Source organism: Pipistrellus kuhlii, unplaced genomic scaffold (genome assembly GCF_014108245.1).
Source record: "Pipistrellus kuhlii isolate mPipKuh1 unplaced genomic scaffold, mPipKuh1.p scaffold_m20_p_52, whole genome shotgun sequence".
Classification (NCBI taxonomy): Eukaryota; Metazoa; Chordata; class Mammalia; order Chiroptera; family Vespertilionidae; genus Pipistrellus; species Pipistrellus kuhlii.
Genome location: NW_023425554.1, coordinates 766757 through 983744, shown reverse-complemented (window position 1 = coordinate 983744; position 216988 = coordinate 766757). Strand labels below are relative to the sequence as shown.

At 50.5% G+C, this 216988-nt stretch overlaps 7 protein-coding genes, 1 long non-coding RNA gene, 4 other non-coding genes and 2 pseudogenes across 40 annotated transcripts; 8 read left to right on the top strand and 6 right to left on the bottom strand.

The window, feature by feature from the left end:
- Window positions 1–6232: 6232 nt before the first annotated feature.
- Window positions 6233–95931, top strand: BRD4 (bromodomain containing 4). 21 transcript variants are annotated; one of them, XM_036415920.2, is made up of 19 exons: window positions 6235–6496; window positions 63345–63663; window positions 67263–67400; window positions 68669–68804; window positions 70088–70368; window positions 70985–71347; window positions 72135–72263; window positions 77403–77612; window positions 78159–78358; window positions 78646–78941; window positions 79898–80008; window positions 88987–89039; window positions 89170–89539; window positions 90128–90712; window positions 92908–93288; window positions 93399–93529; window positions 93634–93839; window positions 93917–94160; window positions 94414–95931. In XM_036415920.2, exons 2-19 carry the CDS (start codon window positions 63379–63381, stop codon window positions 94480–94482), a joined length of 4188 nt encoding a protein of 1395 aa, XP_036271813.1. In that variant the 5' UTR covers window positions 6235–6496; window positions 63345–63378; the 3' UTR covers window positions 94483–95931. The 21 variants fall into 21 exon arrangements, 16 of the variants coding, with proteins under 16 accessions (XP_045429523.1, XP_036271813.1, XP_036271814.1 ...); XM_036415921.2 differs by lacking the exon at window positions 6235–6496 and adding an exon at window positions 6828–6947; XM_036415927.2 differs by lacking the exon at window positions 6235–6496 and having other exon boundaries at window positions 90128–90360; window positions 92955–93020; window positions 93120–93288.
- Window positions 55906–60289, bottom strand: LOC118706517 (annotated as a pseudogene).
- A 3550-nt stretch (window positions 95932–99481) lies between the features above and the next one.
- On the top strand, window positions 99482–103050 carry EPHX3 (epoxide hydrolase 3). Its single transcript, XM_036415986.2, has 7 exons — window positions 99482–100101; window positions 100309–100394; window positions 100689–100846; window positions 100938–101066; window positions 101952–102055; window positions 102153–102289; window positions 102379–103050. The coding sequence occupies exons 1-7, from the start codon at window positions 99859–99861 to the stop codon at window positions 102602–102604; spliced, it is 1083 nt and encodes a 360-aa protein (XP_036271879.1). The 5' UTR covers window positions 99482–99858; the 3' UTR covers window positions 102605–103050.
- Window positions 103051–105396: 2346 nt separating this feature from the next.
- On the bottom strand, window positions 105397–105467 carry TRNAG-GCC. The gene has a single exon. It is a non-coding gene; the product is annotated as a tRNA-Gly (tRNA).
- A 466-nt stretch (window positions 105468–105933) lies between these two features.
- On the bottom strand, window positions 105934–106016 carry TRNAL-CAG. The gene has a single exon. It is a non-coding gene; the product is annotated as a tRNA-Leu (tRNA).
- Window positions 106017–106453: 437 nt separating this feature from the next.
- Window positions 106454–106525, top strand: TRNAD-GUC. The gene has a single exon. It is a non-coding gene; the product is annotated as a tRNA-Asp (tRNA).
- Window positions 106526–107278: 753 nt separating this feature from the next.
- TRNAE-CUC lies at window positions 107279–107350 on the top strand. The gene has a single exon. It is a non-coding gene; the product is annotated as a tRNA-Glu (tRNA).
- Window positions 107351–122146: 14796 nt separating this feature from the next.
- NOTCH3 (notch receptor 3) lies at window positions 122147–159053 on the top strand. Of its 3 annotated transcripts, none has more exons than XM_036415905.2 (33): window positions 122147–122341; window positions 124863–124941; window positions 131079–131221; window positions 131303–131641; window positions 131737–131859; window positions 131958–132191; window positions 133034–133189; window positions 133276–133461; window positions 134222–134335; window positions 134814–134927; window positions 135429–135662; window positions 135776–135886; window positions 136577–136769; window positions 136874–137025; window positions 137235–137348; window positions 138378–138533; window positions 140167–140392; window positions 141168–141369; window positions 141603–141756; window positions 142189–142373; window positions 143419–143551; window positions 143637–143894; window positions 143996–144114; window positions 144549–145102; window positions 146207–146539; window positions 148101–148255; window positions 148352–148574; window positions 149581–149665; window positions 151042–151204; window positions 152744–153048; window positions 153337–153484; window positions 156057–156154; window positions 156952–159053. In XM_036415905.2, exons 1-33 carry the CDS (start codon window positions 122239–122241, stop codon window positions 157999–158001), a joined length of 6942 nt encoding a protein of 2313 aa, XP_036271798.1. In that variant the 5' UTR covers window positions 122147–122238; the 3' UTR covers window positions 158002–159053. The 3 variants fall into 3 exon arrangements, with proteins under 3 accessions (XP_036271798.1, XP_036271797.1, XP_036271799.1); XM_036415904.1 differs by lacking the exon at window positions 122147–122341 and adding an exon at window positions 124364–124511; XM_036415906.1 differs by lacking the exons at window positions 122147–122341; window positions 141603–141756; window positions 142189–142373 and adding an exon at window positions 124364–124511.
- On the bottom strand, window positions 129946–130458 carry LOC118706565 (annotated as a pseudogene).
- Window positions 159054–168757: 9704 nt separating the features above from the next.
- LOC118706568 lies at window positions 168758–169759 on the top strand. Its single transcript, XR_004984054.2, has 2 exons — window positions 168758–169395; window positions 169606–169759. It is a non-coding gene; the product is annotated as an uncharacterized LOC118706568 (long non-coding RNA).
- A 1198-nt stretch (window positions 169760–170957) lies between these two features.
- On the top strand, window positions 170958–172610 carry LOC118706516 (olfactory receptor 10T2-like). The gene is made up of 2 exons (XM_036415864.1): window positions 170958–170963; window positions 171654–172610. The coding sequence occupies exons 1-2, from the start codon at window positions 170958–170960 to the stop codon at window positions 172608–172610; spliced, it is 963 nt and encodes a 320-aa protein (XP_036271757.1).
- A 5422-nt stretch (window positions 172611–178032) lies between these two features.
- ILVBL (ilvB acetolactate synthase like) lies at window positions 178033–189455 on the top strand. Of its 5 annotated transcripts, none has more exons than XM_036415953.2 (16): window positions 178033–178141; window positions 178664–178811; window positions 181131–181332; window positions 181454–181581; window positions 181668–181806; window positions 181897–182008; window positions 185468–185567; window positions 185703–185800; window positions 185916–186052; window positions 187002–187136; window positions 188149–188263; window positions 188346–188515; window positions 188592–188662; window positions 188743–188814; window positions 188950–189055; window positions 189171–189455. In XM_036415953.2, exons 2-16 carry the CDS (start codon window positions 178680–178682, stop codon window positions 189347–189349), a joined length of 1896 nt encoding a protein of 631 aa, XP_036271846.1. In that variant the 5' UTR covers window positions 178033–178141; window positions 178664–178679; the 3' UTR covers window positions 189350–189455. The 5 variants fall into 5 exon arrangements, with proteins under 5 accessions (XP_036271846.1, XP_036271845.1, XP_045429506.1 ...); XM_036415952.2 differs by having other exon boundaries at window positions 178057–178171; XM_045573550.1 differs by lacking the exon at window positions 178033–178141 and adding an exon at window positions 178178–178333.
- Window positions 189456–189612: 157 nt separating this feature from the next.
- SYDE1 (synapse defective Rho GTPase homolog 1) lies at window positions 189613–196181 on the bottom strand. Of its 3 annotated transcripts, XM_045573549.1 has the most exons (8): window positions 196017–196180; window positions 194238–194582; window positions 193501–194148; window positions 193119–193333; window positions 192387–192513; window positions 192013–192173; window positions 191272–191497; window positions 189613–190974 (listed from the first exon to the last, which is right to left on the bottom strand). In XM_045573549.1, the coding sequence occupies exons 1-8, from the start codon at window positions 196102–196104 to the stop codon at window positions 190577–190579; spliced, it is 2208 nt and encodes a 735-aa protein (XP_045429505.1). In that variant the 5' UTR covers window positions 196105–196180; the 3' UTR covers window positions 189613–190576. The 3 variants fall into 3 exon arrangements, with proteins under 3 accessions (XP_045429505.1, XP_036271828.1, XP_045429504.1); XM_036415935.2 differs by having other exon boundaries at window positions 192013–192513; window positions 196017–196181; XM_045573548.1 differs by having other exon boundaries at window positions 192013–192513; window positions 193501–194127; window positions 194241–194582; window positions 196017–196181.
- Window positions 196182–202979: 6798 nt separating this feature from the next.
- On the bottom strand, window positions 202980–204138 carry LOC118706560 (olfactory receptor 1I1). The gene has a single exon (XM_036415984.2). The coding sequence runs from the start codon at window positions 204115–204117 to the stop codon at window positions 203176–203178; it is 942 nt and encodes a 313-aa protein (XP_036271877.1). The 5' UTR covers window positions 204118–204138; the 3' UTR covers window positions 202980–203175.
- Window positions 204139–216988: the final 12850 nt, after the last annotated feature.

Below are 216988 nucleotides of genomic sequence, written 5' to 3'. Positions count from 1 at the left end.
AAATTAAAGAAAAAAAAGAGACCAAGACACAGAAATAGATTCAAGCTGGGACCCGGGTGGGGTGCAGTCACTCTGATGGAGAGACAGTCAACACCCACCACAGACAACACACAGCATTTATTTCCAAAGTGGGGTTTAAGGTCAAAGAAATTTTGGTTGTGCCCAGGTCCTATTCCTTCCTCATTCCAAGCACATGGATAAAGATAAGAAATCAGTACTGATATCAGTTTCCCACATTTTGGGGAAACACATTCCCATGGCATGGCTCTGCCTACGCCTTGCCTTGAGTTCAGCTGATGATAATTAAAGGTCATCCATGTGCATTCCCACGGGGCCCTCAACAGGTAAGTTCTTATTAGAAAGTGGGCCTGAATCCAGGCCATAACAAATCAAATACCTTCAGCTTTTCCAAAGTTAATCCACACTATATAGATTTATTCTTGCTTTTAAGAAAACACTATAGCCCAGGGAGTCCAATGCAATTGCAGAAAGCCTGAATTCCATGCGAGCATGGGCTCTGTCCCACTTATTCCGACAGCCTGGTGGAAGAGAGACCGAACTTCGACAGGTCAAGGGGTTTTATAGGGGTAGTGATGTCACTGCTTTGGCTGACCCTGATTGGTTGGGTGAGGGCTAGGATCCAGTTACAAAATGGAGGATAGCTCCACCCTGCCCCACAATACAAAATGGAGTCAGGAGTTAGCCTTGCCCCGCCCTGCCCTCTCATTTGAGCATCGACCTATGAAGCACGAGGTCATGGTTGGATTCCTGGTCTGGGCACTTGAATGAGTTGTGGGCTCCAGTGTGGAGCATGCAGGAGGCAGCCAAATCAACAATTCTCTCTCATCATTGATGTTTCTATCTCTCTGTCTCCTCCCTTCCTCTCTGAAAACAAGAAAAAAAAAAAAACGTATTTAAAAAACCCCACACTATATAATTTTTAACCTAGAAAACATACTCGCAAGTATGAAAAGAAAACTATAATAGAAATGTATAAGGATGTTCACTGTAATTCTGATTATGATGGAAAACTGGAAATAAACTTACAAAATAGGAGAGTAGTTAACAAATTATCATATAACTATATGTTATCTCCCGAATAGGCAGATCTGCAAGAATCCACATGGAATGACTTCAAAGACATATTAAATGGGGGGCGGGGGGAGAGCATGTTACAAATTAACAGGTACAGAATGATCCCTTTGTTTTATAACACAACTAGTTGCCTGGTGCATGAAATTTGTGCACGGTGGGGGTTTCCCTCAGCCAGCCTGCACCCTCTCCAATTGGGGACCCCTTGGGGGATGTCCGACTGCCAGTTTAGGCTCGATCCCTTGCAATCTGGGACTGCTGGCTCCTAACCGCTCACCTGCCTGCCTGCCTGATTGCCCCTAACTGCCTCTGCCTGCCTGATTGCCCCGAACAGCCCTCCCCTGCCAGTCTCATTGCACCCAACTGCCCTCCCCTGCTGGCCTATTCTCACCCCTAACTGCCCTCCCCTGTCAGCTTGATCACCCCTAACTGTATCTGCCTCAGCTCCCATCACCATGGCTTTGTCTGGAAGGAAGTTGGACATCTGGAAGATGGCTGGTTGAGCCGGTCTAATTAGTATATTACCCTTTTATTAGTATAGATAGATTATATAGGATAGGACTGCTTAAATGGGGGGGAATTTTTTTTTCAGCAGGAGGAGATGCTCTTGGCAGACAAAAATACATAATCCCAATATCTGGATCGATAGCCAGCCATATGCAATATACTGTCAAATGGTTCATTAAGAAATTGAACTGCTTTCTTACACCTTGCTTACGCCAAACAGCTGTTGCCCTTAAAATCCCTCCTCAGCCCCCACCTTAGGTTCTGCCTTCACAGTTCACACAGATTAAGTTCTGACTGGCTGGTTACTATGCCAGTCAGCATCAAAAGCTCTGCCTCCTAGGCAGCCAATCCTTGCACTTCACCCAGATTTGGTTCTGATTGGTCGGTTTCTATGCCAGTCAGTGCCATTGACGCCTCACAACTCACCCAGATTTGGTTCTGATTGGTCAATTTCTATGCCAGTCAGTGTCTCTGGGCCTATCTCCTGGCCTGATTAGAGAGGTGGGGTTGATCAGCAGCCCTCACGGAGGCCGAAGAGAAAAGAGATGCACAACTGCTGGTCAGGCCCAGAGAGAGGCAATGGCTGATCAACAGCTGCCACGGAGGCTACGGATCAGACCCTGCTTCTCTCTAGGCCTCTCTCTGGGCCTGATCTGCAGCCCCCCCAGCAGTCAGTGCTGGTTCACCATACCCACAGTGGTGGCAGTCAGTGCTGGGTCACCACAGCAACCCAGGACTGACTTCCAATCAGTCGAGCCTTCAGTTATCTTGGACGTAAGGGACCATGGGTTTTTATATATTAGGACTATTTCTATATGTAGACATATCTATACTAATAAAAGGGTATTATGCTAATTAGACTGGGAGACCTTTGGTACATCCTTCCAGACAAAGCTATGGTGGTGGGGCCAAAGCAGAGGCAGTTAGGGGTGATCAGGCCAGCAAGAGGGGGCAGTTGGAGGTGAGAAGGTCAGCAGGCAAAGTGGTTAGGGGCGATCAGGCAGGTAGGCAGGTGAGCGGTTAGGAGCCTGTGGTCCAGGATTGTGAGAGGGATGTCCAACTGCCGGTTTAGGCCTGATCCCAATCTCTGTAAAAAATCAATAAAAAAAATATTAAAAAAGAAAACACAGTAATAGCAAGAGAAGTAGAAAAGAGCTTATTAAAATGTGAACCATCCTGGCTGGTGAGGATCCGTGGTTGACCTATAAACCAGGAGGTCATGGTTCAATTCCAGGTCAGCGCACATGCCTGGGTTGTGCTCCATCACCAATAGGGGGCATTCAGGAGGTAGCCCATCAATAAATCTCTCTCATCGATGTTTCTTTCCCTTCCTCTCTGAAATCAATAAATATTTTTTAGCTGAAACCAGTTTGGCTCAGTGGATAAAGCGTTGGTCTGCGGACTGAAGGGTCTCAGGTTCGATTCCAGTCAAGGGCATGTACATTGGTTGGGGGCACATCCCCAGGAGAGGGTGTGCAGGAGGCAGCTGGTCAATGTTTCTCTCTCATAGATGTTTCTAGCTCTCTATCCTTCTCTTTTCCTCTCTGTAAAAAATCAAAATATAATATATATATATATTTAATAAATATATATATATATTTAATAAATATATATATTTAATATATATATTTAATATATATATATATATTTAAATGTGAACCATTAAGTAATGAGAATATTAAGCTGATTCAACTGAATAAACACTTTCTGAGTTTGAGCTATCTGCGAAGAGTTGGGCTATGTAAGCATTATGGAAGACAAAAAGAATGAGACGTTGTCCTAAAATATTTTTGGAGACAGCTTTGGAACTCCCTTTACAGCTTCCATATTCTCTTCATATTGGATTTGATTTCTAGCAATGGCAAAAACTCTTCAGTTGGGTCCAGTAAATCAAGCTAAATATTTATGGTTTTGTCTAAAATGAACTGTGACTCTAGAGTCAAAAGAAAAATTTTATTATGTAACTTGCAAACTGGGAACTGCAAATTACTTCCGAAGACATTTATTGTCGGTAACAATAAATTAAGTGGATAATGCCACAAGGCAACTGTGGGAAAGGGCAGCTTACAATGGATACAGTCTGGCCCTAGGCGGTTTGGCTCAGAGGACAGAGTGTTGGCCTGTGGACATAAGAGTCCGGGTTCAATTCTGGTCAAGGGCACGTGCCTGAGTTGCACACTCCATCCGCAGGAGGTAGCTCATCAATGACTCTCTCTCATCATTGATCATTGATGTTTCTCTTTCCTTTCCTCCCTTCTCTGATATCAATAAAAATGTATTTTTAAAAAATGGATACATTCTGGTTTCTTTTAAAAAATAAAAAGTTGTTGTTCCATATTCACTTAGCCCTGTGTACCTTCCTATTCTTTATTCCATCTCCAACTATTTTCTGCAATTTGCCCAGCATGCAAAGTTAGGAGCCAAAAGATATTCACCAGTTTCAATATTCTATAATGCAGAATTAGAAGGAAGATTACTAATGGAACCAACCAATGACTATTACTGCCTTTATTTTTTACTCTTAATAATTTGTTATCTCATACTTCGTTAAAATAAAGAGTAAAATTAAGTCTTTACTTTGTTCAGGACTCATCAGTGATTTTTCATTGCCCTTGATGAAGAGTGAGCAAACATCAGGATAGGGACAAAACTATTGACTACAATCCTAGTATATTGATATATTTTGAAAGAAGGGGGCATCAAAAATTTTTTAAATTACCTATATTTTTTAGAATAACTTGAGTCTGCTATTATTATTACTATTTTAAACTATATTTTTATTGATTTTAGAGAGGAAAAGAGAGAAACATCAATGATGAGAATCATTGATTGGCTGCTTCCTGCACGCCCCCTACTGGGGATTGAGCTTGCAACCCAGGCAGGCGCCCGAATGGAACCTGAGACCCTTCAGTCCCCAGGCCGACGCTCTGTCCACTGAGCCAAACCAGCTAGGACAAGTCTGCTATTTTTAAAAGATTGGGACTAAAAATGCCAAGAGTATCCAAAACCGTTTTTGGCTCAGTGGATAGAGCATCGGCTTGGGGACTGAAGGGTCCCGGGTTCGATTCCGGTCAAGGGCATGTACCTTGGTTGAGGGCACATCCCCAGTAGGGGGTGTGCAAGAGGCAACTGGTCGATGTTTCTTTCTCACCGACGTTTCTAGCTCTCTATCCCTCTTCCTTCCTCTCTGTGGAAAATCAATAAAATATATTTAAAAAATAAATTTAAAAAAATGCCAAGAGTAAAGATAAGAGCAAAGGGGAAATGAGGTTATGTTTCTTCCTCTTTGAAAAATTTCAGAGAATCATTTAAAAAATATATTTTATGGACTTTTTAGAGAGGAAAGGAGAGGGATAGAGCATTAGAAACATAGATGAGAGAAAAACAGCTACCGTATCAGCAGCCTCCTGCACACTCCCCACTGGGGATGTGCCCGCAACCAAAATACATGCCCTTGACCGGAATCGAACCTGGGACCCCTCAGTCCGCAGGCCGACGAAACAGTTACGGCTCATAGAATCATTTTAAGCTGCAAACTACCTAAATAAACAATGTAATTTTTTAAAAATATATTTTTATCGATTTCAGAGAAGAAGAGAGGAGAGGGAGAAACGCCAATGATGAGAATCATTGATCGGCTGCCTCCTGCACGCTCCCTACTGGGGATCGATTCCGAATCCCGTCATGTGCCCAGACCAGGAATCCACCGGTGACCTCCTGACTCAACCACTGACAACACCGGCCGGGCAAACCTAATGTCACTTAATGGAGCTGACCTGTAGCTGAGTCCTAAGGACAGAAGGAGGTCAGCTGGGGAACTGGAGGGAGAGTGCTCTAGGCCCGCAGTTCAGCACCTTCCAGTTTAAAAAAAAAAATGTATTTTATTGAGTTTTTACAGAGAGGAAGGGAGAGGAATAGAGAGCTAGAAACATGGGTGAGAGAAGCCAGCTGCCTCCTGCACACCGCCCACTGGGGATGCGCCCGCAACCAAGGCACATGTCCTTGACCAGAATCGAACCCGGAACCCCTCAGTCCGCAGGCCGACGCTCTATCCACTGAGCCAAACCGGTTTGGGGCACCTTCCAGTTTTTACTTCTATCTTAGCCCCCGGTGGCTAGCCAAGACAGATGCCACTTCAGCCCTGTGACAGCCTCCACTCCTTCCCTCACCCCAGTGCTGGCGCCCCAGCACCCCCAAACTCCTCCTACACCCTTCAGATCCCCCTCAACCTGGGTCTCTCCTCGCCTTTGCCGTCCGTCTAGGAGATTTCTCATCCCCGGCCTTCCTCTTTGAGGGCCGATCGTCAGAACCTTCCTAAATTGTGGACGTCTATCTCCGCCTTCAGATCTTTCCCCTGAACGCAGCCTCCGGTCTCCCCGCGGTTCCTTCCGTCAGTCAGTCTGCACGGGGTTTGAGGAACGTCTCCTCAGCCTCCTCCGGGTCTTCCGGGCCCCGCCCTCAGCCTGTGGGCCCCGCCCTCCATCGGAAGAGTCCCCCTCGCGGGGCCTGCGGGGTTCCCCAGCCCCGCCCGCCCGCCTCGCGCACTTACCTCGCGGCCGCGGGCTCTCCCGAGCTCGCACGCTCCGGGCGCCATCTCGGGGGCGCGCACGCCGGGCGGCGGCGACGCCGGGCCGCGCGCACAGCGTGCACGGTGACGTCAGTGCGCTGGCGGCGGCGGCGGCGGCGGCGGCGGCAGGGCTGTTTGTTCTGCTCTCCCGCAGCCAAGGTGCCGAAGCAGTGGCTGCGACGGTGGCGGCTGCCGGCGGTGCTCGCCGGCGAGCGGGGCCTGTGAGCGCGGCGGAGCGGCGGGCGCGACGGGCGGGCCCCGGCGCCGCATAACAGCTCCAGGAGGAGGCTGCGGCGGCCGGTGGGGGCGGCGTGCGGCCTAGCGTTTCAGGTGAGGACCAGTGCCCTTCGGGGCGGCGGGAGGCTCAGGGCGGCCGGCGAGGGCTCTCAGCGCCGCCCGCGTCACCTGCATTGCGTAATGGGCCGGTGCGCCAGCCTCGACGCCATCGGCACGAGGGTAGGAAGGCCGGGGCGACGCGGGCTCGGGCCTGCGGGCCTCCCGCGTCCCCGCGCCGCCCGCTCGCGCCGGGGTCGCCCGCGCCGTTGGCGTCGGGGCGTCGGGCCGCTCGCTCGCCCGGTCATTGGCGCCGACGCCCCCGGGGTCGAGCCGGTCAGCGGGGCGGGGGCTCCTGCGGGGGGCGCGTGCGCCGCGCCGGGGCGGGCGGGCGGCCGGGGGAAGGGGGGGCGGGCCAAGGCGCTCAGCACTTCCTGTCGCCGCCATTTTGTCAAGTGAGGAGGAGGAGGAAGCGGCCGCTGCGGGGCCAGCGGCGCGCCCGGCCCGGGTAAGTCCGGGCCCGGCGAGGTGCCCGCGGCGCCGCGGTCCTCGGAGCGGCCTTGGCCTCGGCCCGACCGCTCACGTGGGTCGGGTCCGGCGCGCGCTCTGCCCACCCCGCCGCCTTGGTCCTTACGCCTGGGCTGGGGCATCGCGCCCCCGCCCCCATTTCCTCACCTTCCCGAGTGTCCTCGGAGCTCTGCGGAGAACGCGGCTGCTCCCTCCCGGGAGCAGGCTGCCGCTGCCCTCCGCCTGGGGGGCGAGCTTGGTCCTCTTCACCCAACTCCTTTCAGCCTGGCAGCCCTTCGCTGGGCGCTTTGTTTTGCTGGGTCGTTGCTCGCTTGGCGTCCTTGCTACTGACTGTCCCGTTTATTTGGTGGTTTGGACTTGGGATGTGATGGGAGTTGTGATTCGGAGACATAAAATGACACCCCCCCCCCCCCCCGCGCATGGAAATAGCACAGCTTTACCTAACAGAGACGCCCCCGAAGCTGGCCTTGGACGAAGATGGGAAATCCCACTTTGGTGTAGTGGATAGTGTTCAGGCCGGTGGATGAGTCATGTGCTGAGTGGCTGGCTGACTTCCCTTTTACGCAAGACCACGCACTGTTTTTTTTTTGTTGTTGTTTTTTAAGTGTTTTTATGTAGTTGTTTACTCATTTGATGTTTCATGCAACCTGGTAGGGTTTATATTCTTGGCCCTTGGGTTCGTTTTTACCTGTGTGTTGGATGCAGGAAGTGACCACTTTGCAGCTTGTGCCTAATGAGACTTGAAGTGTCTTTGCTTACCTTTGAGAGGGCTGTGGATGTCCGAGTTTACAAAAAAACAAGTCTCTGTGTACCTCTAAGCCAGTGGCTCTTTGGTACTATAATACAGTTGGGAGATTTTCATGAATGAGGCTGTCAGGTTCCTTAAATTGTGAGCCCCTTGGAATTTGTAGTCCTTAGAATTTGTAAGATAAGCGATAGTCAACAGGATTTATGAATGTGCTTTCAATTTCAAGGTTTTAGATGGCACAGTTTTATGACTTTGCCAGTAATTTAATAAAACATTCCTTTCGTTATAATTTGGATGGGGAGTATCTTCCAGCAAGGCATTGTAGATAACCAACTCCTTCTCCCCAAAAGCTTCAGCCTGGAGCCGGTAAAACTCTGAGCTGGTTTCAGCTTACCAAATCGAGAAGGAAAAGTCTGGTCTGAAACAAAATGCATCCCCTAATTATCCACCGTGCTCCCTATCTTGGTAGGAAACATACTTAAGGACTGAAGAGGTGGAGTAATTGAGTTTTAGACCTTTTTTCCAAAAGTTATCTTTTTGAGCCAGTTGTGATCTTTGTACTAAATTGCACTTCTGCTTTTGGTGGTGGTGGATATTTTCATGTTACACAAATCGGATTATTGATTGCCTTATCTTTTTTCTATTTTTCGTGGGTTTTTTTTTTTTATTAAATTAATTTTAAGAGACAGTAAAGCAACAAGCAGACTGTCAAATTACAGGGGGAGGGTAGGGAGATCTGGGGTAGATAAGAGATCAATGGAAGGACTTGTATACATGCATATAAGTACAACCAATGGACACAAAACTCTGGGGAGGGAGGTCATGTACGGGAGGGAGGAGGTAATGGTATATGTGCACAGATAATAATTTAATAAAATTAATTTTAGAGAGAGGATGAGAGAAACATCCATCGCTTGCCTCCCCCGAATGCATCCGATTGGGAATGGAACCTGCCACCTTTCAGTGGACAGTATGTGGGGATTCCTTGCTGATGATGACAGTTAACTATAAGGCATGACTGTCCTCGCTTTTTCTTAAAGCAAAAGCTTTTGGTGCCTCAGTAACTTGAAGACTCTGGGCTGTTAAATTTTCGAACAGCCCACTGACACTCTCACAATTATGTGCATGTAAAATGTTTTAATTTTTTATACTAAATAAATTTGTGAAATAGGTTGTTTGTCTTTATGTGGTAAAAGTATAAAAGGAAAGGCTTGTCACTGAAAATTGGTACTAACATTACTGGACATTCACATTTGCACATTGAGGAATGTGGGGATTCCTTGCTGATGATGACATTTAACTCATAAGGCATGAGTTTATGCTCTGGCTGGTGTTCTCTGATTAGAGTGTTCTATGTCAATTCCTGGTCAGGACACAAGCCCAGGTTCTGGTTGGGCCACATGTGTGAGAAAACCAATGGATTTTGTCTTTTACATCAATGATTCTGTCTCCCTCTCCCATTCTCTGGCTCTAGAATCAATAAAAAGACATATCCCTGGGTGTGGATTAAAAAAAACACACACACAGCCGAAACCGGTTTGGCTCAATGGATAGAGAGTTGGCTTGGGGACTGGAAGGTCCCGGGTTCGATTCCGGTCAAGGGCATGTACCTTGGTTGCGGGCACATCCCCAGTAGAGGGTGTGCAAGAGGCAGTGGTCGATGACTCTCATCGATGATTCTAACTCTCTATCTCTCTCCCTTCCTCTCTGTACAAAATCAATAAAATATATTTAAAAAAAACACACACACACACACAAAACCGTAACAAGTCTAAAAATAAAATTGTCCTAAATTATTTTCTTTTTACTGGACTGTTAAGTTCCATTAAGACAGGATTTTGTTTGCTTCGCTTTGTCTATTTTTATTCTATATTGTATCCTTAATTTCTATTAAAGCACCTAAAATATTCTTTGAGTGAATAAACTGAAGAGATAATTGAGCAAGAATTTGGGATGTCCAAAATACCAGCTGCAAATAATTCCTTTTATGTTAATAAATTATTGTTAACAGGAGACATAGTAGGACTTGAATGTGAATTTTAACTAAGATAACATTAAGATCTCTAAAAATTGCAGTAAACTTATTAATAGTCCAGGCATTGTGGAATGTAGTATTTCTGTGCACTGTCTACTACTGTATATTTACTACTTAGCAGTTTGAAATGTGGTGGGTGGGTTTAGGCCAGGTGTCGGCAACCTGCGGCTCTGGAGCCGCATGCGGCTCTTTTTGTTAAGTGAAAAAATCCTTTTTCTGCACGATCCGGTATATAGCATTAAGGTAAGAAACAATATATGCAGAGTTATATTTGTTTTAAATGTCACAATGGTTTTGCGGCTCCCAGGTTTTTTTTTTTTCCTTCGGAAACAAGTCCAAGTGGCTCTTTATGTCTTAAAGGTTGCCGACCCCTGGTTTAGGCTGTTCAACTCTGACCTGAGAAAAGTGTCTTAGAGAGTGATAAATCGTGCCACAAATAATAAACAGGTATGGGTAGCATTTCTTAATGTGAATCTCATTGTCAATAAAAACTTGATTGAAAAAAAGATTGAGCACTTTCTTTGAAATTCTCATTTCATGTGTATGTGATTGGCTAATCCATATCAACAATTAGTTCCTGAGCTCTTACTATGCACAAGGGAAGACAAAAAGGTATTTGCTTGATGACTTGTTTGGTACATATATTTATTAATGTATTCATCCCCAAATGTTTATTGAATATAAACTGTGTATAATGACAGCTTTACTTACACATATAATAATTTTCACATGATACAGTTCACCAATTTAAAATGTACAATTCAGCCCTGGCCAGTGGGGCATTGTCCCTTGTACCCTATGGTCACAACCAATCAATGTATCGCTCTGATTGATGGCCCTTCCTCTCTCTCTCCTTCCCTCCCTCCCATTTTCTCTCTAAAACTCAACAATAATAAAAACATTTAAAGTGTACAATCCAGTGTTTGCCTATTTTGTACATTTCAGGAATTATATAACATAACTTTGTGTCTAGCTGCTTTGATGCGGTATAATGTTTTCAGGGTTTGTACTGTAGTATGAGTCAGTACTTTGTTCCTTTTATAACTGAATGCTATTCCGTTATATGGATATACTACATTTTATCCCTTCATCAGTTGATAGATACTTGGAATGCTATCAGTGTTCATGTGCACATTTTTGTGTGGACATATGTATTAATTTCTCTCGGGTAGATGCCTAGGCATGGAATTAGTGGGTCATGGTAACTTTTTGAGGCTACACAATAACTTTTTAACGGCATTGATTTTTCTAGCGCTTTTACAAAAAGCTTAATGGAATATAGTATGGCCATTTAAAAGAATAAGGATATGAGCCCTAACCGGTTTGGCTCAGTGGATAGAGCGTCGGCCTGCGGACTGAAAGGTCCCAGGTTCGATCCCAGTCAAGAGCATGTATCTTGGTTGCTGGAACATCCCCAATAGGAGGTGTGCAAGAGGCAGCTGATAGACATTTCTCTCTCATCAATGTTTCTAACTCTCTTTCCCTCTCCCTCTCTGTAAAAAGACAATAAAATATATTTAAAAGAAAAAAAGAATAAGGAAATGAAAGTGCAAGGATGTTAGCATGTTGTACAGTCTGGGTAGTTTGATTCCCATTTAGTTTTTTTAACTATACATTGTTGGAGAACAGTTTGAAATTCTAATAAGGCACAGAAAACAGTTTGGGCCGGGACCGGTTTGGCTCAGTGGATAGAGTGTCGGCCTGTGGACTGAAAGTTCCTGGGTTCAATTCCGGGCAAGGGCATGTACCTTGGTTGCGGGCACATCCCCAGTGGGGGTGTGTGCAAGAGGCAGCTGATCGATGATTCTCATCGATGTTTCTAACTCTCTATCCCTCTCTCTTCCTCTCTGTGAAAAATCAATAAAATATATTTTAAAAAAAGAAAAAGAAAGAAAGAAAACAGTTTGGAAGATGTACCCCAACCTCATACTGTTGTTATGAAGGGAGATTTTAGAAACATTTAGTTTTTTTCTTCAGTCTAAACAGGCTTTAAGTTAATTAATTTGGTTTTAAAAATCTGCATCTATATATTTCAGCATAAATCATGGATGTATTTCATTCTAAAGAAATATAGTTAGAGCAAAACAACTAACTGTCCCATTCAACCCTGAAGGGAATAGACTTGGTTGGTCCACATTTGAAAATGAGATTGTAGGGTTTTGTTTTGTTTTACTTCTTCGTTAATTTGTTCACTTGTCTTTTATTGATTTCAAAGAGAGAAGGAAGAGTAAGAGAGGGATAGAAACATCAATGATGAGAATCATTGATTGGCTGCTTTCTGCACATCTCCTACTGGGAATTGAGCCCTCAACCCAGGCAAGTGTCCTGACAGGAGGAATCAAACTGTGACCTGGTTCATGGGTCAGTACTCAACCACTGAACCACTCTGGCTGGGCTGTAAGGATTTTTTCTTTAAAAACAAAAGTAGCACATGATTATTTTAAAGAATTTGGAAAATAGAATATTAAGATGGTGTTAAATGTGAAATCTTTTAAATCTATTTTTCTAGTCTTTCTATAGGAGTAACAAAATCGGATGTACTCTCTTAACTTAAAAAAAAAAAATTTACATTGTGAACATTTCCAAAATGCTATGTTTGAAATGTTTGCCGAACTCCTGGTTGGTATGGTTTAGTGGTTAGAGTATTGGCCCTCATACCAAAGGATCTCAGGTTCAATTCCTGGACAAGAGGAGTGCTTGCGTTGCAGGTTTGATTTCCAGTGAATGTGGGAGGCAACCAATTGATGTGTCTCTCACATCCATGTTTCTCTCTGCCCTTCCTCCCTTTTGCTCCCTCTAAAAAGCAATGGGGTGGAGGAGGAATCCTTGGGTAAGGATTAACAAAAAGAAAACAAAGATAAATGGTTGTCTAATCTAACATGAAATACTATAGTTTAATTCTGCTATTTTTGCATGTGATTTTTAAGTTTTCTCTCTTTTTTCATGTCTAGAGTGGGAATTGCTAGACAAAGGGTATGACTTTTTGAAAACTATACAAATTAGTCTTCTAGAAAAGTTCGATGAGTCGTCGTCATTCCCCCCCCCCCCCCCTTAACACAGTGTCTTGTTTATAAGGGTGAGGTTTTTAACATTATCCCCACACACATAGCAATTGTGTGAAAACAAAATGTGGTCTTGAGTTTGTTCTGAGAAGCAGAAGTGTCTCAGATCTTGCTCTGTGACCTTTCTACTCTCTTTTGCCCAGAGCTGGACTTTGTTTCCTGAATTCCTGATCCTAAACTAGGAGTTCAGTGTTATCTGAGTGCTCTGGAGAGAGAGAGTGGGAGGGCTTGAATGGACTCTTGGTGTCCAGTCCTATCTTCATTTTCTTCTGGCCTGCTCTAACCATTGTGGCATAATTAGACCCCATTTTGAATCCTGGATCTGCTGTCCCTCAACCTTCCCCAAACTCCATTTACGAATCTTTCGGGTGACAGTAAAATGAGGCAGTGCACTCTCAAGGTTAGCTACTTGCTTGCTGTCATTGACCATAGCCAAAATTGAAATGCGATTAGGTACCAGGGTAAGAGTCACATTGATGAGGGTTAGGAAAGTGTACTAGGTGACACCAAGATCGGCCAGGTGCCTTTCTGAATGGAGAGAGGAGGTTAAGGTTGTTTTTAAGTGAGAATTTGTTTTTATCTGATAGATTAAAAGTGGTGATAATGGGATTGGTGGAAAAGTGGCAGCTCTGGTGACTGCCACCCAGGGATCCTGGCTGAAGAGTTTGGGGAAGTGATCCAGCAGAGGACGGTGGTCCAGTGTATCTTCAGGCCTAAACTGTAACGTGTCTGTTTCATGAAAGCCTGGTTACCTGGACAAAGGCAATGGCCAGGTTGCCAGAGATTGCTGATGAACTGAGGTTTTTCCAGCATACCTTCATAACTTCTCTGCTTGCTTTGACCTTAATTTGAATTGTGTTGACATCTGGCTTTGGGGAAAAGATTCTGGTCTCCTGGAAGATTTGTGTCACAAGTCAGGACCTCCCTAGAAGGGGGGCAAGATAGCTGAATATTTCAGGGAAACACATTTCCTGGCTGGAAGGCTGAGATCCAGCTAATGGACTTTGGGCCTATTGACCAGAAGAACCAGTCCATGCCATTCACCATTTCTAGATGCTGTTAGGATCCATTTCCGTGTGGAGATTCCTTTTGTGTTAAACCCAATTGGAGAACATATTTCTTTTAGAGATTTATCAAATCTGAGTATTTAACTGTCAATTAGAGTACTCGAATGCATATGCTATTTCTTTTTGACCTGTGACATATTACAAATAAATACTTTTTGTTGTTGTTCATGCTAAGTAATAGGGTATTCTGTGATCTTTTCCTTGACAGTGTTGGCCTGTTCTCCCAACATAGAAAATTCCAGGACTTTGGGCTGTGCTAGCAGGGTTGGTTGGGTTTGGGTGGAACCGTGTACCAGAGAGGGAGAACTATGGAGTCTACCTTCAGGTTTCAGTCCCAGATGGACCCTCTTCTGGCCTTGACCTCAGGCAAGTTATGTAACATGCCCCATTATTTGTAAAATGGGTTCTAATGTGGGGGTGGGGGGAGTAAGGGGTGGTGTCTCATTTTTATTTTGATCAGATGGGGAGAATAAGCAGGAGCCTCTATTATATTCTGGTGGGAATAGGGAGTGCTTGCTTTGCTCTGCCTGAAGAGCTTTGAGAAAAGCTATCCAGGCCCCTTTTGCCTATGGGTCATCTTCTTGGTCTTGTTGTCCATTTTACAGCCGAAACTTCTTGTTTGTTCCTAGTTGCTGTTATGTCCACAGACATTGGCACACTGTGAAGCAGTGCCAGGGGAGGCTTGGGCTTGGGCTTGGGCTTGGGCTTGTGCAATTCCCAGAAACAGGAATTAGTAATTCCTATGTCCTTGTGGATGGCTCATGTCCCCAGTTGTCTTATCCCAGGCAATGACACATACATGCCTGTGGGTGAAATGGTATTTGAGATTTTGTTTGGTGTAAAAGAAAAGGAAGAGTGAGATAAATTTATGATTTTATATTTGAAACACTTTCCACTGTGTTTGAGGAAACACATATTTCGTGGGAGCAGGTTATTGTGAGAATTGAAATGAGAGAACTGCATGGAGTATGGAATCTGCCAGCACAGGTGGGGGGCAGGGGTGCTGGCTATAGGAAGGAGTACACTATACCTGTCTTGGAACAGTTGTATACCCTCCCAAGCCTCAGTTTCCTATATGTGAAATGGGATAATAGATTTTTGGCTCTAAGAACTTTGACCAGAATCTAGATTTTTAAGAGAAAGTAATTCTTGTTTTATTATGTGTTTTTCATACTGTGGGTAATGGCATGAATTAGGTAGATTGCAGTTATTGAATTAGGTAGATTGCAGTTATTGTGTAAGGAAAAAAAGAGAAATGTTAAAGGGTGCCCTCCACTCAAGGGTACTTTATAAAAACTTTTATTTCATTTATTGTGTACATAATAAAATGTGTCTTTTATTGTGGGTCATATCAGAACAGTGTGAAATAACATTGTGTTAGATACTACTCAGTGGTAACTGGTTACCTTGATTTCTCCTCCCTTTTTGGCCATTTTGCATTCTGTTCATTAATTGCTGTCTGAGTAGAGGGTAGGCATCCCTTGAGATCAACTTAACTGTGCAGGTGTTCATACATTAAGTAGTTGCTAGCAAAGAGACTAATAAGCAAGCAAGACTAAAGAAAAATTAATATAGTTAAGGCTGCTGGAGGAGTTACGCCACACAAGAATATGCAGTTGCAAATCACACGGCACACTTGATTACTCACAAGGTTCCTGGTGCTGTGGGCTCCTCAAACTTAATGGGGTCCCCAGGGAAGAGTGGCGTTCTCTGTGGACAGTGGTGGATCCATCTTTGGGTGGCTGGCCATCTGGTTGGGTCAAGTGAGTGTGTGAAAGGCAAGCTACTTGTTCTGTAGATACTGTCCTTGGAACGTGGACCAAGAGGATGATCGGTGTCTAAAGTTGGGGACCTGTTTTTAAGCCTTTTCTGACCCATGGCAATCCAGGTGGCTATCAGTCACATATGTCATCACACAAGTGTTAATCAGAGTACAAGCTTCTTATCAATCACAGTGTCACTCAGAAGGTGTCTATCAGGTTTACATATGTCATTCCTAAGGATAAGCATTCAGCTATGGTCTTATCAGTAGGGTGCAGCTAGGGCTTGGCTAGCGTGGTCATTCTCCATGCTCTTTAATATTTCACAAGAAATAATTTTTCTATATTTCTTATAACACTTTAATTATTTTCTATTGCTATAACATTGTAATACTCTACTTATTTCCTATTATTATTACTGTTACTATGACATTTGCCCAAGGGTGACCCCTCCTGGATATGCTTTTTAGTAGCAGGTGAACTGCATTGATTTTTTTCTTCTTCCTTGTACCCACTGCTTGCTAGAAGCTCTGTAGGAAGTGGGAGTGGTGGTGAAGTTGAGAAGTCATGTAAAGGTGAAGATTGTCAGTAGTTTGCAACAGGCAAAACAGGTATATGTGCACGTGCGTGAGCGTGTGAAAGGCAAGCTACTTGTTCTGTAGATACTGTCCTACAAACTTTTAAAATAAGATGTCAGTTCTTTTAGGAAATGGTTGTATTGGATAGGTCTCTTTAGTATAAATATAACAAATCTAGTTACAACAAGAGGAAATTGGTTGGCTGATTTGTCAAGAAGTTTGGAGTTGGGGCTAAGGCACAGCTGAATCCAGGGGCTCTAACAGGGACATCAAGAGCTTGTTCTCTCTGATACCCTGTCCTCAAGGTCAAGAGTGAGTCTTCCCCAGTAGTGCTTTCTGATGGCAGGAGACTCTGAATCAGATCATTGCTCATCCCTGACCATGTGCAGGATGGAAGGCCGAACCACCTTGCGTTAAACATGGCACTTGTAGCCTGTCTCTGTCCTTCACTTGTTCACCTCAAGAAATAGCTCCAGCAGTATATTGGTGGTTATTATGAAACATGCTAGGTGGGATTTTTTTTTTTTTTCTTAAACCATCTGTCTTTTACTAGAAGTAGAGTGTACTCCTTAAAGCAAGAAATTTTGGATGGGTGAAATGCAAGTTATTTTTTCATACTGAAGTGGTAAATCAGAATTAGCTGAAGAAGAAAAGGGTAGCCTGGTAGGTGTGGCAGAGTTGGTTGGTGTCTTAACATGCACCAAGAGGTCGTCACAGTTGGATTCCCGTTCAGGGCACATGCCCTGGTGTTGGGATTGATTCCTGGTAGAGCGGGGTGTGCAGGAGGCATTCCAGCTGATTGATATTTTTCTCTTATCAATGTTTCTCTCCTCCCTTCTTCTCTTTCTAAAATCAATTAAAAAACACATGCTAATTTTTTTTTTTTTTTAAAGAAAAGAGAGTAAAAAGATACAATATAAAGAAAAAAGAAAAGGGTGAAGTGAATATATGTTGTTAAGGATGAATGTATAGAATCCTATGCTAGCCCTAACCAGTTTGGCTCAGTGGATAGAGCGTCGACCTGCGGACTGAAAGGTCCCAGGTTCGATTCTGATCAAGGGCATGTACATTGGTTGTGGACACATCCTCAGTAGGAGGTGTGCAGGAAGTAGCTGATTGATGTTTCTAACTCTATCCCTCTTTCTTCCTCTCTGTAAAAAGTCAGTAAAATATAAATATATATATATATATATATATATATATATATATATATATATATATATATATATATATATATATATTTTAAAAGAATCCTATAGTAGAGGAATGAAAAACAGTTTTTCTTACCAGGTCCCAGGTACAGGGGGAGCTGCTGTGGGGCTCTGGGAGGAGTCACACCAAATCTCAAGGGTCTCTTGGGTGGGTGAGAGGGCTTGGGCCACCAGTAAAAGGGCCAGTTTGGCCAAAAAAACATCCCTCAGGAAACAGAGATAAGTTGGGTGGGGAACTTCAGGCCGTAAAAGCCCCACAAAATAATTTGGTTTGGCCCTGCCAAGGCATTAGGGGTGAGTTAATTAAATGTTTGACTAAATATAGCAAGCTAATTTTTAAGTTGATAGTTTTATTTGGCCTTTTAATATAAATATCCAAATGACCCTTGGCAGAAAAAAGGTTTCCTCACCCCTGGCTTAGACCATCAGGGAAGCATAGGGCAAGACTAGGATAAGAGACCAGGTAGATAAATTTCAGTAGACATTTACATGAATGAATTTGTAATGAACATTTCAGTAGGCTGACTTCATCTTTGTCCATGTTTGCAAAAACTGTTGTCATTTGCTGAGCTGTTTGTGTACTTGAGTTCTTGTAGTCTGTTGCTTGGCATTCTTCTAGTATTACTGAAAGCTACTCAGATTTCCTTAGTCAAAAACAAGTGTTAAGCATTGCTAGAGCAATAATTTTTCTACAGTTTATTTTGCTTTATTTAGTCCTTTAAGGGGCTCAAATAATGGAGAGTCCAGTGGCCAAGGAAAAAATAGCCCTGCTTCTCACTAGAGCTTCAGTTTTTTGTTTGTTTTTTTTAAATATATATTTTATTGATTTTGTACAGAGAGGAAGGGAGAGAGATAGAGAGCTATTGATAGAAACATCGATGAGAGAGTCATCAACCAGCTGCCTCTTGCACACCCCCTACTGGGGATGTGCCCGTAACCAAGGTACATGCCCTTGACCGGAATCGAACCTGGGACCTTTCAGTCCCCAAGCCGACGCTCTATCCATTGAGCCAAACCGGTCTCGGCTAGAGCTTCAGTTCTTAATTTGAGGGGAGGTCTGAGGTCTCTTTGAAGATATGATGGATGCTGTGGATTCTTTCTCCAGAAAAATGTATATGTGTGAACATTGAATAATATTGGGGGAGGGGTTGAACCCTAAAGCCCAACCAACGAGTTTGTACTACAGTGAATTAACTAGCATGTTTTTGTTTTGTTTTTTGAGAATGAGAAATGTCTTACGTTAATTAAAAGGCTCTTGATGGTTTTGGTTTATTTGGTTGGAGCATCATTTCGTAAACCAAATAGTTGCAGAGTTGATTCCCAGTAGGGGCACATATCTAGGTTGTGGATACTATCTCCTGTTGGGGCACATACAGCAGGCAGTACATCAGTTTTTCTCTCCTCCTCTCCCTCCTTCCTTTCCTCTCTTTCTAAAAATCAATAAAAACATATCCTTGGGTGAGGATTTTAAAAAGTAATAAAAGGTTCTTGATGGTTTTGAAGACTTTCCTTTTTGCACGCAACCTGATTTGTCGAATGTTTGCAAATTTATGAAGCAGAAACAAAGTGGAGCACCCATTTTGGTTTGTTCTTGTAAAAATCCTCTAGAGTGCTCAAGTAACCCATGTGCCCACAGTGGTACAAACCTGCCCAGGACTCCTGTGCACCCCTTTCTTAGCTTGTTCTCTTTTCCTGGGTATAAGGAATGTCAGAATATGCCAGAAAAGGCCTGTGGTGGCTGCAGATAAAAAAAAGATTTGTATTCTGGGGCTCTTCACTGAAGCTGCCACTCTTCATAAAACTGTCTCTCAGGATTTGGTGTCAGCCTAGTGTCTTTGCTATAAGTAAGATAACCCAATAGGTCGATAGTCAGCCTGATCATTTGGTGGTATTGGATATGGATAGACATATAAAGATGATGGCTATGGCTATGGTTCCTTGTGTGACTTAACACCTGCTGTCTGCTGTGAGACATTTGTTCTTGCACTCCCTTGAACCTGCAGACTGAGGGAGATAAACTATTCTCCCTCTCCCTTTCTCTCTCTGAAATCAATAAAAATATATATTTTTTAAATGACTTGGGGAGAGTGAGACAGGTATTAAAGGGATCTTCATCTCTAGTGATTGGTAGAGACTCAATGCTAAAAAGGTGATATAATTCAGTTAATAAGTGTGCATCCAAGAAACATTTTTATTTTGTTTTTAAATTTAAAAAAAATTGATTTTAGAGCGAGAAACATCCATTGATTGTGATTAAACACAAAACCTGGGTATGTGCCCTGAACAGGAATCAGACCTGCAACCTTTTGATGGCACTCAGCCAACTGAGCCACACCAGCCAGAACTTTATTTTACTTTTAAAACCTTTCCTTTGACTTTGTAAAATGACAATTGATCTCATTGAATATGAGTTTGGCTCTGGTTGACTCTGGGGTAAAATTTCACTCAAGAAAATGATAGAATGTTAGACAAACTCCACGCAAAACTGGACTAGTAATCAGATTTGAGAGTACATGACAAAATACACTAGATGGATTACAACATAATTCTGCTGTTCTAAAATACACTGTATATAAAATAAAACCCAAACTCCTATTCTGGGTACTCTGGGCCCCTGGCTTCTGTTCCATTCTATGTCTTTGCTCTTTGTTTCTCCTAGAATCCCCCATCTCACGGTCTGTTTTGGATTTTACTTGTTTTAAAGTGACCTGTCCAATTTCTAAAGCATTGCTGTCCAGTGGGATTTCCTGCAATGATGGAAACATTATGTTTTGGGTTATCCCACATAGTGGCCACTACCCACATGGGGCAAGTGAACTCATAAAGGTGGCTAGAAAACTAATGTCTTGCCTGCTTTGACAGGTTTTAGAGAAGAGGCTCCTGATCTCACAGAGCTCCTGGGGCATCCTAGTCAACATTGCCCTTGTAAGCAGGTGGACGTGCAGTTCTGTGATGCAAGGGCTGATCTAGCCAGACTTTGGGGGCTTTGGGCATTGCCATGAGGGTGGAAGAGGTCTCCCTGGGGTTTTGAAGAGGAAAGAGAGAGGGGTCTGGGCCAGCATTTAGGGTAAAAAAATAGTCAGAGACTGAATCCTGATTTATGTAGTTGGGAAAATGCCCCCTCTGGCCCATCCCATAGAAGGTTGGAAATGGAGTCTCTGTAGGGTCTCAGATTGAGAAAGCCAGGGTTCTATGGAATAAGTCAGGTGGAGAATTGGTGTTCATTTGGGAAGGGCTTTTTCTTCTAAAACCATCCATCCTGGAATGAATTCCTGTTACCTAGATAAGTATCATGTTCTCTAGTCTCTGCTCTAGAAAGTTTCCCACCCCTCTGGAATTTGCTTTATCTGACATCTTTCATTGCATTATTCCATATATTCCCTCTCCCACCATTTTGAGAATAGAGCTTTAGGGGCAGTACTGGCCCATTTGGCCCATTATCTTTTTTTTTTTTTTTAATCAATCTTTATTGTTCATATTATTACAAAGGTTCCTCATTTCTTCCCCCCTCCACCAGGTTCCCACCCCACCCTCCGCCCCCTCCCCATCCCCCATTGTCCTCATCCATAGGTGCAGTTTATGTTCAGTCTCTTCCTCCCTCCCTTTCTCCGATAGTAAATCCCTTTTCAGATAGTAAATCTGTTACTTAGCATTTTCTCATATCAATAATACCTCCACATGCCCAATAATACACTTCACACACAAAACATTTCCAAATAGGTCAACCAGCCTCATCCAGGCCCCACCCAAGGCACTCACAGATCAACACCTCAGCGCTATACTAACTCAACACATCCAGATCTAAGCCTTCACCACTTGATTCAGCAGACCCTCAAGTTCCCACAAAAGTTTCCAGCCATGTATGAGAGGCAGCCGCAGGGGAGGGGCAGGCGAGGAGCGAGCTGTTCCGGGCCTGGCTGCTCCGGGCCTGGCCTCTGTTGCTCTGGTTTGTTCTACAACCAGCTGCTCCGGGTCTGGCCACTACCGCTCCCGACCTAGTTGCTCTGGACTTGGCTGGTGCTGCTCCAGGCCTGGCTGCACCCGACCTGGCTGCTCTGGGCCCGGTTGCTCCGTGGCCCATTATCTTTGTGTATAGAGATGATTCAAGCAGGGACTGCGGACTGAGTTGTGGTTCTAGAAGGTACTACCATTTGTGAGTCTGCCAGGAGTGAATAACTGAGTGAGGTACTAGTAGACCTAGTCAGACACTAAAGCCCATTCAGTTTTACTCCATGATTATAGGCTCATGAAATGAAACTATTTTGAAAGTTAATACTGAATCATGACATTCACTTTTTAAAAATATATATATTTTATTGATTTTTTACAGAGAGGAAGGGAGAGGGATAGAGAACTAGAAACATCGATGAGAGACATAGGTCAGCTGCCTCCTACAACACCACCACCCCCACTCCAGGGGATGTGCACGCAACCAATGTACATGCCCTTGAGCGAAATCGAACCTGGGACCTTTCAGTCTGCAGACCGACGCTTTATCCACTGAGCCAAACCTGTTTCGGCGACATTTACTTTTAATGACACGATTAATAGTGTTGTTGAGTTCTTTCTGTTGCATTTCATTTGCACCTCATATCAGCACTGTGAGGGTATATGTGTTTCAGAGTTGAGGAAATTGTGCTGAAGCCATCTGCCTACTTTTTTTTTTTTTTCTGGTAAGAAACACAACATGTAATTTTACTGTCATAACATTTTTAAGTAAAGAGTAGTGTTAGCTATAATATATACACATTGTTGTTGTGCAGATCTCCAGAACTTTTTCATCTTGAGAAACTGGAAATATATCCATTGAACAACTCTCCTTTTCCTCCTCCAGTCCTGGCAGCTGCTTTTCTACTTTGTTTCAAAGAGTTTTGACTACTATAGATAGCCTACCTAATAGAGGAGTAGTATGCAAATTAACCATCTCTCAACTACATCCACAAGCCATGCCCACAGCCAATCAGCGAGTATACAGATAAACCCAACCAAGATGGCTCCAGCCACAGAGAGCAGGAGGGAGGCTTGAGTTTCCCAGGCAATGGAAGAAGCCAAGCTTTCTGCCTGCCCTTGCTGATCTAAACCTCCACTCAAGGCTACAAAGTTTCAATTATAGAAGGTAAACAAATCCAAACAGAAACGGTGTCGACCACAGAGCTGCAAAGAGCAGGAGGCTAGGGTTGCCCCTGGCAATGGAGGAAGCAAAGCTTTCCACACACCCTGGCCAGCCCAGGCCTTCACTCCAGACTACAAAGTTTCAATTATAGAAGACACATAAATTCCAACAGAAATGGCTGCCAGCCATGGAGTGAGCAGGAGGCTTGGCTCTGCTTTAGGCTACAAAGTTTCAATTGTAGAAGGTAAATAAATTCCAGATACCAGGGCCTCCACTTGGGTCGCCAGGGGGCATGGCTGGCCTGCAAACCACAAAGGCCCCTCACCCTTCAGTGTAGCCTTGAGTAGAGGCTTAGACCAGCAAGGGTAAACCAGCTGGTCCCCACCTGGGCACCAGGCTTCTATCCTATCTAATAAGAGAGTAATATGCAGATTGACCATCACTCTAACACACAGTATGGCTGCCCCCATGTGGTCAAAGATCCTGCCCCTATGTGGACACAAGATGGCCAGCAGGAGAGGGCAGTGGGAGGGACGATCAAGCCTTCAGGGGAGGACAGTTATGGGTGACCAGGCTGGCAGAGGAGGGAAGTTGGGGGCAAACAGGCTGGCAGGGGAGCAGTTAGACATTAATCAGGCTGGCATGGGAGTGGTTAGGGGGTGATCAGGCTGGCAGGCAGAAGCGGTTAGGGGCAATCAGGAAGGCAGACAGGCGAGCAGTTAGGAGCTAGCAGTCCTGGATTGTGAGAGTGATGTCCGACTGCCGGTTTAGGTCCCATGCTACTGGGATTGGGCCTAAAGGGGCAGTTGGACATCCCTTGAGGGGTCCCAGATTGGAGAGGGTGCAGGCTGGGCTGAGGGAGACCCTCCCCACCCCGTGCACGAATTTCGTGCACTGGGCCTCTAGTCTGTATATAAAAGGTTAATATGCTAGGTGTCCAAACTATCTGATCGGTTGCTATGACATGTACAGACCATCAGGTGGCAGATGCTCAATGCAGGAGCTGCTGGGAGACAGGCCCTGCCACCAGCCCAGAATGACACCCCACCAAATTGCTGCCGATTCTTCCAGGACCCGATGGCCCAAAATGCAGCCCACAGCCAAGCCCAGCCTGGAAATGGTCGCTGTGGGCTCCAGGTAATGTCATTCACATAGCAGTGCCCAACTTCCTCTCCCTAACGACTAGCCTCCTTGGAGTTTCTTCAGCCAGAAACATAGGTGGAAACATTTTACACTTTAACCAAATTTCTGTGAAGCATTTTTCTTGTGCCTCATCTCATTTTCACCTCATTTGATCCTCATAGAAGTCCCTGGAATAGGTAGATAGGAGACTTGGTGGAATCCTATTTTCTTTTCATTATCCATAAAATGGAGATTGATTGGTTGATTGATTTAATTAATCAGTATATTTCATTGATTTTTTACAGAGAGGAAGGGAGAGGGATAGAGAGTTAGAAACATTGATGAGAGAGAAACATCGATCAGCTGCCTCCTGCACACCACCTACTGGGGATGTGCCCGCAACCAAGGTACATGTCCTTGACTGGAATCGAACCTATGACCCTTCAGTCCGCAGGCCAATGCTCTATCCACTGAGCCAAATCAGTTTTGGTCGGAAAACGGAGATTTAGAAAACTTAGAAACTTGACCTGAATGAAAAGAAGTAAGAAGTGGTGGACCTTGAAAATGACTTCAGGTTTTCTCACTGTGCAGAATATAGTCAAACACTGCTACAGTTAAATATTTTACCCTTTGTTCCCCCTGTGTGATCTACAATAATAATCTGCTTTGTGTCGATATTTACTGCTGTGTTGCTGACAGTTACCTGAAAGAGTTGGGGTGTTTCACTGGGCTGAAAAAGTTTAGCTACATCAGTATGTAGGTCTAATTAAGCAAGTTTATTCTCTATATATAAAAGGCTTAAGTTGAGCCAAAGCCGGTTTGGCTCAGTGGTGGAGCGTCGGCCTGCGGACTGAGGGGTCCCGGGTTTGATTCTGGTCGAGGGCATGTGCCTTGGTTGAGGGCACATCCCCGGTGGGAGGTGTTCAGGAGGCAGCTGGTTGATGTTTCTCTCTCATCGACGTTTCTGGCTCTCTATCTCTCTCTCTTCCTCTCTGTAAAAATCAATAAAATATATTTTTTAAAAAAAAGGCTAAGTTGACTCACGCATGTGCGATACATACAAAGCTCTTGCTGATGTTGAATCACACTCGTGTGTTTCAATCTGTCATTGTCGATCATGGTTGACACTTCTATTATAGAGAAAGGGCGAATAGCGATATTAAAATATTTCTTTTAATTAACTTTCTATGTGCACGTTTTTTGTGCACCAGGCCACTAGTCTAATATAAATTGGAAAATGCATTATTTGTCCTTTTGTGACTAGCTTATTTCATTTAGCATACTATTTGCAGACTTCTGTCACTTTGTCATTTAAGGTTCATCCTGTGGTAACCATAGCTCATTAGAATTGTTTTTATTGGAGTAGGAAGGGAGAACAGAAGAAGTGCCATTAATCATGTTTTTGTGAGCGTTCTTTTGTGTGTGCATGCATGAGATGTGTGCAAGTGTCTTAATAAAGTGCCCATGAATGGAATTACTGGGCCATTGGAGTTGTTGTAATGCCAAATTATTTTAAAATCTCTTGCATAAGTTTACCTTCCCACATCCAAAAATGTTGGACTGCATTTTCACTAGCATTGGCATTAACAGATTTTTTTAATAATTTCCTGGCCATGGTGAATATAAAATGTCATTGTGGCTTCAGTTATCAAGGAAACTTAAATTAATGAGGTGAGCATCTTCTTGTCTCCTTCATTGAAATAGCTGCCCCTTGTCTTTTGCTTATTTTTTTTTAAGTTTGGTTATCTTTTTAAACTAATTTCCAGGAGTTCTTCGTAGAATCCAGTATCAGTTCTTTGTGGGTAATTCATTTTGCAAATATTTTCCCCTAGTTGGGTGCTTCTCCTCTTGCATGTATAACATCTTTTGAGAAACAGAGATCTTTATTTTAATGTAGGTGAATTTATGGATCTTCGTTTTATGGTTGGCGAGAACACCACTACCTAAAGACACATGTTCTGTATTATCTTCTAAAAGTTGTCCAGTTTTGCCTTTCAAGTGTATGCCCTGAATCATAGGAAATGTTTTTTTGGGTATAGTGTAAAGGAGTCATGCAACCTTTTTATCCCTGCAGGCTTTGTGACCTCAGGTAAATAAACGATTTCTTCTGGCATTAGCATCCTCAACTGCAACAATAAGTCCTAATTCCTACTATTTCAAGGTCAGAATATAATCTCCCAACACATGGAGCCCTGAGCTCAGTAGGCATTTAGTAATTGCTCCTGATCAGAATTTAGCTGCATTCCCTAAGTGTGTAAACACCCAGAAAAAAAACTGGCACTTAACTGGGAAAGTTATTTCTAGTATGATGCCTGCCAACCACTATAGTCATCAGGGCCAAGCCAAGTTTGGCTGCTGAGTGAATCTCCTGATGGCACTGGCAGCTTGGAGGATGTAAAGCTTGCCTGGTTCAGACAGGTGCTCAGTCCTAGAAATGATTGCTGTGATACCAGACGCAGTCTAGAAATGACTGCTTCATCCCTGGTGCAGTCTTAAGGCTGAGTCCTGACAACTTCTAACAAGGAGCTTTAATCCTTAAGAGCTTATTTAGTGAGTGACTGCCAGTAACACAGACACACAGTGTGTGTTCATATTAGCAAACAGATGTTTGGGAATCTGGTGGTCTTTGGCATTTTTGTCACAGCATACCTTCTGTGAACAACATGTGGAGGAATTGAATGGGCTGGGATTGTGTGGTGTGGTACAGTTAAAGATGTCCATAATCAGAGTAATGACTGTGAAGGTTGGAGGGACATTTCTTTGTGAGCTCTGGCCAGATTAAGGATTTGAGAGTCTTTTCCAGTTACTTTCTCTGAATGTTGCTGGTATTTTGGTCAGGAGCAATTCCCCCTTCATACAGGGAATTGCTGAGCAAGCAAGTAATAAGCCATCAAATGTTTGTTTTTAAACAAACAGTGGGGTGTTTTTTGTTTTTAAAATATATTTTTATTGATTTCAGGGAGGAAGGGAGAGGGGAGAGAGAGATAGAGAGAATCATTGATTGGGTGCCTCCTTGCATGCCCCCTACTGGGGATTGAGCCCACAACCTGAGCATGTGTTTGACCAGAATCGAACCCAGGAACCTTCAGTCTGCAGGTCAATGCTCTATCCACTGAGCCAATGCAGCCAGGGCCATACATGCTTTTGTTTGTTTATAAAATATTTTTATTGATTTCAGAGAGAGAAATAGAAACAATGATGAGGGAATCATTAATCAGCCACCTCCTGCATGCCCCCCACTGGCTGTCGTGCCCACAACCCAGGTATATGCCCTGTCCGTGTAGGAGATGGACCTCTGTGGTTGGCTTTTGATGGAATTTGCTGACACCCCCCCCCCCCCCCCCCCCCCCCCCCCCCCCCCCCCGCAAACAAGAATGTAGGGAGGAGGGAAGGGGAACAAAGAACTGTGCATATGGGCCAGTGTCATGGTGAAAACCCTGGAGGCGTTTTGCCACAGCTGACGTGGAGGTGGAGGCAGCTAGAAAGGCCTCAGGCCTCTCCGTGCCCCCCTCCCCCCCTTTTTTTAAATGGCCTAATGGGAGATTGCAAGATCTAGGTGACATATGAGGTAACAGGTCACCCCATAGTACTCAGCCAGTGAGGAGCCGGAGAAGGGACTAAATAGATAGCCTATGTTCCCTGTCCCAGGTGTGCCTGTACAATGGGATGTTCTCTGAGTCCATTATTTGAATTCAGACAGGTGAGAATTTTCTCATATCAGGAATCAAATTGTGACCTTCTGGTTCATATGTCGACTCTCAACTACTGAGTCATGCATGTCAAAGAAAGGAGTTTAGGCAACCACCATTTTGAAATGACAAGGTCAGCCCCCTTTCCTTTAAATTAGGGGTGTCGAACTCAATCAGAGAAGGGGCCAAAATCTAAAATCCAGCCTAAATCGCGAGCTGAATGGTTTACTGAACAGTCATAAACTGTCATTGTGATGGAAATGCAGCGGAGTGCAGTGATGACAGCGCGGTGCGGGCCACATTGCAAGGCCTGGCGGGCTGGATTTGGCCCGCGGGCCTTGTGTTTGACACATGTGCTTTAAATTAACCAATTGGGAAAAAATGTGAGCCTAAACTTTGACCAATCAAGAGAGAGGGACAGACATCATGCATCAGTAGTAAAACCCCGAGTGAGCTGGCTGCTCAGTGCTTGTTCTGTCAGACCCTGCTTTGGTATGCACCCTTCTGCTGGCTCTCAAGTATCCTTTGTATTCTTCCAGGACCCCTGGTTTTGGGGCTCACCTTATTTCTAACAGCGCTGGCTGGGCTACACATGGGTTTTTAAACAAGCTCCCTAAACAGTCCTCTGTGTAGCTATAGATGAGAGCCACCACTTTAGAGCTCTCTCCAGAGCAGCAGTTGCATCGAATTTTTAGCTTGAGAATCTTGGTGGGTGAGCTGCAGGAGAGAGTAGCTGGCTGCTGTAAGGACAGATAGCACCAGAATTTTGGAGCAGTAATGGCTGCCTGGTGGCAGCATGTTGCTGCAGCCTTGCTCCAGGGGAGGAAGGAGGAAGCATGAATGTCATGCTACAGAGTACATTCATACATGGAAATGTGTCCCTGCTCTGTGTGCCTCTCTACATTTGTGGGTATTGGGGTTTCTGCTTGAGGCTAGGGTATTGATTGCTAAGGCATCACAGAAGAAACTGCTTTTTAGCAAGAATTGTCCATAGCCCAGTTGCCCCAGTCCCTGCCCCCTTGTCCCTGCATCCCATCCCCGACCCATACCAAGGCACTCTGAGTTGATCGCATTGTTACTGCAAAAAAGAAAATGTGACTTTTTGTGAAAGGTGCAGAATTTAAAAGTGGGATTCTTTTTTAAAAGGGAGGGAGCTCTCTGCCTAGCTATCTAGCTATCAAAGCTTAATATGCTAAGTGTCCATCTGAGCAGTAGCTATGACACACACACACACACACACACACTATCAGGGGGCAGATGCTCAAGTGATTTGGCAGTGACAATTCTTGGGTGACGCACCCAAAACCAGAGAGGAGGGAGCCCGATTTCTCGCAAGGCCATGAGTTATGTAGTTGCTGAGGCACTGTTGCCCTGGATCTGGTTTATTGCACACTGTGTTTGCATTTCACACTTTGTATGAAAGCAACTTTGCAGAGTGCCCTCTTGCACTCCGGGGCCCCTTGGGCAATGTTGGGGAGCCAGTTTCGGCCCGATCCCCACAGGCCAGGCCCAGGGACCCCACCTGCCAGAGGGACTCCGCTCACTCCGCAATGCCCTTCAAGCCACAGCGCCACCCCAGGTGTGGCTGGCCTCGGGAGGTTGGCTCCAGGGCATGTCCACCCAGTCCAGACCCACCAGCCACCTTCTAATTAATTTTCTTTCAATGTGACCAAGTCACTAGTTTATACATAATGATCACCTAATAAAGTGGTTGGCCCTTCTGTTGTAAAACAGACACGGTGTCAAGTAAGTAGTGCCAGGCCAGAGCCTGAGGCATTTGTGCGGGCACATTTGCTCCCCAAGTGTCTACATCTGCAGGTGTTTGTGGTGGCCTGGGCTCTGTGCCAACAGAAGAGAGCTATTGATACAGTGCTCAGGGTATGATCTATAAAGGTGACATTATGATCCAAGTACTGGAATCCCAGGAAATTAGCCTGGACTGCTGAGGAATCTCTTAGCATGGGACTTACTTTCTTTCCTTGAGCCTCAGGTGGGTTTGGATTGACTGTATTTATGGGTGAATGATTTGGCATTCTTTCTGTCAAGCCAGGTTTTTGGTTATAGGAAGTGGATTATTACAAAATTGTTTTAGCTCACAAGTGTTAAAGAAGCTGTGTGGAAATGACTCTTTCATGTTTGGGGGAGGAGGGAGTTGTGGGGAGAGGAGTTATGTTACCACAAGCTTTTACAGTAAGAATGCAAGGAAAGCATTTTGCAGTGTTTCTTGACAGCCATTCAAGTTAACCACAGTCTTGTACACACTTAGCCAAGGTTCAGGCAAAAAACAAACCAAATATTCTGGCAGTGCTTGTAATAAATACTTCTATTTGTGGACTCGTACCCATTTGTGTGTTTTGTAGAGCCCACCAATAAACCATTGTTTAATAATGAAGTCCAGAATCGCCTGCTTGGGGCACCTGTGAGCCTTTATCACAATTGTTGACCACTGTGTAACTCAGTGTGTTGGCCACCTGTCATGCTGTGACTTGTAAGGTACCCTGCTGGGCCTTCAGCTTGAAAATGAGATGGTAGAAATGCCAGAGATTAGGGATGGTGATAGGCAGGGTGTACCCCTTCCTCCCTGCTCTTCGGTTTTTCTATTCTGCTGTTACAATTCCATCCTTGAATTCCAAGTGAACCTGCTGCTTTCTGCCTCTTACATCATCCCTGTGATGAGGGCTTGCCTCAGATAGATGACATGAGGATTGCTTGTTAGGAGTCCACATCTATATTCCCTTTGTCAGCAGGCGGGGTATCTCCCACTAGACCTCAGCCCAATGCAGAGGCAGATCCAAAAGATGAAATGTCATCATACTCTAAAGGAGTGCAAATGGAAAGTTCTTATACTTCTCTAGTAGACAGAACAAAGGAAGGGGCAGGAATGTGTCTGGCTTTAATGAGCCAAAGGCTTGTAAAGCAACTTAAGCCCCCATCTACCCTCCCAAGGTGATGTACAGACTTTGTGAAGACAGAGTGGAGGGGCCATAAATGCTTCTGTCTTGCTTGTATCTTGCTTGTCTGCAAAAGCGAGGTAGTAATATCTTCAACTGATGTTTTTTCTTTCTTTTTTTCTTTCTTTTTTTAAATATATTTTATTGATTTTTTTACAGAGAGGAGGAGAGAGGGATACAGAGCTAGAAACATCAATGAGAGAGAAACATCGACCAGCTGCCTCTTGCACACCCCCTACCGGGGATGTGCCCGCAACCAATGTACATGCCCTTGACCGGAATCGAACCTGGGACCTTTCGGTTCGCAGACCGACGCTCTACCACTGAGCCAAACCGGTTTCGGCTGATGTTTTTTCTTAATGGCAGAACAGGGAAAAGCTCTCAGTAAACTAAGAACTACAAAAGGAAGGCATAGCCGTCTGTGCAGTCTGGTCAGCAGGAGGGCAGCAGGTCTCTGGCCTTTCTAATATTTGAAGGTGCCGTGACAGTGATGATGCAGGACCTGGGTGCTATGCTGTCTTTTCTGTGACCTAACTGAGGGCTGCTAGTGTTTCATATCTTGGGCTTACCTGTTTGTGTGTGGGGAAAGGAAGAAACACACACACACACACACACACACACACACACTGCATTTATTTATTTTACTATTTGCTAGAAACTACTGTGTGTGTTTTTGTTTTGTTTTTTCTTTTTTTTAGCCCTTGTGGATACAAAAGGTAGGTATTACAAAATCTCAATGTAAATATTTGTGTTTTCCAATGGTCTTAGGCTCAATAGCAGCAGTTTTCAACCTGTGGGTCATAACCCACAGGTTGAGAACTGCTAGCAGGGTCACCTAAGACCATTGGAAAACACAGATATTTACATTACAATTAATTAACAGTAGCAAAATTACAGTTATAAAGTAGCAATGAAAAAAATTTTATGGTTGAGGGGTCACCACAACATGAGGAACTGTATTAAAGGGTCACAGCATTAGAAAGGTTGAGAACCACTGGTCTAGATCTTAGGAAAGAAGCTAGTTTCTCAGCATTAGGTACAATCTGTGATTGTGATAATACAAAATTTGGCCATAGGAACCTTTGAGAATGCCACTATAGCAGACTTGGGTTGAGCAGTGGACAGGAACTCAGGGTAGGCTTCTTGAAGGGAGGGGTTTGCCAGGATGTGGTATTGTGTAGGACAGGGTATATCAGGTAGGAAAGACCTAGTTTATTAAAACAAAGGAATCAAGCCCTATCCTGTTTGGCTCATGGCTATAGCATCGGCCTGCAGACTGAAGGGTCCTGGTCAAGGGCACATGTCTGCATCCTGGAAATCTTGAGTGTCAGCAGGTCCTAGAGCCCCAATATCCAAAGAAATCAGGTCAAGGGCACATGTCTGTTTTTCAGAGTTGATCCCCAGTAGGGGAAGTGCAGGAGGCAGCCAATCAGTGATTCTCTCTCATTGGTGTTTCTCTTTCCCTCCCTCTTCCTCTCTGAAATAAATGGAGGGGAAATTTTTTTTTTAAAGAAACAAAGAAATCAAGAGTGTTATAATGGTGCATGTATGAGCCATACGTGTTATCATCTTGGAGAGAGACAAGGAATTTGGCTAGAATCCTTGGGTTTTTGTCATATGCCCAGTGCCCTTATGTGCCAGAGACACCGTCTGCATAGACAGAGGACCGTGGCACCCTCAGGCTGTGCTAATTCTGATGTGATGCAGCTTCCTTCAGCAAGCTGGTTTTCTTGAGTGGACAGGCTCCAACAAGGTTAAGCTTCAACTGGTTTACTTCTGGGCCACTAGGTAGCTGACAAATTCTAGACAGCACAAATTAGTATCATGGGATTGAGTGTTAAGGCAATTGGGGATACAATTATAACTGAAGAATAGTTTTATCTGTTCCCTTTTTTAAGTTCAGCTTGTCCATCATTCATGGATTTTTACTCCATGGCACTTCACCATGCAGGACCCCGAACTCCAGGCCTCACCCCACATTTGCTGTCTGCATCCTGGAAATAAATCTTGGGTGTCAGCCAGGCCCTAAAGCCCCAAGCTCCACAGGGATCAGTTATTCTGTTCATTTTGGATGAGTCCTGGCATCCAGCCATCATTTACAACATTCTTCCCTGAGAACCTGGCAGAAAAGTCCCAAGAACTGGCTTGCTGAACCTTTGGAACATGAGTCTGTCTTAGGTTACTAGTTGCCTGTAGTATGTTGTAAAGACTTCTGCAAAAATAGTGGGAAGGGGAAAATTTCCACACCTAGAAATTAGCCTTGGAATTATAACCAGGTTTTTATTGTGTTAAGTGCTAGCTGCAGAATCACATTTCACCATTTCTCTTCTCATCCCCGTGACTTCTGGACTGGGAAGAAATAAGTGGACCCAGGAAATCTGGGCATGAGGGTGTTTTTCACTGAGCTGATAAAGATCACAGAAGAGTTCAATGCCTGTGTGCCAGATATGTATTTCAGAGACCAGCATGTTTCCTCCACTCTGAACTGCATATCCAGACCTTTATCATTTATAGCTGCACAGATGCAAGGGAAGGAGAACATTGCGCCTTGGTGTTTTCATCTATATTTTTACTACACGCTTACAGAAATGTGTAGTTTCATATTATGAGAAAGTTACTGTGAATTACGTTTGTACAAACTCATATAGACTCTTGGCACAGCACACCATTTCTTGATTGTACAGTGGATCAGACTTGGCTTGAATGTTAGAACATGTGGGAAGCTTTTGAAACTCCTAATACTTGGTCCCCACCCAGAACCCTGTTCATTGAAATCTCTGTGGGAAGAGGCCCAGGCATCAATATTTTTAAGGTATCCAAGGTGCTGCCAACTGTACAGTTCTGTAAAGCACTGTTTGTATCAAAATTTCACTCTGGGTCAGGTGCTGAGTGTTGAGAATCTGGGAAACTGCTCTTCTCCGGAGGAGAAACTTACTGGGCAAATTGCAGGCCCTTCTGGTCATGTTTGACTGAAATGCTTTTGTTTATATCCACCCATAGATTTTTTTCATCTGCTCTCTTCATTGTAGATTACTACCTTCTTAGTCTGAGGACAGAGGAAATGGTGGTCTGGTTTATTAAGGCCCATTTGACTATTTTGGCTACATTTGGGCTCTGCTGAAATTGGAACTGGAGTCCTGACCATTTTAAGTGCTGAAGCTGTTAGGTCTAGTAATAATGTCGTTTTCTAATACTTTTTTAAAATCGAATTTATTTAAACAATACAACAAAATTTAATCAACAATATAGTTGCCGTTGTTTTCTACTACTTGTGCCCAACGCTCAGGAAGCATTTTAATCCCTCTATTGTAAAATTCTTGTGATTTTGATGCAAAAAATTCGGTCAATGCATTTTTGAGGCATTCTTCATTATTAAATTTTTTTCCAAGAAGAAAGTTTTGCAAAGAACGAAACAAATGGTAATCGGAAGGGGCAATATCAGGAGAATATGCAGGTTGAGGGAGAACTTCCCATTCCAACTGGCGCAGTTTTTCAGCAGTGATTCTTGCAGTATGCGGTCGTGCGTTATCTTGGTGAAGAATTACGCCCTTCCGATTAATCAGCGCGGGTTCTTTTTCTCTTAAAGCTTGGGCTAACCTTTCCAATTGGGCACTATACACTGCACTTGTAATGGTTTGGTTAGATGGTAAAAGTTCATAATGAAGAATTCCTTTAAAATTCCACCAAACACACAACATCACTTTTTTCGCATGCATGTCAGGTTTTGGCGTGGGCTGCGGAGCCTCATTTTTGTCCAACCATTGAGGCCGCCTTTTCAAATTAACATACAGCACCCATTCTTTAGCTCCGGTAACAATTTGCTCTAAAAACGGCAAACGGTTTTGACGAGAGAGGAGCGAACTGCAAATTGTGACTCTTTGATTACGGTTGTTGTCGGTCAACTCATGAGGAACCCATTTTCCAAACTTTTGGACTTTGCCAAGTGCACGCAATTGATTGGAAATTGTTTTTTGTGAACAATTTAAAGTTGTCGCAAGCTCTTGTTGGGTAATTTGAGGATTTTGCACCAAAAGAGCTTGAAGAGCTTCTTGATCAAAATTGGACACACGGCCTCGATCACTCTTGTCATCTAACGAAAAATTTCCCTCGCGAAATTTCTCAAACCAACGTTGGCATTTTCTGGCGCTAACTGCATCTTGACCAAGAGCACTACAGATGTTTTTTGCAGCCTCACTTGCTTTTCTTCCTAATTGGAACTCGTAAAGCATGCAGTGCCGAATATGCTCTTCATCTGCCATCTTCTTAGCCCTAGTTTTGCAACAAAAACCAAACCAAACACAAACTTTTTAAAGCAAAACTTGTTAATTGCACTTCACACGTTCTGTAGATACCACGTGTTTGAAGGTTATGTCAATACAAGTCAACGCCAAGCAAGATTTTAAACGAATGTTTAAAAACGACATTCATTATTACTAGACCCGATACTTATTAATTTGAAATGGAAGACTTTCTGAAATGAATTACCAGAGTCTTTGCCATGAGGTAAAAGGGTTGTGTTTATAGCAGCAGTACTCAAAGTGGCCAAAAGGTGGAAACAACCCAAATGCCCACTAACAGATAAATGGATAAACGCTGGCATATCCGAAAATTCATACGCATTCTATAACATGACGATCCTTGAAAACATTGTGCTAAGTGAAAAAAGCCAGACACCAAAGGACAAATGTTGTATCATTTTACTTATATAAGATACCTAAAATAGTAAAATTTTTAGGGATAGAAAAATAGAAGAGTGGTTACCAGGAGTTGTATGGAGGAGAGTGAGAGTCACTGTTTAGTGGGAATGGTTTCAATTTTGGACGATGAAAAAGTTTTGGAGATGGGTGGTGGTAATGGTTGCACAACAATGTGAAAGTATATAATGCCACTGAATTGTGTACTTAAAAATGGTTAAAGTGGTAGCTCTAGCCAGGTTGCTCAGTTGATTGGAGCATTGTACACCAAAAGGTCACAGGTTTGATTCCTGATCACAACAAGATTGCAGGTTCAACTCCCAGTAGGGTGCATGCGTGAGGCAAACGATCAATGTATCTCTTTCTTGCCCTCTGAAATCAATAAAAACATATCCTCAAGTAAACTTTATGTCTTGTATATTTTACCATAATAAAAAAATTTTAATGGGTGTATGTTTGCCACCTTGCTGAATATTGATGTTACTCACAGGTCAATGAGGGGTACCCAAATAGTTTATCTAAAGCAGTTTCCTTCCGTCATAGCAGTTAAATTGTTGGCTGGTTTTCTTTTGGTAAAACAACATAGTTGTCTTCTTGCCTGCTATCTAATTGCCGGCTATTGCACCTGTTACCTGTGCATTCAACTGCTCCTTTTCCCTTTCATTAAGCTGCTTCTAACCTGGTGTCCTGGGAACAGAGATAAGCCTGCCTTCATCATGCCAGACAGATTCATATTAGCAAATCACTTTGTAATGGCCTTATCAGATGCTACCACTCTAGTGTAGCTAAGCTATTTTTTTTGCTTCAGTTTTTACATTTGGCATCTGAGGGCTCATCTTGTCTCATTTTGAATTAAAGTTGAGTTTATTATTCACCAGAGGCCTGATGCATGAAATTTGTGCAAGGGGTTCAGCCCTAGCAGCCCTGGCTTTGTCCAGAAGGTCATCCAGATGTTTTCCTGCTGTTTAGTCTAATTAGCATATTAGCTCTTTATTATATAGGATTGTTTTTTCCATCTGGATGTCACTGTTTTGAGTGGTACTTCCATTGTCCTTGAATTATTAGCTTCAATGGTAGATGAGTGTTGTGAGGATCTCAGATGTACATTGGGTCGGTGGTAGTCTGGCATAAGCCAGCCCTTCCAAGGGCCCTGAACCTCCTAGAGAAGGTGTCCTGCCTGCCTAGTGATCAGCAGAGAGCTGCTCTCCTTCCTTTTCCTGGAGTCCTTTAGGGTCTAAAAGGATGATATCTAAGACCTAGGACATTTTCAGTTTGCGGTATTTGGGCTTAGAAGCATCTCTAGATGGTTTTATCATATGCTCAGAGTGCTTTATTAGGCAAGCAGCTTTCTATATTGGTCCATTAGAGTGTAGTCCAAATAATGCCAGAGCTTCTGGGTCCTTGTTTCCAGCAGCAAAGAGAGATCCTCGAGGTATAGATTTAAGTCACCTGAGTCTGCAGTCCTGAGTAAAGGTCATAAAGGTACCTTGCCAAGACTGTTGTGACTGGAAGGTCTTTTGTATTTGGCACATAGGATCTGTGGGGTTTCTGAGAATTCTGAGATAGAAAACCAGGAAATGGTCAATAAAAACAGTGGCTTGTTGTTATAACAAGGGACTCTTCTTGGCCTGCTTTCCTAATTAAAGGTGGAATATATTTGTGAAATGAAAAATTGGTTAGCAGAATAGCTGTTTATTATTCAGCATTGCTTACAGTTGTGGCTTTTATTTAGGCAATCATTCTGTGACTACCAGAAGGAATTGGCAATCTTATAGCTGTAACAATGTAAACCTAGGGTTTACTGTCATTGTAAACAACCTAATGGGTAGAGTCCAGGATAACTGACCAATCCTTGCCTCTCACACTTGACTCTCTGAAGAAAAATGTACATGTGCTTGTAATAATCAATCAATATTTATGTAAAAAGTGAAGTTGTAGTATGGAACTGGCTCTACGAGCTGTAAATCCTTAAAGGTAAAAAGTAATCTGTCCTTTCTCATTATCTTCAAGATGACAATGTAAAAGTGCTATCACAAATGGAAGCTGCTATTTTAAGTAAATCATGAGCCACCATGTTCAAAACAGAGATATATGCCAGGGGAATGGTCTTTTGAGTAAATTACACATGATTGAGATGTTTCAGGGAAGAAAGTTTGTTCTCTATGTGGTCTGTTACCCATTTGATACATAATGTAGAGGAAATGAGAAGAGATTAAAAACCATAGAGCCTCACTTGTGAAAATTTCCAAGAAGTGGTACTAAAAATGTCCAGGCTGGAATGTGGAACCCAATAAGGGCAGGTGCCTTTGTGCTGAATCCCAAGAGCCTGCAGTGCTACAATATATACAGTAAGTTTGTTGAATGATTGAATCAGAAATCCAGAGTTTTCACCTAAATCAGGAACATCTGAAATGACAGGGATTGCTGCTGCTTGACCAACCTGGACCAGTTGATTTTCAGCCTCTTCATTTCCACACGGTCTTACAGACCCATGCCAGACAGATACATATTAGCACATACCAGTGAAGAGGGCAGCAAAAGGACAAGCCAGATAGATGCTTGATAGTGAGAAGAAAGCTGTAATCAGGCCAAAACCGGTTTGGCTCAGTGGATAGAGCATTGGCCTGTGGACTAAGAGGTCTCAGGTTCGATTCTGGTCTAAGGCATGTACCTTGGTTGCGGGCACATCCCTGGTGGGGAGGGTGCAGAGGCAGCTGGTCGATGTTTCTCTCTCATCAATGTTTCTAGCTCTCTAGAAACATCATTTTTTTAAAAATCAATAAAATATATTTCTTAAAAAAAAAAAAAAAGGAAAGAAAGCTATAATCGGATCACAGGGACACAGTTAACAAAAATAGGAGCAATCTGGACCCTTATCAGAACCCCTTGATTGGTGTTTTGCAGGTTCAAAAGTGCCATATGACCACCTCTTTCAATCTAGGTCCTGCCTGGGACCATTACCTCTGTAGACTTTTTTCTTATTCATAAATACTTTTCTAAAACCTCTCAAGTCATATTTTTGGTTGAAATCTATCTTAATAGCTTTTATTCTCTATCTTTACTCAGGAGAGAGAGTGAACCTCACCCACAAGGGATCTTATGTCTGTTGGGGGTGGTGCTTGCATGTTTTTTTGATTTGTTGTTATTTCGTTTTTTGTTTGTTTCTTTTAAGAGAGAGTGGAAGGGAGGGGGAGAGACAGAGAGGAAAATCAACATGAGGGAGACACATGGACTGGTTGCCTCCAGTACATGCCCCAGCCAAGGCTGGGAAAGGGAGCCTGCAACCTGGTCTTGACCAGAATTGAACCTGGCACCCTTCATTCTGTGGGCCTACGCTATGCTTTATCCACTGTGCCAAACTGGCTAAGACAGGAGCTTACATTTTCAATATGTAAACGGAACAAATCAGTAACATGAAAACTGTAGGCTCAAGAGAGAGAAGGGGGTTGTGTGTGCTGTGAGCTTTGTTGCCTCTGAATGTGCGGGTTGAGGGCAGAATTATGTTGGGTCTCAGCCTTGAGGGCGGTGGCCCCACAAACTCAGTTGTGTTTCCCTAGAGCAGTGGTCAGGAAACTGCAGCTTGCGAGCCACATGCAGCTCTTTGGCCCTTTGAGTTTTTAGCAAAGGCCTGCTTAGGAATACCTAATTAAGTTAATAGTAATGTATCCATCTATATAGTTTAAGTTTAAAAAATTTGGCTCTCAAAAGAAATTTCAATTGTGTACTGTTGATATTTGGCTCTGTTGACCAATGAGTTTGCCGACCACTGGCCTAGAGCAGCATTTTTCAACCGCTGTTCCTGCCGCGAGATGTTGCCTGGTGTGCCGTAGGTGCAGACAAGACAAGAATTTTATAATTTTTCACTATTTTGTTTACTTAATATTTCATAATAAAGTAATTATAAAATACTTTCTTTGTGTTTATTTGATTCCTATTCAAGAGAATTACTTTATATATAGTCAATATAGGCACAGAGTTAAATTTTTTAACATTTTCTAATGGTGGTGTGCCTCGTGATTTTTTTCATGAAACAAGTGTGCCTTTGCCCAAAAAAGGTTGAAAAACACTGGCCTAGAGGATCCTCCATAGGGCTAGGTGTCTGTATAATTGTGTTGAGTGAAATTGCCATTGAGAGTGCTAATGTTGGTAAGGGTATGAAAGAAGCAATGATCACTGGCAATTGAAGAAACTGAAAAAATTGTTGTTGATTTGGATTAAAGAAAGGCTGTTAGCCAGCGACAGCATTTCGGAGGCATTGATGAATGAACACACGAAGATGCTGCATGCTGACTTGAAAGACACCTTTGGAACGAGTGCTAAAAGTGATTCCTTTAAGGCTAGTAGGGAGTAGTTTGATAAATTTAAAAAAAAAAAGTATTTATTTATTTTTTTTACAGAGAAGAAGAGAGAGGGATAGAGAGTTAGAAACCTCAATTAAAGAAACATCAATCAGCTGCCTCCTGCACACCTCCTATTGGGAATGTGCCTGCAACCAAGGTACATGTCCCTAACCAGAATTGAACCTAGAGCGTCTGCAAGCTGACGCTCTGTCCACTGAGCCAAACCAGTTAAGGCTGGTTGGATAAATTTAAGAAATTTTTATTTATAGATTAAGCAGTACATTAGACACATGCTGTATATAAGAAAGGTTAAAATGAAATTATTTGGGGCTTGGGAACAGATTAATTCAATGGTTTTTAATGGGGGAAAATGATTCGGTTTTCAAACAAATCACTTCTCTAAAAGCCTTCCAGAGCGAATTAGATTCTAGAACAGAGGTTCCACTGTATTTTTACAGAGTTTGAACTGGATTGAATTAGATGAAGATTTTTCTTCAACACCCATGGTGTGCTTCTTCACCTGAAGGTAGAATGCATTTTGAAGCCATTTCTATGGCAATCAGTGAACTCGAAGGGAACAAATTATATTTTTGTGTTCTAACATAACAGGATTAGTGAAGCACATTGAAATACCATTAATACCAGTGCAGCATTTTGAAGAGAATTTAAATAGTCCAATACTAAATTTTTGACATTGACTCCATTTGAGTACACTTCTAATAATCTGCATGTCACTCAGTTAGTCTCCGTTTTGAATGTCATCAGGGAGGGGGCTGCTTAATCCCAAATAGGTTTGTTCACACACCTCTATCATTGGGAATTCTTGTGTTCAAGTATGTAACATCCTACTCCTACCCATCCTGGAGGTTTTTAGTTATCCATTCTTCCTTTAAACCAAACCTCCCCATGAGACCAAATAATAAGACAAAATATGAATTCCTTCTTTGTGGATCTGCGAAAGGTTACTTCTCAGAAGACTTCCTTGATCTGAGTCCCTTGCTGAGGCACCACTGGCACCTTTGGAGGTAGCCTTTTTTGCCTGCCCTCCTGTCTGAGAGAGCAGGGTCCTAGCTGTGGGTGACTCGGGGGGAGGGGGGAGGGAGAGTGTCCAGTGTCCTTGCAAGCACACTTTGTTCATGGCCATCCCCCATGATTCACATCTTTCTCAGCTTCCATTCTCATGGCTTCATCAGATTGAGCTATCCTGGCACCAATTTTAATTCGATAAGAAGCATGGTTTTCAACTCGAGTAATTTGGAGACATTTTGAGTGAGTCACCTTCACTCAAGGGATATGGGAGACAAACATGAAGCAGTTCTAGTGTGGTTCTGTATTTTTGCTTCTCCCTATTATTATGGACAGTGAGATAGCGCATATGGTTTACATTCTTGTGCTCATGCCTTGCAGCCACCATGTACAGTGGGGACCAGGGCGGAGGATTGCTGCCCCTTTCTCTGACCTTCCTCTCGCCTCAGCAGATGGTACTGTTGCGTGTTCTTCTTTGCTAGTGAAAGAGCTTATTCATGCCATTCACTGAGGGTGGACTCAGAGCTCTGCCCTCTTCCATCTGCTGGGGATGGCACCCATCATCCTTCTCAGAGGCTACGCTCATGCATTGACTTCTTCACATTGGCCCAGCACCCTGCACTGTCCTGAGCAGCACCAGCTGCTCTGAGACCAGAACAAGGGAAATGCAAAGCTTCCCCAAGCTCTTTACACCCTTGGGGGGAGCCATCCCAATTTGGGGAAGGGGGCTGAGTGCAGCATCACTGCTGAATTTTGCATGTGTCTTACAAAACAATGTCTGGGAAGGAGCTACGTTTGTAACTAGATCCTGTGTTCCAGTCCCCACCTTTGCCATGTGAGGAACCTGGGGCCCAGCCAGCTCTCAGCTCAGGCTCTAGAACCTTGTTTAGAAGTTCTCATCTCAACCCTCCCTTTGGTGTGTCCACCTTGGTCCAAAACTCTCCCTTCAATATCTAATGCTTATGTACCTCACCTCATGGTTAATGTTTTCTAGGATAGTTCCCACTTCCTTCCCTTTGACACCAATTATTTGATTCTTGGAAGACAACTTATGTTTTCCCCAGTCCTCTAAATTGCCAGCAGCCTGATAGAAAATCCAGGGAGTAGTCATGATACCATAAAGCCATGTTGCCCATATCTGTCACCTATAACCTGGTCTGTGGTATCAACAGCCAGGAGGCTACTGGTTCCCTGGTCTCTTTCTGCCTACCTTCCCGGAAGGGACTTTGGTTGGCATTCTTCTGGGTGTTCTCCCCTCTGGGTATACAACTTCCTTAATGGTCCCAGTCAGCTCTGTTACTCAGTTCTGTTCTGTCCTGCCCTTGTTCCTAGATAACCAACATTTTACCAGATGATTTTAATCCTAGGCTCCCCTTCAGGGTCAACTATCAGGATTAAGCCTCTTAAATTATATTTGAATCTGACTCTGTCCTCCACCCACTTTGGGGATCTTACTGTGATCCTGTAATAGCTTTCATTCTGATCTTGTTCTCTATTTCCCTCAATAATGTTCCCAAATTGTTGGATGCCTAATCCCTAACTAAGGTGACTTCAGCTAATCCTGGGATCAGCAATCCTCATGGGAGAACATACTTTTACCCTTAGTTTACCAAGTCCTTCTCACTTTGAGATCTCATTAGACACTAATCTCCCTTTGTGCAAATCAAGCACAGCTTCAAATCTTGGGCCAGCAGTCATGCCAGCAACATTATTTTCATTGTACTTACTTTTGCACTGGCTTTCTCTTCATAGCAGCTGGTGCTAGTTTTTAAGTTACTGTCTTTTTTTCTTTTTTTAATTTTGAAAAATTAAAAATTTTAAATCTACAGAAAGTATTGTAGACTCACCGATGAACATTTAGCCCTCTTTGTTTTATTAGTGCTCAGGATTTTTATCTAAATCCTTTGAAAGTAAGTTGTAGATGTGATATTTTACCTCAAGTGCTTCAGCAAGCATCTCTTTAAAAATAAGAGCATTCTCTTCCCCTGACAGAGGTGGCTCAGCTAGTTGGACCCTCGTCCAGTACACCAAAAGATTGAGGGTTTGATCCCAGGTTGGGTACATACGGAAGGCAACTGATTGATGTTTTTTTTTTCTCACGTCAATGTTTCTCTCTTCCTCCTTCTCTCTAAAATCAATAAAAACATATCCTTGGGTGAGAATTTAAAAACAATAATAAAATAAAAATAAAGGCATTCTCTTGAAAGCAGGGTCTCCAACAGCATTTGTGCACCCATGTTAATAGCAGCATTGATTATAGTGGCCACAAGGTGGAAGCAGCAAAAGTGTATATCCTTACAGTGCAGTGGTAGGCAAACTGTGGCTCTTTGGCCCCTTGAGTGTGGCTCTTCCACAAAAAACCATGTGCAGGCGCGCACTTACAGTGCAATTGAACCTTCGTGGCCCATGCGCAGAAGTCGGTTTTTTGGCCTGGGCAAGTCTATTTTGAAGAAGTGGTGTTAGTACACTCAAGGGGCCAAAGAGCCATGTGGCTCACGAGCCATGGTTTGCTGACTACTGATACAGTGGAATATTATAAAAAGGAAGAAAATTCTGACAGGTTATCACATATATAAACCTGAGGATATCATGCTAAGTGAAAGAAGTCAGTCATAACGAGGACAAATAATTTCACTTCTATGGAATTAGAGTAGTTCAATTCATAGAGACAGAAAATAAAATGGTGGGTGCCAGAGGCTAGGGGGAGGGGATTTGGTAGTTAATGGGGACAGTTTCAATTTTACAAGATTAAAAATGTTCTGGAGATGAATGGTACTGATGGCTGCACAACAATCTACACTAATAAAAAGAGAACAATAAATATTGACCTGCCTTTGCAATGCCCAATCAGGAGTCGGTATGCAAATTAACAAAACAAAGATGGCGGGTTAATTTGCACAGGTAGGCACTGAGCAGCCAGAGGTGGGTGGGTTGCTTGCGTCACCACCATGGCAACGATGCAGGCACTCCACACCACCCCAGCAGCTCAGGCCTCTTGGCAGCTAGGAAGGCTGAAAGGCAGCTCCACAGGAGGGAAGGCAGTGCTGGCAGCCAGGGGAAGGAAGGCCCATTCTTGCATGAATCTTAGTCCTCTAGTGTGGATATACTTAATGCCACTAAACTGGTCATTTAAAAATGATTAAAATGTTAAGTTTTATATTGTGTACATTTTATCACACTAAAAAAAGATTAAAAATAATTGAAGGGTTTATTCATTTAAAACAAAAAGGGCATTAGGCTTAAAAACCCACAATAAACATTTTGTTATATACAAGAAAATCAACAGTAATTGCATGCATATTATATTTTTTATGTTGACTCCCAAAATGTCTCTCTTCCATTCAAACAGGTTCACACATCTCATATGATGTTAGTGTTTTCTTTTAAGTAATTATATTTAAGTTTATAAAATGCAAGTTGATTTATAACACAGGTGGATCACTGGGTGATGAAGATGGAGTAAAATGAGAGGAAGTAAAATTTCTTTTATTATGACTACATGTTGAAATGATATTTTGGGTATATTGGGTTGAATAGCATATACTATTATATATTCAACGAAATATACTCTTAACTTGACCTTTTTCTCATCTTTTGCCCTCTCCTAATATGAGAAATGCTTACCTGTTCAAATTCAAATAATGGACTCGGAAACAAAAGTATGGCAAAAAACGAAACTTTTAATACATTCTTCTTTTAAAAATAAAATATATTTTATTGATTTTTTTACAGAGAAGAAGACAGAGGGATAGAGAGAAACATCGATGAGAGAGAATCATCGATCAGCTGCCTCTTGCACACCCCCTATTGGGGATATGCCCGCAACCAAGGTACATGCCCTTGACCGGAATCGAACCCAGGACCTTTCAGTCCGCAGGCCGACGCTCTATCCATTGAGCCAGACCAGTTTCGGCTTTAATACATTCTTGAGAGCAGATGTCCGTCCAGGTGTACAGGTACACCTGGGGTAGCAAGCAGCCTATTTATTCAGTCCCCCCTCAGGTTTCTCATTGGCTGAGTACTATGGGATCACTTGTTTCCTCATGCATTGTTTAGGGGTCTTGTTGTCTCCCATTATACCATTTAAAAATACTATGCCGATGCCTTTTCTAGTTGTCTTAACCTCCCCCTGTCTAGCTGAGGTGTTGTTTCAGGGCTTTCCACCATGAAGCTGGCCCGAATGCATAGTGCCTTGTTCTTACATCCTCTTCCCTTCTCCTTACATTATGCTTATTTTGGGGAAATTCAGCAACTAGTTCCATCAAAAGCTGACCATGCTGGAGATGGATCACAGAGGCCCATTTCCTACACCTGTTGAAGCCGTATGCCTATGAGCTCTTGAACCCTGGGCATGCCTCTGCTCCTACACTAAATGTCAGGCCTGTGGAGGGGAGGGAAGGAGCTTGGTTTGGACCGGAGGAACATGCTGACTGTGTTACTAGATACATAGGAGGAACATGCTGACTTTGTTACTAGATACATAGATCTATGTTACTAGATACATAGGAGAAGACCTCTCCGTTTTTTTCTTTTTCTTTTTTGTATGTTTTTATTGTTTTTTAGGGAGGGAGAGATAGAAATATCAATTATGAGAGAGAATCATTGATCGGCTGCCTCCTGCACGTCCTCTACCCCGGAAGGAGCCCACAACCCTCATGTGCCCTGGCTAGGAATCAAACCAGCAACCTCTTGGTGCTTGAGTCAATGCTCAACCACTGAGTCACACTGGCCTAGCTCTCTCACTTCTGTCTAGTAGTTCCTTGCCCCAGGCCCTCAGACAGTTACAAAGGTGTGGGAATCATTGGTGTGAGGGCATTAGGACCCCAAAGAAGATAATGGGGCATCAGCTCAGCACTCTCAGAGATGTGGAGTCTGGGAGAATTCAAAATCCCAAAGAGGGAAGTGGAGAGCTGCAGAAGGGTCATGGGCTCATACTGCACAGTGGATGTGGGTCTCCCCAGCTTTCCTCAGCATGGCTTACAAAGTAGTTATTAGAAACCACTTTGCCGCCCTGGCTGGTTTGGCTCTGGATAGAGCGTCAGCCTGCAAACGGAAGGGTCCCAGGTTCGATTCCAGTTAGGGGCATGTACTTGGTTGCAGGCAAATCCCCAGTGGGGGGGGGGTGTGTGCAGGAGGCAGCTGATCAATGTTTCTGTCATCAATGTTTCTAGCTCTCTGTCTTCTCCCTTCCTCTCTGAAAAATTCAATAAAATATTTTTTAAAACTACTTTGCCCTTTTCACTCCAGAATATATGTGTGCACATTTTTATTAATTCCTCTATATACCAGACCCTGGTTTGAAGCTTCATGTGGTGAATGTAGGATATTTTTGGCAGCTTTAATACAAAGGCATTGAGGAATTTCAGGGAATGCTCCAGGTTCATTGGGAATATGATTGTGCACTGGGGCAGCGGTTTCAGTTTCTGGTGGCCTGAGAGCTCCTCACCGAATGGTGCTAAGGACAAGCTTACAGAGTCAGCAGGTAGTAAACTTGAACTGTAGGACAGAATCAGAATCTAAAATCTGCTACTTCCCTGGGGCATAGAACCAGGGTTGGCTTTGCCAGTGGTTACCATCTGCAAGCAAGCCCTGGGCTGCTGAGAGGAGAGTGCAGGGAGCCCTGCTAGGAGATACATCACACTTTTCTCTCCAGTATCTGCATCATCCCCCTCCTGTCAAGCTTAACTTCTAAGTCGCTTACTTCAGTGGAAGCTAGGTGTAATTAATGACAAACAGGAATATTCATTCTCACAAGGCAGTTCTTTGCTTCTTTAGCTGTTCTTGAGATGAGAATGATTATTTAAACCTAAGCATCCACCTCACAGTTAGATTATGAGGCAGAAGTAGACACTGAATATTTGGCCTCCCTGCAGTGCATGGAGGTAGCTATCTGAAGGCCTGACCCTAACATGACAGGAGAGGTGCCTTAGCTGTTTCTCTGGGGCTGCTTGACTGTCAAAGGGCCGATTTTTGCTGTACCCTTGGAGTGTCTCTCTAGTTTAAATGCTGTCATCTCTCACTGGATGGTTGTCTTCGGGCCTTGTGTCAGTCTTTCATTTCCTAGTTTGGAAATCGGGGACTTGGTCTTGGGTTCTTCAAGTTCTGACATTAACTTTGTCACTTTCTATGTTCCCTTTTCTTTGGGAAAAATAATGCTCTTCCTTCTCCCATCCATTATTTGGGTTCTGAACCCAGTGAAAGGTGAGGCAGGCCCTGGCCAGTGTGGCTCAGTTGGTTAAGCATCATCCTGTGCACCAAAAAGTTGTTGGTTGGATTTCCAATCAGGGCCCATGCCTAGGTTTGTGGCCTGCAGAACACAGCTGATTGATGTTCTCTCTCTCTCCTCTCTCTCTCTCTTCTCTCTTCTCTCTTCTCTCTTCTCTCTTCTCTCTTCTCTCTTCTCTCTTCTCTTCTCTTCTCTTCTCTTCTCTTCTCTTCTCTTCTCTTCTCTCTCTCTCTCTCTCTCTCTCTCTCTCTCTTTCTCTCTCTCTCTCTCTCTCTCTCAATAAACAATTTTTAAATATAGTTTATTGATTTTTTTACAGAGAGGAAGGGGGAGAGAGGGATAGAGAGTTAGAAACATACATGAGAGAAACATTGATCAGCCGCCTCTTGCACACTCCCTACTGGGGATGTGCCTGCAACCAATGTACATGCCCTTAACCGGAATCAAACCCAGGACCTCTCAGTCTGCAGGCAGATGCTCTATCCACTGAGCCAAACCGGTTTTGGCAACAGTCTTTTTAAAAAGAAAAGAGAGAAAGGTAAGGCAAGATGAGAAGAAAAGTCAGTCATCTTTCCTGGAGCCACTTCTTGAGAGGGCCTGATACTGACAAAAGTAACCTTCATTCTTCCCCTTCCCCCCCCCCCCCCCCGCCCATATTTAAAATTTAGCTCAGTGAAGGTCAGAGGGTAGGTAATATCTTTAAAGGTAGGTAATATCTTTAAAGGGATATGTTTAATATCTTTAAAGGGAAGGTAATATCTTTAAAGATATTATCTACCCTCAACCATCCAGTGAGAGATGACAGCATTTAAACTAGAGAGACACTCCAAGGGTAAAGCAACTCAACTGGTATTACCAACTCTTCATTGAGGTAACCAGGCTCCTGCATCTCTAAACCCTGAGTCAGTGTGTGTTCTTATCCATCCTGGATATGTCTGTTCCTGGCTCCTTGGAGTGTCTCCATGTCTCCTCTTAGCCATTGAAGGGCTGGTTTTAATTTTCTTCTCATTGAAGGCTTTTGGTGGTGGTAGCTGAAGTGTTGTTCAGATGTCAGAGTTGTGGTGTCTCTCGGAGCCCCTGTTGTTTCCAGTGAGCATAAGTGGGTCCCAGGGAAACCTTTAGTATCACTCTCAGCCACCACTCTGCTGCTTAGAGGCACCACATGCTTTTGTGGAGATTCTGCCGTTAGCTCTTCTTATTTGTTGAATGTTGTTTTCACTTATATCAGCCCTGTGTACCCAACTGATGCATTCTGCAACATTTCAGCCACAGGCAATGGACTGCTTCTCCCGGTGTACAGCTAGCCGTTGGCTGTGCAAGTTGTTGATTGCACTGCTCACCTCCCTCTACTTGGCCTTCCAAATCTCCAGACAGCTTAACTTAGATCACTTGCTTGGAGGTTGACGCTGAAATGTTTCCCTCTGTATTTGGTGTACGGAAAACATCATAGTTTTTATTTTTACAGTTTTATATTTTGTTCATAAGGATTATCAACTTGATTATTATCCTTTTGTTGGAAATGGGGAGGGTCCTAGAGAACCAGTGTGCTTATCATCTTCAGAAGCTTTCCAGTCTACAGCAGGGCAGTCCCAAGACTTTTGTCAGCCTAATCCTATTATAATTTCTCACTCTTAGTTTTTCTCCTCATAATGTAGTTTCCTCCTACTGGGAAATTCTCATCTAAGTGGAGGAATTGCTTGTCCTTCCTGACCATCTCAGCTTTGTGATCTGCAAGGCTCTGTAGCCATCTTTGAGTCCACCTATCAAAGTAGAATTTTTCTTTATGAATTAACAGCACTGTTACATTGCAGTTCTTATTATAGATTAATATCAGTCTCAGCTTTTTAAAAACATATTTTTTATTGATTTTTTTTTTACAAAGAGGAAGAGAGGGATAGAGAGTTAGAAACATCGATGAGAAAGAATCATTGATCAGCTGCCTCTTGCACACCCCCTACTGGGGATTTACCCGCAACCAAGGTAGATGCCCTTGACCATAATCGAACCTGGGACCTTTCAGTCCACAGGCCGATGCTCTATCCACTGAGCCAAACCTGTTTTGGCAGTGTCAGCTCTTTTGAAAAATTAATAACTAAAGATAAAAAGTGAAGATAAGTAAAAGACTAGAGTAAATAACTTGAAAACAGGCTATCAGAAGACAATGACTTATGAACCCAAAACCTAAATTAATGGCATCATAAATGGATATAAGTCCTCCACAGATCCACTACCATATCCCACATCGTTTTATTGTTCTGTGTACCTGCCTACTTGCACAATTTTACCTAATCTGTGATTTTTCTTTTTTTTTTCTTTTTCTTTTTTAGATATTTATTTTATTTTTTAAATCTTTGTGTGTTTTTTTTAATTAAATACATATTTATTCAGATTATTACAATTGTTTCTCCTTTTCCCCCCCATAGCTCCCTTCCACGCGGTTCCCAACCCAACCTCTATCCTTACCTGCCCCCCAATTGTCCTTATCCATAGGTGTACGATTTTAGTCCAGTCTCTCCCTGCACCTCCCACACACCTTTCCCCCTGATAATTATCAATCCACTCTCTTTCTTTGCCCCTGATTCTATTATATTCACCAGTTTATTCTGTTCCTCAGATAATTCACTTGATTTTTATATTCACTTATTGATATATATTTGTTGATCATAATTTTTATCTTTACCTTTTTCTTCTTCCTCTTCTTAAAGAATACCTTTCAGCATTTCATATAATATTGGTTTGGTGGTGATGAATGCCTTTAGTTTTTTCTTATCTGTGAAGCTCTTTATCTGCCCTTTAATTCTGAATGATAACTTTGCTGGGTTGAGTAATCTTGGTTATAGGTTGCTATTCATCACTTTGAATATTTCTTGCCACTCCCATCTGGCCCTCATAGTTTCTGTTGAAAATCAGCTGATAGTAGTATGGGTGCTCCCTTATAGGTAACTAACTGTGTTTCTCTTGCTGCTTGTAAGATTCTCTCTTTGTCTTTTGCTCTTGGCATTTTAATTATGATGTGTCTTGGTGTGGTCCTCTTTGGATTCCTTTTGTTTGGAGTTCTGTGCGCTTCCTGTACTTCTAAGTCTATTTCTTTCACCAGGTGGAGGAAGTTTTTTTGACATTATTTCTTCAAATAGGTTTTCAGTGTCTTGCTCTCTCTCTTCTTCTGGCACCCCCATAATTCTGATGTTGGTATGTTTGAAGTTGTCCCAGAGATTTCTTACACTATCTTGAATTTTCTGGATTTTCTTCTCTTCTTGCTTCTCCAGAGAAGTGTCCTTTGCCTCTTTGTATTCCAAATCTTTAACTTGATTCTTGCATTCCTCTAGTCTGCTGTTGGGTCTCTGTATAATATTTTTTATTTCCATCAGTGTATGTTTAATTTCTAGTTGGTCCTTTTTCATATCCTCCAGGGTCTCATTAAATTTATCAGCCTTTTCTAGGAAATTCTTGAAAAGCCTTATAACCATGGTTTTGGACTCTAAATCCAGTCTTTTGTTCTCCATTTCTTTTGTTTGAGATCTCTTTCCTTGTCTTGGCATTTTCGCTGCTTCCCTGAGTTGGTAGGGTGGCTTTGTGTGTTTGGTGTCCTATATGTTCTGGTGGTTCAGCCTCCCCAGTTACCTGAGGTAGACACTCTTGGTGCTCCCCTTTGTGTACTGCATGTACAGCCTTGTTGTAGTTGTCTTGAAGTCTTGATTGTTGTTGGTATCACTGGGAAGAATTGACCTCCAGACCTCAGCACTTTGTGACTCCTGATCTGATCCATGAGCCTCTCCTTCTTTCTAGTTGTGGATTTCCTGTTCAGCCAGCTTTCCTGTGGTTTTAGATGATGTTTGTTCTGCCTTTAGTTGTTATTTTGAAATTGTTGTGCCAGGCAGCACTATAGGCGCTTACCTAGGTTGCCATCTTGGTTCTCCATCTGTAATTTTTCATTCTGCTTTACCTCACCTTGCCACAAAGACTGGAAATGGGTTGCAAACCACAGGCCAATCTCAATTTGATTGGCACCGTCATATCATTTGTCTAAGGATTTTTAGGGGGCTGCTTTCCTGATATAGCAACAGCAGAATGCAATATTGCAACAAACTATGTCTCACACAGTTGTCTTGTGTTTACTCTCTGGCCCTTTATAGGAAAAATTAGTCTGCCCCTGCTGGGGATATACTTTAGCCTAGCACCGTGGTCGGCAAACTTCGGCTCTCGAGCCACATGCAGCTCTTTAGCCCCTTGAGTGTGGCTCTTCCACAAAATACCATGGCCGGGTGAGTCTGGTGTGAAGAAGTGGTGTTAGAAGAAGTTTAAATTTAAAAAATTTGGCTCTCAAAAGAAATTTCAATTGTTGCACTGTTGATATTTGGCTCTGTTGACTAATGAGTTTGCCGACCACTGTCCTAGCACATTTTATCTTGTCCACATTAGAGTTTTTTTTTGTTTTTGATTTTTGTTTTTTAAATTCTTTTTTAATATATTTTATTGACTTTTTAGAGAGGAAGGGAAAGAGACAGAGAGCTAGAAACGTCGGTGAGAGAGAAACATTGACCAGTTGCCTCTTGCACACCCCCTACCGGGGATGTGCCCGCAACTAAGGTACATGCCCTTGACCGGAATCAAACCCTTGACTTTTCAGTCCGCAGACCAACGCTCTGCCGCTGAGCCAAACCGGTTTCGGGTGTTTTTGTTTTTTAAATATATTTTATTGATTTTGTACAGAGAGGAAGGGAGAGAGAGTGTTAGAAACATCGATGAGCCAGAGTCATCGATCAGCTGCCTCTTGCACACCCCCTGCCCACAACCAAGGTACATGCCCTTGACCAGAATCGAACCCGGGACCTTCAGTCTCCAAGCCAAAGCTCTATCCATTGAGCCAAACCGGTTTTGGCCACATTAGAGTTTTGTTTGTTTTTATTGTACGATATGTCCATCACAGGAACATTTTACATTTACAAATCCATATAACCAGATGTTCTTGTCAGCACCAGTGGAACACCTTTTATTGTACCCGAGCTACTCAGTCCTCCATCTTTTGGCAGCTTTCTCAGGGAAAGGATGGTATAAAATTTTCAGTGCCCCTATTTTTTTTTTTTTTAATCCTCACCCAAGGATATATTTTTTATTGATTTTAGAGAGAGAAAGAGAGGCGCAACCGGTTGCCTCTCATACATGCCTGGTTTGAGGATTGAACCCACAATGGTATGTATTCTGACCGGGAATTAAACCTTTTGGGATGTCACTTCAACCAACTGACCCCACCCAGCCAGGGATCAGTGCCCCTAACTTAATGACCCAACAGGTCATTTATATTGGTTTCTAAAGCAGAAGGACTGGAATTCTGATTGGCAGGGTTGGGGCTTGCCTGGGGCCTGGCTCCTAGCCCTCCTAGCCCTCCTAGCTTCAGGGTCTTTGTAGACTTGGTCCCTTCCTTGGGAGACCGAGAGCTTTGAGTGTATCTGTACTTCCCAATCAGGAAGACTGGCTCATCTGCACCTTGAATCGCCTGGGTTAAGGCAAGCTGCTGGGTGGAGTCCAAGGTGTAATAGGCCCAGTTGGCAGGTCTTAGGGGTGTGGGTCAGAGTGTGTACAAGCATGAGGAAAAGGAGGATTAAGACTTCTAAGAGCAGCTTCGGCTCACAGCCACTGGCTAGGCTCCAGGCAGTGCAGTCTGGCTGATAACATGAGTGCTGTTCTCACCAGCTGCCTGAGCTGGTTAGATGGACAAGAATCCTGTGTATGTGCTTCCCCACTGACACAGATCACACAGTGAAGCAGGCTGTGGTCCTGAATGGGAAGTAACTTCTGCTCTGGGACCATGAGGGAGCAGACCTTCTGATACTCATATTTTGCAACCAGTGTAACCAATGGTTCCAAGAAAGGTGTTCTTAGAACAGGGTAAGAATGGCTGCAAATTAACTAGCATTGAGAAATTGGTGAATTTTTACCCCAAGTTAGAGTTCCCCTCTCCCTTTCTTTTTTTCCAGGTATAATCTTGCATTTCCCCCAAATGATTTTTAAAAAATATATATTTTATTGATTTTTTTACCGAGAGGAAGGAATAGGGTTAGAAACATCAGATGAGAGAGAAGCATGGATCAGCTGCCTCCTGCATCCCTTTTCCTCCCCACTGGGATGTGCCGCAACCAAGGTACATGCCTTGACTGGAATTGAACCTGGACCCTTCAGTTCTCAGGCTGACGCTCTATCCACTGAGCCAAACCAGTTAGGGCCCAAATGGTTTTTTATAGTAGAGCCTTGTAGTGGTGGGGAGGAGACTTCTTTTTTCTGAAGAGTGTGTGCAGCTGTGAACATACAACTTCTTTACGGGCTGGGGTCACCTGGTATTACCAGCATTTTGCTTGGCATGAAACAAGGTCAGGCCACAGCCCTGTGGGCCCCTTACTGCTTGGGATGCATAAATAACTACTTGGCTTCTGCTCCCCTCCACCTTGCTGCTATGGCATCAGCAGGACGTGTACTTCAGATTTCACCTGTGATCTGTGCCAAATAACATTGCAAACAGATGCCAGGTACTGTGAGTTATCTTGGCTCTGATTTGTGTATGAGAGTGAAATTCCTTAGAAAGATCACTCCTGAAATCTCAGAGACTCAAATCAAGGGTCATGTGGTATTCTGCAAAGAGGGTAGGTCCAGTAATTAATAAATGCTGGGACTTTTTTATATATATAATATATTTTTTGTTTAAAGTATTACCATAGTAGTACATATGTCTCCTCCCCCCCCCCCCAGCCTTCCCCCAGCCACTCCTACACCGCCCCCCCCTCAAATGCCCTCACCCCACCCCAGTGTCTTGCAGTCCATTGGTTATGCTTGTATGCATGCATACAGTCTTTGGTTGATCTCTTACCCCCAACACTCGCCAGCCTTCCCGCTGTAATTTGACAGTCTGTTCTATGCTTCTCTGCCTGTGTCTATCTTTTTGTTCATCAGGTTATTTATTATCCATAAATAAGTGAGATCATGTGTTATTTTTTTTTCACTGCCTGGCTTATTTTACTTAGCATAATGCTCTCCAGTAAAAAGCCCGGCTGGGCCAAAACCGGTTTGGCTCAGCTGTAGAGCGTCCGTCTGCGGACTGAAAAGTCCCAGGTTCGATTCCGGTCAAGGGCATGTACATTGGTTGCGGGCAAATCCCCAGTAGGGGGTGTGCAAGAGGCAGCTGATCAATGATTCTTTCTCATCGATGTTTCTACCTCTCTATCTCTCTCCCTTCCTCTAGATAAGTAAATAATAGATAAGTAAATAATAAATAAGTGTTGGGACATGAAAATGGGTGTCATTGGTCAAACTGCAGACCCACAAGGCCCAGCAGTGCTGGTCAACTACCTCCACCCCTGGGTTTGGTTAGTGAGCAGAGGCTGCTATGGAACAGAGCACTCTAGACAGACAAAGCCCCAGGCGACCTCTGACCAACCAGGCCATCGCTATTCTGCTTCCATGTTGCCATGGGGATGAGGATGATGAGGCCACCACAACAGTTTCTGTTGAAATTTGAAAAACATTATAGTGTATTGTCTGCTAAATAATGTCTGTCCTTAAAATGTATTCAGGTCACTTAAATGAGTTGGTATTATAGCAATCAATGTCCTTGAAACAGAAGTGCTTAATTGGGGGAGAGGGGTCTGTAAATTTAGGGAAATAACTTAATTTTCATTAACCCAGAAGTTACTAAACTTTTGTGGTTCACAACATTCTTAAGTATCTCAATGTTTTGCTTTATTCCTAGGCCAAAGCATACAAGTAAATAAGTACTAATGTCCCAGCAGTTTGGGGGGAAAAACAAAAACAAAAACAAAAAAAACACAGAAGTTGGAAGGAAGACAATACCTTTGGATAATCATAGTTACTTCCTAATGAAATGTGTGTGCCTGTTGCACAGCTCCTCACACGCTTAGAGCCAGATTGACCATCTGCTACCTGCATTTCTTGTACCATGTAGATTTTTACATGGTGTCTGCTTTTTCTTGTTTCTGCATTTCCAGCTTCTCTCCCTATTGGGTCCAGGTGCTGAGAGTCATTTATTTCCTGCAGGACTCATACCCATAGAGAGCAACTCTGGCACTCACCCTCACTGATGTACCCTGTTTCTAAACATCCCTTCTTGGGTTCCCCATCTTTTGCATCTGTGAACAGCATGTTGAATGTGTGCAGGTATAGTTGAGTATGGGGTTCTCAACTATACGGTTGAGTCAGGAATGAGATTCTCCTATTGTCTACTTTCAGAATGTCCCTGGAATCTAGGTCCAGTGCACCTTCTAAGCCCACACTATATTCCCAACCCTGCAGTTAGGGACTTGTGAAGGACAAAAAACCAGTGTGGTCACTTTGGCCCCTTGACTGCCATCCCACCTGCCCTTCTTTCAGCTGCCTGTGTGCTCTGGTGTCTGTCCTGCCTCCAAACCTGTGTCTGTGTTACTACGTTGGTCTTGCCCTGTCCTGTCCTTTCCCTCTCTGCTCCTCTCTGCCTCATCCTCCACAGGAGTGCACACAGTCCCTGTTTGTGGCCAGAGCAGCCTTGTCCTCCTCCCTTGCAGTACTCACCTAGGTATTGCTTAATCACTCACAGAATATTATTTCAACTGCAGTTTCCAGTCCTGGCATGGAGCTCAGATGGAAAGCATTGGTTGAGTGAGATTTCCTTATTCGAATGAGAGCTGCTTTCCTTTTCCAGAACTTTGGACTTGAGCTGAAAGGCCCAGGATGACAATCTGGTGTGGTCACTGTGGGATGCCCTTTATCCCAGGGTCATTCACTGATTACCTGCTTTGTACTGGGAGGACAGAAATGAAGTAAAGATGTCCCTGCTCTGGGGCTCCTGGGTGTGCATATGGGGGGAGGCTGAGCTTCAGAGCCACAAAGAGTTCAAGGAAGCACCAGGTATAGCAAATGTAAGTTCTGAAGGTGAAGGAAGGAGTCTATTGCGGCCCTTTGTGTTGTTTGGCGCGTTGATGGTAGGGGCTTGCTGGGGTAGTATGGAACGAGGGCGACAGCTGTGGAAAAGATTTACAACATTTAAATATGCATCCTTTTGGGTCTGTGCCTTAGTAAAGTCATCCTAGCTCTCACATAGAGGCTATCTGGTGCCTCTGTTCTCTGGCCTACAATAGACTGATTCTTTTCTTTGGGGGGGGGGGGGTGGAGGTAGGGGAAGCTGAGTGCAGTAAACTTTATTGATGGTGCACGATACAGTAGGACTCCCTTCACTCCTCCCCTTCTTCAGGGGGTCTGGGATGGAAACGGTGGTCAGGAGATTCTCAGTGTGTTGGGGAATTGATCTGGGCAAGGACTCCTCAGCAGCTGAGGGCCTCTCTTCCTCTTGCTGGGGCTGGTGGTCCAGGGGGCTCTTACTCCTTGGAGCCCATGTGAACCATAAGGTCCACCACCCTGTTGCTGTAGCCAAATTCATTGTCATACCAGGAAACGAGCTTGACAAAGTGGTTATTGAGGGTAATACCAGCCCCAGCATCAAAGGTGGAGGAGTGGGTGTCACTGTTAAAGTCCCAGGTGACAACCTGGTCCTCAGTGTAGCCTAGGATGCCCTTGAGAGGGCCCTCTGATGCCTGCTTCACAACCTTCTTGATATCGTATTTGGCAGCTTTCTCCAAGTGGCAGGTCAGATCCACAACCGACACATTGGTGGTGGGGGCACGGAAGACCATGCCAGTGATCTTCCCATTCAGCTCTCCTTGACAGTGCCAGTAGAAGCAGGGATGATTTTCTGGGCAGCCTTCGGCCAAGATGCCACAGCTTCCCAGAGGGACCATCCACGGTCTTCTAGGTGGCGGTGATGGCATGGACTGTGGTCATGAGTCCCTCCACAATGCCAAAGAAGTCATAGTTGACCTTGGCCAGGGGGCCAAGCAGTTGGTGGTGCAGGAGGCATTGTTGACAATCTTGAGGGAGTTGTCATACTTATCATGGTTCACACCCATCACAAACATGGGGGCATCCGTAGAAGGGACAGAGACGATGACCCTCTTGGCTCTGCCCTTCAAGTGAGCCCCAGCCTTCTCCATGGTAGTGAAGACACTGGTGGACTCCACAACATACTTAGCCCCAGCACCACCCCTTTTGATCTCGCTCCTGTAAGATGGAGATGGACTTTCCATTGATGACAAGTTAAAAGCAGCCCTGGTGACCAGGTGCCCAATACGGCCAAATCTGTTCACTCCGACCTTCACTATTATGTCTCAGGGTTGTGGCTGCTGGCACTGGGAAGGAGGAAAGGCTGTCTGACGAACAGGAGGAGCAGAGAGCCTAGACTGATTCTTACTGGTTTCTCTTATGTTTGCTGAGTAGGATTTTTTTTAATTTTTCTCTCCCTCTTTTAAAATATATTTTTACTTATTTCAAAGAGGAAAGGAGAGGGAGAGATAGATAGAAATATCAGTGATGAGAGAGAATCATTGATCGGTTGCATCCCCCCCCCACTGGGGATCTAGCCTGTAACCCCAGCATATGCCCTGACCAGGAATTGAACTGTGGCCTCCTTGTTCCTAGATCAAAGCTCAACCGCTGAGCTCCACCTGTGGGCTTTTTTCTTTTTTAAAGGAATGGCTTCGTGGCCTTTTCTAAGGATTTTACTTGCCTACAGTCATGGGAGGGCTGAGCTGCAATGTGCAGGTTTTCTGAGCCTGGCATCTCACAGAGATCCCCTTGACTCAGTTGTTGCAGATGCCATGGATGTCACCTGTCACTGGTTGTCCTCAGTGCCTCTTTAAAAGAAACTTTGAGGTACTTGTGGCTCCCAAGTCCATCTCATCTGTTGAACACAGCTTTCTCCACATATCATGCCTTCATGCTTGAATTGAAAACCTCCAGCAGTTTCTTTCTTTATGGAATTGACCTTAGGCATTACAAGTGTGTGAGTTTTGTGCCTTGATTTTTCATGTTAAGATGGTGTGCCTCTAAACCCCTCTTTGTCCACTCTCCAACTGTTTGCTTTGGACCCTCCTAGTGGTGCATATTCAGCTCACAAGTGGTTCAGAATCATGTGTCAAATTCTTGGCCACCCTGGATAGTTAGACCTGATCTTTGCACATCCTGTTTAATAATCACATTGCGGACCAGTAGTTTTATTCCTAGCTTTACCCAGTGGCCAGATAAGTTTCTGTTGAACGAGTACAAAAACGTTTTACATAAATGTTAAAGGCACACCTTAAAATTAAATACCCATTGCATTGTGAAGTTATTTATTACATGTTCTTACAAGCTAATATCTTTTTAAAGTATGATATTTTGTAAAACACAGTGTAATATGAAAACACTGGTGATGCTTCAGCAATGTGTTTCTTCTCTGTGCCTTGGTTTCCTTGTCTTTAAAGTGGGGATGAGGCCAGATGCAATCTCAGAGATGTTTTAAAGATTTAGATATTATCATGTGTCAGATCTGAGCCAGCTGGCTAGGAATAGGGTTTTGGCTTTTGTGGTAGAGGTACCCTGTTTCCCCGAAAATAAGACAGTGTCTTATATTAATTTTTGCTCCCAAAGATGAGCTAGGTCTTATTTTCAAGGGATGTCTTATTTTTCCATGAAGAAGAATACAGTACACATTTATTGTTAAATGAAAATAAAGGAAATTTATTACCTGTATATGGTACGATAGTACGGTAGTTGTCAACACAAACCAGACAAACTGAATCCTACAAAAATTTACTCATTTATTCAATGACAACCATGTCATCGTCTTCTATAACGTCATCATAACAATCCAATTCCTGAATTTCCTGGTGAATTTCTTGTGACTCCATTTCTTTCAGAATCAGTGGACCAAATCTCTCATGTTTAGCCTGCTCTCATGTTTAGCCGGGGGGGGGGGGGCTTTTTTCGGGGGGATCCCTTATATTACACTCAGAAGGAAACCTGTAAGTAAGTAGGTCTTATTTTTGGGGAAACACGGTAGGTAGTTTAAAGCACAGAGATGAAGCAGAATTCGGGATCGGGTTTTCTGTAGAAAAAGCTCTGTTCATTTTGTGAACGGAAAATTCAGTTTCTTTGCTCTTAAGGGCTTCCCATCTGGCCCTGGATTAAAGGTGAAGAAAAGTGGTTAGGACCAGAGCCCTTTACCCCTTGGCTTCTCCGCAGGTTTATTTGGAAAGAGAAAAGGTACAGTCTAGCCCCAATGCTCCAGAAATCAGTTACCTTGATGACATTTTGCCTTTGGGCATTGCTTAGAGATTTCCAGAATATCATTACTTAGTGGAAAATGTATGGGACTGCTTCATCCTCATGGGACTTGCGTGGTAGGGATCTGGTGTCCTTGTGGCTGACAGGGCTCCACTGCCTTGAGGCCAGAATGACTCCTCCAGGGTGGGGTCGCCCACTGCCCCTTGCCTGCAGATATTCACCTGGTATGTTTGTAATTCCTAAGCTGCTTTCTAGGGGGGAATGTAATAGTTGAAACGAAAGTGTACTTCATTCTTTATCTTCTTTTAATGCCCTCTCCCTCCCATGTTCACTTCTCTAGCACAAACTCGGGCCTCCCTTCATGATGGGGCCACTTGTCCCCTTTTGTCCCTTTAAGCATATTGGTCTGCTATGTGGCCAACTATAGGCATTTTTAACCCTACTGACAAACTACTTCTCCGTGGTGCTGCCCCTCTGTCAATATAAGCACTCGCAAAGGCATGTCCTGTACCTCTCTGTCTCATTTGCAAGCCGTGAACCAAAGGCTCCTGGCCAGCTGGCAAGTTGCCTAGTCATTCATCCGTCGTCTCCTGTCTCACTGGCCTGGATGTTATCCAGTAAATGATTACCCCGTCCACTTACCTAATCGTGGAAGTCTGATGTTCTATGAATGCTTTTCTGTCATCCCTCTCTCTTCCAACGGTTTCCTACAAACTCTCCTGGCCCATTGGCTTCTCCACTTGTAGCTTTCAGTCATGCAGTCGGTCTTGGCTGGCTCCCCTCTGGAGAGAGTCACAAACTGAGGCCACAAGCCAGAGGCCTGTGCACATGGCCAGCCCTCCATTTCCCCCACAGCTCTCCTGTTGTCTCACCACTCTTGCCTCACTCATCTCATATTGCGTGCGCGCATGCTTGTGTGTGTGTGTGTGTGTGTGTGTGTGTGTGTGTGTGTGTTTAATTTACTGTTTTATTTATAGCCCCTTTTTCTGAAAGAAAACCAAATCAGAACACACATGGATAGCAGTAAATGATACCATGAGAACAAAACAACATTATTATTTTTTAATGTATTTTGATTGATTTTTTTTTACAGAGAGGAAGAGAGAGGGATAGAGAGTTAGAAACATCGATGAGAGAGAATTATCAATGAGCTGCCTCTTGCACACCCCCCACTGGGGATGTGCCCACAACCAAGGTACATGCCCTTGACCGGAATCAAACCTGGGACTTTTCGGTCCACAGGCTGACGCTCTGTCCATTGAGCCAAACCGGTTTCGGCAAAACAACATTATTAAGTTCTGTTCAGATAATAGTCTGTAAACTCTTCCCCCGGCCTCACCCAAACCCTGGCGTGTCGCTCTGCAGATGGCTGTAGACCCTGTTTCTTTGAGGTTGAGGTCCTATTCTTGATCAACTAAACCTGAGAACTTGGAGAAACCCCTTTCCTTGCCTCAGGATAGACACACCTTTTGCCTGCAAGGTTCCTGCCCTTCCAAATGTAGCTTTCAGGGTGCTGCTACTCCTTCTCTCCCTTTCTCAGGTTACTCACGATCCTGCTGCATCTTGCTTGGGTCACCAGTATTTGTTTTCTATTCTCTGAGCAAGCTTTTTCTGACAGTTCCATCCCTTACTCCCCGCCTTTGGGTGCTTCTCCCTGGATCTACCTGTAGGCATTTTTAACTCTACTGGCCCCCTTGCGGCTTTCATTGGAGTGCATTTTATTCAGGTCTTGGCTCTGGGGCACATCTCTTCTTGCCAAAACTCCCAGTCAGGTGCCTTCATGTATCTCCTTCCTACCAGTGTCACCTCTTTCCTCATTGCCCTGCATTGATTTATGCTATAGCCACTATTTTTTCTCTATGTCACATGTCCATTAGTTCTAGCCACACTTGTACCACCCCAATGGGTACTTGCCTTGTATTCCCAGAGCCTGAAGCAGGCCTGCCCAGTTACATCTTCCTTTGGAAACTATTGTAGTCCAAATAGTGTTCCTGGGGCCCTCTGTCAGATGAAGTTATTTAAGCGGAATGCCCTTCATGATTCTGCACTTATGGCACACTGCTCTCTTAGTTTGGAGCTACAACCCACAAGCTGCTGCCCAGCTGATCTTCACTTCCAGTCTCAATCACATTCTCATGCCAGCACGGAGTGCCCCTTCCTTATCTCAAGCAAGAGGTATCAGAATTCCTGGCACCCACAAAGGCCTCCCTGACCCCTCTTCCTCTAAGTGTTCTGCCTGAGGTCTGGGCTCTGTTCTCCAATAGAACCCACACTTCTTAGAGATCAGCTTAGGAGCCATCCCTCCCTTCTTGAGACTTAGGAGTACTCTGGGAGGGCACATACTGTAAATTTTTGCCTAATGTCTTAGACGTAGTTAGATCTCATTAAATACTTAAGTTCAGCATGGGGTGCAAGATTCCTTAGAGCAAGCAGCATGATTGATGAGAGCACTATGGAAGAAAAGCTATCTCTCTGGCCATGTCAGTTTTGCTAGCCTCAGACTCATCCTGTAACCAGGACCCCGCCTGCCTGCCTCAGGAAGTCCAGCTCTCTATAGCCCCACCAAGTTGCTTTTACATAGCAAGCTCTCTCCCCCTGGTGCTTTTAAAATTTGATCATTTACCAGAATTGCATTTGCAAAAATCTTTGTGGGAACTTTGGTTAAAATTACATGTGGACTGGATTATAAAGTAATCAACAGAGTGCCTGGCATGTGCTAAGAGTTCCAGAAAGAAAGTTGTGACAGAGCCGGTCAGTTTTCCCTGTCTTGTTTTGTCCCCTGCCTACCAGAGTCCTGTGGTCCTAAAATAGGTCCTCTTTCATAAGCCCTTGCCTGACTTCCTCAGCCAGAGTTCTTTTATCTCTAGTAACTCTTGGGTTTACTAAAGGAGATGCTCCTGTGATGTAGGCAGCTGCTAGCCAACAAAGTCCGTCTTGTGCTGTCACTGGGTTTAAAGCTGATCATTCCTTTGTCTTGCTAGTAGGAAAGTGTCAGAAAATCAGTGTACAAAAAGAATGCAAATGGTCAGCACATGTTTGAGCAGTGTTTCTTCTCATTAATAGAATCTGGGAACTCTCAGCACTATGAATAAGGGTGCGTTTGTGTGTCTGGAAAGCGGTATGGCAATAAAAACGTGTAATGCTAGCCCTAGCTAGTTTTGCTCAGTGGATAGAATGTTGGCTTGTGGATTAGAGTCCTGGATTCTATTCCGGACAAGGGCACATGCCCAGGTTTCGGGCTTGATCATCAGTAGGGGGTGTGCAGGAGGCAGCTGATCAATGATTCTTTCTCATCATCGATGTTTCTCTCTCTTCCCTCTCCCTTCCTCTCTGAAACCAATAAAAAATATATATATACATATATATATATGTGTGTGTGTGTGTGTGTGTGTGTGTGTGTATGTATGTATGTGTGTGTGGTGTTTTTTTTTTTTTTGTTTTTTTTTTAAACATGTATCCCTGCCCTAGCCATTTGTCTCTGTGGAGAGAGCATCAGCCTATGGACTGAAGGGTCTCGGATTTGATTTTGGTCAAGGGCATGTGCCTGGATTACAGGCTCAATCCCCAGTGGGGAGCATGCAGGAGGCAGCCGATCAGTGGTTCTCTTATCATTGATATATATGTGTATATGTATATGTATATGTATATGTATATGTGTATATATCCTTTTCCCTTCCTCTCTGAAATCAGTTTTTAAAACAAAACATATACCCCTGACCGGCAGTTGTCTCTTTAGAATAACTTCAATAGGTACACAAAATCACCCTTGTAAGGATGCTTTTTACAGAATTTGGTGTGGCTTGAAGCAAGGGTCGTTCAAGGATCCACAGGACAAGGCGTTTAGATAGGCGCTGGGCGAGGGTGGTGATAAATAAACTTTAAAGTCAAGTTAATAAAATGTTAGATCAAGTATGGATTCATTATTGTGTTATCAGCAGTTCCTTGTGGGATTCTTTAATCAACAACCACATGTTATTTAAGTTGCCAGAAGATGTTCTTAGTAAGCATGAGGCTTTGCCTGGAACACTCAGTAATGGACAGTGGCCATCCAAGAAGGGCAAGCCAGCCTTTCTACTTCTTCCTGCCTGGCCTCTGCTTATCAAATGGAATTACTGACTTGGTTTCATGATTCATGAGCCATAAATACAAACAAGAATTTTAATATAAATGACATATTTGGGGCTCTCTCATACATGGGCAATGCCCCCTAAAAGCTCTCAGATGTTATAAAACTTGGTTTGTCTTTTTTATTTTGTGTTGGGTGGGTTTTTTTTTTGTTTGTTTGTTTGTTTTTCTAAAAACCTGATTTGTTGCTCATTTACCCTCCTGCATGAGCTCCATAGAGCCACAGCTCCTGCCACCTCCTGTTTGGCTTACCTCCATGCCCTGTTTCTCCCCGTTGTTACCTGTTCTCTCTTTCCTTTTGGATGACCAGTCTTTGAGAAGAGCAGGCCTTGGAGCCCTTTTAGTCAGTGCATGAAGTGGCTCCTTGGCCTAGCTGATCAACCAGTCTCTGTGAGAGGAGCTTAGTCCTTGGTCGTGGTGGCGGTGGTGTGGAGACACATGTCATCATGGTGGTGCCTTTTCACTGACTGTGGCTTTTCTTTTCCCTTTTAGAGTGCCCAGTGAAGAATGTGATGGGATCAGTAGCATGTCTTCGGAGAGCGGCCCTGGGACGAGATTAAGAAATCTGCCCGTAATGGGGGATGGACTAGAAACTACCCAAATGTCTACAACGCAGGCCCAAGCCCAACCCCAGCAAGCCAACGCAGCCAGCACCAACCCCCCGCCCCCGGAGACCTCCAACCCCAACAAGCCCAAGAGACAGACCAACCAACTGCAATATCTGCTCAAAGTGGTGCTCAAGACACTATGGAAACACCAATTTGCGTGGCCTTTCCAGCAGCCTGTGGACGCCGTCAAGCTAAACCTCCCTGTGAGTAGTTTGAGCAGGAACCCAGAGTAGCATCTTCCAGGGCTCTTTTTACACTGCTCCTGGGGAGGATAGACTCTAGGGCAGGGTAGAGATATGCTTGAATTGTTGTGAAAGCATGCGACCCAGCTCAACTCCAGCACCCTCCGGCCAGCAATCCTAATGAGTAGTAATGAGGAAGAATAGAGGACGTGCTTATTGGCTTAAGCAGATTAGGATTCCAGGAAGTATTGTGTAGAGAGCAATTGAAACAAAGGTAAAGGAGTGCTTGCAGTTTTTCTTTCATTCCATGGGTAGCTGAAGTGGGAGCACTTCTCTGTCCCCTCTCTTCTCAGGTGCTCCTAACCTTCCCAGAAGTATTATAGAAGCAGTTGGTCAAACCATGCAAGAGAAGGCTGGCTGGCTACAGGAGCAGTCCTCTTCTGGTACTAGCACCATCATTGTCACTCAGAGCATAGGGCAGGAAAGGTGGTTGATCATTTCCCGGGGAGTAAGTTCATGGAAGTGGCCTGGCTGGAGGCCAGATATGGCTGCATCTTTGTCCCAGCTGCCTCTCTGCAAGCCCTCATTCCTACCCACCCCTTTGTGGCTATACCGCACTAGCTCTTGGTGGTTTGTTGTTGTGTGTGTTTTTTATTTATTTATTTTGTACTCTGCCTCTTCTCTCTTTAGAGAAGTTTCTGTTTGTCCACATTCCTAGCAAATGGTTCTGGAAACTTGACTTAGAACCTTAACTGAACCTCAAGGAACAAATGAGATAAATGCTTTAATATTATCTTTTCTTCAAATGCTTTAATTGTTTTTTTCTTCAAAGCATCAAGGACTGAATGTCTTTTAGTTGCCCTCTGCTGTTTGCTAAGTCCCATCCCTACACCTGCAACCCCTGAACCAGGAATTGGAATTAGATAACCCAGGCAGCGGTTTATGAGTGCTAGAGCTATAAACACTAGGACCTCCACCTTGAAGCAGGCATCCAGTTTCAAGTAGGATGAACACACTGGCACGATTCTCCTGGCTTAAAGGCCACTATATCTGGGACAACTGTCCAGTGCTCTCGCTGAGTACATGTCATGTGCACTTGAGAAGAGTGAGTCAGGAGAGGGCACTGCAGGCCTGAGTCATGAACTGGCTCAGGAAAGAGGATGGAGGCAAAAGAGGGTCCTCACCAAATTTGGACTTCAGAGGCCACACTTTTCATTGACGATAACAAAGGGTAGAGGCAGCTGACCTGTCACTAGAGAGAAGCTCTTGGAAGAGCTTGCTACTCTGGTCTCTGGTTGAGCTGGTTGTGCAGTCTCCCTGATAAGGGTGATCTTCCTAGAGCAAATACAAAAAACGGGGAGAAGCCCTGGGGTGGAAGCCAGGGAGGTGGAAGCTTGCAGAGGGGAGCCAGGAGACCTATCAACAGAGAGCAGTCCCCCATGTCTCCACATTGGAGGCTACAGGGGGGCCAGAAATGAGGATTCCTACCTGACCCTCCTGTTGGCCTTTAGGAAGGCATTGGTGACCTTAGGAAGATGTGACGCAGAAGTAGAAACCAGATTCTCGACGGTGTGAATGAGAAGGTGAGGACGAAGCCATCATTCAAAGAAATTTGGCTTTGAAGGGAAACGCGGCAGGGTCAGAACAAAGAAGGGGCTGGTTTGTATAGGGTGATGCAGAGGGCTGAGAGGGTGAGGCAGACAGGAGAAAGGACACTGGGGGACTTTTATGCAGCAGCATCCTAGCCACTGGGGACAGCCACAGGGGTGGGTTGTCTATTAGGTCAAGGATTTCCACTTGTCTCTGTGACTATTGACATCACCCTCGGCAGCTCTGATATAGGAAGGAGAGGCGGATAGACAGTGGCACTGATCCAGTATCTTTAGAGAGGTAGGAATAGTGAGAAGTAGATTCAGAGGGGCGGGGTGGTGGGGGTGGGGGGGGTGGGGGGGGGGGTGGTGGTAGGCTGGGAGCAAGGTCATGCTAAAGCCCAGTTTTTCAGGGGACTCAGTTCCCCACCCCTCCATCTCCCGCTTTGGGGGATATTAATAGGCTCACCCAAAAAAGGTTTCCTTTCCTTCTTTTCCTGTTTTCTTATACCTTCCAGATCTTCACCTCCATTTTGGTCTCTGATTCTTGTTGGACATTTCACTAGAATGCCTGCCTCTTTCAAATTCAGTACACATGTATGGTTGGATTGTCATCCCACTAAACCCACTGCGTCCTTGTCAGTCCCTTTTCCCTACCACCCTCTTTTTGTCTTCATTTCACCTCCTACCATGTCCTCTATCCTCAACCACTGTCCTGTTTGCCCTTGAGTCACTTGACACACTGTGGTCACTTCAAGCAGCTGACACCTTCTAAGAGACCTCTGACCATAAATCTGAATTTCCATTGGGACTTGATTCTCTTGGGAGAGGTGATCAGAGCACAGTATAATGTAGTAGAAAAGTCTGGTTCAGTCTCCCCTTTGAGGCCTCTTGGCCAAGATGCCTAGAGCTGGGATCTATGTGAGCTGGTGATTTTTGTTCCTTTTCTCCTGGGTGTCAGAGCAACTCAAAACCTCACACCCTCAGCTTGCCTTGTCAGTACTGCCCACCACTGTTCCCAGCTAGGACATTGGCACATGCTAACAGGCCTTCCTCTGCCATAGGCTTCCACTTGGACTTGGTTCTGTTACCCCATTTAAGCCTAATTATGGGGTTCTTGGTGGGGCTAGGTGGCTGTATGCAGGTCCCCTGCCTGGCTCTCTGGTCCTTCCGCCTGGAAACCTAGGTACTGCCTATTCTGTCCCCAAATTCCCCTGTGGTTGGTTTTTTGTTTTGTTTTGTTTTAAACATTTGGTTTTAGTATTCTAGACTTAGAAGAAAGCTGTGACGATATTGGTGTTTAATCCAAAGGGCTTGTGGACATCTATGCCTGCCATATGGCTCCTTCTAGAAGTTTGTCACTTGTAGAATAAGATCCAAGGGTTTGAGGAGGATCTGTGAAGGCTGTGCAGATGCCTCATTTGACAGTTAACTTGCTTAGTGCTTACTTGTACCAGATACTAATGGTTCCTTGGTGGTAGACTGTGTACAAGTAAAAGAAGTGAAAGTCCAATGAATTTGACTGTAGGTAGAGGTCTGCTCCATGATTATTCAGTGTGACAAGTAAGGGATCCAGTTGTTAGGGATGAGCTCCACTACTGGTTCCATTGGAGTCTGCATTTTATGGACACACAAAATTTCACATCGTGGAGAGAAAGTAGGACCTGCCACAAGTGGTTTTACTAGATAAGGATTGCTTTTGTAAAGGCTGTATGTTCTCCCTTTTCTTTATTTAAAATGGAAGATCACTATAACATACCAAAAAAACAAAACAAAACAAAACCTCAGTAAAGACAATCTGTTCCCAGACAGGGCAGTTGGCAAACTTGAATGTTTTTCCTCCAAATTACCACCTAGCATTTGGGAATCCTTCCCTGGTCTCCTTTATCTTAGGGTCCCCTTGAAATTGTTCACTGACACCATGGAAGAACTTCAGGCTGTGCATCTGTGGAGTGACCTGTGAGATCTGTAGCTATGAGTGCTGTGTGACTGCAGAGGTGACACTGGCCTTTTGCTCTCTCTGCTCTCCAGGATTACTATAAGATCATTAAAACACCTATGGATATGGGAACAATAAAGAAGCGCTTGGAAAACAACTATTACTGGAATGCTCAGGAATGTATCCAGGACTTCAACACTATGTTTACAAATTGTTACATCTACAACAAGGTGAGATGTTGGGGCCAGTGTCCAGCTGCCCTACGGGGAGGAAGAGGCGGATATGTTTGAAGCACATAGGTAGGGCTGTTGGAGTAGATTGGAGTCTGACAGAGGACACTGTTAGAAGCGGGAGTAATGGAACCGTGGTTTTGCTTATGACTGTGTTTCTTTTGCCGGGAAAAGGGTGCTGTGTTTTCATTCTGAGCCATCCTTGTTAGCTTGAAGCACATGCTGCTTATGCCCTTGGGATTTGGATTCTTGAATATGTGTAGTAGAGAAGGTGTGAGAAGAACAATGAGGACTTGCTAGAAAGTTCATTTGGATGATGTAAATTGTCAAGAAGAAATCTACAAAATGTATGCTCAAACAGAAACCTCAATGTGAGAGGGGCAATGGGGCCTGCCTCATCTGGAACTGTGAACATGACTATAGTCAACTTGTAGCGATAGAAGCAAGCGTCCCCCAGTCTTACCTGTAGACCTGAATGAAGATCACTTCTTAATTCAGTAGCCAAACCTTAAAGCTTGGCTATGCCATGAAGCCAGATCATTTGTTTACAGTTCAGACCATACATGTGATTAAAACCAATCCTTTCAAATAGAACGACCCTGGAGGGAGACACTATACAGAAATCACCCTTTGACCTCTAGTGGGTAAAATTGCCCAGAAGAGATGGGTAGGTGAGTTTTTTGAAGTTTACCACATTTTTTAAAATTCTCAGCTCTCACTATTGGATTTAAGTTTAGATTTAAGCAAAATGTGCACAGATGAGGTTCTCAGTTTAGAGCTGAGTGGAAACAGCATATTACAGACTAGGGGAGATTGGGAGTCCGTAAGGCAGTATGAGATGGTCATTGCCCAGAGCCCCAGTGAGCTGGCTTGGAATACACTGAGGAACATGGTTGGAGCTCTGCTAACATCTGAAGCAGAAAACCATGTGTAAATCAAGTCCATCTAGTGAAGTTGAATAGTATTAAAAGAAGGGCCCCTGTGTCTGATTGATAGATTGCTAGATGTTTAAGGCATAAGGATGGTTTTTCAGATGGGCCAGAGCTTAAAAGGCTAGAAACGGAGGTGCTGATTCAGCAGACATGCAGATACCTGAGACTGTGATGCCTAGTGGTATAGCTGTGTTGTGGGCCTTTGGGGTTCATCTCGGGGAACCTGAATATGATGCTTCATACTTTGGACAGAGGTGGTGGCAAAGTGTGTAGAATTCTTGCTCTGCTTAGACGTTGGTGTGAGTTTCTGATCCTCACCCTACATGTCTCTTCCAGCCTGGAGATGACATAGTCTTAATGGCAGAAGCTCTGGAAAAGCTCTTCTTGCAAAAAATCAATGAACTGCCCACAGAAGAAACAGAGATCATGATAGTTCCAGCAAAAGGAAGAGGACGTGGAAGGAAAGAAGCAGGTAGGGGCCCCCACACTGAATTAACGAGGAAATGGCTTCATTTCTGACCAATTTTTGCCCCTCTCCACTCCAGTAGGAGACTAGGAGTGGTAGGAAGATGGCTGCTGGTTGGATACGGTTGGACCAGGTTCAGTGGTGGACCTGCCCCAGCAGGTCCCATGACTGTGTAACCCTCCCCCAAAGTAGAGCCCTGCCTTTTTTGATGGGCTTCAGTTAAGAAAGTATAACTTCTTTAAAATATTTTTAAATTATGTTCATTCTTTACCCTGCCAGCACCATAGATAGTGTCTGCTTTTTCATTTTAGAGAAAAGAACTTAACCTGCCCAAAGGCATTTTTAATTAAACCCAATCTTAGAGTCTCGGGAGTTTGTTATCTGAGTTATCTTAATGTGCTTGTGTTGGAGCGCTGCCTGTTTTTTGGTGCCCGAACTTTTAATCTGCCTTGCCTATCTCAGTGCCTATCCTTGCCTTCTGCATCTTGCCGTTCATGGTGGATGCAGAACGGTGATGCTTGCTATAAGCTATTTGCTTCTTGCAGGAGCCAGCTATCACCTGGCTTCCCACTGCACTCAGAAGTGGTGATTTCATGGGAGCAATCAGAGTTAGTACCCTGCAATGCTGAGGGGTAGCCAAGGAGAGATGGTCTCAAGTCACCGCTTAGCCACAGAACCTGCCTGTGTGTGGGGGCAGACATAGGGCTTTGTATATCCAGGCTCACCCGCACAGCTGTAGGGAGGCAGCAGCTGGCCAGTCTCTCTGTTTCTCCGGAAAGTGGGAGCTTGCCAGTTTCCAGAAGCCTTGGCTATGGCTTCTAATGCCTGCCCCGTACCAGGAACACTTGCTCAGAGGAAGTGCTTCTGGAAGTGAGGACAGCACCCCCCAAAATTGCCAATAAACATTTTTCTGCTCTTGAGTTGCAGTCCTGGTGCTGACTCTCAATGTGTGTTTCCTCCTTCAGCCCAGGCCTCCCTGCTTATGAAGGGTCTTTGTGCCCAAGAGAATACTTGCAGCCAAGATCCCCAGGAAGTGTGAATGCAATGCACCCACCACTACTGAAGCAAACCCTCTCTCTCCACCCCATTCCACCCCTCCCCAGCAGGTTGACAGACTTAGCTGAGGTCTAGGTTGTTGGAGATGTTTTCTCTTAGGCAGATTGCTATGGTGGCACTGTGTGCCACATATATGAAGATCTGTGCTCACCACATGTGGCAATGTCCCCAGGAGGTTGGTTTGCATGTATCAGGTACAGCTTCTAACCACCTATCCCTTTTATGGTTGGTAGGGCCGGCAAAACCTGGCGTCTCTACGGTACCAAACACAACGCAAGCATCGACTCCTCCACAGACACAGACCTCTCAGCAAAACCCTCCACCTGTGCAGGCCACACCTCACTCCTTCTCCACCATCACCCCAGACCTTATTGTCCAGACCCCTGTCACAGTGGTGCCTCCCCAGCCACTGCAGACTCCCCCGCCTGTGCCCCCTCAGCCCCCACCCCCGCCAACTCCTCAACCTGTACAGAGCCATCCACCCATCATTGCGGCCACCCCACAGCCTGTGAAGGTGAGTGTCCCTTATGTGCTTGTGTGTGGCCCAGCCCAACCACTGGTGTGCTCCTACCACCCCCTACTCCTTGATTTGTAGCAGTGAGCCTTGCAGGAGATAGCTACCCATCCTTGCCAGTGCTTTATGAAGAGGGTGTCCTGGCTCCCAAGGGCACTTGTGAGTGTTGGGGGATGGGGGAGAAGATTAAGTCAGCATAGTCCAGAAGCTACTGACTCAAAGATCCCATAATGGAGGCACTGTCTCTTTAGGTTGTTGACTCCTCCCATTTGTGATTTAGACCATACATGTTGACAGAAGCTAGCTAAATGGTTTCTGAAACGTGCCTTCCAAGGTGGCCTACTGGCAGTCTCGGATCTGAGAATCCTCCACGAGTAGGAAGCTGTGGTCAGAATGTTTTGTTGGTCTTTGATGAGCAAATATAACGCTCAGTGTCATGCATTCTTCTACCCCTAGCAGGGCCTGTCCTAGCTGCAGAGCAGAGTGGTGGGACACGGATTCCTATTCCTTGAGAGGGTTGGGACTATAGGAAGGACCTGGTCTCAGAAGTGATTTTGAGGGCTCGAAATGCCAAGCACACCCTTGACTGTGCTTATCTCTTCTGTGCTTTCTGCAGACAAAGAAGGGTGTTAAGAGGAAAGCAGACACCACCACTCCCACTACCATCGATTCCATTCATGAGCCACCTTTGCTGCCCCCAGAGCCCAAGACCACCAAGCTGGGCCCACGGCGGGAGAGCAGCCGGCCTGTGAAGCCCCCAAAGAAGGATGTGCCTGACTCACAGCAGCACCCAGCACTGGACAAGAGCAGCAAGATCTCAGAGCAGCTCAAGTGCTGTAGTGGCATCCTCAAGGAGATGTTCGCCAAGAAGCATGCGGCCTATGCTTGGCCTTTCTACAAGCCCGTGGACGTAGAGGCGCTGGGCCTTCATGACTACTGTGACATCATCAAGCATCCCATGGATATGAGCACAATCAAGGTGGGCCAGCAGGTGTCCATGAGGCCAGGGAAGACCCCAGAACTGTGCCCCAGCTGCTCTATAGCCGCCTCACCAGCCCAAAGGAGTGCAGCTCCCCCTTCTGGGAACTGTAGGGACATGCTTCTAGACAATGTGGCAGTTTTGGTCTGACAGCAGTGCTGCTTCCTAGTGTTAGGAAAAGAGCCCTCTTTGGCCTTGGGGCCCAGTGCCACTGATACCTTGCATACAGTAGATGCTCCAGAGAGTGTAGGGGTTGTTGACTTTGTCAGGCTCTGTGTCATGGGGAGGGCCTTGCTGTCTTCCCTCAGTAGGAGGCACATGACAAGTGCTGTCATATTCTGAGGCCTTCTGGTTTTATTATAAGCGTTTTTGCATTTTTCTTCTGAGAGTGGAGTAAGCCTACCCAAACATGGGGTGGGCACAGCGGGGACAACTGTGTTCCTTTAGACCAATGTTTTGTCCTGTGTCACCAAAACAAGTTTTATACACCTAGTCAGAACAGGGCCCAGCCCCCCCTTTTCAATTCTGGCTTAAGCTCTGCCTCTGTGGATTCTATGTCCACTTCTCCCTTATCCTATGCAAAACCACATAGGTGGGTTTGCATCCTAACGGCAATTTCCAGCCCTGAGAATTGCTGTTGAGTGTTACCTTTCCACCTGGCACTGAGAACTATGGTAATGACCTCTCTCCATGGTCTGGGTTAAATCCCAGCTTGCTCCTGCTAGCAGCCCTCCCTGTTGCTACCTTCCACCAGCAGGGGCAGACACAACCTGTCTTCTCTTTCCAGTCTAAACTGGAGGCCCGAGAGTACCGTGATGCTCAGGACTTTGGTGGAGATGTCCGGTTGATGTTCTCCAATTGCTACAAGTATAACCCTCCTGACCACGAAGTTGTAGCCATGGCCCGAAAGCTCCAGGTGAGGCTCTGGGAAGCTCCTGGGCAGGCCAGGCCTCTGTTGGCCTCGGCAGACTTTATCTCTGTCACTTGCTATTCGCGCATGCCACATTACTTTGGAATAGTGGACTCCGGATAACACCTATATTTCATATTGAGATCGTTTCATTATGATTAAAGCAAGGGGCTTGGTTGAGGTTTGGATCTTGGGCATTTTGGGGTACCCACTGAAAGCACCCATCTCCCTTGCATTTGGTTGACCTTGATTAGAAGAGTGTGTGTGCTGTTCATGGCCAGTCTTTTCTCCAAAACAGACTTGTCTCAGGAGGGAGGAGAGGGGGGTGACACTCTTGCCAGGTAGACACTTTGTCACAGTTGTGAGCTAAAGTAACTACTTGACCTTGGGCATTTCTTTACTATAGTCCTGAAGCCTTGGCCTGCCTTCCAACTGCAGAGCCTCTGCTTTTAGATGTCCCATGTGTTCACAATGCCCTAATGGGATTCATGTTCCCTTCAAGTGGATCCTGGGCTGTGCACACTGTAGATGTGCGGGGAATGGAGGAGCAGATAACAGCATAAATGTGTGTATCACATGGTGTGTGTTTAAGGGGAACATATACACAAATAGCAACAATTAATCTTTGGTTAGAAAAATCAGAGGTTAAATTGTGAAGAATAAAGTCAATATTTAGTACTGTTATAAGCTGTCTTTTTTTATTTTTTATTTTTTTAATCTTTAAAATTACACATATAAGGCTCCAGGCTGCTTCTGCTTTTAGGGACAGACACAGCAGACCATGGGTTAGGCCACATGCCAACACAAGGTGCAAGTGCTCAGCTCCATCTCCCACCCCATGTCCAACCCTCATCTGGTGGCTGGAGGAGCTTCCTCACACTTGGCTTTTCTAACCACTTGTGAAATACTTTCAGGGCAGAAGTCAGGACTTGGAACTACTTTTGCGACCTGTGAGTCTATTCCAGTTGAAGGTCACCTGAGCCCTGCTGCCACCTGCCTCCCAGATATGTTAGCTCCACATGTTGTTTCACTGGAGCCAAGGCACAGTCTCCCCGGTTCTTTCACTTAGCCCCTGTCCTAGTCAGGTGCTGCCATGGGTTCAAAGAATGTGTCCAGAACACTTGGGGTAGAAAAAAAAACCACGTATTAATATGGACCTGACTGGTTTTGTTTTGTCTTAGTTTTGGGGAGGCAAAGGGACTCTCTTTATTGGTGGTGGTGGCTTTCTTCACATTTCTACTGGTTTACTCTTTAGCATTTCCCAAGGCTTTATCATTTTACTGCAATTCTCACACGTGGCCACCAGATGGCAGTAGTGGCCGCAGTTTTGCACCATAGACAAACACCTAACCCTCCTCCTAGGACTGGGGCAGCTTTTTCTCCGATTGCTTCCCACACACTTTATTTGCCTTCATGCAAACAGATAAACCAAAACAAGTTCTCTGCCAGTACCAAAGATAATCTTCCTAACTTTCGTGCCTGTTTTAAGGTTGGTGTTTTCTGTATTTTGCTTTTTTTTTTTTTTTTTTTTTTTTTTTCTCCTGGGAGTGGTATAAGCATGCTTTCAGGGCCCGGTTTTTTGTTTGTTTTTCCCCTAATATATATTTTTATTGATTTCAGAGGGGAAGGGAGAGGGAGAGAGAGACAGATAGAAACATCAGTGATGAGAAAGAATCATTGATCGGCTGCCTTCACATCCCACACTGGGTGGGGATCGAGCCCACAACCCGGGCATGTGCCCTTAACTGGAGTGGAACCTTGACCCTTCAGTCCACAGGCTGATGCTCTATCCACTAAGCCAAAGCCGCTAGCGTTCAGAGCGGGTTTTACCCAAAGCAAGGCCACTGATACGTTTGCCACACAGCAGCCTCTTTCTAACCCACATGTGTCAAACACAAGGCCCGCGGGCCAAATCCGTCCCGCCAGGCCTTGCAATGTGGCCCGCACCGCGCTGTCATCACTGCACTCCGCTGCGTTTCCATCACAATGGCAGTTTATGACTGTTCAGTAAACCATTCGGCCCGCGATTTAGGCTGGATTTTAGATTTTGGCCCCTTCTCTGATTGAGTTCGACACCCCTACTCTAAACATTGATTCTAAGTACCAGGCTAGGCTGGACTTGGCAGTACACAGATGGGTAGCTCAGCACAGGACTACCTCCACCCCCAGCCTGCTTTGTCTGATGCAAGGTATGGGTCACCTTATTGAAAGTAATATACCAGGAGGAGGGTGGGGTCTCTGCTGAATGGCAGAGTTGAAGTGCAAGCTCTCTGACATCTCTTAGAAAGGCAGTTGCTATTTGTATGGTATTGTGGGCTTTGTTTTATTTCTTTCTCTCGAAGCTCTTCTGGATCAACATGGTTTAGATCACTGGATTTCTTAGCAGGGAGAGAGGAGAGAGAGAAACAAAGCCCAAACCCTTGTTTGCCTCTATAATCTGTCTTGAGACCTTCATCTCTTAGGCTGTGCCCAAGGATTGGGATATACCTGGGAAGTGTGATATGGAAAAGGATCTTCTTTGTTTTCCTCTTCCAGCCTCTTAATTCTGGGCTTGGCAGCTATTGTCACAAACCTCTGGTCTTGAGGTTTCTCAGGAGCCTGAGGGTGACTTAGGACCAGAGCTATTAGTAGTACTGCCCTCTCTTCTCTGTTATGAAATACGTAACTAGGATGTTTAGTACCCATGTGGATTATCTGTTTATTTCAAGAAAAAGTGCAAAATAAAGTAGAATGCAATTGTGTTTATAGTAAGAAAAAAAATGAACTGAAACGTGTTGGTATTCTATGTTAGATCCCAGAAACAGAAAGCTTTTGAGGGGTGTGTGTCTCACTCATGGCTGCATCTCTAGCACCTGGCACCTAGTGGGTCTCCTGCTGCCTGTATTCTGTTTCTCTCTCTGTGCCCTCTGTGCCTTGGACGTAGCCATACCCCACAGCACTCCAGACTTGGCTGAGATGGAGCTGGACTATACTCTCTCCCCCCAAGGATCTCCAGCTGCCTGGCTTTGAGTCAATTCACTTGGAGGTCTTTGGGCACTGCGGTTTCCCAGCATCTAAACATCTCTGTTTCATTAAAAAGGGGGATGGGTATGCTTCCTCCATGAATCTGATGCAGCCCGGTTAAGTGATCCTGGTCAACATACTAGCAAAAGGAGGCACTTGTTCTGAAACTAGTGTGGTTTGCTGGTGCAAAGAATCACAATGTGGTCCAGATTCATGGGGTAGGGTGCAGATGATGGCATGCTGGGCAGGGAAGCTGGGTCCACCTTGAGACAAACCAGGACAAATGCTATCTCTCTTCCTGCCCCCCATTTCCATAGCAGCCAAAACCTGTGCGGAAGAACAGGGACATCCTATGGCAAGAGTAATGCTGCCTGGCAGCTGGCAGGGGAGTCTGGGCCAACAGAAAGGTGGCATGAAGCATCTCCCATTTGGTAAAAGGTTACCTCTTAGTAGCACTGGGTGCTGGGCCCTGCATGCTGCTCTCCCCCTTTCATGGGGTCCTGATGCCCTGACACCTTGTTGGACACAATTCTCTCACCTGCCCCTGCTTCTTGGCAGGAGGCCTAAATCTTCCAGATGTTTGTTTAAATCACTCAGGGACCTGGGTAGAGACGATCTTTCTCACGCCACAGGGGTCTCTGCTCTTGTGTGAAGCTTCCTTTCCCTGGCAGCCTGGATGGTGGTCTCTGTTTATTCATCCTGTTTTCTCCATATCCTTTAGACCTGCTTCGGGATAGTTCAGGCCTTCCTGGAAAAGGAGCTGCCTCAGGGGAGGCCACACTGAGTAGTCTGGAGGGGAGGTGACAGCACCACAGTTGTGTGGGATGCCTGCCTGCCCTGCTGCCCAGGGGGAGGGGAAACTGGAGCTGTGTTTCCAGAGACATGAGATGGCTCTGTCAAGTGCGCTCCAGTTTGAAACAACAGTCTTGGAGCTCAATCCCATGGCCCTCCGGGCCACACTGCTCCCTGGGGGATCATTTCACACTTAGGGAAGGCCCCTTCCATCCTGTGAGATACCATGCTGTCTGTCTTATTCCGGGCTTAAAGCAGATCCCAATATCCTGCTTCCATTTCTGTCCTCTGTCCTGGGTCATCACTGGATTTATGATAATGAAGCCCTCAAGGTAGGATGGGACCTGCCGGCTAATTAGTGAGGCAGCATGTGCTGGATTGCTAGGTGCTCAGGGAGGGCTGCTGCCCCCCCGAGCTATGACCTCATAGTCCCATCAGATTCCTTGACCTTCGGATTGTAAGGTATCAGAGTCTCCTAAGGTGTGATCTCAAGTTTAGCAGTCCTGTGGTTTCTGCTCAGGTGCTTACACCTCACAAAGCTGGCACCCTCCTGTAGCTTATCCTCAGCATGTCCACATCCACTATCTTGTAACTTCTTAACTTGCCTGGCATACTCGAGACACCTTAGCCAGTGGCATGGATCTGCTCAGTTATGTGCCCCAGAGGTGATCTGGTGAGTGGGGAGGCAGACCCAGCCATGTGCCTTCTGCAGCAGGGTTTGACCTCCTCACTGGCTGAGGGCTCTGCTGAGTGCACTTTCACCGCTGGGCCTTTGCACATGCTATTTGCTCTGTCCGGTACACTCCCTAAAATTTCGGGTCCCACACCCTCCCTGCAGGAGTGTGAACTAGAGGTAGGCAGAGCCTCCTGCGCTGGTCACGGCTGTATTCTGGTGCCCAGTCCCAGTATTTAGAAGGCTCCCTTGGGATGTGCTGACTGAGTGCCAATCTGACAAGAACCTTAAAGCACTCTTTCTGTGGGTCCTGGTCTCAGCCCACCATTTATCAAGGATCCTCAGTGGTTGTCTGCTTCCTGCAATCTATGTCCCTTGTCCTTACCTAGACTGTGTGCCAGGCTGTGTCAGAAGCACCTTTCTCCTCAACATGAAATTTGAGAGAGTATTGGAATTGGTGTCAGGGAGCCCTAGCCAGCGTCTTGCCATAGTGGCAGGGAAAGGGTTACCATCGGTCTAGCTCTCTGATCTTCCTGCTCACTTCCTATTGAGTTGTCCCCAGCAGCCAGTGAAGCTATGGTCACACTGGGCCACAGCCTGGCTATCCCTACATGCCTGGGAACCCAGCAGCCCTGACGGGCTTGGCTTTCCCCCATCCCCACCTCCCTACCCCTCAGGATGTATTCGAGATGCGCTTTGCCAAGATGCCGGACGAGCCTGAGGAGCCTATGGTGGCCGTGTCCTCCCCTGTGGTGCCACCTCCCACCAAGGTTGTGGCTCCACCCTCATCTAGTGACAGCAGCAGCGATAGTTCCTCCGACAGTGACAGCTCAACTGATGACTCTGAGGAGGAGCGAGCCCAGCGGCTAGCTGAGCTCCAGGAGCAGGTGAGGGCATGACCACTTCCATCCTAATTCCCCCGGAATCCATGGGCCAAGCATTCTCCCCAGAGGTCTCCAAGAGATGATTGCGGCTCTGAGGCCTGGCAAGAGCAGAATGCCCAGTGGTGCCATTGTGCCAGATCACGGGCATATTGAAATATACACATGTATGTCACAGGTAGAGATGGGGAGAGATGGCTGCTCTTTGGGCAGAAGGGAGGCTTCTGGACCCTTTTATTGTGTAGAAGGAGGCCAAGCCAGGAGCTAGATGGTCGCTCTGCAAGCTGGCCATTGGGCCTTTATTGCCCACTGTGTCTGCACTCCTGCCCAGTCTCCTAGGGATCCTCCTCCTGGGCCCAGTCAGTTTAGGTGGTCGCTCTGGGCACCTTTGGAGTCCAGGGCCGGGGTGGGCATGGGCACGTTAGAAATCTGATGGGATGGCAGGTCAGCGAGCTGTGTACCAGCTCCCTCCCTCGTCCCCGGGCCCTGATACTTGGGAGTCCTCGCCAAGACCAGTATGATAGGCATGTGTCTTGCCTGTATGTTCCATAGCTCAAAGCCGTGCACGAGCAGCTTGCAGCCCTCTCGCAGCCCCAGCAGAACAAACCAAAGAAAAAGGAGAAAGACAAGAAGGAAAAGAAAAAAGAAAAGCACAAAAAGAAAGAGGAAATGGAGGAGAATAAGAAAAGCAAAGCCAAGGAACTTCCTCCCAAAAAGACCAAGAAAAACAACAGTAGCAACAGTAACACAAGGTCTGTGCCACCCTAATGCCCCATGGGGACCTAGCCTGCCCCAGTCAGAGGTTGATTACCCCTGCTCTTCTCGCAGGGACAGCCTTTGGCGTTCTCCAGGTTTGGGGGGAGAGCGTGACAGGTAGCATGGTGCAGATGGCAAGGACAGGCCACAGCAGCTCCCCTGTTCACAGTGAAGACCAGCAGGGTGGGGGTATAGAAAGGACCCATTCCAGTGAAGGAGTGGAACAGGTCCCCAGCTTCCCAGGGTACCCATTCCTGACAGTGTCTGCATTGTCCCTACATAGCAAGAAGGAGCCGGTGCCCATGAAGAACAAGCCTCCTCCAGCGTACGAGTCAGAGGAGGAGGACAAGTGCAAGCCCATGTCCTATGAGGAGAAGCGCCAGCTCAGCCTGGACATCAACAAGCTCCCTGGTGAGAAGCTGGGCCGAGTGGTACACATCATCCAGTCAAGGGAGCCCTCACTCAAGAACTCCAACCCCGATGAGATTGAGATCGACTTCGAGACCCTAAAGCCATCCACCCTTCGGGAACTGGAGCGCTACGTCACCTCCTGTTTGCGGAAGAAACGGAAACCTCAAGGTGCCCTTCGGTTCTCCCGGGGCTTGAGGGTTGGAGGGGGGTCCCAAGTTAGAAGAAGGTTGGCCAAACTGCTTTTTCCTGCCCTTCCACCAGGGAGGCCCTGTGGGCACCTCAGGTGACTCTCTTCCAGATGCAGCTTTTGCTTTGACATAGATACCTCTGGGGGATTGTGACATGGCCCTCAACGCTGAGCTGTCAGTGCCTTTTTTGACCTCTCTGGTTGATGGTCACCTGGGGCCCACCTGCACCTTGGTATTCTAAGCCTTGCTCTGAGCAGCAGTTGTTTTCATCTTCGGCCTTTTGAAGTCTTTTTCCCCAAAAGCCACACACACAGTGCCCCTTCACCTCACCCTTTGGTGCCTCTGAGGGTTGAGGCTGGGAGAGTCTTCGGGTAGCTCTGTCCCTGCCTGCCATCCTCTAGCTCAGCATGGCCCCCTCTCTCTGAGTCTTCCAGGCAGCTTGTTCGTGTTACAAATGCCTTGTCTTGGCTCAGCATTTGTCTGAAGACCAGTAGGATTTAGGATCCTTAGCAGGGCTTTGTATGCAGTCTTCATTCCGTCCCAGACTGACTCCAGGGGTCCTTGGGCCGCTTCACTCACTGTCAAGAAAGTTACTGAGGAAGCCTGAGCCTGACGGTCCTTCTCATAGGGAATTCCTTCCTTCCTGTTTCTTAGTCCTGATGAACACTGCAGAGGGGATTCTGAGAGATTGGTCAGGGGCAGGGCAAGCTTTTTGAAATTCCAGAATTAACTGAGTTTTTGGCTAGCAGGCAGTAAGTTAGCATCTTGTCACTGGGGAACATGGGGCTGGTTGGGGGCTAGGGTGCTGTCAGGAGCCTTCTGGCTTATGGGGCACAGACTGCCCCTGGCCCTTCCCCCAGGCAGCAGAGTAGTTTGTATTAAGAGCAGCCCCAGGGTTGGGCCTTGCCTGATGCCGTTCTTATTGTTTTACTACAGCCGAGAAAGTAGATGTGATTGCTGGCTCCTCCAAGATGAAGGGCTTCTCTTCCTCTGAGTCTGAGAGCACCAGCGAGTCCAGCTCCTCTGACAGTGAAGACTCCGAAACAGGTTAGGGTCCTACTCAGCATCTTGGCCCACTCCTCCCTGTGTTCAACACCATTTGTCCTATGTGATGGTCGTAAGAATTGCCTGGCCATTATTGTAACTCTAACTGGGGTGTTGGGTAGCCTGGCATCCTGGTCTCCTCATGGCCTGGGCTAGGAGGACACAAGTGGCTGAAGGTATTGGCAATGCAGAACTGGGGTGGGGGAAAACTGGTGAGGATATTGGGTGTTGGGGCCCAGGTGTTGGCCTTGATCCTAGTGTGACCCTGCACAGCTCCACAGTCTTCCTGCATCAAAGTCACATACAGTGTGGCCATCCCAGGTAATGTGCTTTATTCGGCAGATGTGGAGCAGCCTACTTTCAGCCCTGCTGTCCCCAGACCGGGGCACTGCCATCCTCATTAGTGTGCTCACTGCCATGTTGGTGGCTCCTAACTGCGCACACTTGGACGTGGGAGTCCTGTGCCTCTAACAGTCCTCCTCTTTATGCTCCATGGGCCTGCACATGTGCCCAACCTGAGCAACAGTTTCAGTGTTGGAGGTATGGGGCAAGTGGAGAAGCTGGGAGCTGCACAATGGCGGGAGGGAGGCCCTCTTCCAGCTGTGTGCTTTCCTGATGATGCTCAGGGGAGCAGAAGCTCAGACTTACCCAGAGAGGCTAAGGAAGAAACCTGGCAACCAGCCTGTGCTGTGAGATGGAGCCAGCTGTTTCCTTGGGGTGGCCACTGCTGAGCAGACAATCTACAGACTACCTGAGAGCTGGTCCTGGGGCCTCAGCATGTCCCACCAGGCAAGCAGCAGTGTACATGTCCACAGTGGGGAACGTGTGTGGACAACAAAGCATTTTCTTTTGTGGACCTATCCTGTCTCTGGTATTTTATTCTAAGTGGAAATAAACCATAAGCTCCACTTAATCGGTTCATATAAATAATGTGACCTTATTTTACAAAGGAGATTTGACGATCATTCACAGCATCTGGGAAGTGATGCTGCTCTGAGGCTTTGCATGCACAGGTTCCTCTTGTGGGCTCAGTCTGTTTCTGTCAGGGGAAGCTAGGGACTAGGGCCTCTGGTCCTTGTCACTGTCCTTCCCTGTTTAAGTAATGGCACCAGACTTTCCAAGTGAGTGGAGAACCCGCCTGCAGGGAAATTAAGAGGGTGCTGAGGGCTTTCCTGAGGCTCCAAATGCTGAATTACCTCATTTTCATTGGGCCCAAATGAGAAGGAATTCATTAGGCCATGTTCTGTATTTATTGAGGTGTTACTGTATGCAGAGGCTAATGTGTACAGCTTGCAGGTCACCTTTGTCACCATCCTTTATTTTACTTTATTTTTTCTATCCATCAAAACCCCCTCTCCCCCCGTTCCATTTTTATCCATTAACCAGCAGGGGGCGCCCACAGCCCATGCTTCTGTCCTGGAAAAGGCTGCCTAGCCAGGCTGCTGCCCTCTGCTGGGTGAATGGCTGTATTCCTGGGCCCAAACAGCATTCCCGGTAGCAGTTGACTTCTCACTTTGGGTGCCAGTCACACCTAGGGTTTGCCTTCACTCTGGGGTTCCTAGCAGGCTGCTACTCTTAGGGGTTTCTCATCCTTTCTCCTAAGGATTCAAGTGGTCAAAAGAAAACACTAAAGGCTAAAATTGGTATGCGGCCTGGTCATTAAATCAGCCAGCTTGGCTGAGTGTGAACTACTTTGGTTGATGTGGTACCTTAGGGGGCTATGACTGGCCTTTGCCCCTACCCCTCAAGCTTAGCAAGACCACTCCAAGGCTCCCGAGTTGTCCTGCTGCCGTCTTTATAGGGTGACCATGACGGCATTTTCAATAGCTCTCTCCTGTTGCCAACATGTTTTTTCTTTCTTTTTCTTTTTTTTTTTTCCCCCCCCTTCACATTTTCCCCTCCTTTAAAGAAAGTGGAAAGATTGTGCAACAAGTAATCTGAGAATCCTGGGAATAGCTGTCTTGGCGGGAAGGAAGATGAGATTTACAGTCTCCGAGCTGCCAGCCTGCAGGAACTCGGGCTCTGGTTAACCAGCCTGACTCCAGCTTATCCCTCTTCCCATGCACCCTTCCCACTTTGGGTTTGTGAGTCTTCATTTTGCCTTAATGGTCCTGGCTTTCCTTTTCCACAAGTTTGTACTGGAGAGCTCTGTTCTGGGCCAGTAGGGGCTTCTGCTCTCAGGAAGGACCCATCCTGTGGGTTTGTGTTCCTGTGGCTCAGATGTTCCAGGTCCCAAGATGGGATGAACCGCTGAGGACAACCATTGCCACCCATCCCTCACAGGAAACTGCACTCACTTCCCAGGCAGCTCTCCCAGCAGCTGCTCATGATGGGTCCATGGAGCCGGACAGCCCCGGTTTCTGCAACCAGTTTCAGGTGGTTTTGCCGGGGCAGGCATATTAGAGGTATTTTACTTGGTCTTTGGGGGCTTAAATTGGTTTTCCCTCCTTGTGTTTTTATTTGTATTGGAGCTAAAATTCCTGAAGGGACCTATATTTTGTCACTTGTATTAAGTAAGAGTTCTGCCGATACAGCCCCGAGACATGAGTCACCAAAAGAAACCGAGCAGAGGCACTAACTTGGGGACCCTTCCTCTGGCTGCTGTTCACAGATAAGGATGCTGAGGACAGATCAGGGCATGGGATTGGTCCTCGGGGTCATTTTGCAGTTCAAGGAGGTGGTGTGCTCACAGAATAGGGGAGGAGGGCAGGCATAGCTTTCCCAGCCCAGTCCCATTCTGGCACATGATCCCCACTCAGCAGCACAGCTTTTAGCCTCTTCCACCACATTTTCTGAGCCCAGCTCTAACTTCAAGTGTGAATCTGCTTGAGAGTTCAGTATTGGGAATACAGAGTGAGTACAAGTGTCAGCATCCCACTGCCCTAAGGTATCTGTAGACCTTATCTAGGCAGGCTCAAGGTGCCCCAGTTTTCCCTTTCCACTGCTGTCCCAGGTGGCTGCGGCTTCCCTGTCACCAGTGCTATAGGATCCTGTCGAGCGAGTTAAGGGGGCCCGGGATGTCCCAGGATTCTTCATCCTGTTTCCCTCCATTATATTGCTGATGTCTGGCTCATTTTGGGTGGGGGTGGACACACAACTTGTGTCCCTCTTAGGAGCAACCCTTGGCATCGACTACCAGGGCTGGGACCTAGGTTCAGCGTTGTGGGGTATTTCTTTTGGGCTTGGCCTGGTCTTCTAGCTGCAGCTGGAGCACACTCCAGCTATTTTAGTCTCTTCTTTTCCTTTTCCCAGGATTGAAGCATGTGGGTGTTTTTTAATAGCTCCAGGGGGAAAGGAATGCTTTATGTTTTGGAAAGATTTGAGCTGGAAAGTGCAGGCAGAGGCCATGGGGCATTTTTCCCAGACAACCAGCCTCAGCTTCTAACCCACAGAGTCTCTGAGGGACTTGGTCCCAGTCTGTTCTTGGGACCTGCTGTTGCCTGCTCCAAGGGTGTGCCGCTTGCTCTCGGGGCAGTGGAGAGGTCCCTGGTGGGGGTGGGGGTGGGGGTGGGGGAGTAGGCAGAGACCTGGAGGACTGGGCTGTAACCAGTCTGCCCACACTGCCAGGTGACCCCTCACACACCCACATGCAGCTGTCGGGATTCTGGGGCGGGGCTAGCCTTGTGGAATGTGCCCTGGGTGAGAGGCTGAGCCAGTGGGCGGGTTTTTCCCATGCATGCACTGGGAGGCCATGGGAATGCAGTCAGTGTCCGTGCATCCGGGACTCTGGCAGAGGCATCTGCTCTGCTGTTTGGGTGGGAATGACCCTATGCTTCTGGCTGGTCGAGGGGAGTTGAATCCCACGTCCCAGAAAAAGAAAGGACGACTTTCCTCCTTGGCCTGTTTTTATTTTATTCTACGCCCCACCCCCCTTAACAGTGTCTGTAACTGATTCTCTTTTTATAGTTCACTGTTTTGTTTCTTGGGGTTTGTAGGAATGCAGAAATGAGATGTTAGTTGTAGATGCTACCTTCGAGAGCCCCTATCTTTTCTTCCCTCTCCCCAAGTCCTTAGTAGAGCCAAATCACCTTCCTGAGATGGACAAAGTGCAGCAAAGCAGGCCCAGGGGAATAAGCTCAGAGTTAGTGGGGCCTGATGGCATCGAATACCAGGCTGGTAGGACAGGCAAGTAGAATAGGAAGAGATCTCACATTAAAAGACTGGTAAAGTAGATGCTATTGTACATTTAGAGTGTACATGGGACCCAATCCTGGAAGCAGTTTTATCTAAAAGCATAAACGTGCATGGGTGGTTTCAAAGACGTCCATAACCCTTGTAACGGGCAGGTGGGTCTGTCCCTGCTCTCAGCTGGCCAGGCTGGGCAGGGCTCCTAGTCTCCGGCGCCGTTCTCTGGTGTCCTGTCAGCGAACAGGGCACAGGAGGCTGGCTCGGTCTGCAGTTCTTCTGTTCTTGTGACTTGGAACGGTACATTCCACACCATTTCTCTCACACTGGTTTCTCTTTCCCTCTATGTAGGTCCTGCCTAATCATTGGACACGGACTCTTAATAAAACGGTCTTCAGTTCCAGATTCCTTCCCAGCAAGCTCTAGCTTAAGTCCATTTTCTTCTGTGAAAGGGACAGGACTCCATCAAGTTATGGAATTCCTCAGAGCCCTGGGCCTGTCCCCAGGGTGCATTAGTCATGTCCATCAGAGCAGCACACGCCTAGTCCCGCCTCCGGGAAGGCTGCCTTGCCTGGCTGGCCGCCCGGGCCTCCTGTGTACAGACTGCCCGGCTGTCCCGCCCAGCCTCCCTGGTCGTCTGGGTTCCTCTGGGTGGGTGGCTCTCCCAGAGTGATGACAATCTCGCTGCACACGCATGCGTGTGGTGCTGCTTCATGTGCAAGGCCCCATCACAAGTATGTTATCTCTCTCTTCATCCCTCTGTCTCTTTCTGGGATTCTGGATCCTAACCACTTCCCTCCTGGACCTGGCAGTGACATGTAGATCCCAGAGGAGATCTCATTCATCCTATGGAAGAAAGAACACACTAATACCTAGAGCTTTCCCAAGTGAGGAATGGGGGCTGTCCCTCGGCACACCTTTTTTTAGTGGCCCCTGCAGCTCCATCAGCCGAAGGCTATCACCAGCCACAGCTGACCCACAGCCCCTGGAGGCCTTCCATTTTTGTGTTCCCGTGGTTGCCTATTGGGCATTTTCCCAATTTCTTTAGCCTCTTCTAAAGTTGCGTAGGGAAAGGACCTCCTGGGCTGCCTTTTGTCCTTTCCAGGTGAACAGGAGCAGGCTGCAGTGCGGTGGCCACTGGTGAGGGCATTCGGGGAGGCGGCTGTGACCTGGCCCCGGGAGCCCATCATCTCTGCCCCCAGTAGTGTCAGTGTCTGGGTTAGTAGGTGAGAAAGAGCTCTTAAAATCCAGGGCACTGAATGGTCAGTGGTAAGGGCATCAAAGCCCTTAGAGCCAGCTCCCGGCACATCTCTGAGGGACATGGCCAGTGCGAGCACCCTCCTGTTTTAGTCCCCTGGAATAACGGCTTCTGCTGGGAGTTTGGCAGGACAGCGTGGCCGCATCATATAAGCCCTCTGAGAGGCACTGACGAGGCTTCTGTGCTCTAAAAATAAATATTGGCCCTTTTTTGGTCATGAATCCAGCATCTTAGCAGAAAATTGCCTGGAGTGAAAAGTCCCCTGAGGAACAGCATCAGCCTTAAAAGGAATTTTTTTTTTTTTTTTAATATAGTTTGCGCATACTTCAAGACCTTGCCATCTGCTGGCATCTTGAAACCAGCCTTCTGGAACTGGAGCTGGCTTGAAGAGGTGCAGTTCACCATCCACAGGCCCAAGCAGCTCTTGCTGCCTCAGACTGGCCTTGGCCTTGGGTTCTAGCTCTAGCCTCCCACCCGCACACCCAGCCTCTAGGGTCTTGCTGTAATGCTGGGAGGTCTAGGCTGCTCTCTGGTCCTCTGGCCAGTCAACTTCCAGCCAAGCACTCTTTGCCAAACAGACTAATTTGAGTTGCCCTTTGGCCTGTGCCTGATGTGTTCCCAGTACAGCTTGGTCTAGCTGAGGCCAGGGGTCTTTATGCCCAGAGATTCCCAAAGGACAGTTGGGAAGTGGCTGGCACTGTCTTTCTGGGAAGTTTCTTAGAACAAATGGAAGCCGGATTCCCACAGTGTCAGCCACGTGCCACCCCACCCCTTCCCACACACTTGTACATGGACTGTAGTCGAAGATTACGGAGCCCTCACACCCTCCCTGTTCAGGGATCCTGTTCTTCTCGCCCGTGGGTTTTCATCGGGCAGAGAACATGATCTTTAGACTCCAACTCTGACCTGTGCCCAGTGCCCCAGGCACAGAGCAGAGCCCTCTCCTTACTGAAGACCCTGTGCTCGGGCAGTGGGAGGTGCCAGCCAGGCCTCAGCTCACCAGCTGGCTTCGGGTCCTAGGGACTTGCTGAGGGGAGGGAGCCCGCTGTGCCAAGACACTACTTAGTTCAGTTTAGGGCTCCTTACCTTTCCCTGCCCTTACTCTCCGTCCTGTCTCCTTCCCTTGATTTGGGGGGCGTGGGAGGAGGAATCAGTGTTTTAATCAGATTTTACAAAAACGTTTTAATTCTTTGTACAATTACCATCCTATGTAAAGATGACATTTGTGTTCAGTTCAAGATTTTCATGGAATAAAGATCACACAGTACTTGAGGCCATCTTCATGTAACCCTTTCTAGAGAGTTTTGTGTGGGGGTGTCTTGGGCTGGTGTGTCGTGAAGCCGTGCACCTCTGTTTTGTCTTCCTACCAGTCACTCCAACATGAGGCTCTGGCCACATGAGCCAGATGCACTCGCCCAAACTGGCTCCAACACCCTTGGTCCCCGCCGGTTCTCTTAGTCCTCTGGTCCTGAGGGTATGCTTTGTGCCTCCAGCCTCTCTTCCACTCTAAGGCTGTCCTACCCGGCACTGCCACGGAGCCCTGAACCACTCCCAGTGACCTTTCCAAGGCAGCCAAGACCTGTTCCCTGGAACCCCCAGGGTCCCATTGCACTTTGTCCCCAAGTATTCTCATAGGGGCCTCTCTCACCACACAGCCTATGGGGAGAGAGGGCTCGGAGCCATTCCTCTTGTATGGTGGCAAAAACTGTGTTTACGCAAGTGCATAAGGTGACAGGCCACCCCCACTCTATTCCCATGCCACAGTGTCTTCTGGTCAGAATTTACCCACTGGCCCTCTTCCCCCAGTTACACACACACCAGGCTCCCCAAAAGCATGCCCAGTGTATGAACAACTGCCTGCAGCCTCCCTCGACACAGTTTCTGTCCATGGAATTGATGCTGGGAGAGGATCCTTCCTGGGAGGACCAACCAAGCCTCTTCCACTTCTTTGGTGGCCACTCAGCACTGAGCTTTCCCCTAGCACGTGCAGGCCCCTTTGGTTCTGGGCCCCAGCATCTTCAGTACAATGCTTCCCCCGTTCCCCACCATGTAGCCGCCAGAACCTATGGCCTCAGTCCTCAAATCACCTACACTGTCCCCTTGAATGTCTCACCCACAGCAGTGTCCCTTTCCCCAGGTGTCCTATTGTGACCCAGAGTCCTGAGCCCCGTCTCCTGGAATTTTGAGTGTCCCAGTTTGGGGCTAGGCCTACAGTTCTCATGTCCCAGGTGTCCCAATTGCTGCCATTTGTATGAGGATGTGTGTCTAGCTGCTGAGGTCTGTGTCACCGTCTTGTCTCGCGCATGGAGTGGTGAACTCTTGCAAGGCATCAGAACCCTTAATCCCTTTGGGTGGCATATGGCGCCCTGAGGCTATGCACCTCACAGAACCTTTGCATGGCACTCCGTGAAGCAACTATGTGAAGAGGTAGCCCTGCTTTGGGCAAAGCCTATGTCTTCTGACCCTAGCAGCAAGAGCCAGCATCCTGGCAAGGAGCCAGGGGATGCCAGGCAAAAGAGACGTGAGTCCAAAAGGCGCTGTGGGTCCCAGCTTTCCACCTGGTGGTTAGCAACTTCATCATTCCGCAGCCCATGAGCACTGGCCTGGCTCCTCCTGCCCTCTCTCTGGGGTTTGCGTACCAGTGGAGTTTGGCCAGGGGCATTCAGCTGACTAGTTCCTTAGAGTGGGTAAGGGGGGCATGCTGGCTCTCAGCGCGCTCCTCACAGACGTGTCCACACAGTGGCGGCACCGAGCTGTTGACCTGAGGACCCAGGGCACATGCTGCCTTCTCCCTGCAGCGCGTCCACTGCATACCAGCACAGCTTTGCCGAGGCCATTCTCGAGAGGAAGGAGAAGCTGGCCATGGCGTTGAGCATCTCCCTGTTTGCTCCTGGTGGTTCCTGGGGGGGTTGCTGGCTGGCCTGCTTTCCGTCCCTCGCCCCCTCCCCTTAAAGTACTCACACTGTGGCCTTCCTCGTGTCCGCACTCTGCTCACCTGTACCATGGTTCTGGGGCCAGACTTTGGCTCAAGCCTGCACCACACCTCTCACCCTAACTTAATCTATTTGCCTCCTGGGGGGATGGGAAGGAGTACACCTCAGCCATTGAAGGCAGCTGTGCGGCTCCTTTACACTTGTGTGATCCAGGGCAGCTCCCTTGACTTCTGAGCCCCACTTTGCTCATCTGTCAAGTAGTTATGATCATTTCCAACACCATAGAGATTCCAAAACAGTGGGGAAGGGTGTAGACACTCAGATTGCCTTAGTGGCCTGTCACCAGAAAGTAGGGGGAGATGCTGGGCAAGAGGTCTACAGAGTCCAACCCCCAGTTCCCTGGTGTCATCCTTTAATGCAGCTAGGGGTCGGGAGGGGCAGGGGGCCTTCCAGGCATGGTCCCCGCTAAGAAAAGTGGCAGGCAGATGGGTAGGTGACACTCCCACATTGTCTTCTTCCCATAACAGACTCTCATATCCAGACAATCCAGTCACCCCGTCCCTGACACTGGTCCTCCTGAACTCACCCTGTTTTCTCCTGGTTCTACATCCAAGGCAGCTTAGTCTTCTCCCCTAGACCTCACTGCCTTCTCTTTTCCTTCACAGAGATGGCTCCGAAGTCAAAAAAGAAGGGGCACCCTGGGAGGGAGCAGAAGAAGGTACGTGATCATAGAGGTGTCTTCCTTTAGGGGAGTGGTGGTAACCTGCCTCTCTGGGCCCCGGGGGACCCTGGGGCTGACCCGGAGGGTTCTGCCTGCCTGACATCAGCCTCTGTCTGTCTGTCTGCAGCACCATCACCACCATCACCAGCAGCTGCAGCAGGCCCCAGGCCCTGTGCCCCAGCAGCCCCCACCACCTCCCCAGCAGCCCCCGCCACCCCCACCTTCGCAGCAGCAGCAGCAGCAGCCACCCCCACTACCCCCACCCTCCATGCCACAGCAGACTGCTCCCTCGGTGAAGTCCTCGCCCCCGCCCTTCATCGCCGCCCAGGTGCCCGTCCTGGAGCCCCAGCTCCCAGGCAGCGTCTTCGACCCCATCGGCCACTTCACCCAACCCATCCTGCACCTGCCGCAGCCCGAGCTGCCCCCTCACCTCCCCCAGCCACCCGAGCACAGCACTCCGCCTCATCTCAACCAGCACTCAGTGGTCTCTCCTCCAGGTGAGCTGTGGCCGTGGCTGCCCAGGTTCAGGGAGGCCCTTTCCCACCCTGGTCTCACCATTCTGCCACTGGGCACTCGGGGCAAACTTCAGAACCCACCTCAGCTTCAGTTGTCTCTAAGGGGAGGTCACCAGCTTCTCAGGACCATTGTGGGGATTACCCAAGACACCCCAGAATAGCCTTTGCAGACAGTGCTTTGGTACAGAAGATTCGTTTGTGCTGGGTCAGGCAAAAAATATGTGACCCCTCTGTACCTCCCATTTACAAATGGGGACACACACACTCATCCCAGATAGGAGGGTCGGATGGGGGCATTTAGGACATGCCTGCTTTGAGACTTAAAGACAGGGACTAGGTGGAGGAAGGGAGGGAGGTGGGAGGCCCAGGCCACCTGGCAGGACAACACTGGTGAGGGCCGGACCCCCCCCCGTAGACCTTCCTGGCTGCTGTCTTTATTCTGGGGATGGTGAGAACCTGAGGAGGGTGGGGGAGAGTGCTTGTCAGAGGTGGGTGGAAGGTCAGGTTGGAGGAGAACGGCCGGGCTGAGAACCACAGGAGTCTCACTGCCACACTATTGTGTCCTTCTAGCTTTGCACAACGCGTTGCCCCAGCAGCCATCGAGGCCCAGCAACCGAGCTGCCGCCCTGCCCCCCAAGCCTGCCCGGCCCCCTTCTGTGTCACCTGCTCTGGCCCAACCACCCCTGCTCCCACAGCCCCCCATGGCCCAGCCACCGCAAGTGCTGCTGCAGGAGGAAGAGGAGACACCCGCCCCACCCCTCACCTCCATGCAGATGCAGCTCTACCTGCAGCAGCTGCAGAAGGTGCAGCCCCCCACACCTCTACTCCCTTCCGTGAAGGTGCAGTCCCAGCCCCCGCCACCCCTGCCACCCCCGCCTCATCCCTCCGTGCAGCAGCAGTTACAGCAGCCGCCGCCACCTCCACCACCCCCGCAGCCGCAGCCGCAGCCGCAGCACCAGCCGCCCCCCCGACCTGTGCATATGCAACCCATGCAGTTCCCTACCCACATCCAGCAGCCCCCGCCACCCCCAGGCCCACAGCCCCCCCACCCGCCCCAGGGCCAGCAGCCACCCCCACCGCAGCCCGCCAAGCCTCAGCAAGTCATCCAGCATCACCCTTCACCCCGGCACCACAAGTCTGACCCCTACTCAACCAGTAAGTGTCCTCTGGTTTCTAATCCTAACCCAGGGAGGCTGGGACTGGGTCCAGGGTTTTGAGTAGCCAGGAAGGTCAGCTCGTGCTTCAGGCTGAGGTTGGAGAGGGGTGGCTGCCTTGGTGTGGGTGCTTCTTGTAGTGTCTCCATCAGGTATGTCTTGCGTGCAAGCTGCGATGGCTGAGAATAAGGCCCCCACTGGCCCTCCTCTTGGAACTCAGTCAAGAATGTTACAGTTTCTGGTGATTCCTGCTATGTGGGAAGCCTGGAACCTGAGAGGCACTCCCATCTGTGGTTAGAGCAGGCTTCCAGGAGAAGGTGGCCAGAGGATGAGCAGCAGTTAGTTTAGCAGCTTTGGGGGGGAGGGGGGGTTCCAGGCAAATCCAGGGGCAGGTGTGGGCAGTGGGGGCTGTTTGAGAACCTGCAGGAATGGTGCTCTGCTCTTGGTGTCTGAGGCCCATCTGGTGGAGCCAGGGCCATGTTGGGGAGAATTGGGCTGAAGATCAAAGATAGTGTGCCTCCCACCTTCCCCTGAAACCATTCCTGTCTCCTGCTGCTTGGTCCAGGCTGTCACATTTTCCGACAGCATTGGTCAGGTCACGCTCTCTTGCCCTTGGGCATTTATTATCTAAATGTCTGTAAACAAAACATTCTGGCCAGCCCAGTGTGGCAGTGTGGCATCGATGCCTCATGGTGTACTGACGCACAAGGGTCAGAGTTGAGGTCCCTGTGGGGTGCAGCATTGCTCACAAATTGAACAGGCCATAACTTTACGTTGTGACTGCTGCCAAACCCAGCAAAAGCTGCCAGGTACCGAGTGGATTGCTGCAGACCTGGGCCGAGAACAGCAGGCTGTCCTCCCTGGGAAAGGCCCGCGGGCCAAATCCATCCCGCCAGGCCTTGCAATGTGGCCCGCACCGCGCTGTCATCACTGCACTCTGCTGCGTTTCCATCACAATGACAGTTTATGACTGTTCAGTAAACCATTCGGCCCGCGATTTAGGCTGGATTTTAGATTTTGGCCCCTTCTCTGATTGAGTTCGACACCCCTACAGTAGTGAGTGGTGATAGGCGATGAGACCTTTAGAAGAGCCGGGGCCAGGGGGAGGGGGAATTAGAACCCAGCTAGGGCTTTGGGTCTAAGCCAATGCGTTGGAATCCTAAGGAACGCAGCAGCATCCTTGGGTGCTGACCAGCTCTCAGGCTCCGCCACGGGGCCCCCCCTCTCAGTGTTGGTAGAGGAAGCCACCAGCCAGCAGGCGATTCCTACAGATCATAGGAATTGTGCCTGTGCTGGGGGCCAAGGCACAGGCACAAGACTGGTCCTTGCCATCGTGTCATCTCCTTAGCAGCTTTTCTGACTCGAGAGAGAGTGTAGAGCAGTCAGTTGTGGGTCAACTCCAGGCCCACTAAAATGGGCACCTCTGCCCAAGGGGCCTGTAGAGGGCCTGAGGGTGTCTGCGCTGGCAGAAGAAGCAGGGCGGTACTCAGCCTGGGTTGGGTGGTTCAGTGTGAAGACGGACCAGGAACACAGACCCTGCAGAGCGGTGTCTTTTGTGGGTACTGTGGCGTGTCCCATGGTGGAGCTGGCCACGACATGTGGGATTCAGTCTGGAGGGTGTGCCCTTGCTAGGGTGGATGGAAAAGTTTAGGGCAGGACTTGGTGTCTCCTCCACGGCCCAGTCCTGAGGGGCTGGCCCACTTGATCTAGGCTATTACCTCACCAATGAAGCTAAGGTGTCAGGCTTCAGTGCCTAGCCACACCTTTCCCAGGGACCAGTATGGGGCTTTCCAGGCGCCTGCCCTATATAGGTGTTTGTACCTTATGGCCGCCTAGGTCCCTGCACCATTGTTGGGATAAAGATCGGTGGACTGGCCCACTTCCTACAGGAACCACAAGCTAACTCTGCTGTGGTGCAGGCCTATTCCAGGCTATCGTAGGCCTGAAGCAGCTGTGTAGACAGACAGGGCAGGCCACACGGGAACAGCCAGAACCCAGGCATTGCCATAGAACTGAGAGCATGGCTCCACAAAGCCCTGCTCCACGCTGAGCTTGGGGCCTGACTGAGCAGGCCCACAGGCCCCATGTGTCGGAGCTCCCTGGTGAGGCTCTGATGGGATTGGGGGACCAGACTGGGCCCAGGACTAGCAGCCTCCACACCAATCCGGCTGACATGCTCCTTGTCCCCTTTCCTAGGTCACCTCCGTGAAGCCCCCTCCCCGCTTATGATACATTCCCCCCAGATGCAACAGTTCCAGAGCCTGACCCACCAATCGCCACCCCAGCAAAGTGTCCAGCCGAAGAAGCAGGTAAAGAGCAGGGCTGGGCCTCGGCCCCCAGGTCCAGGCACGGGCCAGGGCCAAGGCCGCCTGCCTGCCTCACCGGTCGCCATGCCTGTGCCGTCCCAGGAGCTGCGCGCAGCCTCTGTGGTCCAGTCCCAGCCCCAGCCCCTGGTGGTGGTGAAGGAAGAGAAGATCCACTCACCCATTATCCGCAGCGAGCCCTTCAGCCCCTCGCTGCGGCCGGAGCCCCCCAAGCACCCGGAGAACATCAAGCCTCCCACCCACCTGCCCCAGCGTGAGTGTCCCGGCCACGCTCTGCCAGAGCTGAATGTGAGCTGTTATTGGCGGCCAGGCCGCCCTGCCTGCCCCAGGGGGATCCAGGCCCACAGGCTGTTTGTGTTCCAGGGCCCGAGATGAAGCCCGTGGACGTTGGAAGGCCTGTGATCCGGCCCCCTGAACAGAATGCACCCCCAACGGGGGCTCCCGACAAGGACAAACAGAAACAGGAGCCGAAAACACCAGTTGCCCCTAAAAAGGTAGGGTCCGTGGGCCCACAAGTGCACCTCACTCCCCTCACCCCAGGAGACCTCCGTATGGCAGCAGGCCCCCTCACCCACCCGGTGGTCTCTCTGCCTCACAGGACCTTAAAATCAAGAACATGGGCTCCTGGGCCAGCCTGGTGCAGAAGCACCCCACCACCCCGTCCTCCACAGCTAAGTCATCGAGTGACAGCTTTGAGCAGTTCCGACGCGCTGCCCGTGAGAAAGAGGAACGGGAAAAGGCCCTGAAGGCGCAGGCTGAACACGCAGAGAAGGAGAAGGAGCGACTACGGCAGGAGCGCATGAGGTGGGCGCGGGCTCCGCGGGCGGGGGCTCCTGGGGCGCCCCAGGCCCCAGGCTGACCTGGAGCCCTGCTCTGCTCAGGAGCCGTGAGGATGAGGACGCACTGGAGCAGGCCCGGCGAGCCCACGAGGAGGCACGCCGGCGCCAGGAGCAGCAGCAGCAGCAGAGACAGGAGCAGCAGCAGCAGCAGCAGCAGCAACAAGCCGCTGCAGTGGCTGCAGCAGCCGCCGCCCCCCAGGCCCAGAGCTCCCAGCCCCAGTCCATGCTGGACCAGCAACGGGAACTGGCCCGAAAGCGGGAGCAGGAGCGAAGGCGCCGGGAAGCGGTGAGTCAGGGGCCCTGCTGGGGAACCCCAGGGCAGGAGTACGGCCCTGGAGGAGTTGGGGGTGGGGACCTGAACTCGGAGAGGGGGCAGGCAGGGAGCCCTCCAGTGTGTGCTTGGAGCAAGGAGCCTACTTGTCCACACGAGCTGGCCTCGGAGCCATGAGGTTCCAGGGAATGGGCCCTAAGGGAGCTGCCGATGCTGGGGGGGAGGGGGCTCCTCTCACTCTCTGACTCTTCCCTCCTCTTTCCTCCAGATGGCAGCTACCATTGACATGAATTTCCAGAGTGACCTATTGTCAATATTTGAAGAAAATCTTTTCTGAGAGCACCTAGGTGACTTCTGACTTTGATTTTCTGGCAAAAAGTTGACTCTCCATAGTGTTAGGCGTGGCAGCGGAGGAGGTAGCAGCATCCACAACCTGTCTCTGGGCCTGGCCCTTGTGCATGCTATGCCAGGGCAGGCCTGATGGGCAGCTAAGGACTGTAGAGCCCGTCTGCCTTACAGCCAGCCGGACGTCCTGCCACCCTCACAGGACATCAGTTCAGAACACGTCTCACTATGAGCAAGTGTCGGCCAGACCCACGTCCGCGTCCCCGCGTGTGGGCAGAGACCATACTCTCCGCCAAATGTCTACACAGTACACAGAGGACATCGTCGCCGCCGTCAGCGTGACTGGTTTTCTGTCCCCGAGAGCGTGACGTTCGTGACGTCCTGCCTGCCGGGAGTCCTTCCCCACCCCAGCCTCGGATGCCTGCCCTGGGACAGCAGGGCCGGCCCAAGTGAGCTGGAGGCCGGAGCGGGCACCGGTCCACCCCCTTGCTGGCACTGACTTTGCCTTGAACAGATAGATCCCACCCCAGCCCTCCCCCAACAAGCCTTTAATCAAGAGCCGCTCTCTGTAAGTGTTTGCTTGTGCAAAAGGGAATAGTGCCGTGGAGGTGTGTGTGTCCATGGCAATCCAGAGTGAGGAGACTGTCACGCGCGTGTGGGCCAGCCTCGCCTGGTGAGTGAGGCCACCAACCAAAGTCAGTTCCTTCCCACCTGTGTTTCTGGGTTTTTTTCTATATATATATTTTTTTTGTTGGATTCTATTTTATTTTTAATTCTCCTCCGAACAATGGCACTGCTTATCTCTGAAATGGTGTAATCCTCTCGTCATTGGGCAGCAGCTGCCACTGCGCTGTGGGTAGTGTGTGACTGTGGCTGTATAGTGAAACATAGTTGGCATATCTTTGTTTGAAGTTTGTTGGTGACTCCACCAAACTGGTGTAAAAAAACCTCAAAAACCCACAAAAACAAAACAAAACACAAAACACAAAAAAACCTGCCTACATTGTACTCAGTTTCAAACTTTATTAGTCTGTTTTTAATTACAAAACCAGAAAGCTGTGTTTTCTTTTTCCAACCCCATTCATTGGCTTCTTTGTTTTTAATGTCAAATCTGTTTTGAGTTGTTTTTTTTACCAGAAAAGGAAGGGTCGGGCTAGGGGACGAGGTGAGTGCCAGGGCCACAGACTGAGGCAGAGGCTCCTGGCCTGGCACCCGCTTGGTGCCACCTGCGAGCACTTCCCTCACTTTTTTTTTTTTTTTTTAAGTTTTATAATTGGAGCCCTTGGTGAGGTTACACGTGCCATGATAACCCACTCTACACCACAACACTGGTGCCTCAGTGTTGGCCATACTCTGGAGTCAGTGACTGGTTTGACTTTCATACAGTGAATATGCATTTGGTCTGTACTGATCATGGAATAAACACATCTCTCTTTTTTAATGCTGGTGTCTCCCTGACATTTCTTTGTGAACCACCTGTTATCTAGGCTAGGCCCAGGAGTCTCCAGACCCCTAATCACGTCTCTGTAACTCCCACCAGGGGCCACCGAGCCCATTTCCCGTGGTCTTCCCCTGCCATCCCAAGCCGAAGCTGTGACAGGGAGCCCAGGTGCCCGTTCTCCCCTCCGCGGCAGGTGGTGTGCTCCGGGAACCTGGCCAGATTCCAGACAGTATTCTCCTACATCCTTGTCCCCTGCTCACCAGGGGACTTGGGCCACCTCTCCCTCTTTGTCTCCCTCTACTTAACTCTTTTCATTTAAGCTCAGGGTTAACCAGATATTCTTCGATAAGTGTACATCCTCCCAATAGGAACCTCCCTCCCATGCACACAGATGCACACCCACTCATTCCTGCCAGAGAAAGTCCACCAGGTGGCCACCCTTGTCTGTGTGCCCATCAGTAGCCACAAGGCAAGCGGGGTACTCAGGAGCAGCCCCTAGGATGAAAGATGAAAGTATATCATTTATATGTATGCAGAGACACAAATGGAAACGTTGCTAGCACTGTTTATTAATCCACACCCCCCTTGACCGGTGTATTGTGTTTGGGATCTCCCAAACCTCCAGAGAGGTGCAGTTCTGGCATCTAGCCAGCCCCGCCACCACCACCTCTCCTGCGCCCCTGCCCCGTCCTCCAGGCTCTTCCTCGTAAACACTGTGCTGGTTCAAGTGTGACGGACATTTTGGTTCTTTGGGGTTGCTTCTGTCTCATCCCACACCCGCCCTCGTTTTTTGTTCTGTGTTTTGTTCTGACACTTCCCCAGATGCACACAGATCCGGCTATTTAGCTGGAGAAATGGCTGTCTCCGCCTTCCTTCTAAAGAGTGAATTCTGCCATAGCCCTCTCCACACCTCCCTCACAGGTGTTTCTCTAACTGGGTTATGATTAAAACTTGGATCTATCTATTTAATTTCTCTGGCCATTTCCCAGTCCCTCCCACAGTACTAGAAATCTTAGTCCTGTACAAGAGTGAGAGGTGTGTACAAGCCCCCACTGTACTGTATGCACGGATCGCTTGGCCAATAATCATGTCAGTGAATCTGAGACTTGTATTAAACACTTTAGACATTTGTAGAAGGGAATTCGTAGACTTTTCACTTATATACTAAAGGTTTTTTTTTTTTTTGTGCAGTTCTCATTGCAAAAATAAACATTTGTACTGAATATAAAATTACTATCCTGTGACGACTGCTGTCTTTTTGTCTGAGGGTAGAGCTGGGGTTAGGGGTGGGGGAGTGAGAGTCAGTATTGTGTACTAGGAGCAGAGGAAGAAGTAATGTCCCCAGACGCCCAGTCATGCAGCAAGATGAGAGAGCTCGGGGGGGGGGGGGGGGGGGGTAATCAGGGTTGTCGAGTGGTCAAGAGAATTGATTTTATAGAAAATGTAAAAGAAACTAAAGCTATGATGGTCTAATCATACAAGAAAAGAAAGGTTAAGAGCAGGAGAAACAAACATTTGTACAATACAGGCAGAGTCGTCTTGGACAACTACTTGACTGAGTGCATTGTTTACTAAGGCCCAACCATGTAAACCACTATTCCCTTTAAGTAGCAACTCAGGGACTTAATTACGGCCCCAGGACAGTAGAGTGTTCAGCAATGACAATACAAACGTAAGAGGAACAGTGGAAGGTGAGAGGGAAGCTGAGAGATGACAAAAAGGGATGAGTGGAGTGTTTCAAATGAGAGGAACCAGTAGAAAAACTACAGATGGAAAAAAGCATGTCCAGGGGTGATGATATGATCGAGTCGATGGATGACATCTCAAACATAATAAAGAAGTAGGCACAGCCCAGCCAGCATGGCTCGGTGGTTGAGCGTTGTCCTATGAACCAGGAGGTCAGTTTCATTCCCAGTCAGGGCACATTCCAGTGTGGGGAGTGCAGGAGGCAGCCGATCAATGATTCTCATCGTTGATGTTTATCTCTCTCCCTCTCTAAAATTTATATATATAGCCAAAACCGATTTGGCTCAGTGGATGGAGCATCAGCCTGCGGACTGAAGGGTCCCGGGTTTGATTCTGGTCAGGAGTATGTACCATGGTTGCAGGCGCATCCCGGGTGAGGGGTGTGCAGGAGGCAGCTGATTGATGACTTTCTCATCAATGTTTCTAACTATCCCTCTCTATTCCTCTCTCTAAGAAATCAGTAAATATATATATTTAAATATATATATATATATATATATGTATATGTATGTATATATATGTAAAGAAGCAAGCACATAAGCACACTGAGGCACCCAGGATACCAACAGGAAGCCAAAAGCATTCCTATGGCTGCCAAAGGCTGGGAGGTGGAACTCAACACAGCTGCTTTTCTCAGAATCCTGGATTGCTGTTTAGCCAGTTGTATGACTTCGGGCAAATGACTTAACCCTCAAATTGCAGGTTCGTGATCTGTGATGCAGGAGGAGTGTGGTATTAGCACTTACACGTAATAGGGTTGTTATAAGGGTTGAATAAGGGACCGTGAAATATTCAGGGTCTTGGGGAAAGGTTGCAAAACGAGGAAGAAGTCGCTAGCCTGGCCCAGGCCCACTTCCTCTTTCGGCCACAGTCCCGGTGACACCACAGGCCCTGTCATCCAAGGAGTCAAGGGTATCCCGCCCTCCACTTGCTGCGGGGCCCGGGCCTCAGCACCTGCTGGGCTCTCGGGCGGGACCTGTCGCCTGCACATCAAAATCACCGACAAAGTCCAATCACCGCTGTGCAGGGGCGGGCCAAAGGGTCCCCTGGGCCAACTGGAGGCTAGCAGGACCCGCCTTTGAAACCCGGGCTGGAGGGAGATGCTGAAGATGCTGTTAGATCTCCAAGAGCCAGGCCGAAGGGTGGGTCGCGCGCTCCCCGGGGAGGGGAACTCCCGGGAGATGGCGTCCGGGGAACTCCTGAGGGAGGCCTTCTCAGTCCGCAGCAACAGCCCCAGCCGCCCTCCTAACCTCAGCGGCGGCGCGGGCTGCCCCCTCCTCACACCTCCGGGTCCGCTTGGCCCGCCATATTGGCTTCTGGCCACGCCCCCTCGCCTCATTGGCCCAGGTTTCTTGCTCAGTCCTTCCCCGCCCAAAGTTAGACCCCGCCCCCTCCTCCGGGCTCCACCCACGCGCCTAAGCCACGCCCCCAACCCTTACAAGGCTCCCGGGCCAGGTGGGGTCCACCCTTTCGGTTCCTGGGCCACACCTGTCCTTCAGTTCCCGCCCCTTCGGCCCACGTTCCTCTCAGGACTCCCTCCTCTTCCCTTTTCTTTTTAAATATATTTTATTGATTCAGAGAGGAAGGGAGAGGGATAGAAAGGCAGAAACATCAATGAGAGAGAATCATCGACCAGCTGCCTCTTGCATACCCCCTACTGGGGATGTGCCCACAACCAAGGTACATGCCCTTGACCGGAATCGAACCTGGGACCCTTGAGTCTGCAGGCCGACGCTCTAGCCACTGAGCCAAACCAGTTTCGGCCTTTTCCCTGTTCTTGCAGGACTCCCGCCTCCCTCTGGAGTTAAACTCTCACGCACCTGCCGAATCCTCCTGGCCCCGCCCACATGCCAAGCCCCGCCCACCGCTCTGGTTCCTCGCACCCCTTTGCCCCACGGATCCTCCCCGCCCACCGGAGCCTGGTACCTGCGGGCTCCGCCCTTGCACCCTAGTCTGGTCCCCAGTGGCCATCGCGCCCAGGGAGGTAGGTGTTCAGCTGGCACTCAGGTAAGTCGCGTTCTCTCCGCGCGCTCCCCGCACCCCGTCGGCACGGAGGGGCCCCAGGCTAAAGGCGGGGGGCTCCGCAGCCCGGACCCCGCCTCGTCGCTGCTGCTGAGCGCTCCCCCGGCCCCGAGTCCCGACGGCGGCAGCACCAGCACCGTGGTGCCGGACCGCGGCGTCATGCCCGAGCTGGTGGTGACGGCCCTGCTGGCGCCGTCGCGCCTCAGCCTGAAGCTGCTGCGCGCCTGCATGTGGAGCCTGGTGTTCTCCGCGGCGCTGGTGGCCGCCGCCTTCTACGGCTGCATCGCGCTCACGCACGTGCTGTGCCGGCCCCGGCGCGGCTGCTGCGGGCGCCCCCGGCGCGCGGCGCCCGTCTGCCTGAGAGACCCCGAGCTGGGGGAGCACTGCTTCCTGACCCTCAGGGTGAGCGCGCGCGCGCTCGCGCGGGGGCCATCGGGGCTGCTGTCGGGGCTGGAGTAGGCTGGGAGGCGGGGCTGCGGCTTAGTGAGCTGAGCGCTAAGCATTGCATCCAAACATAAGGCCGAAATGAGGGAGGGAGGGGTGTTGGAAGGGACGGTTTCAAGCATAAGGAAGCGGGGTCCCTCAGATCTTGGGCTGTACCTCCCCCAGAGCTCGGGCCTGCGCCTGCACTATGTCTCTGCTGGACGTGGCAACGGGCCCCTCATGCTCTTTCTGCACGGCTTTCCCGAGAACTGGTATGTCTGGGGCCCAGGGGACTGACTGGGTGCACAGGACTCGGGGGTGGGGAACTCAGACCATCAGGATACCCAGGAGGCAGGACCAGGGCTGGGTACTCTGGGGGCGGCGAACAGATCTAGGGCTCCGATGGGATGCAGTGGGACAGGTTTTGTAGGAGGCCCCAAGGAGATGGGCCCCAAGGAATGAGAAACAAGAATGAGTTCACTCTGCCCCGGATGGGTTTCTGCTAGGTGTGGATGGAGGTGCAACCTGGGGACTCTGACAACCTTCCTCTTCCTCCTGCTCCGCAGGTTCTCCTGGCGCTATCAGCTCCGGGAGTTCCAGAGCCGCTTTCACGTGGTGGCTGTGGACATGCGTGGCTACGGCTCCTCGGATGCACCAAAGGATGTGGACTCCTACACAATGGACCTGTTGATGGTGGACGTCCAGGATGTCATCCTGGGCCTGGGTGGGGATGTGTCCCCATCCCTGCCTTGTCCTTCCCCACCCCTGACTCACCTCTGCCTGGTGCCTCACTTCCGTTTCCTCCCATCCCTCAGGTTACTCCAAGTGTATCCTTGTGTCCCACGACTGGGGTGCGCTTATAGCCTGGAACTTCTCCGTCTACTACCCATCCCTGGTGGAGCGGATGGTGGTGGTCAGTGCCGCCCCCATGTCCGTGTACCAAGGTGTGTCCGGGAGTCCAGGGGGCTGGGGTGCGTCTGTTTGAAGGAGCATGTGTTTGTGCCCACACCGCTCTGTCCATCGGTCAACACTCCTGGGGCTGCAGGGTCAGCCGCGAGCCTGGGTCCCTTCCCCTGTGGGACTCCCAATCTGCCATCGATGACAGTCCCTTAGGAGTTACTCACTGTGACAACTTCTCTGACAGTACAGTTCCTCGTACAATAACCTTCCCAAGCCACCTCGGCTTAGGAAGGTGTCATTATCCCCGTGGTCCAGCTGGGGAAACTGAGAGAAGTCAAATGGCTTTCTTCTGGCAGTGAGGGCATAGGTCACCAAGCAGCCGCAATAGCATGAGATGCCATCTCTGGCGACCCAGTGCTCATCACGTCACTGATTTTAATTGCCAGCATTGTAGTCAGAGCTGAATACTTGTTCTTCCCCTCTTTTCTCCCCCTGCCCCCTCTCTCTCTCGTTGTTGCTTCTTGCCCATTTCCATCTCTAGACTGTCAGCTCCCTGAGTGTAAGGGAGTTTTATCTGTCCTGTTCACCACTGTGTCTCCAGAGTCTAGAACAGGGCTTGGCACACAGTAGGTGCTCAATAAGTGCTGGTTGGACGAAGCAGGCCTGGGCAAGGAAAGCACACAGTGGAGGTGGGCGAGCCCAGGAGCTGCAGAGGGAGGTGCCCCATTCTGTGGGTGCAGTGCCTCCTCAGCAGGAAGGGCAGCTGGTGCCAGGGTAACGGGGAGTCCGGTGTCTTCACGGCTCAGACGGGCTGCGGTCGCATGCCTGAGCGTTTGTGCATCCGTGTGCCTGTCCAGGGTGTGTTTAGGGGCACAGGCATGTGGAGCCGCCCAGGCCCAGGCCTCATGTCTGCCTTCCCCTCCCCCTAGAGTACTCAGTGCGCCACATCGGCCAGTTCTTCCGTTCCAACTACGTGTTCGCGTTCCAGCTTCCCTGGCTGCCCGAGAAGGTGCTGTCCATGTCTGACTTCCAGGTGAAGCAGAGGGAAGGCCGGGGGTGGTTGTGGGTGGAGGGAGGGCAGGTGGTTGGGTAGATGGAGCACTGAAGCCAGAGTCTGGCTTTGCCCTCAGATCCTGAAGACCACCCTCACCCACCGTAAGAGGGGCATCCCACGCTTGAGCCCCGATGAGCTGGAGGCCTTTCTTTATGACTTCACCCAGCCTGGGGGCCTCACCGGGCCCCTCAACTACTACCGGAACATCTTCCGGTAAGTCCGGGCCAGGCAGGAGCTCGGGAGCGTTGCTGGGGAAAGGGGTAGGGGCTGCCATCCTTCTCTGCCTGTCTTGTCTGTCACAGGAACTTCCCCCTGGAGCCCCAGGAGCTGGCCACGCCCACCCTGCTGCTGTGGGGGGAGAAGGACCCCTACTTCGAGCAGGGGCTGGTCGGGGCCATCGGCAGGCGCTTTGTGCCCGGCCGGCTGGAAGCCCACACCCTGCCGGGCGCGGGGCACTGGATCCCGCAGAGCCACCCTAAGGAAATGCACCAGCACATGTGGGCCTTCCTGCAAGACCTGCTGCACTAGCGGCCCTCGCTCCCTGGCCCGCGTGCGCCTGGGAGACCACACGGCGACCGTTCTCAGGCGCTCTCTGGGGCCGTGCATGGGGGCGGAACCCCGAGATCGCACACAAGAGCGACGGCGGGTGTCCGGGAGCACGCCAACCCGTGTGCTCACCGGCCTGAGTGTGTACCCGTGAGCAAGCACGTTGACTCCAGGAAACCAGGGATGCCTCTGTCCCGTGGAGCTACATGCTGTGTTCTCTCTCCCTTCCCTGGGGCCCCAGTTCTCTGGCCAAAATCAGCACCCTGAGACCCTGAAGTAAACTTTTACTTTTCTGTCCCTGGTCCTACCTCCATCCAGTCTGGGTCTTCAGCTACATGCTGCTTTGTCCAATATAGGCTTGGTAGTCACATCTGGCTACTGCGATCTAATTGCAAATTAACTAAAATTAAATACAATTAAAAGTTCAATTCCTGAGTCATAATAGCCATCTTTCCAGGGCATGAACATAAAAAGTTCTGTCAGCCTGGCCAGTGTGATTTCGTGGGTGAGCATTGACCTATGAACTAGGAGGTCACGGTTCGATTCCCTGATAGGGCACATGCCCAGGTTGTGGGAGGCATATGGAAGACAGCCGAATAATGATTTTTCTCTCATCATTGATGTTTCTATCTCCCTCTTCCTTCCTCTCTGAATCAATAAAAAGTATATGTTTTTTAAAAAGTCCAATCAGCTGAAACAGGTTTGGCTCAGTGGATAGAGCATTGGCCTGTGGACTGAAGGATCCTGGGTTCGATTCCGGTCAAGGGCATGTACCTTGGTTGCGGGCACATCCCCACTGGGAGCTGTGCAAGAGGCAGCTGATCAATGATTCTCTCTCATCGATGTTTCTAACTCTCTATCCCTCTCTCTTCCTCTCTGTAAAAAAAATCAATAAAATATATTAAGAAATAAATAAACAAATGAAAAGTCCAATCAGACAGTGCTGATGAGGATGTTCCCAGTGGAGGGGCTTCCTGCTTGGCTCCTGATCGCCTCCAACGGAGGACCTCCCTGGCCTAGGACTCCAGCGAGGCCCTGGGCAGCTCCCTCCCATGATCATCCAGTCTTAACTCCAGGCCTTGTCAGAAACCGGCTTGGCTCAGTGGGTAGAGTGCCGGCCTGTGGGCTGAAAGGTTCCAGGTTCGGTTCCGGTCAAGGGCATGTACCTTGGTTGTGGGCACATCCCCAGTAAGGGGTGTGCAGGAGGCAGCTTATCTCTGTTTCTAACTCTCTATCCCTCTCTCTTCTCTGTAAAAAATCAATAAAAATATATATTTTTTAAAAATTTGAAAGGGCAAGGTCTCTCGCAGCAGCCTGGGAGAGACGCCTGGGGTCTTGTCTCAGGTCCGTGGGAAAACAGCTCTTGGCTCCCTTAGGATTGGGCACAGGAAGGAACCAGCTCGCCGAATGGCCATCCAGGGTCCGAGACCTGCTTCTCCGGCTTTTGGAGTCATCTGTTCCAAATTCACCGATTTCTGTTGATAACTTTTGGGGCCCTGGCTCCAACCTCCCACTGAGGGAGGTACAAGTCAAGGGTAGGTTACCTGCCTCAGACTAGTCACAGCATCAACCGCTGTCTCCATAACCTTTGTCTGGCCTTCGGGGGCAGTACCATGACCCACAGCATGACAAATCTCTCTGGGGATCCGGCGGACCTCATCCATACACTCATCTCTTGGTCACACCAGTTGGCCCTTCCTTGTCTCCAATGTAACAAGCATCCTTTATATATATGTATATCTTGATATATATTGATTTCAGATATATAAATAGATAGATAGAAAGAAACATCAATGATGAGAGAGGATCACTGAGGGGCTACCTGCTGCACGCCTGCTACTGGTGGCTGGTGGGTGGGTGAGTGGGCAGGGCGGTGGGGAGGTAAGTGTGGCTAGGCGGGGCACACTCGGGTGGGCAGGGCTAAGTGATTTCCCTCACTGGGCCTCTAGTATTTCTAATAAAATATAAGACATTAGCCCTAACTGGTTTGGCTCAGTGGATAGAGCGTTGGCCTGCAGACTGAAGGGTCCCAGATTGGATTCCGGTCAAGGGCATGCACCTTGGTTGCAGGCACATCCCCGGTGGGGGGTGTGCAGGAGGCAGCTGATTGATGTTTCTCTCTCATCGATGTTTCTGACCATCCCTCTCCCTATCTCTCTGTAAAAAAATCAATAAAATACATATTTTAAAAAATATAAGACATTAACAGCTCCAAATTCATTTTAAGCCTCTCTCTATATAAAAGTATAAGAGACTGTTAGGATGGAACAACCGGTTGCTATGATATACACTGACCACCAGGGGGCAGGCACTCAATGCAAGTGCTGCCCCCAATCCACAGGCTCCCATTGCCGATGGGGCCTGCTGGCCATTCTGGTCCCTTCTTGCAGCTGACAAGTCCTGATCACTCCATCAGGGCCGGGCCCCATGCTGGGACAGGGAGCTGAGGGGAGGGAGCGTAGCAGCAGACACATATGACTTATTGACTTGTGATCTTACAGATTATGGGTCTTCCATCTCCTAAGAGTGGATGGCGTAGTTTTGCCAGTGAGGGGGGGGGGGAGAGAGCTAGCGCGTGATGAAAGGTAGTCAAGGGCACTGCACAGGTGCCAGCTATGTGCGGGCCACTCTTTTGTAGTGAATGGCTGGACCCAAAGGTATCTGGTTGGTGAAGAGAGACCAGGGAGGTGTCTGGCGTGGAGTTGCAAGAGGTATGGCGGAAGGAGTCCGCAGGTGCACGGGAACAGAACGATGGAACCAAAACTGAGACGAACTGCATGGGCCGGGAATCGAACCCGGGCCTCCCGCGTGGCAGGCGAGAATTCTACCACTGAACCACCCATGCATCCATGAAAAGTGCACCAACACCTGTTTCTTTTGAGCATGCGGCAGCCCTGATCTAAAACCAAGGCTGCAGGTATGTTTGTGACCTTTGCTCGCGGCGCAGAGCCAACCAAGGACCAAGAGACCGAGGCGGACTCAGCCGGCCAGTGCTGTGTGTTCCCAGCGGTCCGGGCTGCCGGAGTGTCAGTGTCTCCAGAGGAGGCCAGGAGCGGGACCAAACCTGGCCCGCGCTCAGGTCCCAGCCCCGGCAGGCGACGTGTGGAGGCAATCGCTGAGCGCCCACGGCGTCTGGGATTTCTGCCTATTTGTGGTGCGGGTTGGGAGCGGACGATGTACGAGGGTGTAAGGTGGAGGCCAGAGTTTGTAGGGCCCCAAGAGTGCTTACTCAGGAACCGGCTGCAAGGAGGGAAAAAGCTGCGATGGGTGTAATGCGGCCCGGGGGAAGCTGGTGCAAAAGTTTGAACAGCTGTCAGAAGTGGGATTCGAACCCACGCCTCCAGGGGAGACTGCGACCTGAACGCAGCGCCTTAGACCGCTCGGCCATCCTGACGGCAGGTCTGGCTCTGTCTGCGCTCACAGAACTGACATTCAACTGTGACCCCCCCCCACCCCCCACCCCAACGTGGCCTCCCCTCAACGTCTTTCCGGTCAGGCGGCTGTCGGGGTGCCCAATGGACGGCCCGCTAACGGGGAGCAAGAGGCCACCCACGGCCTCTCGCCCTTCCTGGGCCCGGGCACGCCGCGCGCCAACCGGCTGGGCTTCGGGCCTCATTAGTCCTCTTGGGCCTCCCCTTCTTGGGCAGCGCGCACTCGGGGGGCTCAGTGCCTCCGTGCGGGTGTGGGGCGGGGACAGGCTGCGCTCACCGGCTGCTTCCTTGGGAGCCGCAGGTTTGCAGGTGGAGCTTCCACATCAGCAGGGCGTCGAGGGCAGGGGTAGGCGTGAGCCTTACTTACTACAGGGCAGCCTCTGAGAGAGAGCCCCAGCCGTCCTCGTTAGTATAGTGGTGAGTATCCCCGCCTGTCACGCGGGAGACCGGGGTTCGATTCCCCGACGGGGAGGTGACGTAACTTTTAGTGCTCACTGTCGCAGTTTGGACACGTGGGCCCTTCTCCGCCCTCTGCTCTGCTTGGGGCCCAGACCCCAACTGTTTCTCCTTGGGCCCCAGCAACCCCTTCCCATCCACCGCATCCTTTTCCCGCCTTTCCGCCTGTTCCTGACTGGGGCACCCTTGGGGCCCCGCAAACCCCGGCCTCCACCTTACACCCTCGGCTCACCGCCCACTCCCAGCCTGGCCTCCCGCCGCCGCAGCTCCTGCCCGCGGCGCTGTCCGTGCGGCGGGAACGGCCTGGCGACGTGAGCACCGCTGGGCCGCCCGCGGGTGATCGGCGGGAGCCCCGTCGGTGCGGGCGGTGTCCCCGGCGGAGAAGGGCTTTGGGAACCAGGGCGCTGGAGACGCCGCGGCAGAGGAACCCGGGGACCAGGAGCAGCCGGGCAGCGAGGGGCCCCGGGGCGGCGGGGCCTGCGCAGGAGAGCTGCCTGCCCTCCCCGCTCCGCTCCCGCCCGCGGCTGAGCGCGGGACCCGGGGCTGCACCGGGCCGTGGGCCTCCCGCAGGGCGCGGCTGCGGGCGGGCGGGCGTGGGAGCGGGGCTGGCAGTTGCTGAGGGCGCGGCGGGCGGGGAGAGGGGCGGGCGCGAAGGGCCGGGAGACAGGCCGCTGCCCTGGGAAAGGCAGAGGCGCCGGCGCCCAGGCCCCTGCCTAAGGGCACCGAGGCGCGTGAGCAGGAGGCGCAGGGCAGGCACTCTGCCTGTCGCTCCCTGGTGGTCTAGTGGTTAGGATTCGGCGCTCTCACCGCCGCGGCCCGGGTTCGATTCCCGGTCAGGGAAGCTTTCTTCTTGGTCCTCAGCGAGCCCATTGCCAACTTTATATTGGGGCCAGGCTATGTTATAAGGAAGTTTGAGGGACTTCAGATTTCTCCCAGTTGGCGAATATGCTTCCCAAAGGGCTTCACTTGAGGCACTGTGGACAGGTTCCCCCTTCTGTGAAGAGACAGGTAAACTCCCCGCTGAGAGTTAGAGGCATCCCTACTGGTAGCATAGGTTCCCTATCCACCAGGGACAGCCTGGGCTGTGGAGTGCATACCCTATACCCTGAGGGTAGACCTAACAGCGACCTCCCTGATGGCCAGCATGGGGAGGAGGACTTACTCTGCTCAGACAGGTGGATTCCATCCCGCAGGTATTTCCTGCCATCTGGCTGCCACCCGGCTGTAGTCTTACTCCATGCCCTGAGGGCAGACTTACCAACAGTGGGTACAGTGATGGTTGGACACTGTAAGGATGGACTCACTCCGCTCAAACTGCTGGACTTCACTCTCCACGAACCCGGTCCCAAGCGAGGCATCCCTGCTTGTCTGCCTCTGGACTTTGCCGGCCTTCCCAGAGGTCTCCCCTCCCGCGTCTGTCCATAACAGGAGTGCCTGATATCTCCATGACCTCCGACGGAAAACTCGGCCCTCAACTCCAGACTCCAGTTGTTGGGCCAGTGACCTGTTGTCCTGCCTTTCCTGGTCCCTTAGGAGGTCTAGGAGAGAGAGCAGCCACCATTCAGAGAGAAAGGAGAGTCCCTTTTAAGTTATCCCTGAAGCTTTCATACTTTGTGGGGCAAAGTCGACTGAACGACCACTGGAGTCCAGACCAAATTAAAATTTAGGGAGCCTTTATGAGCCAGCCAGCCAGAGACTGCTCTGCCTTTCTCCACACAGGGAGTTCTTTGTGCAGGACCACGTTTAAGCACGTTAACTATATCCTGGTTTTGCAGAGCAAGCAACCCAAGACAAAACAGTTTTTCCTAAGCTACGTCAGGGTCATGCCATTGGCGGCCATGTTGTTCACAGGGTCATCCTGTTCTTCAGAAAGCTGACAGTGATCTGTGAAAGAAGGCCTACGTGCTGGGAAGGGGCCATGAGGCCCTATCTCAAGGCCTGGCCTGGTGTCAGCATTGATAACTCTATCATAAGCATGCTCAAAAATTCTCACTCTCTAACGTAGGGGTGTTGAACTCAATCAGAGAAGGGGCCAAAATCTAAAATCCAGCCTAAATCGCGGGCCAAATGGTTTACTGAACAGTCATAAACTGTCATTGTGATGGAAACGCAGCGGAGTGCAGTGATGACAGCGCGGTGTGGGCCATATTGCAAGGCCTGGCGGGACGGATTTGGCCCGCGGGCCTCGTGTTTGACACATGTGCACTAGAGTCTAGTGACTAGACCATCATTTGACCAGTTTTGAGGTCCTTCTTAGAATGGACTGTACTGGCCTGCACCTAGAGATCTTTTCAGCCCCCTTCCTCGGATTCCTTTGTTCTGCTTTGCCTCTCTCTCCTCATAAAAACCTCGGTCTGCACTGAGACGTTGAGATGGGCTTTGTGACAACAGTCCCCCGTCCCTACAGGTGAATGGCGCTTTCCTTTTTCACCAGCATCTGCCTAATGAGACTGGGTTTTGTGGTGGCAGACACTGAACTTGGGTTCCAGTTACAATGTTGGTGAGCCAGCCAGGAGGTAGTGGGAGCCCCCTCAGTAAGTCCCTGGACTTTGGAGGGGGTTCCTCAGGCTGCCTGTGGCTGATGGACCTGGTGAGAGAACGTGGGAGTCCCTAACAGCTGCCGAGTGATTGTCCTTGGGGACTGTCCACTCTTCCTCAGTTCTGGTCACATGCCACGCCTAGCTGGTGAAAGAAGCAGGTCTTTGGGGAGCTGTTGGGCTCCAAAACTGGGTAGTGTTTGGTGTGCATGAGCAGAAGCCCTTTCCCTCCATTTGGCGTTGTTTTTTGTTGTTGAACAATTTGGGATTCCACAGGAATTAATAGGGGCTGCATGGCAGCCGGCATGGCTCAGTGACTAAGAGAAATTCCAGTTCCCAGGTGTGGGATTTGGTTGGAGGGCTTTTTTGACTTCGGTATTTGGGTTTGGGGGTATTGTTTTGCTTTTCTTATTGCCTATATCTGTAGATTGTCTTAACAGATTCCATCGGCTACAGTGGATTGAGCTCACAACCCGGGCATGTGTCCTGGCTGGGAAGTGAACCGTGACCTCCTGGTTCATAGGCTGTTGCTCAAACACTGAGCCATGCCAGCTGGGCTTAACGGATGTTTTTAATTTGGAATATTGCTGATCAGCGGAATTTGCATAGGAATCACATTGCTATCTCGTTGCTTGCTCCTTTCTATTTATCTAATTGTTATTACTATTTTGCAATGGGAGTTGTTTTGCCAAAGGTCTGGTAAATAGGATAAGATCTCTTACGTGCAAGCTTTCCTGTTGCTACATCATAAGATTCCTACTCAGATAGAAATTGACGACTCAGCCCGGCTGGCGTGGCTCAGTTGTTGAGCATCGACCTATGAACCAGGAGGTCATGGTTTGATTCCTGGCCAGGGCATATGCCCAGGTTGTAGACTCCATCCCCAGTGTGAGGCATGCAGGAGGCAGCCGATCAATGATTCTCTCTCATTGTTGATGTTTCTATCTCTCTCTCCCTCTCCCTGCCTCTCAAAAAACAATAAAAATATATTTTAAAGAATAAATAAAGCGACAATGCAAATGGCGGAGGGGGGGGATCTCAATGCTCTCCCAGAGAATAAAAGAAAAAATGTGAAGCCAATCAATGAAAGAGAAACACTACATGACCTCACACATTTATGGATAATAAAGAACATTATAAACTGATGAACCAAAAGATAGATATAGAGACAGTAAAGCAACAAGCAGACTGTCAAATTACAGTGGGGCGGGGAGGGAGATCTGGGGGAGATAATAGATCAACTGAAGGACTTGTATACATGCATATAAGTATTGTACAACCAATGGACACAAAACTCTGCGGAGAGAGGGTATGTATGGGAGGGAGGGGGGCAAAAAAAATCAATAAAATATATTAAAAAATAAAAAAGAAAAAAAGAAAAAATGTGACCAAAACCAGTTTGGCTAAGTGGATAGAGCGTCGGTCTGCGGACTGGAAGGTCCCAGGTTCAATTCCAGTCAAGGGCATGTACATTGGTTGCGGGCACATCCCCGGTAGGGGGTGTGCAAGAGGCAGCTGGTCGATGTTTCTCTGTCATCGACGTTTCTAGCTCTCTATCTCTTTCCCTTCCTCCTCTCTGTAAAATATCAATAAAATATATTAAAAAAAAAAAAAGAAAGGGACATACAGATGATGGGGGGAAAGACATTGGAGGAGAAATAGGCAAGAAGGAAATGGAAGTGGAAAAAAAGAAATAAGAAAGAAGCCCTAGCCGGTTTGGCTCAACGAATAGTGCCGACTGAAGGGTCCTGTGTTTGATTCTAGTCAAGGACATGCATGCCAGTGGCAGGCTCGATCCAGCCCTGGTGGGGTGAGTGAGGGAGGCAACCAATCGGTGTCTCTCTGTTTCTTAAAATCAATGAAAAAATATCGCCAAATGAGGATTGAAAGAAAGAAAGAAAGAAAGAAAGAAAGAAAGAAAGAAAGGCCAGGATGACACACACTAGACCAGCCATCACCAACCTTTCAGACCACGGACCACCAATTGGCAATTACTACACTGGACCATCATTGACCACTTTTCGAGGTCCTTATTGGAATGGACTGTACTTGCCTGCACTTAGGGATCTTTTCAACCCCCTTCCTCTGATTTCTTTGTTCTGCTTTGCCTCTCCCTCCTCATAAAAACCTCTGTCTGCACTGAGACGTTGAGATGGGCTTTGTGACAACAGTCCCCCGTCCCCTCAGGTGAATGGCACTTTTCACCAGCATCTGCCTAAGGAGTCTGGGTTTTGTGGTGGCAGACACTGAACGTGGGTTCCAGTTACAGAAGGGCCCTTGGACCTTAGAAGCGAGGAAGATAAAGGTGGCCCTGCGAGGGGAGGGAAAGCGAGAAGGGAAAGGGGGTGATACAGGCGTGGTCCTGGGAGTGAGAGCACGTTGGGGTCTCCATCCTAAGGGTGTTAAGGATGGAGATTCTCAGAGAGGTCCCAGGGGGAAGAACTCAGTAGAATATTCAGCAGCTCGCCGAAACCGGTTTGGCTCAGTGGATAGAGAGTCGGCCTGCAGACTAAAGGGTCCCAGGTTCGATTCCAGTCAGGGGCATGTACCCTGGTTGTGAGCACATCCCTAGTGGGGGGTGGTCGATGTTTCTCTCTCATCTATGTTTCGAACTCTTCCTCTCTGTAAAAAATCAATAAAATATATTAAAATAATAATTACAAAGAATATTCAGCAGCTTTCCAGGTGTGTCCTTCCAGGGCAGGGGTCATCATTCGATGCAGCTGGTCCTGAGGTCAGCGGTGGTTGTCACTTGTCTGGTTTGGCTGCTTTTCTGGGCCTGGAGCTGAAATACAACTGAGGCCTCTAGGGAGGAAAGGTCAGGGGGTCCAAACCCAAAGCGCAGGAGCAGCAATACCCTAGGCTAGGGGGAGCAAGGTCACCCTGGGGAGGAGGTCCCACCTGCAATCGTCCTTTGCTAGGCACCCAGAGCCTTCTGCCCTAGTGACCTTCTGTGTCGGGCCCATCGTCCTTGCTCTGCTCAGGTCTGTCTAACTGCCTGTCACACTTTCATTCAGACCGTGTACGGCTCTGTTCTCCAGGGGGAATAGCGTGAATAACAACAACAACGCCTCATTCTGGAGTCCACAGAGAAGGATCAGAGCGACTGAGCGTGAGACGGGGTTCAGAAAAGGCTTCCCTCGCCGTGGGGGCGCTTTTCTCGGAGCGCGGGGAGCAGTAAATCCCGCCATGGGAGGCTGGCCTAAGCTCTGGCTACTGGAGTAACCAGGACCAGACGAGTCCCTGCTGGGGCAGAGCGAGGGGGGAGCCAGGCCCATGAGTTTGGACTTGATTCTCAAGGAGCGTGAGGTTGGGGGCTGCAGCAGGGGAGGAGGGACATGGCCTGCATTTTGAAAAGCTGGGCAGTCCGTCCCACGTAAGAGTGCGCGCCGGGCTCGCAGCCTCTGCCCGAGGCAGAGACCCGAACTGGGACACACACACACACACACACACACACACACACACACACACACACCCCGCCCCAGGGTGGGAGCAGTGCCCCCTAGGGGTCCAGAGATGAAGGGCGGAACCTGGGGAGGGGGTGTCTGGGAGGGGAGGCTTGCAGCAGGAGCGGGACCGTGTCAAAGGGGCGGCGGGTCTGGCGACAGTTGCCGGAGTGACGGGGGAAGGGCTGATGGTTGAGCAGAGCGGGTAGCAGTTGCCGGGGTGACCGGAGGGGCCCCAGCGGAGGCTGACTGGAGGCCTCCGACAGTTGCCGGAGCAACAGTGTCCGCTGACGGTTGCCAGGGTAACGAGAAGGCGCCGCCCGCCGCCTCGGCTGCTGCAGGAGGGAAAGGACCGCGGGGATTGGGCAGAGTCCTGGACCGCCAGCCAATAGCGGCGTGCGGCTCGGCCGGACCCGCCCCCTCCAGCCTCAGCCAGTCCTGGCGCGTCCTCTGGCCGGGGGCTCGGTGGGAGCCGGGCTGTGGGGGGCTTGCGGGGCCTGGGGCCCTCCCACGCTCGGCCTCTCCGTCTCCCAGCTCGGAGCTCTGCCTGCAGACCCCCTTCCGTCTTGCACTCATTCATCTATTTCCTCCACCCGTTCTAAGCCGCTGGCCCCGCGACAGGGGCGGGCGGGGTGGGGACGGAGCCAGGCTCTCAGTCCGGGGTGGTCCGGCCCCAGCGGTTGAAGAACTGGGGAGGGGCATTACCTAGGAGGAGGAGGAGGAGAGGGAGGACTTCCTGGAGGAGGTGGCTTTGCAAGGCTGACCCTGCAAGGATGTGCTCCGTGCCCGGATGCTTTAGCGCTTCCGTGAGACCACGAGGGAAGTTTGGGGTGGGAAGACATGCAGTTGGTCCCCAGCGCGATGGGGGCACGCAGGAAAGGGTCCCGGGACAGATTTGTGTGTCTAAAACATGAATTGGGGGGCTGGACCCCTGAGACAGGCACCTGGACACATCTAGTGGGTTAAGGACAAAGAGAGCCCCGCGCAACGGAAGGCACTGGCACTGGGAGAGAGGGTGGTCTTCCCAGAACAGAGTGGAGAGCAAGACTGCAGTCAGAGCCCTGACACCTGAGAGCCAGGCAGAGGAGAGAGGCCGCAGAGGAAGGGGGAGCAGGCGCTGGGTGTCACTGCGAGGGATGAGGGAGGAGGGAGGAGAGACGAAGGGAGGAGGGGAGGAAGGGCAGGCTCCTGGTTTCTGAAGGCGTTGAGAGACCCAGTGGCCTGCGCCCTGTAAATCTGAGGGAGGAAACCCTGGAGTGGGGGCTGAGGACGGAGGGCAGGGATGCTCCGAGCGCAGAGAAGCTGGAGGAACAGAGAGAGAGCGTGGGGACCCCATGGGGAGCCTGGAGGGAACCACTGGCACATTCAAATAGGGTGCTTTGAGTAGGGGGTGCTCCAGGGACCATGATATACCCAGCAGGGTCTGGGAAAGCCAATGGGGCGAGAGCCAAAGCCGCCTCCAGGTGTCCCTGAGTGGGCGAGAGGAAGAAAGGAGGTTAACAGAACCCAGCGAGGGAGATGTGTGGACAGGGCCTTTGGTCAAAGGACTCAGGCAACGGAGGCGACCTTACAAAGAGGGGTGCAGGAGAACTAGTGTCCTGTGCTTCCTCTGGCTGCTTCTTCTGCCGGGACCTCCCGCTGGCCAAACCTGGGAGCCAGAGGACAAGGCTGGAGAGGTCAGCCCCTCGGGGCGGAGGGCAAAGGGGAAGAATGAAGCCCGCGGGGACAGAGACGGGAGCTTGGAGGCTGGGTGAGGGATGTGAGACGCGTATTCGCTGTGAATTTTACTTTTTCACAGAAGAAGCCTCAACCTATGGCCAAGGGAAGAGGGAATGTAAAGTCCTGAGAGTGGAGGGGGTGAGGGGAGGCGCTCCCCTCTTCTGAAGCAAGAGGGAAGGTGGGGGGGACAGACGACACACTCTCACACCCGCCGGAAGGAAGATGAGCCCCAGGAGCCAGGGAGACGAGGGCAGAAAGGTAGAGGACATCAGGTCCTCATGGTTCAGGGAGGAGCAGGAGGCGATGAGGTCCTAGTGAGGCCATGGCCATGGCAGGTTGGGTGGTCTGAGCTCAGGGCCCAGGAGGCCAAGACATCACTGGGCAGGGTTTCCAGGGTCCCACCCAATGGAGGGCCCTCAGGCAAGGAAGCCACAGCCCCCAGAAGGGGCGGGGAGTGCCCTGCCCTCTCATCACGCCCAGAGCTATGGAGCCAGTCCCTGCTCCAAAGGCAGTGAATTCCCTTCTCCTAACTCTCCTTTCTCCCACAGGCAGCTCCCACACCCCCTCCGCCTCCAGGAAGCCCCCAGGCCTCCCGCCTTCCCCTCCCCCCCCCATGTGATCCTGATCTAACGGGGACTGGAGGTGTCTGCGTCCAGACAGGACCTGTCTAAGCTGGCACTGGGCGTGGTCGAGTTCCAGCCCCCGGGTTCTGCTTTGCTCCAGGACATGCGGAGCACATTCCTGTGACAACTGACACGTTTTCTCATCGTGGCGTCCCCAGCTCTGTGCTAGACATTGGAAATTCGTCCGTGAGCAAGACAGATGCCCACACGCCAAAACCGGTTTGGCTCATTGGATAGACATCAGCCTGGGGACTGAAAGATCCCGGGTTCGATTCCGGTCAAGGGCATGTACCTTGGTTGCAGGCATATCGTCCAGTGAAGGGTGTGCAGGAGGCAGCTGATCGATGTATTTCTCATTGATGTTTCTAACCATCTCTCTCTCTTCATCCCTGTAAAAAAAACAATAAAATATATTTTTTAAAAAAAAAAAGACAAAAAGACAGATGCCGCAGCTCTCAGAGACTCCTGTGGGAGCCAGGCAGAATCACATGGCAGGGTGGGAGCTGAGGTGGGAGCTATGGGTGATCGTTTCCAACCCTCAGGACAACTTCGCTTTGCTAAACCCTCCAGAGTCATCCCCTGTGCTTGGGACAGGATCCCTCTCAGCCCCTTGGGACTTGACCCCCGTCCTGGGCCTCCTCCCCCTGGCTCTCTCTGTATCCAGCAGCCTGGCCTCCTTGATGTTCCTCTCATCCTCCTGGCCTTCCCCCTCTGGCCTTGGCAATGCCGTTCTCTCTGCCCGGAACACCCCTCCTTTTGCCGTTTGCCTCGCTGGCTTTTTCTCCTCAGGTCTCAGTTCTCATATTCACTCATCAGCAAGGACAGACCTCTCCTCCCCAACACCGAAACCTCTTCCTCCCTCATGGTTTTTATTTGTTTGCAGTCTTGCTTTTTTAAATGTTTTTATTGATTTCAGAGAGAGGGAGGGAGAAGGAGAGAGGCATAGATATATCAATGATGGAAGAGAATCATTGATCGGCTGCCTCCTGCACGCCCCCAACAGAGGATTGAGCCTGCAATCCCCTACAATCCGAGCATGTGCCCTGACCCTGACCTCCTGACCTCCTGGTTCATAGGTCACTGCTCCACCACTGAGCACCACCAGCCCGGCTGTTGGCAGTCTTGTTTCTTGTAGAAGCTTGCTCCATGTTGGTCCTCTCCACCTATATATTATAGGGCTTCCCACCAAGTAGGGACTCAGTGAATGTTTGCTGAGTAACTGAAGGAGGGAGAGCTGGAGGGTCAGAGTGAGCTGTCAGGTGAAAGGAGTCTTCTGAGAAGGGAGCATGTGCAGTGGGCACAGCCTGTGCAAAGATGAGAAAGCCTACTGAAACCAGTTTGGCTCAGTAGATAGAGCGTCAGCCTGTGGACCAAAGGGTCCTGGGTTCGATTCCGGTCAAGGGCATGTACCTTGGTTGCGGGCACATCCCCAGTAGGGGGTGTGCAGGAGGCAGCTGATCGATGTTTCTCTCTCATCGATGTTTCTAACTATCCCTCTCTCTTCCTCTCTGTAAAAAATCAATAAAATATATTAAAAAAAAAAAAAAGATGAGAGAGGCTGGGAGTCAGGAAGTGAAGCTGGGGAGGGTGTCGCTCTGGGCGGCGGGGAGCCTTGGAGGGTTTGAGCCTGAGAGGAAGGCAGCGGCCAGGAGGCCTGGCTGGGTCTGCAGCCCACAGCCCCTGGGGTGCAGCCACCCCACTCTTGCCAAGGACCCACCCTCACTACTGCTGGGCTGGGTCTGGCGCGGCTCACTGCCTGGGCAGCCCGGCCTGGCCCCAGCTCAGCTTCCATGCAGAGGGCGGGACTGTGGTCCCAGCAGAGAAGCCAAGGGCATGGTCTCGGGTTCCTGGTCAGCAGGCCTGAGCCCAGCAGTTGTGTGTATCGGTCTGGCCCCAGGTCCCCGATCCCTGGGGACTGACTCATGGAGGAGAAATGCAGTCCCCAGCCAAGGCGGCCAGCAGGGCCAGGGGGCGGGTTCACGCATCCCCTACCCCCACCGTTTGGGAACTGTGTGGCTGTGTCCCCCCCCCCCCCCCCCGTGGGAATGGTCTCTTCAACTGTCCTGCCCCAGGGACCAGGACACCTTGGGCTGGTCCTGCCGTGTGGCTGGAGGGCAGCGGAAGGACCCGGAAGCCAGGACCCCACCTCTCCTGGCTGAGTGGGTTCCTTTGAAGACACGGGGCCTTCGGAAAGGGATTGGTACAGAGCAGGAGCTAAGTAAATGTGTCTTCCTCTTGTCCCCACGCTCCGCATGCCACCCTGAGCCTGTGTTCTCATCATTACTGCTCCATCTCCTCTCTGTCTGCCGCTGTATCAACAGAGGAGTAGACTCTGGACTTCCTGCCTAGCAAAATATGTGTCCAGTCCCATGGTCGGCAAACTGCGGCTCTTTGGGCCCTTGAGTGTGGCTCTTCCACAAAATACCATGGCCTGGGCGAGTCTGTTTTGAAGAAGTGGCATTAGAAGAAGTTTAAGTTTAAAAAATTTGGCCCTCAGCTGAAACCGGTTTGGCTCAGTGGATAGAGTGTCGGCCTGCGGACTGAAAGGTCCCAGGTTCGATTCCGGTCAAGGGCACGTACCCTGATTGCGGGCACATCCCCAGTGGGGGGTGTGCAGGAGGCAGCTGATCGATGTTCCTCTCTCATCGATGTTCCTAACTCTTTATCCCTCTCCCTTCCTCTCTGCCTCTCTGTAGAAAATCAATAAAACACATTAGAAAAAGAAAAAGAAAAAAAGAATAGGCTAAGGGGTGGCCGGTGTGGGAAACAGTAGAGCATCCTTACATAAGCAGAAGAAAACGCCTTTTCAAAGAGAACCCATCTCCTGTGAGTTCCTGGGAGGAAGCAGAAGGATCCCTGCCCAACTGGGACCCCAGGCAGAGGGCAGAGGCCAGGAGAGTGGGGGGAAGGCCTGCTGGGTGGGGGCGAAGTTTGGCTCAGTCTGATGACACGGGGGCAGGACCGGCCAGAGAAGGTCAGGCCCCCATCCACAGGGTGCGAGACGTGGGCTTTCTCCTGGGGTGACAGGCACGGGGAGGACTCAAGCTGGGCCTGGCCCACGGGCCCGCTGACTCAGCACACTCCGCGTGAGTCACACTAAGCCCTTCGTGTGTTAACCGTAGTCTTTTCCTCTTCCCAGGCCCTCACTTTTCACGTGGCCTGGAGTCACTCAGACTTGGGTTCCACTCTCAGCTCTTCCTTCAGAAGCCTCCAGCACATCACCGTAAGACGGCATATACCCCCTCGTACAATGGGGTTGTGGGTCACCTGGTCAGTCATTCAACTTTCACCCTTGGCTTTCCATGCTTCTCCTTTCTGTCTAGTGGTACTTCTCTGCCTTCTTCACATCTTCCTCTTCCTGTATTTAAAAACCAGCCAAGTTGCCAAAACCGGTTTGGCTCAGTGGATAGAGCGTTGGCCTGCGTTGGCCTGCTGCGGACTGAAGCATCCCAGGTTCGATTCCGGTCGGGGGCATGTGCCTTGGTTGCGGGCACAGGCCCAGCAGGGGGTGTGCAAGAGGCAGCTGATCGATGATTCTCTTTCATCAATGTTTTTAACTCTCTATCCCTCTCTCTTCCTCTTTGTAAAAAAAAATCAATAAAAAGCATTTAAAAAAAAAACACACACATCCAAGTTGTTGGTGGGCGAGTGAATAAGCAGTACTTGGTGCAGCCATTTGGTGTAATGCTACTCAGCTGTCAGAGGGACGGAAGCCCTGACACACCACAATGTGAAGGAGCCTTGAGAGCATCGTGCCGAGCGAAAGAAGCCAGACACAAAGGCCACATGGCATGTGATCCCATTACATGAAATGTCCAGAACAGGCGACTTCACAGGGACAGAAGGCAGATGAGTACATGCCAGGGGCTGGGGGAGGAGGAATGAGGAGCAACTGCCAATAGATACGGGGTCTCCTTTAGGGGAGATGAAGATGTTTTGGAACAAGATAGAGGTGATGGTTGCGCTGAATGCCAGTGAACTCTACACTTTAAAAAGGAAACTGGTGTTGACTGGCCTGGTTCACCAGCAGGTCAGGGTCCAATTCCCAGTCAGGGCACATGCCCAGGTTGTGGGCATCATCCCCAGTGGGGGGCGTGCAGGAGGCAGCCAATCAATGATTCTCTCATCATTAATGTTTCTCTCTCCTCTTCTTCTCTGAAATTAATGAAGATGCCGAAATTGGTTTAGCTCAGTGGTAGAGTGTCGGTCTGTGGACTGAAATGTCCCAGGTTAGATTCCGGTCAGGGGCATGTGCATTGGTTGTGGGCACATCCCTGTAAGGGGTATGCAAAAGGCAGCTGGTCAATGTTTCTCTCTCATTGACAATTCTAGCTCTCTATCCCTCTCTCCTCCTCTCTGTAAAAAATCAATAAAAAAAAAATATATTTTTTTTTAAATAATAAAGATATATTTGAAAAAATTAATAAAAAGATAAGCGGTTAACTTTATATCATACAAATTTTGCTTCAATTAAAAAAAATCACCAGAGGAGATTATTAACAACTGCCAAAAACAGTGAATGAAAGTTTGATGGACACCAGGATATTCACACAGTCTCAGAGTATCTATCTCCCCATCTGATATTGACTTTTATTTATTATGGGGGAGGGGACAGGGGATAGGAAGAAAATGATACATTACGATAGGGAAAATTGGCTAACTTCATTCACTCATGTGATCGAAGTTGAACACCAGCCACGCTGGGAACTCATGTCCGGTGCCTCCTGATACGATGCAACCCATGCACCGGGGAGGGCCAGCCATGCTGCCGGACACACAGCCTGAACCTGGTCAGGGGGAGCCAGAAGGCCTAGCGATTCTGTGAAACCACTGACCTCGACTCTCCAGAAAGGTCAACGTTGTGCAAGACACAGAAAGGCTGAGGAACCAATTCGGATTAAAGGACAAGAAACGACCCAGCTGGCATGGCTATGGCTGAATGTTGACCTATGAACCGGGTGGTCACTGTTGGATTTCCGGTCAGGGCACATGCCTGCATTGCGGGCTGGATCCCCAGTAGGAGGTGTGCAGGGGGCAGCTGATCAGTGGTTCTCTCATCATTGATGTTTCTACCTCTTTTCCTCTCCCTTCCTCTTTAAAATCAATACAAAGAAAAAGAAAAGAAACGTAACGATTAAATGCGACACATCATCAGAGATTAGATCCTGGACCAGCAAAGAAACGTGCTACAGAGATATTGTGGGGGCAACAGAAAGCTTTGGGTAGGGGCTGAGGGGGAAACCGTGCTGTGTTTAGAGAAGAGAGTGTGCCCTTGTCCTTGGGGAGTACCTTATATATGTAATTACAAAGCAAATGTGGCAGCCTGTGGGTAAGCATGGACCAAGGGCGTATGGAAATTGTATTATTGCGCATTTAAAAGTACTTTAAAAGAAAGTTTTAGTCCTGGCTCAGTTGGTTGAATATGGCCCCATATGCACCAAGTGGTCACCAGTTTGATTCAGGACACATGCCCAGGAGGTGGGCTTGATCCCCAGTAGGGGATATGCAGGAGGTGGCTGGTGAATGTTTCTCTCTCATATCCTCTCTCTCTCTCTCTCTCTCTCTCTCTCTCTCTCTCCCTCCCTCCCTCCCTCCCTCCCTCCCTCCCTCCCTCTCTCTCTCTCTCTTTCTCTCTCCTCTCTCTCTCTCTCTCTCTCTCTCTCTCTCTCTCTCTCTCTCTCTCTTTCTCTCTTATCTCCCTCTCTCTCTCTTCCTTCCTTTCTTTCTCTCTCAAATTAATTTTTAAAAAAAAGAAAAGAGCAGAAACCAGTTTGGCTCAGTGGATAGAGCATCGATCTGTGGACTGAAAGGTCCCGGGTTCGATTCTGGTCAAGGGCATGTACATTGGTAGTGGGCGCTTCCTCAGTGGGGGTGTGCAGGAGGCAGCTGGTCATGTTTCTCTCTCATCGAAGTTTCTGGCTCTCTATCCCTCTCCCCTCCTTTCCTCTCTATGGAAAAATCAATAAAATATATTTTAAAAAAATAAAAAAGGAAAAGAAAGTCTTAAAATTGCCCAAAGACCTCAGGGGTGCCATGTCAGGACTCCTGCACGCTCAACCCTAATGTTCAGCTGCCTTCTGGGTGGTCCTCAAACTACTCAGCTTGAGCACCTCACCCTCAACCCATCCCTCCTCCCTGCAGCCTCATCACCAAGCCAGAGAGCAGGGGCCCGCCTGATCTCTTTCTCCTGCTCATGGCCAGCCCCATCCCTGGCCTGCCCATTCTCCTTCGGGACTCTGCCCCTTCTCTGGAGGTAGGGCTGTCCCTCTGCCGGGATGTCCTTCTTCAGTTCACGCAGGCTGAGCCGTAGTGGATCCTTCTCTGGGAGGGAAGTCCTCTCTGGAGGTAAAAGCCAAGACAGAGAGCTGGGCTTTATACCTATCTGCTGAATGAATGAATGAATGAATGAATGAATAAGGAGCCCAGCCTCCAGGCAGAACCCTCACCAGCCCTTCTTTGCGCCCTCCCCAGACCCCACGCCTTCCTCTGACCAGCCCAGAGTCCCCAGTGCTGGGTGCATCCAGCACTTTCTGGCTCTTTCTTCTGCAGAATGACAGCTCCTCCGGGGCTGGGTGGGTGGGGTGGGCCTTCAGGGGCCCCCTTTCTCACCATGGAGACATTTGGGAAAAGCCAGTGGATCGGATTGAGTGGCAGAGCTGTGCGGAGTACGGGGTGGGACTGGAGTCACCTCTGGGGTTCCCACGGGGCTGTGAAGAGGGACTGTTAGGGGTGTGTGTATGTGTGTGCGTGTGTGTGTGTGTGTGTGTGTGTGCATCTTTGCCGTTATTCACGAGGCTCCTCTTAGCCTGTGTCAGAGGTCGGAGGCTGCAAAGAGCCCCAGGCTCCAGGCTGGGCTGGGCCTGAGTTTCAGGTTTTCCAGTGTTTGAGATTTCAAGTCCCCGTGAAGTTTGGTGCATGTGTCTTGTCTGCATTTGTGCATGGTGGCTGTGTGCTCCTGAGCCTCTCAGACCTGCTCCATCTCCTTTTGGGGGTGTCTGGGGGGGTGGGGAGAGAGTCTGTGTGTGTGTCGGGGGTGCCCTGTGTGTCTCTGGCTCCGGGTGTGCTGGGAGCAGAGGTAATCACAGGCTGGGTGTGTCTGCCCCTGCGAGTGGGTTGGCCCCGCATCTCCCCGCGTGGCCGGCCTGAGGTCCGGAGGGCCCGCGGGTCCCACGCTGTGTGGGTGGGTGGAGGGTGGGTGGAGGGTGGGCAGGGACCCCGGGAGGCCGGCGAGGGGCGGGAGCGCGGGGCCGGCCCGGGGCGGAGCGAGCCGCCGGGCTGGGGGCGGGGCGGCCGGCGGCCTCACTTCGGTGGCGAAGTTGGCGGCGCTGAGGCTGGCCCGGGACGCGCCGCCCGGAGCCCGGGGCCGGAGGGCGGAGGGAGGAGGGAGGGTCGCGGCGGGCCGCCATGGGGCCGGGGACCCGGGTCCGCCGCCGCGGCCAGATGTCGCCGCTGCCGTCCGTGCGGGCGCCGCTGCTCCTGCTGCTGCTGGCGGGACCCGGGGCTGCAGGTGAGGGGCCGGGACCTGCGGGCGGAACGGATTGGGGGGGGAGGGAGGGAGGGGAACGGGGTGCAAGGACCCCCAAGTCTGGGGCTGGTGGGGGGGGGGACCCTGGAAGCCAAGGACCGGAGCAGGGGCGCGCGGGCGGGAGCAGGGGCAGGGGCGCTGGAGCCCGGACTGCGTGCGTGCCAGCCCCGGAGGACAGGGACTCAGAATTTGGAGGAGGGGGAGGGCGAGGAACACAGGGGCCCAGGAGCGATCAGGGCTGGGGGATGCGGAGACCCAGAAGTCCGGGACTGGGAGCTCGAGGTGCGGGGACCCGGGACTCAAAATTGCGGGGGGCGGGGGGGGGGGGAGGTACCCAGAATCTGGGGCTCCCTCTCCTCCACCCACGCCCATCCTGGGAAGGTCACGACTGGAGCTCCAGTGCCCCCAGGGCGGGGACCCCTCGTACAAAAGCCCCACCCCACCCCCAGCGCTCAGGCCCGCGGGGCGGGGGTCGGAGGGCGGGGAGGGGGCGCCAAGTTCCCGCAGCTCCGAACTCGGAGGAAACTTCCCAGGCCGGCGCGCGGCAAAACCCGGCGCCGGAGCCGGAGCCGGAGCCGCTGCGGCCCCGCGCCCCTTCCCCGGCCCGCTCCCTCCCCCACCCGCCGGATCCGGCGGCCCGGCCCGGTCCTCGCCTCGGGAAAGGGGGGCGGCGGGGGAAGGGGGCGAGCCCACGTGCTCCTCGTTCATTTCTGTGCGCGGACCTTGCAGCCCGAGCCCTCCGCAGCGGCCCGGGCCCCCGCCCCTCCCCCGCCCCTCCCCCTCCCCCTCCACATTTTCCCCTCCCTCTCTCGGGACAATGGCCGCGGCGTCTAGACACCCCCTCCCCCCGCCCGGCCTCGCGCTTTATTTGCCAGACAAAGCGGGGCGGGCGGCGGGGCCGAGCGGGGGCTGTGGGGGCGCATCCCCCCCAAGGGAGGCCTGGCGGGCGGAGGGGAGCGGGCCCAGCGGCCCTGGCTGAGGGTCCCGGGCACCTCTGTGGTGCTGGGATCCGGGAGGGGTGGGAGTGCAGGAGCCCAGACACCACCCCTCACTCCCCATCGTGCCCCGCCCGCCCGCACCGGGCAGGACCAGGCAGGAGCTGCCGCCCCCGCGAGGCCAGCGGGCACCCACATGGTCCGTCACACACACTCGCAGGCACTCACAGCCCTGGGTCACACAGATCAGAGGTGGATGTGCACACACAGAGTACACCCCCAGACACCCCCCTCTCACCCCCCCAGCTCACACAAGACATACCCAGGCACACACAGCTCACCACACGTGTTCATACAAGTGCGCACACCGGCCCGAGGCCTTGCATATGCGGTCTTCACACACTCGGACACACACAGACACAGATCCAAGGGCATGCCTGGCTCCCACGTGCAGATGGGCACATCCAACCTATCCACAGCCACGTGCACACACACAGACACCCTTCTACACAACAGATCCAGCCTGCACACACATCTGTAACCCATGCACTTCACGGACGCATGCGTGGCTCACAGATCCCATGGCGGAGAGTGGTCCCAGGCTGGGACTTGTGGCCCCCGGTGTGTGGCCCCCGGTGTGAGTTCACAAACATGCACTGGCCCCCGTGGGGGGATAGTGTCCTGTGCCTGCTGGCCCCTCCTTGGGAGACAGATGCCATGCTGGCCCATGCTCATGTCCCGCGTGACTCCTGTCTCTTTCTGTCTCTCTGTCTCTCTACTTCTCTGCCTGCTCATAGTTTCCTTTTCTGTAGCCGTCTCTGTCTTTCTCTATCTCCCTCCATCTTTCTATCTGTCGGTGACACACACATGAGCACATTGGCCCCACACCTGCCAGCACAATTCTCCACTAGCTCACACCCAGCCATGCCCCAGACCCGTCTGGCAGGACAGTTAGACAGTGCCACACCCCAGAGGGACAGCCCTCAGGGTTGGGGATGCTGGACAGGGCAGTACATGTCTGGGGCCAGCTGCCCCTCCCTTCGTCACACCCTGCAACACCCACTGCTGGCTGCGCCTGGGGTACATGCCCCGGCTTCTCTCCCCGGAGCCTCTGCACAGGGCAGCACGGCTGGAGGAGGCACCAGGCATCCCTGGAAGAGAGAGAGCCACGGCCCAGGACTCCCTGCCGCTGCCCCCTCCATTACCCCGGGATCTGGGCACACAGCCTCAGACCTCCCTCTAGCACACCGCACCCTCACTTCCTGCCTCCGCACCCCCCGTTTTGGCCACTTCCCGAGCCCCCACATCTGGCACAAGTCAGCACCTCCTCTTGTCCGCCCCTTGTGGTTCCCAGGGCTCAAGCTGGCAGGGACAGCTGCGGCCCCAACAGCTGGGGCCAGAGTGGGGAGCGTGGGAACCTTCGCTGGAGGGGCTCCCTGCACCCACAGAGACACCCCCAGCTCCGTGCAGCTGTTGCCTGGGAGAGGGAAGGAGGCGGGGGGCTGTCACTCTGAGCCGGGGTTCCTGGGCACCTGTCTGACCTGCCCACCTCTGTTCACCCCACACAGCTCCCCCTTGCCTGGATGGAAGCCCGTGTTCAAATGGAGGTCGCTGTACCCAGCTGTCCTCCCGGGAGGCTGTCTGCCTGTGAGTGCCTGGCTCGGAGCCATCCGTGGGCCCTGTGTGGGGAGGCGGTCTGTCTGGCCCCCCTGCTTCTGTGTCCACCGTGCATGCCTCTGCTGCTTCCTACATGCGTGGCTGGGGCAACTCCTTGATTCCTGGAATCAGCAGGGTTAAAAGCAGGAGCTCTGGCATCTGCTTGGCCTGGCTTCAAATCCCACATCGTGTTGCAGACTGGCTCGGACTTCAACTCTCTCTCTCTCTTTCTTTTTTTAAATATGTTTATTGATTTTAGAGAGAAAGGGAGACAAAGAGAGAGAGAGAAATGTTGACATGAGACAGAAACATGGATTGGTTGCCTCCCACATGCACCTGGACAGGGAATCAAACCTGCAACCTGGGCACGTGCCCTGACCAGGAATTGTACTGGCAACCTTACGCCTTTCGGTGCAAGGATGGTACTTAACCAACTGAGCCACACCGGCCAGGGCTGGGATGGAACTGTGTGTCCTCTTCTGGAAAATGAGCCCAGGAACCCTCAACCTCACAGAATTCTCAGGTGTCTGAGGTTATACGTAAAGCCCTTAATGGAGGTAGTTATAATTTAGTCAACAAATCCCCAGGGACCAACAGCAGTGGCTTGGAAGGGCACACCTTCTGCACCCTCCCCTATCTCAAGATTTCAAGGTGGGGGCATTGGCGGCCTGTAATACAGCCCAGCTCTGCCACTTCATTGCTGTGTGACCTTTGGATTAGTCATTTCCCCTCTCCAAACCTCACTGCATCTGTGAAATAGGGGGTTCTCACCAGGACTTTGGGAAAGGCAGTGGGCTGGGGGGAGAGGGAGTAGGGAAGAGGCTGGCAGAGAGCTGAGAAGAGGCAAACAGCTCGGTTTAAATTCTGGGCTCCAGGTTACCTTGTGCAAGATCTTTGAGCTTTCGGAACCTCAGTTGTTGCATCTGCAAATTGGGGCCATAACAGTTCCTTATTTGAGTTGATTGTACAGATTTAAATGAATCCTTCATACAGTGAACTCAGCATACTGCTTGGCATACAGCAAGTGCTCAAAATAGGGCTTATTTTAATAGTTTAAGAGCTTTATTAACAGGAGCTTGCAGTTTGTTGACTTTTTTTTTTAAAGTTGTAAACTTTAAAAATATATATATTTTATTGATTTAAAAAAATATATATTTTATTGATTTTTTTAGAGAGGAGGAGAGAGGGATAGAGAGCTAGAAATGTCGATGAGAGAGAAACATCAACCAGCTGCCTCTTGCACACCCCCCTACTGGAGATGTGCCCACAACCAATGTACATGCCCTTGACCGGAATCAAACCTGGGACCTTTCAGTCCGCAAACCGACCGCTCTACCACTGAGCCAAATTGGTTTCGGCTATTTTATTGATTTTTTTACAGAGAGAAAGGGAGAAGGATAGAGAAGTAGAAACATCGATGAGAGAGAAACATGGATCAGCCTCTTGCACACTCCCTACTGGGGATGTGCCTGCAACCAAGGTACATGCCCTTGACCAGAATCGAACCTGGGACCCTTGGATCTGCAGGCTGAGGCTGTATCCACTGAGCCAAACCGGTTTCGTCAAAAGTTGTAAACTTTTATTTATAAATTAAAAACGAGGATCTTAAAAAGCACAACTTGAACAGGTATGTAATAATTGGAAAAAAAAAAAACTTTTATAGGAACTTTAAACTTTTTTGCCCAACGAACCTAAAAAAACACTCCCCATGTTTGTCATTACCAAAAAGAGACATCTTTAGGTAAAAAATGTATATCTGGTCCTTGGGCCAAAAGCCAGCACTGAAGGTCTTCAGCTCCAATATATGTTCATGTCTTCTTAATGCTGGCATTTCATATTCACTTCTTGTTGGATGACTAAACCAGATGGTGATAGAGGTGGGAAGCGGGTATTACTCAACCCCGCCTGTTCAGCCTCTGGAGCAATGAATTCTCAGCCTCCCAGCCGGTAGATCCGCTGCTTTTGTCTCTTTGCCATCTTGTGGGTTAGGGTTTTCTGGGCATCTGCACCGGTAATTAATTGAAGCTGCAGTGTTGCAGCGGTATGAGTACCATCGTTGCCGTGACTGTTGACCTTGGGTCTCATCTCCTTGAATTCCTTGTCTTCACTGCTGTCCTCTCGAGGCTGTCTTTAGTGAGGAGGGCCAATAGGGGTTATTATCCTATTTAATAAAGAGCTAACATGCTAATTAGACCAAAGAGCAGAACCACCTTAATCATGACCACCTTCCAGATGAAGCCGGGGCTGCGAGGGGCTTCGAGGGCCGAGCCCCTTGTACGAATTTCGAGCTCCGGGCCTCCAGTTATAAATAATAACAGCAGAGACACAGGAAGTAGGTGCCATAAGGGGGAACCTCTCAAGACTATGGGGAAATGCTTGGTTCCTTTTGTAATATTGTCCTTAGTAAGAGCAGTTCATCTACTGGCCATTAGCTAACTGACTTATTCAGTTATTCAACAACATGTGACTTTTAGACCCAAACACACACTTTGCAGTTATACACACACTTCGAATGGGGACCACGCGAGCTCCTCTGGGTGGGATGCTTAGCCTGGCTGAGAGGGCTTTTCGGGTTGGGAGTCCCCAAAACTGAAAATAGGGAAAAGTGCCCCCCCCCACCCCATCCGAAGCCACTGGAGGTGGAGATGGAGCCGCAGGGCCGGCCGCGCACCTGCGCAGTAGAGCCCCGCGCCTGGACTCCTGCCGACAGGTGAATGCGCCCGCGGCCGCCCCGCCCCCCGACAGGTGAATCACCGGCGCGCGTGGCCGCCCGGAGCCCGGACTCCCCGGAGCGGAGCGGACTCGGTCCCCAGAGCAGGGCTGCGGGAACCACCCCCCACGAACCCCCCCATCTCCTTACACACCCCAACTACTCGTGTGCCTTCAGGGATGCCCCTTGCCCCCAATTGATCTCAAGTCTTGCCCCCCAAATAGGCTTCTAAGCCCTTGTCTCTGTCTCCCAGTGCTCGCTTCCCCTGCCCCCCCAAGTCAGCTCTCCCCTGTCTCCCCCGAAACCCAGGCCGTGGGGCGGGGCGCGGGCGGAGGCTGGAACCGGCCCGACCGGTCGGCAGGGGCGCGGGGCACAGATCGTGGGAACGCGCCGGGGGCGCCGGGAGAGGGCCGCTGGCCGCGCCCTGCCTGGCGCTGGGACCCCACAAGTCGGGGCGCCCCGGGCAGCGCGCCCCCTCCTGGCGCGTAGTGGCGGTGGCTGTGCTGGCCCTGCGGGCCTTTGGGGAGGGGGCTGGGCTCTGGCTTCTCCCCGCAAGGCACCACCTGCGCCCCTGTCCGGCCATGCCCCGACCTGTTTCGCTGGGGGCCTGGGTGGGGGGACCTTGTGGGTGACGCTGAGGACTGAGTCAGCTGCTTGCCTGTAGCCCTAAGCGCCCGGAACAAGCCCGAGGGAGGGACCAGCGGCAGAGTGGGCAGCGTCGGGGGTGGGGTCTGGGTCCTGGAGCCTCTCCAGGGCCCTCCCTCTGACTACGAAGGAGAGTTCCAGCCTTAAGACCACCCCTTTTCGGGTCTCCTATTTCTCTCACACTCCATCCAGCTTGCTTTGGTGGGTTTGGGGAGGGGACTGCGGGCTAAAGGACACCCCCTTTCTGTCCCCCCTCCCTGCACGAAAGAGGTATCAATATTTTTAAAATATATTTTATTGTTTTTTTTACAGAGAGGAAGGGAGAGGGATAGAGAGCTAGAAACATCGATGAGAGAGAAACATCAATCAGCTGCCTCCTGTACACCCCCCACTGGGAATGTGCCCTTGACCAGAATTGAACCCCGGGTCCCCTCAGTCCGCAGGCCAATGTTCTATCCACTGAGCCAAACCGGTCCTGGCGAGGCATCAATATTAGTGTCGACCTCGCTCCCACCCGTGGAAAGAAGGGATGTATGTGTTCCCAGGAAAGGAGCAGATGTTTTGTGGGGTCCTCGGTCTATCCATGTGAAAGTTGCCCCTCTCTGTGGCCCGGCCTGTGGGTTGGTGTCTGAGTATTGCCAGACAAGACGTGGAGTTGGTATGTTTGTGTATGTTCCTGGATCTGCCTGTGTGTGCCGGGAGCTTGTCTTCTGGAGTCTGAGGCTAGTTCTCTCTGCCTGGAGCACGCTTCTCCACACATCCCATGGCCTCATCCCTTCCTTCAGTCCACGAAAAGATATTTGCCTCCCGACCCCATTCCTCTGGGCCCCCTATTTTGTGTCTTAGTTTCCGTTTCCTGTAGTTGCGGTGACAAATGACCCAAAACAGAGGTGTTTAAAACAACAGAAATGTACTTACAGATTCTGGAGGCCGGAAGTCTGAAACCAAGGCGGTGGCAGACACGTTCTCCAATGGCCTGAGGGGAGTGGAGAGTCCTTCCTGCCTGCCTCTGCCACCTTCTGGCGGCTCCAGGCTTTCCTTGGCTTGTGGGTGCCACACTCCACACCACTCTCTGACTCTGCAGGACCTTCTTCTCTTTTCCCCAAATCTCCCTCTGCTTTGCTCTTAAAAGAACATTATCATTGGATTTAGGGCCCACCTGGAAAATCCAGGATGATCTCATCTCTTAATATATTTTTTTTAATAAAAAGAGTTGACATTTAAAAAATATATATATTTTATTGATTTTTTACACAGGAGGAGAGAGCGATAGAGAGCTAGAAACGTCGATGAGAGAGAAACATTGACCAGCTGCCTCTTGCACACCCCCTACCAGGGATGTGACTGCAACCAATGTACATGCCCTTGACCAGAATCAAACCTGGGACTTTTCAGTCCGCAGGCCGATGCTTTACCACTGAGCCAAACTGGTTTCGGCAAGAGTTGACATTTTTATTTTCACATTTCACTATACAAATGAAAATTGCTTTTTTTTTGGTTCCACTCCTCCCCTCAAACACTGTTCTCTCTGAGATAGGAAGAGGGAGTGAGTCTTCCTTGTCTGCTGTTAGAAAACACCAGAGTCACAGCTCCTCAACCTCCTGCGAAGGAACAGGATAGAAAGGGGCTGCCTTTTCTCCCTATCTGTCTGGATGAGTCATTCCGGGCTGAGTGGGCACCGTCATGGGCTGGACCAGAGGTCTCATCATTGGGGGCCCAGGCATCATTGGCATGTGCCCTCCCATAGGCGGCCTCATTCCTGGAGCAGGTCCCACTGGCATCATCCCAGGAGGAGGAGGACCCACCATTGGCATCATGGGAAGGAGGGCCCCTCCATGTGGGGTGCTGGCATCACACTGGGGCGAGGTGGGCCCGGAAGACTGGGGGGAGGGGGGCCCCTGCAGGAGGTGGGGCTGAGAATGGAGTAGGAGGTATTTTTCCTTGCTGAAGTGCTGCAGTTGTTTTGTCAATCAGGCTCTGAGCCTGCTCTTCTATCCACTTCTGATAGTAGTCTTTCACATTCTCTTTGTGCTTCCTACTACGGCAGTGTGTCTTTCTCACAGATGGAGAGTCATGGGTGAGGTGTGTATCGCGGTAGTCACAATAACACTTCGGCATGTTGTTCTGCAGGCCGTTGGCACTCCGTTGGCCGTGCCGCCAAAAATATATATATATTTAATTTCAGAGAGGAAAGGAGAGGGAGAGATAGAAACATCCATGATTAGAGAAAAACCACTGATCAGTTGCCTCCTGCATGCTCCCCACTGGGAATCAATCCCTCAACCCAGAATTGAACCGAGACCTCCTGGTTCACAGGTCGAAGCTCAACCACTGAGCCACACCAGCTGGGCGAATGATCTCATCTTGATATGTTCCTTAGTTACATCTGCAAAGACTTTCCAAATACTGTCAGCCACAGGTTCTGGGACGTGGATATTTCTTTTCTAGGGCCACCACTCTATACTATACCATGCCCTTCATGACCATCATGTGCACCCCCGCCTCCCCTTCCCCCCCACTGGCATGCTGCATACTAACTTGTGATTTGTGTGTCTTCTTTTCCCCAAGCTAGCTGTGAGCATCAGGAGGTAGGACCACTTTTATTGTGTTTGCTGCTGTATTCCAATTGCTAAGAACTTAGTAGGTACTTACTGAACGTTGCGTGGATGAATGAGTATGTGTATTTATTGATCGGTTTGCCCATGTGTTTCTTGCCTGTCTTGAGTGTATGTCTGTGTATCTCCTGCCCCCACTGAGCTGTCTCTGCCTACAGGTGCCCACCAGGCTGGGTGGGTGAGCGGTGCCAGCTGGAAGACCCCTGCCATTCGGGCCCCTGTGCTGGTCGTGGAGTCTGCCAGAGCTCGGTGGTAGCAGGCACTGCCCGGTTCTCCTGCCGCTGTCCCCGTGGGTTCAGAGGTAAGGGGTGATCTGGAAGGGACCCCGAGGTAGTAAGGGTTTGGTCCACCAAACTCACCCATCCTCTTCTGGTCCCTCCAGGCCCTGACTGCTCCCTGCCAGACCCCTGCCTCAGCAGCCCCTGTGCCCATGGGGCCCGCTGCTCAGTGGGGCCGGATGGCCGCTACCTCTGTGCCTGCCCACCTGGCTACCAGGGCCGCAGCTGTCGGAGCGACGTGGATGAGTGCCGGGGGGGAGGTCCCTGCCATCATGGTGGCACGTGCCTCAACACGCCAGGCTCTTTCCGCTGCCAGTGCCCAGCCGGCTACCTGGGGCCGCTGTGTGAGACCCCGGCAGTGCCCTGCGCACCTTCCCCGTGCCGTAACGGGGGCACCTGCCGACAGAATGGCGACCTCTCCTATGACTGCGCCTGCCTCCCGGGTGAGGAAGCTGCCCTTGGGGGAGGCAGCAGAGGCGGGAACACCGCAGGCCGGCCTACCATCAATACTCGCCGCCTCCTCCTTCTCCCGTGCTAGGGTTCGAGGGCCAGAACTGCGAAGTGAATGTGGATGACTGTCCAGGGAACCGGTGCCTGAATGGGGGGACATGTGTCGATGGCGTCAACACCTACAATTGCCAGTGCCCTCCGGAGTGGACAGGTAGGTGGGCGCACTGGGGCTGAAGGGAGCTGGGTGGCAGACCCCGGGTGGGGATGCACCAGTCCAGGGGACCGGACGGGTGCCTCTGTGTGCCACAGGCCAGTTCTGCACAGAGGATGTGGATGAGTGCCAGCTGCAGCCCAATGCCTGCCACAACGGGGGCACCTGCTCCAACACGCTGGGTGGCCACAGCTGCGTGTGCGTCAACGGCTGGACCGGGGAGAGCTGTAGTCAGAATATTGACGACTGTGCCACGACCGTGTGCTTCCACGGGGCCACCTGCCACGACCGTGTGGCCTCCTTCTACTGCGCCTGCCCCATGGGCAAGACTGGTGAGTGGCTGTTTCCCGTGAAGGCGGCGAGGGAGCCATGGATGGTTCCTGAATGGGGCAAGGATGGCATCTGACGTGAGTGTCAGAATGATTACACTGGAGGCCGGATATGGGGAGGAGGGGTAAGCCTGGGAGAGGCCTGGGAGGAGGGGCTGTGCATCGTACAGGACAGACGCCATGGACATAGAAAGATATACTGTAAAGCAAGAAAGAGAGGTGACCTTTGCAAGTATCAACGGCTGGAGGTGTTTGGAAGGGGGATTTAAAAGTACAGGGGGGAAAAAGTGGAGGGAAGCTGAAATCGGTTTGGCTCAGTGGATAGAGCTTTGGCCTGCGGACTGAAAGGTCCCAGGTTTGATTCCGGTCAGGGGCATGTACCTTGGTTGCGGGCACATCCCCAGTAGGGGGTGTGCAGGAGGCAGACGATCGATGTTTCTAACTCTCTATCCCTCTCTCTTCATCTCTGTAAGAAATATATATTTAAAAAAAACAAAAATAAATAAAAGTGGAGGGAAGGGCAGGTCAGGCAGAGAGAGGGTGCCACAGAAGCAAAGTCATGAGGTAGTACCCCTTTATGTTTCCAACTCCTTTTCAAAAGATTCAGAACAAAGGACAGATAAGTTTGACAATAGCTGAATCTAGGTGCGTGGGTGTATAAATCTATCTCTCTGTATGTTTAACATTTTTCATAATAAACAATTAGGAAAACATAGCTACTAAACATGCTGCAGATTAGTAAACACAAAACACAAGACATTATGTGATCTGTGGGACCTTTGGACAGAGCCGGGGTGTGTGTGTGTGTGTGTGTCTGCCCTTGACCTCTGCCTGACCCTTTCCAGGGCTTCTGTGCCACCTGGACGACGCCTGTGTCAGCAATCCCTGCCACGAGGACGCGATCTGCGACACCAACCCGGTGAATGGCCGGGCCATCTGCACCTGTCCGCCGGGCTTCACCGGCGGCGCCTGTGACCAGGATGTGGACGAGTGCTCCATTGGTGAGGGGCCGCTGTCTGAGCTGGAAGGAGGGGACAGCTCGCGCCTCCGCAGGCCATACCCACCCTGGCTGTGCCTGTCTCTGCAGGTGCCAACCCGTGCGAGCACCTGGGCAAGTGTGTGAACACCCAGGGCTCGTTCCTGTGCCAGTGTGGCCGCGGCTACACCGGCCCGCGCTGCGAGACGGACGTCAACGAGTGCCTCTCCGGGCCCTGCCGCAACCAGGCCACGTGCCTGGACCGCATCGGCCAGTTCACCTGCATCTGCATGGCAGGTGTGTGGTGGACGGGGCAGAGGCCAGGCCTGAGGCTGGGGGCGGGCGAGAGAAGAGAAGCCTGCAGGAAGGGACACGGGTTGGAGCTGGATTCCCAATGGGCCCTTGAGAGAGAGAAGCCTGGGGTGAGGGGGAGGTGGGGCCAGAGCAGAACCTCGTGGGAAGCTGGGGGCGTGGCCAAATGGAACTGATAGAATCTCCTGCTGAGAGTGGAGTCTGGACCTAAGGACCCGCTGTGGGGCTGGGGTGAGGTTTAGGTGGAGCCTGCAGACTGTCTTGCTGGGGTGTGCACAAGGCGATGTTGGGGACAGGGCATGTCTGTGGACTGGAGAGGGTGGTCTAAAGGCAAGGTCCATACGGAGTCTCATAAGCCTTGGACTGGTTGGGACTTCAGCCTGGTGAGGGTCCAGTCTCAGGACAAAAATTGAACATTGGGGGGAAGGCCAATGCTTACAGGCATCTTCAAACTACGGCCCGCGGGCCACATGCAGCCCGCAGAGGAGTCTGATCCGGCCCGCCAGGTTTTTTGGGCAGTGAGCGCAGCCGAGGTGTTACAGTAGGAATTAGTAGTTCATATAGTCCGGCCCTCCAGCTCTCTGAGGGACCGTGATCTGGCCCCCACTTTAAAAAGTTTGAGGACCCCTGGTTAGGGGAACTGACTGGGAAGGGGGTGTACCTACCCTATTGCCCTCTCTTCAGGCCAGAGGGAAACCCCCATGACCCTAATATCCTTCCCTCCCCCCCATACCCATTCCCCCAGGCTTCACAGGCACCTACTGCGAGGTGGATATGGACGAGTGTCAGAGCAGCCCATGTGTCAACGGCGGGGTCTGCAAGGACAGAGTCAATGGCTTCAGCTGCACCTGTCCCTCTGGTGAGGACCTTGGGGCCAAGGAGTCTGGAAAAGAAGGTCCCTGCAGAGCCAAAAGGCTCCGGGATGGGAGCCTGTGAGAGCCATGTCAGCAGAAAACGATTGCAATAGAAACCGCGTCATGAAAAAATGGAAATGAATTTAAAACTAAGTAAACGGGCCCTAACCAGTTTGGCTCAGTCTCGGCCTGCGAACTGAAGGGTCCCGGGTTCGATTCCAGTCAAGGGCAAGGACCTTTGTTTGTGGGCACATCCCCAGTGTGGGGTGTGCAGGAAGCAGCTGATCGATATTTCTCTCTCATTGATGTTTCTGTCTATCCATCTCCCTTCCTCTCTGTAAAAAAAAAAAATCAATGAAATATATATTTTTTAAAAAACACAAAAAAACTATAAGTTAAGGGGCTTCCCACCCACACAAGGCAGAACTGGCGAGGGGTGACTGCTCTGACCCTGTCTGGGCCTCTGCTCACTCTCCCCCTCAGGCTTCAGTGGGGCCCTGTGCCAGCTGGACGTGGACGAGTGCGCGAGCACACCCTGCAGGAACGGAGCCAAGTGCGTGGACCAGCCTGACGGCTACGAGTGCCGCTGCGCCGAGGGTGAGGGCGGGCCCTCGGGGGTTTGGAGGCGGGGCTAGCTAGGGACGAGGGCCAATCACTGCCTTGGGAAGAGCTTTGGGCGGGGCTGCATCAAGCCGGAGCCAATGACAGCCAGGGGCGGAGCCAAAGGCTTCAGGTGGGATCCAGGGCGCAGGTAACTAACGGTGTAAGGCTTGACCCACAGCATCCCTGGGCACCTCCCACCTGTCCCCATTTGCAGTTGAGGGGGAGGCCGGACGGGGCTGATAGTGCAAGGACTGATTGAAAACAGGGTCACAACGGGGAGTGGGATTTAACCCTGGAAGGGTCTTGGTCGGGGGTGAGTTTTGTAGGTTGCAGCTGGATGCCGAGGAGGCCAGCTAGGGATGGACGGCTTGGGAATGGCTCCTGCTTTCTGCTGTCTCGGTGGGCCGGAGGCAGGGCTGAGCCAGGGCGGATTGGGGGCACGGCTGTGAGCAGGACCTTGGCAAGGGGGCGTTGCCTGACCCTCCGGCCCTGCAGGCTTTGAGGGCACCCTGTGTGAGCTCAACGTGGACGACTGCTCTCCGGACCCGTGCCACCACGGGCGCTGCGTGGACGGCATCGCCAGCTTCTCCTGCGCCTGCGCCCCCGGCTACACGGGCACGCGCTGCGAGAGCCAGGTGAACGAGTGCCGCAGCCAGCCCTGCCGCCACGGGGGCAAGTGCCTGGACCTGGTGGACAAGTACCTCTGCCGCTGCCCTCCCGGCACCACAGGTGGGACCGAGGGCCGGGCTGGGGCAGCAACGGCCCATCCCATCCGGAGGGTCTGGAGAGCTCGGGGATGGTGGTGTTCCTGGCGCCACCCCGGCCTGGTTCCCCCTCTGCAGGTGTCAACTGTGAGGTGAACATCGACGACTGCGCCAGCAACCCCTGCACCTTTGGCATCTGCCGGGACGGCATCAACCGCTACGACTGTGTCTGCCAGCCTGGCTTCACAGGTGGGCCAGCGGCTGCGGCCGGAAGGGCGTTCCTAGAGGGGGAGGGTGAAATCACCCATCTTTCCTGGCGGGCGGAGGGGGCGGTTTGCCCCCTCTCTCTGCACCGGCTTGTCCAGTGAGATTGTCCACACCTTAGGGTCTCTCTGTCTGTCACAAAGTTGTCCCCATATTGGCTTAAGTTTATCCTGGAACATAGATAAGGGTGTTCTGATGGAGACGGGGAGGTGTTTCTGAGCGGGCCCGATGCAATTTGCAGCGAACGTGAAACTGACGTCATGTAGGTTTGGGGATGAGGGTGATCTGGGGCTGGGCCGCTGTGGGCTGAGGAGGTGGCTGCTCTGGTTGGCAGAGTAGCGGATGTGTGAGGGGGCTGCGCATGCCCCCCTGCAGGGTGTGGCTGTGCCCAGGGGGGCCGGGCCCGCCCTCTCTGATGGCCGGGTTGTCCTTGTCTCTCTCTCTCTCTTTTAAAAAAATATATTTTATTGATTTTTCACAGAGAAGAAGGGTGAGGGATAGAGAGCTAGATACATCGACCAGCTGCCTCCTGCACACCCCCCACCGGGGATGTGCCCGCAACCAATATACATGGCCTTGACCGGAATCGAACCTGGGACCCTTCAGTCCGCAGACCGACGCTCTATCCACTGAGCTGTCCTTGTCTCTGGATGAAGTTGCCTGTGTGCTCCCCAGGGCCCCTGTGCAACATGGAGATCAACGAGTGTGCGTCCAACCCCTGTGGGGAAGGCGGCTCCTGTGTGGACGGGGAAGACGGCTTCCACTGCCTCTGCCCGCCGGGCTCCCTGCCGCCACTGTGCCTCCCCCCCAGCCACCCCTGTGCCCAGGAGCCCTGCAGTCACGGCGTCTGCCATGACGCACCCGGAGGGTGAGGCCTTGTCCCGTCTCGTGACCCGACCCAACCCCCCCCCCCCCCCCCGTGCCCCTTGTCTCTCGGCCCACCTGCTGGCCCTGACTGCCCCCCCCCCTCAGGTTCCGCTGTGTGTGCGATCCTGGCTGGAGTGGCCCCCAGTGCAGCCACAGTCTCACGCGAGACGCCTGTGAGTCTCAGCCCTGTGGGGCTGGTGGCACCTGCACCAGCAACGGGGCGGACTTCCACTGCACCTGTCCCCCTGGCGTGCAGGGTGCGTGCCCCCATGCCCCGCCCAGGCTCTCCTGGCCCCGTCTTCCTCCTTCCTTCCCTCTGCTCCATGCTCTTCCTCCTGGATGTCGGCCCGTCTTTCTTTTTCTTTTTCCCCCTTGCAGCATGGGAGGTGGGGATCAAGGTGGGGACGCTGGGGGAGATGGGAACAAGGAACCTCTTAAGACTATTCACTCTGCCTGCCCACCACAGGGCGTCAGTGTGAGCTGCTGTCCCCCTGTGCCCCGAACCCCTGTGAGCACGGGGGCCACTGCGAGCCTGGTCCTGGCCATCTGGCTGTCTGCTCCTGCCCGCCTGGCTGGCAAGGTACATGTGCTTTCCCCTCCTCTTCCTCTTCCTCTTTCTCCTCCTCCTCCTCCTCCCCCCCTTCCCCTTCCCCTCCTTCTCCTCCTCCTCTCCCTCCTTCTCCTCCTCCTTCTCCTCCCCTCCCCCTCCCCCTCCTCCTCCTCCCCTCTCCCACTCCCCTCCTCCCCCCTCCTCCTTCCCCTCCTCCTCCTCCTTCCTCCTTCCCTCCTCTCCTCCCCCTCCCCCTCCCCTCCCTCCTCCCTCCTCCTCCCCTCCTCCCCCTCCCCTCCCCTCCTTCCTCCCCCCTCCCTCCCTCGCTCTTCTCTCCCCTCCTCTCCTCCTCCTCCCCCTCCTTCTCCTCCTCCCTCCCTCTTCCTCCTCCTCCCCCCTCCTCCTCCCTATCCTCCTCCCCCCCCCCTCCTCCCTCCCTCGTCCTCCTCTCCTCCCTCCTCTCCTCCTCCTCCCCTCCTCCTCCTCCTCCTACCCCTCCTCTTCTCCCTCATTCTCTTCCCCCTCCTCTTCCTCCTCCTCTCCCTCCTCCCACTCCTCCTCCTCCTCCTCTTCTTCTTCCTTCTTCCCCTCCTCCACCCCCTCCCTTTCCCCCTCCCCCTCTTCCTCCTTATCCCCCCTCCTCCTCTTCCTCCTCTCCCTTCTCTCCTTCCCCTCTCCCCCCTGGGGACCCAGTGGGGGACTCACCCTTGACCCTCTCTCTCTGGGAAGCTTCCTTTTGGAAAGGGACAGAGCTGGACAGACACTGGCAGCCCCTATGGTCATCGCTAGAGCAGAAGAAGGGGTAGATGGCTGGGGAAGCTCGGTTTCAGGCTGAGATCTGGGGACAGCTTCCGGGAGGAGTAAAGCTCGGAGCATGCAGTCAGCACCTGCTGCAGCAGGAAGGCAGTCCTAGGACAGTCTTACAAAGTGCCTAGGGCCGGTGAGGAGAGCTTGTTCTCGCACTCACCTCGCAGCCTTCAGGTTCCTCCTGTGTGACAGGCACCCTCGGACCCGGCCCGTACCCTCTAACCCTAGATGTCACCTTGTTTCCCACCCCAGGCCCTCGATGCCAGCAGGACGTAGACGAGTGTGCTGGCCCCTCGCCCTGCGGCCCCCACGGGACCTGCACCAACCTGGCGGGCAGTTTTAGCTGCACCTGCCATGGGGGGTATAGTGGCTCTTCCTGTGACCAGGACATCGATGACTGCGACCCCAGTGAGTCCAGGGGAGCTTGTGGGGGGTGCTGTCCTAGGAAACACGTTCATGAAGCCTGTACTGTGTGCTGGGCATTGCGCTTTAATCTCACCTTCATAGTTCTCTTATTTTTTTTCCATTTTGCTCCTGGAACTGAGACCTAAAGAGGTCACGTGACTTGCCTAAGGTCACGGAGCAGGTAAGGGATACGCTGGGATCGGAGCTCATGATTGTTAGGATTGTGGGTAAAGTATGAGATCATAGGCACCCGGTGAGTTCTCCAGGAGTGCTGTCCTGCAGACCACGCAAGCCGCATAAGCAATTACAATTTTTCGAGTACTCACACTTAAAAAGTTAAAAACACAAGAAAGGTGATATTATATTTAATAATATGTCATTGAGTCTAATCCATAAAATATCATTTCAACCTATAATCAATAGAAAATTACTGAGATATTTTACATTCTTTTTTTTTTAAATATATTTTATTGATTTTGTACAGAGAGGAAGTGAGAGAGATAGAGAGTGAGAAACATCGATGAGAGAGAGTCATCAACCAGCTGCCTCTTGCACACCCCCTACCGGGGATATGCCCGCAACTAAGGCACATGCCCTTGACCGGAATCCAACCCGGGACCCTTCAGTCCCCAAGCTGATGCTCTATCCATGAGCCAAACTGGTCTCGGCTACATTCTTCTTTTTAAAAAAATCCTCACTCGCCAAAAGCAGTTTGGCTCAGTGGATAGAGCGTCGGCTTGCAGACTGAAGGGTCCCGGGTTTGATTCCGGTCAAGGGCATGTACCTTGGTTGCAGGCACATCCCCAGTGTGGGGTGTGCAGGAGGCAGCTGATTGATGTTTCTCTATCATCGATGTTTCTCTCTGTCCCTCTCTCTTCCTCTCTGTAAAAAAATCAGTAAAATATATTAAAAATAAATCCTCACTTGAGGATATATATATATATATATTTTTCCATTGAGGGGAGGGAGGAGGAGGGAAGGGAGGGAGAGAGAGAGAAACAGCAATTGGCTGCCTCCCACACTTGCCCTGGTCTGGGGCCAGACATCAAACCTGTGATTGATTGGTCCAAGGGCCGAATCTCTAACCACTGAGCAACACAACCAGGGCTCCATTCTTCTTTTATTAAAAAAAAAAAAATATATATATATATATATATATAGATATATAGATATATAGATATATAGATATATAGATATAGATATATATATATAAAGTCTTCAGAATCCGAAAATCTGGTGTTTATTTTACACTTACAACGTATCTCAATTCGGGCCAGCCACATGCCAAGGTCTTAAGAACCACAAGTGGCCAGTGGCCACTCTACTGGCCAGGCCAAGTCTGGAGGAAGCCCCCTGTGCCGAGTCAAGGGATTAGGCAGACACAACGGACAGTCTGTGCTTAATAGCTCAAAAGGCCCCTTAGTCCTGCCAAGCGCTTCCTCTTCCACCTGGGGGAGGCTTCCAGAGGAGGGAGAGGATGCGGCAGCACAGGGGGATTTAACACTCTGAGCAAATGTGCCCTTTCCCAATAAGCCTGGTCCACTTCCACGCTCCCACTGTGCAAGGCCCGGCCGGGTCAGCAGAGGCGGATGGGGGCCTGGGTGAGTGACCAGGCCTGGTTCCCTTCTGACCGCAGACCCCTGCCTGAATGGCGGCTCCTGCCAGGACCGCGTGGGCTCCTTCTCCTGCTCCTGCCTCCCAGGCTTTGCCGGGCCCCGCTGCGCCCACGACGTGGACGAGTGTCTGAGCAGCCCCTGCGGCCCCGGCACCTGCACCGACCACGTGGCCTCCTTCGCCTGCACCTGCCCCCCGGGCTATGGAGGCTTCCGCTGCGAGCGGAACCTGCCCGACTGCAGCCCCAGGTGGGGGGCCCTCTACTGGGAGCTCAGGGACCCGGGCATCGCGTGGGGCGTGGGACCTGAGCAAGGAGTGGGGCTAAGAAGGTGGGACCTCGGGTTGGCACCCAACTCAGGACTCTGGCGCCCGATGGGGCAGTGCGGGAAGGGGCGTCTTAAGAGATGCCGGTCTCTGAGGGGGCGAGACCAGACCAGAGTGGGGCCTCCACGCGGCTCCCACCTCGGTGCTGAAGTACCTGGTAAATCGGGGCTAAGGGACAGGACAGGCCTGCAGACTCTCCTGGCGGGTGGTAGGGGTCCAAGTAGATTAAGGTGACCAGACATCTCGCTTTGGGCGGGACAGTCCCGATTTTTAACAATTTGTCCCGCGTCCCACTGGCGTTTTAAAAAAGTCCCAATTGTTGCCGAAACCGGATTGGCTCAGTGGACAGAGCCTCGACCTGCGGACTGAAAGGTCCCAGGTTCGATTCCAGTCAAGGGCAAGTACCTTGGTGGCGGGCATATCCCCAGTAGGGGGTGTGCAAGAGGCAGCTGATCGATGACTCTCTCTCATCGATGTTTCTAACTCTCTATCCCTCTCCCTTCTCTCTCTGTAAAAAAAAAAAAAAAAAAAAGTCCCAATTGTTAAAAATCGGGACTGTCACACCAAAAGCGGGATGTCTGGTTACCTTAAGGTAGATGCGTTCAAAGCGAGGCTGGGCCCAGGGTGGAGGCGGGGCCTCCCAGGGGCGGGGCCTCCCAGGGGGCGGGGCCTGACCCACCACCCCCGTTTTCCCTCCAGCTCCTGCTTCAACGGCGGGACCTGCTTGGACGGAGTGAACTCCTTCACCTGTCTGTGCCGCCCTGGCTACACCGGCGCGCACTGCCAGCAGGAGGCCGACCCCTGCCTGTCCCGGCCCTGTCTGCACGGGGGCGTCTGCACCGCCACCTACCCTGGCTTCCTCTGCACCTGTCCGGAGGGCTTCACGGGCGCCCAGTGTCAGGTGGGCGGGTCCCTGGGAGGTGGGTTTTGGGGGGAGGTGTCTGGAGGGGTGTCCAGGGGGAGGGGCCTGTGTGTGGGATCCCTGGCAGGGACACCCGGGGTGGGGGGGAGAAGCCTCCTGGCTCCTGGGGAAGGACTGACAGGGAGGTCGTGGCGAGGGGCCTGGCAGGGGGAGAACATGGGGAGTGATTTTGGGGGGTCGCTGCGCACTGACCCTGTGGGCTCCCCCCGCAGACCCTGGTGGACTGGTGCAGCCTTGAGCCTTGTCAGAACGGGGGCCGCTGTGCCCAGACAGGGGCCTCTTTCTACTGCCTCTGCCCTCCCGGGTGGAGCGGCAGCCTCTGCGACATCCAGAGCCTGCCCTGCAGGGCGGCTGCGGCCCAGATGGGTGAGCGGGAGCGCTGGCCGGTGTGTGCGCGCGGCCGGGGAGGGCGTGTGTGCATGGACTTCCTGCCGGGGTGTGAGCCCAGAGGCCGTGACAGGACACACGGGCGGGGTGGGGTGTGGGCTGCGTGTGACTGTGTGGCATGACTACATGGTGAATGTGTGTCCGTCCCCATAAGCCCACTGGAATGTGTGTGCAGCGGACGACCGAGCTGGTGTGGGCATCGCGTGTATGTGTGTGTGTGTGTGTGTGTGTGTGTGTGTGACCGTGATGAGAACTATGCCGTGTAGAGGGGTCTGTGACAACCTGAGGGAGGAGGTGGGACCCTGGTGACGGGTGGCAGCAGGGATGGGAGGTGGTGCTGTGTGTGTCGTGGGCGGGGGATGGGGCGGGGGTGGGGAGGGGAGTGCGTGCCTGACGCCCCTCTCTGTGCAGGGGTGCGGCCGGAGCAGCTGTGCCAGGCTGGTGGGCAGTGTGTGGACAAGGAGAGCGCCCACTACTGCGTGTGCCCGGAGGGCCGCACGGGCAGCCACTGTGAGCAGGAGGTGGACCCCTGCCTGGCCCAGCCCTGCCAGCACGGGGGCACGTGCCAAAGCTACCTGGGGGGTTATGTGTGCGAGGTAAGGGGCGCCCGGGGAGGGGGGAGTGGAGCTATCACAGGTAGGTGTGTCTGGGCACACAGGCCTGTGTGTCTGTAGCCTGGGGTGGCTGTGTCTCTCTAGGCCAGTCTGGTTTTGTTTGTTCCTTTGTTTTGTTTTCTGTTAAATCTCACCCAAGGAAAAATTTTCCCATTGAATTTTAGAGAAAGTGGGAGGGGGAGGGAGAAGGGGAGGGAGAGGGAGAAAGAGATAAACATCAATATATAAGAGGCACATTGATTGGTTGCCTCCCACATGCACCTCCCCCCCCCCCCAGGCCAGGGATTGAACTTGCAACCCAAGTACGTGCCCTTGACTAGAATTGAACCCGAGACCCTCTTGTGCATGAGTCAATGCTCTAACCACTGGGAATACCAGCCAGGGAGTCATGTCTGGGCTTTTACTTTTTTTTTTTTTTTTTAATGTATATACTTTTTTAAAAAAATATATTTTTTATTGATTTAAGAGAGGAAGGGAGAGGGAGAAAGAGATAGAAACATCCATGATGAGAGAGAATCACTGATTGGCTGCCTCCTGCACGCCCCCTACTGGGGATCAAGCCCACAACCCAGGCATGTGCCCTTGGCTGGAATCAAACCTGGGACCCTTCAGTCCGCAGGCCGACGCTCTATCCACTGAGCCAAACGGGCTAGGGCCGGGCTTTTCCTTGAGTGACCGAGTATGCCTTTGTGGGTGTCACCCTGGGTATCTCTGGGGGTGTTCCCGTCTGGGGGGGTGTCTGTTCCCAGGCATAGCTGTGTCTCTGTGCATGGTGTCTCTCTGAGCAGGAAGGCACCGCCGGTGTCTGAGTGTGCGTCTCTGCTTGTGTGTCTCTGGGTATCTGGGTGTTTCTGCTGTGTGTCTGTAGGAGTGTGTCCGTCTGCATGGGGTCCTCTGTGTCTGGGAGTGTGTTATTTGCACACGGCGCATGCCTGTGTCTCGGCTGACTGTGTGTGTCTTTTTGTGCTGGGAGTGTCTGTCTGTGTCCCTCGGGGCTGAGCGGGTCCCTCTCTCACCCTCTCCACAGTGTCCCGCTGGCTACGCCGGTGACAACTGCGAGGCGGACGTGGATGAGTGTGCCTCTGAGCCCTGCCAGCACGGGGGCTTCTGCATCGACCTCGTGGCCCGGTTCCTCTGCTCCTGTCCTCCTGGGACCCTCGGTACGCCAGGGCCGGGGCTGGGGACGGGCTGGGGGGCTGGGTCTCTGTCCGTCCCTGACCCCTCCCCTCATCTTCCTCCCCCCAGGGGTTCTCTGTGAGATGAACGAGGACGACTGTGGCCCAGGCCCCCCCCAGGACCCCGGCCCCCGGTGCTTGCACAACGGCACCTGTGTGGACCTCGTGGGCGGCTTCCGCTGCACCTGCCCGCCAGGCTACACCGGCCGGCGCTGTGAGGCTGACATCAACGAGTGTCACCCGGGCGCCTGCCACGCCGCTCACACCCGGGACTGCCTGCAGGATCCAGGGGGGGGCTTCCGCTGCCTCTGCCGAGCTGGCTTCACAGGTAAGGGCGGGCAGGGGGCTGACCTGGGCTCCGGCCTGTCTCCCCCCATCTTCCCCCCCCCCCCCTTACTGTGGCTGATCCACGGGCTCCTGGTTGCCCAGGTCCCCGCTGTCAGACTGTCCTGTCTCCCTGCGAGTCCCAGCCGTGCCAGCATGGGGGCCAGTGCCGGCCTGGCCCCGGCTCTGGGGGTGCCATGACCTTCACCTGCCATTGTGTCCCGGTAAGTGGGGGTGGCTGGTCACACCAGGGTCTCTGTGGCCTGGCCTTTAGGGGAGAAGAGGCGCCAGTGAAGGGCACATGCCTGGGTTGTGGGCTTCATCTCCAGTAGGAGGCGTGCAGGAGGCAGCCGATCAATGATTCTCATCACCGATGTTTCTATGGGGTTCTGGCAAATGTTGACATTACCTAGAAGTCATGGGAAGGAAGGGGTGGTGAGGCTGGGGCTTGAAGACGTGGCTTCTTGGGGAAGGCCAGGCGTGTGTGCATAGCGGGGATGGGATTCCAGCGGAAGGGGGAGGAGAGGTTTGGTGAGACCTGCGGAGACTGGAGGCTCAAGCGTTCCCAAGTCCTGACCCTCCCCATCCTTCCCCCTCTCTCCCTTTCCCCATCCCCTGCCCCGCGGGGGCTTCCTTGTTTCTCCCCCCAAACCCACAGCCGTTCTGGGGCCCGCGGTGTGAGCGGGTGGCGCGATCCTGCCGGGAGCTGCAGTGCCCCGCGGGCATCCCGTGCCAGCAGACGGCGCGTGGGCCGCGCTGCGCCTGCCCCGCGGGGCTGGCAGGGCCCGCCTGCCCGGGGGCCGCCAACGCCAGCTGCCTGCTCTCCCCCTGCCTGCACGGGGGCGCGTGCACCCCGGAGCCTTCCGCGCCCTTCTTCCGCTGCGCGTGCGCCCCCGGCTGGGCCGGGCCCCGCTGCGAGGTGCCGGCGGCGGCGGCGGCGCCCGAGGCCCCCGAGGAGGAGCCGCTGTGCCCGAGCGCCGCCTGCGAGGCCAAGAGCGGGGACCGGCGCTGCGACCGGGAGTGCAACAGCCCGGCCTGCGGCTGGGACGGCGGCGACTGCTCGCTGAGCGTGGGCGACCCCTGGCGGCAGTGCGCGGCGCTGCAGTGCTGGCGTCTCTTCAACAACAGCCGCTGCGACCCGGCCTGCAGCTCCCCCGCCTGCCTCTACGACAACTTTGACTGCCGGACTGGAGGCCGCGAGCGCACCTGCAAGTGAGCCCCCTCCCTCTCTGTCTGTCTGTGCCTGGGCCCCGCCTCTGGGCATCTCTCCGTCCTTCCATGCACCCCAGTCTGTGCCTTGTCTGTCCATGGGCCCTTCCTCTCTTTCTGTCCATTCATTTGCCTTGGTCTGTGGTCCATCCTGAGACTGTTCTCCTCATTCATTTGCCCTGCTTGTCCTGCCCAGCTGAGTGCCACTTCTGTCTGTTGGTCCATCCTCGTCCGTGTGCCCTCTCTGTCCATCCTTGTGCCCTGCCCGTCCCAGTGTTCCCATCTGTCTGTCCATCCATGGACTCACCTCTCTTTCTGTGTATGCCTGCACTCCGTCTTTCCCTCCCTGTGCACTGTGTGTCCGTCTCGCTGCCCATTCCTGAGTTCCTTCCGCCCCTCTGTGCGCCTGGCTGCATGTGGTCCATCTCACCTGGGCATCTGTCTGTCTGTATGCCAGTCTGTCTGTCCACGTGCCTCATGTATGGGTCCATCGGACCATCTTTGTGACCGCCTGTTCATCTAGGTCTCCTTGTCTGTCCTCCTGCCCTTCCACGAGCCTCTTTGCCCCTTTCTATGCCCACACAGCTGTCCTTGCCCTCGCCTGCCTGTCCTGCCCCTCCCTGTGTCTGCTCATGCCCCCGTCTGTCTGTCCCATGCATTCCATCTGTCCATCCTAGGCTCTGTCCCTTTGTCCCACTGCTTCACTTTCCTCCTTCGCATGCAATCTACATAGCATTCTGTGTGTGTATGTGTGTTTACATTTAGCGTTCACTGCCGTGTAAGTGAAATGCTGTTATCGTCGCTCATTTGTCTCCTTTACCATCTGTCTCCACCCCCCTTTCGCCCCCGCCCCCCCCAATGCAGCTCCACGCGTTCACGGGTACGCCCGGGCCATTCCTGGGTGCCCGCCACGGGCTCAGCACCTTCCAGGTGTTCTCCAGAGTGATGTATCCATAGTTACCGAGAGAGTGGATGGATTCGGATACATCCCAGTCCTCTGTGCTTGCTGTCTGACCCCCCTCTGTCTCCGGGGAGCTGGGGTGCTCTGTGTGTGCGGGGTGGGGGTGGGCTGGAGGCCCCCTGACGGTGCCCCCTCCCTGCCCCCAGCCCGGTCTATGAGAAGTACTGCGCCGACCACTTCGCCGACGGCCGCTGCGACCAGGGCTGCAACACGGAGGAGTGCGGCTGGGACGGGCTGGACTGCGCCGGGGAGGTGCCGGCGCTGCTGGCCCGCGGCGTGCTGGTGCTCACCGTGCTGCTGCCGCCCGCCGAGGTGCTGCACGCGGGCACCGACTTCCTGCAGCGGCTCAGCGCCATCCTGCGCACCTCCCTGCGCTTCCGCCTGGACGAGCGCGGCCAGGCCATGGTCTTCCCGTACCACCGGCGGGACCCCGGCCCCGGAGCCCCGCACTGGCGCGAGCTGGGCCCCGAGGCGATCGGGTGAGTGGCTGCCCCGAGAGCTGTGGGGGACGGGAGAGGGCACCCCGAGGGAGGTCTGGTGTGTTTCGCTTCCCTGAACATCTTGGGGAGCCTTCGTGCTGACAGTAAGTCCAGCAGGTCTCAGCCTTGACCGCGGGAACATGGGGGGCGGGGTCATTCTTTGCGGCGGGGCGTCCTGTGCGTGAAGTCTGTTGAGCAGCATCCCTGGCTTCCACCCACTAGATGCAAGTAGCTGCCCACCCCCAAGATACGGGCAAGGGGCATTTGCGGAGCAGAATTGCCCCCTGGATAGAGGCCCCCCTCCTCCTGGAGAGGCAGGGGGGTAGCAGAGTCATTAGAAACGTCTGTAGTTTTTTTCTTTCTTTCTTGGAAATGGAAAGCATAGGACGCTGCGGTTGGTGGGCTGGTCTACCCGGCCGGACAGTGCCAGGGAGCAGCGTGGTCTCTGAGCGGGGTGGGCCCTGACACAGAGATGGGGCGTGGGCTCCGATGGGATGGAAGAGGGTGGCTTATGTGCCTGACCCCGGCTGGGGTGAGCGAGTGGCTGGAGGGCGTGTCACCAAATTGAGGACACGTGGGGGTGGGGTGGGGGGGGAATAGGGTTGCTTTGGGGCTTGTAACATCTGACAAGTCTGGAGATCCCCAGAAGGCAACCAGGGGCTAAAGACAGAGACAAGAAAGACAGAGGGTGTGGGCAATCATGGAAGCCATGAGGGGACTCAAACAAATGGGGAGAGAGGTGGGGACAGAAGAATGATCTGGGGCCAAGCCGTGTGGCTCAGTGGTTGAGTGCTGACTTCTGACCTGGAAGTCATGGTTTGATTCCCGGTCAGAGCACGTGCATGAGATGTGGGTTCCATTCCCATTGGGGGACACGCAGGAGGCAGCTGATCAATGATTCTCTTTCATCATTGATGTTTCTCTCTCACCCTCTCTGAAATCAATCAATCAATAAATCATTCACTCACTCACTCACTCTATCTATCTATCTATCTACTTTTATATATTTTATTGATTTTTTTACAGAGAAGGATAGAGAGTTAGAAACATTGATGAGAGAGAGTCATCGATCAGCTGCCTCTTGCACACCCCCCACTGGGGATGTGCCCACAACCAAGGTACATGCCCTTGACCGGAATCGAACTTGGGGACCCTTCAGTCCGAAGGCCGATGCTCCATCCACTGAGCCAAACTGATTAGGGCTGAGAGTCAAATTTTTTTTAAACTTAAACTTCTTCTAACGCTGCTTCTTCAAAATAGACTCGCCCAGGCCGTGGTATTTTGTGTACGAGCCACACTCAAGGGGCCAGAGAGCCGCGTGTGTGGCTCGCGAGCCGCAGTTTGCCGACCACTGGTCTGGGGGACTCTGGTGGCCTCAGCAAAGCTGGTTTGGGGAGTGTGGTGGGGTTGGACGCCAGAAGGTGGCAGGTGGGCCACGGTGACCTGGTGAGCGGACACAGCTCTTTGGAGCCCGGCGCTGGGGGGGGGAGACGGGGCTTGGTGCCAGCCTGGCAGCCGGTGCCCCACTAAGCCAGCCGATGCCCCCTCTGCGCCCCCACAGCTCGGTGGTGATGCTGGAGATCGACAACCGACTGTGCCTGCAGTTGCCCGACAATGACCACTGCTTCTCCGACGCCCAGAGCGCGGCCGACTACCTGGGAGCGCTGTCCGCGGTGGAACGCCTGGACTTCCCGTACCCGCTGTGGGCTGCGCGGGGTGAGCCCCGCGGGAGGGCGGCCGGTGCGGGGTCCGGGCTCCCCTGGCGGGGTCCCGGCCCGGCCGGGGCTGAAGTCCTGCGTCTCCCGCCTGCAGGGGAGCCGCTGGAGCCGCCGGAGCCCGGCGTGCCGCTGCTGCCGCTGCTGGCCGCCAGCGCCGTCTTCCTGCTGGTCATCCTCGTCCTGGTGGTCATGGTGGCCCGGCGCAAGCGTGAGCACAGCACCCTGTGGTTCCCCGAGGGCTTCGCGCTGCACAAGGACGTGGCCGCCGGCCACAAGGGCCGGAGGGAGCCCGTGGGCCAGGACGCGCTGGGCATGAAGTGAGGACCCTGCCCTCGCCCCGCCCCTCACTGTAGGGCCCTTGTGAGCCCCTGCGCCCCACCTCGACCTGACTCTGACCCCACCTGGACCCTAACTTCAGACTGCAGCCTGGACCCCAGGTCTTATCTTCTTGACCACTGACTGACTCTATGATTCCTTGGGGATCACCCCTGATTCCTGACCCCTGACTCCATTTCCTAAGTCCCAGTTCCTCTAATTCAAATTCTATCCTGACCCCACTCGGACTCGACCCCAACCTTTGCCCCTCAGATCTCATGCTAATACTCGGCATTCATTCCCACATGACTGCTGGCTCCATGACCCCTATTGGGTACCCCAACTCCTTCCTGACCCCTGGGCCTTTCCTCTGTGACCCCCGATATCACCTCAGGCTCTAATCCACCCTGACCTTTGACTTCCTCTCTGATCCCCTTTCCACCCCAACTCAATGTCCATTCCCCACCACCTCCAATCCTGGCCTTGATCCTAGACTCCACCTCCGATTCCCTCATCTGTCCCTCAAGACCCAAACCCCACCCTGGCCTGACCTCTAAATTTACCCCTCCCCTGTGACCTCCTGACTCCCTGACCCCTCTCCACAACCTCCTTATCTTGGCTATGACTCTTACCTGTTGTGAGGTTAACTCTATTCTGTTACGGCATCATCCTCTCTAACCCCGGATGTATGCCCATGACCCTCACCTATCCCGCAGCTCACTACTCTGACTCCTGACCCCACTCCTGTCTCCTCCCACAGTCCACCTTTAGACCCTGGCTCTCACTCATCATAACTTCTGACTGCATTCCCTGTGACCTTGACCCCATTCTGCACTCCCCCATTAGACCCTGTATCTCAACCCGCTCCCTGTGCCTACTGACCTACCCCAACTCCAGACCCTGACCCCACTTCTGGGACCTCTGCTGTGACTCCCACCCCTAATCTTCTTCCGGGTCACATGTCTCAATTGCCCCCTCTGCCCTTCCCCCTATCCATTGTCTCCACAGGAATATGGCCAAGGGGGAGAGTCTGATGGGGGAGGTGGCCACAGACTGGATGGACACAGAGTGCCCGGAGGCCAAGCGACTGAAGGTTGTGACCCCTCTTTCTTTTTCTTTTTTCTTTTTTTTACTTTTTATACTAAGTATTTTATTCAAATGCTGATGCCAGCATCTATAAAATAATCATTCTTGTGAAATAGAAATTCATGAAAATTCATAGAGGTAGATGTGAAGGACTGACAAAAGCAGAAATCTGTATAGGATGGCACATGATATAGGGTAAGCTTTTTGTACAGGCTGCAGATTTAGCTGTCTTTGAATATTCACTGGTTCAAGAACAGTGGTGTAGAACACCTTCAAAATTCATTTTGCTACAGAAAGACACAGCTTTCTGGGGTCTGAAGGGATTGGTCCTTGAAATACCCCTGTCGTCAGGGGGTCACGTTGAGCATCCTGCAGACAGAATTGTTTCCCATCTGCAGCTGCCTGGGAAACCTTCGTGAGGTTGAGCCCGGCCTCCGGCCAGAGCTGCTGAAACACTCTCTTCACAGCGGTGACGCTGGAGGGACCAGGCAGGGTGCACGCGAGAGCCGGGCAGATTGCTTGGTAGTGGGTCTCAGGTCGTGGATCCACGGGGGCCAGATGGCAGGGCCTGTGCCCCCTCTTCTGAACTCTGCTTTCAGGGTCTTGGGTGGGGCCCCGAAGGTCAGTGGGAGAGCTCAGAGGCCGTCACCTGGATCCGTAAGCTCAGGGCTGGCTGGATGAGGCTCTGGGTTTGGTGCCCAAAGGCTCTCCAGTGAGCTGGCAGACTGGTTAAGAATATTCTGTCCTGATTCCGCAACATCACTCAGGCCTTTTGGACCATGGGTCTGAAATGTATCGAGCTCCTGCGAGGGCCCAGTTGCTGTGCTCATGAAGGTGCATCGATATATTTGTGTGTGACTATTTGGTCCCTGTACCTCACGATCATATTCATGTGCCCAGATTAATACTAACCCTTGAAGGATTCCCTTGCCCCCACATTTCTTTTCCAATGATTTTTAGTTTCCAGAGTATAAGTTTTGCGTTTTTCCCCTCCTGAGAAATATAATTCTAAATATTTTATTCTTCTTGATGCTGTTGTCGGTAGAAGTGCCAACTTAATCTTGTTTCGATGTGTTTGTGTCTAGCGTACGGACAGGTGTGTGCTGACCGTGACGATGCTGTGTCCCTTCCTTGATCACTCACCTTGGGTCCCAAGCCCTTCCCCCCTTCCAATTGGGATTAAAATTCCAGTTTTGCCTCTGACGAGTTTTCTGACCTCCTCTATGTCAGTTTCCTGTTTCCCGATCTAGAAAACAATCTTTTTTTTTTTTTTTTTTTTTTGGGGGGGGGGGGGTGTTGTGTGTGCATCTCCATGAGAGAAACCCAGACAGTCCCTCTGTCTTTCCAAACTCCCGGTGAGAACCTGGGTCCTTGTGCCTCCAGGTCGAGGAGCCTGGCGTGGGGGCTGAGGATGCTGTGGACTGCCGCCAGTGGACTCAACACCACCTGGTTGCTGCTGACATCCGCGTGGCCCCAGCCATGGCCTTGACGCCACCGCAGGGCGATGCGGATGCTGATGGCATGGATGTCAACGTGCGTGGCCCAGGTCCGTGAGGGCACCTTCCACTCCCCACGCCTGCTTGTGAGAGCCCGTGTCTGGGTCTGTGATATGGGGAGAGCTAGGTGTGTCTGGATGCTTGTCTGTGGGGCTGGTTGTTCATCAGGACTCTTGGTTGTAAGTGATTCTAGCCCAGTTCATCCAAGTTTAAGCAAAACAAGGGATTTACTGGTTCTCGTAACCGGAAGCATCAGGTGCATTTGGATCCAGGACTCACCACCCCTTGGCTCCGGCCCAGGAAGGCTTTTTCCTGGGGACACTATGGCCACAGGCAGGATCAGCCTTATAAGACCTTTTTTTCCATCTACACCAGAAAAAGTCCCAGAATGAGTTCTGATTGGACAGACCAGGGTCACATGTCCATCCCTGTAGTCTGGGGCCTGGAATATGCAGACTGACCAAGCCTGGGCCATGTGCCTGTCCCTGGGGGAGGGGCTTTGGCTCTCACCAGAGCTTGAGGATGGAGAATGGGGTGCGAGTGTCTCCCTCAGGAAACCAGGCCAAATGCTCACAGAGGGCTGCTGACCATGTTGTTTGGATCCAGTTGGATTCATCTTTGCCATATTTCAGGGGATTCTCCCCCTAGCGCTGTTTTGCTCCAAAAGGCCTGTATCTTTTGAAGTCCTTAAGGACTTCAAAGTCAGCAAACTGCAGCTGGCGAGCCACATGCGCCTCTTTGGCCCCTTGAGTGTGGCTCCTCCACAAAATACCACCGCCTGGGCGAGTCTATTTTGAAGAAGTGGCATTAGAAGAAGTTTAAGTTTAAAAAATTGGGCTCTCCGAAGAAATTTCAATCGTTGTCCTGTTGCTATTTGGATCTGTTGACGAATGAGTTTGCCGACCACAGGTTTAAGGGATTTTATGTCCCTGGGGGGGTGCTCACAACTGGTGGATGTGGGCATTTGACAGGCACAGCTCCTTTGCCTCAAGCTGGATTGTAACTGTGGGCATAACTCAGCCTCCAGCCTTCCCCTTGGATCAGGCTGAAAACACCCAATGGGAATTTGTCCAAGGGGCATGTTGTTTCTCTTCTTCCCTTTCGTGTCCTTTATCCTTTTCTTTTTTCTTTTAAAAAATATATATTTTATTGATTTTTTACAGAGAGGAAGGGAGAGGGATAGAGAGTTAGAAACATCGATGAGAGAGAATCATCAACCAGCTGCCTCTTGCACACCCCCTACTGGGGATGTGCCCACAACCAGGGTACATGACCTTGATTGGAATCGAACCCGGGACCTTTCAGTTCGCAGGTCGACACTCTATCCATTGAGCCAAACCGGTTTTGGCCCTTTATCCTTTTCTGCCTTGGAGCCCTGCTGGGGAAAGTCACATGCTCATGAATCTTTGTTCTGGGTTGGCTTCTGGGGCCCCGGACACAGATGTGTGTGTGTGTGTGTGTGTGTGTGTGTGTGTGTATGCAGATGTACTTCCGTTTGTCCCACTTCTTCCTAATACAGTGCCTTCCGCAGAATCCCCTGGAAAGGCCCTTGTACCCATCTTCCCGTGATATGTCCCTGTTCCCTGCAGATGGCTTCACCCCGCTGATGCTGGCCTCCTTCTGTGGGGGGGCCTTGGAGCCGGTGCCAGCCGAGGAGGATGAGGCGGAAGACACGTCTGCCAGCATCATCTCAGACCTGATTTGCCAGGGGGCCCAGCTCGGGGCGCGGACTGACCGCACGGGCGAGACGGCCTTGCACCTGGCCGCCCGCTATGCCCGGGCCGATGCGGCCAAGCGGCTGCTGGATGCCGGAGCAGACACCAATGCCCAGGACCACTCGGGGCGCACGCCCCTGCACACGGCTGTCACCGCCGATGCCCAGGGCGTCTTCCAGGTGAGACAGGCCTGCCTCTTTGGACATCAGAGGCGGGACAGGCACCGAACTGATCTGGGCTGGAGCCCCAGTTCTGCCTTTCAGGGCCTTTTTTGTTTTGTTTTGTTGTGTTGTTTTTTTTTTTGTAAAATAGGGATGTATGGGAGTACAGTTTCTGGCAAGTCACTGCTCCCTGAATCTCATTGATTCCAGGAGGTGTGGGGATTGGGTCCTCAGATGGCTTAGAGGTGCTCCTGGTCCTCCCCTGTTTCTGCCATGACTCCCCCTGCTGCATCCTCCCTCCCCTAGATTCTCATCCGGAACCGCTCCACAGACCTGGATGCCCGCATGGCCGATGGGTCGACCGCACTGATCCTGGCGGCCCGCCTGGCGGTGGAGGGCATGGTGGAAGAGCTCATTGCCAGCCACGCTGATGTCAATGCTGTGGATGAACTCGGTAGGCTGGTGGTGGGGGCCGAGGGGATGTCACAGGGACCCTGACTGTCTTTTCTGTGCGAACTCTCTCCCGCTGTGAACACTGCGACCCAATCACCGAGGCTTCTGTACGCATCACAGGGCTGCAGCGTGGCCTTACACTGTCATGCATGTTCTTACAGCGTGTGTTAGGGCATCGACACATCAGCGACTTAGGAAATGGTGCCCTTCCCCAAGGCACTTCGTTTCCACCTCCTTTGTTAGAAGTAGTTCCTGCTGCCCTAACCAGTTTGGCTCAGTGGATAGAGCGTCGGCCTGTGGACTCAAGGGTCCCAGGTTCAATTCCGATCAAGGGTATGTACCTTGGTTTCGGGCACATCCCCACTAGGGAGTGTGCAGGAGGCATCTGGTTTCTCTCTCATTGATGTTTCTATCCCTCTCCTTTCCTCTCAGTAAAAAAAATCAATTATATATATATATATATATATATATATATATATATATATATTTTTTTTTTTTTAAGAAAAGAAAAGAAAAGAGAGAGGAAGTACTCCCTGCTGCCATCTGCTAGGCAGCTGTTATAATACATTTGCTAACCCACCCATTTCTATGCCGTGGCCTCGCCCTCCCCAGTGGCTTGCTAGCAGAGTCCCTGGAGGTGGCTTCTCGCACGGAGGTGTGGAGATTCACAACCTGCCCTTATGTCCCGAGGACCTCACCCAGAGGCACACACTCAGGTGCTCACAGACACCCTTCGGAGTAGGTGTTCTCCACTTTTGGAGCAGGCGTTTCTGGCCTACCGATGACATTTGGGATCGGAGCATCTTTGGTGGGTAGTAGGGGGGCCATCCTTATGTTGCAGGCTGTTCAGCAGAACCCCTGGACTTGAACTATTAGATGAGAGTAACCCACCTCCCTGTTGTGGCAACCAAAAATATCTCCCAACACTGCCCAGTGCCGCTGGGGGGAAATCAGCCCTGGTTGGGAAACTCGGCCTTAGAGGAGCACTATCCAGTAGAACATTGTGAGATGAGAGGCTGATTCCCACAGTGACTGCCCCATTTTTCACTCCCACCAACAGTGTACGAAGGCTCCAATATCTCCACATCTTGCCAATACTTTTTATTATCTGTTGTTGTTTTTTGTTTGTAGTGGGTGTGAATTGGTATATCAAGGTGGTGTGTGATTTTCATTTTTCTGATGGCTCATGATTTTGAGCATCTTTCTATATGCTTATTGGCCATTTGTATGTGTCTTCTTTTGCAAAATATCCATGCAGATGTTTTGCCCATTTTTAATTGGGTTATTTGTCTTTCTATATTTTTAAAACCTATTTTTATTGATTTCAGAGGAGGGGAGAGGGAAAGGGAAATACAAACGTCAATGATAAGAGCGAATCACTGGTAGACTGCCTCCTGCGTGCCCCACATTGGGGACTGAGCCCGCAACCTGGACATATGCCCTGTCTGGGGATTGAACCATGACCTTCTGGTTCATAGGTCAATGCTCAACCACTGGGCCAAGCTGGCCAGGCTGTCTTTCTATTATTGAGTTACAAAGATTATGTATTCTAGGTATGTTTCTTATCAGATATATTTCTCCCAATTTGTAGGGAGGGAGGGAGGAAGAAAGGGAGGAAAGGAAGGAGGGAAGGAGGGAGGGAGGGGAGAGAGAGAGAGAGAGAGAGAGAGAGAGAGAGATTGATTTGTTGTTCCACTTATGCATTCATTGGTTGATTCTTATATGTATCCTGACTGGGCATAGAACCTGCAACCTTGGCATATCAGGATGGCATTCTAAACAACTGAGTGAGGGCTTCACTTTCTTTATGTTGTCCTTCAAAGCACAAACGTTTTAATTTTGATGATGTCTAGTTTATATATTTTTGTTGTATTGTTGCTTCTGTTTTTGGTGTCATATCTAAGAATCCTTGTCTAATTCAAGATCATAAATATTTACTCCTATATTTTCTTCTAAATATTTTATAGTTTCAGCTTTTACATTTAGGTCTTTGAGTTATTATTTTTTAATATGGTGTGAGGTAGGGGGTCCAATTTAGTTTTTTTATTTTTATTTATTTATTTTCTATTTTTTTATTTATTAAATTATTATCTGTGTACATATTTTAACATTGCCCCCCCCTCCCATACATACCCAATTTAGTTTTTTTGCATGTGGAGATCTAGTTGTCCCAGTACCATTTGTTGAGAAAGCTATTTTTTCCTCATTGCAAGGTTTTGACATCTATTTTATTTAATTTTAGTTAATTTAAATCTAAAGAGGCACATGGGACTGATGGCCCTTGCATTAGATAGCACACCTCTATGAATAAACAAGTGAGGGCTGCATAGTTCCCTCTGTATAAAGAGAGTCACATGTACAGGAGCCCCAGGCCATGGAAGACACATGTACGGTGTCTCCCTTGGATTCCACAGATCTGCACACATACACGGAGCCACACACAGGTGCGCAGATACTCATGGCAGGTCTGCTCCTGCTCACCAGGCTGTATTCTGGGCATTTCCTGCTTCTCTGCCGTGGAGGGCCAAGACAGGAGCTTGATTCTGACCTTGACCTCTCTCCACTCCCCCCAGGGAAATCAGCCTTACACTGGGCTGCAGCTGTCAACAACGTGGAGGCCACCTTGGCCCTGCTCAAAAATGGAGCCAACAAGGACATGCAAGACAGCAAGGTGAGCTCACCAGGGGGTCATCCCTAGCACAGACCTCCCCCTACCAGGTAGCAGAGAGTGGGGTGGGGTAGGCAAGTGGGAGCGTTTGCCTGGCCTGCAGCCAGCTTTCAGGGGTGGGCGTTGGGCTCAAGAGGCTCCAACAGTGGATCAGAGGAGGAAATGTGTGGCAGTTGCTATGTGACCTTGGTAAAGTTGCTTAACTCCTCTGGACCTCAGTGTTCTCATCTGTGAAATGGAGAAGCAACAGTGCCCACCTCATTGCCTCTTCCAAGGATTCAGTTAGCTCAATAAAAGGTGACTTTTTGATTATGTTTAAAAAGCCTTGGAAGGTGGTGTTACTCTACTCAGATAAGCAGAGTGAGGCTCAGAGGGGTGCAGGATGGATTCTGTCCTAAGCTAAAATTTCCATATTTTCTTTATTATGGATTTTTTTGCATTAATTAAAAAAAAATTTTTTTTTAAAGAAACCATTGCATTAAAACATTTATTTTGATGACTGAGAGTTTTGGTGCCCCTTTAAAATTTGTGCCTAAGGCGAGTGCCTTAGTCTTCTCACCCTATTCCTGGCGCTGGGGCCCTGCACTTAGTAGGTGCGCCGCGGACGTGGTTTAAGTAAAAGAACTTGCCTCGGCTTCCCCATCAGAGCGGGGAGTTGCACCCAGGTCTCCTAAGGCTGGAGAGGATGAACTCTTAGCTCTCAGGTTCCGTCAGAGGACGGAGGAGGCCCTGGTTTGCTGCCAGGAGTTCGTCCCGGCCCTTGTGACCCTGACACCTTGCTGGCTCTCGGCTCCCCCCAGGAGGAGACACCGCTGTTCCTGGCTGCCCGGGAGGGCAGCTACGAGGCTGCCAAGCTCCTGCTGGACCACTTTGCCAACCGGGAGATCACTGACCACCTGGACAGGCTGCCCCGCGACGTGGCCCAGGAGAGGCTGCACCAGGACATCGTGCGCTTGCTGGACCAGCCCAGCGGGCCGCGCAGCCCCCCGGGCTCCCACGGCCTGGGGCCCCTGCTCTGCCCACCCGGCGCCTTCCTCCCTGGCCTCAAGGCGGCGCAGTCGGGGGGCAAGAAGAGCCGAAGGCCGCCGGGGAAAGCAGGGCTGGGACCGCAGGGCGCCCGGGGCCGGGGCAAGAAGCTGACGCTGGCCTGCCCGGGTCCCCTGGCTGAGAGCTCAGTCACCCTGTCGCCCGTAGACTCTCTGGACTCCCCACGGCCCTTTGGGGGCCCCCCTGCGTCCCCTGGAGGTTTCCCCCTCGAGGGGCCCTACATGAGTGCCACCACCACAGCCATGTCCCTGGCACAACTTGGTGGTGCAGGCAGGGCAGGGCTAGGGCGCCAGCCCCCTGGGGGCTGTGTCCTCAGCCTGGGCTTGCTGAAACCTGTGGCCGTTCCCCTCGACTGGGCCCGGCTGCCCCCACCTGCCCCACCGGGCCCCTCGTTCCTGCTGCCGCTGGCCCCGGGACCCCAGCTGCTGAACCCTGGGACCCCCCTGTCTCCTCAGGAGCGGCCCCCGCCATACCTGGCTGTCCCGGGACATGGCGAGGAGTATCCAGTACCCGGGGCCCATGGCAGCCCCCCCAAGGCTCGCTTCCTCCGGGTCCCGAGTGAGCACCCCTACCTGACCCCGTCCCCGGAGTCCCCCGAGCACTGGGCCAGCCCCTCGCCGCCCTCCCTCTCGGACTGGTCCGATTCCACACCCAGCCCAGCCACTGCCACCAGGGCAGCCACCGCTGCTGGGACACTCCCGGCCCAGCCACTCTCCCTGTCTGTCCCTGGCCCTCTAGTGCAGGCCCAGACCCAGCTGGGGCCCCAGCCTGAGGTCACTCCCAAGAGGCAGGTGTTGGCTTGAGGGGCTCCTCAGTTTCTTGGAGTTTGGGCAACTGAAGAGACATCCTATCTTGATTCTGTTCTCTTCCCCATTTTCCTTTAATCCCTTTCATTCTCTTTTCCAACCTCCTACCCCTGCAGTGTGACTGACATAGTTTACCAGCCTAGGGCTTCAATCGTCCCTTATTTGTAAGGCGTTCAGGCTGACCCCCGACCCATGGGTCTTGTGATGAGCCTGGGACCTCCTCCTGTCCTCCCCTCTTCCTGCTCCCCAACTCACCCTCCCTTCCTTTTTGCCTCCTCTGGCCTCTTTGAATCCTCACACTCTGACACGAGTGGATTTTTTTTTTTTTTTTTTTTTTTTTTTACATTTTGTATAGAAACAAAATTCATTTAAACAAACTTATTATTATTATTATTATTTTTTACAAAATATATATATGGAGCTGCTCCCTGCCCCCTGCAAACCCCCCAGTGCCCCCATGGGGCTGAGTCTGTGGGCCCATTTGGCCAAGCTGGATTCTGTGTACCGAGTACACAGGTATGACTGGGATCCTGTGTACCGAGTACATGACCCTGGTGTGTACCAAGTAGTCACCCTTGGGCGCACCCTCTGGGGCTAGGGGTTGGCAAGATGTGGGAGCTTCCTTCCCACCCCACGTCCCTCACTTCACTGCATTCCAGATGGAACTTGTCCTATAGCTTTGCTGGGGGAAGGGCCCTTCTGCCTCAGAGAGCCCACTCCCAGATAGTCTCCCCTCCCTAGAGCCTGGGCCACCGCCCTTTGGGAACTTGGGGGTGGGTGGTGGGAACATGAGGATTAGGGGAGTTTCGTGCATTTCACTTTGTCTCCCTGAACACGTGGGACTGCAAGATGGGAAGGAGCTGCCTGAGAGGCACCTCTCCTGGTCCTCCCCTCACCCAGTCCCATGGCAGAATATAAGTATTTTTAGGCTATTTTTGTAATATGGCTTCTGATCACGATTTCTATGTAGCTAAGTTCCCAGGCCTTGCGTTGTACAGCCCCCCCCCCCCATTCTCCTCACCACCTAATAAAGGAATAGTTAACACTCAGTATCATTGATCTGTGTCTAGATAAGGTGGGGAGTGATAGTGATGGATCTTCTGTCTCTCCAAGGCTAACAAGCTGCCATCTTAGGTTAAACCCATTTAGCTTGCCTATCCACTTGTGTTTCTTCTTCTTCTCCTTCTTCTTCTCCTTCTTCTTCTCCTTCTTCTTCTTCTTCTTCTTCTTCTTCTTCTTCTTCTTCTTCTTCTTCTTCTTCAAAAAATATATTTTATTGATTTTTTACAGAGAGAAAGGGAGAGAGATAGAGAGCTAGAAATGTCAATGAGAGAGAATCATCGATCAGCTGCCTCCTGCACCCCCCCCACCAGGGATGTGCCCGCAACCAAGGTACATGCCCTTGACCGGAATCGAAGCTGGGACCTTCCAGTCCGCAGACCGACGCTCTACCACTGAGCCAAACTGGTTTCGGCTGTTTCTTCTTCTTTTGGCAGATGATTCCACTGATTGGATCAGGGGTGGTCACTTGACCTATGATGATTCAATCATAGATTTGCTTAGAAACATTTTTAATGGAAATGCTAAGAAAGCTGGTGGAGCTTTTAAGGTCACCAGCAGATTAATAAATATGGGTGGCCAGTTTGGAGTGGTAAGTACTTCTGCAAACAGCAGAAGAATGGAGCTAGTATGTAGGGAGAATCAGAGAAAAGTGCTCCAATGGTTCTAGAGTTGGAAGGAGTGTCTTATTTCAGAAGTATCAATTTCAGTTAATTGAGTATTCATTCCATTGACATCACAGTTATTTATTTATTTTTTCATTGCCTTCTAAGTGCCTGATGCTAGTTTTGCATGAAAGTCACCTCTACTTTATGTTTCCTTGGGGTATGGAGATGATATTGCATCTATGTAATAAGTACTCTTTTACATACACCAGCTTGGGTGGGTTTTTATGTCTTGCAACCAATTGTACTCCAAGAAAAGGTTGTGTTCACATAGGGGCTCCTCCGGGAAAAGATGATGGGTTAATGTTAATTGGTTCCCCTGTCACTTGGAGTGCTCTTGGTTGCATGTGACACAAAAATTAACCCAGCTGGTTTAAGCAAACAAACAAACAAAATGATTGGCTCAAGTAACTAATAAGGACCAGCTTCAGGAGAGATCTGATCTAGTGACAGAAATGAGGGCTGAATTTCTCTTCATCTCTACAGATTTTTCTCTAGGCATCAGTATCATCCTCAGGCTCCACATGGTACCCAATTCAACTTTTCTTTCCATTCTCACAGCTATAGCCTTCCTTCTGTGTTAGCAAAATAAGTACAAAGATCATTAACCATATGGTACTTTCCAGAGACCTGAGAAGCTTCTAGACTTGGAGTGGATTTTGTATTGACTCCAGTTGGGTCATGTGCCAATCCTCTTACTGACAGTTCCTCAATGCTGGCATTATTGATGCCTGGGGCAAGGTCATTCTTTATCCTGTGCATTGTAGGATGTTTAATGGCATCCCTGGCTCCAACCCACTAGATGTCCCTTTTCTATCGTGACAACCAAAAATGTCTCCAGGTCTTGCCAGTTATCCTCTGGTGATGGTGGTTGGAGGTTTGCTTTTCAGCACTGCTGCTCTACTCAGTAATTATGGTAATGGGATAAGGGATGTGCTGATTTTTTATAAAGTATTCTTTATATATATTTTATTGATTTTTTTACAGAGAGGAAGGGAGAAGGATAGAGAGTTAGAAACATCGATGAGCCAAAACCGGTTTGGCTCAGTGGATAGAGCGTCGGACTGCGGACTGAAAGGTCCCAAGTTCAATTCCAGTCAAGGGCATGTACCTTGGCTGCAGGCACATCCCCAGTAGGAGGTGTGCAAGAGGCAACATATTGATGTTTCTATCTCTCTATCCCTCTCTCTTCCTCTCTGTAAAAAATAAATAAAAAGATATTAAAAAAAGAAAAAGAAAAAGAAAGAAACATCGATGAGAGAGAAACTTCGATCAGCTGTCTCCTGCACACCCCCTACTGGGGATGTGCCCACAACCAAGGTACATGTTCTTGACTTGAATCGAACCTGGGACCTTTCAGTCCGCAGGCTGACGCTCTATCCACTGAGCCAAACCGGGTAGGGCTGGATGTGCTGATTTTTTAGAGCAATCAATCTGTGCTCTGGAACTGGGGATGGGGTAAGTTGAGGGGCCATCAGGTTTGCAGAAGCAGGAATTTTGTGGAAGCAACTACTAAATACTCCATGCTGTTTCCCAGAGGTTTCCAGTGGGCATGCATCCCAGCTACCACATGGGTAAGTTGCCTAATAGCATATGCTCTATTAGCTCCTTTTCCTGTCTTTTCTCATTATTCCACATCCTTGCTTGTATTTTCTAGCGTCACCTCCAAAGTAAACTTACTTCTACTCAAATCCTTGTCTCAGGATCACTTCTGGAGAGGGGCTGGGGGCAAATATGACAGGGGTTGTTGATATAGGGCAGGAGTTTGCAAAATTATGAGACTCATGTCCTGTCATGAAGTTTAATTCATGAAGTTAAATTTCTCAGCCAGAACTCCTGTGCTCATTGCAGCACTATTCACATTAGTCAAAATACAGAAACAACCTAATGTCAGTCTGTGGCTGAATGGCTAACGATGTGTGTGTATCTTCTTTGTGCTGGAGATGTGTCTTTCAGCAGGGCTAGGAGTTTGCCAGGAGGCTAAGAGGAGGGGAAAAGAAATAGCATAGGGAGGGGCAAAATGGTGTGATACAGCATGGAAATCTCAGAGGAAGGGTCAGCAATTCGGAATGGCTGGGTCTACACTGAGTGGCCAGGTTATTATGATCTCTGGACACATAATAATCTGGCTACTCAGTGTGTGTGTGGGTATATATATATATATATATACACACACACTAGAGGTCCAGGTAAATGAATTCGTGCATGGGTGGGGTCCAGTCAGCCTGGCCAAGGTGAGGGAACATGGGCAGTTGAACTCCTGATGGAGGAGACAATTTGCATATTAGCCTTTTATTATATAGGATATACACCGAGTGGCCAGATTACTATGCGTTCAGAGATCATAATAACCTGACCACTCAGTGTATGCCTCACTTTCTTACTTGTTAATTTAATAAACGAATGTGTGATGGTTTACATGGAGCCATGGATGGATTTGGAACTGGAGAAGGTACCAGGGGCCAGATCAGAAGGGTCTTAAATGTGAAGATGGGGAATTTTAAACTTTACTCTGAGAGCAATGCGAAGCCACGGAAGGCCCCTGAGTAGAGTGGGAACACAGCCAGGGCTCCTGTTCTGGTGGCCGGTGCAGAGGGCAGACGGGAGGAAGGTGACGCTGCAAACTCTTCCAACAGGTGGGCATGCTGTAGCCTGAGTTTGGGTGGGGCTGAGGGGTTGGGAACTTGGGGAAGGGAGAGTAGAGAAGATTTGGCAACTAATTCTAAAAAGAACAGGGAGAGGGCTCGAGGGGCTGTGGGCCACTCTGAGGAGCTGAGCCTGGGGAACATTTTATAACAACATCAAGTGATCCACATCTTCCTACCCTCCTTTAGGGCAGGGCTGAAGGTGCGTTTTCCTCAGGGTAGCAGCTTTGCCTTGCAGGGTGGGCACTGACAGGCCCCGGGGTGGAGAGAGCATTTGTGACAGCCACCCACAACAAGAAATCATCATTAGTCCTTTCCCATTTTTTGCCAGAAGAGCCCGGGGGCCGGAGAAGTGGGCCCAGGGGTCTCCAGTTTCCAGGAGGGAATAAAACCCCGTAGGGTCTCCCCAGCCTGAGCCCTGGGAGGCTTGTTAGTGGCTGGGGCCCCTGAGACAGCCGCTCTAGGGATCCCCTGTATAACAGGACCCAGGTCCTCAGTCCCTCCCCTCTTAGGCGGCAAGCCGTGATGCAGGCAGGAAGCTCCCGTGGCCATGGTGAGTATGAATTCGGGGCCTTGGCCGGGCTGGAGAAGGCGCCCAAGCCCATCCCTGGCTCATGTGCGGTCTGAGCACGTGGGGGTACCAACCGCACACACGCGTGCCCTGCAAGCAGCAGGCACACACATGCACGCCTATATCCTGGAGCTTCCTAGGCGTGCATGCACACATACTCGTTGAGTTATTCAGCAGCGAGGGCTTAAATAGCCTTTTATTATATGGGCTATACACGGAGTGGCCAGATTACTATGCGTTCAGGGATCATCATAATCTGGCCACTCCGTGTATGCCTCACTTTCTTAACTTGTGGTTAATTTAATAAACAGATGTGTGTTCGTTTGCATGGAGCAATGGATGGATTTGGAACTGGAGAAGGTACCAGGGGCCAGATCAGAAGGGTCTTAAATGTGAAGATGGGGAATTTTTTACTTTACTCTGAGGGCACTGGTGGGAAAGGGGCTCCTGCGTCCAGGGCAGCTTCCTGAGGAGAAGGAAGAGGAAGAGGAAAGACTCCAGACCCTGTGCGTTCCTCATCCCTTACCCTCGCGTGGCAGTGCCACGGGCTTGCCCCCGAGCTCAGTACCCACTGCCTCGCGCCAACTCTCCCACCAAGCCAGCAGCTGGCCTGGGGATCTCGCCATAGGTGGGCTTTTCATCGGTCCCAGGTATGCAAATAAGGAACTTTCTGATCCTGTAACCTGACTTCCTTTTGGCCACTCACCTGTCCCGATCTGGACACTCTGAGGCAAACTGCAAGTCTCAGGTTCCCAGGTGTTGCAGGGTTCCATCTCAGCCCCAGCCAGGAAGCCCCCATCTCCCTTCTCTCTGCGGCGTGTGCAGGGCACTGGCACTCTGCCACCCGCCTCTGAGACCAGGGCGGTCCGGGGCCTGGCCGGCCGTGTGAGTCCACCCTGTGAGGTGTGTGTCTGCGTCTGGCATTCCCAGGGCTGGCCAGAGTCTCCTCTGACCTCCGGCTGGCTGGACTCCACCCCATCCTCCTGTGGCAGCTCTGCCAGCTCCCACGCACCGCTTCTCTCACACCCACGCCTTGTCAGAAGATCCAGGGGGCTCCACCCGCACCGTCTGTCCATAAGCGGCCATCTCTCAGCACCTCCCTGGTCCAGCCCTCGTCCTTCCCACTCACGTTCCCCAAACGCTGGCCAGAGGGCACCCGGGAGCACCCGCGTTAGGCCACGTCCCTCCTCTGCTCAGAGTCCTCCTGGCTCCCACGTCACCGGGTGTGGAAGCTGAAGTCTCACTGTGACCCACAGGACCCTGTGAAACATGCTCTCATTGCCTCCCCCCCTCACTTCCTCCTTCTGCCCCTCTCTTCCTCCTTCTGCCCCTCTCTTCCTCCTTCTGCCCCTCACTTCCTCCTTCTGCCCCTCACTTCCTCCTTCTGCCCCTCACTTCCTCCTTCTGCCCCTCTCTTCCTCCTTGCTGCTCCTGTTCCAGGCACAGTCCAGCCCCAGGGCCTTGGCACTGGCTGCGGCCTCTACCTAGGACACTTGCTTCCCCTAGTATCCTCTTGACTCGTTTGCTCATTTCTTTTCTTTTTTTCCCCCCCTTTTTATTTTATTTTTTAATTTTTCTTTATTGATTTCAGAGAGGAAGGGAGAAGGAGAGAGACAGAAATAGCAATGATGAGAGAGAATCATCGATCAGCTGCCTTCTGCACGCCCCCCACTGGGTTACCAACCCGGGCATGTGCCCTTGGCCGGAATCGAACCTGGGACCCTTCAGTCCACAGGTTGATGTTCTATCCGCTGAGCCAAGCCGGCTAGGGCTCTCCCCCCGTACCCCACCTCCCCCTTTTAAATCTTTATTGTTGAAAGTATTACATAGGTCCGACTTTCCCTCCCGTTAACCTCTTCCAGCCCGCTCCCATCCTCCCTCCTCCCCCCGCCAAACCCTCACCCCCCTGCATTGTCTGTCCTCGGGTCATGCATGGATGCATACAAGTCCATTTTAAAAAAAATATATATTTTATTGATTTTTCACGGAGAGGAAGAGAGGGGGATAGAGAGCTAGAAACGTCGATGAGAGAGAAACATCAACCAGCTGCCTCCTGCACACCCCCTACCGGGGATGTGCCCGCAACCAAGGTACATGCCCTTGACTGGAATCGAACCCGGGACCTTTCAGCCCGCAGACTGACGCTCTACCACTGAGCCAAACCGGTTTCGGCCAAGTCCATTTCTTTCAAGTGTGAATTCAGGGCCTTGGCTTGGCTGGAGAAGCCACCTGGCCCATCCCTGGCCCTACCCAGGAGATCTGAAAATGAGGAAGGGGAAACAAGAAATTCTGAGTGACTGGACATTAAGCCTCCACAAGCCCTTTCCTGGCCATCTTATGTAACATTGCCACCCCGCTCAGACCCCTTGAGGACCCTTTGAGTACACCGCTTCTCTTTCTCGGCAGTGCTTATTGTCCCAAATGCTGTCTCCCTTACTTGGTTATCGCGTTCCTTATTTATCGCCCGGTTCACGTCTCTAGAACTTTCTGCTCCTCCAGAGCTGGGGTCTCTGCCTGCCCAGTTCCGCGGTGTCCTCAGTGCCCAGAGCAGCACCCAGCACAGAACAGGTGCTCAATGAGTGAGCGCGGAATGAAAAGCGTGCCTGCAGACTCGCAGCCCTCTGAAGTGCAGCGTCCAGCCCTAAACCAGCTTGGCTCAGTGGATAGAGCATCAGCCTGTGGACTGAAGGGTCCTGGGTTCGATTCCGGTCAAGGGCATGTACCTGGGTTGCGGGCACATCCCCAGTAGGGAGTGTGCAGGAGGCAACTGATCGATGTTTCTCTCTCATCGATGTTTCTCCCTCTCCCTCTCCCTTCCTCTGTAAAAAAAAAAAAAAAAAAAAAAAAAAAAATCAATAAAATATATTTTAAAAATAAATAAATAAAACGCAGCCTCCGGCGACACACTCCTGGCTTTGGATCCTGGCACAACAATGGTGAGAATTAGAGATTGCCCCACATGTGCTCCGCTTCCTCAGCCGGGCAAAGCCGAGAACGACCATCCTGTCTCTCCTTGCCAGGAGTCTGAGGCCAAAGGGTTTGTAGCATTGTTCAGGGCATCTTACGAACTGTTCTCTGAGAGCTCACAGATCAGTCTCCACTTTCACAGACGGGGCTCCCAGGGCCCAAACCAGCTGTCCAAGGTCACACTGCCCTCGGAAGTGCAGGCACCGACTTTCAAACGTAGGCCTGTCTGATTCCAGAGCCCCATTCGGTTGTCCTTGCAGGTAGCAGAAGGGCTGTTTTGAGCATAGAATTTCTGCTTCACATCTTGGGATTTTTGTCAGGGAGTGACTTCCTAGCCTTTGCAGGCATGCGAGTAGAAGGTGGATAACTGTGGTAGAAGAGACTCCTTCACTGTGTGCCTAAGAAGGCCTGACCTATTCCCGTAGGCCATCCACAGGTCATTAGGAAGGTATGTTTCTCAACGTGAGGAGTTAGAACATATCTCACTTAACTGTTTGTTAACTTCAAATAGTCAGTCATACGGCGTATGAGCCTTCATTGGAATTCCACAGATATTCGGGTGGGGGAAAGATGGGCCTGGGTGTTCATTTTTCCCCCTTCTTTTTAAAATGAAAGTATAATTGACGTATTAGTTTCGGGTATGCAACATAAAGATTTGTTGTGCGTATATATTGCAACAAGAGCACCTCGATAAGTCTAGTTAACATCCGTCATCACTCACAGTTACAGAACTTTTCCTGGTGATGAGGACATTTAAGATCTACTCTCTTAGCAACTTTAAGACACAATGCAGCATCATTAACTACAGTCACCATGCTGTGCATTACCTCCCCGATGCTTATTTAGAACCGGAAGCTTTCATTTTCTTCTTAATGGTTTGTAAGAGCTAAACACTTGTTTTGGATCACAATGCTTTCTAGTTTGTGGTTTGCCTGCACATTTGTTTCAATTTAACAATGTTTAATGACATTCAGGAATTATATATATATATATATTTTTTTTAAAATATATTTTATTGATTTTGCACAGAGAGGAAAGGAGAGAGATAGAGAGTCAGAAACATCGATGAGAGAGAGTCATCGATCAGCCGCCTCCTGCACAACCCCCACTGGGGATATGCCTGCAACCAAGCTACATGCCCTTGACCAGAATTGAACCTGGGACCCTTCAGTCCCCAAACCGACGCTCTATCCACTGAGCCAAACCGGTTTCGGCAGGAATTATATATTTTTGAGAGTCAGATCCAAATACTTCTTTCTCTGTGAAGAGTTCTAGGCAACTGAGTTTCTATCATGCTCTCTCTATAAGGGCTTTGATGTGCTCCCTGGGATTAATGCACATCGAAGGGCCCCTTTCAGACACGCACTCTGGCATCTTTGCCCAGTGTGCCGTTTCTTAGACCTGCATTTCCTAAGCAGAGTCTGAGAGTCTTGGTTTTAGACTTTCACTTGGCTTTAGTTTCTGAGCATTTCAAGTCAGGCTTTCCGTTTTTTATAGCATGAATCCTTCAGAGGACCTCGTTGGAGTTTTCCCAAGCTGAATATTCTTTTAGTTCTACTTGTGCTAGATCTGGAGCTGGCAAACTACAGTCTGAGGGCCAAATCCGGCCCCCTGCCTATCTTGAAAATAAAGTTTTATTGAAACACAGCCATGCCCTGGCCGCTGTGGCTCTGTTGATTAGGCGTCATCCCATGCACCAGAAGGTCGCTGGTTCAATTCCTGGTCAGGACCCATACCTGGGTTGTGGGCTTGATTCCTGGTGGGGGCCATGCAGGAGGCAGCTGATTGATATTGCTCTCTCACATCAATGTTTCTCCTTCTCTCCCCCTCTCTTTCTAAAAATCAATGAAATATCTTTAAAAAGAATAAGGAACACAGCCATGACACTTGTTTATATGTATCTGTGGCGGCTTCTACACTAGAATGGCAGAATCGAGCAGTTAAGACAGAGCTCAGATAGCCCACAAAGCCTAAATAGTCACCTCCTCTCTCTTTCCAGAACATGTATGCACTTTGTGCTTGATCAACATGGCTGCCTGCTGCCTGCTAACTGGCTTTTCTTTCTTCATGGAAAACATGGCATCCCTCCCTCATTACCTGTTTGCTTCTGTTAAGTTCTCTGATGGTCCTGACTTGTCTGATCTTCATAACCAGGATATCTCTGGACTTGACCAAGCACATGTTTTGGTTGGTTTTCTCCATATAACTTCAGAACTAAAATCTATAATTGACTTTTGCAGAATTAAACTTGCAGCAAACTTTCAGGACAGTTAGATGGCCATTATCAATTTCTCTGGCCCCATTGCTGTGGGTGAGCATTTTCAGGGGCGCACTTTGTTCTCTTCTTATAAGGCTCACTGGTTTGCAGATCACCCCAAGAGCCACTAGATGGCGGGTAAATCAGGACTGTGCTCTCTGCGGACCCCACCTTCTTATCTGAGTTGTTTGAGGATCTCCAGGCTGAACTACTATTGATAGTATGTTTATCTCTCAACCAGTTAACTCTGAATAAGCAGGGAAAGATTGCATTGGGGCCATTTCCCTTAAAGCAGAGTCCTATGTCTCAACTGAGTGAAACATACCCTCAAAAACACTCTAATATCGCCCTAACTGGTTTGGCTCAGTGGATAGAGTGTTTGGCCTGTGGATTGAAGGGTCCCAGGTTTGATTTCGGTCAAGAACATTTACCTTGGTTGCAGGCACATCCCTAGTAGGGGATGTGCTGGAGGCAGCTGATCGATGTCTCTCTCTCATCGGTGTTTCTAACTCTCTATCCCTCTCCCTTCCTCTCTATAAAAAAAAATCAATAAAATATATTAAAAAAAACACAAAAAAAAAACACACACTCTAATATAGATTACTGTACCTTTTTTTTCTGAGGTAGAGAGTAATCGATGATAACCATTCAATATTCTACTGATGTCTCATAATCTGGATTAAAATGGCCAATTATTTCAGAGTTACGTTCCATTTAATGAACACAGATGTGTCCATGGGGCACAATGCCTGGGGCCTGCTATACGATTATGGGTCCTGTGATGTTGTTTAAATTTCTTTTAAGATCAGAAGAAATAAATGCAGGTTTAGGATGGAAGCACGGATTCACCTTTACACCAATGCAGCCCTACAGCATAAACAATTAAAAAGTAAAAAGACATGTAGACAATGACAGTGTTTCAAGCTTTGCCTTTCTCTGTGATTTGAACTGTGGCAGACACAATAGTAAATGCTTGGCCCACACCCCCTTGGCTTTTATTTCCTTGAATTCTCTGCACATGTTGGCAAATTGGAAGTGCTGGGAGATGAATGTCTCCTGGTAGAAGCTCTCAAGCGATGGCAAACCAGGAGTTGCTGGGTAAACACCCGGTTTCCTCACTGTCCCGAAGGGTTCCTCAGGTGGGATTAAATTCTAGTCGCCAGAGGTAATTTCCTTGACAACGAGTCTTTGTTCTCTCTCTCTCGCTCCCCCAGTCTCCTGCCTATGGTTTAGAGCACATGTGTCAAACACAAGGCCCGAGGGCCAAATCCGTCCCGCCAGGCCTTGCAATGTGGCCCATACCGCGCTGTCATCACTGCACTCCGCTGCGTTTCCATCACAATGACAGTTTATGACTGTACAGTAAACCATTCGGCCCGCGATTTAGGCTGGATTTTAGATTTTGGCCTCTTCTCTGATTGAGTTTGACACCCCTAGTTTAGAGGATGATGGTCCAAATAAACTATGAATCCTTGCCTCAGGACCTGTTTCTAGGGGACTCAGATTAAGGCACTGGTGTTCTTACCACCTCTCCCTAACCCCAATATAAGTATCTATTCCTTATAGATTTTTGTGATTTTCTTTTTTTCTTTTCTTTTTTTAAATCTTTTTTTTATTGTTTGAAGGATTACAAATAGTAGTACATATGTCTCCTTCCCCCCTCCTTGATCTCCCCCTAGCCTCCCATAACGCCCCCCTCCCCCCATATGCCTTCACCTACTCCCCTCTCCGTGTCTTGTATCCATTGGTTATGTTTATACGCATGCATACAAGTCCTTCGGTTGATCTCTTACACCCCCCTTAGCCCCCAACCTCCCTTGCCTTCCCGCTATAGTTTGACAGTCTGTTCAATGGTTCTTTATCTCTATAACTATTTTCCCCCCATTTCTTTTTTCTTTCTTTTTTTTTAAATCTTGCAACTGCAGACTAGAAATAAACATATGTTCTTTTTGTTTTTAAAAATTGAAATGTATTTGCCCGGTCGGCGTGGCTCAGTGGTTGAGTTTTGACCTATGAACCAGGAGGTCACGGTTTGATTCCTGGTCCGGGCATATGCCCAGGGTTGCAGGCTGGATTCGATCAATGATTCTCTTTCATCATTTATGTTTCTATCTCGCTTTTCCTCTCCCTTCCTCTCTGAAATAAAAGAAAATATATTTTTTTAAAATGGAAATGTATTTGACATGTAATATTGTATAAGTTTAAGGTGTAGAACATGCTAATGAGATACATTCATATGCTGTAATATAGTTGCCATGGTAGCAATAATTAGCACATCCGTCCTGTCACAAAATTATCATTTCTTTTGTGTGGTGGGAAGAGTTAAGATCTGGTCTCTTAGAAAGTTAGATAATTAAATACAATATTGTTGTCTATATTCACTTTTCTGTGCCTTAGATCTCTAGGACTTATTTGTCTCCTTGTTGAAAGTTTATATCCTTTTTAAAAATTTAATATATTTTATTGATTTTTTACAGAGAGGAAGAGAGAGGGATAGAGAGTCAGAAACACGGGTGAGAGAGAAACATCAATCAGCTGCTTCCTGCATGGCCCCCCCCCCCCCCCCCACACACACTGGGGATGTGCCCGCAACCCAGGTACATGCCCTTGACCGCAATCGAACTTGGGACCTTCCAGTCCGCAGGCTGACGCTCTATCCACTGAGCCAAACCAGTTTCGGCGAAAGTTTATATCCTTAAACAATATTTCTCCTCTTCCTCCACCCTCCAGCCCCTGGCCACCGCCATTTCATTCTGTTTTTATGAAAGTTTAACTCTTTCGGATTCCACATGTGTGTGAGATTAAATGGCATTTGTCCTTTTCTGTTTGACTTATTTCCCTTAGAATAATGCCCTGAAGGTCTGCTCATGTTGTTGCAAATGGCAGGATTTCAGTCTTTTTTTTGTGCCTAAATAATATTTCCTTGCATATGTCACCACGTCTCCGTTATCCACTTATCTGTGGAGGAGCACGTAGGCTGTTCCCACATCTACGATTTTCTTCTTACTAAAGACACACTTGCTAGCTGGATCATATTAGGAAAACAAGTGCCATCATTTCTTTTTCCCCCCATCACCCTCTCCACCTCCACCACACCTCCCTCCACCACCCTGCTGTCTGTGTGACCCCATTTCGGGGGTCTCTCTCTTTCCTTTTCCTTTTTTATTTTTAAAAAATATATTTTATTTGACTTTTTTACAGAGAGGAAGAGAGAGGGCTAGAGAGCTAGAAACATCGATGAGAGAGAAACATCCACCAGCTGCCTCCTGCACACCCTGGGGATGTGCCTGCAACCAATGTACTTGCCCTTGACCGGAATCGAACCTGGGACCTTTCAGTCCCAGACCTCCGCTCTATCCCCTGAGCCAGACTGGTTTCGGCTCTCTTTTTTTCCTTTTTGCCAAACAAGGACGCGCGTAGCCAGCCTAGCCAGCCGACCCTCCCTAACTTGCTCTGTTGCGTTTGCCTCCGCCCTCTCTTCCCAGGCTCCTAAGAAGCAGTGGGACAACGCCACCTGGCTGGTGACCGAGTTTGTGCTGGTGGGTTTCTCCGACCTCCCCCACCTGCGGGCCACCCTCTTCGCGCTCTTCTTCCTCATGTACCTGGTCACCCTGAGCGGCAATGTCACCATCATCGCCATCATCCAGGCGGACCGGACCCTGCACACGCCCATGTACCGCTTCCTGGCGGCGCTGTCCCTCTCGGAGACCTGCTACACGCTGGTCACCATCCCCAACATGCTGGCCCGCCTGCTCACGGACAGCCAGGCCCTCTCCATCGCCGGCTGCCGGGCCCAGATGTTCTTCTTCCTGGGGCTGGGCTGCAGCCACTGCTTCCTCCTGACCCTCATGGGCTACGACCGCTACGCGGCCATCTGCCACCCGCTGCGGTACCCGCTGCTCATGAGGCCCCGCGTGTGCCTGGGCCTGGGCGCCCTGGTGTTCGGCGCCGGCTTCTCGGTGGCCCTGGCGGAGACCTGCATCGTCTTCTCGGCGCCCTTCTGCGGCGGCGGCCGCGTGGAGCACTTCTTCTGCGACCTGGCGCCGGTGCTGGCGCTCAGCTGCGCCGGCCGGGGCGCGGGCCGGGCGCTGGCCCTCTTCTTCCTCAGCGTGCTGGTGGTGCTGGCCTCCTTCCTGCTCATCCTGCTGTCCTACGCGCTCATCCTGGCCGCGCTGCTGCGGATGCCCTCGGCCGCCGGCCGGCGCAAGGCCTTCTCCACCTGCGCCGCGCACCTCACCGTGGTGGCCGTGCACTTCGGCTGCGCCTCCCTCGTCTACCTGCGCCCCGCGTCCCCGGGGGACCCCGCCCGCGACCGCCTGGTGGCCGTCTTCTACACGGTGGTGACGCCGCTGCTGAACCCCGTGGTGTACACGCTGCGCAACCGGGAGGTGCGGGAGGCGCTGCGGAGGGCGCTGGCGCGCGGCCGCGGGGTGTGCGCGTAGACACGGGCTCTCCGGTTGTGCGGGGTCGGTGCGGCCCTGCCTGGGGTTCAGTTTCTCCGCCTGGAAAACGGGGGCCAGCTCCCAGACAGAACCCTAAATGAAATAGTCTGCTCCAGCCGGTTTGGCTCAGTGGATAGAGCATCGGCGTTTGGACTGAAAGGTCCCAGGTTCGATTCCGGTCAAGGGCATGCACCTTGGTTGTGGGCACATCCTCAGTGGGGGTGTGTGCAGGAGGCAGCTGATGGATGTTTCTCTCTCATTGATGTTTCTAATCTCTATCCCTTTCTCTTCCCCTCTGTAAAACATCAAAATATATTAAAAACAAAAAGAATGGGGAACGCTCCCAGAATCCTAAATGAGATAGTCTGCTCCAGACTGTGTGGCGCATGGATAGGGCTTGGGCCTGCGGACTTAGGAGTTCCGGTTCGGTTCCAGTCAAGGACATATGCCCCAGCTGCCCAGGAGGGGGCGTGCAGGAGGAAGCCAATCAGTGATTCTCTTTCATCAAGGATGTTTCTGTCTGTTCCTCTCCCTTGCTCTCTGAAATCAATAAAAATATATTTTAGCTGAAACCGGTTTGGCTCAGTGGATAGAGCGTTGGTCTGGGGACTGAAGGGTCCCAGGTTCGATTCTGGTCAAGGGCATGTGTCTTGGTTGTGGGCGCATCCCCGGTGGGGGATGTGCAGGAGGCAGCTGGTCGATGTTTCTAGCTCTCTATCCCTCTACCTTCCTCTTTGTAAAAAAAAAAAAAAAAAAATCAATAAACTATTAAAAAAATATATCCTTGGGCGAGAATTACAATTTTTTTTCTGATCTATGAGAAATAAATAATCAAACCATAGTAAAAAATTTTAATAGAAGTGTGGGAAACACACAGAAATCTCTGCATCTTGCCATTGATAAGTTCTGTTAGGCAGGCATCCTGACTGTTTCCTTCCCTCGCTATGAATGAGGTCTTTGTTTACTGTCCTCTGTGACCCTTGGCTCTGACCTCTGGGAGGCTCCTCACTGTCCTCTGTCCCCCACGGCTACTTCGGCAGCTTTTGCACCTTGTTTCCTGTTGGTCCAACTTGGAGGGCCTCATGGTTCAACCTTGGGACATGGTTTGATAAGCCAAGTAGTCAGAGAGTGTTCCATTCCTCTCGGAATTGTAGTAAGCATCCCATCTTGTTTCCATGCAGCTCCATGTGCAAGCAACCACAGCCAAACATTTCCTCTGATAAAGTTACCTTCTCTTTCAATTTTAAAAACTGTGGTAAAATACGCACAACATAAAATTGACCATTTTGCCCTGGCCAGTGTTGTTCAGTGGGTTGGGCATTGTCCCATGCACCAAAAGGTTGCTGGTTCAAATCTTAGTCAGGACGCATTGCCTGGGTTTTGGGCTTGGATCCCCAGTAGGGGGTGTGCAGGAGGCAGGCAGTTGATGTTTCTCTCTCACATGGAAGTTTTTCTCTTCTTCTCCCCATTTCTCTCTCTCTCTCTCTCTCTCTCTCTCTCTCTCTCTCTCTCTCAAGAAAACCAATACAATTTTTGACCATCTTAAGCATTTTATTTTTTATTTTTTTAAAATATATTTTTATTGATTTTTTTACAGAAGGAAGAGAGAGGGATAGAGAGTTAGAAACATCGATGAGAGAGTCATCGATCAGTTGCCTCTTGCACACCCCCTACTGGAGATGTGCCCGTACATGCCCTTGACCTGAATCGAACCCGGGACCTTTCAGTCCGAAGGCCGGCGCTCTATCCACTGAGCCAAACCGGTTTCGGCCATCTTAACCATTTTAAGTGTACGGTTCAGTGTCATTAAATACACTCACATGGTTGAGCAATGACCATCCATCTTCAGAACTTACTTACCTTGTAAAACGGAAACTCTGTCTCCATTAAACCCTAACTCCCCCTTCTCCCTCCTCAGGCACTGATAACCATTAATCTACTGTCTGCCTTTGTGATTTTAAATGCTTTAAGTACCTCATGGAAGTGGAATCATTCCGTATTTGTCTTTTTGTGACTGCCTTATTTCACTTAGCATCATGTCCTCAAGGTTCATCCATCTGACATAGTCCTCCCACCTGAATGCTGCCCTCCTTCCTTTCCTGACCTCTATGCTTGGACCTGGGTGCTGAGAAAGGCACACTATCTTGCTATAATTGCCCCCCTCAGAGCCACCTTTGTATTATTGCTTCCCCGTGAGTCCCAGATCACCAGACTTAGTCAATTTAAATTGTAGCCTGCATGAAGGGAGACTACCTTAATATGATTACAGTCCCTTCCATCTCTGCTTGCCCAGGCCACCTCTCTCTCTCTCTCTAAACAGAGTCAAGAAGTTGCAAACACACAAATAGTGTGGCTGCTCCCAACCACTTGCCGGAGGGCTACAGACTCAATAGAAGATACACTGATTCGCCAGATTATTATGATCTCTGAATGCATAATAATCTGGCCACTCAGTGTCTATCCTACATAATAAAAGGCTAATAATAAAAGGCTAATTGTCCCCTGGACCAGGATTTTGACCAGCAGGCAGGCCGGCCAACCACCCATGTCCCCTTCCCCTGGCCAGGCTGACCGGACCCCCACCCATGCAAGAATTCATGCACAGGGGCCTCTAACACACACACACACACACACACACACACACACACACACACACAGAGTGGTCAGATTATTATGTGTTCAGAGATCATACTAATCTGGCCACTCAGTGTAATCTGTCATGGAAGACATTGTGTAGATCACTGGCTTTCCACCTGTATCTGTGTCGTTCATCACGACCTCATTGCTAAGTAAAATCCTCATAGTCCTAGAACACCACTTCTGGCACTTGTTACTGCAGAACCAACTTCTGGTATTCACTTTTATGTAGTTTTTGTACAGTGTGAGCTGCTATGACAAAGAGACCCTGAAACACAGTGGCTGAAAATAGAGAGATATTATGTTTTCCTCATGTAACCACAGTCTAGAGGTGTGTGGTTCAGGGCTGGTAAAGTGGCTCCGCTTTAATTAAATCATGGCTTCCATCGCTGGGTTCAAAGTAACTCCTTTAGTTCCAACCATCGTATCTATATCCCAGGCTATAGGAAACAGCGTAGGGCTCAAAGGGGCATACACCCCTCCCTTTTAAGGGCTGTGAGCATGGTGGTTAGCACGTCCATTCATATCCCACAAGTCCAGCAACTGCTCATCTGTACTCCCTCACGGCGGTTTTGTCACTTGGAGAATGTCATAGCAATGGAATCATATAGTGTGTAACTTTTTTGTTGTTAACCCTCACCACATCTATTGATTTTTAGAGAGAGTGTAAGGGAGGGGGAGAGACACACAGAGAGAAACATCACTGTGGGAGAGACACATCGATTGGTTGCCTCCCGTGGCCAGGGATTAAGCCTGCAACCATGCCCTTGACTGGAGTCAAACCTGGAACCCTTCAGTCTGCAGGACAATGCTCTATCCACTGAGCAAAATGGGCTAGGGCTGAACCTACAGGTTTTATTGCTGAATAGTGTTCAATGCTGAGGATGGACCAGTCTGTTTAACCACTCATCTGTGGAGGGACATTTTGATTTTTCTAGTTTTTGGCTATTACAAATAAGGCCCCTATAAACGACCATGTGCGTTTTGTGTGACTTAGTCTGTTCAAAATTCTCTCTGGCTTCCCAAGTAACTTAGAATAAAATCTGAAAAAGCACAAGGGGACCTGAGTGGGCCCCAAACACTACACCCTGTAAGCATTGGGAAACCATATGGTTGAAACACTGTACCCATTCTGTGTGTGTGTGTGTGTGTGTGTGTGTGTGTGCCCATTCTTGAGATGCTCTCACTATGGAAATCCAGGCAGCACTGCCTGAGTTCGCATTCTGTCTCTTTCTCTTACAAGCTATATGACCTTGGGCAAATTCCATAACCTCTGTGAGTTTCAGTTTCCTCATCTGTAAAATAGGATAATGATTATACACCTCCCTTACCCGGCTGTTGTGAGGATTAAACGATTTAACATGTCAAAAGTGCATGGAACAGCCCCTTGCACATAAGTGCTTGACAAAAGATATGTTCACTATTTCATTACTGGCTTAGGGAGTTTAATTGGGCCTAGAAGACCCTTCTAGGAAGTTTGCATTTTATCCTGTTAACTAGAGACCTGGTGGATGAAAATTTATGCACTGGAGGGAGGGTGTCCTTCAGTCCAGCCTGCCCCTTCTCACAGTCCACCATCCCTCAGGGGCATGAGGGGCGACTCAGTGATCAGGGGAAGGTGACACCCCTAACACACCTCTGCTGCTGCCACTGCTGGCAATGCAAGCCTCGACTGGCCGTTGTCACCTGAGCCTCCGGCTGGCCCTGGGCAGCTGGGGGGCTGAGGGGACTGGGGACTCCAGAGGCAGGTGTGCCTGCACCCTGGCTGGGCTGAGGGGATTGGGTGCTGCATCTTGTGGCTGTGGGTGCCACCTTCTTTGAAGGCATGGTAGTTAATTAGCATATTCCCTCTTTATTAAATAGGATTACAGATTGGGGTTGAGCTGGTGGAGAGACAGGAAGAAGAGGGGACCTGTTTGGAGACTGTTGGAATAATACAGAACAGCTCTCACAGTGATGGGGAAGAGCCTATTTAAAGTTTTTTTTTCAAGGTAAATGTTCAGGGGGACAGCAAGTGGAGATAACTCATTAGAGAAATTTTGCTAAAAAGAGGAGCAAAGGACAACAGGTAGAGAATGTGGGGCCAAAAGAGTTAAACACATTTTTTCCTTTTTCTTTTTCTCTTTTTAAAAAAACCGGTTAAATTAAAACCTAGGAATGATCCACTGACTAGATGATAAAATTAACAATGAGATCCTCAGAGGAAAAATCCCAAAAGTTGTCAAGGAAAGGGAGCCAGGGTGAAAATGGCAGGATTTGTCTCAGACCAGAAGCAGAGTACTCGGAACTAGAATTATTCTCCCTTTACTGATGGGGAGATAATTTTCCCGAGGCCAGACGGCTGGACTGCGGGTTTGAACCTTGAACCACCGTCCAGAAACTCCAAGGGCGGGGCGGGGCCAACAGCGGAGGCGGGCCTACCGGAGGGGGCGGGGCATCTGCCTTTTCCGGGTTACGATTGGCTGGTGTTAGGACGAGGGGTAGGACTTGTTTGGGAAGAGGCCCCAGAAGGTGGACTTTGGGCAGCCGCCCCGTGGCCTTCCACGACCGCCCAACCTGAAGGCACGAAAAGCGGGCTGGACTCGGAAGGCCCGAAACAAGGGCCTGCGATGTGGGGGCCAATGGAAGACCACGGAAGGTGGGCCCGAGAGGGTCTTGGCAAATGGCAGACATCGATGGGCGTGGCCTCTTGTACAGAAGGGCGCGAGGCTTGCACTGTGAACCAATGAGAAGCGAGGAAAGGCGGGGCCTGTGTACCTGGCGGCCAGTAGCGACTGAGGTCTCCGAAGCGTGGCTACGACTCTGCGCACGCGCGAGTGGCCATACTCCCGGGCGCTGCCGATCAGTTTGGGTGAAAGGGACGCGGTCGGTCGCCCGGATCACGTGACTAGGAGGTGCGCTGAACTCCTGTGAAGTCATTTCTTGTGGGTGAAGGTTGAAGTGCTCCGGAGGTTGGCGAAACCTCCTGCTGTGACCTAACCTCGGGGTTGAGGTCAGGCTGGGGCTCTGGCGCGCGCTCGGGGGCGGGGCCTGACCGGTGGGGCTCTCCACTGGGGCTGAGATTCGGCACCTCCTTGACGTACAAGGTAGGCGATTCCTGGAGACGTAGGTAAGAGGGGAAGGAAACGATTTTGAAGCCATTGTAGTTGCATGGACCTGTAGTCACCTAGTCTGGGGGTGTGTTGGCAACTTAAGGGTGGGAACCTCGCGTGGCAAGGGGCTGGGTCTGGATTCCGAGGGGCGTGGGCCGACCTGGAGGGGCGTGGCTTCCGACCAAGCTTAGCACGAAGGGGCGTGGCCAGGCAGTGACTCCGGGGGAGGGGCGTGGCCCGGGATCCGTGCTGGAGACGGGGCGTGCCTTCCTCCGGGTAATTTATCACTGCTTTCTGGCCCTGGAACTGCCCTTTCCCCCTTAGGTGTCACCGCAAGGAGATGTCCACGGCCGCCGCCGCCGCTGCGGGGAGCTTCTTCCCCTCCTTCCAGCTCCTGGTCTGCGGGTCGCTAGTGGCTGCCGTGCTGGGCGCCGCGTATCGCCTGGGGCTTTTATATCGGTTGATGCACAAGGTGCGAGGGGGCACCAATGGGAGGCGAGATGGGGGCAGCCAAAGGAAGACCTAGCCAGGCACTGTCAGGAGAGTCTTTTCAGGGCCCCACCCCATACAAGCCCTGGACTTTGCCTTGTGAGAGGTAATTGGGAAGTGACAGCTGCCAGGGCGCTCAACACTCTATCCACCTCCTTCCCCAGGGGGCTCGCGTCCTTTTCCCTGAACACGGGGGCGGTGGGGAGGGGGGTGTCATTGCTACTGCTAGGAAGGCAAGCACAGGAGAATGTGGCTGGGACATTTGGTCTCTGCTGAGCTGTGTGTTTCAGAGTGATTATCTCATGTACCCAACATGCCCCAGAATAGATGCCCTTGTTTCTGTCTGCATTCCTCAGAGAAAACTGAGGGTCAGAGAGGTTATGTGGTAGCTTGCCTCAAATGACCTCTTTGGGGGAAAAGATTGACCTGTCTCTGAACTACTTGGCACCTCCGAAATTTACTCCTTCCCCAGATTCCTTCCTCAATCTTTCCTAGCCTGGAGCAACCTGAACTTCCTCTTTTAAATATATATTTTATTGATTTTGTACAGAGAGGAAGGGAGAGAGATAGAGAGTTAGAAACATCGGTGAGAGAGAGTCATCGATCAGCTGCCTCCTGCATATCCCCTACTGGGGATATGCCCGAAACCCCTGACCGGAATCGAACCCAGGACCCCTCAGTCCCCAAGCTGACGCTCTATCCATTGAGCCAAACCGGTCCCGGTGTGAACTTCCTCTTTTAGACAGAAGCAGCACCACTGGCCTTGAGGACTTGTGGAGCTTTAAGGCAAAGGGCTGTTGGTGTTTGGGGTTGTGTGCAAGCTGGGCTGGGAGCCCGCTCCCTCTGTCAGGCATTTGATGGCTGGCAGCTTGTAAGCGGGGCCTGGCCCAGCAGTGGGAGAGAATCTGGTAGTCTGGAGTCAACAGTCAGGCTGCCAGGCCCTGATATCAGAGGGCGGGCAGTCCTGGAGTCACAGCAGATAACTCGTGCCCTGTGCTTTTGGCCACAGTTCCCTGGGTGTAATAGATCCACCTTCCCCCTCTCCCTGATTCTCCCAGCATCTCTGGCGGACCATGTAACAGAGCAGGGTGCTTAACAATGTTGATTTTAATGGGACTTTGAATCTTGCTTGGGCAAGTCTTGGTCCCCTTAGCTGTAAAAGGACATACAGTTGACCCTTGACTAACATGGGTCCTCTTATGTGCAGATATTTTTTCCCCCCAGTAAATACAGAATACAATAAATGTGCTTTTTCTTCCTTATGACTTCCTTTTTCTAAATATATTTTTATTATTTCAGAGAGGAAGAGAGAGGGAGAGAGAATCATTGACTGGCTGCCTCCTGCATACCCCACACAGGGGATCGAGTCCACAACCTGGGCTTGTGCCCTGACTGGGAATGAAACCTTGTCCTCCTGAGCCTTACCAGCTGGCTTTCCTATGATTTTCTTAATAATGTAATTTTCCCTCCCAGCTTATTTTTATTTTTATTTTTTTATTTTTTAAAAATATATATATTTTATTGATATTTTACAGAGAGGAAGAGAGAGGGATAGAGAGTTGGAAACATCGATGAGAGAGAATCATCGATCAGCTGCCTCTTGCACACCCCCTTACTGGGGATGTGCCCACAACCAAGGTACATGCCCTTGACCGGAATCGAACCCGGGACCTTTCAGTCCACAGGCTGATGCTCTATCCACTGAGCCACACCGGTTTTGGCTCCCTCCCAGCTTATTTTATTGTGAGAATGCAGCACAGCCAAAACCGGTGTGGCTCAGTGGATAGAGCGTCGGCCTGCAGGCTGAAGGGTCCCGGGTTCGATTCCAGTCAAGGGCATGTACCTTGGTTGCGGGCACATCCCCAGTAGGGGGTGTGCAAGAGGCAGCTGATCAATGACTCTCTCTCATCGATGTTCCTAACTCTCTATCCCTCTCTCTTCCTCTCTGTAAAAAAATCAATGAAATATATATTAAAAAAAATACAGCATAATATACATGTAACCTACAATATATGTGTTATTTGACTGTTTATATTATTGATAAGACTTCTGGTTAATAGACTATTAGTAGTAAAATTTTGGGGGAGTCAGAAGTTATTAATGAATTTTTGACTCTAACCCCTGTGTTGTTCAAGGGTCAACTATAATGACATGAGGGTGGTAAGATGATATGCCTTCCCCACATCCTCTGGCCCTGCTCCCTCCCTCCTTCCTAAGTGTGGGGGATCACCCCTCTTCCCACCTGCCCTGGTACCCTTGCCCTGGTTCTTGACAGTCTTCCTCTTCCGCTTCATGGGCCTAGGTGGACACGGTGAGCATCCAGCATGGTGGGGAGAGCGTGGCGGCTGTGCTGAGGGCCCATGGTGTGAAGTTCCTCTTCACACTAGTTGGTGGGCATATTTCCCCGCTGCTGGTGGCCTGCGAGAAGCTGGGCATCCGCGTGGTGGACACGCGCCATGAAGTCACAGCCGTGTTTGCTGCTGATGCTGTGGCCCGCCTGACTGGTGAGGGCAGAGCAGAGAGGGCTAGGAGCTGGGATGGGGGGCCTTTGAGAGGCAGGGTTTTCTTTGGGGGGTGGCCATAGGATGGGCCTGGATGCAGAGGGTGACAGGGTCTGTGTTCCAGGAACGGTGGGCGTGGTGGCAGTGACGGCAGGCCCTGGCCTCACCAACACAGTGACAGCAGTGAAGAATGCCCAGATAGCCCAGTCCCCAGTACTGCTTCTGGGTGGGGCCGCCAGTACCCTGCTGAAGGTACCCTGTCCTCACGAGGTGGTAGGGGCTCCAGGGCGGTCTGAAGGGCTCCTACCCCATAACTCCCTCGAACCCGTTTCCACCAGAACCGGGGTGCACTCCAGGCCATCGATCAGATGTCCTTGTTCCGGCCACTCTGCAAGTTTTGTGCTTCTGTGAACAGGGTGCGGGACATCGTGCCCACTCTGAGGACTGCAATGGCTGCTGCCCAGTCGGGCACCCCAGGTAGGTGGTAGAGGGCAGGGTAGTGGTCAGGTCCTAAGACCTGGGGATTAGGGAAGTCCAGCAAACTCAGTATCCTCCGTGCTTCCGCAGGCCCTGTGTTTGTGGAGCTGCCCATTGATGTGCTGTATCCCTACTTCATGGTCCAGAAGGAGATGGTGCCAGCCAACCCACCCAAGGGCCTCATGGGTCGAGCAGTTTATTGGTGGGTAGCCCCACTCCCACCATGACTTCCTCCCTTCTCCTGCAACCTTTTGCCAGCATTTATCCCTCTTTGAGCCATTTATTGATTTGCACATTAATGGAGAGGAACCAGTCATGGGAAGAGGATTCTAGGTGGAAGGTATAGCATATGCAAAGGTCCTAAGGCAGGAATGAACTTGGTGGGATGGGAAAGCAAGGTGGCCTGTGGCAGCAGCAGGTGAACAAAGAGGAGAGGGGGCAGGGGCTAAGTTTAGAGCAGCCAGCATGGCTTACTGGGAGTGCCTGCAGTTTTATTTTGAATTTGAGGTCCATTAAGAAGCATTGCAGGGCCTTCATCAGTGGTGTGGGTACCCTGATTCAGGCTTTTATTATGTTTCTCTGGCTGTTTGGAGAATGGACTGTGGTTGGGTGGAAGGTGGGAAGCCAGGGAGGAGGTGTGGTGATGCCCGGGATGAGAGGCGATGATGGCCTGGATCTGGGTGGCGGCTGTAGGATGCAGAGACATGGATGGGTCACTTATGAGTACCTGGAGAAAGGGACTGGAGTGGGTCCCTGCAGGCCTGTGACATGGGCACAGCTCACTCTGGGGCTTTGAGTGGCAAGTGGCTAGGATCTTGGAGAGAGCAGGGTAGTGGGGCTGGTCTGGGAGAAACTTGAAGGGTTTAAAAGAGCTAAGGAGTTTGTGGGGCACTTCCTTCAGTTGAGCAGATAAAGGGGGTAGGGGCATAGCTCAAGTGGAGGTATGTGAAAGGGTCCATTTTTGGTCACCACTAGGAGGGCCTGGCTGAAACTGCACTGGAGGAGGAAGAATCAGTTCAGCCAGCCTGATTGATGTCTAATTGTTCCCCTGCCAGCCTGTTTGCCCCCAACTTCCCTCCTCTGCCAGCCTGGTGACCCCTGCCATCCCTTGCAGGCCTGGCCGCCCCCACGTGCCCTCCCCTGCTGGCCTGGTCCCTCCTAACAGCCCTAATCTGCAGGCTTTGTTCTTCCCAACTGCCCTCCCCTGCAGGCCTGGTCTCCCACAGCTGCCTTCCCCTGTAGGCATGGTCGCCCGTACTGTCCTCCCCTGCAGGCCTGGTCGCCCCTAACTGCCTCCCCTGCAGACCTGGTTGCTCCCAACTGCCCTCCCCTGCAGGCCTGGTTGCCCCTAACTGCCCTCCACTGCTGGCCTCCTCACCCATAACTACCCTCCCCTGCCTGCCTGCCTGATCTCTCCCCCAATTGCTCTCCTCTGCTGGCCAATTTGGTTCTGATTGGTCGGTTTCTATGCCAGTCAGCATCAAAAGTTCCACCTCCTAGGCAGCCATTGGCTCCTCACAGTTCACCTGGATTTGGTTCTGATTGGTTGGTTTCTGTGCCAGTCAGTGTCCAAAGCTTTCCCTCCAAGGCAACTATTGGCATCTCACACTTCACCCAGATTTGGTTCTGATTGGTTGGTTTCTATGCCAGTCAGCATCTCTGAGCCTATCAATGGGGCCTGATCGGAAAGGCAGGGCTGATCAGCAACTCCAGTGGAGGCCTGGAGAGAAATGGAGGTGCTGGAGAGAAAGAGGCAAGTGCTGATCAACAGCTGCCACAGAGGCTTCAGATCAGACCCTGCTTCTCTCTTCAGGCCTCTCTCTGGGCCTGATTCGCAACCCCCTCAGCAGTCAGTGCTGGGTCACCACGACAACCCAACTCTGACTGACTGCAGGACTATTTCTGGTTGGTCGAGCCTCCGGTCAGGATGGACCCAGGGTTTTTATATATTAGGATAGATAATAAAAGCCTAATATGCTAAGTGTCCGGCCGTCTGGTTGTCCATTCAACCAATCAAAGTGTAATATGCTAATGATATGGTAAAGCCGCTTAATTGCTCGCTACGATATGCACTGACCACCAAGGGCAGACAGTTGACCGGTTGACCATCACTATGACATGTACTGACCACCAGGGATCAGATGCTCCAACCAGTAGGTTAGCTTGTTGCTGGGATCTGGCCAATCAGGACTGCATGAGATAGTCCAGGCATGCCCTGGAGCCCTCCTGTGGTCCCTCCTTGGCCCCAATCATGCACAGGTGGTCATGCACAGATTGGGTTCCTCAGCCTGACCTGTGCCCTCTTGCAATCCAGGACCCCTTGGGGGATGTCAGAGAGCTGGTTTTGGCCCAATGCCAGAACAACTGGTTGCTGTGATGTGCATTGACCACCAGGGGGCAGATACTCAATGTAGGAGCTTGCCCCTGGTGTCAGTGCACTCCCACAGGAGGGGGCACTGCTCAGCCAGAAGTTGGGCTTATGGCTGGTGAGCACAGCGGCAGTGGCAGGAGCCTCTCCCGCCTCTGCGGCAGTGCTAAGGATGTCCAACTGATGGCTTAGGTGGGGAGCGGGCCTAAGCTGTCAGTTGGACATCCCCCGAGAGCTCTTGGACTGTGAGAGGGCTCAGGCCAGGCTGTGGGATCTCCCTGAATGTACGAATGTTGTGCACCAAACTTCTAGTTTTAAATAAGAACAGGGCTGAATCCAGTGTCATGCCACGTGAAAGGCAAGTTGTCTCCTATCCTTCCTTCAGCATGGTTAGGGAACCAGAAGTAGAGAGTGGAGTTCAGGGGTCCTAACACATAGGAAATGGTCAGGAGTCATATCTGGGAGGCAGAAGTTTTAAGCAGTTCTGTTCTGTGGCCCTGACAGCCTCTTTGCTCCCTGGCCTCAGAGTCCCTTCCACCTCCCCTTCTCTCAGGCTTCCCTCCTCAGGTCCCTGCAAGGCTGGCTTTTGCCTTTTCATGTTGGGGGTCTCCATGGTTCCTTCTTGGTCTCTTCTTATTCTCTGCTGTCTTGACTCCAAAGAGAAACAGAAGCTTCCCGTTCCGACTGCTTCCTGTCAACACCCATGTATCTGGTTTTGGCTGGATTGGGTGTTCTTAAGGGCAGGGCTGAGCAGGATTTACCTGTGTATCTCCAGAGCCCTACATGGGCTTCATGGACAGCCAGGGCTCTGTGACCCAGTGAGTAAGGAGACAGAAGGGGATGTCAGAAGCTAGAGAAAGGCAGGCGTACTGATGATGTGAATAGCTCCACTGGCAGAGGGTTTTGCAAAGTGCTTTATATCCTGAATGGTTAGTTCACTGAACCTTGGGAGGGAGGCTTCCTTTAACATTTTACAGAGCAGTATGCTCAGAAAAGTTACGTCATTTCCCAAAGTCACACAGTTAGGAAGCGGCAGAGCCACCTCTGCCTAACCCTGTAGCTGTGGCCCTGATCCTGGCACTCCATGCCTGTGTCACTTGTTTCTGAGGGTCTGTGTCAGGTCGGAGTGGTCATCAGAAGCTTCCAAGGGGAAACTGGCTGCTAGAGACTTGATCACTGGGGTTTGTCCATGGGCCATGGCTCAACCACCCTGTGCCTGTCCAGCTTCCCCCCTGCAGCTCCTGGAACTCAGTAATGAATCCTGGTAACCACTCTTTCCTTTCCTCTTCACAGGTACTTAGAGAATTACCTGGCCAATCTCTTTGCAGGAGCCTGGGAGCCTCGGCCCGAAGGGCCCCTGCCTCTGGACATCCCCCAGGCATCCCCCCAGCAGGTAAATTGTCTCTCCTTCCTGGCCGAGGACCCCACCTGGCAGGACAGCCTCTCCCTGAGTCAGTATTGGGACTTTGATCTTGGGGGCTAATGGTGACTCAGGGTCGGCTCTTTGAGCTCCACCTCCTTGCCCCAGGTTCAGCGCTGTGTGGAGATCTTGAGTCGGGCCAAAAGGCCCCTTGTGGTGCTGGGGAGCCAGGCCCTACTGCCCCCGACACCTGCCAGCAAGCTTCGGTGAGAAGCCTCAGCCCTGCCTTTACCATCACATTCCTGGCCCCTGGTCCCCTGGTGCCTTGTGGGGACTGGCAGGCCTGTGGCCACACTCACTCCTGTTTACCTGGACCTGCAGGGCTGCTGTGGAGACTCTGGGCGTCCCCTGCTTCCTGGGCGGGATGGCACGGGGGCTGCTGGGCCAGAACCACCCCCTGCACATCCGGCAGAACCGCAGTGCCGCCCTGAAGAAGGCAGACGTCGTCCTCCTGGCAGGTGGGCTTCAGCCTGCATCCCCCCTCTTCCCTTTCCCTCACTCCAGGATCCCCTTACCCTGCGATCCTGCCCCCCTGCCCCGGCACTCACTGGCCCTACCACTTCCCCTTTCAAGGTTTTTGAATTTGAATTTCACCTGAATTCTTGCCAGGTGTAGTTGTATCTGTGACCCAGCTTTGTGCAAAGGAGGACACGCAGATAGTGGGCTCTGTGGGACTTTCTGCACAGCATTTGCATTTGTACACGTCAGACAGCATTTACACTTTATACAGCGTGTACACAGACGGCATATACATTCCCACATAAAGTGCTTTGAAGTCTGCCAGACACACAATACTTGTATCACTTAGCTATTACTGTGTAATACCATTCCAAAATTCAGTGGCTTAGAATGCAATTATTATTTCTCAAGACCCGCCAACAGGTAAGGTGGTCGTTTTTCTGGTTTCGGCAGGGCTCATTCAGGAGTCTGCGGTTGGGGAGGCAGGAGGGCAGCTGTGCCGATCTAGGGTGGGCTGGCTCCGATACTGGGGGATTGGCTGGGGCTGTAGCTGGGTTGGTGTGGCCTCAGCTAGGATTCTGAGTTCTCACTCTTCTCTGCCTCCTTCTCCATGTTCCTCATCGTCCAGCAGGCCGGCTTGGGCTGGTTCATTTGTCGGAGGATGAGAAACATGTAGGGCGGGGGGAGCAAGGTTATTTAAAGGAGAGCGTGGACGCTGCAAGGCTCATGGAAGCCTGGTCTCAGGCACGCATGCCGGCACTCCTGACACATCCTGCTGGTCAGAGCACACCCCGAGCCAGCCCAGGGCTAAGGGCTGGGGAGCTGGGTCCATGGAGAGGTGAAGAACAGGTACTCCTTTATATTCAGTCTGCTGCGGTGGATTAAATTAGGTAGTGGGCCTCCCCCAGGCACTGGCCCTCCGTCCACGGTTCCCGTCTCCCACCCTAGGAGTTGTGTGTGACTTCCGTCTGTCCTATGGCCGTGTCCTCAGCCGAAGCAGCAAGATCATCATTGTCAACCGTAACCGGAAAGAGATGTTGATCAACTCAGACATGTTCTGGAAGCCCCAGGAAGCCGTGCAGGGTGAGCTCCTAACGCCCCACCCATGTGCTCCTGGGCCCTCTCCTGGCCTCTGCTGTGGCTGGCTCGAGCTGGGTTCTGGGTTCTGGACCTTGTCAGAGGGAGCACCCGGCCAGCCAGAGCCATAGATTCGGCTTTCGGATTGATGAGTGCTTCTGGGTGAACACATGGTGGGTGTGCACCAGAAAGGAGGCCTGGGAATGTGCATGTGGTCGTGTCCCCGGCTGCAAATCCTCTCCCGCTGCTGTTAGACAGAGAGCTCACTCCTTGGCCCCTGAGGTCTGTCATCCTGTCATAACCTCAACCCCTGATCAGTCCTCTCCCCTGGCTTTTGTGTCCTGCTTTACCCATCGTTGAAGGACATTGACTTCCCTGCAGTGTTGGTGACAGGGAACTCTGCTAAGCAGAGAAGGGGCAGTTCATTCATGTCTGGGAAGGCCCACTGTAGCAGTTGGGTGGGCAGCAAGTTGGAGGCCAGATGGTGGCAAGGGGCCTGTTAAACTGGGTCAGGACAGAAATAACAAAGCCTGGATCGAGGATGGACAGGGAAAGAGAAACTCAACTTCTCTGCGCCTCGAGGTGATTATTTCCGAATGCAGATGATGAAAAGCACACCACCACCAGCTCGTGTGTCTGCTAACAAGCACTGTGTGCGTCCGGGTTGTAGAGAGGTACCTGGCAGATGGGGGTGTTTTCAGTGAGATCTCTCAGAGGAAGAACTGAAAGGACCGAATGATCTGGGGTGTGATGGGGAGGCTGGCGATGAGGTTGGCTTGGGTTTCTAATCCACTTTGTCCTCCCTAAATCTTGTTTCTCCAGCCTTGCCCTCCCTCTCATCCTGGCTGCCCTAATCTGGTTCCCAGTATGTTTTCCCCGGTTTGCTCAAGGAGTGCCCTGGCCTGCTCCTTGCCTCCTGTTCCAATGCTGCTGCTGGCTTCCTGTTGGCTTGGGCCTCCTGTGCTGGAAGGGCAGGAGGAGGCCACCTCTGTGCAGCTGTGCCCTCTTCCTTCCCCAGGAGACGTGGGCTCCTTTGTGTTGAAGCTGGTGGAGGGCCTCCAGGGCCAGACCTGGGCCTCAGACTGGGCAGAGGAGCTGCGGCAAGCCGACCAGCAGAAGGAGAAGTCCTTCCGGTGGGGGCAGGTGGACATGGAGGGTGGTGGGTTCCCAGCAAGATGTGCTCCCGGTCCTGCTGACCTGCATGATCCATTGCAGGGAGAAGGCAACGATGCCTGTATCCCAACACCTGAACCCGGTGCGGGTGCTGCAGCTGGTGGAAGAAACTTTGCCTGACAATTCGATTCTGGTGGTCGATGGTGGGGACTTTGTGGGCACCGCTGCCCACCTGGTGCAGCCCCGTGGCCCCCTGTGCTGGCTCGATCCTGGTAAGGAAGGGCCTACGCCTGGGGCAGCTTGCACCATCCAGTCCCCTTCACAACCACATGCTCTTGGTTCTCCTAGGGGCCTTCGGGACTCTGGGGGTTGGTGCAGGATTTGCACTTGGGGCCAAACTGTGCCGGCCAGATGCTGAGGTGAGTCAGAGCCTGAAGGCAGGAGGCTTGCTGTTGTTTCGGACCGTGAACAACCCCAACTATGTCCTGTCCCACCTCAGGTCTGGTGCCTCTTTGGGGATGGAGCTTTCGGGTACAGCCTCATCGAATTTGACACCTTTGTCAGACACAAGGTAACCGGCTGTCCCCGGTGAAGCCTGAGGTTCTGGGAGATGTCCTCAGGGCGGGCTAGGCTGGGGAGGGGGTTGCTTCTGGCTGGCCAAGCCTGGGGCTGAATATTGTGGCCTGGCCTCATTCTCTCCCTGCAGATCCCAGTGATGGCCTTGATAGGGAATGATGCTGGCTGGACCCAGATTTCTCGGGAGCAGGTGCCCTCTTTGGGCAGCAATGTGGCCTGTGGCCTGGCCTACGCTGGTGAGGGGCCTGGCCTCGGGGAGGCTGTTCCTGGCTCGGCTGGGTGTGTCCTCCTCTCTTGGGCTGCCTGCATGGGCTGATCCCTGCCACCATCTGACTTGATCTCCCTTTTTAGATTATCACAAAGCAGCCATGGGTCTGGGGGCCCAGGGCTTGCTGCTCTCACGGGAGAATGAGGATCAGGTGGTGAAGGTGCTTCGTGATGCCCAGCAGCAGTGCCGAGATGGCCACCCAGTCGTCATCAATATCCTCATTGGGAGGACAGACTTCCGCGAGGGCTCCATTGCTGTGTAGTGCCTCGTGGGTGCCTTCCCACACCTGGACTGCTTAGCTGGTCTGGAGTGTCTGCCTTGCCTGCTCTGGGCTATCCCATGGGGCTCAGTGACCCCATAGTCCTCCCTGAGGTCAGGGAGGGGCTGGCAGGGTCAGGGTTCAGAGGCCCCCTGGAAGTACAGGAGAGCGCTGGGGCCTTTTATGCCCTTTCTCTCTCTCTCTTTATTCCTCTTACACACTGAATAAACCACCTCTGGTCCACGGGGGCCCACATACTCATCCCAGAACCTGTGCATATGGATTTATTGTTCACAAAGTTGGAAGTGAGGGGAAGAGGGGTAGGCAGAAGGGGACCCTACTCTCCCCCTGGAACTCTGGGTCCCACTGGGCACCAGTACCGGGGAGTTCAGGGTACTCAGCGTTGTGAACCCTTTCCCCACTCTGTGGTCCCTGAAAGAGCCCCACACGTCTGCTCCAGACGTGTCCATGCACACTCATCCTCACACACACACCGACACACACACGGAGGCAATAAATATGTTCCGTACCAAAGTGCCCCAGCCTGACACTCCAGGCGGGGCCCCTCCAAAAGGGAGGTCTTCTAAGTGCTCAATTTCAAGGACGCTGAGGAAGAGTTGGGGAGGGGAAGGGCCAAACTCTACGATCTCAGTATGCTGGTTTGAGGCACTTGTGGGGTTTTCCCTGGGAGAGAGTGGGGAAACCTGTTTTTCTATAAGCCCAGGCTGCCCTATCCAGCTGGAGCCCAGGTAGGAGCTGCTCTTGACCCCACCCCAAACGCCTCCTCATAGTCCTTGGGCCCTCCCAAAGGGAGGGAGAAGCAGAGTGCAATGCTCAAAGCTAATACTGATTTGGTTGGCAGCAGCAAGAGGATTGACTGGGGGGTGTCTCACCATCCCAGGGTGATGCTCACATTAACTGGTGTTGTCCTGGCCAAGGGGAGGCAAGAGAGGCCAGCCCAGCAAGGGGGAGATGCTCTCGGTACTCAGAAAAGATGGCCACCACAGCTGGTCCCCAAATCTTCAGCCTTTGCAACCAGTACCCAAATAATTTAGCACTGGAAGAGAGACATGAAATCTCAGCATCTGCTGGCTGGTCGCTAGGCAACTCCCCAGCAATCAGGAGCTAGGCCTGAAAGACAGGTCTGGTCCCTTTCTATCTTACGGGCACTGGCTTAGCAACCAGGAGCCTGGCCCGTCCCTTAGTAACTGGGGTCCCGCCCCACCCTGCTCAGAGGCATACATTGATCTGCTTGGAAAGTTCTCTCTCTAAGTCCAGGATGAGGGCATCAAAGTCTTTGAGGTTCAGGTGCGGGTTGAAGGGCGCTTCGAAGTCATCCTCGAAGTCTGCAGCGCCCGCCGGCTCCCCTGCCTCCTCGTCTTCGCTGTCGCTGCCCGTCACGCGGTCGTAGTCGGGCCCGGAGAGGAAGTCCCGCCCACAGGGCAGAAAGTCCCTCCCGCAAACGCTCCAGTCGCCGGCGTAGCGGTTACTCGGGGGGCTCTCGGGGCCGCCCCGACCGCGGGGCCGAGTCACTACTTCCGGGGCCACCAGTGGCAAGTGCAGGGGCGGCTGCTGTTTGGGCCGCAAGTCCGGCGCGAGGTCCGTGGCCTCTGGGGACCTGCGGGGATCTGCGGAGGGAGAGGGAGGGCTTGGGATGACGTTACGTAGCAGCAGCAGCCAGGTCTCCTATTGGCTGTTTAGGTAACCAGCCAGATCGCGATCTCTCTTGATTGGCATGTTAAAAAAGCAGCGCCAAGCCTGGATTGGCTGGATCTGAGCTGGTTGCTGAGGCAACCAGGCAACCAGGTTTACTCTGATGAGGAGGCGTGGCTTACTTGAAGCACGAGAATCTGATTGGCTGCTAGAGAAAGCATTCCGGCAGCAGCATGGCTAGGATTGGCGGCGTGGGCTGGGGGCGGACTCACCTGGCCAGGCCTGCAGCAGGTAGTGCAGCACTTCGATGTGTCGCTTGAAGTCCACGGTGTTGGTGAGGCCCGGGCCAGAGCTGCGGCTGCGGGCCCTGCCGGGGTCCTGGCGCGCTGGCAGCAGCACGGGGCCGAAGCACACAGCCAGGTTCTGCGCGGTCATGCGGTTGTGGGTGTGGAAGGAAGAGACCAGGCGCAGGTGGTCCAGGAGGAGCGTCAGCGTGGCCTGAGGAAAGAGGGTTGGGAGGGCATGAGGGGCCTAAAGCGCTCGGAATGGGAAAACAGGTTCAAAGTCTCACAGCTGGGAGATGACAGAGCTAAGACTTAACCATCAGGTATTAGTATTATGATCCCATTTTGCTGGAGGGGAGACCAAAGGTCACAGCTTTGGAATGCCAAAGCTTGGACTTGAACCCATTTCTCTCTGTGTTAGGCTGGGTTGATATTAATCCCATTTTATAGATGAGGGTATTGAGGCACAGAGAGGGTTTGGACTTGTCCAGGATCCTGTAGCCAGGAACTCCCTTGTGCATTTTTTTATATAACCTGGCGGTACAACCGTGGGTAACTCACTCAACCGCTTTGGATCTCACTTTCCACTTTTATGAAATGGGGATACCAAAAGCTCCTACTTAATGATGCCACAAGCTCCTGGCCATTACTGGCTCAGGCACGGGTGAAACGTTCTACTAATGTCAGCCCACTCCTTGTCCTACCCCCTCCCACCCATGCCCAACTCACCCTCTCGACATCTGGCAGGCAGCTGAGGAGCCCACGGGTACCCTCAGCGCTGGGGGGAGCCCTGCTGGGGGGCCCTCGGGCCATGGCTTCCAGCACCACTTGATAGAGGGGCTGGGTGATGAGTGGTGTGGGCAACTCCCGAAGATAATCCTTGAGGATGCCTGTGGACACAGGGCCCACTCTGGTCAGGGCAACCCTGGCTTCTGGAGGGGTCAGCTGGGGCTGAGAGGAGGGAAGAGGAGGGGAACAGGTGCAGGAAGGTGAAAACAAGGTCATACAGAAGAGGTGAGGTCCCAGAAGGGCCACAGGGACTGCCATGAGGTAGGTGAGGGTTGAATGAGGAGCAGGCAGGGGAGGGGAAGAGGCATGCTGACCAGTGACGACATTGATATCGGGGTACAGGTCTTCAGAGAGGCAGACTGCTGCGCTGTCCCGCTCGAAGGCATCCCGAAGCTCTTTCTTCACAGCTGCTGAGCCGCACAGACGGTAGAGCCCCACTACCTAGGGGTGGGAGCAGAGACGGAGTGCCTGTTTGCTGGGGGTACAGATGGATCAGGGTGGGGTGGGGTCTGAGTTCTGGGCCAGGGTAGCAGTAGGCTGAGAAGTTGGGGGCTACCTGTAGCCTCATTGGCTGCCTTCCTGCTCCTCTGACACCTGTCCTGGGGCCCCTACCTGGCTGCCTGGCCAATCTGGATCTGTTAACCCTCTGCTTCTATCACTTGTCCTGGTACCCACATCCTTTGGCTCAGGAACCTCTGACTGCTTTTCAGTTCACTTGTCACCTCCTCTAGGATGTCTTCCCTGACTACCCAGCAGGTGAGGTCCTGCTCTAAGCTTTCCCAGCTTCTTCAGTCTTATCGCAGCCACAGAGTTGAGATATTTGTACGTTATTATTGGAGTCATGCCTTTTGAGCTCCAGAAGGGCTGGGATCCGGTGTCACTAATTGGGTGGATGACCCACAGGTTTAGGGCTGAGTGCCATAGGGGGACCTTCTGCCCTTGTCTAGGCTGGGGTTGGAGCTAGGAGTAACCCAGGCAGGGTCGGGAAGTCCTTGCCTCAGGATATAGGGCGTCCTGGGGAATGGATCTGGGGTCTGGGGGCTCACCCGCAGCCCTCGGCGCTCGATCTGCCCAACACACTTCTGAATGATGAGGGGCACCTGGCCCGGGGGCTGCTCCCGCTCCACCAGCAGCCGCAGGGGCAGCCCAAAGACGCGGGGCTCAGCTGCGTTGGGTGCTTCCCGCTGCTCCGACAGGGTCAGCTTGGCGTACAGCAGCCCCTGAGGCTCCAGGCGCACAGCCAGCTGCTGGGCCTGGCACCCTGAAGACACAAAGGGACGTGGGTGGGGTCTGCGCTCCTAGACTCCTGCGCCCTGGCCTCCTCCTCCAAGCCACACCCCCACCCTGGGCTTAGTGTCCTGGGCGCCCTGGGAGAAGTGCTGAATCCTGTACCTTGCCGATCCTCCCCCCCGCAGCCAGGCCTCCTACCTCGGAAAACCGTGGGCAGCAGCACGGTGCCCTGGGCACAGGGCCGGTGCCTCCGCACACACGGGTCCCACACCAGCACCAGGGCCCGCAGCAGCCGGGCGGCCTCGAGCTCCAGGTGGAAGGTGTGGTCCAGCCGCAGGAAGTCCGGCCCTCCGCGCAGCGGCCCGGTCCGGGCTCTGGCCACCCCGTCCACCTGGAGCAGGCAGCAGAGGTCTCTCGGGGTGGCCCCGGGCGCGGGCCGCAGCCCCCCCAGCCCGTACAGGTGCAGGCTGAGGCGGCCCCAGAGCGCGGCCGGGGGCGCCCGGGCCGACGGGCCCGCCTCATAGGGCTGGAAGGCGGTGGGCGACGGGGGCCCTGCTGGGCGCTCCGGGGAGTCGCCGTCACTGAGGTACCCGGCCCGCAGGCCCCGGGAGCCCCCGGCCACTGCTGCCCGCCCGGGGGCCCCCACACTGCTGTCCAGGTGGTAGCGGCTGATGACGGAGCCGGCGGGGGCGGCCCGCTCCCGCTCCCGCTCCCGGCCGGCCCGGGTGCTCCGCAGGCTCAGGCGGCGCCGCAGCTCCGGCAGCTTCTTCATCTTCATGGAGAGACGTCTGGCGGGTCCTGGGGACTTGGTGCGAGAGGCTTTGGCTACGGAGTTGGAAGGGAACAACAGAGTTCAGCAACCTGGGCTTGGCGTGGGACTCCCTGTGGTCATCTTGGGGAGCTAGGGTGGGGGTGGGGGTGGGTACCGCTGTGCTCACCTTGTGGGGCCACACCCTCTGGCTCAGCCAAGCCCGGCTGTGGCCCTGGGGTCTCGGGTGCCGGGGGCCTGGGGTCCTCCTCGGGGATGGGGTTGTACCAGATCTCGCCTGCAGGCTCCCCACTGCCAGATGCCCCAGGCCCCAGACTGGCCTCCTCTGGGGGCTTGGCCCCGCCCAGGACCCATCTTCGGCTGCTGGGCTCCAGGCTCTGCAGGTAGGCCCCCCGGGAGGGACTTCGAGATGCCTCAGGGCTGGGGGGCCCCTCCGCTCCAGCCTGGGACCCCTCGAGGGCCTGGGGCTCTGGCTCCGGAGGGCTGGGCTCCAGGCGCTGGGCTGGGTGGCCTGTTGGAGAGAAAGGGGGTCAGGCCTAGGGCCCCCCCCCCCCCCCCCCAAGAACAGCCCCGGCCCAGACTCTTCCCCCAGCAGGGGCTGGGATGTTTGTTTGGGATGGGATTGGCTGCCGGTTTAGAGTCCACCCTGTCTATGTCCCCGAGGTCCCTAATGTGCCTCTGCCTCTGGCCTCAGGGTCCTCTGGTGGGGCTCTGTGTTCCTGGCTGACTCTCCACCCTCTCGTGATCCCTGGCAGGGAGCCTCCCCCTGCCGCTCCTTTCTCACTGGGAGGCTTAGGAAAGTCACTTCCCATCTGGGAGCCCAGTGTGTGCGGTGACACGGGGGTCTGATGCTCTTTCCAGGGGCTTCAGGGAGCTGGGCTGGGCAGCACTTCCGAGGCCCCCACGTCGTGGTCGGGCACACGGCCTGCTTGCTCGGAGGACAGGAGCATGACCGCAGCACAGGGTTCTCCTTTCCCTCCTCACCCCCAAGTCTGTCTCCCAAATGCTGCCCCTCCGGGGAGGGCGCCCTCTCAGCCCAGACAGAACCCCGGTCAGTGCCTCGGCGCCTCCCTTAGCTCCCCTCTCCCCTCCGGCGTCCCGGGCTGTTTCCTGTGTGTGTTTGTGCGTGGGCACCAGTCCCATCTCTCTGCTCTGGGAATCTTTGGGAAGGGCTGGTGGGGAGGTCCGATCCCGGAGTCATCTGGTCTCCCTCCTTAACTCCTTCCTTCCTCGGACTTCCTGTCCCAGGCAGCTCCCATTTCTTTTAGGTCTCGTCTTGCTGCCTGCAGACTCCCTCCTCCCCGCACCTCCTTCTTCTACCCACAGGGCTCTCTCCCGGCGCTCTATTAGGAGCGCAGTCCAAAGAGCCGTTTCAGTCTCTTCACTGACCCTGGGCAAATGACCCAATGCCGCGGGCCTCAGTTTCCCCAGCAGTATCAAGGGGTCAGCTGCCTGGGGCTGCTGAAGGTGGATGCAGCTGCAGACGCTGCTCAATCATAGGTGGGAGGGGTGAGGGGCGCCTACTAGGATCGAGGCGCCAGGTCCCCCTCCTGCAGAAGTGCGCTCCCCATCTCCTACGTCGGGTCTGCAGGGCTCAGAGTGCCCCTAGTCCTGACTGGGCTCAGTGTCCCAGCTCCCAGCTCCTCAGCGCCTCCACTCTCCGGGCGCACCGCGTCGGCCCATTTCCTGTCAGGGGCGAGGCCCCCTCCCGGGCCTCCCAAGGAGCCCGCGGCGCTGGCATCCTGGGCCCGGCGCACATAACGGTCCCCTCCCTCTCCCCCCAGCCCGCTCCTCCCAGGACCCCTGCCCGCCCCGATCCCTCACCCCAGCCCGCAGCGCGCTCCGCCAGGCTCCCCTGTCCCCTCAGCAGCTTCTCCTTGGGCCCGGGACCCTCTCCAGGCCGGGCGGTGCTCGGCGCCCCTCCTTCGTCCCCTGTCCCGCTCACCGCGCTCCTTGGCATCCGACTTTTTCCGGGGAAGTTTCTCCCGGCCCCGCAGGCGGGAGAAGGTCTTTCTGAGCAGCGGCTCAGCCATGCTGGGGCCCCGGCCGGGCCGAGTGCGAGCCCTGGGTCCGGCCGCGCCGCCCCCCGCCCGCCCGCCCGCCCGCCCCACCCGGGCAGTCGCGCCCCGCCCGCCTCCCGCCCAGCGCCAGCAGGAAGCGCATTCCGGGAATGCTTTGCCCAAACTTTTTTTTTCCCCTTCCCGCGGCCCGAGCGAGCGATGCTGGGAGTTGTAGTCGCCCTGGCCGGGAGGGGCGAGAAGGAGGGCTCTGGGCTACCTCCTTGGGCTCCAACTCCAATATCTGTCGCGGCCCCAGTCCTCCCTCTTTCCCCCTCTCCCTTGGTGATCGCCAATTCTCTTGGTTTTATCTCCAAAACGCATCCTGCACGTGACCTTGCTACTCCCTCATATATTGTACTTCTCTAACCTGTTGCAAACTCTTCCTTAGTCTCCTGGATGCCATAGTGCCTCCCTCCTCCTCCTCCTCCTCCACCTAATTCTATCTCCTCCCCAATTCCAGTTCCTACTGCTGTTCAACAAACAATCCCCAAACTCAGTGGCATATGATGCTCACAGACCTGGTGGATCTGGAGTTGGGGCAGGGCAGAGCTGACACCGATTGCCTCTGCTCTTAGTTGGAAAGACGTTGAGGAGAATCATCTGGAGGCATGTTCACTCACAGGTCTTGCAACTGGTACCAGCTGTGGACTGGGTCACCTACCGGGGCCTCTCATCCCGGGAGGTACGCAGGCTTCTTACGCAGCCATCCAGGGCTCCAAAAGTGAACAAGGCCGTCGTGTATTACCTTTCCTGACCCACCCCCTCTCCAGTATCACACTGTGCCACTCTGGCACCAGATGCAAGGGGAAGGGACAGAGACGCCTCTCTCAGTGGGTGATGTGTCAAGGTGACCTTGTGCAAGAGGATGTGGGGTGAGAGAAATTAATGGGGTGGTTTTGGAAACTCCCCTCATCCCTACATTCCATTCTCCACACAGCACCCAGAGTGGACTTAAAAAACTGAAATCTGATCATGGAACTGTCTTCTTGTGATTGCTCACCCCACCTAGAATGAAATCCAGATCCCCATGGATAAAATCCAGTTCCGACAAAACTTCTGCCTTCATCTCCTTTGTTGCCCCCAGCACTCACCTCAGCCTCATCTCTGGGACTCCTTCCCAAACTGTCCCTGCCCCAGGCCCTTTGTACATGTATTTTCCTCTGCCTCAGAAACCTTGGTGGTTCTTTAAAAAAAAAAAAAAAAGTATTTTCATTGATTTCAGAGAGGAAGGGAGAGAGAGATAGAAACATCAATGATGAGAGAGAATAATTGACCAGCTGCCTCCTACACGCACCCCACTGGGGATCGAGCCCACAACCCGGGCATGTGCCATAACTGGGACTTGAACCATGACCTCCTAGTTCCTAGGTCGATGCTCAACTTCGGAGCCAAGCTGGCTGGGCAAAACCTTCGCTCTTCTGAAGCTGTATCTTTTGCATCTTTTAGTTTCGATGGCACTTCCTTGGGAGGCCTTCCCTGTCACGATTGCATCACTATTTCATTTCTTTGAATACTTGCTTCAGCTTAAGCTTAATAGCACCAGTAGTTCTAGTTTATCTACGTCCACCAGATGCTTGTCTGTCTATTTCACTGCTGAATGTTCAGGTAGGAGATCAGGTGCCAGGTGATGGAGTTTTGGACAAGATGGGTGGCTAGAAGGCCTGGACAGAGAAAGTGTGTTTGCTTCTGGTGTCTCAATGTAGATCTATGTGTTTATTCTACTTAGTGATCTTTGAGCTTCTTGGATGTGTAGATTCATATCTTTCATCAACGTTGGGAAGTTTTAGGCCATTATTTCTTCAACTATTCTTTCTGCCCCTTTCTCTTCTCTCTTTCTGGGACACCCATTATGTAGCTGTTGGTATGTTGGTAGTGTCTCACAGGTCTCTTAGCTCTGTGTATTTTTCTTGGATGTGTGTGTGTTTGGGAGGAGTCAGGCTGGAGAGGGATGGGGTGCACCTCATCAGATCCCTGCCCAGAAGTCTTTGAGGTAGTTGCTGATAGTGGGGAGAGTGGCTGGGGGTAAAGCAACACCTACTTATAAGTCCAATGCAGGTGGTATAGGACTAGGGTTCCTTTGGGGTACCCAAGAACCTCAGAGGAGCTGGAGGCCAGTGTGGGGGTGTGAGCAGCCCTTGGCCACACCCATATCACATCAAATAATTAAAAAGCAGCCATATCAATATTTATTATTTTTCTTGGTAAATCTTTTGGGAGGGTTTCTGTACTTTTTCTGTTGCATTTATTTGGCTATGTAGCTCATATTTCTCACATTTGTCTCTGGTTCTTCTCAGCAATAAGGAATTCTCGATAAGTGAGAACAAATGATCTATAAACTGTATAATGAAATCATTATAAATGCTAAACTTCACACTTTGTGATATTTGTATTATTATTCATCTGGATTTTGGTAGTTGCTATTTGGATTTTAGAGTCCGTGTGTGTGTGTGTGTGTGTGTGTGTGTGTGTGTGTGTTTTCTTTTCCCCAAATGTTCTCACTGGCTGTAGACCTGAGTGCTGTGCTTATGGTAACTGGTGGATAATTCAGCCCCCAATATATACGCAGAATTTGGGAAAGAAGAAATGCAGGTAGAGGGGGTGGCCAGGTTTGAGCAGAGCTCTACACCCCTGTGGCAGACAATGAGATTTGGTGGATAAGTAAGCCAGCTCCCTCACTCCTCACGTGGGATGACTGAGGTGTATGTCCACACTGACCCCCAGAAGTCCCAATGGGATTGAGCTCCAGCTGCCAACAGTGGAAACTTACATATCAATGTACTCTACCAACTTCATTCCCTTCCCATTTTCGCTTCTTCAGCTCCCTTCCACCATTTCCTGGATCACTTCCCATGTAAACTACTTGCACTTGAATCTTTATCTCTAGGTCTCCGTTTCCTCATCAGGTCAAGGAGAGAAGACTCAGAAGAAACCAACCTACTGATGCTTTGATGTTTGCAGACTCTCAGACTTCAAAAATGAGAAAATAAACTTCCATTGTTTAAGCCACCCAGTTGGTGTGTTTTGTTATGTTAAGAAAACACCACACACATTCCAAAATCCAAATAGCAACTACCAAAATCTAGGGACCTGATACAGTGGCCAACCCTTAATGAGAACCCTGGACACCAAGACTCAGGTAAGCTTCCCTGGTTGGCAGTGCATCACACACGTAGTTGCTGGGAAAATTAAGCACTGCCACACAACTCACAGGAAAGACAACTGAAGCTTGTACCTGGTCTCTCCTGCAAAGCATCCCATATACCTTTTATGATTTTAATCCATATGCTTTCCCGGTAATAAGCTCTGACTATAATAACTTTGCTGAGTTCTGTGAGTCCTTTTAGTGTGAAGGTCTTGGGGATTTCCCACTCTGCAGGTTCATAGAAATGGTAGTGGTTCCTAAATCCTACTATGTGTACACTTGGGAGTAAGAGCTCCCCCTCCAGGACCTTGGGTGCCGGTCTTACTGAGTCCTTCTTCATGCTTTGCCAGCAGCAGCTCTGTAGCCACTTCCACCAGCTGATCTACCTTTTGCTCCCCAGAGCCCCACAGGGGGCAGGATTTGAGCGTTCCAAGCTGCAGTGTGACTTTAGCCAAGTCACCCACCTGGGAGGCCATCAGTGTCACGATGGAGAGAGGAGAGTTCAGGTGACTGGTGGGTCACTCTAAGCTGGACTGGAATCCCCCTGCTCAAATCCAGCATGTGGCCTTGTGATAGTCAGTTGCCCTCTCTGAGCTGTAGTGTTTAAATCTCCAAAGTTACTTTGAATCACCCAACAAAATCCCATATGGAGAGAAAGAAGTATTATTGTATTCTGACAATGGCTAGCATCACTCTGATCCTTCAGATTTAGGTAAAATGGGCTCAATCCCCTTTCAACCCATCACTGAGATATTGGAGAATCTCTAGATGGTTATTTTCTCACAGTTACTGCTGAGTTAAATAGTTTTACTGTGAGTTTGCTGTTCCTGCTCCTTTCCTTAATGTCACCAAGGCGACAAACTTTGCTGAAGGTTGGGTAGTAGAGAAAGAATTTACATCACATACTGCAGCAATGTAACCGTGGCATCTCTGTTCCAATCCAGCCTACCTCATTCACCTCATCTGGCATCCTACAGTCTTTATCATGCTGCCTCCTATTCATTCTTTCATTCACTCAGCAAATATGTTTTGAGTGGACACTCTACTAAGTGTGAGGGTATGGAGCTGGGCAAGGTAAACAGAATATGGTCTCACCCCCCAGTTCTCAGTCAAGTGGGGGAAATAGACATTCATCAAAGACTCACACAAATGACCTGGCTGGCTTGGCTCAGTGGTTGAGCGTCAACCTATGAACCAGAGGCTATGGTTCGATTTCTGGTCAGGGCACATGCCTGGGTTTGAGGCTTGATCCCCATTGGGGGGTGTGCAGGAGGCAGCAGATCAATGATTCTCTCTCATCACTGATGTTGCGCTCTTTCTCTCTCTCTCTCTCTCTCTCTCTCTCTCTTCTTCTGTGAAATCAATAAAAATAAAGAATCACACAAATGAATATAAAATCACTGATGTGGTGAGGAGAATGAGAGGATAGTGAGTATATCAGGGCACACGATTACCTGGGGCAGGGAGAGGGAGAGGAGAGACTTCCTTGAGGAAGTGGGGTTTGCATGGTGTTAACTTGGGGAGGATGTGAGGAAGTAGGGGCAGTATATGCAAAGGGCCTGTGGCAACTGCAGAAGATCTATTTCTGCAGTATTTTTTACTTTCTTAAAAAAAACTTACTTGGCTCAGTGGATAGAGCGTCGGCCTGTGGACTCAAGGGTCCCGGGTTCGATTCCGGTCAAGGGCATGTACATTGGTTGCGGGCACGTCCCCGGTAGGGCGTGTGCAGGAGGCAGCTGGTCAGTGTTTCTCTGTCATCAGTATTTCTAGCTTTCTATCCCTCTCCCTTCCTCTCTGTAAAAAAAAAAAAAAATCAATAAAATATATTAAAAAAAACTTTACATGTCATATTTTATCACTACATTTTGGGGGAGAAGAGCACATAGAAGGTAGATATTATTTGTGAATCTTTCTGAATCCTTTAGATGACTTCAATACATTTTTTCCCCCCAATGGGACAGTAAAAAAAAAAAAAAAAAAAAAAAAAAAAAAAAAAAAAAAAGAACAACATTTCATTACATATAAAATAATATGATATTCAAGATTCAGTGTCTGTAAGGTTTCATGATGCTCAGCCATGCCCATTCCTTGACGTATTTTCTATGGTGGCTACCACTCCAAGCAGCAGAACTGAGTCATTGTGACAGAAACTGTCTGACCCATGAAGCTGATGATATTTATTCTCTGGCCCTTGACAGAAAAAATTTTCTGACTTCGGCTCACTAGCGGGTTGGTTCTATAGCACAGACCCTCTGCATGGCCCTGCTTAACTCTATCCCGGTCGCCTCTACCCCGTGGACCAATTGGTGGTGAGGGCTGACCCCTGCCACCCTCCACAGCCCCCCTGCACACTCAGTCCCTTCTCACTGTGGGTTGTTTCCTCTGAACAAGTTGAGGCTTCATCCCACCATGGGAACTTTGCACATGTGTTCCCTCTCAAGGGCGGATTACACTGGTGGAGCTGGGCCAGTTCATAGCTGGGATGTTTCTGAAAAGAGCTTTAGATCCATCTGGTAAAACGATACTATCGCCACCTGGTGGCCAGTGCCTCAAACTGTAGCTGCAATTCTTTAAAAAAAAAAAAAAAAGGTATTGTTACTGATTTCAGAGAGGAAAGGAGAGAGAGAGATAGAAACATAAATGATGAGAGAGAATCATTGAATGGCTACCTCCTGCATTGGTGATTGAGTCCACAACCCGGGCATAGACTCTGACTGGAAATCAAACCATGACCTCCTGGTTTGTAGGTCAACGCTCAACCACTGAGCCATGCCTGCCGGGCCAAATTCTCCCTTCTTATAAGGATGCCAGGTCATACTGGATCAGAATCCATGATAAAATCCTGAGGTCCTGGAGCTTAGACTTTGACATAGTTTTTTTTGAGGACACACCCTAACACTCCGACATTCCAGGCCACCCATCTGCTTGTTGCTGATCATGCCTGTAGAATTATACTGGGTTTAGAGTCAGTTATAGGACATCTTAGGAAACACATGGATTCTGGAGCTCACCCATGGGCTGTGTCCTCAAACTGTGGCCTGTGGACTCCTCACATCAGCCGCCTGGAGAGTTTATGGAGAAGGCAGATTCTTTTGTAAAAAAAAAAACATTTTTATTGATTTCAGAGAGGAAGGAAGAGTGAGAGTGAGATAGAAACATCAATGATGAGAGAAAATCATTGTTTGGCTGCCTCCAGTGTGCTCCCTATTGGGGACCGAGCCCAGGCATGTGCCCTTGATTGGAATTGAACCTGGGACCCTTTAGTCCATAGACTGGTGCTCTATCTACTGAGCAAAGCCAGCTAGGGCAAGAAGGCAAATTCTAAAGTCCAGTGTCAGCCCATGAACCACAATCTCCTTAGCCCATGTCATGGTCTCCTGGGATCCAGTGTGGGGCTGGGAAGGCATGCATTGAAGGCCTGTTGGTGAAGACAATCCCTACCCAAAGTCATGGCCATAAAGTGGCTGCTGAAACCAATTATAAGAGAGATAACCTAATCAGATACTATCGAAGTCCTTCCCCAAGTCACTAAGGAAGCAAGGCTAAGTAGCTGGCTTTATCAATATTAAAATGAGAGCAGCCAATCTTTTGTTTGGCTGATATTATCCACATAGCAATCCTATAAGGCTGATGCCCCAGAGAGGGCTAACTGAAAGTCTTCCCTGATACTGTGACCTTCACAGGAAAGATAAATCCGGGGAAATGCTTGCCTCTCCCTTTGGGTTCCTGTGGCTCTTCACTCATCTCTTTGTGATGCATCCGTCATATTGTAATGATTTATTTATATGTCTTTATCCCCCACTAGATCTGAACACCTTGAATCAGGGATAGCGTGCATCTCATTCTCCCCAGGACCTGGCTGTGGTCCTGGAACACAGTAGGTGCTCAATACCTGTTCTGCCCTAGGACTGAGAGGAGGGGGTCCTGCTGAGGAGCTTCCGCAGGGCTGCCTTTATGTCCTTGTTCCTTAGGCTGTAGATGAATGGGTTCAGCATGGGGATGACCACCCCGCACATCAGGGCAGCTGCCTTGTCCTTCTGGGAGGAGGTGAGAGAGGCGGGTTGCAGGTACACAGCGAAGATGGTGCCATAGAACAGTGACACCACGGTGAGGTGGGAGCCGCAAGTGGAGAAAGCTTTCCACTTGCCCCGAGCAGAAGGGATCCTGACGACTGCCTGAAAGATGCAGGCGTAAGAGAGGAGAATGCACGAGAATGGGCTGATGCCCATGAGAATGCCAAAAGCAAAGATCACCAGCTCATTGGTGTGGGTGTCAGAGCAGGAGAGCTTCAGCAGGGGCATGAGGTCACAGAAGAAGTGGGGGATTTCAGAGCCTGCGCAGAAGGTCAGCTGAGCCATGAGGCAGGTGTGCACGAGGGACTGGAGGTTGGAGACCAGCCACGGCCCACCGACCAGCAGCCCGCAGACACGGGGGCTCATGATGACCAAGTAGCGCAGAGGGTAGACGATGGCCACAAACCGGTCAATGGCCATCATGGCCAGGAGGAAGCTGTCCATGTTCCCGAACAGGTGGAAGGCATACATCTGGACCAGGCAGCCGGCAAAAGGGATGGCTTGGCTCTGGGACCAGAGATTTGCCAGCATCTTGGGGACAGTGGTAGACAAGAAGAAGACATCAACAAGGGACAGGTTGGAGAGGAAGAAGTACATGGGCGTGTGGAGGTGGGAGTCTGAGACGATGGCGAGGATGATGAGCAGGTTCCCAAAGACGGTGATCAGGTAGATGGAGAGGAACAGCCCAAAGAGGAGGACATGATACTCTGGCTTTTCTGAGAGTCCCAGGAGGAGGAATTCTGAGACTAGTGTTTGATTTCCTGATTCCATGAGCAGTCTTTGTCTACTGGGGAAAAAAAAAAAAGTGGTGGGTGGGTGGGAAAGAGAAGGAACATAAAGCTGGAAATCAGAGATGCAGACCTCATCCTGGTTCTCCACTGAGATCTATAGGATTCCATGACAATTGATGGAATCCTTACAGCAAATCTCTTTGATTTGCTACCTTCAGATGCCCCTCAGAATGCCAAAAGCAATCCATGCCTGAGGTAGTCTGCATCTCAAAAACCTGAGTCGTTTAAAGACAACTTGCATAGTTTTCATAAACGTCTGTGTCTCTGCAGGAGAGCAAAGATTTGTAAAAACAAAACAAAGTGGGACCAAACCCAAATGAGCACAGTTTTATTTATTTATTTTTTAGATTTTAAAAAACGTTTATTGATTTTAGAGAGAGAGAGAGAGGAAGGGAGAAGGATAGAGAAATAGAAACATGGATGAGAGAGAAATATCCATCAGCTGCCTCCTGCACACCCCCTACTGGGGACTGAGCTTGCAACCCAATCATGTGCCCTGACCAGGAATCGAACCATGACCTCCTGTTTTGCAGGTTGATGCTCACAACCCGGGCATGTGCCCCTGATCAGAATAGAACCCGGGACCCTTCAGTCCACAGGCTGATGCTCTATCCACTGAGCCACCCTGGCTGGGCTAACCAGAATTTTTATAGAAAAAATTGACATATGAGTTTTAAGACTAATGGCTTTAAATATATGTTTTGGAAATATATTTGCCTCCAGCAGTAGCTTTGCAAGACAAGAAATTCCACATTTTCTCATGTTCTACACAGACTGTCACTATCAACTGAAACAGCTTTGCACACTCAGTAAAACAGCTGTTAAAAAAGGTTTTTTAAGCCCTAGCTGGTTTGGCTCAGTGGATAGAGCATTGGCCTGTGGACTGAAGGGTCCTGGTTCAATTCTGGTCAGGGGCACATGCCCGGGTTTCGGGCTCGGACCTCAGTAGAGGGCGTGCAGGAGGCAGCTGATCGATGATTCTCTGATTTTGTCAGGTGATACTAAGGTTTCTGTGGGCTGCCTATACCACATGAGCAGTCCTCGGCGGGTGACATGAAGTCCTGGGTTGCACTAGGGCAGTGGCTCTCAAACTGGAGCATGCATCAGGGTCACCTAGAGGGCTGGCGACGACAGGTGGCTGGACCGATGCCTCGGAGTACCTGGGGAGGTGCTTGAGAACAGCACTTCTAGGAAGTTCCCAGGGGTGGCTGATGCTGGCACGGGGACCACTCTTGGAGAACCCCGCATTGGGGAAAGCAGGTTTGCAAGTGTCTCTCCCGTTTGTGCAGGTGGCCGCCAACCACAGGCACTAAATGCCTCCCCCTTGCCCCCAGGACCTTCTACAGAGGCCTGCCCTCTTGTCTTTGTCCACTCAGCAGGTATAGTACTGACCTCAGTCATCTCTCTGTTCTTCTCTGGCCATCCAGGAAGGAGAAGGAGTCCTCTCCCCCAACCCCATCCAGTTCACTCCCTTTCTCCATCACTCACTGACTTACTAGGATGGTGTCACCAAGGAGACGGTCTCGCAGACCTCCTTCGGCACTGGCTACCGGAGGATCCTGAGGTCAGCACTAAGCCCTCCAAAAGGACAGGGGCGACCACTCCGCTGTGACGGCCGGGGCCAAGCTGATGTCTGTGAGGGAAAAGCATGTGTCTCACTCCCCAGCCTGGGGCAGGTGAGCAGGGGACACAGCGAGATATTTACTGTGTGGGGTCTCTTGGGGTTCTCCAATCCCATGGCTCCTTGTTAAGAAGGAAGATGCTAATTATTTTGTTTCTACTCAAGTCACAAGGGGTTCACTCTCATGAAGACACCCTCCTAGTGTTCCCTCCTAGCTCAGACGGAGACCATGGCAGGTCCCAGGCAGGGTGGTCTGGAGGTCCAGGTGCAGTCAGATGTCTGCATTCCAGATTTCTTTCATCCGTTCCATCATAATGGAAAATCCACGAGGGAAGGGAATTTATACTGTTGGGTTCACCAATGAGGTCTGGAAAGTGATAAGCAATCAATAAATGTATGCCGAGTGAATGCATTTATCAAGCGTTTCTTGGTCACCCGCCATAGGTCAGGTGCTGTGTTTGGCCCTGAAGGTTTTTTTTGTTTTGTTTGTTTTTTCTTTAATATATTTTATTGATTTTTCCCCCCTCCCTCCCTCACACATACCCTCCCTCCCCAGAGTTTAATGTCCATTGGTTGTACTTATATGCATGTATACAAGTCCTTCGGTTGATCTATTATCTCCCGCAGATCTCCCTCCCCTCCCGCAGCACAATCTACAATAGCCAGAATTTGGAAACAGCCTAGGTGCCCGTCAGCAGATGATTGGATAAAAAAACTGTGGTACATCTACACAATGGAATACTATGCTGCCATAAAAAAAGAAGGAATTCTCATCACTTGCAGCAACCTGGATGGAATTGGAGAATATCATGCTGAGTGAAATAAACCAATCAATGAAAGAGAAACACCACATGACCTCACTCATTTATGGATAATAAAGAACATTATAAACTGATGAACCAAAAGATAGATATAGAGACAGTAAAGCAACAAGCAGACTGGCCCTGAGGTTTTGAACCACGTTCTTGTTAAAATTGCCGTCCTGTCAGTGACACAAAAGGGCTCAGACTATATTAACCTAATGTAGCTCCTAATTTATTTTTATTATTTATTTTTAAATATATTTTATTGTTTTTTTACAGAGAGGAAGAGAGAGGGATAGAGAGTTAGAAACATCAATGAGAGAGAATCATCCATTAGCTGCCTCTTGCACCACGCCTACTGGGGATGTGCCCGCAACCAAGGTACATGCCCTTGACCGGAATTGAACCCGGGACCTTTCAGTCTACAGGCTGATGCTCTATCCACTGAGCCAAACCAATTTCGGCCCGCCAGTTTTGATGGGCTTTGTTCTTTGCTGTTAGGGTGCCCACATCATGACTTTCATTTCTGTTTCCCCAGGAAGCCTCTGTATTTTCTAGAATCCACCTTTTCCTCCATTCACTCCCCTCACAAGTCTTTGTTGTTGTTTTTTTAAATTGAATTTATTGGGGTGACATTGGTTTGCAAAACTATACATGTTTCAAGTGTATAACTCAAACATCATGTGCCCATCACCCCAAGCAAAGTCTCTTTCTGTCCCCCTTTCCCCACTGCCACCTACACCCATTCCCTTTCCCTCTGGCTATTACCACACTGTGCCTGTGTCTGTGTGTTCTGTGTATATGTCGTTTGCTTAATGCCTTCACCTTCTTTGATTCAGTCTATACCCCTCTGACAGCTGTCAGCCTGTTCCATGCATCCATGTCTCTGTTTCTATTTTGTTTGTTCATTTTGTTCATTAAATTTCACATATAAGTGAGATCAGATGGTATTTGTCTTCCTCTGACTGGCTTATTTCACTTAACATAATAAATCCAGGTCCATCCATGCTATCACAAAAGGTTAAAATTTTCTTCTTTTTTACTTTTTGATGTCTGAGAAATTTCACTTTTAAAAATGTGTTATGTTGACTTTGGTTAAGCAAGGATTCATTCTATGAAATAATGAAATAATGAAATGTCATCTCCCTACTTAGGTGGCCCTAACTCTCTAGTTCTTAGCAACACTTTGCCCATTTCCCTTTCTACTTATTGATCTTTTTCTTTTTAATTTCTAAGAGCTCTTTATATATTGAATTAGCCTCAATTGGTTAATTGTTAAACAATGGTTAATTATTTCTTATGTAACCTTCCAGAGTCTCTCTCTCTACACACACACACACACACACACACACACACACACACACTTATTCTTCACTCCCTTTTGGACATAAAAGTAGCATACCATAATACTGTCTTACACCTTAATTTAGCTTGGTGATATTTTAATATCCTTAATATTTAAAAAATATATATTTTATTGATTTTTTACAGAGAGGAAGAGAGAGGGACAGAGAGTTAGAAACATCGATGAGAGTGAATCATCTATCAGCTGCCTCTTGCACATTCCCCATCGGGGATGTGCCCGCAACCAAGGTACATGCCCTTGACCGGAATCGAACCCTGGACCTTTCAGTCCCCAGACTAACGCTCTATCCACTGAGCCAAACCGGTCTCAGCAATATCCTTAATATTTTTAAAGCTCCTTATTTTTCATTGAACAAATTATACCATAATCCATATAATTAATTTTCTATTGATAGTGCCATAATTTGTGCAACTGATTTTCTATTGATGAATGTTTCCAGTCTTTGCTAATGCTAAAATGAATACTTTATACACATATTATTTCACACTATAGCTTTGCCACTTTCAAAATGTTATATTAATGGAATCATACAGTATGTAGGTTTTTAACAATACTTGTCTTTTTTCTTCCACTCAGCATAATATTCTAGAGACCCATTTGAGTAATGTTGTGTATATCAATAGTTCCTTCCTTTTTATGACTGAGTAGTATCCATGGTGTGAATAAACCATAATGTGTTTACCCAGCCATTCATTGAAGGTTGTTTTCAGTTTTGGCTATCCTATATAATAAAAGCCTAATATGCAAATTGACCAAATGGCTGAACGACCAGTCGTTATGATGTGCACTGACCATCAGGGAGAAGATGCTCAATGCAGGAGCTGCCCCTAGCCTGCAGGCCCCAGGCCAGCCAAGGTGGGTGCCAGTGGGGGTACCCTGCCTCGATTGCCCTGCTGGCTGCCCACCAGATTGGCTCTGATCACTGGCCAGGCCTAGGGACTATACCTCATGCATGAATTTCATGCACTGGACCTCTAATTGAAAATAAAGCTGCTATGGACATTCATGTGTAGTTTTTTTTTTTTGTTTTTGTTTTAAATTTTCCTACCTTTAGGAATATGAATTCTGGGTTATATATAAAGGATATGTTTAACTTCATAAGGAACTATTTATATAATAGAATATACAAAAATTCTTACATGTTTATAAGAAACTATATAAAACTACGTTCTCTCTCTCTCTCTCTCTCTCTCTCTCTCTCGCTCTCTCTCTCTCTCTCTCTTCAGCACTACAAAGCTCATTTATGTCTCCCATATTCTTACTCTATCTCTTCTCCCTAACAATAATCACTTTCCTGGTTTCTAACACTATATATGAATTATGCCTTTTCCTGGACTTTATTTAAACTCAGTCATAGCTGAAACTGGTTTGGCTCAATGGATAGAGCATCAGCCTGAGAACTGAAAAGTCCCAGGTTCAATTCTGGTCAAGGGCATGTACCTTGGTTGCGGGCACATTCCGTGCAGGAGGCAGCTGATCAATGTTTCTCTCTCATCGATGTTTCTAACTCTATCCCTCTCCCTTCCTCTCTGTAAAAAAAAATCAATAAAATATATAAACCCAGTCATATAGTATGTGTACTTTTTTCCTGGTGCTTTTGACCTACAATTATACTTGTGAGATTCATTCCAGTTGTATTTAGCAGTATTTTATCTCTTTTTATTGGTTTACAGTACAATTTGGTTAAGGTATTTTGAGTTGAGTTTTTTTCTTCTTGGAATAAAGAATCATGAAAATTGCCGAAACCGGTTTGGCTCAATGGATAGAGCGTCAGCTTGGGGACTGAAAGGTCCCAGGTTCGATTCCGGTCAAGGGCATATACTTTGGTTGCAGGCATATCCCCAGTAGGGGGTGTGCAAGAGGCAGCTGATCGATGACTCTCTCTCATCGATGTTTCTAACTCTCTATCTCTCTCCCTTCCTTTCTGTACAAAATCAATAAAATATATATTAAAAAAAAATCATGAAAATTGATATCCAGTATTTAGGTGAGCATCATAAATAAACTATTCCAAAGACCTAAGAAACAACATCACAGGTGCTCAATAAACATTCTCCAAGAGAGTCTGGCTCAGAGTCAGGTGACAGAGTCTGAATTAAAAAAAAAAAAATTTATTGATTTTTCACAGAGAGGAAGAGAGAGGGATAGAGAGCTAGAAACGTCGATGAGAGAGAATCATTGATCAGCTGCCTCCCGCACACCCCCTACCGGGGACGTGCTCGCAAACCAAGGTACATGCCCTTGACCGGAATCGAACCCGGGACCTTCCAGTCCGCAGGCCGACACTCTATCCACTGAGCCAAACCAGCTTCGGCCAGAGTCTGAATTCTGCCCAGTTCCTTGGACCTCTTTAGTACTGCACATGTTCCTCTGTACATGGCTGTAATCTCTGGGAACATTGTGGAGTAAAAGAGTACAGGTCAGGGGTCTGCAACCTTTAAGACATAAAGAGCCACTTGGACCTGTTTTCGAAGGAAAAAAAAACCTGGGAGCTGCAAAACCATTGCGACATTTAAAACAAATATAACGCTGCATATATTGTTTCTTACCTTAATGCTGTATACCGGATCGTGCAGTTAGCTGTCAATCTGAAGAAAAAAAGGACTTTTTCACTTAACAATGTAAAATATATTTTTGCAAATTAATAGCTAATTAAAATATTTAATTTACCTGGTTAATGGGATTTTTGCTCCTGAACCTCAGTGCACAGTGTCAGCACATCAGGGCTGTAAGACGTTACCTTCATTTTCACACAGGCTTGCAAGTTGTCGGAGCCGCGGTAAAGCTTCAAGAGAGCCGCATGCGGCTCTGGAGCCGCAGGTTGCCGACACCTGGTACAGGGGTTGAATTCAGACAAGCCTTAGCTCTTCCACTTTGCCGCTGTGTGGCATGGAAGTGAGTAAATACAACAGAGCCTTCCCTTCCTCAGCTGGGATAGGGGGATGGCACTGCCACTCACCTCACAGGCAGGTTGTGAGGCTCACGTGGCACAGCGCGTGTATAGCTCACAGGGCAGCTACCGCACACAGCAAACACGCAATCACAGTGCCAGTGGTTATTTCACAGTAGCTCCGTTGAATGCTGGCTTCTAGAGCTCAGCGGGCTTGCATGTGTTTCCACCTCCTGAGATGTTTCCCCAAAGCCGTGGTTGGCAAACTGCGGCTTGCGAGCCACATGCGGCTCTTTGGCCCCTTGAGTGTGGCTCTTCCACAAAAATATCACGGCCTGGGCAAATCCATTTTGAAGTGGTGTTAGAAGAAGTGTAAGTTTAAAAAATTTGGCTCTCAAAAGAAATTTCAATCGTTGGACTGTTGCTATTTGGCTCTGCTGACTAATGAGTTTGCCAACCACTGCCCCAGAGAAGCTGACAGTGTTGCATTCTCCAAGTCGCAGCCCTTAGTCAGCTCTAGCCAAGAGGTACTGACGTCTAGCTGGGGGGAAAAGGAAAGAGAAAGGCTATTCTGACCAGTCCGATGAACTGTGGCCAGTTTTGTAGTCAATAAGGAATTGATTTCACTTGAGGCAAAGCTGAAAGTTTCAGATGGTGCCCCTCCTTAATGCGGGTTGTTGTTACTGACCAACACTGAGGAGCACCGAGCAAGACTGTTCTGGGGCTCTCCTGCAGGTGGCAGGCGCACCTCACTCTGCAGAGCTGGCCTGTGCCTCCCACTCTGGGCCTCTAAGGCTGCTGATTCCCTCAGAGGAGGAGCCAGGCCATTGCAGCACCCGGACAGTTAAGGATTTGTTGCTGCAATTGCGCATCTCTAGGCTTCCTCATCGACAGCAGTGGGCCCACAGGGGGAGCTCTGGCTTTGCAAACAGATCACATTAGATAATCTTTGTTACCTACTCGGTGCAGGAATGTAGGCACAGGATGTCACCTTGAGTCTCTTTCCTTATCTGTGAAAAGGATTGATAATGATCGCTGTCTCCTCTCAGGATTGTTTCTGTGCACCCTTCCACCTCTCAAGTCTTGATCCTTTGTCCTGACTGGGCATCTAGTACTCTCTTAGCTCATCCCCCTCAGGATGGCCCAGCCCTGTAGTGAATCTGCTCAAGGGAGAAGACAGGCATATAAGCCAAAAAGCTCCATTGTAATAAAACAAGTGTTAGAATTGAGTGACGAGGAGAAGACATTGGGTCTGGTCACTGCTGTATTCACAGCTCCTGGAGGACTGATATTTGTGGGATTGAAAAAAAAATTAATAAGCAGAATTCGATAATGGAGGAAGGAGCAACTTGTACAACCTGAAAGGTCCAGGGAAACTTCACAGAAGTGGTGGTGAGAATGCCCTGACCGGTTTGGCTCAGTGGATAGAGCTTCAGCTTGCAAACTGAAGGGTCCCAGGTTCGATTCCAGTCAAGGGCATGTACCTTGGTGTGCAGGCACATCCCCAGTAGGGGGTGTGCAGGAGGCGGTTGATTGATGTTTCTCTCTCATTGGTGTTTCTAACTCTCTATCCCTCTCCCTTCCTCTCTGTAAAAACTCAATAAAAAAAAAAGAAAAAAAAAAAAAGAAGTGGTGATGAGAGCCAGTTTTGGAGGAAGAGTATGTTTGTGTGCGTGTATTGTGTGGGCACATGTGCATGTGTGTATACTGGTATAAGTGTACATGTGTTTGTGAAGGTGTACATGCATGTGTATGTGTATTCTGTGAGCATAGGTACATCCTAGGGCTGCCAAAACAAGTTACAACAGACCGAGTGGCTTAAACCAGCGTTTTTCAACCGCTGTTCCGCGGCACACTAGTGTGCCGCGAGATGTTGCCTGGTGTGCCGTAGGTGCAGACAAGACAAGAATTTTATAATTTTTCACTATTTTGTTTACTTAATATTTCATAATAAAGTAATTATAAAATACTTTCTTTGTGTTTATTTGATTCCTATTCACGAGAATTACTTTATATATAGTCAATATAGGCACAGAGTTAAATTTTTTAACATTTTCTAATGGTGGTGTGCCTCGTGATTTTTTTCATGAAACAAGTGTGCCTTTGCCCAAAAAAGGTTGAAAAACACTGGCTTAAACAACAGAAATCTATTTTCTCAAGTTTCTGGAGGCTGAAAGTGTGAGATGGAGGTGTTGACAGGTTCGGTTTCTTTAGAGATGTCTCTCCTTGGCTTGTAGATGGCTGTCTTCTCTTGTGTCCTCACAAGGTCTCTCTCTGTGTGTTCTAACATCTTCTTCTTATAAGATTGACAGTTATATTGGACTAGGGCCTACCCGTAGGGTCTCATTTTACCACAATTACCTCTTTAGATATCTTGTCTCCAAACACAGTCACATTCTGAGGCCCTCAGGGTTAGTTAGGACTTTAACATATGAATTTTGGGAGGACACAAGGCAGTCCAAAGCAGTGTGCTCAGGAGTATATAAATGTGAATGTGTACTTATGTGTGTATGTATATGTATGCATGCATATAAATGCGTACAAGTGTGTACTTATATGTGTGTGTATTGCGTGGACATATGTGTAAATGTATATATATGAGTGTATATGCTTGTATGTGAATGTGTACAGCTGTGTGTGTCTTTATGTGTCAGAACATACCAGGCAGAGAAAACAGAATGTGTAAAAAATAATGCTGCATTTGAAGAGTGTTGCATAGTATAGCTTTCTTCTACTCTTGGCCCATACACATATTTATTTGTGCTCAGTGGGAAATGCATGGAAGATATCATTTTCCTCTGAGCTTTCTTCTTCCCAATAGTCTATGATCACTCTCCCCTCTAGTGCCACACATTCTTCATAATTACCACTTCAAGCGCTGCTTAATATTCCACGGAGTGCAGAAATCATGATTTACTTAGTAACCCTTTTTGTTTTGTTATTCCTCACCCAAGGATATTTTATCCATGTTAGAGAAAGTGGAAGGGAGGGAGGGGGAGAAAGAGAGAGAAAGAGAGAGAGGGAGAGAGCCAGATGTGAGAGAAACACGTTGACTGGTTGCCTCCTGCACACTCCCCAACGAGGGCTGGGGATTGAACCTGCAACCCAGGTACATGCCTTTGACCTGGAATCGAACTGGTAACATTCTAACCACTGAGCAACACTAACCAGGGCTACCTAACCTTTTGGTTGCTTTTACAAATTATAGATAAAGCTGAATTAACCACTTACATTTTTCCTCCTAGAGTTGAATTATCTCTTTATGCTAACTTTCCCAAAGTGGAATTGCTGGGTTAAAAGAAGATAGGACAGCCGAAACCAGTTTGGCCCAATGGATAGAGCGTTGGCTTGGGGACTGAAAGGTCCCGGGTTCGATTTTGGTCAAGGGCATGTACCTTGGTTGTGGGCATATCCCCAGTAGGGGATGTGCAAGAGGCAGCTGATCGGTGACTCTCTCTCATCGATGTTTCTAACTCTCTATCTCTCTCCCTCTGTACAAAGTCAAAATATTAATATATATATATATATATATATATATATATATATATATATATATATATATATATATGATAGGACAGTTTTGTAGCTTTGGACAAAGCCAGTGTTTCCAAAGGCTGAACAATTTTACCCCCGCCTGAAGGCGTGAGGGTTTTAACATTTGCATTTCATTGACTCCGGATGGTTCCCTATGATCTGTACAGACTCTTTGGGCAATTTTCCTTTGGGGATTGTTGTGGATGAGCTCTGTCTGCTTAAATAGCTTCAGAGGGGAAGGTCCTGAGGTGGGAGATGCTGAACTTCAAAACTGGATGGTTTCAAATGGCGGAGGAGAGTTTACGGTGCTAGATGTTCTTCCTGAGGTTAAGCTCAAACCCGCTTCGTTAGCATTTCTGCTGGTGGGTCCCTGTTTTGTACCCAAAGCTATAAAGAGTGGTCTCCCCTTTAAGAGCATGTTTTCAAGACCCATCCATACTATGGAGTGAATCAGTACTTTTTTTTAAAATTGCCAAGTAATATTCCATTGTATGGATGATATCTTACTTTTAAGTAATAAAGGGAATTACTTTAAAGAAAAATAAGAATATAAGAATAGTACAGAAGGTTACATGCAAAGATCATTAGATCTTCACATGGTTCTCATTTGCTCTTCCTTCAGATAGTTCTGCTCAAATACCTCCTCCCTGCCTACCCACCAGGGTATGGGGTTTCCTTTTGGGGCAATGAGAATGTTCTGGAACAACACTGCATGTACTAAATGCCACTGAACTGTTCCCTTTAAATGGCTAAAGTTATATTTAGCACTACTAAAAATAATGTTACATGATAAAAAGCATTTTATGGTGTCATTAATTTTTTCTCCACAGCCTTCCCCCCAGAATGTAGGTTCCATGAGATCACTGCTTTGCCAATCACACTATTCCCAATACCCAGGACAGTATTGGGTATTTGGCGAGGTTTGATAAATTATTTCAGTGTAATGAATGAGTGAACACACCTGTGTCTTTGACTTAGCAAATGTTTGACTTAGCAAATGTTCTCAGAGAAATGTTTGCGTGTGTGCACAGAGAGGCATACTGCAGGATACTGGTCATGGTATTGAGAGGCAGAATGTGGAACTCATATTGATGATACATTGAGATAACTTTGCGAACATGTAAAATTTCTATTGCATACTTTTATTTATATGCTTATTTCCTATTTATGGCTAGAGATACTGTGAGATTCTCCCTCCCCCCAACTGGTGGGCAGAGTTAGGACATTACATTGAATCACCAAATCAGCGTGTGCCAAAGTGCCCTGGAACCCACCCCTTCTTATTCTGCCCTGGGTCCAACCCTCTCCTATTCCTCCCCTTGAAAAGACCCCCACACCAGCCATGTGCTGCCTTCCCTCCATGTCCATCTGGAGGCAGCCAGCTGGGTCCTTTCTCCCTTCCCCACTCTTTCAATTCTGATTTGTCTACCTCCGTAATGAGTCCCGCTCATTCCTGGGGAATAAACTTTACTTTAACATGTCTTGGTGGTCTCTGACTTCAGCTTCCTGCGCCTCAAACTTTACAGATACTATTATAATCATTAGCCATTTAATTTTTAAAATAAAAATCTTACTGATTAAAATTCACCCTCTGAAAGTATACAATTCAATGGTCTTTGGAATATACAAAGAGCTGTCAATGTCATCAATATTCAGTTTTAGAGACACTGATGTGAGAGAAACACATTGATTGCCTCCTGTACACTCTCCCCAACCAGGGCTGGGGATTGAATCTGCAACTCAGTTTTGTTCATCACCCCAAAAGGAAGCCGCATGCCCGTTAAGGAGTCACTCTCTACTTCTCCCTCCCTCTCACCCCTCCAACCACTAATATGTCTCCACGATTGACTGCTGCTGAACATTGACCCCAGGCACCTCTCTCGGACACCACAGCGGTGCTGTTAGACCACCCCCCTCCCCCTGAGTCAGAGGGAAAGGGCTGTCCCCACCTCGGTTCCAGTCATGCTTGTAGGAATGAACACAAACAGGTGACTCCAGATAATTGCATTGTGTTGAAATGAACATGTTAAAAAATTGAAGTAAATCTATCACCTGGCTTATGAAAGTGTGGGTGGGCTCTCCGCTAACCTGAAGAGTGAGTTGGGTGGAAGTGCTAGGTGTTTAAAAACCTTCTGTCTAAACCAATTCCTCTGCTAGAGATTCTGGTATCGATAAACTCCGAAGGGCTCCTCCTTTATCTGTAATGGTTTCCTACAACTTAAGAGAAGCAACGAAGTCCTGAGACTGTTGGCTTCTCTGTTTCAACAGTGGGATGAGCTAAGATTGTGCTCTTTCCCCCCCTCCTCCCTCCTCCCTCTTCTCTGCTATCTTTTAGCTGGTTTCAGGGTGGTTTAAATGATGTATTTTCTTTCTTCTTTTTAAAAAAAAAATTTTTTTTATTGATTTTGTACAGAGAGGAAGGGAGAGAGACAGAGAGCTAGAAACATTGATGAGAGAGTCATCGACCAGCTGCCTCTTGCACATCCCCTACTGGGGATATGCCTGTAACCAAGGTACATGCCCTTGACCAGAATCGAACCCAGGACCTTTCAGTCCCCAAGCCGAAGCTCCATCCATTGAGCCAAACCGATCTCGGCTTCTAGTTGCTCCTAGTCTCCCTCTCCACCCTCCCCTCCT

Coding starts and splice junctions, on each gene's coding strand:
- BRD4 (XM_036415920.2), top strand. CDS start 63,379: ATGTCTTCGGAGAGCGGCCCTGGGACGAGATTAAGAAATCTGCCCGTA. Junction 90,713..92,907: donor GTCTGACCCCTACTCAACCA/GTAAGTGTCCTC, acceptor CCCCTTTCCTAG/GTCACCTCCGTGAAGCCCCC. Junction 93,530..93,633: donor CACCAGTTGCCCCTAAAAAG/GTAGGGTCCGTG, acceptor TCTGCCTCACAG/GACCTTAAAATCAAGAACAT.
- EPHX3 (XM_036415986.2), top strand. CDS start 99,859: ATGCCCGAGCTGGTGGTGACGGCCCTGCTGGCGCCGTCGCGCCTCAGC. Junction 100,847..100,937: donor GGATGTCATCCTGGGCCTGG/GTGGGGATGTGT, acceptor CCCATCCCTCAG/GTTACTCCAAGTGTATCCTT. Junction 101,067..101,951: donor CCCCATGTCCGTGTACCAAG/GTGTGTCCGGGA, acceptor CCCTCCCCCTAG/AGTACTCAGTGCGCCACATC.
- NOTCH3 (XM_036415904.1), top strand. CDS start 124,379: ATGCCCCGGCTTCTCTCCCCGGAGCCTCTGCACAGGGCAGCACGGCTG. Junction 131,222..131,302: donor CTGTCCCCGTGGGTTCAGAG/GTAAGGGGTGAT, acceptor TGGTCCCTCCAG/GCCCTGACTGCTCCCTGCCA. Junction 131,860..131,957: donor GTGCCCTCCGGAGTGGACAG/GTAGGTGGGCGC, acceptor TGTGTGCCACAG/GCCAGTTCTGCACAGAGGAT.
- ILVBL (XM_036415953.2), top strand. CDS start 178,680: ATGTCCACGGCCGCCGCCGCCGCTGCGGGGAGCTTCTTCCCCTCCTTC. Junction 182,009..185,467: donor ATGGGTCGAGCAGTTTATTG/GTGGGTAGCCCC, acceptor TCCTCTTCACAG/GTACTTAGAGAATTACCTGG. Junction 185,568..185,702: donor CCCAGGCATCCCCCCAGCAG/GTAAATTGTCTC, acceptor TCCTTGCCCCAG/GTTCAGCGCTGTGTGGAGAT.
- SYDE1 (XM_036415935.2), bottom strand. CDS start 196,104: ATGGCTGAGCCGCTGCTCAGAAAGACCTTCTCCCGCCTGCGGGGCCGG. Junction 193,334..193,500: donor GCTGCCCACGGTTTTCCGAG/GTAGGAGGCCTG, acceptor TTGTGTCTTCAG/GGTGCCAGGCCCAGCAGCTG. Junction 191,498..192,012: donor GCCTGCCAGATGTCGAGAGG/GTGAGTTGGGCA, acceptor CTCTTTCCTCAG/GCCACGCTGACGCTCCTCCT.
- LOC118706560 (XM_036415984.2), bottom strand. CDS start 204,117: ATGGAATCAGGAAATCAAACACTAGTCTCAGAATTCCTCCTCCTGGGA.